Genomic DNA, 243793 nt, shown 5'->3' on the forward strand with positions numbered 1-243793 from the left:
AAAGTACCCTTGTGCTTACTGAACTATGAAGTGCTTGTGCTTACTGAACTATGAAGACAAAGAATGGAAGTTGCAACTACTACAGTAGGAGAAAATTTTTACATCACTCTTCCGTCTTGTTTGAGTGGTTCACCTCCATACATTGCTCCTGCTTGGACACTGCCGTTTCTATTCAGGAATGTTCCTCCTTGAGAGTTTGCTATGTGCAGCAATAACTAACAGAACATTTGTCATTTTTAGTGCCTGGCATGGTGCATTGTTTTCTCTTTCCAACCTGCCACGAAAAGGCTCAGCTAGTACAATGGCTCAATGACGTGGCTCAAGGCACCCGAGTGCACTTGCTGAGCCAAATTTATTTCTCCAAAAATAGTGCCTCAGCAAAAAAAAAAAAAAAAAAGCATCTAAAAAAACAAATTGCCTATAATTCTTTTTTAAAATTATTGTTATTCTAGCCCACTATTCTAGAGGATCTTATTTTCTGTATTGGAAGGAACTCTGTTTATATAGAGGATGGGTACAAGCCTTTCATAACTCTAACATCCTCCAGACCTTATAGATAGACAGGTGTCATATTATGTTCTCAGACACATTTTGTCCTTGATGCAAAGCAAATCTGGTTCAGCCCTTTGCAGGCCTCTGAACTGTCAAAAATCTGGAACTGTGAGACGCCCCAATGATTGCATCACGTGAGCAGGGAGGAGGTTGAAGGGAGTCATCACTTGAGAATGCATGCCTGCATGCTCCTATATGGGATCTAGCACTGAACATGTTAGATCATGCATGGAGGAGATGCACAAGCCACGCTGCTGCTGGCAGATTTGTGCTGTTTAGCAGGGTTGCTTTGAGGATGAGCCCTGACGAGGTCTCCTCCACCTGCCTCAGCCTTAGGCTTGTCCTACTCATTGGGGTGCTGCCAGAAATAATGAGCATGGCAGAGGAGAAGCAGAAGAGCAAATTTTACATAAAACACCTGCTGGCATCTACCAAGAGATCAGGTCACTCATGTCAAAACCATAGAAATAATGTCCGATGTTGTCAGTTCCTTTAAAAAACATAGAGGTTTCATTTGCCCTTGACTGAACCATGTTTTGGATGCTATTTTGCTTGCCAATGGCTGTAACTTCTCAATGTTCAGTTTCTTGTTACCAGATCAACACAAAGCCTTCTCTAATCCCCTGCCTAGCTGTATTTTGTGTCTTATTGCTGATAGGCTAGTCTGTGCTAGGAAAGAGAAGTGTCTTCATGAGAATCTGTTACTATAAAGATTACTAAGTTCACTATGGCTTCCTCACAGTGAGTATTCTTTCCATTTCCCTAGAAAAACATTGAAATTGTCAAGGGATTATTGTACATTGAGGAAGAAAAAATGTATATACTCAGAGAATACAGGCACTCTTTGGATTCCTGTGTGGCAGAGCAAAGTACCAAAGAGCCCTTCCCTTCAGATTCAAACACAAAAAGCTGTGACTCTCTGTGCTCTCAAAAAGATGTCAGCAATTGCAGAAGAGTGAAAGGAAGAGGAAATCTGTTGGAGCCAGCTGAAAAAAAAAAGAGGCAGTGAAATGAACAGTGCTTTATCCACCAGAGAGAAAGAGGAACCAGCAGCTCAGTTTCTGTTTGCAGGATGCCCTCCCAGCCTCAGCTTCAATTTGAAATTTTTCAGAGAAGTGGATGCAGATATCCAAGGAGACGAGTAATGTGTGCCACAGGAAAAAAAAAAAAAAAAGAAAAAAAAAAAAAAAGAAAAACAATCAAAGGAGCAGCTGAAGTCAGAAAAAGAACTTAAGAAAGAGCTGAATTTCATTGACCCTCATCTTGCTTTGAACTTGCTTAAGTCCAGGTACATCCTGAACTGGAGTTCTAAAGCAGACCCACTTCTGATTTCAACTAATTTAGGCTCTGTTATGGAGGCTATTTATCAAAGAATAGTGTAAGCAATATATCGCTCAAGGTAGAAATTATGTGACAGTGGGATGTTCTGAAGGGAGCATGATGTTGGAATGTTGGAAGGGACTCACAAGGATCATTAAGTTATGACTTACAACACTTTAAATTACATGGTTAAGAAAGCTTTGGACAAGTACCTGTGGGCTTTATCCATATAGCTCTGCACATTTGTACATATAACTGTGTCAACTCGAGTACTCATTTTAAAGAGGTTAAAACAGGGTGCAGTTGTCAGGAACTCTTCAGCTGCAGACAGAAAGTATTTCAGCAAATCAAAAGGAGTACAAAATGATCATGAACTAAAAAAACTTCTACTTTGCTCTGAGTTGCAAATAGAACAGAATTTGCCCAAAAATATATAATTATAAATTCTTTGAAGGAATATAATAATATAAATGCAATACTTTTATACCTTTATAACTTTTTCTCTGATGATCCTAAACTAATTTATAAAAATTACTTAACACTAACTACAGCTTTGTGCTGTGGGAATGCATTTTCCCAGGTGGCTGTGATATGGCCATGTGAATTACCCTTGATCAAAAAGATTTAGAAAAAGAAAAAGAATCAGTACAACAAAAGTGGCGAGGAAAGGGGAGGTAACAGAATGAGTCTGAGAAAAAAGCCAGGAATCCATCGGGACTGAAGCATGAATGTTTCACCTCCTGCTCCTGCTGAACAGTATTCTCTGTTACGATCATTCTCACTAACTTACCTCATCAGCATGATGTCAGGTTACATGTTGTCATGGCTTTACACAATTTCTTTTTTTAGATTGTTAGTTGCCTTCTTTTTAAATGCTCACCAGGTTCACTCAGGGTGTTATTAATGCCTCCCCCTCAGAGAAGCCCAGGTTGTATTGTCATGCTCTAGGAATAGCTCTGAACTCATTTACAGTTGCTGCTTAGATATTAGAATAGACTGTCAAGCCATCCCTTTTAATTTTCCCAATTGTTGGATGTTTGTAATCATACACATGTAAAAAATTGCACAATGACAGATGAAAAATTATTTAAAAAGAAATTTCATAGTAAGCCTTTGAATTCTGACTCAAGACAAGTTACTTCAGTTTCTGCCTTATCACAAGAAACTTTCATATAGAAATCATACGGATTTTTTCATATGGAAGAAAAAATAATAAAGAGAACTTTATAACTAAGGAGATGTTAAGAGATAAATGACCATTAAAAGTTCTGACTGACATATTAGGGAAATGATAGCAAGCTATGCTGAGAAAGATGCTCTTAATTTGCCTACCCAATTGAGCTAGATCCAAATATTTGTTGTCAGAGGCTAGTGAGCCTGTAACTTGACATAATCAGCTGTTGATGTCAGGGTTTCACACTAAGCTAAGATTTTGCCAGCATTTATTTTTAACTTTTTTTTTTTTTTTTTAGAGTAGTCTAGACCAATATAACAAAGCAAACTAAATCAGTGTTTACCTCTACTGTTAAAAGAAAGGAGAATGAATGAGGACAGTTGGTGGCTCAGATAGGGTTTGATAGCTGAAGACTAATGTCCTTGTAAATCTGATAACTAACAGACAGTCCAAAGTTTTGTAAGAGCTCCAAGGTTTCCAGTGGGATTCCTTTAGATAAGAATTTGAAGGGCACTGGTCACTTCTGAAGGTACATTCCCCTCTCAAGGTCCAGCATATGAGGAGAAACAACACTTAAAAAATAGATTTGTCCTTTCATCGCATAAGGATGATAGGGATGGACTCTTTACACTCTCTTAAGAAGAAGCATACAGTCCATGGACATGTAGAAAAAGAAATAATCTGAGCTGACAGAAATGAATAGAATAGAAGAGCAATGGAACTGAAAAACTAAAAACCCTGCCATACATCGGCTCCTCAGTCAGAGTAATGCCTTAAATATAAATACACAATACTGTCTGAAAGTAGTGCATATGAACACACTGTTTCTGCATACTTTCCACATTCAGCACACTTGCATATTGTGCTTCTTTGATGGGGAAGAGTTGCTGATCTCAAACCTGCAGTCAGAGCTCAGGGCACTTCTCTTAGAGAAGGTTCTTGAAACTTTTTTGGCTTAGGTTCAAAGGCTACTCAAATGTTTAGACTCAAACTAATAAAGTTGACTAAATTCTTGACAGATTATTTTCTCCCTTTCATTGCTCATCCCTGATGTGTATTAGTCATAAACTCAGCAGAACACCTATGTTGCATTCACAGTATTCGAGGTGTATATTATAATAGATTCCCACCTGAGCACGTGAATCTAATAACTGTTCAATCAGTTATACAATACAACCAACATGTATAAATGAATTTTGCGTTCATTGACGAATGCACGTTTATTATGGACAGTTAAGAGGGGAATCCAAAAAGTCTATTACATTCATTTCACCTGACAAAATTTTATCATATTAAATTATAAACCTCTGTGATTATACAAGCACAAATTCTAGTTGGCTGTGCTCACCTTACTTCTAGACCTGTAACAGTGCTTACCTAATTGAGAGCTGAACAGTGGAGATATGCATAAGACAGTCTTTGCTTGTCCTGTTTGGGAAATTGGGTGGAACAGCAAGACCAGCAATTTTTTTTTTCAAAGTCTTCTGGCCTGTGGGAATGGTTTATTTCACACTTTAAGTGTTTGCATTTCATTTGCATCATTTCTCTTTTACTCTACTTTTTAAAAATACAAATGTTTAGGTTATGAAATGCACTATTCACATTTAGTGTTGTCAGTGTGTAGAAGCAAAATGTGTCACTAGTTCCACTGGCCACTTAATGGCACACGTGTTACCAAAAATTTGCATGAGTGCTGAGTTTCTGGCATCATTTTTTTAAATAACTTTTAAAAGAGAACAGACAAACACAGAATTCTGAGTTTTGCAGCCAAATGTGTGTCTTAAGGTTTGAAACTGCCAAGTCTCTGTCAGTTCTATCAGTTGCTGTAGTGTAATCACAAATGAAAGTATTTTTGTATGGTTGGGCCAGGGTAAAACTGGGTGGTTACCACAGAAAGCAATTCACTTAGCCTTAAAGAATTCAACTGTCATTGGTGTCTCATGGAAACAGAAATATCTTCCCTATAGTCAGATGCTCAAATTGCAATTCCCGTTTATAAAGCAGTTCCCCAATGTGATTTGCAGTGTTCACCTGGCTGAGAACTTCAAGAAAGGTATTTTTAGAAGTCACCTTTCACATTTAGTGACCAGATTGAAATTTGGTTAGTAGTAAAGGTTCACCTAGGCTTTTCAAATTCCTGATTCTTAGGAACCACAGAGCTCCTCCTAGGAGCTGTGGATGCTTTTTGTCTATATGCCTGTAGGCATGGGCTTTTGTTATAGGCTTATTGGTTTACATATTTAAATTTTACCCATCAGATAAAAAAGCATTAGTCAAAATAAAATGTTAGTAACTTATCAAACTACTTGACTAATTCTCCAGTGACATCTACCAAGTATTGATCTTGGATTAAGTGAAATGTATTTTCTTCAAAATCTATTATTGCATGACTTTTAAAATCTGAATCTCAAAGATTATCAGCAAATGCTAGGTGAAAAAAACACCTGCAGGAAGACTTTCAATCATAACCACAAAAAGATTTCAGAACTCATTCTTTTTAGAAAAAAAGTGCTAAAGTATAACCTTAAATTCATTGAATATGTGTTTGTGGTTTTTTTTTTTTCTTTTTTTTTCCTTTTTTTTCTTTTTCTCTCAATAACAACAGAAATATAAGAATGATAAAATTTAGAAAATAGTATTATACCAATGAACAGACATGGTATACAGATTAACCAACTAGGAAAATGAACTCAGGTTAACTGACATGATAGGGACTCTTTCTGCCTTCTTGGAACTCATTTTCTGGTTTGCTAACTTATAATTCTAATAGAAGAAGAAATCTAGAAAGATTTAATCTTTCCTAAAGACATTTAATCTCTTTTCCCTCCATTCTCTCCTGCTATTTAATAAAATACTTATGAGAGTAATTCAAATAAACGGAAAAAGGAAAAAATCTCTATAAAACATCCAAGATCTCTGAAGAGGCCTGTAGATAAATCAGTCTTAAAAAATTTGTTGACAATTCCACTCAGCTCCACAACCTTCCAAAAACTAGAAAACTTTTTTTTCCCTTTTTTATATCACTTTAAGGTCATAATTTGCTACTTTACTGAAATTTTCAACCTTAAATAAGGAAGTATCAAAAAGAATATTAATCCTGCCCACTGGTTATTGCAGAAGAGATGCTCTGCTCTCTGTCCTTTTCTGGTTTTTGGCTGCTGCTAGCTGCCATTGTTTTTAACTACTGCTGGAATATAACTTTATCATAGGAACTTGCTGTGTTGTAGTGCTGCTTCCTAATGGTGTGCTCTTGTTTCCTTTATTTGACTACAGTATAATATTTACACCATTTGCATTACGTGGATAGAAACAGAAACCAGAACATGAAAGGCACTGATAATACTGATAAGGCTGTAAATCTATACCTTCTTTGATTCTCTTACTCCTGCCTTTACTATCTGCTTATTTATTTTATTTTGTCTGCAATGTACTATTCTTGTGTTTACTCCCAAAGAGCTTAAACTTTTGGGAACCCTTTCGTTTACTAAGTACATAGGAATGTTCTTTACAGGCAAAGCAGGTATTTTTCCATTGAACTCTATAACATCATGATGTCTTTGACAGATGAAGTTATTTATTACTCTGTCATGTCCAATGCAGACTACTTAGGATTAGCATGATATTTTCGTCAGAGGCATGACTTGTACCAGTACAACTACATATCTGAAATCTACAGGAAGAATGCAACTGAAAAAAAGGAAAAAAGAAAAAAACACAAATACTACGTTCTGCTTTTCCTGTGGCATTGAAATACTTTGATATAAATGCTTCACTACCCTTATAATTTCATCCACAATTTAGAAAGCAGGAGCAGTACAATTTCTAGTTGAAAACAGGTCCCAAATGACCTTTATATGATTTCTTTTATACCCAACTGGCAATCCTAGTGAATGCAGCATTGTAATTCAGTTCTGTTATGAGCATAATTTGGTTTAAGTGTGTCTTACAAAACAAAGAACTCAAACCCCTGTGTTAAATTTAAGATTAAGTGCTTTACTGCATAGCAATTTAGATTAGGCTTCTGTTGAGTCAGAAGCCAATGACTTAATGAATCCTTACATGCTTTACTAAGTTCTTCTTTTAGACTGTATATTCTCAGGCTCAAGAACTACTGATGATTCAGTACAATGATTGTGACAGTTATTTATTTATTTATTTTTAAGCAGAAAATACATTAAATGATACCGTACATGTAAAATAGAATATGTATGATAGTATCCCCCTCTGGGGTATATTAGACAGAATTAGAGAAGGAGTACCCTTGTACTGGGAAGTCAATAGTCCAAGGACAGATGGATAACAAAAACCATGGAAAAGAAAATAATATGTATGTATTAACCATAAAATCTTGGAGAGATGACCTGATACTGAAGGGAAGAGCATCATTAATACCTAAAAGATCATTTTGTCTACCCAGACATCAAAGGAAGAGAAAGATGAGAATATGTGTAAAGGTTACCTTTACTTTTTGATAATCCCCCTTCCTTGTGAAAAAAAAATGTTTAGGTGATCTCCAAGAAGTAGCAGCATTAAATGAATATACTGGGACAAACTATGTAAATATGACAAAAAAGACTAAATATTTGTTCCTAGATGCAGAGAAACCACTTCAATCAAAGCTAAAGTGCAGTTTTTTTCATCTTTTAGCCCAGATGTTGTGCCAGCGGAATCAAATATGTGGTTATCAGAGCAAGCTGTTGCTGCCTCTTCTCAGCTAAGACATGATAAAAATTGAATTTTATCAAAGAAACCATCCAAGACCACTTAGCTGTAAACTATAGGTGTAGATACCACCTATGTTTGAAGTGTCAAATGCTCAGTATTTGTAAACAGTCTTTGTATGTTACTGAAATTATCTAGGCATATCCAAGCTCCCTCTCCAAAACCACGTCAAAAAGAGTTGAAGTCTGGCAAAGCAAACAAAGATTTGAGACTGAGCTTTCTCATTTCAATAAGGCATTTGTGATCTGTGTCCAAAAATAATCTTGTTTTCCAAACCAGCACAAATAATTCAGCAACTAATGTTCACAAAAGTCAGATTCTAAGTGTTCCCTTGTCCTAACTCTAATAGCTTCATTTGGGGTGCAGTATGACATTATAGCTATGAAAATGTATAGGCTGATGTCACTGAAAGAAGTGTTCTCACTTCTCAGCACACTTCCTTATGTAAAGCTACACACAACTGTAGGGGTTTAGGCAGGTAAGTCTTGTGTTAGCATAGAGATTGGTGTTAAACTGATGTAATCTGAGTGGACATAGCATTCTCTATATTGATTTAGCTTCAGTTAATTAGCTACTGGCTTCAGCCAAATCCTTAAAGCTGCTCTTAACTTCTTACATATCAGGGTGTGTTATGTTTAATCATTTTCTTTTCTGAAAAGAGTTTAAGTCTTCAAATGTATCTCTGGGATTTAGAAGCCTATGACTCTCTTTTTATAAACAGCATGCCTGTCTAACAGCTTCAGTCTATTTGCAAGACAATAAAATTTATGCTTATCTAGAAAACACTATTGCAAACTTAAAATGGCAAGAATCTGCACCTGCAATGTGCAGCATTGAGCCCTAGATTAGAAAACAAGTCCAAAGCAATTAGTTAATTGAGGATAAATAATTAACTGCTCAGAGAGATCAGAGAGAGAATTCACACTTCTGACTACGACTGTTAAAACTTGCCCAGCTGCAGGTTAGGAGTAGTGACCATGTCAATGTTGCCTTCACAGCCAGAAGCGACAGAAACTTCATCATTAACTCAATTGCAGGTCTCCAGGCATAAGATGTACATAAAACCCTGAACTCCATGCATACTATACATTTTCCATGCCTGAAGATTTCTAAGGTCTCTTTTAATAAGTGTCCGAACATGAAAGCCAGTGGTGATCACTGTCAGTTATCTGGTACTTGTATCTCTTATTGAGGGCAAAAAGCAGGGTGTGAAAGAGTGAATGATGTCATGCAAAGTCAAATTGAAGTCAAAAAAAGATCTGCAGACATGCATGCTGAAAAGTCATCTGTCAATCTATCCTTTAATGTGGAGACTTGGGAAAAGTTAGGAATTCAGAGATGTCTTCTGACAGTGTCAGTACACTACAAAAGCAAAATGGCTTAAGACAGCTTAACCAGCAAAACTTGGGTTCCCTGCCTTACACACTTATTTGATTAATTTAATGTAACCATAGAGATTTAACACCTTTATTTCTATCTGACTTGGACATGATAGTATCAGTTCAAAATCTCAGACACAAAGGTACATCATCATCATACATTCTCAGCTGAACTTTAAAACCTTGCCTTGTGAGTAACAAAAAAATTAGCATTAATCCTAGATTTCTGGAAAGTTCGTATTTGCCAAGAGACAGAGGACTATTCAAACAGAATAATAACCAAATCTGTACTTAAGACACTTACAGGATGTCGTCACTTTGTGTCTTGCTGGTGGAACATGACCACATGCATTGGAGCTTGCTGATGGACCCAGTGGCCTGATCACATCAGCCTTTTATATGTGCAAGACATAGTTTTGGGATTTGGTTCAAAGCTCTGGGACAGCTGGCAATGCTGCTCTAGCCAATGTTCCCCCCCAGTACACTGCCGTGAAAATATTAACAACAAGCCTCTCTGGCAATAGCAAGGACCTTCATACAATAAAATGACCAAACACACAAATAAAATGACCACCTCCTAATAGAGTTGAGAACAAGGACTGCTGTCTGAAACTGTGAAAGGTACAGTACTGACTTTTTTTTTTACAGTTAAAATTGGAGAAGTATGTCCTCTAAAGTCATGAATAAGAAAATTTGCTTATTCTTGTGCACACTGTGCAGTCTTCACTCCCCAGCCTCATTTGCTCAGCATACATGCCAGCATGAATTAGATGACAAAGTAGTAAGCTTCCAGTTTTTCCTAAAATTACAAAGTTCTAGTGCACTAAAGCCTTACCCCACATCTTCCATCACTCCCCTGTCCCACTGCCACAGTTCTTGTGACTGCAGGTATTCTTTATCTTAGGATACTTGATGTACATCAATTAACCCAAGGTTTTAAACATAAAGGTAGAAATAGCACTGAAAACAAGGCCTAAGATACTGACAAGCAGTCTGTCTTGGGGTAATTTCCAGATGGATCTAGTGCAGAAAACACATTCCTGAAACAAGTAGAGTAAAGCATGGCAACTGATACAGCTCAAGTTTGTGACAGTTTCAAATTATGTTTACCCAATTAGGATTAATATTGATACCAGTCAGAACTGCATTCACTTAGTGCCAAAATTAATGGGTCTGGGGCTGTCCATCTGAATTGACTACTTGCTCTGCTGCATGCTATGAATACATCACTGATTTCTTAATTAATTTTAAAAATTACAAAACAAACACTCCCAATACAATCTGGGTTTTAACTTGCAGGAGAGCTGATCTGGTTCAGTCGAGTTATGGTGATTTGTCTGTTAACATTATTTCAATGAATAAAATGCTTGTTATAAACATGTTAGTTCCTTCTCCCACTCTAGTGGCCTCTCAACAAAAGTATGATCTGATTTGGGTTTTTACAATTTGCTCTGCAGAAGGAGTGCAACTCTGAACATTTTCTAAGAGAAAATTAATTAGATATACCATTAAACAGAACAAGGAATCTTAGAAGGTGAAATCTTCCCACAGCTAAGTAGGAGAAATGAGAGACATCCTTTTGTGGCTGGTGAATTCTAAACATATGCAGTATTTATGTGCAGCAAGTATCACTGGAAAAGATGTAAATAGTCCATAAGCGTGTGAGCAGCACTGGCAGTTCCAAAAAAAAAAAAACAAAAAACAAACAAAAAAACCCAACAACAATCTTTAAACCAGATCATCTCACAAGCCAGATTCTAATAGAGACATATAAATGGTAGTTCCAGCACAAGGAAGAAGGAGGGAATACAATGAAAAACGAGCTCAAACTGCACAAGCATATTGAGTTGATCTGTCTTCAGTTTTAATAGTTAGATGAGAGAAGTCAAACCTAATTCATTTCCCAGGGGCCCTGCACCCTTCAAGTAACATCTGTCAGTAATGAACACTTTACTCAAAAACTCTTTATATATCTGTTTTCAGGGTCAAAGCTCGCAGCAACAAGATTGCAGATGACACATGCCAAAAAGAAGCCAGGAAATTTTACCTCTCTACCTGACCTCTCTGCTTACTAGCAGGAATCCAAAATTAGGAGGCACTCTATTGTGTCAGGCACCAAGCAGGTTGTCCCAGCGCAGAAGAGCATGATAAAAAGTGTCAAAACCTGTCAAAACTAGAGACATTGGAAAGACTGCTATTTTTGCAGATTGAAGACAAATGAATTGCACAAGAGAAGGGTATGTGTAATGAGGCAAGTTATTTGGAAAGGGGAGGCTAAGAGATAAAATAAAAGCACACGAGTGACTTATACTCCAGAATTAAAGCCACTCTGGAGCAGATGGATTTCCATCTGTCTACTACAATCTTCTGCTTGTATAAGCAGAAGTAAGCTGCTGATCTGACCACTGTCTCAGGTCGACTTGGACTAGCCAGAAGTTCAATCTGACTTCTTACAGAAACTCCTCTGTTCTTCTAATTGAACAAGTCTCTTCACTCGAAGTTCAAATCTGTTTCTTGCAGTGATATTTAAACATATTTAAATTACTTGCTAAAACAGAGGTTATGTTGATACCTGTTTTGGGCACTGTAGAAGTTGCACAACTCCTAAGAACAGACCTCTGGCCACTCTGGATGGGAAAAGATACAGGCACATGATTGTTAGCTCTACTGGTTTGATTAGCACGTTAACCACTTGGGTGGATGTTTATCTAAAACCATCTGCTCTGTTAATCTGTGTAACTATCCGGAACAACTCCAGAGGACAGTCTTTTAAACAAAGGGATTGGACAGATGGTTAGCTTTGCAATTGAGGTAGAGCACTAGAGGTTTGAGGAAGTAGATATAATTCCAGTGTAAGCTTGATTTACTTACTTATCTTGCAGTTATTGGATTATTAAAGCTGTTGCAACAGTTCTCAGGTAGTGTATCTTATAACATTACCGTGTCAATTCATACTGCTAGTAAGGCCAAACCCTGGGGTACATAAATTCATAGAGCAATTGCACTGCTCAGCTTCCAACTACAACCCCAAAGCTTGCTGCCCCTTCAGCTGAAAAAAAAAAACAGTGAAATTACTTGAGTGCAGAATTCTCTAGACCCCTTCTAGAAGATGTTTAAATGTCTTGGCTTAGTTTGCACTGCTATGACATCTACTATGCCTGCATTCAGCTACTGAATCTTAGCTGAAGTGGGTTGGAATTAGCCTTTGAGAGCTGATAACTTCTTACATTTACTGAAGATGAGAGAACATCTAATTATACACAATTATTACTTCTTCAGGATTTGCCTGGCTAGGCTCAAGCCAGCAATCTTGCTATGTATGTCTCATTCACTGTATTTACAAAAGAAAGTGATAGCACGTATCTGGCTCCTCAGCTGTGCAAGAAATATAATGACAGAATACATCCTGTTTTTAAAAACATCCAGAGTGACACGGACTGTTCTCTAAGTCTTGTGAGGGTACCACATGAGAACGGAAATCCCACCAGAAAGGGACAAGCATTGTTTGGATATTTTGGTTGTCCTTGAAAACTTACAGGAATGTGGGAACCAAAGTGAAGGTAAGTCATTAAAAATATTTGGCAGTGAGGCTCTACTCAGAGAAACACAGATAAACAGTGTGGTTTTTTTTCAGTACTTTTTTTTTTTTTCTGAGTAGTTTAATCAGATCTCTACTAGACGAATGTTCAAATAATTGATTTTGTGGCTTGGCAGTTAAATAAAAATGCAGGGGGAAATTCAGCTGGGGTCAAACAGAATTTGAATCTTCTTGCCGAAAAAAAATTCGAAATTGTTTTAATGTCATGTTTCAATTGACACATAACATTTCATTTGAAGAATTTCTACAGAACCAGAAATATGGAGAAAGGGAATACTTCTCAGAATTACTGATGTGGAAACAGTTGCCCCTTTAATCACTATCTCAAGAACAGTCCCACTTACGCAGAACATATGTGATCCAGATTGAACACTGTCCTTGGTCTCCATCGCTCACTTCCCAGAAGAGTGGAGTAGTCACCACATGTGGTTAAAGAGTAGCTCTCTTGTTACACGCTGAAGCACTTGCAGGAGCAAAAATTGGAGCTTCAGCCTTCCAAGAAGTTTATTATGCACCAGATAGAAGTTCATTTCTGAGCACTTTTTTGTGGTAACACTTTATGCAAAATTGAGTTGTGGTGCTAATCCTGAGTTTCTTGGAGCCTGGATAAATGTTCTAATTCCAAACTGTCAGATAAATGCAATATTTGTTACATTCTTCTTTATCTTTGTGGTAAAAGAGGAGGAGGAACAGGTTCTGGCCAATGTACCTAATGATTTCAAACCAAATTTGTAAATAACATTAGTTTAAGTATTCCAAACATGCTTTACTGAATGTTTGTCTGGCTCCAGTAATTTCTTTGCAAACTCTTGGGGAAAGAGTGCCTGCCAGATACATTTTCTGGAATAAGAAAGCTCAGAGGATCTAAGAGACGGAGCTCAGAGATGGATTGTAGTCAAAAAGTTTTTGTTTTAACTGCATGGAATATGTACACTATATGATAATCTATATGAAAGACTGACCGTTACGTGAACTACATATAAAGTATATTCCTGGGCCAGGGAAGACAAAGTAAACGTAAAATTTCTATTAAACTGACTGGTACTAGCCATTTTTACACAGTCATATCTTCTCAAAAAAAAAAAAAAAAAATCACAAAAGTTTGCTGGAAATACAGTGATCCTAGCCTCTGAAATATAACATCTCTGCATTCCTTATCAATGTCAATTAGTAAGATCAGATTGAAGAAACTGTTCAGAGAAGACAAGTAGAGGAAATTTTTAAGAGGTCACTGGAAAAAGATCTAAGAAGGCATGCTGTCTCATGTGTTGCTACTGATGCACAGACTGCCTGGAAGAAATTACAACAGTGTCAAGAGTGCTGGCATAAGAAGATAAATGACCAGTGCCTTTGGGGCACTGATGTTTTGTTACGTAGACAAAAAATAGACAAGATCATCACATGCATTCACATGTAGTGGGTATGAGGAAAAAAAATCTAATACTCTATTATGTCAAGAACCTAATCCAGGAGACTTTTTAAAACATGATGACAGATCACAAGTTAAGGAAGTAAAAGGGGGACACACAGTGGCTATCACCTATTTTTACTTTCCCCAGAATAAAAAAAAGAAGTATTTTAGACTACACTGGAAATGTCTGCTGTCTACTGCCACCATCCTTAGACATAGGCTGAAAAACAAACTCTGGTCAAAAGTGTCTGTAAGACCTTTCTATTGGGATGCAACAGCTTGAGAATCAGAACACAACTACGTGCTGTATGTTCCAAGTGATCAGTAATGCTTAGAAAAGCAAAAAAAAACAGGAGAAAAAAAACCCAACCAACCAAACACAAAAACAACCATGCCATCTTCTGCTTTCTGTATAATTTCAGGTTGCTAACATAATACTTAGAACAAAATGACAATGCTCACAGTTTCCAGAAATGGAAAAAAACAGCACATTTATCAGCCAAAATACCTGCTCAGCTATGAGCAAGGAAACCAAGAAGTGGGCCAGTTCTCAAAGAAGCCAGCTAGGATGAGACCCCATCAGGTAGTTACCCCATTAGTCAGTTGACTTGCCTGATTTCTGACAGAAGCCCTTCAAGTATAATTATGTTTCCAAAAAACCAACAATAAAACCAAGAAAAAAAGTGAGAGACTTCTTTTTTAGAAAATGCGTTCAGATGGAAAAACTGCTCAAGAGGCAGTTCTCTCTGAGGTGTTCAAACAGCCTTTGTAGCCTGAGGCCTGGAATTGTTAAAAAATGTTGTGTATGCCAAAAAGGAATTCACTCTGGAAATACAGCTCATGGCATTTAAGAGCCTACCAGTAAGGTAAAATTGCTGCAGGGCTCGAAAGGCTATCTGATAATGGACAGAAGCCAACCCTGCTAATGGCACTTCTAAGTAAAGCAATACTTTTGTTCATATTCTCATACCCACTATTGCTTTTATCCACCGGACTAGAATACATCAGAAATTTTGTATTTAAATTTATGTTCTTGCAAATACTAGGGAAGGAAAGAAGCATTTGATATATATTCAGTCTTATACAGGGTATGTTTGATATGGATCAGAAGTACACTAAGATTCACATTTGTCTGGAACATAGATAACCAGTTACAGTCCAAGAGTTTGATATTTTATTTCTGTGAAACAAACCCTTTATCATTACTAACGCTTGGCTTGTGCACTTGTGCCCTGTGTTGACACTCACTGTGTTGAGTATTGGATAAAAGCCTTCTCCTCTGATTTGCTTTGCTGACATCTATTCCCTAAATGTTCTTTTTATGATGATTTCCATAACATCATAAAGACCTAATGACTCACACAAGAGCTTTATGGGACTTCACAGTAAGAAGTAAAAGGGGCCACTGAACCATGATTGACCTTCAGACCTTGACTTGTCAGCCCTTGAGTACCTTGATGTACTTTTACAGAAGTCAGCAGGAATATATAGCAGAGATTAAACATTTTCCTTGCTGCTCAAATACAGCCATGACAAACTGGATACTAGATTGCTCCATGTAACTGAGAAATAGAAAAATTAGATTTAAAGAAACTCCTTACAAGTGTTAAATATTTTTCTTGCTCTGATCAGATTTTAAAAATCACACCAAATAAGCAAAGACCAGCCAGTTCCCAGAGGATCTGCAGTTGATATAGGAGCTTTCTTTTTAGCCAAGGCAGACCTTGACAGTATTCCCATTTTCACTGTTGTCTAATGGAAATGCTTTGCATTCCTCTTGCACCTTTTATCAGCTTATTGATCTCATTTAGAGGCAGTAATGAATTAATCTTCACAACACCAATGTAAACTGAAATTTGTTTTCTTTGTTCTGCAGATAGGAAAGAATGAAGCAGAAAAATGATGCAACTCATTTAAAAAAGGCTTGGCAATACCAGACGCAGAAATTAGATCTGATACCCTAGCCACTGCCTTAGCTTTGCTGTCATTTCCCTTTCAACTACATGCTATGCAATAAGCATTCAAGCTGCATACAAAGAAAATCTCCACTTGCTTTTAAAAAAGGATGCCTAAACTCATAGGTTCATAGCTGGACACCAAGTATGCCAAATATCCAGTACATCTTCATGCATGAGATTTTATGACAGCACACGTTGTTTTATTTATTTTTCCTTTTTCTAATAAGAACTTCTATTTAGGCATGATATGTGGAAGTATTGCAGAAAAGAAAACATTTCCTGAGAAGAAAAAGAAACCGCTCCTGTTTCAGCGGTGTGTGTATCTGCCTGAGATTGATATTTATTTCTACTCATTTTCCAAAGTTTCCAGGAAATATATGCATGGATTAGACCCTACAAAATACGTGACTTTGAACATAGGATCTCAAGTTTTTTCATTGGTTCATTGACTATCAATAGAACATCCTATATCATGTGATAACCTTCCTTACCCTGCCCAATGACATTATCTCATTTCCCACTTCCACTAGTCACATATCAGGTCTACATCAGTCAGGTAAACTATATTTTAAAAAAGTAACAGGAAACCAGAGCTGACATCATGCAACACCCAAATTAAATGTGTATTAAAGACTTTGCTGGATACTCTGATTTGAGTGTATTCCTTGATGCAAGGAACAGATGCAAAGCATTATTCCAGTGGCAATAAACAAAAGCAGATATAACTTTGAGCACGTACCTACACCTGTCTCTCCAGTAATTCTGCGTTCCTGAGCAGCCTCTTTTCTTTCATAACATGTTTGAGAGTATTTCTGTTGCAGTCTGCCTGTTCTTATTCCTCCTTACATGTAAGGAGATGTTACTTGTGTGAATCCACTGACTTGAGGGTCCTAGCTTCAGATTCAACCAATAATGTAAACCATTTTCACCCAGGGTCTGAGACCCTGAAGCTATAAAGCATAGCTCTAACTACATGTATCCCCCACTACTCTATTTTGTACCTGGTCATTTACCACAGATAATCTTTGACATATGAAGCTTTCTGAAAGTCTGGTCTCAGATTTTGTTGTAGTGTTTTCCTCTCATGCTAAATCTGAAGTGCAATTACTTTTGGAAGCCCCAAAAAATAGACGTACATTTTTGAAGGTGAACTCAAGGACAGGATGTTCAGCATAGCTGGACAGCAAGAAAATACTATTACTAAATGCAATTCCAACCACACCATTTCTAATGTTCGAAGGGGCAAGAAGAAATTTATCATCCTCTTAATTCTGTAATCCTGGGTTATGTATATAGCAAAGGTATTTTCTTACATCATATGTAGAGTTTGAGAATTGATGTTTGAGTTCTTTTTGTGGAAAATCACTAACAGATTGATTCAAATGTGATAAAGGTCCCTAGCTGTTGAAAATCACTGAATGTGTGGGTAGTGATAAAATACACAAGTAGCACAGACAAGAATATGCCATTTCTGACATGCAACTACAACTATAATCAATCTCTATACAAATCTGGAACAGTGCAGAATATGTGCAAATTTTCTACTCTCTATTTCTCAGGGAAGTGCACTTAATAAAAACTGGATTTGCTCTAGCTGAAGTATACAGTACTTTTGAGGAAAGACACTCTCAGGTCCCTGCAAATATTTGTCCTATTAGAATGATTATGTCTGTGCCTTCAGTTATGCAAGGCACATTCTAATTTTGTGTATCTTAAGGCATATCTACATTAAATACTGGGGAACAATACAGTGATTCCTAATTTAATGCGTCCAGATGCCTCTGTGTGGAGGGCAGATAATGAAGATACTTTCTTATCTCCAGAAGTCTAGCAAGAAGAATCTCTGCAAACTCAGGTGAGAAAGCTGATGATAGGAAGGTGGAGCTGCTGGATCCTGATGGTGGAAGTGAGCTGTAGGAATGTGAGACCCATGAGGATGTGGTGGAAGGGGTTATTGAGGACTGGAGTCTGACACAATCTAAAGAGAGAGAGTTCTTGCATCCAGAATTTCAGCAACTGTAAATGCCTACTTTATCTGAGTGCCTTCAAACAGCCACAAATAACAACAGCTCAGGCTTTTCTCACAGCTCAGGACCATCTGCCATGTATATGACACCCAAAAAGCTATATGAAAACCAGCGGTCTCACTGCAGACATCTGAAACAGGATTTAATACTATGTGCTCAATTCATCATCTCCTCAGCATTTTTGTCCCCTTAGCTGCTGCCCATCTGCATTCAGTTGGCCATCTGCTAGGTACATGTTGTTTACCTGTAAGAAATCCAGAGCCTTTAATGGCGTGCCAGCATCTGGGCAGTTCCTGCCAAGCTGGAGCTGCCCCCTGGCTCTGCTGTGATATCCTGTCTGGACAGCTGCCAGAGCTCTGGTCTTCACATCCTCTCAATTTATCTGAGTTCACAATATTAATTTGAGGGTGAACTAAGGACACCTGATTATGTGCCTGTTTCGAAAGGTCTGTGTGCTTCCTATGCACTACATGACCCTAGTGGTTTCATCCTTCAGACAGTAGTGGTCTTCATATGACAGCATTAGGACTTGAAAAAGCTGTCCTAATATAACTAGTAGTAACTTAAGTACTTCACACAGGCTTACTTGAAGCAAGTTTAAAATAGTATGGAGAAACTGATGCAGACACTGTCATTGCAGCTTTGACAGATGAACTCTGGCAAAACTCACCACAGTAGTTCAAGGTTATCATTCCGGTGATTGACTATGTTTTTGACTGTTTTTTTCAGTAGGAAGAAAACCATGATGCCTGACAACATACTAATTGTTCTCAGAAATTCTGAGGGGAAAAGATTTTTTTTCATCGCCTCCATGATAAGAGACATAATCTCCATCTAGACAGTTATTCTGATGTGTATTCTCTCCAGTTCAGCTTTGGGTGCTTTGAATCATTTAGCTTAATGAAAAACAAAGAGATGCTTTGACTCTACAAGAATATGTACTGCTCACGAACCTTATCAATTTAGGGAGAGCTACCTTTTTTCTTTATGGGAATTCCCCAACAGAAATGTTTTTTTTTTTTTCATGAAATGCATGATTATCTGATATAGTATTGGTAAGAAACCTCGGGAGTATAATCTAGCATGTCAATATCACCTTGATGCATCAGCTACAGAATTGCCTACTTGGACAGCACTCCCTTCGGATGCTTACCTGAGGAAACTATCAACTTTTTTTTGTTAGATAATTATACAAAAAATAATGGAAAATAATACATTGTGTAGGAAAATACTTAGACAAATCTTTATCTGTACATAAATTAGACATCAATATTATTAAATAGGTTTATTTACATAACCTTTTACATCAGTATAAAATCTCATCAAGCTATATAAAAATATATACACATATGAACGTATATTTCAAGCTTTCACTTGAAAACAGGCCATGCATTTCATTTTGCAGTGTAGATTATTTGCACGGCCTTTTATTGATATTATATATTTTTTTCCTTCTCCAGGTCCAGAAAACTCTTATTTCCCCATTTAGATTTTAATCTTTGGGGCAGATATCATGTTTGTATGTGTTTGTGCAGCTGAATTGGGTCTTGCTTTATGACTGTGGTTTGCAAATGTTACCACAATATAAATAGTACATTAATCATTAATTATATTGTTGATACGTTGCTATGTCCTAAGTGGTGGCATTGTCTATTACTCTTTGGCTCCTCACAGAGATGATGTAAAGACATTTCCGTAGTCAGAACTTTTATCCAAAGTCATGGCTACCCTAGATCTGGAACAGGAGCAGAGATAGGCATTGTATTCTGAGCTTCACAGGCCATAGGTAGCATCTATATCACAGACTGGTAGATTTCTGTGAAACTTCATAAGATTCTAAATACTAGCTAAGGTCTGTGCATTAAGTCATGTACAGTTCTACACAAATTGATGTGTCTGAGAATTTCAGACTGCTCTGCCAACATTATTTGTTTTCCTATAATGTATAAAAATGTTAGAGTCTGAGTTTAACTCCAGGATAAACCAGGAAGTGCTGTCAGAACTGAAAGAAGAGAAAAGAAGAGAAAAGAAAAGAGGGAAGGGAAAAGGGAAAAGGGAAAAGGGAAAAGGGAAAAGGGAAAAAGAGAAGGGAAAAAGAGAAGGGAAAAAGAGAAGGGAAAGGGAAAGGGAAAGGGAAAGGGAAAGGGAAGAGAGGAAGAGAGGAAGAGAGGAAGAGAGGAAGAGAGGAAGAGAGGAAGAGAGGAAGAGAAAGCAGGTAAACCTATCTGCTTGATATTTATATGAAATGGACACCATGAACTAGGTGCAGATATACGCCATTATCTTGTGATAGCTAGTGATAACAGCATTGGGCTCACTGCTATTTGATCTGAACTGATCTGATTGTCAGGAAATCTGTGGCAAGGCAAAAAAAAAAAAAAAAAAAAAAAAAAAAAAAAAAAAAAGAAATAAAGTAAAAGAAAGAAACCAGATCTCCAACTTGGTAAATAATGATTTTACAATTACAGCATTTGATGGTGTGATCCAAAACACATTTATCCACATAAAGAACAATTTAAGATAATTTCCTAACTATTTGAGGCAAAGGATTCAAAGCTTATGCCTAGGGACTAAGACACTCAACTTAGATTTGAGACAGCATTTTCACTTTTTTTCTTTCATCTGTGGAAAATATTTATCCAACCAAATATCTAGCTTAGGAGACACACACTTCTTCCATCCTTCTGAAATCCCCAAATTGCTGTTACTGAGTTCCTCTTGCCCTGTCCTTCCTGGCCACATACATTTTTTTGGTGCTAGTTCTCAAAAGGAGGGCTAGAGGCATCTGCCAGGAATGTTCTATGCCTACCAGCTGGCTGTCCTGCAGAAATGGGTCCCTGGGTTCAATGGCCCCAAGGCTGAAGAGAGCCAAAAAGTGACTGTGCAAGAGGTATCTGCTGGAACGAACTGTTCTTTTTCCTCATCTTTCTGTGCTCAAGGGCATGTCTGAGCTGTTGAATGTCAAGGACCAATTTCAGGTTCTGTCTCACAAAAGCACTTACATCCATAGCTGAATTAAACTACAAAACTTCTCTTAGTCCTTAGATCTAAAATCCTGCTTTTATTTAGTTCATCTAGGAAGGACTTTAATACACAGAGAGGATGTAGCACTTTGATCATCAGGAGAAGTAAGAAAACTGTGGAAGAAAAGGCTGGACATGATCAGGGACTCAGAAGACTTTAATTCCTTATTATTTCTTACACAGTAAAGCTATAGATAGGCAAATTATGTCTTGGTGCCTCAGCTCTTCTTTAAAAGGAGGAAAACTACTGGCATGTCCTACAAACATGCTTTGAGGATGAAATGTGAAATGTGGAGAAGTATGGAGACAAAGGTCAAAGGCAGAAAGCAGTAGCCTGAGTAATTATAATTCAAGTTACAAGAACTACTCACTTGAACAGGGAAAAAATACTGTGAACAGGCCTCACCTTGTAAGAGATTTCTTAATTTTTCCAAGCGTTATCGTGCTGCAGTAGTTATCTGCTTCTGGAAACATGCTTGGCAAAATCAGTAGTATATTCTTTGTAATGTAGAGGATAAGGATCCCCACTCTGGAGCAGTGCCTGCCTAACCCTTTCCTTTCTGAATGTCTTCATCATCTGCTGCTCTCTGTGTCCCAGAAACAACATATGAGTCAGAACTGTAGTTTACCTGTGAAGATACAATACCCCTAGGTTGCCTCCACATCCAGTGTCTCTGGAACAGAAATGAGGTATAACCATTTCATATGCAATGTGAAAAATGTTGATCGGCAAAACAATAGGATCTCCATGAGTGTTTATTTTCCACCCTTATGAAGGCCACAATTCCAAGTATCTTAACATTAAGGTGTAACAGTCATTTCATTGTTTGTTCATTATTAGAAATAACCCTCATCATTCAGTGCACTTGTTGATGTTTATCAGAACAGGTCAAGTGCAGCCATGTGTCTGAAAAGGTTTATAGCCTTAATATTAGACCTCAGACAATCAGTGAAATAAATAAAGTAAATGGAAGGAGGGGAGAGCTAGGACAAAGGTGATTTTTTTTTCATCTACTACAGAATGTGAATATGTAAGTACTTTTCTTCCATTTTAAAAGCTTGTATTTGTAGGTAATGTGATAGAAACAAGATTCTGGGTGAGGTCTGGAAGGAGAAGCTACGGTCTCAGTAAGTAGGGAGAAGGGGAGGTGTTTCATGGGGGTGGTGGAAAAGAAAACACAAAGGTGAGATCAGCAGAGACTTCCATTTGCAGCATGCTGACTACTGGCTGGCCCTTGCTCTTCATTTAGAGGAAACTACAGAAACTGCAGTCATCCACTTTATAAGGCTGCCTTAAATTCACATGCTTATCATATGCTGCAAACATACTAGAAGATAATTAACTTTAATGAACCTTGGCACAATCAAGTATTCTCTTCAAAGATTCAGCTGGGTAAAGGTCACTGAAAAAATTAACTGCGTGATCTAATAAGGCCCTGCATCACCTGTTACTCTGAAGTTGGTCTTAAGTGATCCTCAAATATTATTTATCCATTTGTTATGTAAAGTAAGTCTATGTTGTCATTTCATTTAAGCTCTTTTGAAGCAGCATTTTTAATAATCACCTTATTCTTTATGATTTGTCTTAAATATATCCTCCCTTTCTTCCACCACAAAATTAGAACATTTATCATTGAAGTCCTGCAAAAATAAGGTGTTCAATCCTGTTATTGCAGCAGCAGTAGAGCAGCAACATGCTGAGTGCCCACTGGAAAATACACAAGGGAAAATTTCTGTAATGCATCCAAAAGAGGTGTGCTATGCTATGCAATCTGATTTTGCTTGCAGTCTAACTTTAATTAGCCAATACAGAAAGATGGGACTGCATAGGAAAAAGTCTATTATTTAAAAACATTTATGTGTACAAAGTAACAGAAAGTGTTAGGGCGCTTGAAAAGCATTAAGGAAACACATGGTGAAAGAGCAGTCTAGGATTAAGTATATGGGAATATCATGGGTTGGCCTGTACTCTAAAAATGTTCAGACTTGAATTCCTCATCTGAACTACTGGTAGACAGCCCAGGCTTGTTTGATACATACTCAGGTGGAAACCCTGGTTAGTTCTGCCTGTTCCTGACAAGAACCCTGAAACCCAGACATAAACAGCAGATCTGGGAAGCCTACAGTCATCAGTTTAACCCTATTTGAACTAGGGGTGCGTTTGAGCAGGCTTAGCTACAGGGGGTAGCTTGAAGTTTCCAAGTCATACATTAGCTATTCCAGCTAGCGTGTATCACTGTGCCTTTAAGGGAAGCAATACCAGCAACTCCAAAGATGTCAGTCCCCCACTCAGATAATAACAAAAGAATCACTTGGAGATCAAATATCTTCCTTTATACTTAACTAGTTGTCATAGCACCTCTATTGTAAAACTGTGATATCTACAGCTGCCTCATGGATCTCTAATGTCTGTCAATTGTGTTTCTCTTACTGCCTGGAAAAAAGCAATAAAACTAGGAAACCAAGCTTCAAAGAATTTTCTTGGAGCATAGCTATGATTATCTGATGATGCCTCATAACCTTTTTAGAAAGTCTTTAACTCAGAAAAAAAATCCCTCCTTATGAAAACTAAAAATGAAGAATGGAAGTGCATGTTCAGGCAACCTGGCTTGCACAGCCCCTGCCACGCAAATAGCTCACGTTCCCCCTCGGATGCCTTTGAACCATGCAGGGGGATGTGGTTGCACTTACCCTGCAGCCAAATTCCTGGCGCTCCTTGCCTCAAGAACACCAGATCTCTTACATTTGATAAGGCTGTTGCCTCTTTTTTGTAGCCTGTCTTTACGCACTTGACACAATCTAACCCTACACTCACCTGTCATTAAACTTGTCATGCACAGACAGCTACCAGTTGTTGACATCATTACGCCACCAAGATGTTAAGGACCTCTTGAAGACACACTAAGCCTTCTTTTGATCAAATGAGGATACTGTCAAGGAATTTGTGCCCCCACTCACAGGCAGGAATTGTCCATCTGGATAACCTGTTAACATGTCACAATTCTGTTGGAGGGCTGTGACAAAACCTAGGTAATCACATAACATGCAGGGAAAACAGCTAGAAGATTTAGACCTGAAGTGTGCTTGAAGGGCTTGAAATACCAGTGAACACCTTAAACTTTGCATGAGTGATGCTTGCTCTCTTTGCACGTAGGATCTGTCAATGTATTTATGAACTTCCTGCCGTGAGAGCTGGCCATGGATCACACCTCTCCCTCTATACATACTAAAATGAGGCAGAAAGTTGATGCTAAATCATCAAAGTCAAATCCATGTGGTATAAAGATTAGAGTAATTGGAGATTACTAGAAGTTCACATTAATGTTAATATAATTTGAGGTCAGAAAGATTATTTTCCTGCCTTTTTTTTTTTTTTTTTAAATATATAAAAACATATTATCACTAATCCCTATTCTCCAGTATATCTAAGCCAAAGCACTTGTCAGTACTGCTCCCTGGAATGGAGTGCTTAATCATTTGTTTCTTAAAAGTAAGCATAATCTTTTTTATATACATCTGTATATATAAAATATTTGGATGGTTTTCACACTTTAGAAGTCTTGTAAATACAAAAGAAGGCATATACCACTCATATACAGTCTTTCATATACACATATACAGTCCTTCACTAATTTAGACTTCACTCTGGTTTAGAAGTAATTAAACAGCATGAATAATAGTTTGGGTTTCCTCTGTATTATGTCAGTGAGCACTTTGGAAGAAATTATAAGTAAAACCAACTGTTCAGAACAATAAAAATAGTCTCTTGCTCGGCATCTGCCTTTCCATCACCTGGCTGCTTGCTGGAGGCCTCTTTCTCATGAGTCACTGTGCTCAGGACAGTTTGCTCAGCTGGATTATCTACCAGAGCTCAGGCTGTGTAATGAACAGTGGAAGTTATAAATGAATTTATAGGCAATGTGATGCAACCAAATATTTGCATACCTCTGAGGTATGTGTTCTATAAATACTTAAATGCAAACAGCAATGATGTTTTTCTTGTGGTCACATTGGTTATTTACTAAAGTAGATGTCAGTCTCTTAAACAATTAAGATACCAACTAAGTTTAGAAATGGCTTCTATTTATTTCTATCTGTCAAATGTGCAGGTAATATTGAGAAGTACGTACCATTAAAGGGCACTAACCAGCAGTGTCTTTTTAAAGCTAAATCTGCCAGATGACGGCAATGTCCCTGTCAATCTGTTATCCTGATATTTCGTTTCTTCATCTGAACATAAAATATTCAGGAGCTGACATTTGATTTCCAGCTGTTTTGAGCACCAAATGAAGAGCAGGAGGAAAACTATGACGATCATACGGAAATTGCTATTGATGTAAGCTGAACACCTTTTCAGTAAATGTATGCTTGAGGTTAGAAAAAAAAAACAAAAACAAAAGCATCAAGAGTTAGATCTCTTCCTACATCTTCTCTGGTCTGCTACTAATGGGCATCCTTGGGCAAAACCCCTTGCCAGCCTCCCAAGGTTCTGGAAGCAGAACCCCGTGTCTGTATCTTCAGCCATTGAAGGTACATCTCAAAACCGCAAAATAAGTTAGTCCTGATTTGTCTAAACACAAAATTATCTGAAGAAAAGGATGAGACAAACGCAGTGCATTATTAGACAAGCAACACATCGGCATGCTCACAACTTCGTTCAGCTTTTTTGCCCATTTCCTCTTCAACTCAACAAAGAAACAACAGGCACAACACAGTGGGCACTAAGATCATCCGAGGTGACATTGACCACATTGCAGATTTATCAGCGTTTATGACTTCTTTCCTATTCATTGCGTTTCAAAGTAGAATCACATTTTAAAGAACTGCATATAGTCAGTGACTGACATACTTCAAATGACTGAGTTCTAATTGCATATTAACTATGTAAAATACATTTTAATATCATAACAGTTCATTATGAACTTCATTTTAATGACCCTATACCCAGAACCAGAACTGAAAAGATGATTTCCTAGACTTTTTCATGGTAACTGGGGCACAATTAGAGACTGGTTGCTGTAAGCTTTTTATCTGAGATTTTGGTGTGTATCAGGTATCAGGCAAAGGTTAATTTTTCTGAAAATTGAATCAATGTAAATTTCTTCTTTTACATTTGAACTAGCAGAAAAAAAAATACGGAAAAAAAAAAAAGTCAGCATTTTGTCTGCTTTTCATTATAATATCCCTTTTCTTCTTTGTTCCTGAGCTAAGCTGCAGAAGTAAAGTCCTGCAGAAATAATTCACTACCAATTACAGATCTGCCCTGGAAAGATTTAAACTTCTCTTTTCAGAAGCTGTGTGCCAGCATCTTTTGTTACTACAGCACAGAAAGAACAGTGTAAGCTTAAGTAGGAAATAAATTGTTTGAACTAAGATGTAATTCTTTAGCTGGATATTGCAGAAGAAAGGAATTGTTGAAATCTCTTCTACCGTCATTATCTTTTAATTTATAAACATGGATTCCTCAAAAGAGCCTAATACTTCCCAGCAGCAACAATTTAAATCCAAGCCTTTTATGAGCAAAGTGAGTAAAGAGATTGAGGCAGAAAGATATCCACAGAAATAATTTTCCAGCACAGTAGCTGGAACTAAAAATCTTAGGAACGAATGAAAAGAGAATAAATTCAGACTTCCTAACTTCCCACAATGGTATCCATTCATAAGCTCTGTTGTAGCTGACATCTCTCCTCCAGATTTTCTCCTGTGCTACAATACGAGGCCGTACACTGATTTCCAAGCTATGCCTACCATTCATGGCACTTGGATCAACAATTTCTCTGAATTACCAAATGCAAATGCAAGGATATACAAATTAATTATATCTATTTTGTTACTATTTACTATATAAACAACATCTACTATATTTATTATTATTAACTATATCTAATATATAGAGAGATATATACTTTTTTTCTTCTTCTTTTTTTTTTTTTTAACTGAACAAAGGGCAGAAGGAGCATGACCAGTGCCCTTTCCATTCCTAGCACATTTGGTCAAAAATCACAAAGTCTGTCTCTTGAAAGAATAACCATGGTCTCTGTTCATTCCTATTGTGTTCAAAGAAGCCCATCAGGAGCAATAAAACCGGTAGCTTTGCTTTGGCTTCTGCAGTGGTTTTTGTGTCTGTAGCTTCACTTGCTAACAAATTATGACTTGCCTCACAAAGCACAGCAGTTTCTTAATAGTATTGTAAATTGCACATACTAGTTTTAGAAAGCTTTACAGAAAACTTCAGTTTTAGATAAATTTAAATTCCTTCTCTTCCAAAAGGGAGAAAGAAGAGCAATTATCTTCTTTCCCTACAAGCAACACAGAGCCTAAGATTAAACTAGGTATTCTCTAGTAATTAGAAGGTTTAGCAAAGAGAGTCTTCATTTTGTACCAAGGTCAACTTGATATCTGAACTGATGGCAGTATGTGGGGAGGAGGATTACTAAGAAATCTGCATTGGCAGAGGTGGTATTAGTGATGTAGGAGTCTGGGCACATGGGGAAAAACTTTGCATTTTTTACTACAGATGTGCAGTTTCTAAATGTGAATGCCACTTGTATCTAAGTATCAGTATATCCCTGCATTTCTCTTGCAAAATACTTAAAATGCTGCTTTTTCTTCTGTTTCAAAACACCTACAAAGCCTCCCTCAGCTATGCTTCTATCCCAGGCCTGGCGTGGTGGCTGTAGCTGAGTTGGGGTTGGAGCTGCCGCCAGGCCTTCTTCAGAGCCCCAGGATACAGAGCCAGCAGCGAAGTGTCTGGCAGTGACAGCTCAGCGTTCAGCTGTGCAACACTCCTATCCTCCTAATGCATTTCACACTCAGCAGATTGAATTGCTTTGGTCTTCTCATTTATTTTTCTTCCAGCAAACAAAACAACTTTTTCCATCCTTTTCCTTGACAAAGAGTTTTGCCATATGCTCCAAATCAATTGCAACCTTTTTCATGCTTTGTTACCGCCCACATCTTGGGTTGTGTTCAAAAAAATATGGCAGCTGAAACATTTCTGTTTCTGCTCCAACCAAACTAAAATTGAAACATTCTGTTTACTAATTCAAGGGTTAATGTGTCTTATCACTCTCTTGCTCTGTATATGAGCAGCCTCTGAACTAGAACTGAAACAATTCAATGATGTAAACACTATCTGACACATTTTTTGTCTTTCTACATGATAGCTGTTGTGAACAGAAAGGAATTTGTTCATATTCATCCACTGATCAGCATTATTTAATGACCTAAAATATTCTTCTCTGCTTATCTTTATTTGATTTAATACTGCATTTCTGTCCCTTTCAGTGTGCTGCTGTCAGTCCTTACATATGCATGCAGTCAGCTGGGCTGATCTAGAAGGAAACAAATCCTTTTTTTCAGCAGAACAAGCTCTGAGCGGGGGCAGTTCCCATGTCAGCCCAATGGATGGGGTAGAGGTAAGAGTCGTCTTCTTTCCATAGCAAAGGAGACTTACCCGAGTTTCACCTTCTGCCTGATTCTGGAAAAGTGTCTCTTGGGCTTTATTTTTCTAGGGCATAAGATATCCATGTACCATACCACCTCCTAGTGAGGATATAGCAGTAGAACTGTCTTTCATTAAGACATGGTGATCCACCTATTAACAAACCACACTGATTTTTTATGGAAGGATGGCAGTAAGGCAGCAAGCTTTCAGAGCTTGAAGACTGCATTGCTTAGCTTTAACACCAGATTTGTATTTCCAGCATCTCACTTTATTCTATCCCTCATTTCTCCAAGAATGAATGCCACTGGGGAAGTCACTCTGTGCCCAGTGATGAGACAAAGTGATGCTAATATAGCCCACACTGTGATACAGCTCTGGTGTACAACGAACATTACTTCGTAATCCCCAGCTGAAGTCTGTTTTACAGGTACCTGGCCACAACTTTTCAAATATCATTGAAGCCTTGCAATTATTTGATAAGTTTTTATTTCAGTCCCTAGGGTCAGTCATTATTTTGGGAAAGGGAGTTGCATTTTCAAGTTAGATATGTGGGGTATGTATATATATTTACATATCTGATATTTGCTGCAAATTTACTTTGTTTGTTTTACTCCACTTGAATCTGCTGGTGAGAATCTTCATTAGAAACAAAATAGAAAGGATGCAAATGCAGAAGAATGAAGGATAAAAATCACACCTATACTGATACAGATGCAGTTAAAACAAATTAAGTAAAAGCAGGGAAAAGAAATTCTTTAGGTCATCTGGTTTATTTAGTTCAATTAATTCATTTTCAACCAGAAGATAAGCCTCCCAATAAGAAGGTTGTTGATACAGCTAACATAGTATGATTGTATTCAAGGACAAAATCAATTGCAGTTCGAAATGCAAAGCCAAAGGACATTCTTCCTCTACTGTTCAATTCTGCTTTTACCGTATAAGAGCATAAGCAGCCAAAGTAACCTAACTTAGCTCAATTTTTATATGTTCCTGTCACCTTCTAAATCACAGAAATTTTTTTAATGGCCCTCAGTGAAAATATATAAAATATCTTCCCTATACTGGTCCTCAAAAGTACACCATAGAAACTTTATATGACTGCAAAAAAGAATAAAGCAGTTCTGACAGAAAGAAAGGAAAAAGTGAACCATTCACTGGAAAATTTGAGAACATCTGTATTTGACAGGTAACATTTCAGTAGGAGATGAGAATTCTCCCCACCTCTTCTCTTCAGCTCAACAAATCTTATCCCAGTTGATCCCATATAGCTAAAACCTATGAAACATACTCTGATTATATTTTCTTGGCTGCCTGGAGTGTTAGGAGTTAAGTTATTGGTGTTTGTACAGTGCTTTGGCTTCTGAAGACACAGGCCCTGTAGGAGCATTACCACTTCAAAAAGGCTCAAAGAAATGACGAGCCAAAATGACAGGAGGGATAGTGGAGTGCATCTTTACTCATCTGGGCGAGCAAATACAGAGATGATTTGGATTCACTCCAGATTATTACATCTATAAGGAATCACTTGTAAGGAAACAATGCCATTTGTGTTATTTCAATTCAGTGTTTGTTTCCATAAACAAACACTGTTTGCAATTGACAGGAGGTAAAACCTAAATATTCAAAACCAGAGCACCTGACTGAACTCTTGAAATTTAACTCAGTCCTGGATTTCAATCTTCTAAGGGCTTAAGGCAATGTACACATTCTAATTACTAATAGATTATGCAAGCGTAGAAACAAAACTACATCGGTGTGGATCATGCTAGCAAATTTCTAGGTTGAAATCTACAAATCCTGGTCCCCTCTGAACAGATTATAACTATATTGATCAGAGGGTCAAGGTCTTGTTTTTTAACTAGACAAATATTCTTATCAGTAGAAGCCCTAGATACAAAATGCCTGACACTACTGTATATTACATTGCTTCTCCAGCCAAAATGAACTCCGCAGCACTTTCAGTCTATATAATTATATCTGTGATAAAGTATGCAGAAACGTTGCTTGTTTTAACTGTACAAATACAGCAAAATTCCGCTAAACTCCCTAGAAGCAAGCAGCTTTACTCATGGAACTTTCCCTCAAAGCAACACTTACCATGCTGTAGAAATTTTTTTTCTTTGGTACAGACAAAGCTTTATCATTCTTCTCTTCAGTGCCAAGTGGAGGGGCAATTACAATTAACCCTTTGCTGGCTGAAGGCAACTGCAGGGAGCGTCCCTAAATTTTCCAGTTTTCATGAGCATCAAAGCTAGTGAAAGAAATGGGTTTCCGCCTGTTCTCTAAGCAATAACAAACATGGAAGAGGAATGCTGTTTATTTGGTGCAGCTGGAAAGAATGAAGATGATCTTCTTCCTTTATCCCTTTCAGGAATTCAGACTGCAGTTAGGTAACTAGAAAACTATGCTAATAATTTTCCACCTAAGTAAGCAAGTAATTCACCACTGATGCTCCAACCAAAATGCACAGGTAAAGGATAAAGCTCATGTATTGATCCTAGATCCACAGAAAAAGTTTGCTGCTAAAGTGCACTACAGTAATTAATGCATTTGAAGATTGAGCATTTTTAGCAGGGCTGATCTGACTTCAGGGGTTAGCTTTAGGACAAAATCCACTGCTAGACCATATTCCTTTCTACACCATTTATTGTACAGAACAGATTTCTTTTTGTCAGGTTGTGGTTCTCTGAAGTAATGTATTTTTCTTAGCTCTGCTCTCCTTTTGCATTGGACTGTGCGACGTAAGTCAGGGAGCTGCTCTTAGCATGAGGGCAGCTAGACAGTAGAGGCCACCAAGTGAAATCCCATTCTGCTTTGTAATTTGGCCCTTCCCTGCCAGCACCGATGAGGGTGGCTTAAACGGATGGGTGCAGGAAGCCCCAGGGCAGGTCTGCTTGCTCTCCAAGCTACCTGGACATGAGCCACTTCTGGTACAGAAGCAACAGCCTCAGAGTGGCATTTACATCTGAGCTCAGAGCCTCTGCCTCAGTGTGACTGTTCATTCGAGCACAGCACTATGCTAACACGATTGCACAGCTTCTGGTTTGGATCTGGCAGCCAGGAGAGATCGTGACGATAGCAGATGTGTGGATGTTTGCACTGAACTGAAACTGCACTTCATTTTCATCAATATTATCAAAAGATTCAGTTTTGGAGAGATGTGGAAAGGCTAACAGTGATGTTTGTTGTTGGACAGGTAGAGAGAGTTTTACTCCAAATCACAAGTGAATGACTATGGAAAAGCAGCGGTGGAGGAGATAGAGTGTACATCAACCCATGAGCCAGTCATGTGGGTCCTACTATCAAAAGATTGAAGTGTGGGAGAGTTTCACAGTGAGTTATGAGTGCCAGTAGATCTTAATGGAGATTCTGAAGAAAAGGATCATTGTAGACAGGAAGTAACACTGATTATAAAAGATTCTTTGTCACTCTGAAACATGAAGAAATAATGTTTCAGGGACCTAAGATATTCCTCATAGCTGTGCCTGTGAAAGGGTAGGATTGTGTGATTGGAAGAGAGAAACTGGAAGGGGAAATGTTGAAATGCTCTATCATTCCCTTTCACATAGAGAGAAAAAAAAAAAGAGAGAAAAAGAAAGGCTGGTTGATAGCTGACAAACTCCATTCAGGGTTTCTGCAGCTGTGGGAAACACTATAAGACAGCTCTCCTCCAAGACTCTAAAAGCCATCTGTGCCACACCCTACCAAGGAGCTCCCGATCACATCTCACAACAAACTTCTGTAAGCAAGGCCACAACAAAAACTGTGCCATAGAAAGACATCAGGGCATCAAAAGATGTTACTAAAGCCCTGCATTTTTGCTCTAGAAAGTATGTATTAAATTAAAAAAAAAAAAAAAATACACTGAAGATTTAGGAGTGTGGCCCTGTATTACAGAGACTGGATGGATGTATGGACAGAGGGATGAAGAAAATAATTACTGGCAAGCTGAACTGAGGGAAAGTTCCTTCTAGATCCCACATTTGGTAATTAATAGACTTTAATTCCATGCTGGTGGCATTTGGTTTTTCAAGTACTGGCATTTCTAGGAGTAACAGCGCATGTCAATGCCAGCTGACCAAATTAAGGGTTGTCAGTAGAAGGTAGGGACTGCCCCCAGCCAAATCATAGAGACAGGGAAAGTTCTGAAATGGAAAAGCCAAACTATTACATTTCAATCTTCAGGAACTAGTTTACCCTTCTGAAGTATGAGTAGAATTAGAGAAAAATACACTGCTTCCTATCATCTCCTGATATTTAGAGCACGTGAAATAGATCCTGTCTTATTCTCTGCTTATAGCTGTTTGATAAAATGAGATTCTACTGCTTGTGTTTCGGTAACACAACTGTATCATGGTACAGCCCTTCAAACACAAGTCACTTTTTCCTTCGGGACCTTTGCCTGATAGATCACCTCACTATCACAGGAATAGCCCACATCTTCCCCTTATCTCTCCTGAGTCAACACTGCTAGTCAGCAATTCCACACTGACCCTGCCAGACCTCACCCTCAGCTAGAAATGGGTGTTGGTTCATCAGCACTTTCTGCTCAGGCTGCACAGCCACGACATGGGGATTTTAGCAATGAACCCATCTGTCCCTTATCCCATCCATTTCCAGGAGCTCCTTCATACTAGCCCTTCCAACAGTTGTCACCACAACACTGGCATGAACCTCAATAAAAATAGATTTTTTGGGACAGAGGAAAGGAGAAAAACACCTATTTGCAGCCCAACTTTAAGTAGCTCATGGCAAGACCTCATGAACCATGTATGTGAGGGATCAGACTGTGGAGATGTAGGGATATGGCTCCTCACATCACCACAGGTCTACCTTCAGCTGAAGCCAAAACTCTTAGACTGCTGAATGACAGCCTCACTCTGCATTACTGTTTCTTCCATGTGCGAGAGGAAGGGGAAGAAGGAAATTTTTAATGGTCATCTTGTCAGCAAGTACCAATTTGTAAGAAAGAGGAGGAGTTGTCAAAGAACTGTGACGTATTTTTAATTACTTCTTTTTGTTTGAATATAAATAGCCTCAACTCCATTTCCAGGTTAAGGATAATCTTGCACTTCATTAAAAGATGAATGAATGTCTTAGCTCATAGCTTTGTTATGTGGATAGTTTCATTAAATAAGGGCTGAAGAAGAACAAAAGAAAAGTTAATTAAACTTATCTGAGTGTGACAGAGGCAGCTCCAAATAGAAAGGTATATCAATTCAACAAACAGTAGATAGAGCGCGTAGATACAGATTTAGTTAAACAGTGCAAATCTGCATAAGGACATTTTGACATTGGCTTACATCTTGTTTACACTGGATGTATGCCACAGAATTTAGACATAAACTAAAACTACGTGTAATACCAACACAATAATTTAAATAGGAAAGGAGGAAACCCTTTAATTTTCATGTATGTCATGTAACTGTATCTTCTTGTGGGATCTGATTAGTTCTTGATATTGCTGGGATATAAGTTCATCCAAATTTTTATGAAGTACATTTTAGCCAGGTACTTATATCTTAGTCAAGCCATGGTGAAATATGCATCTACAGAACAGTTTTGGAAAACAGGCAAAATGAATCTGATCTGATTGTACTATAACCAGTTCTCATGCAGTGTGTGTATTGACTTGCATGTTTATCAACTAAAAAACGTCAGAAATTGGACGTACAGTACGGTGAGTTTCTTTGGTATGCAATTCACAAGGAAAACAAATGGACAAAGCAAAACAAGCCATAAAGTCATAGCAATAAACAAGTAAAATCACTTTGTTTGGATGACGGCAGCCGACAGCTCTGTGGTCAGAATGGCTGGGTGGCCCTTTTTGAAAGTATATAAATAGACACTGCACAGTCTGATATGGCTGGATCAGAGTGTCTCATAACAGAAAATATGGAATGCTTGCTTTACTGGCAGACATTTCTCAGACTGGATTTCTTTGAGATGGGAATTCATCTTTCAGGGTGCATAGTCATGCACTGGAAAACCATTGTCTCAGGACATGAGGCTTTGAACTTACTGTCTTTGGTGGCTTAAAGTTGTTAAAAATATTTTGAAACAGTAGCTCAGCAGAGCACAGAACCTGTTCTTGTCCTGGTAATTGGAAACTGCAACCCCATTGTTTCAGCTAGAAGATGGCAGAGTGCAGTTTCTCCTCCACTTTAGCTCACACTTCAATTTGTATCTAAATTAATGGAGGACTATCTTGCAACAATATTCAGGACAGAGCAGGAGATGGGTAGGCAAATTATAGCTTCAAGCACCTTAAAGACGAGATGTGGCTTCACAGAACAAGAAAATCTCACCAAAAGGAAAAAAAAAAAAAGTATCTCAAGACAGACTTTAAAGATTGTCTGATTTTCTTTTTAAAGTAGATACAGAGATAGGTGCCTATTTTAAACCTTATATCGTTTCTAAAATTGTATATTTTTGAAGAAAAAAAATGGAAAGCATATTGTCAGAGCTGATCATGATAGCTATTTGATTTCAAGTTTGTTGGCTGATCAGAAATGCAAAAACATTTTGTGCTCAGGAGTGTGGTTCAGCTGTTTTGGCAAGCTCTTGGCACAAGAATGAAAGTTATTTCCTTAGTATGAGGACAAGTGCCTGAAATGGTGGAGATTTGGCTTCAAGTCACAGCTTGCTTTGGAGGTTTTCATGTCATGTAAGGTTTAGCCCTCCACCCCCTAGAGGGTCCCTCTATGATCAGTCGAGAGACAAGGGCTCCTGCTCTCCATCACTTTGAAAGAGATTATCTCTCCTTAAGCGACAACAGAGAAGGCCGAAAGAGATGAGTTAACTGATTTCGGCTGCAGTTTTACATCACAAAGAGTTTCACAGCTATTCTGGTTTAAAGCATCATCTCCTTCCTCTCCTTACAACCCCCCTCCCTCCCCATGGATTTCTTTGCTCATTTACACCCCATCCAGTGGCACGCTACCCCTGCAGCTGTGCAGCTGCATTGAAAACAACTTTGCGCAACCACTTGAGAGAGAAAATAACGAAAAGAAAATAATGTTTTGGAGGGAGTATTTCAATCTGGTTCCGGAGTGGCCCCTCAAGAAGCTGCATTGACACAGCTGGTGCACCCTTGTCAGGGGCTGGACAAGGCGACAGTGGGAAGATACAACAACACGGGCTGCAGGCAGTTATGTTACATAGCACCTTAATCTGCACTTCTGCTTCTGGAAAGCATGTTTATGTTCCTAGGGCACGTCCCAGCTGTGTCCAAGACTCTTTAACATGATAAAGCTTGAGCACGCACTAGCCCCTCTCCTTCCTATTTTATGTGTGGACATAGAAAAGAAAGCCGAAACCTTCTTACTTTCACCCAGAAACTGATATGGGAACAGAAGGGTGCTCCTGCAGAGTGCTGTGGGAGTAAGATCCTCTAGCTACTGATATGGAATCTACAGGTATCTGTTGTGAGTCAAGGTAAGTGCTAAATAATAAGTTGAGCAGTTTCAGTGTCTACACTGATCTGTGGCCTTGGGCAGAAGTTTGTCTCAGAGCTTCTTCTTCCCATACCAAACCAGAGCAATAGTACTTCTGCAATTTTCCAGTTCACAGGAAGAGCTGCTGGGAGGAGACTATGAGATCAGTGACTAAGTTTAAGCAAGCTCAAAAGTTCTAGAAGAAGACCATAGTGTCTACAATGCCAGATTTGCTGATAACAGAATTCAGAGGAAGTGGGAGCCAAATTCTGCTGGCTGCTTCTCAAAGGCAGCCTCATGACAGAGCTTTCCTGTGATGTGACTTGACTCTGTAACTGCCAATTGTCAGCCCGTATCATAACACCATTCTGAATTAAGACATCTGTTGCCTGGGGGCAAAAGAAAAGGGATGCTTCTTACAAGTAATGAAAGTCCTTTTGATTTTTGTGAGGGTTGTTATACCAGATACAGAAAAGTCCCTTCAGACTTGCACACTGGTACATGAGGCAATGAAATCAAAATCATCCATCCTTTTAACTACAAACATGTAATGTGCTGGAAAGCGCATCAGAATAGTGTGAATCAACAAGAACAACTATGTAGTCATGTTCCAAGAAAATTCTAAAAGTAATTTTTGTAGAGGCTTTCAGAAAAAGGAGTGTGATGGTCTGAGATTCATGGTTGACCCCAAACACCCCACTATGAAAGCTCCAACTTAGAAGATTTAACTCTCTGAATAGGAAAGAGCACAAGTAAAGTTTTAAACAACAAAGTTACTTTCCTTCAAATTAGCCTACAATTCAATAGCCACAAAATATAGATGTAAAGCACTATGACTGGAGGAAAACTGTAGCAACAGGTCTTTGGAAAGGATACTGAGATAGGCACATTCCCTGCTGCTTGAGGCAGTCAGTAGACAAATAAGTATGCTCCAGGTGCCAGTTCTTACCTCAAGGCAGTTTTACACAGAGATGTGGTCAAATGCATGTGGAAACTGGGGAAAAAGGGTGAACAAGAGTTACCTTTGTGCTCTGCATCACTTGATGAGGAACCTGCACACCAGACTGGAGTATGCCTATGGAAGGAGAACAGACCTGCACCCTCCTGTAACGAGTCAACTGCCCTTCACCAGCAGATACAAAAGCATCGCAAACCAGATAGAGTTGTTTCTATTCAACAGCTGGCTTTCTATTTATCTGGCTGAAGAATAAGCTAGAGCAAATGCGTACAGTACCACACTGGCACTGCAAACAAATGGGCAGAATACATCCTCTGTGGGCATTTGTCTAGACCCAGAAAAAGCCATTCACAATTTGTGGGACTCCTTCGTGCAGAAGCGTAGAAACATACTCTAACATTGGTTGGCCTTTTTTTTTTTAAGGTACAAGTGGGAAGAAGAGGCAGATCGACTCACCAGAGCATAAGCGTAAAAGAAACATCCAGTTTGACAAGACAAGGGAAAATGATTTTGAACTATAAAAGGGGTGATTCAGATTGCGTATAAAGAAAAATATTTTACAGCAAAAGTGGTGAGACACTGGAACAGGCTGACCAGAGAGGTGGTAGACGCCATGTTCACGATGATGCTCAAGATCAGGTTGGACAGAGTTCTGAGCACATGATGTAGCTTTAGGTGTCCCTGTTCATTGCAGGGGAATTGGACAAGATGGCCTTTAAGAATCCTTTCCAACTCAAATGATTCCATGATTCTATGATCATCCCCTTTTATTTAGTTCTGAATTACATCCAGATTTATCACAGAGAGATGAGCCACTGAATCACCGTGCAAAGCTGTTGCAGACACTCATCACCCACCTAGAAGTGACCACCAGAGGTTAGAGGATTTTGAAATCTATTGCACTCCCATTAATTTCTCTTCTTTTCAAACTTCTCTTCTGCTTGTCCAGCCACTATTTTAGACTTATTTTATCTATTATATTAGATCTTTTGCCTTAATTTCTTACAATATCTTTTTCTCACATAGACCTGGATATTGCATGCAATTGGATTATTTATCTCTGTAAACTAATTGAGCCTGTATCTTGCAGCTTCATACCAATATCTTTGCCTATGCAGCTGAAGTTCTCCTCTGGGCTATTGTCATCTCAGACCTTGATGAATCCCATTTCATCTTTTCCTTCTTCCTTTCCTCTCAAGCAACTTCTTCTGAGTTCTGCTTAGTTCTACACAGTCTAACAGCTTCATCCCTACTTAATGCTAAAATGAATTCCTAGAGCATGGTGCCTCAAAAGTAACATATAGAAGTGCTCAAAGGACCCATCTGTTACTAGCACTCCAGTCCTGACAGATGATGCATGCATATTACATTTGGATCCCTCCAAGGCTGTGGACGCTGCCGGGTTGAGGCAGCTTGCTGACAGTGCTAGTGTGCAATGAGTCCTTGAGAAGAGGCTGTTACAGAGAGTGCCCATAGTGGTACCAAGAACAGCAAATAATGATAAGAAAACAGGGGAGAGCTTAGCAGGATGATGCACAAGATCTGATGCTACGTTGTTTTTTTGTTTTGTTTTGTTTTTTGTTTTATTTTGTTTTTAAGATAGTCTGAAGATATTTTTAAGAAACAAAAGTTCACTATGGGCGCAAATGCTCACAGGTTTGTGTAAGGAATACAGGCACAGAGTGTCCAGCACAGCTCTCGTTGGCTGTGGCCTTGTTACATCCCAAGGATGTCTGCACAGAACATGAGCATTCACCATGCTGTGTAATTATGCTGATAGGGAAATCATAGATTTTTTCACAGACAGCTCTTAGAGTAATCAAATAACATACATTCAGTCTGTAAGGGATCCCAGATCGACAATTCCATTGAACACACAGAAAAAAAAAAAAAAAGTTATTACTTCTGATTCTTAACATATTAATATTTACTTTTAATATTGCTTTCTATATCTGTGCTCTCAGCTACGTAGGCTGGTGTCCTACTACTTTTTAATTAAACTGTACAGTAGCATAGGGGAGAGAGTCATTCACTCCTCTGGCTGAAAAAGAAGCATACGGCTAAAGATATTGCCACATGCAGTGCAGGCTGACAGCCAAAGATCCAGCACTCACAAACACTGATGGGACTTGCACTCAGGCTCCCAAGTATAGAAGCTGTTTTCTAGTAATGCACAGGATAAGGCTTTGGTACTGATAAATACCAAGGAGTAGCATGAATAAGATGTGTGGGGAAGGAGAGAGAAGAATAAACAAGGCACATATTTTCTGTTTCTAAGAGGAAAAAAAGCAAACAGACAACATAAAAAAAAATTCCACAACAAAATAACAATTAAGTAAAAACAACAACTTAACAACAACCATTCCCAGAATGGGAATTTGTAAGCTACAGAACATGTAATATCCTCAGCATCTCTGATGGTCACCTTGGTATTACAAGTGACTTGTTTATACTACAGTATTAATTACAGAATGGAGCCCCTGTCCTAAAACTGAAGAAGAAGCTGTCCTGCTGGCAGAGGTATCCCTGTGCAAAGATTCCCCTTTAAAGGCTTTCTTTTCAGGGCTGCAGACTAACACCAGATTAGGTGAATGACAATGATGCCACCAAAATTTTGATGACCCAATTGGAGCCAAAGCAGAGAGCTCACTGCCATGACCCTTCACAGGTTCAAGGGTCTGTGTAATCAAAGTTATGCTGCAGCCAGGAGGGGAGAAAACTGGGCTCTAGCATTGCACTGCCAGCCAGCTAAGGACAAAGTCCTCAGCAGCTGCTCTTGTGCAAGACAGCTGGGATTTGGCAGCTTTGCGTACAAAAAAATGTCTGTAACTAATTTCTGGACCAAGAGATAAGAAGAAGAAGAAAAAAATTGAATTAACTTTTTAACAGAGAGGTGATTCAATACTACTCCATGAGGCTGCTGAAGGGGCTTTTCTAGTCTCCAGTCCTAGGGCAGGCTTTGTGGGTATTAATATAAGGTGGAGTACAGGATGTCATAGAATAGACACACCAGTGAAGCAGGGTGAATCAAAGAATGGGTTAGAGTGTGTGTAAGGGAAGAGCACGGGAGCAACCCTCCACATGATAGAGAATAATGATTTAATATTATGGAAGCAAACCTTTTCATTGGAAGGTGTGGGAGCTGAGACTGATCAAGGAGGCCTGAATTTGGATTTGGCCAACAGCAAACATGAATTTGGGAAGAAACAGGTTCACAAGCAGGAAGGTGCTCAGATAATATTGAGAAACTAAGGCTGTTCCAAGGCCTCTGTGGCACAACTCTGCAGGTACAGGAGACAGACCAGTCCCGGCTCATCACTTCGATCTGCTCTATCAGAGAAGGTTGCTCTAAGGCCTTTACTGTGCTAGCCAAGAGTGACAAGGCATTCAACACCCTTGGGAACAACACAAGAGTCACTGAGTTAGCTAGGCTGGTCAGCTTAGCTTGTAAGCCTGTGAATGTAAATATGAAACCAAACAGCATATGGATAGCAACCATTAATGGATTATTTTATGCTGTGCATACGTATGAGTTTGTGTGGGTGGTGAGTGCACACAAGATGTTTGTACAGATACTTGCAGAACGGAAATTTGAAAGTGGAATTGAAAGTGATGAAATTATTCTGCTGCATGAAAGTCATGGAGATGTACAACCAGATGGCTTTCCTGTATGACTTTGCTATAGACTGGTACTGGCCTCAATATATTAGTAAAATTACACTTGCTGGTAAATGCCCAAACCGTGACATATTAGGGAGCAGCATTTTTAATCAATAACTTTGTATGTCTGCTGGGTTGATTTCATTCTCCTTAGCACATTCACTGCCATAATGGAAAAATTCTAAAATGAATGAGCTGATGAGCTTTCAAAAGAAGATGTCAGAAAAATCCTTAGAGGTTCGCATCTTGTGGATTTTGAGGTTTTGGACACTTGTTAAATCTGGTGTTAAAAGTGAACAGCTTTGACTGATGATGCAGTGCAATGTTGGAATTGAAGGAGAAGAAGATCCCAGCTGAAGGCCAGCACGCAGATGTGACTAATGATACTGCATTCCACACAACAGAAATCATCATCTCCTCACTGAGCCATGACCAGCTTTACTTCGGACTTCTGTACATTTGAAAGCACTCAGACACAGTGGGAGAAGTTCCAGTCATCATAAATAAACTTAGTCTATTGCTAAAAAGCCAAAAGGTGCCTCACAAAATATTCTCACGTTAAGTGATACTGTGAGAGTTCTTCACGTAGAATTATAATCCTCCAAACAACAGTAAGCTGAGCACAAAATATAGACTGGTCTCTCTTTAAGTAATAAGTATTTTAATTTTCTTGCTTGATTTAATATGGCAAAGGGAGTTAATTTGTTACTTAATGGTTAAGGATACTTTCCTGACTGTTCTTTTTTACTCTCTGAAGTACACGTGGGTATGAGCCCATTAAAAGTAGAACAGTTACAGAATCACAGACTAAATCAGGCTGCATGGCACCCAGGGGCTACCTGACCTGACTACCTGCTTGTAGCAAGGAAAGCTTCTAAGCTGGGCGAGGTTGCTCCAGGCTTTTTTCAGATAAATTATGAAAATCTCCCAGGACTGAGATTCCAATGCTTCTTGGTACCTGCTCATCTTCATCACTGAGTTTTCTTTCCTTACATTCAGTCAGAGCTTGCCTTACTGTAGACTGTCCATTTCCTCTTATACCTTACCCAGAAAAGCCTGTTTTCTGTCTTACCTATAGACCCCTTCTCTGCAGGGAAAGATGGCAGTTAGCGTTCTCCTTCCATTCTCTTTTCAATCAACATTTCTGTCTCAGTATCTCCTCTCACATCACATGCCCCAGCCTCAATCATCTTTTCAGTGCTCTGCTGGACTCCCTCCCCCAGCAGTTCCCCAGATGCAGTCTAATGAATACTAAATAGAATAACTTGTCCTGCTGACAAGGTTCTTGCTAAGAAAAGCCATCCTTCTTGCCTTTCTTGGAGGTGGGTGTGATATTTGCCTTTCTTTTTATCATTGGGAACCTCATCCAATTGACATAATCTTTCAAATATGATAAAACATAGCCTTGCAATGATATCAGCCAGCTCCCTAGTAACCCTTGGATCCATGCCATTCTATTCCAAGGACTTGCACTTGTCCCTTGCTTATGCTGATGCAATCTTTACGCAATCCCTTAATCTTCCTCTACCCTTAGCATTGTTCATTTCCTTCAAACTTTGACATGAGGCATACAGATTCTAACAGTAAAGACTGAGAAAAAGGAGGAACTGAGATCTACTACCAGTCAGATTATTCCTCACCTAATGGTAAATATTTACCATTAAAAAAAAATTCACTTACATATATACACGTAAGGGATACAGCAAAAGTAATGCCTCCTGTTTTATGATGTTCTTAACACAGCTTTGGCTGTATTGCAGCTTTTAATTCATAATTTACTTCCATTACCATCCAAGAGGATGGGATGAGAAACTGTGTATGTGGTAAGTGGGAGGAGCAGAGCAAAGTTGATCAGAAATGGATGAAGGCAGGAAACTACTAGTATGTAAGGAATTGAAGATGACACCCACCAGTAAAAGTTTCTATGATTCAGTAAGGAGTGAATCAGATTTAATTTGTATCATAGCTTTTGATTTTTAGGTTGTCACACAAAAATGTAAGTCATTTACAACTATATAAGTGATAGACAAAATTCACAGTCTTATGTAGGCTTTCCGATTAGAAATCTGATACTGGGAAATCCATAGGGAGTTTTAGCAATTTAAACCATTTTCAGAATATATGTGGTAGAGAAGAGGTGTAGTTTTTACTTAATGCTTTATGTTGTTTTTTTTTTTTTATTTTAGAGTTGTAATCCGGCTGCCTGAGGTCTGCAGTGACCATTGTTGGTATCTGTAAGTTATGACTTGCCTCAAGAAAAGAGAAAGCAAGAAGGCTAGTATTATCCAGAAGGATAATGTTAAATTGTCTTGATCATTCCTCGTAGGGCAGTGGGTAAGCACATCTAGTGACTGTGCCTGCCCAAAATTAGGTTGCTTTGTATGTGCATCCAGTGACTAGATCGAGAATCTCACTGCTTTACAATGGATTATTTTCCAAATCCCTGGATTCCATAACAGCAGGTAACGTCATGTAACCTTGTAATTTCCTATTACTTCATCCAATTTCTTCTGGCTGCAAAGCTCGTAACCCCTCATCCCACCCTTCCCAATCCACATATGTAATCAAATGCCAATTCAAATTCATAAACATCTAAATACTTTTTTTTTTTTTGCATAACTTAAATAGGCTACAATACTGTTTAATAACAACAATAGAAGAACACTTGCTGCTGAGGAGACAAATTACATTTGTTGGGGTGAATTCTCTTCAGTCTGATCTAGAAAGCTATTTGGTCTATCAATACCCATTTTCATGAGAGGCGATGAAGGGTGGTGTTCCATGGGTTCAACAATATTACATTACAGAATCCAAGTACTAGCAAGATTACTTGCTGGACTACTGACCAAAGATTTCCTCTGTGGAGGACTTACGGTTAATAAGATCAACAGTCTGTAGAAAGGGAGAAACTCTGGTTACCAGGCAGATCCTCCACACTATAGTCACTACATTTTGTGCAAGGAAGCACAACAGTGCACGAAACTTTCTCCCTTTGGGACCATGGAAGTGAATTTATCTATCTATCTTTATGTGCTTTACCCAGATTTGACACACCAGCAAGTGAATATTTATTGATTTCTTCTGAGCTTACATTTCCAACACAATAGAGTTAGATTTTTCACAAGGGATTACTTAGTCTCAAGAGATGGAAAGGGACAATAAAGTACCACTACATTTTCAGTAATTACATACTGCTCTTCTGTTAAGAGAGAATGCAATGAAAGCTTGTTTGATTTGCATCTAGAAAATAAGAAAATGTGGTGAAAAAAAAAAAAGAATTTGGATCAAGCAGAAAAGAATGGGATTTGCTAGTATCAAATAAACAACATTTTTTCACCTCCTAAAATAAACCAGCATACAACTTGAAGATATCATAATTACAAGCACTGTGCCAGTGCCCAGGGAATTAGAAGAAAGGAGCCATACTGTCTCTTACTTCGTAATTAACTTCCATTACCATCCAAGAGGATGGGATGAGATAAACTGTATATGTAGTAGGTAGGAGGAGAAGAGGAAAGATGATCAGAGATGGGTGAAGGCAGGAAACTTCTAGTATGTAAGAATTAGAAAAAAAGCTTTGTAAAAAGAAATGCTCCAACTCACCAGCTCCTCTTTTCCCTATGAGGAGAGACATACGAGAAACTAGGAGGTTTTCAGCATCCTCAGGTCTCAGATGCTCATACTCCAGTCCTATTTAATTCTATCAGAATCTCATGATCCCCAAGGAAACAGACAATACTGATACTTCTACAATACTTCTATTTCATCTCTGGGATAATGAAGGCCAAGAAAGTAAATTCATGCAGCTACTGAAACCTGTATCTAGGATTTCTCAAAATGTTCAATGATCTGGCTGATATTTGATTCAATAGAAATTAGATAGTAAAGGATTTTGGAATTATCTACTAACCACTTACGTGCCTTTTTAGGTACATATGTACCTTTACAAATGAGGCATTAGTTCATTTCTAAAAGCAATATGGAATCTTAAGTATGGTAGCTCCTCACAGAGAAAGCTCATAGGAGTTCCGCTTCACAAAAGCTTTGTAGGTCCAACTTGCTTTCAGCTTACGCAGTGGATTGAGCAAGGTAGTCAACAAGAAACTTAAACTTGACTATTCATAGACGGAAAGAAAAAAAAATCTGGCTGGTATAAGTCTGCATAACATCTGTGACTCGGGGACTGTTTCATCTGTGCCATCTCTGACATGGAGCGTTCTGTTCAAAGTGCCTAAATGTTCAGTAAGTGTAGACTGAGAGGAACAAACACTGTTACAAGGTCCAGTTTGTAAGCAGAAGATGCTTCATGAAGGAGAGCTGGTTCATTTTGTCTGGATAACTGTGGACCAAGGAAGGTCTTTCACAGGGACTCACCTGGCTAAGCCTCACGTCTTCAGTTTCACAGGTTTGGTTTATGATAATAAATTCAGGTTCTATATAATGACTGCTATGTGTTCAATACATTAATTTTGTTGAAAACAGAGATGTCCATTTCTTCAATGCAACCGTAATAATAGCTTGTCTTCCTTAGAGACTGACAGAGTGGTGTGAATAAAAGAACTCTGCTAGACAGCAAAGTATGCCAAATGGACATATTTTACTAGATGAGAAAACAACTTGTCACTTCTAATTGTTCAAATTATGTGTGATTCAGTTCTTCCTGCGGTTATTTTTGAAATGTTGTTAAGAAGGTATAATACGCAGCTAAGAATAAAGACTGAAATTGCTAGCTCCCTTGGTAGGTAGGTGGTGATAATGAACATTTCATAAAGTTATTGTTAACAGACAAATCTGCACTCTCAGGAAGTCTCTAATAGCATTAATAGACCCTCACTAAAGTAATGGTTCTTATGGAATACATGTGGGTTTTGATCTGCTGCTTTTTCTTTTTTTTTTCCCCCCCTTTCCTTTTCATTTGCTTAAGATTTATAGAGCAGAGCTAAAATTGGAGTGAGGGGTCCAAGCTCCTGATACCAATCATTGTGAAGTGACATCCAAAATGTTTGGGATCCCAATGCATGTTCTGCAGCTGGCTCACAAGCCACAATGTGGGCTCACTGCCACGTCCGTCTTTCGCCATGAGAGTAGCTGCAGCACATACTCCTCTGGTTGTGTGACAGACACTGTCACAAGTCTCATTTTCATTGCTTAGCCCACAAGTCCATATAACTACTGGTTTAGATCTTTTCTAGTCTGTTAACTACTCTTGTCCTTAGGTGGGTATATGTAAAAGGTGCTCTAGATGATCAGAGGAAATCAGATCATACTGGTAATTAAGATATTGCACAAGATATTTAGATTGTTGAAGAACTACAGATGATTGCCAGATCTCAGCCCTGAATCTCTGCCTAGGCAGCGCCTCAAGAGCAGCATACCCTGAACCAGGCAGACATGCCAGCCAACATCTTTCATGCCAATGCAGTTTTAGCAGCAGAGCTGTGCTTCATGAGTAGAGCTTGTTTTGTTCCTTCACCTTCACCTGCTTGACTACAAGCCAATACCCTAAAATAACTAAAAACATATAGGCAGGAACCTTAGCAAGTGCCTGAGCTGTGGTTGCAGAAACTCATGTAGCAGTGCTCAAATAACTTCAGACTTATTAGCATGAGCATTGGCAGGTATTAGTCTTGGTATCATCAGCGTTAGAGAGCAGCACAAGCTAGCCACAGTAGCACATATCTAGCTTCACAATGTTAACAGCTATTACTGTCTATGATTGCTATGGTGAATACAGGTGGGGCTTTCTACAGGGTGAAAGTCCAGCAGCTTCCTTGTAGATTAAGTATTTGCTAATCAATGATTTATTTTAGGATGGAGAAAATGCTGTTTGGAGCAGAGGCTGAAGGAGAGTACGGAGGAGATAGATGGAAATCACTGGAAGAATCAACAGGAATTTAAATACCACTCAGGCAATTCCATCACCTTTGGAATAAGACTAGCTTATTCAGCAAATGAAACTTGCCAATGGGGAGGAAAAAAAAAAAAAAAGTTGTCATATGTGAGTGCTCACAAGGCTTCCCCTACCATTGACGTAGAGGCATTTACAGGCAGAGTGCATTAATCCTGTAAACATGCCAAGTCTGACTAAAGAACTTTCTTTGCTGAGCTTCTGCATCACCATACATAGCTGACCTTTGTTCTTTAATTAACTTTCTTGGTGAATAACCAGAGCTTCTTCAGTCTATACCATGCCTTGCTCTCCTGGCAGGTATCTTGCAAATCTTGTTATTGGCAAATGCAAGCTTCCCACAGGCACCAGAGCTTCTGGCTGTGGTCATGCAAGAGGGAATATCCACAGCCCTGCAAACATCGTTTCTTCTAAATTGTCTGACACTATAGAATTCGCTACACAGCAGGACCTCCACACATGTACTCACCTTTTGTGTAGTATCTCCTTCATCTTTGGATATTTATCACGTGAATTGCTATCCAAGGTAGTCATGCTAAGCTTACTTCATAGCTAATGGAAATAGATACTTGTAAAGCTCAGACTATCTGCAGTCTTTTCATCAGCAGTCTAGGAATGAAATGCGTCATCCTTTAGCCTTGTCTTCCTTTTTCTCTCCATTAATTATCAGGAGGACTTATTCAGAAATAAGAGTCTACATTAGTTGGTGAATCTCACCCATGTGATTCCACTTGCCAGGTGTCTGTAACATCATCTGGTTATAATTTAGTTTGCACTGACTTAGTCATAGCTAAAAATCTAATTAGCTAGGTCTAGATTGAAGTTAATGAGGGATTTTTCCCATTACAAGATTATCTGGATATCAGAACTGATCTGATGTACAAAGCAGAATGAAAGGAGACCTTGCATACTTGGGAAAAAAAAAAAAAAAAAGTTGCCTTAGCTTTTCATTACAGCAAGAAAAATGAACGTAGAACTTAAATTACTGAGTTACGACAAGGAAGATAATAGCAAAATATTTTAAGAGTTACAAAGCTGCAATTGAGTCAGGAGTTGTGAGTTTAACTCCTTCTTGTACATTGAATTTGTGGGCTTTTTCAGGTCACTTAGTATCAGCCAGTCCATCAAGAAATAACGTGTATTTACAGCAGATACAATAAAGAAATATGATGAATTTTCAGCACCTTGAAAATTAGTTTAACAAACATCTCGGGCTCAGTGCAAAACCGTGGTGAGAAACAATTCAGAGAACTAATCCGACACTTAATTACCATAGCCACAAAAGAGTCTGGGAGCTAGACAAAGGCAAGAAACAACAGCCGAAATTCTAATCTCATTGATATTAGAACCCTAGCTAACCCTGGGAACTCACCATTCAAGAGCCAACTACCAGCAAATTTAAGGATTTGGGCTCTCCACCCTGTTCTGTGGAAGGGATCATTCTCGGTTTGCATAGTTTCTAACTACGTTAGTAACAGCACGCAGCCTCCGTAACAGAAGAGGGAGTTGATGAGAATACAAACCGAACAAAATCTACAACATCAGTTTTTACCATAGCAACTTGAGAGGAATGAGGAAATAACACTTACTTTCTTTAACATTGGTCATCAGTTGCATTCCTGGGTCACGCTCCAGATAAGGGTTAAATTATAATCCAGGGGCAAATGATTTGAAAAGAGTGATTCATCCGCTGCATTAAATAACTGATGTTTGCTTCATGGATAGAACACAACGCTAGTCAGATCGATATCTTAAGTTTCTGAAGTGCCTACTTAATGGTGTCAGGAAACAGCAACATTTGTGGCCAGATAAAAGGTTTCAGGTGGGTGTTTCTACCTCTCGACTCATTAGCAAAATTGGCATCGGCTGAGCCAGTTTTGGAACAGGCAAAGTGAGTGACTGCTTACACCAGCTGAGGAATTAGGGGCAACAGAAGTGTTAATTTGTGGATATGAAATTCTTAATATTAATCAGTAATAATTGTTTATCAATAAAAACCAGCATAATGTTACAAACAGAGAGCGATGATTCTTATTGTCTTAATTAGTGTTGGAGTTTTAAGAGAAGTAGCCTCTCTACTGCCTTGACTAGAAAAGAGATTCAAATCACCAGTCACGGATGGCTTTTGTCAACCGAAGAATGCACAACAAAAGCCATTCTCAGGAATTCACCGATTAGCAACCGGGAACGGCTCGAGCTTTATCACTTAATCCAAGCCATGCAAGTGAGATCTTTGCGTGCCCGGCAGGGGATTTAAACAAATGCAAAGGCAAGAGTAGGATTTAAGACTGCAGCGTAGATGTGCTCTAAAACTGTGATTCTATTAACTGAGTACTTACATTCAGCAACTGGCAGTGAGTGAAAGCCATCAATCTGAATAGACGAGATGGACAAAGAGAGGACTCAGGGTCAGGCAGAAGGTCAAACTGAAAATGGAGAACAGAATCCAGACCTTTAAACTACCAATCAATCTCCCACTTCACCGGTTTGAACCCTTCCTCCTGCAACTCCCCTTTGAAGTTAACAGAAGATACGTTCTGCTTCGAGTAATGCAGGCAAAGAAGCTGGGACAGGGTGTATGAATGTAGATCTTTTTTTGCTAGACTTTCACAAATAGTCATGCAAGCTTTTACAACAGAAAAGTATGTTCCAAGCAGATAGCTGGTTTGTGCTTGTGAGCATGTATGAGCACTCATGAGTGACCCAGGAATAATGAACTAATCCATGAGTAAATCAGTGTTCATGAACAACTTTACAATAAAAACCTTTGTACAGCCAGTTCTTGAGGGAAGTTCTGTAACAACAAAAGGGCTCAAATAACCCAGCATTCACAGATCACCTAAAGGTAATAAAGCTGAATACTTAGTACCTACGACTTGACTAAGAAGAGCAACAGAGCTTGTAAAGTTCCAGACTCTAGTTGATGTCCATGAAGTTACTCAGTGTGCAGTGAGAAAATTCCCACACATTCTGGAGAATTACTGCTTTTTATTCATGCCTCTGTGGCAGTGGAATTCTCCAAAAATCAAGCACAACATTGCAAGTTCCTTCACAATATTTACACAATAAATTCACTTATACTTCGCCTATCTCATATAGAAGAAACACCTACTACCCACATATTGATCAGGTTAAGAAATCATGATATTCCATCCCCTTTTGGCTACTTCTGCTGGCCATCTGCACTTGCATGGGATTACATAGGAGTCTTACCTGACCCTTGATGGTCATTTTGAATGGAGTGCCCTTACTTCTTTTATTTATATATAGTCACAGGCCACCTAAGACATTCTGCTTCAGTAGAAACAGTACTTGATCAAATAATTCTGTATTCATGGAAAGCTGCATGGAGCATCTGGGTGTATTAGTCAACAGCCACCTGAACATGAGCCAGCAGAGTGCTCAGATGGCTAAGAAGGCCAGTGGCACCCAAGCTTGTATCAGAAATAATGCAGTCAGCTGGAGCAGGGAGGTGGTCATCCCTCTGTAGTTGGCACTAGTGAGACCACACCTTGAATACTATGTTCAGTTCTGGGCTCCCCATTGCAAGAAAGACACTGGAGCCCTGGAGTGTGTCCAGAGAAGGAAAACAAAGCTGTGAAGGATCAGGAGCACAAGTCTTATGGGAAGTGATTGAGGGAACTAGGGTTGTTCAGTTTGAAGAAGAGGGTGCTCAGGGGAGACTTATCGCTCTCTACAACTGCCTGAGAGGAGGTTGTGGAGAGGTGAGGGTTGGCCTGTCTCCCAGGTGGCTGTGATAGGATGAGAGTTAATGGCTTTAAGTTACACCAGAAGAGGTTCAGGTTGGATTTTAGGAAAAATTCGTAATTCTTAGAGTAGTGAGGCATTGGAATGGGCTGCTCAGGGAGATAGTGGAGTCACTGTCCCTGGTGGTGTTCAAGAAATGTGCAGATGTAGCACTTAGGGACAAGGGTTTGTGAACATGGTGGGGATGGGTCAATGATTGGACTGCATGATCTTAGAGGTCTTTCCCAACTTAACTACTCAATGATTCTGTGATTCTATCTTGATTAAATAAGACAACACTCTTTTTTTTCCAAGGGAAGGTTGATGTTTCCATTACATGTGTCTCCCTCTTTAGAAAGTTTCAAATATCTATCTGGTATCATCAGAAACACTTCCACCTCCCAGAGAATCAGAAAATTCCTACAAGAGACAGGAAAAGCCTGGATAAGGTAACTTTCCTGTTGCAAGACTGTAGAAGATTATGTATAAAAGGAAGAAAAAGGAAGTATAATGAAGGTGTGATGCAAATAACAGCATGTTTTGTCCTTGTTTTACTACCTCTGAAACCAATAACAATAGGCACTGGGAAAACAGCAGGCCTAAACCTGACCACAATAAATGGAACAGTGTGGAAAGAGGCCTATGTTTATGGCTGTTGCATGGAAGTCATTCAAAGGAAACCTATGGTTTTTACAGCCTGGATAATCTACATTGCTTGAAGCTGTATACAGTGTGTGCCACACACCCTTCCTTCATACTCACTTTATAAACTATGCAAGAAGTCAAGGTGAACTAGGTTTCACCACTACCTCATGAACTTTAATGCACTTTGCCACTGGCATTACTCGCCTCGCTGAATAGCAATCACCCGAATCCGGCTACACAAAGCATCCTTGGTTGGGAAAACAATAGATGCTGAGATGTCAAGTGTGGGCTTTGTAATACCTGCTCTGCTCTGAGGGAGAGGCTCTGGAAGCAGAGGAGTTGTCAAGAAGGAGCCTTCAGCAGTTCTACTAGCCACGGTCTCAGAAGGACAGGAACAGATTTCAAGTCCCAGAAGGATCTCTTGTCTTTTAGTGAGCTGATAAAAAGTAAGGAGTTGGATCTAAAAATGTCACTGCTATTGTTGTTTAATTGCCATCCATGCATTTTGCTACAGATTTTTACTATCCCCATCACAACGCTATAAGCAATCACTAGCATCTCCAGTGAATGCTGTCCAGTGAGGTTGTACTCATCCAGCAGCTTGGTACTTTTGTACTCTCTTCTGGTCAGACAACCTCGATCTTTCCATTATGCTCAGGTCTCACCTGTTAGCTTGCTCATTCATTGGTCTGCTCCCCTACAAATCCACCTTAAAAATCACTTAGAAAATGGCACAAAAGCATTCACTCAGATGGCGATGTTAATTTAAATGAATCAGTCTGGATCATCCCCTTGGGTATGACTCTCATTTATATTTAAAATCACATTTCACAGATACAGGAAATGGAAAATTTGATATTTCCAATTAAATTGGCACTTTCCATGAATTACAGTGTTCTATTGTTATTGACAGTTTAGTGCAGTGACAAACCAGCCCAATGTATTGACTTCTGTAACCTCAAACACTGCGAAGAAAATTATCTTTAAAAATGCAAAACCTTTTAGCTGAAACAAACAAACAAACAAACAGAAGAGACTAAAGCATTTGATGCATCTATTTAAAAAAGAAAAGAAAAAAAACAACAGCCCCCAGAGATGATGCTATTTTCTTTTGTAATCTAATGGTGTTATCTCCACGATGACTGCTTCTCACCTGTTTCCTTCATCTTTGCTGGTGCTAAAATTACTATGACTTTTACCATGTGTTGATTATCCTATGAAGGACAAATGCAGACTCAAAAGTTACTGGACAGTAAAACCTTTCATTAGTCTCTACACAGAACATAGAAAACCAGGAAAAAATCAAAACAAGTGTGCATATTCTTGAAACTTTGTTTTTATCTCTGTCTTCAGAATAACTGGGAAAATTAAATTTATAAACTAACCCATTTTTAACAGCTGGATACTGTATTATAAATAAATATTTTAAAATATTTTAATACATATAAATGATAAACACATTTTAAAAATATAGATAAATACATCTTTTAAAAAAAAAAATTAAAATAAAAGATAAACTACTCAGAGTACAGAAGGATTTATCAGTGGGTTGGAACCGGCTCATGGGCTGCCTACAAGCACCCTTGTGATTTAGCTTATATGGTGCAAATAAGAATGCACACATCCCACCTGACACATTCCTTGAGCAAAACCAACAAGGAGCTACTGAACTATTTCAAACAGGTAGGTGGTCTTGTCCAGATCTGGTGCCTGCTTTGTTTCACAGGGGGCTTCTTTCACTTCAAGGGCTGCAGCAGCTGCATCCACAAAGGAGAAGAAAACATGCACACGAGTGAAAAACAGATGTGTCCCTCATTGACCAGGAACATGTAAACCAACACTATTCTTGATGTGGGGCTTACTTGGGAGGAACCCAGAGCTCCTACCAAGACTCCTGCTTGAGAAAGGCAACAGCTGTGACTTCCCTGATATCTAATTCTCGTACATTTATGAGTTAACTTACAATGCAATTGAAAAGGTGATTGTAAGCCCACATTCTTGGCTTGCATAATACTGTACAAGTTTACATTGTCTGAAGACACTCATAATCTGCTCAGTTATCCATCAGGAATCTGGTGTGTATTTATTGTCCTTCCATTATCTTAATCTGTAGATTTTATGAGGGAGGGCGGAAGTATGCGGATTGGGTCTGCAAACATCCTCTGAGATAGCCACAGTTTAACTGGGAACTTCTCAGTGGGAAAGTGGTTGAAGTGACATGTGGCTTTTTTAATCAATTTAGTCAGTGCTGACTTTCAACCTTCCCTGTGGTACTTCTTAAAGAACATTAAGAGCACATGAAGGCTTTTAAGAACAGAACTCTCCACTGCATGCTAATGAATGAGGGTGACAGCAGTTTCAAGTGCATGCTAGAGTGTCTGCATTACACAATGCAATCCTGGGTGCAAAGATGCCTACACCAGCAGCATTGCAGCTAGCAGCACAAGCATGATAACCAGTGTTGAGAAAATAGGAAGAACGGCCTTTCCAAACAGCCCTACTGCTTTTAAGCCAAATCTAGTTTCTCCAAAGTGTTTTTGTGTGTGGCAACCTGGAAAGGAAAAGATCAGCTTTAGTCCATATGCCTGTGTTGCATGGCATAGACATGATCATGCCTTCTCCAGCTTCCCAAATGATTGCCTTGTTAAAGAAGTGATTTAGAAAACGTTTTGGGGTGAAAAAGTAGAAAAAAAAGCAAAAAAGGAAATAAAAAGATAAAGGTAAAAAAAAAAAGTTTGTCTTAATGTTTTTGTAAAGAAAATGATTGGTTTGGGCTGAGCCTTCCTCTGAGAGTGTTTGCAAATCAAACATCACACAGTTGCCAAGTGCCTGAAAATCAAAATGTGAAAGTGACCTAAAATAAAAGCAAAAGTGATTGCACAATTTCCATCAACATGGAAGAATAACTGGTGGCTTAGATGCAGGGTGAGTAAAGATCTCTAGAATGTGACTCATCCACCTCCTAAATGTGCATGATGCCAAGGCTGCCTATAGAAACGCCTGAAAGTTATATACATTGTTCAGGTGAGATTTGTCTTATCTTAAAAGTGGGTTGGATGAATCATACCCTTAAAGTGCCTTTGATCAAATTATATATAGATACATAATATCAGATGAGATGAATTCTTTGCCTGATCATTAACATAGATAAATCTGCAACATTATAAAGTCTTTTCAAGTTAAACGAAGCATTTTAACAGAAAGAAAGATTTTAGAGATTGATAAGGCAAGGCTGGAGTTGCCTTGTGTGATCTATGCAGTCTTATTTCCAAAAAAAATTGTACAAATCTTAAGCAGTGACTTCTGCCAGTATTTCTGGGAGCTACAGGATGGGGAAAATTAACTGTGTCTTAAGAGTGTCAAAGCTGAGTTATAGAGATAAAAGGCTGAAGAGAGAATTTAGTCCTTATGCCAAGTTTTGCCAGCCTACCTGTGCTGGTGCAGAGTGAATGCAGGAGTTATTCCAACAAGATAAGCCTGTATTTCCCTGGGAAGAGTAGTATGAGCATTATACTTGATAGGAGGGTTTCCTGGTATAACGATACCAATTGAATTGAACAGGCAAACACTTCCTTCTGCAGATAAGGTTTGAATTAGTCCAGCAGCATGTTCCTACAATACGATCGTATATTGCCCTCACTCAGCTTTGCTATTTTCCATACATGTAACTGACTGCATTGAAAAATCTGCTCCTACCTTACTGCATGTGTCTGCTTGTATGCAGTTTCAACATCTCTCATTGCTCAAATTAGAAGTGCTGTGACCCACAGAATTAGCAGACTGCTAAACAAAACCAGTGCCCATCTGAGCAAAGGGGGGCCGGGGCTGCAGACTTGAAAGCCAGTGTCTGAGCATGAATCAACAAATGATCCCATTCTAAGTAGATCTGAAACTAGATGTCAGGTCAGTCCACCAGACCCTGCTTAATCAGCTGTTTTTGCTTAGAAATGTGATAAGGGAGGGCAAGGCTGGGAGCACAGCTCCTATTGGCAGTCCCTGACAGCTCCCTCTCATTGCGAAGCAAGCAGTGTGCAAGATTATAGGTGCAAAACCTGCTCATCTACCCAGAGACTGCACAGCTTGACTTCTTTACCTGTGCGTCATTTATTTGTGTAATGACATTTCACAGTTGTTCCATCTGTATGTAGAGCTTTACTCTTTAAAACAGATAATTCATGTCCAACATAACTGAACCAAATACGGCAGAGCTGAACCACACTCCACAGTCCTGTATTGCAGGTGGCATCATTAGGGCCCTCCAGTGGCAACATGTCCACAGGTGCCTCAGCCCCTATTAAGGGGCTACAGACCTTCTCAAAATTGCTACTAGCTACTCAGAAGGTGCTCACCTGGGATTTGGGGCCAAGCCTCTGTTCCTCCTGAGCTGCTGGATACCTGCTCTGCAGGTGTGCTTGTCCCATGCTGTGCATCTATATTATGTTTATTGAGACGGATTGTAGGTGTCATGTTTTCACATCTCCACACCTTTACAAGAGAACTACAGAGTATACCACTACCTGTCCCTCTTCTTTCCCTGAAATGAAAATTTAGCTCAGGGAATTGAGAAAGACTAGATCCTGTCTAGCCTGGGGCCTTAGCTGTGATACAGGTTTCAGCTCCTTGATATTAGTCACACAGAAACATGAACCTGTGTCTCTTTGGTGTAAGTGACTTCCACGGCTTCCCTGGCTGTTTTGAGGCATCTCTGGTTTTCAGAGATAGAAAAGCCACACACAGGTGCTTGTTTCTGCCATAGGAATCACAGGACAGCACCGTGTGGAAAAGGGCTGTCTGAGTCAGCTATTTCTGCATGCATCCTTTGCTTTTCCCAGGTTCTATGGGACAATGCAGATAGAATATAAGTATCCATACTTGTGGTATCACGCAGAAATTCTGTGATAGATCCCAAATTTTCCAAAGTCTTAGGTCAGATATTCAATCCTCATGCGTTAATATTGCTATTCAGCTGAAAAATTCAATTTTGAATACAAGAGATCATGGACAAAAACAAAACAACCAAAAACAAAACAAAACAAAAAAACCAACCAGCTAAAACATCCAGAGATGCTGGATTTCCAAAGAAATCCAGGGAAGACTAATTCTCAGTTTTCCAGGTCACTGCTTGCAGTACAGTAGTTCCTGGATTACTGTAACTAATGCTGCCACAGGAGGAAGACAAATGTGTGTGAATCCATCACCACAACCTTCCTACTTAAAGGCTTTAACTGAAGCCTTTAAGTATTGCTAATTCTTTCAGGTTTTCCACAGACTAAAGGAGCTTGGAGCATATCTGACAAAAAGCTTTCCAGCAAATTACAAAGACTTTAAAACAAGGATATCTGAGGCAGTTTGGTTCCTCTCGTGGAGAAGAGCAGTAGCTCAAAGCTTATACAGAAAATGGGGAGATCTCAACACTCTCCAGTGTCAGGATCCCAAAGTTCATTTCATTAAGAGAGTTGGAGCAGGAAACACTGCAGATCCTCTGCTTTTCTCCTTCTCTTTGCCTTTAATACTATGTTGGTCATGATATAGCACAGAAGAGGACTCTGCAGGACATACTTCCTTCTGCGTAGCACAGAAGAGACTGAACACACAGAAGAAAAGCAAGAGGAACAGGATTGATTTTAGCCTGGGAATGGTGAGGGAACTCCCTCAGGAGCTAGAGCAGTCAGGCAGAAACAAGACTAGAAGGAAGGCTGAAGAAGAAATCATGAGAAATAACCTTATTTTCTGGCAATAGGTTTGGAGCCATACACCTCACACAGCCAAGATTAACTCAAGGAGAGATACTACTAAGCACATGGTTCCCTAAGCCACAACATGAATGTATTGAAAAATATGTTTTTCTTTGTATTCCCCTCTTCTATAAGCCAGAATATTTATTTGTGGAATAAACCAAATGTTCACTCTACTGTGAGTGCGAGCTGTATGTTTACAGAGATGCTGCAAACCAGTAACAGTCATGCACTATGAGCAGCAGGTTGGCTTGAACTTGAATGCAGAACAGCTGAGGTGAAAGAACTTCTGGAGTTTATCTGGACCAACCCCTGCCAAGGTCCAAGGCTACATCTATATGACTTACGAGCATCTCCAAGGAGGGAGACTCCACAACCTCTCTAGACAACCTGTGCCAACGCTTGATAATCCTCACAGTAAAAAGGTGCTTCCTGATGTTCAATTGGCACCTCCTGCATTCCAGTTTGTGCCCATTGCCTCTTGTCCTGGCACCACACACCTTTGAAAAGTACTTGGCTCCATCTGTTTGGTACCTTCTCTTCTGAAACATATAGACATTGATTAGGCATCCCTGAGCCTTTTCTTTTCCAGGGAAGACATTCTTAGCTCTAACTTGAGCTGGATATCAGCTGTAAGATAAGATATCAGTTGTAAGATAAGATCTCATCAGCCCACAGTGGAGAGAAAAATAACATCCTGGATTGTTTTTTTAAAACCCAGAGATTAGCATAGAAAAAGAGCTCTGCTTTTTGTTTTAGTATAAGGATCTTAAAATACTGTAGTCAACTAGATTATTAGAAGCACAATTCTGATCAGTCTGTACTATGTTGCTGTAGCATCTTAGTAGATATTTCTGGACATAACTCTCCCCAAGGGGTAAATACCTCATTTGGACCAACTGAAAGAGCCAACATGAAAAAGAGAGGCTAAAACCAGGATTTGTTCTTTGAGTGGGGGGGGGGCAGCTAAAGGTGTTTCTTAAAGGTATCCATTTCCTGGGAAAATGTACAAAGGTGAGAAGGGCATTATGCTCTTTGTGATTGTGAAAAAGTCTTTGGATATTGATGTTACATAAATATTTACAACTACTATTACTAACCAAACCTGTTTCCAGCTCCTCTTCTTCTACAAGCAAAACACAGAATAATAGGAAGAGTTCACTTCTGAATAATTGTAAAAGTCTAGCCTGAAATCACTAATGGAAATCACATTTTTATTTCAACAGGAAGAGATGTTATAAAAATAATAATCAAGAAGCATTGGTAATTTTCCAACGGAGATTACAGGATACTGAAGGTTCACCACGACAAGAATGATAACCGCACTATGCTTTTGTTTTCTTTATTTTACCCTTGAATAGGTAACCTTTCATATTTTGGTAGAGTAGACACATCAGTGATCGTGTTTTTGTGATGTTGCAAAATTCCATTTTCTCCTTATCCTTCTGGGAACAAATTCATTCATGTCATTTAACCACAGCTTCATAAAGAACAGAGAGGGGAAAGGCACAGCAGTCTGTGGGGAATGAGACAGAATAATCCACGCAAGCTTGCTTCTCTGGAAGATCAGTTAGCAGTTCAGATAAGCCTCCTCCCACTAGGTATGCTGTATTGGAGACTTTGTGGCAGGACTACACTCATGGGGAAGCTGTTGGGCAAGAGATCAGCACAACTGAAGAAGGAAGTGAATCAGTAAGGTTTGCTGGTACAGATATTGAATCACTTTGAGACCCAGCCCCATGCTTAGGTTTGTTGATGAACCTTGACATACAGTGGAAGCACTAAGATCCATGAAAGATTACTCTTTTTTTTTTTTTTTTTTTTTTCTCTCCTTCTTCAGGACTACTTCTGAAGTTCTTCCTCCTTTCAGCTCTCATAAGCTATATTAGCGGTCCTAAGGCATGGAGCCATTTATACTTCAGTAGGAATGGGGTGCCCAAATCTCTAGAGATCTTATGAACACCTCACTCACAAACTACAAACACACAGTAGTTTTGAAATGCATGGGATTAATATAATAGACATTTAAATTGAATAGAGGAAACTCTTCTCAAGCTAAGCCTTTTTGTGCAAGAGCAGAGTCAGTAAAAATTCCCAGAGCTGTGATATTTCAAATTAAACCTTAAATAGATTTAGCACAGCCATTCTCATCCTTGACAGCAGAAACTCCTATTATCCCCTGGACATCTGGCTTTTATGATACTGAAATATTTGCTGAGTTTCGTACCTGGAAGGTGATGCAAAAGAGTATCACACTTTACGCTGTAGAATTGTGATTCACATAGGTTTAAAAAACTCTACTTTAGCCTTACTGTGGGCTACCCATTATGAACATCAGTAAAAACTAAATTGCACATCCAACAATGAAAATACAAAACACAGGAGAACAAACATAGGAAAGCAGAAAAGATTTTGCAGAAAGCTTTTAAGGAATTATCCAATATTAAAAAAAAAAAAATCAGTTTTATTTATTTTGCATCATTTTCCCAAATACAACTTGAAATTTCCACTAACTATCTTTCTTACCTCTTGCTGTCTATTGAAAAAGTACACGAGAGAACGTTTACCACTACACAGTTAGCAAAAAGCTGATGACAAAAAGGCTGACAGTCTTAATTTGATCTTCCAGATTACTTTCTTGCGTTTTCTTTTACAATGAATTCCACAACGTACTGAAGCTCAGACTGGTGTACTTGGGAAACTATTTTTTTCCATGATATGTTTTCCATAACTTGTCTTCCCAAAGACTGAAATTTTCACTCACTGCATTGCTGGAAGCCCAGGTATGTATATTCCTAATTCATGGGCATCATGCTCCAACAGCTTATGCTTTCTGCCCACTTTCTTCTCTCTGTGTGAGGATCTAGGACCAATGCAGAAGCTTAGGCTCACACAAACGCTTCCTTCTGGTTTAGTCCTATGGTCAAGCATTCGAAGTTAGTCATGCTACTTGCTCTTGGATGCAAATACCATAACAGGAATAAGAAAACAAGACAGATATTGGTATATGAATCGCAGCAGGAGTTAGACTCTGTCGGGCCTCTTAAAATGGCATAATTTTTCAACATTTCTGAGAACTTAAGGAAATATTTAAAACTTTTAAGTTCATGATTGACAGAAGTTCCAAATGATCAGGTTTTGCATTACAGTTGTGCTTATAAAAACAAACCTAAACAAGCAAATACAGTATTCATTTATGCCATGTGAAGCTCCTGATAAGAGCATCTTTGCTGATCATGTTGAAGGCACTTAAGTTTGTTTTTTGATTAAAGCAGCTCTTGACTCTTTTTCCTTTTCCAACAAACATGAAAAAGAAGAAAATGCATCTAAATGAACTGTTGCATTTAGATGATATCTAATCTACATAATACTTATCGAAGGATGATTCTGCATAAGCTTTGGAATAGAAAAAAAAATAACTGCCTACTATCTTCTCTAATATTAGTGGACCTCTGATGTAGAAATTTCCCTAACAAAACTAAACATTCGATTTCTATTAGGCACCTCTACAATCTCTGCCTCATTGCTATTCATGTACAAATGATCAGATAGCAAAAATATATTACCACCTTTGGCAAGAACAAACACATAGCGATGGAGATCATCTGTAGTCACTGCCAGCTTGTTTAAAAGAATATTTTTCCACTGAGCCTTTTGGCAACATACAATTTGCTTTGTGTATTAAGTTATGCTTCCTTTTCTAGTTGTGGTATTTGCAAAATACCATATATACATTTGGAGGCTACATTAACTTGGTTTGCAAAGAAAAAGACAGTGGGCAGTGCTGGGTGCAGATACCAAAGTTTACCTCATATTGAGATGGGAATGTAGGTATTATCTCTGAAAAAAAATCTACTTTTGGTAGGTCAAGAGTCTTCTTGGTAATACTACAAATGAGATATTTTGCTGCTATTTTCAATTCAGAATAGAAGCATTTCACACTCAACAAGCAGGTTTACATCCCAGCGTGAACATCAGCGCAGCTCCATTCCCACATTTCTAAGCAGTGATCTCTGGTGTATTGGAATGTGAGAGACACCAAAGGTATGTTTCTCCTCTAAAGTGCTTCCGTAGAATCTGTGTGGGTGTGACATCCACCTGGTCCTCCTGCTTTTGTGTCTTTGTCATTGCAGGTCTCCACATTGTGTAGTCCTGTCATATTCTTTTTGCTGTCATCCATTACATCTTCTGGCAACTCTATGCTCTTCCTGTTGCACTGACAGAAGTCACTGGAGCTCTCCAGTAAGTTGATGCAACATTTGATAATCAGTGCAAGCCAGGCCATCCCAAAGAGGATCCAAAGGGAGATTACATTCTTGTACCAGCTTGGATAGGTGCGGTCTGGGTTCATCCCTACAAAAGAATCATCACAAACATTTTGACATTGGGTGAAGACTGCCTCAAAGAAGGCATTTCATGTAAAGCAGAGGGAAAGGAGATAAATATGGTGTAATATTAGCAATTCCTACCTATGTAGGACTAAGAAATAGTAAGATAAATAATGAAAAAATAACCCCCAAATCAGAGCTGTTTGTAAGTTAAACTGTCCACATTTGTGCAGTTTCTTTTTTTTCACACATCACTCACTCAGCTTTACAATATTGTATTAGTATCTAACAGGGATTTCCTGCAAGCAGAGCCTGGCCTAAGGTGAGGGAAGGGAAACAAAGCAGCCCAAAAACTTCTAACTACAGCCAAACCTTAGAATCACAGAATGTCTTAGATTGGAAAGGACATTACAGATCATCCAGTTTCAACTCCCTGCCATGGGCAGGGCTGCCACCCATCAGATCAGGCTGCCCAGGACCCCATCCAACCTGGCTTTGAATAACTCCAGAGATGGGACATCAACAACCCCTCCAGGCAGTCTAAACCTTATCACCTCCTGAGTAAAGAATTTCTTCTTAACATCTTACCTAAATCTCCCCTCTTTTAGTTTAAAGCCTCTCCCCTTTGTCCTGTCACTATCAGACTGTAAAAAAATTGGGTCCACCTCCTGCTTGTAAGCTTTCTTTAAAGACAGCTTTATATTATGTTATCTGTTCATGTTGTCTGATTGCTCAGTTAAAAAGTCAGTGATCCTTCTGGAGCAGAGTCACATTTTGGTTTGCATTCCCACAGTGTTTAGTACTAAGACACTTCTATGTGCTAGAATAGCGTCTATAGCAATACTAAAAATAATAGTAAAAAATAAAGTAATGAGCTTAGTCTTACGAAGTGACTGGGCTGTATTTGTAGAGCAGGCTGGGACGATTAAAAACCTCAAGAGAGTTACAAGATACAAACCAGTTGCAGCATTCTCTGCTTGTACTCTTCTCCACTGCTTGTCAGATTTCATTATTTATTTTCTTTACTGAAAAAAGTTTGTAACTCTGTAAGTGAATACCTGCAGCATGACAGATATTATAGGGCACGTGATTTTCTGGGGACAGGGTGTGAGGAGGTGACATATGACACAGTGCCTCCGTAAGCCTGGAGCTCACATCCTGTAACTGAGTCCCAGTGAAACTTATACATAGGGCTAGGTTGATAAAGGATGTCCACAGAGGCAGGTTTTGGGTGTTTATCATCTGTGACCAGTTGCATGTACTACTTCTATGCTGTCATTGCCTGCCATGACTGGTGAGTCCCAAACTGCTGTCCTTGAACTGTTAGGGTCTATAAGACTATGCAAGTAGCAACTGGTTAGAGGAACTACATTGCACCCACTGATTCTGCATTTTAATTTTAATTTTATTTTATTTTCAATATAATGGAATTGCAAGGCATTTTGAGATTACTACTAGTAGCTGAAAAATGCTTGGGCTTTACCAACCACGTATGTCCTAACTGCTCTTTGTGCTGGCTTACTATTACAAGGTGAACATGTGTCATAGAGAGTATTATACTCACCTGCAAACAAGCACCTTCCACAAATGCCAGGTTCAAAAGGTATAAAAATTATTACCTTCTAAATAATAAATGAAAATAAGAGAAAATGACTATTTGAGTCTTCCTAGAAGATAATCTGATATATGAGGTCTTGGGGAGGAGAAGTTGAGAAGCAGTTTAGGACCTACAAAGTAAAATGCTTCTGATATAAGGGCTTACTGAATGTAAATTAATAGATTTCAGAGTGAGTAGAAGCTACATCAATATTACTAAATAGTGTGCTCTATAGCCAGTTTTATAACTCCAAATTGAAGTGCTGTTGTCTGGCTTATATTTCACCAAAGACAGGGCAGCTGTGTCAAAAGGGGACAATGGGCATTAACTGCCAAGATGTGATACTCCCCAAATTGTACCTGATCCAGACAGTGCCAGGGATCACACTAATTGGGGAGACAGTGTGGAAGTCACAAAATAAAGCGTGAACGCATGCCCTGGCTTTACTTAGTTTTATACTGAGTCATAAATCACAAATACAAGATTGTGAGGCCAAAGTTGTCTGGTCTTTACATACCACAGGTCACTGACATGTATTCACTTATTCCTATATGAACCAATGTATTTATGGTAGTACAAAGGTACGCATAGGTAAAGCACATCTGGAAGTGAGAGAGTGTACTAAAGAGGAGCCTCAAAATCAACCAGAAACAGAGTGAAATTTGCTGTAGCAGAGTTCAGAAACATCTATAGAATGTTGTGGCTAGCTTTTGTTAAGCTCCATTTGGATACCCTTGCCCAAGCTAACATGATTAAAGCTAGTTTAAATGTGTCTATACAAGCTCTAGTCAGGACTTTGATGCATTACAGACCAGCTAACCACCTTTAAGCTGTTCAAGCATCAAGCAAGCACTACAAAGAAATGAAAATAAAGAATCATTATTAAGATGTTTTAGTCTGTCTTTCAGGCATTCGAGGGCGCATGTGTTTCTAGAATCAATTTATAGTTCATGTCTTTATCAAAAAGGTGTGTCCTGTGTTTCAGCAAATTCATTAGGCATAGGTCCAAACCCATTTCCTCTGACAAAATGTTTTGGCAACCAAAACTAGATGGTGCATGGTGCCTGGTAGTCTATGCCTAAGTGACAAAAGTTGCTTCTAGAAAGTTTTATCTGGGGTTTCAACTGAGAAATACTCACTGTCTGTTAATGGTAATGCAGAGTAGCATCTTTAAAACTAAACATTGCTAGTGCAGTGGCATGCACAAAGTGATCAGTGACTGCTGTGATTAAAAACAGCACTCCAGTCTAGTGTCGCACTCACTCAACAGATAGATCACCTGAATGCTGAAAGGTTACTCATTGACACGGAAATGATTGCTTTGTTCTTCCACACATGGCATTCCTATCACAGAAATAGTGCCTTCTCCAATCTGTACAACACCTACTACAACAGATTTGTCATCATACCTGTGGATTGCTGGTGGTGTAAGACTGCCAAGGTGAGAACTTGATATGCTGCACTTTTGGCTTTGATGCTGAGTAGGTAAAAGCAATTACATTAGAACTACTCACCAATCACGTAGTCTCCAAATCCTATAGTACTGAGAGTAACGAAGGAATAGTAGAAACTCTCTTCATAAGTCCATCCTTCTTTGTCAGAGAACAGCAAGGGAGGTAGCAGGAGGAACAATAACAAGCCCGTTACTAGTGCACAGGTCTTCATCAGCAGGGCAGCTTTTATCTAGTAAAATGAAACAACATCAACACAAAGAATTGCAGGGGAGATGTCATGGAAAGTAAAGCTCATTTTCTAGTTGAAGGTGATATCAAGCTCCACAAGAACACAAATACTCACAGCATTACACTAAAATAAACAGTGTGGCTCTCTCAGTCAACACAAATTGGCCATCCTTTTATTGAGTCCAAAAATCATACCATTTTAGAGCTGATTTCACAAATGCTCCCATATAACTTAAATAAGTAATTCCAACCATGACTGATAAGCAAACTAGCTATCCTAGGATTGTTAATAGCTCTAAGGCTCTGGCAATTCTCTTGCTGGAAGGGAAGCCATTAATCACAGAAGTTCCATCAGCTAATAAATTACCTTATCTGACACCTCATAGGACTGTCATAACCGAATTTATTCATTTCCCGTTATTCCTGAGCATTATTGCATTTTTGGCCAAGAAGGTACATCCTTGTCAGTCAGAGGATCAAAAATACCAACAGTGTTCTTTCTCTCCCCAACCTTAAGAGTGCAATATGCCTAGCCCCATTGCTTACCTTCCAGTGAAACATCTCCTCTAGGTGATGGGCACTACGCTGAACCCCTAACAACATCAGCTGTCCAATTTCATTCATGAGGACAAGGTTCAAGGGGATCCCAAAGAGTGCAAATAAGATGCAGAAAATTCGACCAGCTGCAGTGCTGGGGCTTAGGTTCCCATAGCCTAGATAGGGAGGAATGAGGAGTTAAATCTGAAACATTCTCCTTGCTTGCTCCCCTCCTCTAGAAAATGAACCTCAACTTCTACTAAAGTTAGAGAAGGTTACTGTTCCAAAAAGATTTTTTTTTTTTTGTTTTTATAAATAACTGTAAACTACATCTATTGTTTGTCACATCCTATTGTAGGTTGGAAAATAACATTTCTTCCCCTGCCAACTTTACTTAGTTCCTTTCCCATTTACCAGTGAATTTCCTCTTCCCTACCAACTGCTCTGGCTAGGATTTGACGTAAATGCAAAACATCCGTTTAGTTCAATTTTTGTAATCATTGTTGGCATCAAGTTTGCTGGTAAGTGATCCTGCATCGTTGTCAGAAGGTCTCTGAATCAAAACAATAGTGTTTTTAGTAATATTACCTTTGTCCCACTGGACTAGTGAACATACTGCTGCCTCCTTGCCTATACTTCTCTTCTGTGCCACAAACATCAAGTGCTCCTTATTGTCAAGTTGTTTGCCACGATTCAACAAATTTTAAAAAATTATATTTAGCCCAAGTAAAATTCTTCAGTTTCAAACAAAGAAGAAAGAAGTACATTTGAAAGTTTGCCACAGCCCCCCCCCCTTCCCCCCCCTTTTTTTTTTAAAAGTGTCAATTGGTCTAAAAAACATGCTGCCCACCAAGCAGAGCCTTGTTTGTATCATGGTTCAGATCATCGTATTTTCATCAGCACTGCTGCAACATTAAATTTTTCTCCATACTTGATTTTTAAAATATCCCATAAACTTGCAAACCTACACTTAACGTAACTTCAAGTGGTTTATGTGACAAGAAAATCAAATCTAACTTCAGTTTCTTTCAGAGAGTGTTTCTAATACACAGAAAGGACTAGCATGTGATGCAAACTTTGACACTGATTTAGCTACTTAGAGACCTATAACCTTCACTGGATTACAAAATCCCTGTTGCTCATTAGTAATTTGTGCATCTCTATACACAAGGCCAAACTTCTATGTTTGCCATGAATACATCCTCCCAGCCACACACAGCTTTTTAGCCCGGTACAAACCTGGAGGTGCTCCCCGCAGTAACACACTGCTACTGTGCTTGTAAGTGGTGCAACCCTGGGATAAAAGAAGAGAGAAGTCCAGTGGCTGGGCTCCCCACAGGAAAGAAGCAGGTCCTACAAACATCCACTGTTGGAAGCATGGGCTTCCCATTCTTTCACAAATCTCCACCCCGTGCTGACTGTAGTAAATCACCAACCAGCTACATATAATGACACACTATCAAGAACAGATGACATTATGCACCAAGCTCTGTGCTAACAAAACCCTCCCACTAGAGATGACTCCACAAACAGTTAATTATGCACATACACTAAATAAACAAAACCAAACCAGAAAAGAGGTCTGGCAGTAAACTGTCTTACAGTAAATATTTTCACCTCCTTCCTACTTCCACAAACTATTTTTTTTTTTTTTCTCCTCCAATCTGGATGGCTTCAGCTCTAATATTTATAGGCTTGAATGATTTATGGGACTTGGGTTTAAACATACATCTTAACACATAATGCATTTCCAAAGCAATGGCTCCAACAGTCTATGCTTGGGAAGGTACAGAGCCCCTGGAAAGAATGGGATGCTGTTACATAAATAACGGTTGTTTTGAAATACAGTCTAACAAAGGGGCTAAATTAAGACCGTAGAGCAGCCTTAACTCCAATACAGTGTTCTTCACTTATGAGCAACTCTATAAGCTTATGGACTTTTTCCCTCCGCTATATGTAATTACTGAGTCACGTCTGCTGGCTTTCATCATTTCTAGACTGCCAGGTGTCATAAACAAGAGACATGCAGGCAAATAAATCTGTTACATGTTACCACGCAAGTGAATTTGAGCAATGTGTGTGATTTGTGTCACTTTGACTGTGCCACATCTCAGTGGATTGGTTCCAATTTTTCCTCTTTCATGCTATTTAAGGTGATTTTCAGATGCACCCAGAGCCAGGGTACAGAGCTGGGATACATTTACTGTAAGGCTGAATACAAGCCACATACACTATGTGTGTGTGGACATTCCACAGGTTTAGATTCTTTTTCTGTTTTCCCTTCCATATCAACTTAAGAAAAGCTATATAAAGGCTAGGAAAGTTTTATTTGTTTGTTTGTTTTTAACCATAGCTTTCCAGGCTTTCTAATCTCTGTAGAAGGGGAGAAAAAACATCAGGAAAAAAGAATGATGCCTGTCATGTCACTCAGTGAAGCACAGCCACCTTCAGGATTTTAGAGATCCCCCACCGTGTTGCTGAATGGACAGCATCTCAAGTTAGGCTGTACATTCAATTTAATTTAGAACAGCACATTCAATGACATACGAAAGTCCAATGTGTACTGAGAAGTCTAGCACAACACCAGACCTGCTTTGCATATGATTTACCTGGCACCCTTGGGCTCAGTGGCTCAAGACAATTTCTAAAAGATTTGGTAACTGTTGTAAATATATATAAAAAAAATGCCACATTCCATGAGCTTTTCATACAGGATATACGGTTTGATTGAACAGTGCATGAAATTTTAGACTCTGCAAAATATATCTGGCAAATGATCAAACCTTGCCTTTGGCCTAGAAAAATAGGTATTCATGTCATCGTATATACTGTATATTCTTACAACTCAAGTCATCTGATGATTCTGTATGAATCTCTGTTCTTAGACACCTCACAAAGAAATGGGTAAATGAGAATTACTGTAAATTGAATGAAGGTAATTATAATACTGTAGGGCATACATCAGAAGATCTGCATCAACTTCAGAGATGAAAACAAACAACAATATCAACAGTGTCACATTCCTCACAAACTAAGATCTCACCTGGTACGTGCCTGCCCCAAGGGATATACTGAGATGCTCAAAAACTACAAAGGTCAAAGTGCTTGTACTTTGACCTTTTTCATCAAAGCAGCTGAATTATCCTGCATAGGTGTGCTCATTTTGAAATAAAGTCCAACTTACAGTCCTTAGAAGATGCAAAATGAGTGATTTTATTTCTAAATGATCCACATTCACATATGTGCTTCTATTACACAGCTTCAGTAAACCCAGCTTAGTTTCCCTCTACATTTCTGTATGTAGAATCATAGAATGACTTGGGTTGGAAGAGACCTCAAGGATCATCAAGTTCCAACCTCCCTGTTACAGGCAGGACCACAAACCTCCAGATCTGGTACTAGACCAGGTTGCCCAGGAGTCCATTCAACCTGGCCTTGAATACCTGTAGGGATAGGGCATCTTCCATCTTTCTGGGCAACCTGTTCCAGCATCTCATCACTCTCTCAGTAAAAAACTTCTCCCTGGTGATCTAAACTTAATCTCCCTTCCTTTAGTTTAAAACCTCTCCCCCTTACCCTATCACTATCTGTGTAAAAAGTTTATTTCCCTCATGTTTATGAACTCCTTTTAGATATTGGAAGGTCACAATGAGGTATTCCCACAGCTTTCTTTTTTCCAGGCTGAATATGCCCAGCTCCTTCAGCCTATCTTCATAGGAGAGATACTGCAGCCCCAGTCTGGACCCTCTCCAAAAGCTCCACAACCTTACTGTGTTGGGAGCCCCAGACTTGGACACAGTATTCCAACTGCGTCCCCAGGAGGGCAGAATAGAGGGAGATAATCACCTCCCTTGCCATGCTGGCCATCTCTCTCCTGATGGAACTCAGGATACCATTGGCCTTCCACACACACACTGCTGGCAACCCAAACCCCTACTTTCAAGGAGTTCTTCTCCCTGTTTGTACACATATCTGGGATTAGCTTGACCCAAGTGCAAAACCTTTTGGTGCTCAAAAGGCCTCACCTTTTGAGTTTATTAAGGCCCCTCCAGACAGCATACCTTTATTCTGCTATATCAACTGCACTGCTCAGCTTGCTGTTATCAAACAAACGTGACAAGGGTGCACTCAATCCCATCATCTATGTCTTTGACAAAGATGCTACAGAGTACCAGATTCAACATGGACTCCGTTACCATCCTTCACCTGGACATAGAGCCATTGACCACAAAGCTCTGGCTGTGACCTTCCCATCAATTCCTTATCTGCCAAATAGCCCACCCTTCAAAACCATCTCTCTGATTTAGAGATAAGAATGTGGTGGGAGCCCATGTAAAAGGCTCTGCAGAAGTCCAGGTAGATGACATCAGCTGGCTTTCTGTAATCCACCAATGCAGTCACACCCTCATAGAAGGCCACCAGATTGGTCAGGTACAAACTTTCCTTAGTGAAGCTGTGCTGGCTGTCATGGATCACCCACTCATCCCTTATATGCCTTAACACGTCTTCCAGAAGGATCTGTTCCACGATCTTCCCAGACACAAAAGTAAGGCTCACTGGCCTGCAGTACCCTGGATCCTTCTCCCTCCCTTACCTGTAAACGGGAGTGATATTTCTCTTTTTCCAGTCCATAAGGACTTTGCCTGACAGACACAACTTTTCAAATATGACAGACAGCAGTTCAGCTACTACATCAGCCTTAGGACCCTGGGATGCATGCCATCCAGCCCTGTGGACTTGTACACATTCATCTCATAAGGGATTCAGAGGCTCCGAAGACTTGTTAAGAGGAGGGTAGTGAGGTGTGATTAATAGAGAATTAGTAAAAATCTCTCATCACTCCCATAACAGCTTTCCAACAACAGTGCCCCAGTTTGGCCAATGCAACTGCTACTTCCTGCTACTGACAATGGGTGGCTTGTTTGGACCCGGTTCTCACTGCTCAGCCATAAAATAGTATCTTAAGAAAAAAGCACTCAGAATGGGGGGAGGGAAGGGAGGGAGTAAAAGCATCCTCTGTGAGTTGAAAGACATCTGCAAACTCACCAAATTGCAGTTGAGGGAAAATACAGAAATACATTTTCATAAAAACTGCCAGCAGAAGGGTCACTTCTCCAACCACTAACTTTATCAGAAGTTTGAGCATTCAAATATTTTTTGGGAGATTCTGGAGCATCCCAGGGTTAAAGGATGTTCTTGTGGAAACAGGGAAGGGCTCTCTGTCTCGCCTGTTGGTGGTATTTTGCCTTGGATACTCAAGCATTCAGAAAAGCCTGGGAGCTAGGTACCTTGCCTTACAACAAACGTATGATCCACAAGCCTGCTGGGCCAGCGAGGGACACCACTGCTACAATTACACTACTTCACATTACACATTCAATTGCCCAGAGAAAGATGTTTCAGTTGGCAGTTAGGAAGATCTCCAGATACAAGAAGAAACTTCACACTGCTCTGCTACACTCAGTGAGTGCTCAAATCAATGAGCTCTCAGCAAGAAGTACTCTGCCAGCTCCTCCTCTAACACCTCTCTGAAGATATAAACATTTCCGCGTGCCCCTTAGAAGTGACTTGAATGCTTTCATTCAGGCTAAATGAAAGTTTTATTCATGACAAATTCATGTGTTGCATTGAGGGGAAAAAAAGATTTAAATTCAGTATAGGTAGACAAAATGGCAGTGGTGGCCTAGAATCTATGGAACTGCATCTAATATGGAGGACCTCATTTAGATTCCAGTATTTAGTAGGTATCGAGGAGATGCCCCTCACTATTCAGTTTTGTCTCCATGGAGTTACAGGCAACAGAAACATTTGGTTGCACACTACTTGAGTCTGTGACTTAAAACCCTCTCTGGAAGATCAGGATGAGTACTGGAGCCTTCTTTTACACTAGTGCAGTATACTAGTGCATACTGGAGGCTGTGTAATGTACTCAGTTTCAACAGAACACGATGGCATGTGGCTGGGAAGCAGACTGAATATGCTCCTCTGAATTTAGGCAACAGCTCAGAGAACATTGGAAGGAACACCATCTCCATAATCCCTTGGTGATGTCCCACAGACTGTTGTGTCCTACTTGGACAAACCTGTACAGCAGCTCTACTGGATGTCACAGGGCAGGGAAAAAAAATCAATGCATTGAAGGTGCAGTGTTCTTGAGCAGAGAACGTCCCTGAAGAAACCAGAGGATCAAAATGTGAAAGTGACCCTAGCCTATTATTCCAATTTTAAATACTTTGAGACATTGAGATGTTTTAACTGGATTTCCCAGAGGATCACAATGGACAGAAACCAGTGCACCAGAGCTCCATCACGTACTGGTCAGCACTACAGTGGATTAAAGTTTTAGAGACAAAGTCTTGTTGGTCTAAAACCCTACACTGCCAGGAGCGCCAGGACTTTCCAGCCCTGATCTGGCTGTTTTTCCTCCATAGGAATAATTGGCACCGAAGTACTAATTATCCTCAAAAGTATATGAAACACCACCTGACACTCATCAACTTCTACTTGCATCTTTGAAGGGCTGCTGCTAAGAGCTAACACTTTTTTTTTTTTTTTTTTTTGTACTGAGAGGCAGAGTCCTTGCTTTTACTGCTTTATTTCATGCTTAAATTCATACAAATGAATACTTGCTTTGCTATCAGGAAATAGGGACACAGCACTAGGTAACAGCATCCACACACCTAAGATACTTGGATTCTTGGGCTGTGAGAGAAAAATATTCTTCCTTCTTTTAAGCAAGCACAAACAACCTCAATCTTAAGTCCTTTCCCTTCCATCTATCAACAACAACAAAAAACCTCACCACCCTGTGGTGTTTAACTTTAATCTTGTGCCTCACTCTGAACTTGCTTTGACCTCTGTGCACTGGTAGTCCAAGATAACTAGGAAGAGAGCAAACAGAAGATAAGGATGTTTGAGGGATAAAACCAACAGAAAATTAGCTTCTTCCTTAATCACTTTCACTGTTACTCTCAAGATTATTCTTCAGGATAAAGAGAAAAATCTCCTATTGAAAATGAGATAACAAACGGTACTTGGGATAATATAACATGTAAATACAGTAATGAAGGAGGCAATGAAGAATATCAAAACAGTGAGGAGAAGGAACTGACAGAAGGCCAGGACTGTCAATCTCATGTGATGAAAAACTACAATCATAGAATGGCTTAAGTTACAGGAGCCCTTAAATATAATCTATTTCCAACTCCCTATCATGGGCAGAATTGCCAGCTAATTGCACTTCCATTCAATTTATGAGATTGACCAATAATTACCTGGACTTAGAGCCCTCCTTTAAACAACAACTTTTGGTACACACATCCCTTCCTTGAATCTTCAGAATTAGAGTACCAAGCATGTCCATCCTGCAAGTTACAATCTTGCATTTTCTAAGCAAAATTTATAGCCAGCTTTTAATCACTACTGGAAATAGATGAGACTGATATAAGTGGAACTAAGGGACAGCATAGAAGAGACTGCATCATGAGTGATAAGGGTATCAAGAGTGTCAGTAAGGAAAGCAGCTGATACCCCCCAGCCATGGGAATGAATGGGAATGAAGGTAACATCCCTTCCTGTAGCTGAGAGAGAAGTTCTGGTGAGGACTTCATAGGAACACACCAAGCCTTCTGAAGGAGGCAGAGCTTGAAACAGAACCAGGAGCTGATAGAACGGAAAGAGCATCTCAAAGCAAAGGGAATAAGGTAAAAGATAATGGCTTTGGCAGCGCTGTTTGAGAAGATTAAGGAAAAAAAGCAAAAAAACCACAAACCAAAAAACCGCTGATGTGAAAGCCTCAAAGACATTACACTACATAAGAGGCCAGCAAGGAAGAACAGCATCAGTTACAGAGAGAGTATGAAAAAATCAGCTGCCCAAAAATGAAACCAGAACAAAACACCAATCAACCAAAACTTGCAGCAGCTTGAACACATGGAGTAGAACCTTCCAGATTTTTCACCACAATCTTTACTCTGCCTCCTTAAGGTTTTTGAAATCTCTTTTCTCCATTGCCATTTTAGCTTTATTCTTTCTGAAGCCATTTGCCAGAAAGTGTTTGTCAGACAGTTGTTGGAACTACTACCCATTGATTCTGCTTTCAGTGGTTCTGTACCTGCAGCTTGGGAGAAGTTCGTCCTTGCCACACAGTCTGAAAGCCTCACCACAGCCTTCTCAAAAACAAACAAATAAATAAATAAAACCAACTCCATTTTGTTATTTCCACCATAGCTGTGTCTTCCATATAGATCTTCCTACTGAGCATCACTTCTTTGAACTTCACTGAGTTCTTTGGGAAGGACAGTCACTTACCAAGACCAGGCAGTGATGTTCAGGTCAGTGAGGCTGCACTAGTGACTGCCTCAAAAACTTGCACAAGCAAAGAAGATAGCTAACTTAGATTCAAGGCGAAGCTCTGAGAAGCTGTGCTTTTCACTTTTACAACATACCATCACCTACAGTGTTAATGTACTGTTTAGGCTGTTGTCAATTAACAGCCTAAACAAGAAAACCCAAGGCCTAACAGTTCAAAGTTGTCTTTGCAGAGGTGACTTGAGCAATCACAAAGTTGTTAGCAAGTCTCCTAAAAACAGTTTTACATCAGTAAAATGTAAGCAGGTGTTTAGTCTAGATCTCTGCCAGCATCACAAAAAAACCTTACATCTGAACATGACAAGTTTGATTCTCCTGAACTGTTAACTTAAATTGGACGCAGTAAAACAGAGTAATTCTGACAGTTTAGAACCGAATCGGGATTAAGGATGGAGCAAAGCAGCTCTGAACAGATGTCACTCTGTACCAGAGGCCAGAACGAAGCTCCCGGGCTTCACATTGGAAAGCCACAGCCCGTGCAGCACCACTGCCATCATCTGGTGCAGCCCGTGCCTCGTGGTAAGGCATCACACAGAACAAAACACGTGCAAAAGAACAGATCGCAGAATGACAGGAATGACAGGACTGTAGGGGTTGGAAGGCACCTCCGGAGATCATCGAGTTCCATCATCCTGCCAAGGCAGGTTCCCTACAGCAGGTCACACAGGAAAACATCTAGGTGGGGCCTGGACAGGAATTAGTTCAGGAATTTTAAGTGGGAAAAAAAAAAGCAAAAACAATCCACGACCATCTCTGTCTCAGCTCTTGCTTTGAGGCTTAATGTTCTGAAATCCATGCATCTTCAAGAACTGTCAGAGAAAATTCAAAATAAAACTCCACCTGGTTGCACAAAGAAAATTCCAAATCTAAAACACATTTGAAAAAGAAGAGAGCTGACAGGTGTGTTGTAACTTAAGAGATTCATGAGGTTTTGTTTGTTTTTTAACATATGTTGAACGACTTTCTCCCCACACCACATTCTCTTCCCCCACATTTTTTTATAATGGTGAGTTACATAGTGAGAAAAGATGTCTGGGAAAGTTATTAATGGTTTGGGGGACTGGGGATATGCACTGACAATAATTAATAGTATCTGCATTAAGTTACATTGTCCATAAATCCATTTTATTGTTTGCATTCTCTTCCATCCCATTTCCATCATTCTTTCATGGCTTTGCATTATTCAATTGCTGGAACTTAACTGAACTGTTTCATTCATTCAGCATAGGAAGTTCCACACAAATGTGCGCAAGAACTTCTTTAGGTGAGGTGATGGAGCACTGGAACAGGCTGCCCAGGGAGGTTGTGGAGTCTTCTCTGGAGATATTCCAGACCCACCTACTTGTGCAACATGGTGTAGGGAACTTGCTTTGGCAGGGGGGTTGGACTCAATCTCTGGAGGTCCCTTCTAATCCCTACGATTCTGTGATTTATCCAACTGTGGGTCTTTCACCCAAACACGCAGGCTCTCATCCAATGCAAGTAAAATAAAAGCTTTTCAAAATACTTCTCTCTCTCTTTGTGACAGAGAAAGCTCACTTCAATGCACAATTCACCTCGTACCTCTCAGACAGAGCTAGGTCAGAGAAAGCAATGAAAAAGTACAAGGAAAGAGGTTGTTGGGTCTTCTTGAAGATCTTCAGAAGCTGCCAGGCATGCCCTTGGGCAGTCTGCTCTATGCATCCCTGCTTGAGCAGGGGCTGAGCTGGGTGACCTGCAGAGGTCCCTGCCATTCTGGGGTATAGGGAGTATTGCATCACCTTGAAGCAATACTACTTCACAACCAAAAAAACCTGAGGAACTTAACAGAGGTACATACTGAGCTAATTATCCTTGCATCTAGATGGAGATTATTATTACACTGGCACTGAGAAAAAAAAACATTTCTTGTTTCTTGGGATAGCTTCTTATGTGCTCACCCACTGAGAAACCGTATGGTGCTATGACATAGACCAGTAACGTGAAGTCCCCCAGAGCTGAACAGTGTCTAATAGAACATGTCCTCATTCTTGCTTCACTCCCACCCATAAGGCCATTCAATCGGCAGGAAACTCTTACCAATGGTTGTTACTGCAGAGATGGAGAAGAAGAAAGACCCACTGAAGTCCCACCTGTCAAGGCTAGTGGTGTTTCTTTGAATGGCTACGCCACTCTTGTAGGCTTCGATGATACTCTGCAAAGAGATAATAACATGAGATCCCACAGACTCCCTTACAGCAACTTCATGTGACTGGCATTTCTAGCACTGGCTGGGAAAGTCACAAACTACAGTTACTTTGGACCATAACATTTCCCTTTTAATAGAAGATATCCTGTGCCCCGGAGACCAAAGAGTTGAGAGATCAGGAAAGCCAAAAAACAGTGTACTGATTGTAAGAAAAAAAAAAAAACAACCATCTACAGAACAGCAGGAAGTTGCATGTGGTAGATCATATAAGTAAGTGTAAGAGAGACTGGAGGGCAAGGGATGCCTACAGAAAGCCCCAGTCAGAGCGTTATTGATTGCCCTACAGCATATTAATAGGAAAACAAGTTGTTTCCAGATCGGATGTTCTGAAGGCAGAATCCTCAGAGCAGTAAATAAACATGCAACATAAGTGATACATATTAGAACCTTTGCATACACTGCAGAGGAATACATGTGTTGTAATGTGTGACATGGAAACAATACAAAAATCACCAGCCAAATAGTTTTGGACAACTTGTCCTTACCCCATGGCTGTAAGTATGAATAAGTTAGATTTAGACTGGAACAGTACGATGCCCAATTTTATTCAGTCCACCTGTGAAAGACTCAGATTCCACTATGGTGAAATGTATAGAATTAAGGTAAAAGCAGGCTATCAGACATTTTAGCAGTGCCCACATCTAATTATGTTTTCTTATGCCAATAAAGTCAAAGATATTCAACTGCATTGTGAAGAAAACTATATTAGTCACAGCACGTACACTAAGCATTTCACACCCACTGGCCAAGAAAATCCTTGAGAGCCAATTATCCTTGAATGCAAATTGTAGTCAGGAGTAGATAAAATTCATCACTTCTGAGGAAGACATGCAGATTTTGAATAACACCATCCCTATACCATGTATAAAACTGCAGATAAAGCATCTATCAGTGATAATATCATTGATTGTCATAATAACAGAATCATTCTCAGGTTAGATTTGCATCAGTAATTGGCTTTATAAAGTTGTAGTTTATATATCCATCAAGAAAACCAGTGCTTCTAGTCTGCAAAGCACAGAAGCTTTGTTCTTTCTTCTTTGTTCTTCTTTGTTCTTTATTGGTGAAAGTATGCTATAAGTGATTTCTGAAATTATACATGGCTATGAATTACAAGCAGTTTACAGAGACCCAGTCAGCATCTTTACATGGACCATTATCTCTTTCTCTGCAGTTACCAGTTCTCACACAAAAGCAAGAAACAGCTCTAAGATCATGGGTGATTACAACTGTTCAGCTTCTTGTTCTCAAATCATAGAGAACTAAAGTGATGCAATGATGTGAAATCAAGCATTTAATGCCTTGGTTCCTGTGGCTTACCACTTCCTGTGATGTGACGTCCTACAAGAACATCTACTGCTGATTTCTGCCTTCCGTGTCAAGAAACTTCCGCTTGTTTGCGCAAATTTGGTCACAGTTTCTTACTAACCTCTCTAGTTCTTAAGCTTATGGCTTTAAAAACTTGATACTGTGTAATGGTGTCAATTGCTGAGTTCATATCAATAGGACATCAAGCAGCAGAATGGAAAATTCACTGTATGCAAAGGGTTTTTTAAAGTTTATCTGAGAGCAGGACTGTTGACATTTCCAGCAGCTATATGCTGGAATATGTGTCTTCAAGACAAAACGTAGGACTGCTGAGATCACAAGCTACACAAGGAAAAACAGGCCTCATCTTCAAATTTACACCCTAGTTTCATGAGTAGAGGGTGTCTCACGGGTAGAGGGTGCATGTGGGGAGAAAGCAACAGATTTGTCACCTATTGAAGATTCCAATGTCTCCCTTGACATTTCAAGAATTATTTTATACTCTTGGGGACCACATTTCCTGATTGCAGTGTTTTGAAACATCTTCAGGTCATTGTGTTAACTTCCCCTGACGTGATGCTGCTACCAGGAAACATGGCACTTAAGAGGCTGCAGGTAGGCTCAAGTGCTTGCACTGAATGGCCCACATTCAGCTCAGAAGGAAGGTAACACAACTCATTCACTGACAAAGAGCAGACACTGAGCTTTCTGTATGCCTGGTGCTTCTGGGAATGAGACACCTCACATATTTACAGGAGGTCTTCAAGAGTGCCTTCAGCTGTAAGCGTCTGGCTACATCTTTTGTCTTTCCCTGTTAGATCGTGCTATCAAACACCCAGATAACATGATAAGCTGTGAGGATCACTGTGCTTGTACAATCTGATATCAGGATGTCTGAATACTCACACAAACCAGACTCACCTGAATAAACTGTCTCTCCTGTCAGAAACCTGAAGTTCATCACTTATAGAAAGAGCTACTGATGCAATCCTTTAAGTGGAGGGATTCTTAGAGGGTGGAAATAAGGATACTTATAATACCCGGAATCAACATCAGAAGCACAGCAACAATGACCAAAAAATTAAAGATTAATTTTTCCGAGCACAGTGAAAGTGATGGAGCTTGACTTCCTACAGGTGTGCCAATAAAGGCATATTCATGAAAGGAATCCATAAATAGCTGTTAATATGCAGAAATTACTTCTGGCACACTAAGTTATCAGACTACAAAATCCTAGAAGATGAGAGAGTACTTAGGGAAATGTATCATAACTTAATAAACTTCTCTAGACATCTACTTTTGGTTAGTGCTCTTTTCATAAGAAAAATTAGAAGTGGTTCATCATTTTGATAGAACACATTGGAGATACCCAGCTAAGAAACAGTTAGGGCAACTGAATCCTCTCTGGTTTTCCTAGTGAAAAACTACCGACTCCACTCTGACGCTATATTTTTTAAGCAAACAAAAATACAGAAGTACAGGTTGGTGGGTTCAAAACTTATGAAAGAACTGAAACATATACATAAGGTCGCATCTGCTTTGTTCCTTTGGCATGGCTTTGAGAACTATAGACATTTTTTACTTTTCTTTATATTTACATTAATTTGGGGGGAGCGTGGGGGGTGGAATCCTAAGGGTTTTCTGTTTTCTCTTAATTAGGTTCTTCTGAGACCTGATGGATTCCAAGGTAAAGTCCCAAATCCAGTTTTTCAAAAGTGGATATCTGTCTGATCTAACACATCAGTTAATATCACCAACTGCTCAACCACAATATCGAACTTGTGAAATCTGGGCTTGCTATTTTGGGAACTTGAAATGTCACATGTCTAATTCAGAAGTACAAGAAGGAAGTAGCAGGTGGTTAAAATAGGAAAAAAACACCCTTAGGACTCAGTTCTGCTTTGGTTTCCACTAGCAGAAAAGCTAAATAACATAGGAATTTTACTTCTCTGTACTTATTTTCTCCTCTAAAATAATCATAATAATTTATGGGTCACAGAGACTACTGCAAATATTCTTCTAACCATGCACATAACATTTTGAGCCTTCTATAGAAGTTTCTGTGGAGCTAATTGCTATAGGATCTTTAAATTAGGATCTTCTTGATTAGCAGGGCTTCGTGAGTCAATGAAAATTCATCTGGAAGCTGACACATTTTTTCCATCAGTGAGGCTGCTCTGTTTCTTGACAGTGCCATGCAAAACCTAACTCCATCATCAAATATTATGATAGTTGATGGTTAGAAAAAAAAAAAAAAAAACAAACATGACGTCCATTCACAGTAGTCCATTTAAATGCAGATGCCTGCCTGACTAACTCTGTGATAAAACACGGTTCAGAACACTTACATGCAGTCTCCCACATGGTTTCGCTCAGCTCTGAAGTTTTTACTTACAAACACAACAAACTAATGCTTGCAAGCACATGCTTTTTGTTAGATTGATCACTATATCCTGGTGCAAATCTAAGCCTATTTTTGTGTGTCCTGCCAGAAATCCCCTCCTTTAATTCTCACTAGGAACTCCACGAGGAAGCTATGGATTTCTACCACAACGCAAACTTATGTTAGGATGACAATAACTTTCCTTATTGCAGTTAAACAAATACAAATTAAAATAAAATAAAACCACTGCCACAGCCTGACTGCCTTTAAGCCCTATTCAGCTCCAGGGCTGTACTTCCACAAATGATTAACAATGAATGTGTCTCACTCCACCTGTGAAACCATTCCATACAGCTTTGTCTTAACAAACCCAACACAGCTACAGTCATAGCAAAAATTAAACCATCTGTCTCATTTACACTTCTAAAAAACCTTTCCTGCTCTTAAAGAAAAAAAAAAAAAAAAAAAAAAAAAAGGAAGAGAGGAATGAGACAGCCTATTTAAGTATCTCCAGCAGATTAATGCACACAGTCTAGAGTTCACTTTTCTTTTGATATGTCTGTGTTACATCTTTTTCCTCCCTTGAGAAATGGAGGTTTATTCTTTTTCAATTTACTGTGGACTCACTCTTACTTTCAGCTGCACCCTAAGCCATTGTTGCCCACCACCCCATTGCTCACAGTGTATGCTGTGTTATCAGCTCTGGACAACTTCCAGCTTTCTTAGCTAGTTTAATTCTCCTTTCTAAAATCTCATATCACAGGTTGGCTCCTCTACCAGCAGCAGCAACTTATGGCTGCAGCTTGGCTTCTCATTACCAAGTGCTGCCAAAGGGAGAAACATTGTTTACTCTACCCTTCTTAACACCAACCATAAACTTCACCCTTCAGCCCTACGCTAAGTCACAACTACAGGTGAACTTGGTAAAGCTTTCAGAAAAGGCGTGTAAAACCAGCAACAAGGAACGAACACGTGTATATGTGAACGGGGACACCGTCTTCCTTGCAATTTTTACTTTCTCTGGAAGACTATATTTCTCATCTCTACACAGAAAAACAAACAAACAAACAAAAACAATAAACAAGCATAAAGTTTAGAGCAAGAAAATAAAGTTTCTATAAATTATTAATTAGATTATTATGAACTTAACCTCCATTATAATAACAAGATATAAAGTAACACAGTGGAACATGGTGGTAGGACCTCGTCCCCTTGTCCTACCAAGGGGAAGTGATTTCAAACTTAAAGAAGGTAAATTTCAGTTGGATATAAGGAAAAAGTCTTTTACAGTGAGGGTGGTAAGGCACTGGCACAGGTTGCCCTGAGAAATAGTGGATGCCCCATCCCTGGAGACACTCAAGGTCAGGCTGAACAGGACTCTGAGCACTTGATGGAGCTGTAGGTGCCCCTGTTACTGCAGGGGAGTTGGACCAGATAGCCTTTAAACAGCCTTTAAATAGTGCCTTCAACACTAAGGATTCTATGATTCTAACATAATGCCACAGAAGATTAAGACCATTCCAAGCATATCTACAAGAACTTCTGGTTTCTCCTGAATCATGCTCTGTCTCTTATTTCAGGATAACAGAGAGACAAATCACTTTTTACTGAAGAAGAGTACTGCAAAAGCAGTCAGGAGAATGACCTTTTCATGAACTACAGTTCCAGTCACTGCAGTTGCCCTTGTGATTCTGAACTATGGCATTTCAGCCAGAGTTCATAGCAAATGAGTACAGTGTAAGAAACTTCATCCCCAAGCCTAGCTGAAGCTTATACATTCATACAAACCAGCTTCTTCAGGGAGCATATGGCCTCTCGAAAATTGTAATTAAAAAGCATTGTTTCAATTACAAGTGTAATTGAAACAATGCAAACAGTTCCTCACCTTCACAGTCTATCAATGAGGTAAACAAGGTATTTCCAAGGCACCAAACTACTATTCAGAGCAATGATGAAATATCATCACACAATCTTTGTGCTCTGGAAATTCTATGCAATGTTTCTATATAAACACCCATTCACATTTCATAGAATTCTAGCTGCAATCAGAAGAAAACAATGTTAATCTTGATCTCAGATTGTGAGAACAAGGGTCAGTTAACTTCAAAATAATTTCATAAAAGATTATGGATTACACCACTCCCAGGCATGAACTCTGATTCCCTGTCCTCTCCCAGAGTAGAAGCTTACTTGAACACAAACTGAAAGAAGAGCAGGCACAAGATTCATTATGGATGCTGGATTTCTCAGTTTTCTTAACTTCATGTCTTTCAGATAACCTGATCAAATAATTACTCCCCCCCAAACAAACAACACATGAAGAACAAAAATCCCAAAGAAATAGATGCAGTTTTGCTCATGTAATTGTTGTTAGTTCTGCTGAATTAAATGAGCTCTATCAGCAGAAGCACTTTTACTGCTGCAGCGGGGTCTGCACATTCTCTTAGTAATTGTTGATCAGAAAGAATCGTGGGTATGTTAATTTCTCTCAAATATGGATCTGGGGAAAAGTGTGCTGGCTATAATTTAACCCAAGTATAATAGATATTGATAACACATTAGAAAAAGCAGTTACAGCTGATCAACTCTATTTCACCTGTGACACGCTGATGGATATTCTGACTGAAGTGGGTCCTATACAGATATATCACTGCTCCACAACACAGCCAGTGCTGTTGCATTAAGTCTCTTAGCAACAACAGGGATCTCTGATGCTCACCCCTTAACAGTCAACTTCCGCCGTATCACTTGTGTGCAAGATGACTTTATTAAACTACGTTTGCAGGGCTGTATTTCCTGACAGCTGGAAAAATCTCTGTCAGTTTAATGTCAGTGCAAGCCAAAGTATAGATGAGGATCTCTCAGTCACACAGGAACTACTTATCTTGTCATCATTAACCTGGTGGCTCCAGCTGTTGACTCTGGAGATAACAGTATCTATACCCACCTATAGGCTTTTAGTTCATGACCTGCCCCTTAGTATTAGGTCTTTTACACTACGCCTTAAATCTTGCTAGATGAAAAAGTATTTATTTTCATTAAGCTCAGCTTTGATTTTCTTTTTCCCAGTTTATTTAAACGACATGGTTTAAGTAACTTTTTGCATCTAAAGTGTTAGAAAGCATATAGAACAATATAATATATACTGGAAAGAGCTGTGTTGAGTGATTAGTTAGAGAAAGAAAGAAAAGATGCACAAAAAGGACATTATAATAACAGCCCAACACAGAAAATGCAGCATTGCAAGTCTGGCCATATGGACAATCTTCTAACTAAAGAAATGCTGAAAAGCAGAGCAACTCTAATTAAATCTGTATCTGCAGCCAATGACAAAAACACCAAGTTTGGAGGACAGCTCAGCTGCACCAGAGCTACTTATTCTTCACCAAAGCAGTAAAACAGGGACTTATATTCTAGAAGGGGTGGAAGAGTCACTATGGAATCATAGAATGGCCTGGGGTGAAAAGGAGCTCAAAGATCATCTAGTTTGAACCCCCCTGCTATATGCACAGACACCAACCACCAGACCAGGCTGCCTAGAGCCACATCCAGCCTGGCCTTGAATGTCTCCAGGGATGGGGCATCCACAGCCTCCTTGGGCAACCTGTTCTAATGTGTCACCACCCTCTGTGTGAAAAACTTCCTCCTAATATCTAACCTAAACTCCCCTGTCTCAGTTTAAGACCATTCCCCCTTGTCCTATCACTATCCACTCTCATAAACAGCCATTCCCCCTCCTGTTTATACACTTCCTTCAAGTATTGGAAGGCCACAATGAGGTCTCCCCAGAGCCTTCTCTTTTCCAAGTGAAATGAGCCCAGTTTCCTCAACCTTTCTTCACAGGAGAGAAGATGTTCAAGAAACGTAAATTCAAGACATTCAAGAAATGTGAATGTGGCACTGGGAGACACGGTTAGTGGGCATGGTGGTGATGGGTGTGCAGTTGGACTGGACAATCTTAGAGGTTTTTCCAGTCTTAATGATTCTATGAGTCTGAGTGCATCAAGCTGAATGTCTAGGACCAATCCCACACACCTCAGCTATAAGTGATGTGACCATAAAAAAAGTGCCTTCTTTGTGTGCAGCTTTACTCGCTGGAAAGGTTATTACATGTGGAACTAGCATCACTTTTACCTGGACCAAGACTCTTAGGTACTTCCGTCCTTCCCAATCGAGTCCAGTTACTCTCAGTACAGCGAAGAACAGTAATCACCTGAAATCTGCCACATGGCATCTGTTTCAGCTTTCTGCAAAATTCAGAGCTTCCTTTGATGTGACCTCACACTTTAAAACAAAGATTATTGTATTTATAACAAACCAGATACCACCCACTCTATACGTTGCCTAGTGGCTTCTCAGGAGCTGTTTGATCCTGATCCTGTTCTTTCTGAACAACTGACTTCATTACAGACTTCATTTAAGTGTCACAAAAATGGCTAAGGGACAGACAGGTCAACAAAGCCCAACACACCTTCCCTGAGTAGATGTTAAGTTACTGGATGCACAACAGTTGTCCCTTATTCTGTTCCAGCCATAAATAATGAAAGTCAAGAAAAATGCAAATCAATCTTCCCTACGCACAGGTAGTAACACACAAGCATGCATTTTTGTGTGGTTATATATGAAACGTATATATGCGCTACCCTCTGTTACATAGAAAAATTGCAGAACTACAGAATCCAGCAGGGATAGAGCCAGCCAGAAAAACAGCTGTGGGAAGCAGGGCCCCACAGCTACAGAAGTCACACACTGAGCTAACACATTTTTCCTCTGTTTGTTGTTGGTCTGCTATCACCAACTCTTTCTGGTTTTTGTTTTCCTAATTAGGCAACTGTTTCTGACCCAGAAAGATGTGAGCCATGGAAGTCACAGGACAAGAACTCACTGTCTAGCTCTCCTTATGTGGTTTGGTTGCCTTCACCTTTCCTCCTGCCCATCCTCACAGCACACTCTTCTGTCAGCTCCTCAAAACAGGAGCTCTCTGTTTAGGCAAGGGCTGGAAGAGTGGATTGCCAATTGTGGATGGTAACTAGGAACTAAGTGATAAACAGGTTGTAAAATGGTATTTGCACATTGCTTTGGCAAACTGGGATTTTATTCTATATTGGCTCCTATGCACTTTAAAGTAAACCTAGATTTCAGAATTGTCCAGGAGGCTAAAAGAAAATTGCTTTGACGTTACAGACAGTTCATCGTTATTAAATTTTACTCAGTACTTTATGCTTCCACACTCTTTGTATGCTTCTCTATTGGCAAATAATCATCAGTGTACCTAAAATACATGTTTGTTATCTGAAAAGGGCTAGTAATGATGTTGCCTGTATTAAACTCTGCACTAAGCGATTTACTGCACACAAAAAGTCTCATTTTTTGAGCACATTAAAAGTAAATAAACAGTGCCATACAGGAAATGAAAAAAGAGTGCAGGAAAATAGGCAATCCTGTGGATTATCTGTTTAAGATTAATCTCTCACTGTGAAAGTTATTAAAAATAACACATGAAGCTATTCAAACAGGGTATGGTTTCTTAAAATATAAAGGCATGCACAGATGCTAAAATAAAACCAAACTTCCTTTTATCTTCCTCATCCAGATTGCTTAGGTCATAATTAAATACTGACTTGACATGTTAAAGCAATGGGTCATCTAAAGGGATTTGCTGGTTCTCCTTCTTGGTACTGTCTGGTAGTCACATGAGAATTAGTAGGAGTCATCCTGCAGGGAAACATCCACGAGAACCCCATTAAAAGGATCTTGCTGCCTATTCAGTTGTAGTTGCCTTCTCCCTACTGCCATCACCATGTTGCTGTCATTCACCAAGGGAAGCCCCCAGAGGTCCCAGAGCAGGCCCATACTCATTGCTCCGTGTGCTAGCACTGAACTAAAGTCAACTTCCAGCCACCTCTATGGAACACCAGGCTGGTCTGCTCTGATGTATTTATCACTTCCTTCTGACAGGTATTTCAAAAGACTATTTACCTCCCACACTTGGGGGTGTACACAACACAATACAAACAATAGGAGTAGATACCATGGTAGCTTTCAAGGGACCAACCTTATAGGACCAACTGACTGCTTGAGAGAATTTGCCATTCAGAAAGTCAAGGGAGGAGATATAGGTATCAGCACAGTTTCGTCTGCTGGGGCATTAGTGAAATTCCCAACAAAGTTATCTATTGGATGGCTTTCTCTTATTTTTCATTTCTCTCTGCTGGGAGGAAAGGGGGGAAAAGTGTAAATAGTTATATTTTAGGATTTAGGTCCTTTGAGCTCTGATGACCAGCCACAATGATTCCAGCCACCAACAAGCACTGCTTACACCCTCCTCTTGATCTTTTTTTTCCACTAGCTCCTATCTGAGGTAGAGAGAGACCAAAATTAGCAGTACACGACCAACCACCAGCACATCCAAAATTGGAATAGTTTGTGTAAATGTTCAGCACCCTTCAACCTTATATTTAGGAGGTGGCAAAAAACATCTATTCCCTTTGGTACATTTCTGCATCATAAAATATAGCTACTTCAGTAAGATTGCAGCTTGGTCCACTTTTATGTGCTGTAGCCTCCCTGCACATGTTCTCAGAAGTTTTCCTAATGCAACTCAGGTGGCTCCTTATCAGGATTTTTCCATTTCCTCTTAATTAAGGAACACAAGACCAGAAGAAAAAAAAAAATCAAAAATTAATTAAAACAACAAATTAAATGTACCGCACCAAAGCCATTGGAATTCCTCCCTTATAAGATGCCAGAGCCTACACCTATTTCATACTTGACTAATTCAACAGCGAACCAGACCTCCCTGCCATTCATCCCACGTACCCGCCGCAGGACCCGCCACCTACAACCAGCGAACGCCGCAACTCCTGCTAGGACAGCGGCGACGGGGGAGAAGCCCTTATACGAGCTGATGCTCGGGCAGCCCGGAGCTCACCTGGATGAGCCTCTGCAGGGCGGGCCCCTGCAGGCAGGTGTGGTTGGCGAGCAGCTCCCAGCGCTGCTGGAGGAGCCGCCGTGCCGCCCGCACCTCGGCCGGCCTTTCCAGCGCCTGCAGCACGCCAGCCCCCAGCCCCACGTAACCTAGGTAAGCCAGCAGCAGCACCGGCACCCCCCAGCGCCTCCGCCGCCCCGCCACCCCCCCCATGACTACCGCCGCCGCCGTTGCCAGCGGGGCAGAAGAAGCCGGAGCGGAAGGAGGCAGAGCCCGCCGGCCCCTCCCCGGCCCCCGCCCTCCCCCGGCGCCGCACGGAGCCGGGAGAGATGCGGCTGCTCAGGTTCTGCCGCCGGTAGCTGCGCCGCTCCAGTACTGCTGGCTGTGGGTCTGTTGTCATATTTCGGCACAGCTTCTGAGTCAGTTTTAAAGGCAGTAAATGGATTTTTCCGATAACGACTCTTTCGTATATGCTGTTGGAAACGCACCGGTGTATAGATCGGATGTAAAAGTGAACAGGAGAGGAAGGAACTCGTGCGGTAGTCCTTTCATTGCTTTCCTTTGAGCACCTTCATGCAGGTACTCCCCCGTTTGAGCCCTTACTTTCTTGCACAGGACAACATCAAAAGAGCCACTCAGTTCTTGCACGGATAGTGACAACCAACCAAGTTGTCATGGGTGTACAGAAAGTTTGCGGTTTGCATATTTTATTGCAGAAAATGAAATAAAGGGGAACAAAACCTCTAAACTTCTGAGCAGGAAAGTTCTCACACTGCTCTGTGATTTTATTGCCACGGTAGTGTTTCATAAAAACATAGAATCATTATGGTTGGAAAAGACCTTCTAAGATCATTTCGTCCGGCCTTGAGCTCACCCCGCTATGCCCACTGGCTATGTTCATTCATGCCACATCCACACTACTGTTGAACACCTCCAGGGATGGTGACTGCACCACATCCCCGGGCAGCCCATACCAGCACCTCACTGCTCCTAATTTTTCCTAATACCCAGCCTGAATTTCCTCGACACAACTCAAGGTCATTACCTCTTGTCCTATCACTGTTAAGAGGCTGATCCCCACCTTGCCACAACCTCCCTTCAGGCAACTGTAGACAGAGACAAGGTCTCCCCTGAGCCTCCTCTTTTCTGAACAATCCTAGACAGTGCTCAAACATGTATTGCAGCACTGGGACAGGTCTGCTAAAGTGTTGATGTTTTCTGGGGGATGCTTTGGTCTGTGTATCATAAGCTCACGGTCTTTCTGATAAGATTCAGAATTGCACATGCAAGGTTCTGCCAGCATAAGACTGACAAAGTTTCACTGGTAAAACACTGTAAGATGTACCAATTCCTGCTCAGGATATGTCATCAACACAGACTAAAAACAAACAAGCAAAAAACCAAAGTACTTGCTGCTTAATTTTGCCTTTTCAACATCTTCATTACTGAATGATGCATAAACTGAAAAAAAAAAAAAAAAAAAAAAATCCCACAAATAATACACCAGAGAAAGAAAAGATATAAAGAAACTGAAAAGCAGATATACTGTTTTCCTTCTTTCAAGATACAGAAGTAGAGCATTTTCACATTATAACCACATTAAAATCAGTTTGTATAAAGCACACTACTACATAGAACGTATCTGACTAATGTTTACACTCAAATATTGTAAAATAAATTACATACAAGGCTCAGGGTTTGCAGCTGTAGGACTGCATGAAAACCCAGGGCATCGGGCATGTGCTTGCTAGAAGGGATCTGGGGGGAGGAAGAGATTAAAATTCACAGTATATCTTGGAAGAATGACATAACATTTTAACAAAATGTCTGGTTAATTTTCATGACTATTCTCAGGAATGTCACTTTGCAATTAGTAAAAGTATTGTACAGGGGTTGCTCCAAAAGTAATGCCTCCTATTTTTTTGTGTTGGCCCACAGCATCAGGGACAGATGTTGGTAATATGGCAGAAAAAAGTTGAACCTTCCCACAAATATCCCATAACATGTTGTTGCCATGTGACAGATGGCAGCAGAGGCACAGTCTGACACAAAGGCATCTGACATGAAAGTATGTATGAAGCAAAGGTGTGTCTGAATTCCTCAGTGTGGAATGACATGAAATGACACCCACTGGCATCTTCTGATACTTGATGAACATTTCTGGAGACCAAACAGAGGATGTGAGCGTAGTGAGGCAGTGGGTTGTGCATTTCAGCAGTGGTCACTTCCACTGGCACAGAAGTTTATGATTCCAGCATGCAGGTTCTTGTTCATTGCTGATAAAAATGCATAGCTATTGATGGTGACTATGCTGAAAAATAGTGTTTTGTAACTGAGAATTTGCTCGTTCAACTAGTTTCCATGGAAATAAATAGCAGGCATTACTTTTGAAGTGACCTGCATACATCTGGAAGGGATACACATATGTTAGCCTTCTAGTTTACGTTGAGTGGCTCAAATATCTGCAGATGATGATTTTGTGCTGTCTGGAAGGTTACAATGCATTGGCGGATGAGGAAGGGCTTACTTGGGTTAAAGGATATGTATAAACCTGAAAGGAGGTTTGATTTTTGCCCTGTTCTGTTTGTGATAGTCGCTTAGTACAATGTGCTGCTCCTCGACTTCATCAATGGGATATTGGCACTGCTTCTGCCACAGGCTTCAAGGCTGAGCAAATAGGCTTCAGAAGTGCTGGTGTTCATGCAGTTAAGCTGAGCATCTCATAGCTGGTTGTGCAAGCTCCATTCTGCGTAGGGTTGCACCACAGGTAAAGTGAGTTGTTAAAGGAACAAGAGTCTTGTTGAGCACTCCTCTGGCTCTTGGTAAGCGCTTACAATCACACAGTTCTTCCACAGATTATCTCTCTTAGCTATTCAGATGATGCTTGTTGACCATCTTTTTGTTAGAGGATGGGTATTAAAGCACTTGATCCATCCATGCACAAAAACTGGGCTAAAACTTCCAGCAGTGTGTATCTCAAAGAAGCATGATTATGGATATGCATGACCCTAAGGATTTCAGGATCTTGAAAAAATTGAGAGCATGCAAGAATTTTTTGTCACTTCCTTAATGCAGTATCTTCTCTCTCTCTCTTCCCCTCCCTCCCCCCCACAACGTGGCCATATGCTATTTTTTTCTTTTTTTTCTGGTGTTTTTTTGGTTTTATTTTTTCATTTATTGAGTCTTCTGGCAGGCAGCTTGTGAATTACTGTAGCTACTGTCAGCCTTGCTAAAAGCAGTAGAAGCAAAAATTTCAGAAGGTAGTCTCATCATGCTGCTGCTTTGCAAAAGCAGTACAAAGTATAGGAACAATTTGGGGGGTGAGGTAAAATGAGCTCAAACTCTGTGCTGTTGGCTGTCAACTAAGAAAGGTTTTTACAAACTCTTTGCCAGTAAGTAGTCCACACATGCTTTGTTTCTCTGATAAACCTCATTATCACTTTTTATGGCATGCAACATGTTATAAAACAGTTTGTATCATTACCTTTAGACTACCGCATGTTTTATGGCTGGCTGTGATTAGATAAAGCAAGGTGGCATGGAAAAAGGAGAGGTGAAAGAAACTGACCGGATATGAAGGTCAGCAGAATTTAGCTTTGGCTTTCACACAAGTGGGCCAGAAGTGTCTTATGACACAAGAGAGGTATAGGGTATAGTGATGGTGATGATGCTATCAAGTGCCTACACAAACATTATTGCTAAGAAGAGAGGATATTGAGAATGTATGTTTCTCAGGAGATTTGTGAAGATACAAAAAGCCAGACAGGATAAAGCTGTATGCTACCAGGCTACAAAGAAAACTGTTGCACAAATTTATGGGAACTGTTGAGGAAGATCAGTGCAGAGACTGAGATAAAATCTGTGAAGTAAGTAGTGGTAAGATGTGAAGGAAATCTCAGATGGATAAGCATCTGAGAGCTCAGTTTTCAGATCAGTTGAATAAGATATAGATGGCATTCTTACATGCTGGCATTTCAGATTTGATATCCAAGCTGCACTGAGCAGGAGTCAGTAATTAGCACTGCAGAAAGCAAACAAGCACTGAGCCAGATGCAAGAGCCTGCTGGACTCTCCTCAGAAGTGAAGGTCTAGGACAGCAAGTATGTGAGAAGAGATTTGTAATCTACACACAAGTATCTACACGTTTTATGGACAATTCCCTAAAATGAAATATCAAAATATCTGCTGGAATGTTGACATCTGATATTACTGTAGCCTGCCAGCCAAAGACTACCTTGGGGTTAGTCTGCATGCCCAGTCATATTTCATTCACACTTTACATTAAAGTTCCACTTAACGTGAATTTTAAATGGATTAGTTGGTGGTTAATAAGACACACTGAACAAATAGCAGCATGTACATTATTATAAGCATATCCACAGAAGGTGTTAGTGATGATTACAAACAATCTAGTATGATGCTCAGAATGAACACGCAATTGCTTAATCAAGTTTCCACAGCTTACTTAATATGAAGCATGACTACAGTTTCATATCTCAGCGGCAAGCCTGCTATGAGCTGCCTGGGCAAACTTCTGTGGATTTTTTGTCTCTCTGGAGATGGCTGCTGTTACTTTTGGCTTATGATAACTGATAAAAGCAATCTCTCTGTTCCACTGCCAATGCTACATGAATGACTGAGGATCAGATTTAACACAAGAGCCTATCAGCCTTCTTTAGAGGTAAATGAACAGCATCAGTCCTATACTGTGCATGATAGTTCTTCACTGAACTAGCCCAAGAAAATGCAGGACTGTAATAATAGTGATCTGACTGGAAATAAGGAAGTTTGTTTGCACTGACATTTAGTTTAACGTATTGTTTTCAGGTACCTGTGAAATGAACTCTGGTAAGGACCTTCTCTGACCTGTCATTTAACTCCAAATGGAAGCGTAACAGTTTAGCTGGTGCTGGACAGACACAAAAGATCTACACAATTTAAGAGAGAAGCATGTTAGCTCAGGAATGAAAGAAATGTTATCATTTTACATGAAAACCTCTAGTTTTAGATGATATCAAACAAATCTTAACTGAATGGATGCCATTAAACAGGTGGTCTTTGCCATTGTTATCTCTGGGGTTATCTTAGTTTTCTAATTGGAAATGAAAGAGGACTTCAGAACCTGACTTTGTCCACCAGTTATTCTTAATGACAACACTTCTCATGGGAACTGGGAGGCACTCACCTTGGATTTTTTGAATATGAATGACTGTAAGATCAGGATTTTGATACTAAAAGGGAAAGGGCAGTAATTGATTATTTCAAGGGAAGTTGCCTTTGTTGGGAGAGAAGTACAAAATGAATCTGGGACAGTTGCTTTACCATGCATGCTTACTTCTCTGAAGGTCTTAATTGACTGATGCCTTGACTGTGTGTGTAAAAGCTTCTTCCTCCAGAAACTGTCTGCAACATGTACTTTTAACCTTAATCCACAGAGCTTCCTTAGTGTGAGATGCAGATGAAAGGTGCTCCCTCAAGACTTCTCTATGTACTTTGTTCACGTGGATCCTGGTCTGCTGGGGTTCATGGTTTGTCTGGGGATCCTTCTGTCAAGCTCAAGTCAGGCTTGTGCCACTTGAGCTGAAGGAATTTTTCCATCAAATGAGCTCCCACGTTGAAGACCAAGGCCAGCCAGGCCAAGCCAAAAACAATCCAAATTGCAGTTAGACTTCTGTAGAGTGGGATGTAGTGCTTGTTTGGGTTTGTGCCTGAAAAATCCAGGAAACCTTACGTGTTAATCTTCACTGCTTTGGTCTGATAGACAACACACAAAGTCATAACTTCCCCTTCCCCACACAGATGTATAAACTTAGCAAGTTTGTGTAATTTAGGGGCATTATTATTATTTTTCCTCTTGCTCCAAATCTCAGGTTTAGCTTTGAAAAGTTGGCATAAAATCTCTGGAGCTAAGGCTATATAATAAAAAGAGAAAAATCTAAAGTTAATCAGAACAGAACAAAACTGAGTGTTTCCAACTGCTGACAAAGAAAAAAACATGCTAGAAATCTACTGCTGAATCTACATTAGCCAAATTTTACTCAAGCAACCCGCATGAGATCTCATCTGATTTTAAAATATTTGGTTTTGTATCACAGGGATGTACGCATTACCTTTTGTATTGTGACATACTTCATTAGCCAGCATTCAGAATCATTTGGAGTATACTGTTTGGAAAGCGCAGCCATTTTAAGTGCTTATGGAAATGTTAACCCCTGGTTTGGTATTTACACAAAATGATTAATTGGTGCAGCTGATATTGATGCAGGACTGCACCACAGCCATCCATTTAGTGCATTGAAAGATACCTCATATGTATCTACTGCTAAGTTTCAGCCTAGATCTTTGAAGACTACATACTCTCACAAGGGTTCATTTATTTCCACAGCTCTCTAGGGGTTGTTTGTAATGTTCTTCCCACTGTCAGTACTGAGAGTTTCATATTTTACAGATTTTTGTATTGGGAATGGTAGGCACTTGCTGAAACAAATAACTGTTAGGAGAGGATGTCTCAAAGACTTCAGAGATTTCACTCATATTCCAGCTGTCACCCATGGATTGCATTCATACCAATTTGGGTATAGTCATTGTTGAATGAGTATTCAGTGTCATACATCAAATGAATATAGTGACTTTCAGCTTAGCTGCTTAAAAGAAAGAATGCCCATGCCACATATTACCTCATTATTATCAGCACTCTCTCTCTCTCATACCATATTTACAGGGAAATAGTTATCTATACTCTCTGTACTTAGGCTTTCACTAGAATACCTAATATCAACAAACTTCCTCCCACTGAGGTGAGAATGTGGGCAAAAAGATAAAATTTAACCATGTGTATCCTCATTATTACCTACTACATAGTCTCCAAATCCAATTGTGCTCAAGGTGATGAAAGTGAAGTAAAAGCCTTCTCCATAGCTCCAGCCTTCTACATAACTGAAAACCAGTGGTGGGAACACTAGAAAAAGCAAGATCCCTGCAGTCAGGAAGACAGCCATGGCCAGTCTCTGAACCACCTGAAGGATAAAGGGAAGATATCAGCTAAACAGCAATGAGCATCTGTCAAGTGGAAATTTCTGGGTCTGTTTTGCTCTTAAAGCACAAACCTACTCCTGCTGGGAGCTGTGTCCAAAAAGAGAAGGATAAACCAATGCTACTGTGAACTACATGCTGACCTTGCTGTTTATCTTTCACATAGACATTGTACCCTAAGTATATATCTCAAAAATGGGAAAAAAATAAAGATGTTTTAAAGCTTTTTGCAATGAGTTTTGAAGTGTGCTTGAGTCATATTTTCAAAATTACTATAGCAACCATAGGAGTGAAATGTTCACTTTACTTTTTCAATTTAAATGGGGATGCTCTTGTAATCACTTGGATCCGGCCTTTAAGGAATAGCACCAAGCTCACGATACAAAGATTGGCAAGAACAAATTAGGATTCTCTATGCTGTGACTGCTTCCAAAGATTTATAAAGTGGCTTGCAAGAGCTCAGCCAAAAATATGTTTGGATGAAATTTGAATGAAGTCAGTTTGCCTGCTCTTATTTTAAACTTAGAAGCATTCAGAGCAGGGCTGTTTTCTGTCAGCACAGAGTAGATCTGTGTCTCTCATTACAAACGTCTGTCTTTTGGGAGATGTTAAGGCCTGCTAAGTTACAACATATGTGGCTGCCCAGATAGATACACGGAATGGTCATGGACAGGGGAATGTCTCAGTGGTTTTATCTAAGGAGTGAGGACCAGGAACTCATGGGTAACCACGGGACACAGTCGTGGCTCTGGTGAACTTTTGACTAGTGCTGCACAGTCTGATGGAAACTCATGGCAATCGTTTAACTTCATTCGCGAAGCATTTTGAGGATTACTTATCAACATGTTGTAGTTGATCTCTGTTCTCATTTTAGCTTATTACAGAAGTGTAATTGCATTCAATTAGATAATGAAGATTGCATAAAGCTCTGAAATTCACAATGTTACATACTGTCCTGGCTTTTGGGAACTTTCTAGTAGCAACATACAAGGTAGAGGAGAGTAAGTCAGGAATGAAGAATTGATTTTAATTGATTTCCGAAAGCACAATTAAATTGTGTTTATAAGGAGGTGAAATGGTTTCCTAGTAGCAGCTCTTCAGAGTGAAGAAGCAGGTAAAGCTCCAAAGCTTCATCTGTTCGTAGGAGTTCTGTCAAAAATTGAGTGATAACTGAAGTTTTGAAAAAGAAAAAAATCACATCCCTAAATTGCAATAAAAATCTCAGGAAAGATCCAGATATACTAGCATTCCACTTGTGGTGGAAGAGCTGCATGTATCTGAGGAACAGGCATAGATAAGGCAGTTAAGAAACGTTTTGCTTATATAAATTAACTGCATTTGATGGTACCTATATATCTTCATCAGAAAATCTTTCCCTGTGTAGGTAAAGAACGCAGTAATTCAGTGACTTATACAAATGAGGAAGAGGAAAAAAAGACACATGAGACAAATCTGAAATGTTTCAAAATATCTAACATACCTAATCACCCTTTTCAGTATCTAAAGGGATCAATACATTGAACCTTTTACTCAGAAATGTGCACTAACTTTGTTACAAATGACCTTCACATATTTCATATTATCAGTGTTTCCCGTATTCCAATACATCTGGACTAATTCAGTGACTCACTAACAAACTGTAACTACAGAGAAGGATGGCTTATTTACATTAAAAAAAAAAAAAAAGAAAAAAAAAAAGGAAGGAAGTACTAAATTACTGGCACAATCAGGAAAGGTAATTCAAGCCAGATTAGCAGGCCAATAAAAATAAGTTGTCTTTGCACAATGTAGGCCTAGATTCTGGGTTAGATACGAGCATAGGCTAGATAATAAGAGCTTAATTCAGCAATGTGTGTATATGAATACGTTCTGCTAAGTCACCAGAACTTAAAGACCCTGCTCAAAACTGAGGCTATGCTTGCTTAACAGTTTTGCTGAATCAGCATTTAAAAATGCAAACCTGGAGTCCCTCAGGAGAAAGCAAATTACTATAAAGCTCTCATAGATAAATATAGCATATCAATTTTCTGATATAGAAGGCAATGTTTACATCAAAAAGATGTGAACACACTCAAGGAAATCCAAACTGGTAGCTGCACTAACTCTCTGAGAAAATAGTTTCTATTAGTGGGGAAGAAATAATAGATTCATTCTGTACCTGGTCATGGCCTGGCTTTTGCACCCATCTTTCCAGAGTAATCAAATGAGCATTGAGACCTTTCCCCAACTGGTTAAGGAAGGCCAAGTTGAGTGGCACTCCAAATAAGGCATAAAAAACACAGAAGACCTGTCCTGCCACTGTGCTGGGGGACCGGTTACCGTAGCCTGGAACAGAAGAAAAAAAGAGCTACAAGAAAAGGTTTCATAGTTGGTCTGCAGGCCATCATTTCTTGGGCTTGGAAGCTCACTTTCATTAAGCTTCAAGGATCTGGAGGCCTATGATTTTGCATAGTGAATTCTGCCTACAAATTGCTATAGCTTATCATAGAGCCCTGCGCATTCACTACTACTAAGAGAACATTTAATATGGAAAATTCCTAACAAATGCCATGATTTCCCATAAGTCTGATTTGGTAGTGAATGCAACTGAGTACTTCAAAGCGACCTCAGAATTTGCTGTACATGTACACAGTCATATCACACATACCAAAGAGGCACTTGGCCATTTTTGCAGGTTTAATATGATGAATGCACAAGAAAAGGTATTGTCTGAAACACATAAGAAAATATAACCTGCAGTAATCAAGATCATCTTGTAGGTGTATTCTGTACACTCATTTTATTTTTCTCAGGGATTTGCAGTACAGCTAGAGGAAACCCCAATTCACAAGGAAAGAGAGTACCTCACCTATAGTAGTGACAACAGCTCCTGCAAAAAAGAAAGAATTGCTGAAGTCCCAGTTACTGGGATTCGTAGAGTTTTGTTCTGGGTTGACCCCTTTTTCCAGTGCTTCCATGAGGACCTGAGGCAGAAGAGGTCAAAGGGAGCAAAGATGAGCCACACATTACACATCAACAGGAAAAAAGTCAGAAAAAAATACAGCAGATAAGTAGATATTACTTTCCATCTTGAGCAAGCAGAGCAGTAAATAGTGCAGATAACAGGGCAAGCTTAAGTAAAATGACCTGAGAGAGTCTTATGCTGATGTAGCAAAACTCTGAAATAGAGCTGGTCGTGAACTTGAACTCTTATCACCAGAGAACTGGCCACTGAAGTAGAATCAGTTCCATAACTACTCAAAGGCTAAGGGGAGAAGGATGAAAGGAGTCTCTGGGATCATGAAACTTAGAATATAAAGTGAAGTTATGCCTTAAAAAAAGACATATAAATCCTTTCCTTCCCTGGTGTAGTCATTTTATTCCAAATTTAAATTTGGGCATGTGTAAATACGTGTTTGTACTGGTGGTGAAGGGTATGAGGAGCATGCTTGTTTCATCTTTGTCCATGTAAATACTAGTGAGGATGAATTACTCTTTTGGCTATGAGTTCCCAGTAATTTTTAATCAAAATCAAGATTCCTGTGGTCTGGAGATTAGCTGCTCCAGATAAGTCTTAACAGATGATCAAACTGCTATGTGCAAAAGAGATCTAGCTCCTGGTGTATCAAACATCTTATTAGCTGCCTTAATGACTAATGTGTTTCTTTGTTCTCCCTGAGGATTCCTCTGAATGAAACAGGTTGCCATCTGCATAGTGGCTGGAATTTCAAGAACCTCTTTTTTTCTTAGATGTCACTTTTAAAGTCCACATCACAAACTTCATAACTTTGCCAAATGCCTCACCAGCACATGAACACTCACTTTTTAGGCTGGAACCTGTCATGATGGGCAGGTTTCCTTAACCATACAGTTAAAATGTACAGTGAAAAAATTGTTCCCCTGCATTAGTTAAAGATGTAATCTGGAAAGAATTCAATTCCTTAATATTAGTAAGAGCTGGACAAATTTCCTAAGAGAGATTATAAATGATAGTGAGAGGGGACCCCCACTTTCACTTGGAAGGTTAAGTGCTGAGTACGCTAAGGCTTGGTGCACTGTGTATGATAATTTGGTGCCCTCAGCTGGTTTTGTCTGGAACAACTGACAAGTGAAATGTATCTGATTCAGCTGCGATGCAGCAAAATGCAACAGTCTGAGTGGCCTGGCAGGGCTAAGGAAAGCACCACTGGAGGAAAGAGAATCTGGACATCTGTGAATCCTCCCTAAGCTTTCTAGAGTACCAGAGATTTAACTAAGCCTTTTAATTCTATAAAGCATCCAAGTGTGGTTTAGAGTGAGATTCAGAATCTTTCTCTTTACTGTCATTACCACAGAGGGAAGAGAAGGACAGGTAACTCCAACGACTAATGTAGCTGGAAAGAAACAGGCATGTTTTCAGGCATACAAGTTCTGGAAAACTCTAGTTGTTTTTTGGACAAAGCCAAATATTCCATAAGAAATATGGAGTCATCAGATCATTGCCCTTGTAGACAGAGTTCAGATCCCTTCTGATCCCTTTTTGATTGGAAGTTCACTGTTTCCTCAGATCCATTTATTCTTCATGAAGAAAGTGATAATTCAAGGATTTTTTGCCCAAATCTTATAATACTAGAATAAGAGAATTTGTCCATAATAATACCAAGTAAAGGCTTGCAATTCATCTCCAGCCTTTGAGGAATAGATTAAAATGTAATTGAAGATACTATTAATTGACAACCCATACTGAATAAGAGCTAAGAGCTTTTTTGCACTTATTGACAAATTACACAGCTTCTGGTGGATGCATTCATGGGCAATAGACAATCTCAGGTAGAAAGAAAGGGCAGAATTTGCACAGGTTTGGGTAGAAGTACCTTAGAAGGAAAACCTACTTTTTGTGAGCTTTTTCTACCCATGCAAAATTCCCTGCAATAATTAATGAGAGGGCTACAAACCATGAAGTTAAAATTATTGTAAGGTAGCATGAAGGTTCATCAGCAGTTTCTCATTTTTGGGGTGTTCATGAATATGTTAAAATAAAGTGATACATGAAAGGGCTTGAGAAAATATTGCCTTTCTGCTGGATAGTTGGTCCTCTAACATCGTGGACAGCAGAAAAAATTATGACATGCTTGGCCAAAACAGTATCATTGCTTCTAGCAAAAATAATGCCTGAGCCAAAATAATGCAAGCCTGTTCCTCTTACCTGTATGAACTGCTCCAGGGCTTGCCTGTCCAAGCACGTGTAGTTCTGCAGGAACTTGAGCTTCTCCAGGTGGAACTGGTACCGAGAGTGGGTTTCTGCCTGCTTCTCCAGCAACTGGAACACCATAGCACCCAGGAGGAGGTAAAAGAGATACCCTAGCACCAGCAGTGGAGTCCAGCTGATCTGCCAGTTGGGTGCTGTGAGGAAGGGCATGCTGCTGCTGCCAGTCCTTGGTTAGTACTTACTAGTTTACGCTCACAGGATATGTACTACCCTGGCCACCCAGAAATCATTTACCAATGTTCCCAGCTACTGTGCTGGAGATCTTTTTAACAGAAAATACGGGTAACATGCCCATAAAAATGAGACTAACAGGCAATTTTTACCCTTCCTCATCTTTTCTCTATCCAAAATAGAGAATATTTATGACTTAATAAGTATGTAAATCATAGTATCTTCCTCTTATGAAAACAATTTTATCCAAAGATCTCAGTCAAACAAATGAAGCTGGACACAAGCCCTCTATGACAGATACTGTCTTCCAGGCTGGGAAGCTGAAATAAAACTAGCTTAATGACTTACCCATTAAGTGATATGAATATAGAGCCATGAAAAGACTCTGAGAGTACTGACAAACAAAGCCTTACTCTAAACACTGGACTTCCATACAAGAAAACACTATAAACTCTCCGGTTACAACAGAATCTCCAGAACTAAGAAGACTATGGAGCTGAATAAATGCAACATTCAATTGCAGCCGTCTGTACCACACAAACAATGCTGGTAGCAGTGAAAGTAGTGATGAAGTTCATAAACATCCCGAAAAGCCTAGTCACAAAACAGTTTCTCTTTCTTTTTTTACCCTAAAAAGATCAGCCCCCTCACTGCCTTGTCTGATAATCCTCAACTCTTTGTCAGATTCCACACTTGAACACCCCTTAGTCCATGGAGTTAGGAAAGGAACCACTCATGCTTGCTGCTTTCAGTGTCTGTATTTCCCATTTTTATCCACATATGAAAGGGGGGAAGGGGCTCAGGTTAATCATTAGCTAAAAAAGTATTGGAAGCTCACTCATGGGAGCTTCAATGATTGTCATGCTCTGAAAATTAGCTGGGCTAGCATATTCTTTGTAGGAAGACCCTTAAAGCTAGAGTCATCCATGCCAAACTGCTTCTGAAAGAAAACACACACACATAGACTCACGATGAGAAGGCTACGTGGCTAGGACTGCAAGTCTGTAAATCTCCCTTCCCATTAAAAATTCTGAATGCAGATATCCTTCCTTTTGATCAGGATTGTTTTTTACCTGTCTTCAAACAAGACATAATGCTCAGAGAAAACAACTGAAAAGAATGTTTCCCTTCTTATCTTCTGGGAAATCCCCTGCAGCATCCATCTGAACCGAGTTTTTAGCCACATCCCACCCAGAAGAGAAAGACTGATTGGCAACAGAAGGCCTCTTGTCACTGTGGACAGTGAAGGGTATGTTGGGCAACTCCTAGAAGGTCTTTTAATTTGTTCAGGATCATTCTGTTGCTGTGGCTAGAGAACAGAAAGAAGTAAGAATAGATGTACGATACACAAGGACTCAAACCTTGGTGCTTTGCATAGTTTTTCTTAGATTAAACGAAATGTAGTAACTAGAAGCTACAGTGGCATTGATATGTACTAACTTTGTGAACCAAACTGCTTTGAAGCAACAGAGATATCCAATCTATTTATTACTGATGGAAGACCTTTTCATAGCTGGCACCGGCGGTGACTGAAAATGACTTTAGGAGTATCCAGAAAGAACTATATGCTGTCTTCTATAATTAAAAGATACAGCTTGTTGTTCCATTCCTTGAGAAATATTAAGGGTAAGTGAGCTTGAGATATTGCACAACAGCCTGTAATACTAGTAGAGCTCTCTGTTGAGAGAGCCAGATACTTGCGTTATGGCTTATAAGACCAACTTCTAGCAGTCCAAGAGAATGCCTTCTAGTTTTCTGGAATGGATGCAAATATATGCACATAGCTGGTCTAAGACAGATTCCCACAGTTGAAGTATATTTCTAAAGGTACTAAACTAGGAAGTTATTAATGAATAAATAAAGCATTGAATCTTCTCTATGTCCCCTTCTGCTCTTTCTGTCAAGTTCAACAAGGCAGTCTAGCTGAGGCATTTAGAAGCCAGAAATATTGTGCCTTAAGGAAAAAGACTTAAATTTAGGATTCTATTTTTCTGAAGGTTTTGAAAATGGAGATACTAAAATTGTCAGGTTGTGCTTACTTCTATACTTCAGGTATTCCTACTTCAAGTATTGCAATGTTGGCAGTGTACCCTGTTTGTATGGCTGAGTGAAATGATTTCGGATGCAAAAATTCAGGGACTTATTTCTTCTTCAGGTTATGTACTGTAGCCTGAACAACTTGTACATGAAAATACTGAATTGTTTTGAATTTGCCTTGCTCCTTAGTACAGAGTTAAGGAAATAATAAATATGGATAGCAGAAAACTGAGTGCATTTCTTCAGGCACGGCACTGCCATTTGGCAAGTTTCTACTTCTCATTTTGTTCTCACTCCAGATTTAAGACAGTAATTTTTATTTACTGCTTTACAATCACATAGGTGAAAGCATGGAACATTTTCATTTTCAGGTAAAGGTTGCCTTATTGGTGAGCAAACATTACAGGAAGCAAAACAGAAAAAAATATTAGGAGAAGATATATTGATTTGTTGGCCCATGGCGTTGGCATTAGAGCAGCAAAGGTTGAACCTTCCCACCAATATTCCATTGCATGTTGTTGCTGTGTGACAGATGGCAGCAAAGAAGCAGTCTGACACAATGGCGTCTGTTAGGGAAGTGTGTATGAAGCAAAGGTGTGTCACTGAATTCTTCCACATGGAAAAAAATGGCACCCACTGACATTCATCAATGCTTGCTGAACATTTCTGGATACCAAACGGTGGATGTGAGCACAGTGAGGTGGCTGGTGGTGTGTTTCATATGAAATAATTCTGGAAATTTTGAATTGTAGAGGTTATTTCCATTAAAAATTAACATCATATTACAATATTCACATTTCAATAATCAGGTATTAAAATTATTACGTATTGGGTACAATTAAAATCAGCAGAAGATCTCAAATTATTTTTGTAACATTTTTTAACCCAGAAAATTTTTTTTTCAGACATCTCTAGATGCCAAATAGATGTAATTTATAATGCCTTATGCAAATCCATGCAAATAAAACCAGTTGATTTCACCTGATTTCTTTGCAAGCTTCCAGTATATACATACCAAAGGAGGTAAAAAAAACAACAACATTCAATCAGTAGAAATATCTATTCCCCAGATTAAAAATGTAGAAGAACATTAACACATTAAATAAATTTAACCTCTATAAAACTGACAATAAGTTCCCAATAAACAAATATATTTGGCAAAATCCTGATTATTTGTTCTAGTTTTACTTAGTTTTAATGCAAGCTGCTGAAACCAAACACAAATATTCAAATATAATCCCCTGATGAAATGGATTTTTGCTGTCAAATACAAGTCACTTTTATATCATTGTACTTAAATCTGTACATCCAAAGATGCCATTTCTTCTCAGAAGAGGAAGGTAAAGAAGAAAGGTCATCAGCAGATTCTAAAAGGAAACAGTGGACTGCCACAAGAACTTCATTTGTTTCCCAGGCCTGAAAGGAGATAAAAAATTTACTAGGCTTTGTTTTAGAATATCTCATCAGTTGAAAAAATAATTTCACTCCAGAAAAGAGAGGAAATATAAGATAATTTAAAACTTTTAAGATGAAAAAAAATAGTTTTCTGTATTTTCATTTATATTCCTTAAGACCAAAAACAGCAACAAAACAGTAGAGCACTTTGTAAAAGATTTTCAACTCAGTTGTTAGCAGTTCTTTCACAATCTCATCAATACCCTGTGGATATATTTGCTTTAATTCATCTCTAGTTAAAAAACAAACAGTAACAACCTACAAGAACTGAGCAAATCTTTTCTGAGATCTCTCATTATTTCACCCGTGTTTCCGTCATTAAGGATATCAAGCATTCCTGTGCTTTCTGTTTATGATACTTATTTTCTGTTCTATTGGCTTTGGCACACATTTATACTTTTTTATTTCATTTTTTTTCCAGCTAATGTAAAGTGGGGCCCTCAGTTTGCTTCTAAGATACTGATACAACTGTTTGAAAGACTCAGGATTAAGAAAGGCAACAACAAAGGAAAGAGAAGTATGTTGAGATTTTTCAGACCTATCAGATTTTGGTTTGGCTGAACCTATGCTTTCTCAAGTTGTTTCCTGCATAGCACTTTATATGTAATAATAATTCCAGGAGCACATACACTTGCATGTTAATGGAGAAATGCTTACTAAACTTCTCGGTTGAGTTAGGGGGCAGACAAAAGAGCACTGGACTGGGAACTGGCGCACAGCTTACACATGAAGCTGTGACACAACATAATGGCTTTGGCAGGCGTTTTCTCTGTTTCATCTAGTGGAAGTTTGAGATTTATTGACAAAAAGTTCTGTGTGAGATTGATCATACCTTTTTTTATTCCTGAGGTATTCACTTCTTCTTCTACCCTTTCTACTTATCTGTACTTGATCTTTATAAACTATTCTTTATAGAACTTCCTTTCAGTTCTCACTGGCTTTCAAGGTAACTGTTACTGGAAATTCTTTCTAGTCAATGATGCACAACAATCCTACAACATTTACTGTGCTTCTCTTCTTTTAGATTAGAAACAAATTGAAGAAGAGTGAAGTGTTGGATCGAAAAAATAGCTGAGGCAACGATGCATTGAAACAAGCTCAGAAGCTTGCTTGCAATGAAGTGAGAAGTCTGGTGGTAAAATACAGCTCATGCGAAACCTTCAACACTTTGAATTTCATGCAAGATTAGTGGAGAAGGTGGTGAGCAGTCTGAAACCTAGGGGACTCTACCCAGTTCTGTTCTTTACTGCATTTCTTGTGCCATGCTACACATGAAAAGGAGAACACACATCACTATCACAGATAGGAGCAGTTGAAGCACTGCCTCTGTCTATTTTCTTCCAGTTAGAAAAGCTACCACAGCATCTCATAAATGTCGTCATGTACCACTACTGTGCTGAATTTCCTTAGCAGTCCTGGTCTCATTATCTTGATAAAGCAGAACAACTTTTTTTTCATCAAGGTTTCCTGGTATCAGTGGTTCCATCCTTCAGATCTGGGAGATTTTCCCTCTACATGCAAACAACCAAACAATTGAAGTGCTCTTTCATCTGCCAGGTTAACTCCAAATCCTCCTCACAGCTTGTTGCTTGCTGTCTCTTATCTATGACACATCAAGTCCCACATGTTTTCAATATGCAGGCCATAGTTATGAAGTCTCTTTACTCTTTTCTGCTTGCATAGTGACTTGTTGAGTCAATCAGTCCTGTGCTGACATAATGATCAGAATAAGCACTGTGCAAATGTTACTCTGTTCTTTGTCAGTTATTTCAGGCTGTTGATGGGGATGCGGACCATCTCGTCTAACTGAACTTCAACAGAATTGTAAAAGTTTTGACTGTCTGCAAGAATACTTTTCATAACTTTACACCTGACAGTTGGTGAAGTTGTCCCTTCTGAAACTGATATATGATGCCAGGTAATTGACTGTGTCTGAAAAGCATGCAGGATGGAAAAGGCATTTGAGAGAGATGTTCCTGACGTGGTACGACTGGGAGACAGATGATCACAGGACAAGATGTGCTTGATAGATTACTGTACACAAAACTGATCAGATCTGGACACTCTAAAGGCCTGAAATGTTTGTTGTAAGATACTTATCTCTAACCTCCTTATAGTGAGCAGCCTATAAATTCAGCTTAATTTCATTTGCTGAAGAAACTTGACAACAGCTTTTCTAAATAAAGACAAAACGGAACACAAGCCTGAGTGTGCTGAGTATTTGCTTTGGAAGAATGTAAAGGGACTGTTTTTTTCAGCCACGGTATGTTTACCTGACAGTTTTCTGATAAGCAGCGTGATAACAAAACCCCACTTTGTGACAGTGCTAACACCATCTGCCAGGTGCTGATAGCTTGCTGAATAATGCTGTCATCAGCGCTCAAGTGCGGATGGAAAGTTATTACTTCAGTAACCATCACTGCTTTCATTTTCTGTCTAATTGCTAGCTGCCACTAAAAACAATTATTCAAAAAAAGAAGAGAAGAGAAGAGAAGAGAAGAGAAGAGAAGAGAAGAGAAGAGAAGAGAAGAGAAGAGAAGAGAAGAGAAGAGAAGAGAAGAGAAGAGAAGAGAAGAGAAGAGAAGAGAAGAGAAGAAAAGAAAAGAAAAGAAAAGAAAAGAAAAGAAAAGAAAAGAAAAGAAAAGAAAAGAAAAGAAAAGAAAAGAAAAGAAAAGAAAAGAAAAGAAAAGAAAAGAAAAGAAAAGAAAAGAAAAGAAAAGAAAAGAAAAGAAAAGAGAAAAAAACCTCACAGGTTGTTTTTCTTTATCATGAGTTACTGAATTACTCCTAGGCGACTTTGCAATGCCACTGTTGTGTGATTAGTGCTTTCTGCTTCCTGCCAAATTTACTTATCTACCCGGTAGAATGAAATAACTTTATTGCCTACCTATGATTGCTCTCAGTAACTGATTTGTTGACAAATACCCATAGAAAATTTTATTAGCCCTTGATATAATGAAATGCCTACTAAAGGCATATTCTATTAGATACAGCAGCCAGTTTACTTGATGAGGAAGGCTGAAATGTCATTATTTGCATAATGTTTATTTGGTGGTAATTATTACAATTAAATTTGTACCAGTCGAAAACTAGGCCAGATAGCAAACAAAAATTTGAGAAGTATTTAAATTACTGAGAAATCATGTTCAAATGCTTTTTTTTTTTTTTTTAAATATAAATTAATAAATTGTGCTGATTGCATAAACATGCATGATGGTGGTTGGGAAAAAAAGACAGCCTACATAGTTCTATATTGGAGGATTAAGATACTAAAATAAATACTTGTGAAGAACTTCAAGTGATTAGAATGGCTGAAAACATAATGTCATACAAATTTTGCTAGCATTAGTTCTCACTTGTGTCACTGTGTAAGTGCAGACTAAAACTATTTAGGCCTTAAGATACTGGAGATTTTTTCCTTTTTTTCTTTTTTTCTTTTTTCTTTAGGATTTACCTTTCTTTTGTAGAATGTTCTGTCTTGCTTTAATGAAAGCTAGGATGTCAGCATCAGTCTGGCTGTCTCCAGTCAGAGGAATAGATGTACTTGAACTTGGTGAGGTCCTGAAATGAGAAAGCATATTTGTGGACCAAACTGAATAAAGTCATTTTTCTGTTGCTTTATCTCCTCACTCCTTAAAATGGAGGGCTTTGTTCTTTGTTCTCCAGATTGTTAAAAATTGCACTATTTGGAGTAGAATTAAGCTGAGGACATTGTAATGTAGACTCCTAAGAATAGCCAATAGTAGCTTTTTAGTTTGGTGGAACTATGAGCTGAATAGTTATAAAACCTTCCTCAAAGGGTTAAAAATATTTTACTGCTCAAACAAAGGCTTACCACCAATTGGAAAAGCTCTGTGTGGCGACTATATTAAAGAAATTATGGAAATGACCATGCCAAGTGCTTGTTTGCTTTTGGGAAAAAAAAAAAAACCACCCAAAAAGCAACAGCTATTTATTTGAACAGATCATTGGTATTTTTGCCTACTGTAAGAGAATTAAGATCTCATTTGAACACAGAAGAAAACAGTCACATGATATTCATGAAATCTGCTGACAGAGGCAACTATTTTGTGCTGGTGAGTCTCCTGTGCTGATTGAGATATGTTTCTACACAATTAAGTCCTTAATTCACATTTGCTTTTTGGTAGACACATCAGTGGTATATAGCGATGTAGTACAAGAAAGTTATTCTAATCAGCTAAGGATTTGTCTCTGTGTTGTTAGTCTTCTGTAAAGATTAAGCATTAATGTAAAAATCAGAAACAGAGTGATAAAAATTACAATATGGAAGCACAAGTGGTAATGAAGGGAGAAAAATTATTTTCACATACTCTACCTTTGTCATTACTGTTGTTTCTGCTGTTCTTTGCCATCTGCTGCAGTAAAAAGTAATTGTGCATACCATAAAACAAGTCTGACATCCTTTCCTTTGTTGGACTACTAATTAAGTCCTTTGTTGCAAAATTAGTGAATAATAATGGAAAAAAATTATAGAAACTATTATATGAACTCAATAAAATATTTCATATGTAACTTACAAGGAGAACTCAAAATACCATCAAAGGTTTATTCTTGTTGATCTTCATGTGATTAACAGTAATATAAAAAAAATTAAAAATACTTTATATATATATATTTGCTGTTTTATATATGTTTTATTTTGGAAGATGAGAGAAAAAAACTTGCAGTTTGTTCTAACTTTTGCATCTTGAAAAACAGTAGCTTAACCATATTTTCCTAGGGCCCTTAATACGAGAAGTACTGAGCACAATGAGAATATAACCTCTGGGAGTATACTGCCAAGGCATGACATTTTGGTGGGAGAAAATGATGAGGAAATGAAAACATATGGAAAAAATGAGAAGCCATCAAAAAACACAACACAAAACAGTACTTTCTGCTAACCTGCTAAGCTAATTTTCACAAGGTAGTACCTCATTTGAAAAAACATGGAATATAACATTTGCTAAGCCTGACAAACTCTGACTGCTGCTGTCATTTTATTTTACTCTAATAATTTGTGGGAGGGAAACTGAAAATATTTCATGGTGTCACAAGGAACCTTGTCTAAAATTTTATGTCAATGTCATGAGGTCAAAATCACAACAGTAAAAAATCTCTACCCAGAACTTGCAGTCTGTGATAGTTACCCACTCAGATCTCTCTTTCAAATTATTTTATTTATAGTTTCAGAGTCTCTTTCTTTTGCAGAAACAGAAACAGTCATGAGGAATCATGAACTCATGTGGAAGAAAGCCTGAGGCCACCTCCTTCCAAGTGATAATGCAAGTACTTGTGCAAAGCTTGTGATGTTGTTGAGGAATTTTGAGTAAAACCTGCTATTCTTTCCCTCCCCTTCTCTCCCCTTCCCCTCTTTCTGTCTTTCTGTCTTTTACTCTCTTTTATTTAAAAAAACCTGTTTATAAAGATAGCAATAGAGGGTTATCTAGGTGTTATATTACTGGCTTGTATTTTCCTCTCATTAGTCTAGGTAGGCTTCTTACCTTATTTTTGTAGTTGGGTTATCAAAAACGATTGAATTGTTTTTCCCAGATGAATCTGCATTGGAATTGGTTCTTGTGGTCTCTGAAAAACTGGAATGGGAGAAGAAATGAGGGCAAGGATATAATCCTTGTAGAGGGAATGTTAGTACGTGCTAAGTACAAAGAAGTTATTTAAAAATATATATATACATATATATATATGCACATATATATAAAGCACTTGTTGATTATGGGAAGAAAGACTGTTTTCAGTTGAAGCCATGTGATGATCCGGCTTATGTAGTGAATGTGGCTACTCAGGAATGAACAAGGAAGCTCATAAAGATTATGCTTTTAGGATTTGCCTTCTAAGCAGGGCTTGTAAAGCGCTTTGACAAGCCTCGTGAAGAGTTTGTAGAGATATATTTAGTTCCCAAACTGACAATTATCCAAGTGAGGCTTTAGCAAATTTTTCGTTATTTCTTTAGTTGGGCAAAATTATTACTGGAAACAGTTGGAGATTGAGTAAAATCCAGTGAAGTCTTTGGAATGTGTTTTGATGAGAGCCATGCAAATGGATGTTGTGCATTCCTTTGTCTACAGATATAACTATCAAAGAGTCCCACAATGAGGAAAGCAGATTTCTGCCGGGGATGACAGACACCGCTCTCTCTCTCCCTAGGTTTTTGTGTACGTTGCTGTATCTGATACCATTCTTGATCGACGTTGAAAGATGGAATTACTCAGTTTTAAGATTTTTCCACTAGATGGCAGAATCGGCAAGTTCTTGCTTTTCCAACTCCGCAATGCTTCATTGCGGGAGGATGATACGATATTTCTGACAGAGAACTTGAAAAAAGAAAGAAATTTATCACTAAAATGTCAGTGTATTATGCTGTTCCAGGTTCATTTTTTTGCAAAAGATATTGCTCCCTTAATGGTAATAATGCTCCATACTTTATTATGGATATGTATTACAAGAACAATAAAGAATGTGTGATGATACTACCTGCTACGTGGTTTGACAATATCTGGGAGCTCTAGATTGAAGTTCTGCTTTAGCATTCCCCCCCCCAAAATGCCACTGATTTGGCAGTTATTAAAAAAGAAGTGATCTAGGAGCTTAAATTCCATTTTCTAAAAGAACTCTGTGTCTGTGCCCTGAGATACCAGGCTATCCAAGTCATATAACTGTGTTTTAATAAATCACATCAACCGATAAAGTACATCAACTGAATCATAATAGGCATTCATGATTGTATTCTTAACCTGCATCAAATGTAAGGTACTGTGACATAATGGGATTGTTTGTCATTGCCATAAGATTTTTTGCTTTTTACTTGCCACAATCAGAATGTGTACATTTATAAACACTGTGAGTCAGCTGATAGAAATAATTTTTATGAGCAGTAGTTGATATTTTAAATCATGCTTCTCACTGTATTTCAATGAAAACTACTCTCCAAAATTGTTTAACTCTACTTTTAAAAAGTACACAAGTTCAGACCACTTAAGGTGTGATTTTAAGGAATTGACTTCTCATTTTCAAGTGGTCTCCTGGATCTCGGGCAATAGACCAAAATTGGCTTTAAAGTGATCTGAGAGAACTGAGAACCTTGAGAAGGTGATATTTAAAACAAACCAACTTAGATTGAGTGAGGTGAAACCCCAAACCAGAAAATTTTGACTGTGTTCAGTAATAAAACAGGACCTTAAACTGCTACTCTGTCTGCAAAACATTACAGCCAGACATGCTTGTTTGCAAGTGAGAGCTTTGTAATGACTCGAGGTGTTACTTCCATGAAAGTGGCTAACAATTAGAGTACTAATCTAACAAATGAGTCTTTCATCTTGGTAGAAACGCTAAGTCTTACTTACATACCTCAGAAATCATTAGAATTCCTCAATTAGAGGGATGGTCATTATGGAGGTAACCTGCATCCTTTGTGTTGAAGCTATGGTTATTTTTCCATAGTATTGGAAGATATGTTGCATCAAAATGGGATGAATGAATGTAATTTTCTTGCGCAGTTAGTGCTTTCAGATTCTATAACATTTACGGTGTCCATATCTCTCTCTCTTAGTCTGTTTCCAGAATCCAGGACCCTTCTGTTTAACTTGAGTTTTAGGTGCTTTTCCAGTGATGAGAAAAGGGGAAATTTTGCTAATACTGCTTCACATTTAATGGAAAGCTATTATGTAATGGTGGGGAATGGGGGCAATGATCCCCCACTCTGTGTGTTAAGCCTGAAGGTCTTGGTATCTCAGGAGAATTAAGTGTGGATGTCCTTGCTGGAAAACTACTTTTCTAGCTTTTTCTTAGAATCATAGAATCACAGAATCGTCAAGGTTGGAAAAGACCCCTATGATCATCCAATCCAAACGTCCACCTATCACCAATATTTCCCACTAAATCATATTCCTCAGTACAACATCCAAACATTTCTTGAACACCTTTGGGGATGGTGACTCCACCACCTCTGTGGACAGTTCATTTCAGTGTCTGACCACATTTCTCTTGGGGAAATGTTTCCTGAAGTCTGACCTGGATCTCCCCTGGTGCAACTTGAGGCCATTCCCTTTAGTCCTATCACCAGTTACATAGGAGAAGAGGCCAACCCCCACTTTACCACAACCTCCCTTCAGGTAGTTGTAGGGAGAAATAAGGTCACCCCTGAACTTCCTCTTCCCCAGATTAAATAATCCCAGTTCCCTCATCTGCTCACTATAAGACTTGTGCTCCAGATCCCTCATAGCTTCACTGCCTTTCTCTGAACACAATCCAGGGTCTCAATGTCTTTCTTGTAGTGAAGGGCCCAAAACTGAACACAGTGCTTGAAGTGAGAAAATACTTTTCACTAGCAAAGAGGTGAAACTAAGGATGCTAAGAAAATCTTTAAAGAGTGATGACTCAATTTTTAGAAGCTTTTAGAAGCATTCTTCCTGAGTCCAGGTGCTTGACAAAGCGAGACAAAAAGAAAGGTGGCATGATTTAGTGTGATAATAGTCCTTCTTCGAGCAAGAGGTTCATCTAGAGATCTCTAGAGGTGCCATCTAATCAATATTTTTGTAATATGTTAGTTGGCACTCTTGGCTTACAGTTTTGGATTTAGACAGATGTATGACTTACAGAAGTCCAGTCTCTTTATTCAGCAACTAAGATCTAAGACCATTCATGTTCTTTAGATAACATGTAATTTCAATTTTCGTTCTGAATCTATCCAATTATTTTTCTTGAGTTGAATCGAAGAAGGCAAATTCAATTTCCTGACAGTTTCTGTAAAATTCTTGCTTTTATTCTGGCAATTACAAATAGCCTTAGATTTATCATTTCTTTCTTGAAGTTAGTAGCAAGAGTTTTTACCCAGTGGGTGACTTGCTTTTTTTTTTTTTGAGCCATCTGTTGTGGAGCATATGTCTGGGTCAGGCATGGAGCAGCAGCTTGAGAGATGTACATACTGTTGTTGCATTGTCTCCCTTGCTGTGAAAACCCAAGAGCTGATCAGCTCCATCTAGCCCTTAAAGTGGAGAATCTGGAAAGATGATGAGTGTTGTTGCATGAATGTTTGATTTGTAAGTGTGGCACTGAAAAAAAAGTGGAGAATGTATGTAACATCCAAAGGCATGCAACCTCAACATTGTTAAAAACAAATCTGCTTCAGTTCTCCAGGCATCTGAACCTTAAAAGTAGAAGGAACAGATGTTCCATTTAAAGGCAGACAAAATACATTCAGAAAGATTCAAGCTGCTTAAAATCTGAATATTTTTGTGTTTAGTTGCAAAATAAATTTGGCTTCACTTGCAAATTCCTAGATAAATTGTTCAAGTCAAATTGTTACGAACATTTGTAAAGCTTTGAAATATCATTAATCAGACATGTTATTCTCAGATTATATTTTATCATCATGTAACACTGCAGAAAATTGGCAGAAATGAAAAACAAGACAGAGAACGTTGCAAAAAATGTAAATGTTTCTCATGTTTCACGTAGCCCTAGTACAGGAAATAAATTTTGTAATCCAAGGCAATCAATACTAAAACAACTGATGCTAAAAATCTTCATAGAATCTGAAGAGTTGTCTGAAAACCTAAGGAAACTAAAGTGATTTCAAAGAAGCTGAGGACATAGAGTCTGATATTGAACATGCTGTGTGGTTTGCTGGAACAGGACAAATGAAATCTATTAAGAGGGAGTGACTGAGGTTAGGAAAGAAACAAGTAAACTGCAAGGGAATGGATTCCTTCTGACAGAAGGAAAAAATCCAAAATTTTTAGATTTCAGTAAGCATCCAACATTTGTTTTATTCACTGGAGATATAAGAACAATTTAACATTAATGAAATTAAACTTTCAATGAGAAAAGTTGGTTGGATGGGGCACTGGGCAGCCTGGTCTAGTATTAAATGTGGAGTTTGGTGGTCCTGCCTGAGGCAGAGGGGTTGGAGATTCATGATGCTTGAGGTCCCTTCCAACCAGGGCCATTCTGTGATTCTGTGATTCTCTGATTCTGTGACTCTGTGAAATAACTTGAACAGGCAAGAATCTGATAAACATCCTAAATGAAAGCCAACATGTGAGAAGAATGACACTTTTTTTCAGACTCGACAGGCGCCCAGTGGGAGGCATAAACATACATATGATTTGCAGTTCAATCCACAGCTTTGCTGTAGAGAGTAGGACACTTCTTTTCAAGTTTGAGGGATTATATTAGGCATACATTTTGAAAAACACAATGTTTTGATGATTATCTTACATTCCTCATTCTTTCTCTTAGTACTGTGACTCTGGGACTGGTGACTAGATTATACAGTGGAATGTAGAGGTGGACCATTCTTTATCCATTTTGCACAGTTGTTTTTTGTTTTAAGTAATATGTTCAGAACAGATGAGATTTAATATTTCTACAATCTTCACGTGAAAGATAATGAAAACATAATTATATCTGCAAAACCCTTTATATCTATTCAACGGGTCATTGAAAATGAGTCTGTTAGCCTTTGCAATATGCAAACCACTGATTTCAGCTACTTAAGTATATTTCAGTAAAAAGATTAACTTGTTCAATAAATTACCTTTCTTATGCACTGATAATCCTTATGTCACACCTCAGCTCTCTGAACTCAGTCAAGTTTTGCTTCTTACTCTGGTTGCAGTAGTATGAAGCCAATTCCTTTCACAGCTTACTAATTCAGAAATGCTCACTATTTAACTCCTTTATGATGTAGACTCATTTGACATTTAACAATTTTTTTTTTTCCATTCAAAAAAGTTGTTTGCCATGCAATTAGTGCCTTTTATACATGTTTATCCTTCCTAAACCTCACAAGGATTCCTAGTTTCCTTTCACTGTTATTTTAGCTATAAATTCATTTAATATAAAATTTAATTTGAGGCTATCACATTCTCTTCCCAAAGTTTAATTATCTTTAGTAATATAACTAAGGTGTGTCAAACAGTAATAATTCACATGAATTATTCATTAGAAGGTGATCAAAACATTTTGTTTGAACAGACATATAAATCTCAAGAAAGATTATGGAGTGTGCTTGTATCCTTGAGGCACTGACACAGACAATTTACAAGTACTGTTTTTAATCCTGAAGTCTGAATTTATATCAATTCACGCTAAGGATTTTTTCTGAATAGTTTTACTGCATAGTTATTCTGTCAACAGAAGTCCTAGATTTCTGACATGAAGTTCCTTAAGTTTTAGACCGTTAATCTATTGAATATACCTGTGAACAAAATTCCTTCCTGAAAATATGTTTTATTTATACTACATTATGTTGCATATAATTTGAGAGCTTCTGCTTTTGTTCTGCTAGGTGAACACAGCAATATCATTTCAGAGATTCTTGTTTTTTAGTTGAATTAGAAACAAAGAGCCATTTGTTTCTTGGGACCATGCAAAAGAGGAGAAATTTTAGACTAGACTCATCCTACACAGTCACGGGAACAGGTATGTAAAGTTCCTACATCAACTGAGGTCAAATAAATTCTTGAGAATAAAGATGTTATTGTTTTATATTCTTTAACACTGTGAAATTGGAAACTTCTACTTTAAAATGTTATTGCCTCAGGTAGGAGGAAAAGTAAAATTTAATGCATAGTGGGATGTTAAGTCTGCAGCTCTTCCTCACAAAAAGCAGAAAGAGTGTTTCCAATTCCATACACATCATGTACCTGCGTAAAATATGTTTGAACAGCTAATACAAGATCAGCTCTCTGAAGCTATGTGGAGGAAAGAACAGTTAACTTCAAGCAACCATTGCAAGAATAATGATATGTAGCAAATATGAGAAAACAAAACTGTATACTTCTGATTTGTTCTATAATTTAAGTTTGAAAATATGAATGCCCTGGGTCTGTGATACCTATGAAAGGATCAGTCAGTTAGTCTCAGTCAAAATGTCCATTAATTACGCACAGAGGAACTCCACATTATAAAAACCATACTAGTTTTTCTGAGAGACCAAATAGGGCAGCACAAGCCACCAAAATAAACTCAGCAACTTATAGTGATCAAATACCTTCCCATGTTCTATTGCAGATACTAAATATTTCCTGAGACCTGTTCCCTGGTACATGCTGTTAAGGTATTTGAAGAAAAAATTTAAAAGAAAATTATAGAGGAACCAAAATATGCAAATTTGCTTCTGAGAAGGAGCAGGGATGTAGGAAGGGGAAACTACTACTTGTGGAGGGTGGTCTCCCATTGCAGTGAAAAACTTCTCAGGCCTTATTGTATGCTATTTTTAGCTCTAGTTTAAAGTGCAGAAGATATCACCATACACTAATGAGAAGAGTTCATACAAACAATGAGGCTAAGAGGTTGCACAAGTGGTCCTTAGCTTAGTTCAGTACAAGGTTAAAAAGAGTATTTCCAATGAACAGTCATGGACTGTTTGAGCTAAGTTGGCTGGCTTTGTGTTGAGCTAGACTGAAAATGCCTCTGCATTCTGTGCTGCCAGATTTTCTGTGGGACTGGTAACACTGAGCCTAAAGCCAGGAATGAACATCTCAAACTAGGTCTTAAATAATGTCAACTATCTGCAAGGCGAACAGTGCCTAAGTCTTTAGAGTACACTACTACTACTACTACTACCTACTACTACCTTCTACTTTAGAGTAGGGATGAGAACTGGAGAAAAGTAGAGACTAGTGTTGGTTTTTGTCAGTCTGAAAACGCCTTCTTAGACACCGTTACGGGGATTACGTGTTTCTTTCCCTCTTTGCGCTCATTGTGGAGCATTTACTGTAGATACACAAGAGTTTACTACTGAAAATTAGATTTTTTTTTTTTTTACTTTTTTAAGCAAATCCAGTATTTAATGACATGTAGGATATATTATGTTTTACTGCAAAGCAGAAAACATCATTTAAGCTGACTACTGTTATAAAAACATACACCGAGATACTCATCAGAGAAAAATTAACTGTATAATGAAAAGGGAAGAAAAGGAGGAGGATGGAGAGAGAACATCTCCATTTATTGACAATGAATACAGAAACATTCACATTCTGGTGGTATACATTTTCTTGCACTCTACTTTACTTGAAGGCCATGAAATACCCGTTACTTCAAATCTGAATTAGAAATTTTGAAATTAGAAGTGACTGATGGTGAAATAACTCAGATCATTACTTTGTTGTAATGTAGAGGTTGCATCAATGCCATACCATATCACATACAGTATCTTTGTGGAGTAATATGCTGCAAGAGTGTAGCATCAGGACATTTTTTCTACAGGAAATCTAGGCTACACGTTCAATCATTTTAAAATCTGTTTTGATTTGCAGCCTGCTGAATTCATTCCAAAGGAGATACGATATCCTTGTATAGCAAAATTGGGTGATAACAGGCTTGTTTCTCATAGCTATTGGTCATGGGGTTCCTAGTGATAGGTTTGCAGGGTACAAAGACTAGCAAGCCAAAAGGACTGATTTACAGTAAGATACCTTCAATAGGACCAAACAACAGAATTATAAGAGTTTGTTTTCTACACAGTCACTTTTCTTGTTACTAGAAATGCAGTTTTTGAGTGTGATATTTACAAAACTTTCTGGTGTACTACAGCTCTAAAAATCTTACATTTTCTTACAACTAAGTAAGGAAGAGAAAAATGATCAATTTACCTGTTAGCTGATAGATGTTGTGAAGATTTGATGAACTGGGGATAAATCGTCATGCTGTTCGGTGAGCTAACCAACTCTCTCTTTTCTTGCTGGGTCTAGATTGAAAAACAAAACTATGTAGTAGGATGGGATTTTTTTAGAGCATTTAATATTGGTCTACAGGTCTCAGCTATAATGAGGTAGGTCAGTGACTCATTCAAAAAACAATCTGAAATTTACAGTATTTTCTTCACTTACACAAACACTTCTGAACAATGAGAAAAGTGTTCAGGATTGAGTCAAAGATACTTAAGCTCATGTTACAGGGTTTTAATATGTAACAGCACATTTCACTACTTGAGTCTCTTAGGGAGCTCAGATGTATAGATAGGTTAAGATCCAAGATATCAATCCCTTTCTATTTTTTCCCCAGTTCCTTAATCTTCTACTGGTGAATCATGAGAGACTGAATCCTGGACCTCTCTTTTAAGGGACAGAAAAAAAAATTGTGCTGCAGTGGATTCAAGATTATTGTTTGTAGTGTTTTAAAAGTCTAAATTTTTAGACAGGATGTTAAGTAAAATATTATTATCTTTGCCTTAGGCTAGGGACTTTAATTTGAAAAAATATTTTATAACAATAACTTGAATTTAAGCTATTTTCATGGTATTTTATGAATACCTAAGCTCCTCATATTAAATATCTGATTTTTTTTAGACTATTTTCTTTAAAATATGTTTTAAATTTATACTCACAGGAATTAAACAAAATACTGTCTAAAATCTTCTGTCTCTTTTATAACAAATTTTCTCCACAGACTAAAGCTTATCTTCTAGTTAATAACAAGTAATCTGTACAGACTGCACTTAGCAGTCTTTTCCACTAGGCTGATAGGCATCTCACAGCTGTCCTGTGCTATGAGATGCCATGTCACTGCTTGGAAGCCATTAAAAAAAAAAAAAAAAAAAAAAAAAAAAGTCAAAAAGGGAGCTCATAAGAAAACTATGTTATTTCAGTTGTTTCCCTTCCAGACCTTTTGTACCGTACTCTGTGTTTGTGAAACCATGTAGCTGTCTCACTGCCTGATGAACTTCACATAATTTGCTTAAAGTCACATCTCTTTCAATCATTTTTACAAAGGTGTTTAAAATAGGACACTTTGTTTCCAGTGAATTCTTAAACAGACAAGGATGGTAGTGGTTGGACTCAGCTGGAGAGCAAGGGGACACATGCACTATGGTGAGAGTTAGTGAGCCTTTGGGAGCTTAAGAAAGCTGAAAGATTACAGGAGACTTTGAAACATTGCTAAAAAACAAATTACATTTGTTGGGTTTTGTCCATATTACAGCTTTGACTGCCATACACGTCATAAAACTGATGAAATCATAGTTCAGTAAGCAGTGAGAAAGATTATTTTTTTCCAGTTGCCTCTACTCATTTTATGTTCCATCAGAGTCTTTGGAATTTTTGGGACTGTTCTTGGCTTTCCTTCAACTTGTGTGGGAGGAAGTCAAAACAGAAAATAAAGCAGAAAGCAAGGGTTTCGCTTTGTTTGTATTAGCTTCATAGAGCATAATTCACATTAGCTTTGTCTGATTTACATTGGAACAAGCAGTGGTGAATCAGGACTCAAATCCCTTCCTTTGTACTCCTTCCTATCTTGTCAATTAATGAAATTATTTTTATGAAATTTTATACTTATATTAATATTAACATATTTATTATTAATATTAATATATTTATTAATTTTATGAACTTATTGAAGATTTTAAATTTACATTAAAATGGAAGAAATACACTGTAATTGTATACCTGTAGACTTGTTCCCTCTTCAGTCCACCAGGCTTCAAAGTCTTTTTGCAGCTTCATCTTGGCTTTTTCCATGAGAAGCTGCAGGTGTTCAATCTCCACCTTCAGCCCTTTCAAGCGATTGAACATTGTTTTATAACTAATGTGAAAAGAAGAAAGAGTAGTAAAGACCTTACAACATGTCTCTAAATAAAGTTTAATTCTACCTAGAATAGCTACAGATTTAAAATAAAAAGAATATTTAACAATCAAAGATGAAGTGGTGAGGATGGGCAGAGTGGTAGTGAGAAGAGACCTCTCATATTTTATGATAGCTTCACTAGAGATTAGAGTCCTATCCTGGAAAACTAAATTTTTACTAAAATAATAGTGAAATTAAAGTGCAGCAAACATTGATTTTAATACAGGTTTGATAATGTCAAGATACGTATTGATTGCCCTTCCAAATGAAAGCTAATATGTAGTCAGAAATTACTGAAGTTTGAAACAGTCAGAAATTACCTCATAGGCTACATATAATACAAATGTCTACAAAATTACATAGATGTGATACCCTTGCATCTATTTTCTTCTGTCTTCTGGGCCAAAGCTACAATACAGCAAGCAGAAAGATTGACTAACCAGTGCATATTCTACATATTATTTACAACTAGTCAGTCCTACATAGCCTAAAAGTTTTCCGTAGGTTGAGGAAGGCATGACATTCATGAATCAACAAAGAAGGTACATGGTACGTTTGGGTTCAAAGAACTACTTTCTGATGCTAATCCTCAAGGGGGATATTAAGTTTTTATTTATTCTTGACCACTGGCCCTAGCATAGGTTTTCACCATTTGCTTACTGTGGCATCTTACAGACAAACCAACAGCTTACACACAAATTTTAAAACTATCAGCAAACCACAAGGCTGACATTTTTTAAAATGCCAGAGAAACCCTGATGTTAACTGTGTGTAGAATTGTAATACAACATAGTTTATCCTTTGGAGCATGATTTGAGGCAGAAGTTATACCTTTTTTTCTCTTCATCAATTTGAGTTCGAAGTTTCTCTTCTACTGGATCAAGAGCATCTAGCACTTCAGAAGGATTGGAAACAGCTGGAGAAGGAATGACCAGATATAAGAGATGAACATCTTATTTCTGAAGAAGCAACTTATAATCAGCACATGAGCTGTTTTTAAGAGGTTAGTAACGAAATAGAAATTTATAGCAGTTTTTCTTTTCTGGATTTTTTTTTTTTTTTTTTCTGAATTCTATATTCAGGCTTTAACTAATGTTAGAGAGATTTAATTAATATGGTGATTTGAATTAAGTTGTTTCGAATTTCCTGGAATATTTGTTTTAGATATGAATAACAATGATTTTGCCAGCTCATCCCATAAAACACCACCAAATGCTTTCAATGACAGTTTTGGCTACAAATAGAAGAAGATCCAATAGTAGCTGTGCTGGTACCTGTAAACAGTAACAGAAAGAAGATTAAAATATGAACACAGAGTGTAACTTCTATCAGCAATATGTTTGGACAGATTGTATGCATGCGGAAAAGGTTGTGAAAATACATTTGAGAATTTTTTTCAAGGTAGAGAAGAACTGTGAAAGTACTCCAAGAGAGTTTAGCCCAAGTTAACCTACAAAAGCAGCTCAGGATTTTCATGTTCTGTAACAGAGTTAGCATGCAATAAATGAAATGCTTCTTCTGAGAATCAGTAGAACAGCCTTTCCATCATGGGTTGAATGAAGTAAGTTCATTTCAACAGAGAAAAGAAATGTATCGCTACCTATTAGTTCTATTTCTAGAATGTACGAGAACAGTTTAATATTCCCAACAGAATACATTTAACTTTTAGAACTGAAGAAAATGGAAAAGAAACAAAAGATTTGCTGTACAATACATGCAAGTTTACATCCAAATCACTATTTCTGCCAAGAAAATAAATTCTACATCAACCTGTCATTAGGCCTAAGGAGTGCAGCCTTTCTCTGAGGAATGGAATCTGTCTGGAACAAGAGGGCAGCAGTGACCCTTTTCAGGCTGTCAGCACGCCAGCTACATACATTAATCTTTTGTTGTAGCACCCTGTAGCTTAGTACAAATGAAACTGAAAAGCGTTTTATTTCTTTTAGAGCTCTTAGATCAAGCATTTTAATACAGACAGCCAAGATGGACAAAGCCCATGCACACTTCTCATTTCATACATCTAAAGGCTTCATTAGGTTGCAGATTACAAAAGGACAGGGAGATGACATTTGTGGTGGAGAGAGTATCCTCTTTAAAATAACCTACTTGGAGTGTTAAAATGAGTATGCAAATCAAGAGATAGAAACAACATGACAGAGGAGATGCTAGAGCAGTGGTGTTATATAATACAACAAAACTGAACACAGTCGATAAGGAGAAGGCTTCAATAATCGTGCCAGATCCTGCAAGGAAAGCAGCAAGTCTATCAATGATTTCAGGGGATCAGTAGTTTCTAATTTGTCAGATTTCCTCCTCGGGAGGAAGGCATAATGTGACAAAGCGCAGCACTACATAGGATAGGTTGCTTAAGGGTAGACAATTTCTGAAGAGCTCCTAAGGGCTGAACTTTGTTCTTCCCTTCATGAACACAGCATCCAGGCTTGAGAGAAATGTACTCTCATGGAAAAAAAAGGTTTAGGATGTTACTGCATCCCAGGTGAACCATGCTTATGAGAGCATCCTGAATGCACCCCAGTGCAAAGCCAGGGAGGCTGAGCTTAAGCTGTCCTCAGCAGCAGTGAAAGGGACTCTCCTGAGCATGCCTGTCCACAAGGAGTCCCTGAGAATGAAGGGAAATAGAATAGAGAACAGAAACAACTTGAATGTTAATGCTGTTTCTGAAGGGAGAACTTTCCTACATGAAAACATTATCAAGTTCTGCTAGTCATTACAAAGAGATGCAGGATCATAATACTGTAGCTTTCCTTTCCTGATTTATTTGGATATCTAATACTTGGAAAAACATGTTTGTACTAGCTCTCAAGTGGCAGCCTCAGGCAGAATTTGCTCACGTACATAAAAACACAAAGAAAAATGTTTTGCTGCTGATTATACACTGTAGAATGGGTTGTTTTGTTAGAAATTACCTTCAGAAGTAATAATAAAGACTTTTATAAACACACAGAGTATCTCTATGATGCAAAGCCTCAGCACTCTCAATCCTGAAAGCAGCTATGCATATTCCCTCTAGGAATATGCTGGTGATGAAAACAAGAAACACAGCCGTGGGCAAGGTGAGCTGCACAAAGTTTTGTGTACATAAGCAATGGAAAGAGATGCGTACACTGTATGCTGATGCAGACCCCACCAGAAGAAGAAAGCACTGGAGCCTGTGGGCTCCTGCTGCTGACACGTTGTAGTCCTCTCCTCCCACCTGCAATTTCAGCTATAGCTCAAGCTAAGAAGCTAAGGCAGAGGTTATTGGCTCAGTTTGTGCTCTGTATCTGACATTTAACAGTATCACTCTCCAGCAAGCAGGCTCAGATATTTAAAATAACATGAAAGACAACTCTGTGAATAGTCAGTACAACGTACGTTTGATTACAAATTTGAGATATCTAAGAAGAATTTATTTTTACCACCTATTTTACTTCCACACAAGACTTTCTTTTTCACTGTATGTATCTCCCTTCCCCTATAGAAAAAAATGCTTTAAAATGTAAAATCATTTTGCTTGGGTTTTGATCAGGTTAAGGGGTGTAGCAGATATGTGACATACACGTGTAAGAAAACATTGCCTATGTATGTGAGGAGCTTCAGCTGGCATACACCTGCATAGATCTACACAGTAGTTTCGGTAGTGTACTCCCAAGAAGTATTAGTTTCTCTACATTAGTCTAACTGCCCATACAACAAGCAGGAAAATCATATGAATCCTACATTTGGTGTATTTTGCTAACAGAACTGACTCACACAACACAAGAAAGAAATTTAACAGACCTTGAGTAGTGAAATAGCTAGCAATAATTATATTTATCTTTAGATCCACTGCTTTTGCTTCATCTTCTGATATAACCTGTTTGGCAAAATAGGACACAGGGTACAGCTGATATCAGTAGCCTGCTTAGGGATGAAAGTGAGTGGACCTTGTGTGAGAGGACAATTCATTGCACATTTTTTTCATGAAGAAGATTGCAAGAGGCATTTGAAGTTCTATTGCTTTTAGTTTAATAAGAGGGCCAATTTTGGAGCAAAGGAAGTAGTAAATTTTCCAATACTTTCCATGTGACCAAATCACACAGTACCAAAAATATATTATAGCACTTGTTAACAATCTCACTGTTTCAAAGCATTGTGAAAAACATGGATAAAAACCACTATTTCCAGCATAAGATATCAAGTGTAATCACCACAGTTTACTGAAAGCAGGCAACAACTTGAAGTACTCTGACAGATTCTTGTCCGCAGTCACAAAATTTTGCAAGAAAACTCTCTGTGACCCTAAACTTTATACTCTCAGGGGCACTCATATATTTCCCAACTCGAGTATATCCTGGAAGTCAAACTCCTAGGGATTTATTGTACTTGTGCCTCAAATAGCATTGTGCCCTGCCCTCCAGCTGTGCTTTTGCAGAGAAAGATTTTCATTTTTTTCACTGAATAGTCTTGTGTTTATCTCCTTAAATTTATAGTCACTTGAAGTAACAAAATTTAGAACCGACTTCAGTATCCAGTTAGTATTTTTACTGCTTTATTTATCAGCTTTGCAGCTTTTTGGCAAACTCAGGCTTTAGTGCTTTCAAAGTGCATCATACTTTGTTATTTTGGCTTTTTAAAAAAGAGCTACCCTTCAGCTGCTATTCAGGATCATCTTGCAAGGAATTTTCATGTTCTTCTTTCTTATTCCTCCTCTAGGCCATGACAACCTCTTTGCCACCAGTTACTACACTGTGTACCTTATACAAACCAAAGATGAGGACGCACAGCGAAACCCATCAGAACATACCCTCATGTCTGGAATAGTTTATGATGTTGGTTTTAGAGCACTTTACCCTTAATCCTAGTATAAGAAACCTTTAAAAATTTCAGCCAGGTGGCCCTAAGAATTAGGGAGTGTCCAAAGAAAGGCTGCAACAATGGTGAAGCGTGTGAAGGGCAAGGTGTGTGAGGAGCAGAGGTCTCTTGATTTGCTCAACCCAAAGCAGAGGAGCTGAGGAGAGGCCTCACCGCAGCATACATCTCCTCACAGGGAATGGAGGAGCAGTGCTGAGCTCTGCACTCTGTGACAGTGACAGGACCTGAGGAAATCACATGGAGCTGTGTCAGGGAAGGGTCACACTGGGGTTAAGAAAAGGTTCTTCACCAAGCATCAGTGGGCATGGAACAGGCTGCCCAGGGAGTGAGCTGCTACAATTTGAGAAATATTTGGACAGTGCTCTCAGAGAAAGGTTTTGAATTTTGAGTGGTGCTGTATGGAGCCAGGGGTTGGACTCTGTGATCCTCCTGGGTCCCTTCCAACTCAGGATAATCTATAGTTCTATGATTCTAAGTATGCATTGAAGTAAAGTGTCTAATTTTCAGTTTTTTATAAATGTGCATGCATAGAGGGTTGAAGGCATCTGTATTTTAGTCACTGAGTTTAGCAAAAATGCCCATCAGTATGCTTCTTCTCTAGGTACTCTAGATGTATTGCTTACTGTCCTACTTGATTAATATTCGCTCAAAATAACTGACTTTCAATGCACACATGGAAAGTGAAGATATTTTTTTCCAGTCTCTATGAACTGTTTTGGCTAAATACAGATTCACATTCCAATTCCCTTAACTCTCTTCTTTGCAACTAGTCATCCATATATGTGCTCCTTAAAATACACACAACACATGAAACAAGAAGCTGTTGCTTTCTCCTCAGCTGCACTCAAGCCATCAAAGTTTCTTACGAAACCATTGTGGCTAGAAGATCTCTATTGGTTTCCAAATATACAAGTGAACATTAAAAAAAGAAGTTTCAAGTTTAGTGTGTTTCATACATGGCAGCTGATGTAGTGGAAAAGTAATATACTGTGTCATATTCAGGAAACACCTACGAATTCAGATTCTTGCTTACACTTACTAAATGCATTTTGCCTTTAGATTGCATAAGATTATTTATTGCATCACTTATCTTGTTCATAATATTAGACACATACCTACCTGATATTTCCCTACCTCCTAAGAAGTGGTGTGATTTATCATTCATCAGTTTTTAGACTTTATTAACATTCATTTCTACAACATTCAAAAGCTTTCATGGAAAAGAAAAGAAAAAGTCTCTGCTATGTTACGTTTTTCTTGAAAGAAAATATTGGAAAACGCTTCTGAATGTGACTGCTTATCATGAAGCTGAGATATTAGGAATACACCACTGCTAACGTGAACATACTCAACTTAAGTGGTTTGGGGGACTGGAACGTGTTTTCAGGACCTTCTGTCTATGCTGGCCACCTTCATACCCCACTCTAAGTGCCATACTTCTGCTAGTATGTGCCCAACAGCTGCAGGAGCCAAACAGTGAGGCTCTCTGTGTTAGGCTATTAACTCAAGAAGATACAAGAAGAAGTAAAGAGATATTTACATATTTCTCATCATTCACACAGATCTTTACTGTGTCCTGTGAAGAAAAGGATATTAAGCTCAATTAAAATGTCCTGGTAGTTGCCAGCTCTGAGAAGAGATAATCCCAATAACCTGAAATGATCGCAATTCATCCACAAGATTCTCAACTGGAAAAGTATATTCAGCCTTTGCACATTCATGGGAAATTAACAGCAACTACTTGTTCCAAATCATTATTTTCATTTGATCTTATCCTTTGAAAAGTTTTGGGCAAAGAATTTCTTCTGATCATTACAGCAAAATGAATAATGCTGATGCAAATATCTTTGCATCAGATTTGCAGCTTGTTCTGAAACATCAAATTCCACATTAAATCTTCTATTATTCTTTAACTCATAGGAAGTTTTTACATTTTTTAAAGGTAGATTTTACCTTTATCTTGAAAAAAATCAAGGGAAATACAGATGAGAAAAGAGCTTCATTTATTGTCTGTAATTCATTAGATTAAATAACTTTTGTTCGTTATACAGGCAAAGAACTCTCATAGCTCACATTTTATCAATAGAGAACTAGCCTGCTGACCAACATACCCACATGTATGTACATATTTTTGCAAATTTTTGGAATCAGAAGGAAGAAGTTTGTGCCTAAAACTGAAAGTTACTCTTAGATGTTCTATCATCTTTTTAGACGCAAATGAGAGAAGCTGCTGAATTGTACTGGAGCCAAAGCAGATTGCCTAAGTGCAGTAGACTGTGTGCATAAAATTTTCTTTTCCTTTATCTTATTGCTTCAAATTATATGTTAGAATTACCAGATCACTCTTTCTGGGAGGTACTTTGGGAGGCTACCTACTCAAAGTAAGGTGAAAACTAAATCAAATTGGTACTCTATCATGTCTTGAAATACTCTGAGCATGGAAATCTTGCAAATCTCTCTGAAGACTTCTCTTAATTCATAACTATAATCACATCGTATTCTTTCTAATACTTTGCTTTTAGTACCAAAATAGCGAGCTAAGAGCTTTATCTACAGACTCTGTTTTCATACTATTCACCTGGGGATGTCTCTCAATACAGGGCCTGCTCTGAAAGTAATTCCTCCTATTTCACTGTGTTGGCCTGCAACATCAGAGGTGGATGTTGGTGGTATGCAGCTGAGGCTGAAACTTCCTGCCAATATTCCATTACATTTTATTGCCATGGAACAGATGGCAGTAGAGGGGCAGTCTGACACAGTTCCTTCTGACATGGAAGTTTGAAACAAAGGGGTGGAATTGAACTCCTCCACGAGAAAAATGTGCACCCATTGACATTCATCAATGCTTGCTGAACATTTATGGAGTCCAAACAGTGGATGTGAGCACAATGAGGTGGTAGGTAGTGCATTTCAGCAGCAGTGCAGTGAGACGCCTCCACTGGCACAGATGTGTATGAGCACAGCATGTAGGCTCTTGTTCATCTCTGGTGTGAGAATGTGTAACTAAAGGTGGTGAGAAATAGTATTTGGTAGCTGAGAATTTGCTCTATCAAATTGTTTTATTGTGTTTTGTATATGCATGAAAATAAGTTTTCATGAAAATAAGTAGGAGGAATAACTTTCAGAACAACGTAGGTAATAATGCTATTCACACTGAACTTGTTAGGGTTGTTGAAGAAACATTTGTTGCAAGAAAGTTTACAAAGACTGCAAGCTGTCCTAACAACCGGGAGTTGCTAAAGCCTGTGTCAATGCAACTGAGAACCAAATTTTTGTGCTACAAGTTCAGATTCCTAATAGAAATATAACTTGATCCAAATATGTGTTTTACGCTTTTTAGAGATCTGATAAGCTGAAGATGAGTGGATCATAAGGAAATCTTAATAGGAACACATAAATAATCTCAGGCAGTGCAGAATAACATTCTTGAAAGATTTCCTTTGGAGATGTAATGCTCTCTTTCTTGAGGAATATGGTGAAAGAGGAAACTCACAGCTGCCTCTAGAGTTCAGCACTGAATCTAGTAAAACCTGCTAGAAAGGGTGCCAGAAGTACACAGAAACAAACAAAGCTACAGAGTACCTTTTAAAAACCTGAAGAGAAATCCAGAGCAAGAGAGGTCAGGTTAAGCTTGAGGCCAGGTTTAAGAAGCGTCTTCTTACTATAATAATCTCCTAGAGTTTTAAAATTCATTCATGCAATATACAGGGAAAAACCCAAAATGCACCTGACAACAGTCCTCAGGTACCGCAGGAAGGGAAGTTTTGCCCCTTGTCTCACTGCTGCTTCAAAATCCTGTTTCTTTTTCCTGACTGCAGTAATCTTTACAGAAGAATTTGGTACATACAGAAATACAAAAGCTCTGCAAGAGTTCAAAGTTTTAGCCTTGGAGAGCACTAATTCTAAGCCTAAAAAAGCATGTGAAACTAAGAGAGTAGGTCTGTTACAGTGTGTAACTTCACAGTTATCTGAGGCCAAAGTCTATGCTGTTCTATGCTGTTTTCCTGTGGAACAAATCTGGAATAACTGCAAAGATTTAAGTACACTGCAATGAGAAGAAGCTACAAAGGTCTTCTAATCTTCTTAAAATACTCCATGTAATGACTTAATGTTCAAAATTCTTTGCTCATCAGTATTATAAATATTTGCTTGAAAAATGATTTGGTGAACCTTCCTAAAAGCATTTAATATGTTAAAACAATTACAAAAAGCAACTTCAAGAATGTATTTGTCACTGTCAGGGTAAGTATTTTTAAAAAGGCAAAAATAATTTGCCTTTTTAAAATTTCTGCAATAATTTCTGATTTTTCAGCCTGTTTCGCTACAAATATATGTTCATACAAGCAATAGTTAAAATTCATCATTTTTAAGAAACATCATTTTACCATTTTTCTGTCAGAGTTCATAAGATAAACCTTAATGCAAAGCATTACTGATTACTTTCTTTTGGTATAGAAAGAGAAGCACAAAACCCATCACTAAAAAGAATGGCCTTGGTACCACTAGAGGTCATAGTAGGAATAAAATCCATGCCCTGCATGCATGGGAGCAGCGAACTTTTACCGAAGCACTGCTGTTGCTTGAGATTTCAAGCAGAAATTAATGAAAAACACAACACATTGACATATTTTGCATATAAAAAATCGTGAATTTGTATGAGAAATGTATCCTTAATTCTGAGGCCATTGCAAACTGACTGTGTTGCTTTTTTCCCTCCTAAAAATAGCATATTTTATGGACAGAAAATGCATGAATCCATTCGCACGGCTTTAGGAAGCATCCCTGGATACCTACTGGTAGTGGGGACATGTTTCTTTTCTCTCTCTTATCACAAAGCAAAACCCTTAACATTCTGCAGCTCAGACAAACTGATTATATCTCCAAATGTCTTTTTTTAGCCTATATATGTTACCATTTTTGAGTGCCAGGAATGATGGCTTTAAAGCAGGCCATCTATTATTCTCCATGGCTTGTGTCAGACTTGTGTGGGAAAACACAGACCGCCACTTTGCTCAGCTCCTGTCATTTTGTGATTAAAACCACTAACGTCTCCTCATTTCATTACATCAGTACAGATCAAGATTCTGCTTCACATGAAGAAAGTTTAATGGCTTTTCAGTTACAAGATGTAAAGCAGTGAAAGAAATTGAACTCATATTATTTAAATAAGGGTTTACTGAAATAAGAGATTAAGTCTGACACAAGCCAGCAGTTTGGAAGTTCTCTGTGCTTTCCATTCACAGAAATTACAGAAGATGAATTCCTGACAGTTACTAATTATTAGCCTCGTTAATGTTTTCCATGGTCTTCAGGCTGCTGTGCTTTTATTGCAGAGAGACATTTTGTACAACTCCTAAGTATCCCTTATATACTTAAGAGACAAACCATGGTCACACCAACTTTCTAGTGGCATGGACTAGAGCTCATTTGGGAGAAGTAGGAGCAGCAGTTCCTAGTACCTAGACCCAATAGAGGCCTCCATTTGAGGTGCAGCTGACTTATTCTGATAATCACAGAATCACAGAATGTCAGGGGTTGGAAAGGACTTTGAAAGATCACCTACTCCAACCTATAATAATAATAATGCTGTTCTTTCAGTTCCAACAGAAGAAAGGCAAGGAAGCAAAATGAAGCACAATGCAGAGATGCACATAACACACAGGAACAACAGCATAAACTAATGCTAATATCCTAAGAACAGGTATGTAGCTTTGAAATTGTAGGAAAAGATTATATAGAAAAGGCTATTGAGGGACCATAGATCAAGAGAAAGCTCCCTACATTTGCTTGAAACAAATGTGAGTTGCAAATCTGAGTGTAAAAACAACAGATCCCAAAATTCGTGCTCTCAGGCATTTGCAACTCTATAACAAATCAAATACATTTGATTTGGCATACATTTCTCTGAATTGAAACATACCTGTTATTTTTGACACACCCAGTCACCTTATTTTTCATGAGGAATAGCAGATTTGTTTATTTGTTTGTTTGTTTCAAAGGCAGTTTTGTCTGAAAAGAACTTGGGAATATATTTTTGAAAATCTGAAGAAATACAAAATCTTACTTCCAGAAGTGAAGTTATAAACTTGATAAGACTTTTTGCTAACTAAAATGTTGATAAAACTGGGCCTTTATGCGGAAATTCTTACAGAAGATGCAGATTCCTTTTGCAGATCCATGTTTGCCATCTTTACTCATGTCAGATTTAATTTTTTCCAGACAGCTGTACATGAAACGATGACATTGCACAGAAAAAAAAGGCATGCGGTGCTAGAGATGCTGCATCAGTTCACTTTCATTTAGCAAGTGTTCCAGATTCCTGAACTTTCTGTGTATAAAGTTTGCAGGATCAGTGTGAAGCTGACAGAACAGCTGTGTGACTTGAAGATTTGCTGAACATTTCTGTTGATATGGGCATATCAATCGGGTGCATGTTATGAAAGTTCCTAACTTGTGCTGACCCAATAGAGGCCTCTACTTGATGTGCAGTTGAAAAGACAAAAACTGTGTTTGGCTCTACCAGGGTGACTGCATTCCCAGTACAATATGCCATAGATTTTCCTGAGTCACCAGATGACTCCAGTTTAGGATTCATTTTTTCCCCACTGTCGGTGAATAACATTACATTAGCCTGTCTATTTGAAATCACATTTAATTGAAGCAAAACAAGAAGAGTGTTTTACTGAAATGCTAGTTCAAAGCATCTTAAGCTAATGACTTTCTAAAAAATATGCATTTACCTTGTAAAACATTGCAAACCCAGGAGATGTTTTTCTTTCTGACATTTTCTTCCATCTTTTCTACCCAGAAGCATGCTGGTGACCCAGTGTTTTTGCTCAGTCAGTACTTGTGTTCTGTACAAATTATTTCAAATACTGCCCAAAAATACAGTTAATCATGCAAAAAGAAGTGAAAAGATAGGGTGAAGAATCATACAAGCCCTAAAAGAGGGAAAATTCAAAAATAAATGATACTGTGGAGAGAAAAAGTTGAAGGAAAGTAGAAATTGAGAGGAATGGAAAAATGAAATAAAAAGAAGGCATGAAGATTTAGGAAAAGTGAAAGAGGAGATGAATGAGAAGGTAGAAAAGGAAATAAAGAGCAGAAGAAAGACTGGGAAAGGAGTGAGAAAAAAAGATCATAATTTTCAACTCAGTCATACCATGTCCTGTTCTTTCAGACTGATTGTTACTCTGAAAGATCTTACTGAATAAAATATCTGCATGATAAGTCATTCTAATCATTAACGAAGATTAAAGTGATGCTGAGAGTGAATCCTTATAATCTTACCTAAATTATTCAATGCTTATACATCCTTGCCTCCAACTCCCTATCCATTTTCATCCTTTGTTAACAGCATATGGTGCTTTATAAGAGAGAGCTAAGAAGAATGGGCTAACTAGTGGAGTTGTCCTTCAGTAAATGAGAAATTCACATCTCAAACACAGCCATAGAGGAAACAGATCTATACTCTTCAAAATCCAAGTAGAATAGCTTCCTACAGAGTTTTAACCATAATATGATCTAAGTTAAGAAAAAAAAGGCAGCTGGAAGATGTTTACTTGGCTCCTAATTGAAACAATGGTGCGTTTTATTTCATTTTGGAATTTCAACAGAGTCTCAATTATCCTTTTTACCAGGCTGCTTTTATTTAAGAATATCTTGATCACTTTCTAGTCATCAAGAAAGTCTCTGGGAGACTTGACACTTGTTACTCCTTGGAGGAACATTCGTCCAAAAAGCGGACAGTATTTCCCCATCTCATATCATAAATACTGTCAAAGTTTCCAGAATATTTAACATCATGACTAATTAAGGAGAAACAAAAGTATGGAAAACACTTAGTGCAGTCCAGACTTTGTGATGGTAAGTAGAGAGCAATGCTCAAAACAAATGCAAAAAGCACATAGGTTCCTGCACCGTTGTGGAATATGCTAGGAGATAATATAAGAGAATATTTCCAATGTGAATAGCTAGTAAGGTCATCACTCTGTCATTTCCTAAGGACATTAAAAAAATTATGCTTACTATTCTATGAAAACCAGCTTTGAATGAAAACAGCATTTGCAACACAAATGTCTATATATTAAGAAATTACTATACAATACATATAAGACCTTGAGGATAGGATGCCATCCAGAGAGGCATAGAAAAGCTTCAACAGTGAACCCAGGATCTAGGTGAGGTGGGCTGAACTTGTTATTGCCCCCAGCAGAATTTGGTCACATTTTTCTACAGTTTATTGTCCCAAAAGTGGAATTCTCATATAGTCACTACTAGGCTATTTTCAGTACAAAACCCATGGAGTCCACCTAAAGCATCTTAAGCCAAATTTGGATAACTTTACACGTATGTGAACAACTTGCATAGACATTTTTAGCTTCACAGCTGTGTCAACAGAAGCTGAAAGGAATAGCTTTTCAACTTCTATAACTGGATGTGAAAGAAATGACCAGTATATGCTTTCAGTACCGACTGGAATGAAGAAAGTTTAAAAGGATGTTAGGTTGACAGTGGCAACATGCCTAAATAGAAGCTCAGCTTCAGCACAAATCAATATCTACCAGTGGGAAACAAAGAGTCATTAGAAAGCACAAAAAAATTTAAATGCAAATATCCTGTCTGTGGCAGGGGGTTGGAAATTGATGACACTTGGTGTTCCTTCTACCCCAAGCCATTCTATCATTCTATGATCTCAGACCTCTCTGTTTCTGTGTTGGTCAACCTAAAGAGATTGTTTTCACAAGTAAGGCAAAACAAAAACAAAAACCAGAAAGTAATAACAAATCCAATATGAAACAAATAAACTTTTGCATAACTTTCCTCACCATACATAAAATCAGATGCTTTTTGAACCAAATCTCTGGCAAAACTCAAAAAGTCTGCATCCTTTATGTCACGGAATATAGAAATATCATGACATGAACTGTTGAAAAAGTACAATCTGCTCAACAATCAGATTAAGCCTTGGGAGATAACTTGTTGCTTCTGAGTGCTTTTGTCTTACCTAGAGCAGCTCTTTGAATATGTCGCCGTGTTACCTCTCCTTTCAGATGGTCTGCAAAGGAAACAAAATACAGATAGTTAGTTTTAAAATGTAAAAATATAATGAAGTCATCACTTATTTCCCATCATCAGAAATTTCACATGCAGTTGGCCAGTTTAAGGATCTTGTGATCCCCAGGACAACTAATTTGCTGAGCTCTCTTTGCTGTTGCAAGTAAGCAGGTATTCAAGATTAGGGCAAAAATTTGACTCCACATATCCTAAAATTTAACTTTGTACAATAAGAAAGACCGAAAATGAAGCTATTTACTGTCAAGTACATTCACAGGATAATGAGCTCCTGCTGCTAGATACAAAAGAAGTCCAAGTGAGGCTAGAAAACATACAGAATTCCAAGTATTTTTTCAAACAGACTTGTAGACGCTAAGAGTGGAAATGAGATATTAGATCATCCAGTCCACCTCGTTGCCAGTGAAAAATTGGTTCTCAACAGTCTTTTTTTTCTTCATGTTTGTCCAACTCAGTTTTAAATATCCCATGTGCTAGAGCTTCTGCAAGTTCCACTGCTCAACAGAACTCACTGTGCAGATGTCACAAGCGTTCAATTGAAACTTGACTGAATTTCATTATTTCATTATTTCCAGTTAGGATCCCATGCCCCCTACATTTCATTTTTACCCTCCTATAATTAATTTCCTCCTTGATCCATGACAGTGGTCCAGTTCACCAGTTATTTCAAACCATAATTAGATTACCACACGGGAAGCCGTTATTCACTGATATTAATGGAACTGATAGAGGAAAAACATAACCCTAAATGTGCAATTTCAGCAGTATTTGTGTTCTGTGTGAGGATGGATTATATCTCTCAAATTTTTGAGACTTGTTCATTGTCTCTACTAATCTGTACATCTGGATACTAGGGATAGAAAAAGAAAAAGAAAATGAAAGAAAAAAAAGAAAAAAAGGCCTTGCAGGATTCATGTTTTTTCTTTAGATTGATTACTATTTATATCATATTAGTATGTATTCTGAAGTAAAAATATTTTCAGAACAAATTAAGTTATTAAAAGCTGTCAAATGTTTAAATGGAAAATGAAAAAAGAACATTTAAATTCACAGGTCACAAGGATCAAACTGCTGTATAAATACTAAAGAATTATGGCTAATTAACGTCAGAGAAATAAGAGAATATTTCTTGGATGTTTAGAAGCACTGCGGAATAGGTACTGTATTCAAAATATAACAATGTAGCAATTAAGTCATGTTGTTTTGGATGTCTTATGAAAAAATACAACACACAAAATACAAAAACAAAACCATTAAAATCCTACTTACTCTTTGGCTATAAAAATGATATTGTAGATTTCCATTTTGCTGCACATTATGTTATACTGTTTTCAATTATTTCTACTGAAACCAGAGAATTATTCCCCATTTAAAGCTATCACAAACAAACAAAATATTAGAAATAAACTTTAAAACCCATAAATCTGGATTACATTTTTACAGATCAAGCCAATTTGAAAGATCCAAACTTAGGGAATTTGTGCTTTGAAAGATTTATAGAGCAACTAGGTTGAAGTCAATACTCAGTGAAAGGACATTAACCATGCCAATTTTTCCCCCCAGATTGCTTTTTTTGTTCCTGGAAATTAATATCCACAGCAATGTTACTGTATATTGAACCATGAGACAATTATGAACCAATCTGTAGCAATCTTGTGATTTATCTCAATGGATTGATCTTAGCTTAGGTTGCTCAAAAAATCATGTATTCACCTGTCACACATGTATCTTTATGTATCAGCTTAATACATCCCTTTCTCATGCATTGTGAGCTGCAAAATACATTGTCACTGACATTTAGAAAAAAAATAGGAGTTACAAAATAGGAGTTATTAGAAAAGGAGTTATAAGTAAGTAAAATATGCTATTTATTAAAAGTGAGCTGAGAATGACTTATATGTGAAGTTCTCTATCATGTCAATACGTGACTTTAATGCCGTCAATACAAATACATGAAAATAGAATATAAGAGTTGTTTTTAAAATGAAGCAGCCAAGAAGCTTCACTTTTCATCACCTCTAATTTGCCAGTACAGCTGGGACAGACAGCACAGAGGATGCAGGACCCCTAATTTTATTGCCAGCAGCACGTAATGCCCCAAACGCTCTCCCTCCTTTTCTTCTAGCCTTCACTTTTGCTCCATCCATGACAGGGACCATAACACTAAAATACATCTTGTCCTTAAATCTGATGACCTCATGAACAAACAAGACCACCTACAGTCAGAGAGGACCCAAAGAGAAGTTCTTTGGCTAGGAAAATAAAAATCTAATCTTACCATTCTTATAGCAAGATAGTTTATTTTTTGTTCAATAGGAATAGAAAGGTGACATTTATCTGATTCAGATAATCCCAACTTCTTACTCAGGGCAGCATAGACTGAACTCATTTCACAGAAAAGTTCCTGAGGAGAAACAATTATTCTATTTTGGGAAAAGTAGCCTAAACTGAAATCCCATTCAGAAGATGAGAAGGTATCACGAGGCACCTGACTATAATTCCATACCGCTACTTAGGCAGGTACAATTTAATCTTTCAGTTGATTTTAATCTAATTTGAAATTTTACTGTTTATTTAGATTTCCTTTTTTTTTGGGGGGGGGGGGGGGGGGAAGCCCTCTAGTTTTCACATAGAAACTCTTACTTATGTTAACAAAAAGTTAACATTTTCTGTCTGTGTTTTTGATTAATGTCGCTCTGTTTTCACTACAAATACCTGTGGGGAAGAGTGAATGTTCCTGACCTGCTCTGCTTTTCTTTCTATGAGAACATCATCATCCCAATACAACGTTTGAAGTTCGTAAGTGACACAATTAGTGGATGATTCAAATCCTTCTGCCTGCACAGATCTTCCCATGTAAACAAATGGAAGATTTCAGTCTTTAGTACTGCCAGTTCTACAACCTTCATATATACAAATATTTACCCAAATAAATATGAAGAATAACACTGTTATTCAAAAACAAAACAAAACAAAACATTATTGTGATTCCAACAGAGTAAATTTGTGGACAACTAGTGCTTAAATATCTTCTGCAAAAATTGGATTTATACTTGGCAAATATCTCTCAATATATGGCTAATTATGTTTTCTGAAGTTTCACCAAACAAGAAGCTAAAAGGATGTCTGAAGTTAATATTAAATATTTATATATTTTTTTCCAGTGGAGTCATTCTTCATTTGAAGATAACAATCCCAATAAAATGTTCAATGCTGCAACTTCGCATGTTTTGGCAAAAATGTAGTTTTTGTGAATTTAAGAACTTACTCAGCATGCAGCCAGCTGTCATTTAGGCTGTGATAAATCTGTTGGTTTTGGACCGTGTTTCTGGACACATGTACCATCCCGAGGTATGGAAAAGAGATGAACTGGCAACATAGAACTTCAGCTTTGCGACAAGAGACAAAAGCAAAGAGGTAAAATGGAGACAAAGTGGAATAGAGAAGTCTAATTAGGAATGAAATAAAGCAGAGAGAAGTATCCAATTATACTAATCAGTAACAGAATCAATAGCTTGAATAGAGTAGCTCTCCTGTAACTTTTTGTCTCTGTGTTACCCTAGACTATTTCCAGGATCTAAAACTATCTTCCAGTTAATTTCAGACAGCGAATGCTTTGACAATACTCTACATATTTCAAGCCAGTACAAAAATGAATATGTTGCAATTAAAAAAAATATAGATTTAAAAGCGTACATTTTTCTGGCTTCACTTGAGTCCACATTACAGGTTTTAAAACTTCTCATATGTTTAATCAGATGTTCCATATATTATATGTTCCATATAATACTATCCTAAGGCTTCAAAGGCTGCCAACTTAAAGAATACCGGACAAGCAAAGAGTACACATATAATTCACACTTCCTCTTTAAGAATATTTGCAGTTAATATTGTGGATTGACCCTTATCTTTACGCAGGGTATTTTTTGACTTTGTATTTGACAGGCTTGAGCCTTTGTCAACAATCTCTCATCTACTGTTATTTCTTAATATTTTGCTATTTTTTTTAACCGCATTTTCCAATCTACGTTTAGCTGAAATCGTTCCATCTTCTAGATCCCGAAATCTTCACAGCTTAGAGTGCATCTCTTTCTTTTTTCATCTTTGAATCTGTTTTGTTTTAACTTAAAATAACTAACAGAATCTCCTCTTAATTCTTCAGGAAACCTCCCATTCCTGGAACTCACCTTCCAGGGCATACTGAGTCTTTAATTATGCTATATGGTCTAAACATTAGATCTCTGTTTAGAGTCTCCAAAAATCACAACTGTTTAATACAACTGAGGTTATGTTTTCAAGGCATAGTGCAGAACAGAGCTACAGCTGACTTGCTAGCTGAAATGCTTACACAACTTTCACCCATGACAAAACCATGCTGACTGGGGAATGTTTTGAGATTTTCCGCATGTTGCTCTAGTGTAGTTAGACTGATAAAGAGAGCATTTCTCCTTCTCTGTCTAGTGGCTATCCTGGCGCGATGGTATGCTCCCTCCTATCCAACTTCCTCCTTTGGCCTGGCTGTTAATCTTAAGGTCTTGCTCAGGACTGATAAGATGATTCTGCTAAATACTGGAACTATGAGTCAATCATCTCATCCAATAAATAGCAAACAGCCTGAGAGCCCCGTGAGCTCTAATCCTAATAAACAGCGTATGACTTCCCCAATTCCTTCCACATACTGTGAAGTTTGAGTGACTATAGTCTCAGGGTGGATTATGTGAAATATTTACCAGAGATGACCTATTGAAATGTCTACCTCTTTAAAGGTGGACATACTCCAGAGTGGAGTATGGTGGATAATCTCTTTCAGGATGGTTCCCTAAGTAACATTACCTGAGATCTCTGCTGTTAGCAATCACCAGGGGCTAACAGGTATACTGAAAATAAGAAAAAAAACCAACATAATAGAGTGCAGAGTAGGGTGGAAGTCCCATGGCCAAACCTCATGATCATCCTGCAGGGTTGGGGACTTGATGATACTACTGGAACCAATAAACACTTTAGTTTTCCTGAGCCATATGTTGAACGTGGCCAGATTTATAGTGCCAAACTGGGGACCATTCAGAATATAAGCTCAGCCCCAGCCCCTCTGATGTCTGAGGACAAGCTGGAATGCAATGGGGTTTAATTTTCTGCCAAACTTATCTGCTCTTTTCACATGACACCTGGATATCTTGCACAGACCCAGAAATCTCTGAGTGGTTTGGACATCATCAGGATAAAATAAGCCAAATGATATAAACAAGTGCTGCACTGTCTTGGCTTGTGGAAGTAAGCAGCCCCACTGTTTGTAATGCAGTGCCCCTACACATGTAGTTGGACCCAGCTGTTAGCCAGCTATGAAAACTTACTACACCTCTGAATTGACTGCATTTGATTTACAGAGTTGTGTGCATCCATGTGATGAAGAGGAGTCTTGCTGAATAAGCACACATAGAAGTTCATATTTAGCATCAGTAAGGTAGGTTTTAGAGGCACAGTACTCATAAATTCCGTAATATAACTTCCTTAAGTTTTGCAAGGAATGACTTTCAACTGAGCTTGAGGCTGGAGTTTCAACAGTTTACAAAGGATTTTATTATTATATTTATATAATTATTATTATATAAAAGGATTAAAGTATCTTATTTCTAATCAGACACTGAAGTAGGAGACATTGAACTAAAACGGAAATACATGAAAAGAGTATTTCTTGAACATGGAAACCTCAAATCGAGATAGTTATGGGAAATCTTATCAGATGTGTTAGATACTTCTAACAATTGGGTGCTGAAATTTTATGACAACAAAACCTATGATAATAAGTATATGCTGTAACAGTAACAGAACAAAAAAAAAAATTCTGTTGTACCTCAGCAACCCACCACACTAAGAACGGGCAAACTGCTCAGCCTTTCTTTGACCCAAAGAATCATTTAGGGAAAATTGACTCTTCTTTATAACCTCTGTCCTGATGTGTTGAAAAAAATGGGTCAAAAGGTTCTATAAGAACAACCTTGGGAGAAAAAACGATCTGTAATCTGACTCAACACTGTTTCTGATGTAAGTGATGTATTTTGGGATACAGGGCTGGCCAAATCCCCATGTAAAATGACAAGTCCTAGCTTTCAGAAAGTTCTCTGAGGCATCATAAAAGGAGAACCACGATTGCAACACTCAGAGTCTCCGGATTATAGCCAAGATATTTTTCAAGGTACAAAACACAGACCTCATCAACAATAAAAGTGTATTAACGATAATACATGAGTAATATATTGTAAGTATTACCTGCTGTAGTGGATTTCTGCCTTTTGTTGACTGAAGAAACATCTCCAACAGTCTAAGATTTAACTGGCTCCCATTTCTCCTTCCCTATCTCCCTTCCAGTCCTCTCCACATTTGCTGTCAAAGGTTTCTGCCCGCACAGAAGAGCAGGTAGAAGCAAGCAGCTGCCTGTGCTGTGGGAATTCCAGCACAGTCTGGCATCTCAGCACAAGAATGCATTTAATGACAATTTTCAACATTTTCAAGTTAATTGCAACGTATGAAATGCCAGCAAGGTAGCTGATGATATCTCGTAGAACTCATCAGTCAGAGAAACTTGGAAAAACAACAGGTTGAGAGTTGAATGCTCAACTCTGACTTTCAGGTCAAATCTGCGGTCAAATCAAGCCATAGTTCACACTCAGCATATGAGCAAATACTTTTGGAAATGTACACTTTTCCTAATACACTCTAATTCTTTCAAATTTACGTATCATGGACTCAAATGCATACATTTGACCATGATGTAGAATATGGGAAATTCTTTTCTTTGCAATACTCAGCAGAGAAAGTAACAGTTTACGTCAACACTTCAAATTCCTTCAAACATGATTAAATCTGTAAACAGAAATCTTATGAAACAGCCTTCTCTGTCACACACTGTAGGATAACTCTGCACTTGGTTGTTTCTTAAGCCACTCAGTGGTCCTCTAATTTCTGTTCTCATTTCTATGTATTCAGTTCTATCTCGTGTATCAACTCCCTGCTCTCTCCATTTCTTTTGTTAGTTTTGGCTAGATTATATCACATTTATTTTTCTTAACTAAGATGAGTGCTTACCACTTTCTCATTGATGATCACCTCTGTAACTGCTCATTATTTGGTCTGCATTTCCATAACACTCTTTATCAGACAGGCTTTTTTTTTCAGCAGTTTTTTTTTTTTTTTTTTTTTTTATTAACCTTTTTTAACTTTTTTTTGGTACAACACAAAGAAATAGTTTGGTAATGTTAAACAGCAAAACTGTTCAGAAACTGTGTTCATTTTTTTTTTTCTGATCATAACATTTTTGACCTTTCTCTTCCTTTTACTGCAGACTGCCCTTGGCTCTTTAGGTCTGAATTGCTGAGCCCAAGTCCCATTCATCTAAATTTCGGGACTGATATAATGTACCTCAGTGCCCATTTACCCAAAGGCAGAGAATTCTTCTTTATAGGAAGCAATATGGGAAGTGGCTAGTGCACATAAATTCGTAACAGTTTGCATACACAATACTGGAATATCTGGGCTAACCAACAACAAACACTAAATGCTCTGGAATGCAGTTCAACATTTTGAAACTGGAGTTCAGAACTTGGATGCTTTCTGAATTTAGAAACAAATACTCAGATCTTTATACTATCATCCCAAAGTGGGCTGTCACTACCCATCTTTTATTTTTATTTTTTAAAGTCAAACTCAGTGCTGCCAAACATTTTAAACTAAGCGTGGATGTTTATCAAGAAATACTCTCCAGGACACTTCAGTAGAAGGACAAATAATTTCTGGATTCTCAGTGGGTAGAAGATAGGTTGCTGAATGATCAGCTCAGCCAATGAAAGTAGAACTCCCGCATGCACTAGCAAAGGCAGTTTGCATTGCAGGAATTGAAGTGGACTAACACTGTTCTAATTTTCTGGATAGCTCTCCTGAATCTAGTTGCCTAAATTTCCTTTAAGCTATACCTTGGATGCCTAAGACTGTTTTTAAATGTTGCTCAAAGTTTATAAATATTCTGTGAACTTCTCTTCCTTCCATGTACTGGAAAGGAGTCAGAAATGATGCATATATGGAAACTGTTGCTCTGTTGCATATTTATTTATTCATTAATTCATTAAGCTGGCCCAAGGAAGCACCACTGAAAAGCAGTGATATATGGACAAGAAAGTATAATCTTAGATATGCTGCCATGTTTTGAAGAAATCAGATTTTTAAAGTGATGGGGACAAGTTCTGAGTGAGAATGGGTGTATGACTTCTGTTTTTCTTGCTTGTAACTTGTAATAATTATACCAGGCTTATTAGCAGCAACCTTTGTTTGTTTTAGATGCATATTAACATCCCAGTCAAACCTTAAATAGCTTTCTGTAAAGATGTACTATATTTATATCATGTTTTAGATGAGCCCAGGCCTTCTTTTGAATTGCTCAGCAATTGAAATTGCAACCTGACTGCATATAACTTGCACAATGAGATCAGCAGCTCTGAAAATAAGTCTTTCCTCAACCTTTAACAAAAGTGCATGAGAACATCATAAAATACAACCCTGCACTATTGATTACACTTCTGCAACATTCACAGTCAGCTGTGATTACATCACTCTACAGTTCTACACTATTAAAAAGTATGTTGATTGGGGAAAAAATAGCTATTCTATTTCAGTACATATATGTATGTGCAAATATACTGTAAGGCTGCATCAATGCTGACCCGGTGTGAAAATGAATTACAAGATCCTATGAAACAACATTTTTGCTTTTAGTGCTTGTGAAGAGGCATAATTCTTCAAAAGTGCATCCCTGAATAAACTAATGGGCTCACTATTTCCAGACTTTGAGATCTTGACTCTTCACTCCTAGAGTCTCAGAACACCCAGTACTAAATAAAGACGTGATCAAAGACAACTCTGTGCAAAAATATTATAGAAATATTCTTAAAACAATAATATAGTTATGAATATTAAGACTTCTCTTAAAGAGCAAATTCAACTGACTTCATCAGAACATATCAGCCTAACAAAGCAGAAAAACACAGCATCATTCCAGCAATATTAAGATTTTTCAGTCTGTAGACAGACTACAAGAAAAAAATCTGTTTCTGAGAGGTACTTTTCCAGTTTATAGTCACGCCAGTTCATAACTTGATTAAATCCGATGAGCCTGGTCCATTTGGTTTTAGTTATTCTAGAGAAAACTCTAAGTAAAAAGTGTTTACATAGGTTCTTCCTGAGCATAACTTTTTCCCCTGAAAATACTTCTGTTTCTAAAGAACAGAACATCATTTGTAATAATTAGAAAATGAAAATGTTTCCTACATATGTAGATTCCAGCACAGATCCAAAGAAAACATTAATGTCTTAGGCCTGGAGTCACTTACACTAATAAGGTTCCTCTGTTTAAAGAATAGCACATCAGGGGAGCATAATAGAGCTGTTCAAATGAATTCATTCATTTTGGTATTTTCTAAATGAGTCATTTGACAAATCATGTTTTCTTGTTCTAAGCACACATTCAGCCTATGCACTGTCACCCAGGAGCATTGCCTATTGTCTGAAAGTAAAAACAAACATATGTAAGCTATGCTGAAACAATGGACAATATTTAGAATTGGCGTAAACATATGCATTGCCCCCTGAAACCAAAAGACATGTATCTTCCAAAATAGGTTTATTTTTCAAATTTCCTGAGTGCTGCTGCAGAGACATTTTTACATTACTGAAGATGCTATCCTCTAACCTTTTCTTTCTGGGAAAAGCAGGAAAGCAGTAAGGCTGCCAGAAAGCTTCTAGGACTTCTTGATTCTCTTTTTAGTCTCAGATTCAACATAGCAAGGAAGACAAATTCTGTCCTAACGAACGACAAACAAATACACAGCAATGGGAATTTTCAACCCCGGCCATGCTATGATTCTGAGACACTGCTCCTTCTATCGCTTCTGACATTTACACAACCCACTGGAGCAGTAGCAGCACAGACAGTTCTGCTCCAGTTGCCATCTACCTATGAGTAGTACTGAAGTGAGACAAGATTTTGACCTATGATGTTTACATTGCCTACAGTAATTATAACAAAGATGGATTGTCTTTCCAGTTTACAGAAAGGTACAGTAATACTTCACAGGCTACTATCATAGAATTTGTATTCTTGTCTGATTTTCCTCCTTGCTCACGCATTTTACTACAAGTTTTCTAGTGACTGTTATTCAGCTAAAGGTTCATTATTCATTATCCATTTCTTACTCATATGTATTAAGAATTCCACCAAACAAACAACCTTACTAGTCTAACACAATGTGAGTCCTCCTCCTATGCTAATTTGCAGTGACTTCTCTTGAGATCCTAATTCAAACTGTCACAAAAATTTAAAAAATCAGTTATTACTCTGACTCACTATGAACACTGTAAATAAACAAAAATATGTATTAATGTGAACCTGTGAACCTATCAGTGAGTTGATATTGAGAAAGGAAAACATATTCCTGCCATTCATCATTTTATATTATATACCTAGCTGCTCCTAGAACAAGAAAATAGGTTCAGGAGACTCTAATCACAGCTCTGAGTCTATCACAAAATGTTAGCAATGACCTAACATTTTGTAGCCATCTGCCAGGCCTGTGTGAAATGCATGACAGCTCTGCCTGTAAAGCACCTCGAGAAAGATTATTAAATGCACGGCACTCTGAATGATCACATTTATATACTGTGCTCTACAGGTCACCAGCTAAATTCAGCCATAAGAATCATGCCTGAAGAGAGTTAGAAGTCAGTAGAAAAAGAACCTTAGTAGAACTGAGGGGAAAGTGATATTTCATTATGGAGAGAAGGAAATAAATTGAATTGGAAGGAGCTGTAACCAAATGGAAAAATAAGTAGCATCCTGTAAAGCTAAGTAAATCACATTTCTAACAAAGAACAAACTGCAGATGATGGCAAGGTAGTTAAGAAATAAAATCTGCAGAAACTCAGCTGTCTTTGTGTTTTTAATTCCACATTTCCAAAAACCAAAATATAACATTTAAAAAATAGATTCTGAAATGCAGTCATAATGGCATGATGATCGGATATTTATCCAAAACAAACACACATAGGAAATATGTTTTTTCAGCATTATGTTGCAAAACAATTGGGCCAAGAAATTAAGGAGAAAGAATCTGAAGACTCTGTCAACCATACAGAATGGCTTCAGCTTTAGCGGCTACTGCTATTTTTGGTGGACACATAAACACGCCTGGTTTATTACAAAACTACTTTGAAACTGACCTGGAGATCAGAAACAGGCTGGGGCTTCTTAGGCACTGGGCCACCTTGAATAACATCCCAGTTGGGAAATTACAGCTGGGGGACTGTTTGTCCCTATGGCTTGTTTTCTCTATTTTTTTTTTTTTTTTTCCCTTCACAGATGGCCACAGATTTTTCTGAGTTAATGTGTGTTAGTCAGAACTGACATCCTCCAGCAGTTAATAGCAAAGCTTCACTTGAGATTCAGTATATATCCTGGTGCTGGATAACTCCACTGATGCATATTTCTAAATCTACTACTTCTCATAGTAAACAACTGTCTCAGCTTGTTCTAGATCATTAACTGGGCTATTTGTCCAGAATTTCTAAGGTTCTAAACAGTCCAGCTCAACACAGCCTGGTGTTATTTAACCATTTGTTTAAATTATTCAGCATGACAGATGCTTGTGATAAACATGATGGGTGTCAAAGACATCAGTTAAAAACATACCAGAGAATGGGTAGATTCTTTCCACTAAGATTGGATTAAGTGCAAGAGGACAAATTGTCTTCATGAGAAACAAGATGAAAAGATAAACAAAGGAAACAAACAAACAAAAAAATAGAAACAGAAAAATGGCTACCTACGTACGGCTGGTTTTATTTTTGGGGGGAGGAGGGGGGAGTTGAGAGGTACTCACTACATTCATGTGCTTTCATATCTTACCTCAGCCAACTTATTCAGCACATGTACAGTATTTTTTCTTCTCAGTCTCAGAATAACTGAAAATCCCTTAGAATCTTTGGCATGAGAAACAAAAAAGGAGGACAAACTGTGACATGACTTAAAGAACAATTAACTGGCATATCATTTTCCTTCAGATATTTGTAGTTCACAAACAATAGCAGTAGTACCGTACAGTAGTAGTGATCCACACTCTACCTCTTAAATATAGGGCAGACCCTAAGTGACTGGCTGAGTGCACATTGATGCATTGTTCTCAAGACCAGCAAAATGCTGATCAGCCTTAATGGTGAAATTGTAAGTGAAGTTCAATGTACTGTAATATATTTCATAATATAAGGATGATATATTTTATTGTAGTTTTTATATTGCAATTATATCTAATTCAGACTGTCCTATATCAACTGAGAAAAAAAAAAAACAAAAAACAAAAAAACAAAAAAACACAACCAAAACAACCACAAAGCAAAATACAGAAGTCTTTTCTGAATTATCTTTTCATCCCCTTACTCTAGTACAACACAAGCTCACGATCTCAGCTACAGTTTTTCTTCAGTAAGGAGCTCAAGATTTCAAGTTACACAGACTTTTAAGGTCTCTGCTAAGAATACCAATTCATACCAAGCTACCTAAAGAATGAATAGAATGGAATGATACTATTGTGTTATCTGTTCATTCAATCTTCATACTGAATTCATTCACTTATATGCTGTTTGCATCTCATTTGAACCAGATTTGCTTGTGGAATGTACACTTTTAATGTTTTCTTTATTTTTTCTTGGAGCTAGTCAGTTCCTTAAGAACCCAACTCTGCTGTTTTTCATCTGCCATAGTCATTTCCAGAGAAATTCACTGTGCATGCACATCTGATACAAAACTGTGTAAACACTTCATACTTTCTGGAATTAAGCTAGAATAGTGTGTTATGCTAAACAACAGCTCTGAAGTCTCAGTGTTTATTTCCATAAAAAGATAAGTATTTCAGAGTGTTACACTGAAGGATGGAATGCATTATTAGAGCCTCACTTTGTTCATGGCTGAAACAGTGTCCAGTGAATAAGTGTCTCCACTTAAAACGTTTATATTAATATAAAATTAATAGATAATGCTACTTATAATATAGAGCTTTAAGAAAGTACCATGTTGATTTTAGAGGAGCTTGTTTTTGTATAGCAAATTATCACAGCATATTCAGTCAATTTAGCTTCCATGTAAAGAACGGATTTTTCTTCAACTGAAGAATTATACCCTTCTTAAGTACATATGCTTATTCAGCAGAAGTTAAAAAAATGATTTTTAGTAATTCATGACATCCCTCAACTCTTTCAATCCATATAATCATGGCCTAAAGTATGCACAATATTCCTAGAACCATCCTGGATATTCTAATTTTTAAGCAATAGATTCTCCTTCCTGAAAGAAAGTAATTTATGCCTACATGCAAAGATAAAACTTTGAAGATCGACAAAATAGCCAACAGAGTGCTGTCAGACAAGAACACCTAGATGTTTTCGGATGGAAAAAAATGTGACTGGAAAATAGAAGCAGAGCAGAATTGACCAGAAGTAGCAGCTGTGATCAGACATTACATATATTTTTCAAATAAAAATCTTGCCATCAGTGGTCTTTTATACCATCATTTTAATTATCAATTTCATAACTTGTCTGCTCATTTTAAATTTAAATAAAAATAAATTTTATATAAATTTTAAATAAAATTAAAATAAAATTGTGATCATATACACTAAACTTTTACTGTTGTTACAAGGGAGCCTTTTTTCTCTCTTCCTAGTTGCCCCCATTCCCTGTTTCTTACTGTAACTTTTCATGTATATATGGATAGAGTCTTGCACATAGAGAAAAGTTGATCATAAATACAGGATCTACATTATTTATGTTCTGAATAGGTTTTATGTGCAATGTGTAAGACAGTGAATCAGAATCAGTTGAGCACTGTTACATCTTGTCCTCACGCTCCCTTAACCCCACCATTTCAGTGTAACACTCCATGAACTGCAATACATAAGGACAACTTTTTTTTTATTTTATTTTAGCAATTTGCAAGCAAATCAGATAAAGATCCTTCAATAACCTTGCTTTGTAATACAAGAACATTACTTCATTATACACTGTCATCGGTTTTGGTATCCTATGGTCTTGTGCACTAAATTCAAAGCTTGAAATGAGGCAGAGCAGTGCAACATCTCAGCATTCCTGTGGGTATAGCCGCATCGTCAACATCATGTGCACATAATCCACCCACCTACCCTTTCTAATTCCAAGCGTGCCTGTTTCCTCACACTGTTATTACTCCCACATGAGTTTGCCCTTTCTCTCTCAGCTTCAATAACAACATTAGCTGATTTCTGGACAGACAAAAAACAACAGCTGCTTTCCTTTCCTTTGGGCATTAAATACCATGTATTACACTTTTCCTTAGGAAAAAAACTAACCCTAATAGTGGTATAAATACTCCAAAATAGACATTTACAGAGATGAATTGGAAATGTTTACCAATCCGAAATGCAACTAATGTGTAGCACATTCCTGTGTATGAGCAATATTTTTAGTCACTAGATTCTGAATGAATGTGTCATTTTCACCCACATTGAAAACAGTATGCTTAATGCCCCCAATTCTGCTGTATTATCCATAAAGGAACACTTGGGGCTTTTTCTTGGTATTTAATATTTAACAGTTTGTTCAGATGTTGTCTTTTCTCCTTAGTCTCAATGATGCTTTGGTAATGATATAAAAAGCTCTTGTTGATAACTGTGTACTAAAAATAAAACTCCTGTTAACCTTAACAAGGTGATGCTATATCTCTGCATCACTTTCTTCTCAAGTATTGTCCTATGCATTCCATGATGCTATTCATGAATGACAAGGAACTGTATAAACTGGAATGCATGCATGCAATTTTTGACCGTTCTGTTTATCAACATCTTCAGCAATCTGGAACCTTCCCTATAGGGTGATGGATGATTCCTGTTCCTGTGCTGAATGAGAGCTTTGCAGTGATTGAACAGAGGCGGCATTTCCAAAGTTACTTAGAATTTATTAATTAGAATGAATTAATTTACACAATTTAGGTACATTGAATTTCATCTGAAAGCTTATTAGATTTTGTGGAAAGAAAGGAAAATCTAAACATTAGCAAATTTCTTTCACCTCAGAGAGAGTTTCTGACTTTGTGATAATTTGCTTTCCATTACAAACTGAATTGTCAACTTTATTCATTATGAGTAGTATTGTTGAATGAAAAAGACTAAACTTATGAAGAAGCCCTTTCCTCTGATACATACTGACCTTGAAAAAGAAGTGCTCATTCTGTTGCTCCTCAATCCTTGCACCAAAACCCTCCGCTCCCTTATTTGTGCCTAAAATGGATCACTAAAATTATCTGGGCTAGAAAAACTTTCCCATTATTTTTCCTATCTTTCTTTCTACCTATTTATCTATCTATTTGAATATTAGATGAATAAAACTTTCATCCTACAAGAAAATTCTCCTACTTATTTCTAAGTCATGATGAAAAGTAATCATGATGAAAAATCTGAGAGACACATATTGTTCTTCATAAAAATAATTTTAAAATATCCACATTCACCGCAGTGCTGTTAAGCATAAAAGGAAGCAGAATCCAGGAACATGTGGTATAGTAGCAAAGGGGCACGCTAGCCACAATGTCTCATTTCTTATGTTACAGTCACTCTTTACAGTTACACTTCACATCCAGCTTGCATCTAGACTATGTTTTCCTTAATCTTTTTATGCAAGCAATAACATCAGCAAAAGCCTACCACGAAAATCTTATTCCAGATTCCTTTTTCCAGCTTTAACTTCCTGACGTGTTTTTGAAATGCTAATGCAATTGAGAAGTGGTTAGATTATTCTGTGTACTGAAAAACACGTTTCCAGTCAGAATGAAAAGATATTTATGACACACAAGTTACAGCCAACTGCTGTCACTATCTCAGAATGTAATCAGACTGCATGAAATGTGCTTTATGACCTCTGTGGTGCATAGTTTTATACTATTAAATATAGCTTAGAAATAGAAGAAACTGATATTGATGGGATCTGTTCTTGATTGTGCACAAGGCAGACAGGAATTCTGAAGGAAACCAAAATAACAATACAACTAAATGAAAGATCTAGTTGCAGGCTGCAGAGGACTCTTATTCTTCCTGCCATATTTTCAGTAAAAATGTGGCAGATAAATAGCCTTACTTAGTATCTTTAATGTTATGCATACTATGAACATGACAAATGAATGTTTTTTCAGGCTGCTGAACTATGTTAACCAAAGCAATTGCATTTGGTAAGCTGAATAAGCCATAAAGTTTTGTTCTTGATGCAAAGGTTTAACAACTTTTAGATTGGTGCTAATAGGCAGATTTGTTTACAACTGTGATTAAATACAAGCTGGACAGGAGAAGAGAAAAGCTGAATAAAATACACTATGTATATTAACCAGAGTGCTAATTTTCCATGCCGCATAACCTTACACAGAAGGAATTTAAGGAAAGATTGTATGATATGATCACTCTCAAACCTCAAACATTGGTGCTTTACAACAATCCACAAAGCACTACATAGTCTGCAGAGATCAGCATATCCATATGGAATCTGAATATAATGGATGGAATCTGTTGCTCATACAGAAATGTTACAGTATGAACTAAATGAAAGGACCTCTTCCATTTTACAACCAAAATTTAAAAAAAAAAGACGACTTAAATACAAGGTGCAAGTAAGGTGGCTGCTAGGCTCCTATCCTCGAGCATCACTATTACAGCCTCTTGCACTGAGAATTATGTGCTAGAGAGTGACTGTTCATTGCTGGTATTCTCTATGCTTGCTCTAAAATGGATTACATCTTCAGCGAGAGAAAGAATTTTGACACCCAGTGCTGACTTTGTCTCTACCTCAATCTATGCCAAGAACTCATTTGGGCTAAATATCACATATAAGTAAACCCAGGAGAAAGAATTAAATCAGGTCATTATGAACTTTGGGACAGAAGGAGAGGAAAAGAAGTTGTATCCTGACCTGATGGCTCAACAGATGTGCCTTGTCTTGTAGAAACAACCCAGTATTCAGAACACTGGCTCTGCAATGGATGCCTCCGGTTCTGCATCACTTCAAAACATCCTTGTGCAGAGGTTTGAACAAACTGTGCCATCATGGCTGAAATTTTCCACGTAGTAATTTTAAATACACTGTGTAGCATTCCCAAGTAGGCATTGTGATGTACCTAATAATGACTTGGACCAGAATCTGGCTGTAGTTACCATTCATTGCCATGCAGAATATAATCACAACTATGGTGAAAGTATAGAGCAATCATCAAGAAGGCTTTGAGATTTTTGTCCTTTTCCAGCAATCAAACGCTATTATGAGACAAGAAGTGATGATGATGAGTTATTGCCCATATCTGCTGATATTACCTACAAAGAGAGGAGATAGAAACTGGGAGCCACACCTCAAAGCCGAATTGCCTGTAAAGTTACTTCCTCACAGTCTGTATTTGAATATCGAAGAGATTTGATACACCTGAATGTCTACATACAAAAGAACACAGACCTGATCTCCAAAGACAAAAGCTACGTTTCACATTTGATATAGAGTCTGGATAGCCAGTTGTTAGGAAGGATGCCAGACCTTAACAGAACTCAGAAATAACCTAGGAAGATATCAAGGCTGGAAGGAGGATTGGATAAAACCTCGCTTGCATTCAGTATATGTCTAGGTGATTTTTGGCTTCGAATGATTTGAAATTGGAAGCCAAATATATGCTGCTGGCACCCTAAAATAAAAAATGAAGAATTCCCCCACTAAGCTGCAGGACTTCAGTTAATCATTCCAAGTAATCTCTATGAAGGAAGTGCAGAGGAGTGATTAAACAAAGAAAGCTTCTTCTAACAAAAGCTATATGAAATTAAAAATAAAATACAGCTCTTCATCCACAGGTATCACAACTTGAAACAATAGTTTTTGGATCCTTTCATCCCACAAGGAAATTCAGGAAATCCAATATCAATATCTTAACTTCTCCCTTTGCTATATTTAAGACTTCCTATCAAATAAAGAACAGATCTGTTTTTCACATTATTTTCAATAATCATGTTATTTGCAATAATGACATTTTCACGTTACTCAGATTAAAATTGATACATAAAATTATTACTAATAACATAAGGTAATTTATCTCTCTGGAAATCTTAGTAACAGAGCGATTCACCTATTTTAGAAATTAAATCTCCTTTATATATCCTCTGAATGCTGTGATTTCATCAGCTATAGATGTAAAATGAAGCTGACATGTACTCACTTATTTTATTTCTCACTTCATTTATTTTTTCTCCAAGACATTTAGCTTCAGCATACCTGTTAATGCAACGATACAGAAAACACAACTAATTAAAAACTTTGTTTACCATAGAATACCAAATTCTTCAGGACTACTTTTTGTTTTGTAAGTAGAACAGGCTGGAAAATATTTCGCATCCAAAAAGAGTTCGGTCTAAAAGAAACCATTACAAATACAACTAATAGGTATGCTAGAAAGAAAAGTAAATTTATATGACTATAAACGCTATTTCAATCTAAAGACTGTCTTTCTTTAAATATATAAATAGCAATTTATTACAATGAATCATGATAATATACATACAATAATCTATTAATTTTAATATAAGTTAATTGCAGTTTTTTTTTTTTTAATAACATACAGCTATATAGAAAGAGAGCACAGAAAGAAAAAAAACATAAGAGAAAACAAAATATGTGAACTTCTGCTCATGAGGAAATAAAAAATTTAAACCTATAATAAGCATATTGACAATCACCATCTGTGCTATGTGAACATGCATGTCTCCATCATTAAGAAACCTCTCAAACAGAAAAAAGAAGGTGTGAATAAGCTACATTATTCTGTTCTGCAGCCAGTCCTTATGTGAATGCAAATATACCTACAGGTATGGTCCAATATTGATACAAGCTAAATCTAGCTAAATTAAGATACACAAATATCAAGAAAACAACAGCCCAAGTAAGAAGAACGGAAACAAATCAATAAATCTGGCTTTGGAAAATACCTTTTTATAATATTCAGATAACTGGATCTCAAATTAAAGCTGAAAGTGAGCTTTTGTTTGTTTTTTTTTTTTTAAATGTGAAATTTCCTCTGGTACATTTCATCATAGAGGATTGCAATTTTTGTAGATAAATAATAGGAGTAGACCAAATTTTGTGTTTTCCTTCAAGAAAATTTATAATTGCCTTTTGTAATACACAATATTTGTTTTACTTACTATACCACATTTCTATCATCCCAGCATAAAATAAGGCCTTTCCATCTTGGAGTAGTGTTTTGACAGGAAAAACGAACTTAGTCATCTCTTGGAGGAGAGACCAAAGAAAGCTCAGTATGCAGCAAGACGTGTTGCTAGTGATTCAGTAGGTGGTTCTTCTCTCAGTGTTTACTGAACTAATCTACTCACACATTTCTTTAATGTGTGTGTGAAAGAAAACCACTTGTGGCAAATAAACATCACTTGATCCTTTCTACAAAAGTAGTGATTTTAAATCTGGCAGCCTGGACAAGTCTAATACTGATAACTGCATTTCTCCTGCAAAGATCCATTTTCATTCTTCAGTCTCCTCCTTTTGACGCTGCAAATAACTTTCATATGCTTTTTACTGTATTTTTTTTTTTCTTCCACAACTGATTGAGTTTAAGTAGAAAATTATTCATAGAGAGAAAAAAGTTCATCTGAGATCATCCTTGATAAGAGGTAATGTGATAATCACTTTTTACAAACTCTCATTTCCAAAGCACTGAATAATGTCAGTGAAACAGTCCTCAAATATCCACGGGTATTGTTATAGAAATCTTAGTAAAAAGGTCAAGCAAGCAATGAATGTAAAAAAAATTGCAATTATTATGAATAACAGCACAGACATATATCCCAAATTGTTAAGTGAAGTAATTTAAACTGCATATGGAGGTTGCTCTGAAAGTAATATCTCCTATTTATTTCCATGGAAGCAACAGATCAGAGTGCAATAACACTGTTTGATAGAGCAAATTCTTAGCTACAAAACACCTTTTTTCAACAGTCACCATTAGCTATGCATTTTTGCCAGTGATGAATGAAAACCTTCATGCTGCGCTGATAAATATCTGCACCAGAGGTGACACACCATTGCTGTCTTCACTTCTGAAAAGCAACACCCACTGTGCTCACATCCACTGCTGCATCTCCATAAAAGTTCACAAGGCATTTCTTCCAGAGCAGCCCTCATACAAATTGACAGTGTCTTGCCCGCCCGTAAGTTTGGTGATACTGAAAGTCCTTGGGGAGCCAAGACCGTGTTTCTCTCTTGTAATTCAACAGAACTGTGTAAAATTTCTGGCAGTTATATGTCTAAAATAACTCATTGACGACATCCTGATAGTATTCAGATCATCAAGAATTCATACGGCACGTTAATTATTCCAACGATCAGGATTTTCTTTTTAGCTAGCAGAATGATGTTGCAGTGATGCTCACTTCAGTGTTATAAAGCATTCCTCTCACTGTATGTATGTCTTTCTCTTTCATAAGTTTATGTCATCTACATATTTCATTAAAAAGCAGAGCCTTACAAATGCACTTACATTCTCTACAGCCTGTTAGAACTTGATGCCTTATCCTCTTTTTTCCCTAGCAGTTTTCTGATATTTTACAACAGTTCTTGGCATAATTACTCCACTATACTTAACTCGGTACTACATAAAGCTGTTAAGGAAAAAATGGCATCTATATCAGGCATTCATAGGCTAAATGTATTCTGCTGTGAGGATTACAACTGTTAATTCATTGTAACAGTTGAAATAGTAAAAGTTTAAAATGTAGAAAGACAATTTGCTACATTGTGACCTTTCTCATGTGATATTAGGCTTGATGTGAAAGCCTGAAGTGTTATTTTCATCTCTGCAAATCAAACCCTGTTGGATGTGGAGACAGAACTGCAACGCACCATTTTTCAGTAGGCCTGTGACTGACCTGGATGAGCCTTGGTCAAACAGGATAGCTGAGGAGATCCACAAATTGTATTTCTAACTCAAATAATGGCAAAACATAGTATATAGATATGAATATCCCATTGGGAAGAGGGTCTTGGAAAACTGCCTTTTCTCAATTAGTCCATTTCCCAAGTGAAATTCAAAAGAGCTGGAATTTCAGGCAACCACATTCACATCTGTACACTTATTTTTCAAGGCAGAATTTAACAGAGCTAAATAGCTCCAGCTGGGTATTCTTCAGCACTTCCTATATCCTGCATAATGAAAGCAGAAGCCTTTGAAGTATCTGTGAGACTTTTATATAACCATTAGAACTATTTCAGACTTAGAATACTCAAGCAAGTACAGAAGACTGTGTAGAGATCTAAAGGGAACAAACAAAAGTATCTCTCTCTTTCTTTCCTCCAGCTTCCATAGGTCAAATATTAACCTCATTAACTAACTATTGAGTCAAAAGTGGGCTCTGATTCATGTTCATAGATAAGATTCAGTTGGACAAGTTGAAGCCAACTGCCTATCCAGCCAGTGTCTGTAGCTAGTTGCCTTGAAAACAGGACTAGCTGAATGCGCTATGCATCTGTTTCTCAAATCCCATAGTTTATAAACTGGCACTATAACTAACACTTGGCATTAGTCTATGAAAGACCAAGAAATTCCATCTGGGAATACGAATCACAGTAAAATTAAATAAGGATGATAAAGAGAAAATTCGATTTTATTGAAAGAAAAGGACTACTCTAAGAAAAAATATCTCTCATAAAGTTCATATTGGTAAAAATAAAAATGAGTGAACAATTACATTGTAAGCTCAAAAGAGTCCATGAGTATCCTACATGAATAGAGAATTGTCATGGAGCAAGAATTTTGCAAAGGTTTAACTCATCAATCAAAGGTCAGCAATTATAAATTTAATATTTTGAAAAACAAATCTCTAACTTATAACGTAAAAAAAGACAAATTCAAATGAGACAGCAGAGATATTTAGTGGAATATACAAACATTCATTCATTTCTAATTAGAAACTGAGTGACTTAAGTGAAACACATCTTTTCCACAAAACTCATACATAGCTACCAAGCTACTGAGAAAACAACTTAGCTGCTAAGCAGCTGAGACACACAAAACAAGAAAAGAAGCAAGTGGAAAAAATTAATAAGGAACATCAAAGGGGAAACTAGATTTACATTACATCTGGGAACTTAGTACAATTTTACTACTGGAAATACTGACTAGAATGGAATTTAAAAGGCTTTGTGCAGTATACAATATTGCACTGGAGTGGCTTAGCTGGGAATATTTCTAGCTTTATTGCACCAGAAAATGAGACAGATTTCTCCTCCTTTGAGAAGCAACTGTTAAGAGAACATGACTATACTGAGTAACAGGACACTATTAAGTCCTCAAAAAGTCAGGTATAGGATGTTCAAATTCCAGCAGTCTCATTTTGTCTGGGCACCAGCATAGATATTTAAGCAGCACTGCAGTTGTTCTACAGAAGAAAAATAGAAAGAGTTGTACTGTAAAATTAACTGTAAACTAACCTATAGATCACTTTTTCAGTCTTACAAGGCCACTTTTCTAGTAGTTCCCATAGGCAATTGTACTATCAGGATAGTCTCAATCTATTGTCTTTCACACAGACAGGAAGTCATTAAATGAGCTTCAAAGAGAAATGATTTTTAACTAAGTAAGCTTTCTTTCCCCACCCCCCCCATTAATCCAGGCATGGTAGTAAGTTACAGTACTGAGTTATATTCCCTGTAAAGGTCTCTGAAGTAGTAGGTGAAAAGTTTTATGTTTGAAACAGTATTGCTTTTATTCACGTGATTTTCTAGGTTTTTTTGTTTGTTTCTTTGTTTTTATGGCAAGATAGATATTTCTCAGTATTTGATTTAATCAAATGATTACATTTGATTGTTTATAAATAAGCAGTTACAGAACATATGCACATACGCAGTACACGCATACACACAGAATCAAAGCATGACTGATGTTGGAAGGGACCTCTGATGGTTATTTGGTCCAATCCCTGTTCAAGTAAGGACATCTAGAGCAGGTTGCCCAGGACCATGTCCAGGCAGCTTTTTTTACAAGGAGGGAGAATCCACAATTCATATATGTCAATAATTTCACAGCCGGGGAAATAGTTGTGACTTTTGCTGTCAAAATTTGAACTACTCTCACTGACAAATCACCATTCAATTAATACAAGAACAGTATAAATAACAGCCAAAGAAAATCTACCCAAAATATCCAAAGGAAAGAGTATGACAGCTAAAAATAAGTACTTTCTGAACCAAATACTGTTGTTGGTATGACAAAAGCGGTTATGTAACTATAAACAAAAATATTAACATGAGAAATCTCTATGTAAAGGGAAGTTATGGTAACCTTTAAACATCTGGTGTCCACACATGTCTTCCTGTGCAATTTGAACACTGGCTGGGTAACCCAGTTTTTGTGCAACTGGTGGTTCAGAGGTTGCATTCCAAATTACAGACTGGACTTTATATAAACCCATTTTAATGAACTCAGTATACTTGGAGCTACAAATATCTCACTAAAATCTACTGTAAAATGACATAGGAGACCTTGTTTCTCATTTCTAAGTATCAGCCTTCACATTAGCACCAATTTCATCAACCAGCTGCAGCAAATTAGAGAGGGGCTGTGAGTCTGAATCTCTTTGTCTTTTAGGGAAAGAAAATCTGGTGTCAAAGTCTGTGGGTTCCACGCATCTCTATTACATGTTCTGAAATCAGAAGTATACACTGGTTTAATTCAATAGTAATAATGATCAGAGAAAATGTGGTTAAATTCTGGTTAACTAGAAGAAATACAGGAGAGAGTTAAGAGCTGCTGTGCTCCCATGATCATGCTGTAACCATGAAGTGTTCTCTTAATGAACAGCAACATCAGAAATTATTGCAGTGCAAGATATATGTGGCATCATCTATTGATCAAATGGAAGATGTTATTAAAGGTCTGATTTACATGCATAACATTTTATGTGTATCTAATACTTTGTCAGTTATGCACCTGTGGCTGCAAGTGATAGACCTGGATAGAAAATTAACCAGTTCACAAAAAAGGTAAGTAGCAAGATCATGAGTAAGCCAGAAAGACATGGAGATCATTTATTGCCTGAGTTTTGAGGAAATAAATGAATATTTGATTCAGTGATGCTGAAAATAGTGTCCTGCATGCCTGTTTAGTAGGAAAATTGTTCTATTAGTGAAATATAAGAAAGCAGATAAGATATTGAGAAGGAGACTCAAGGGGAAAAAGAAGAGGAAAAAAATCAAGCAAAAACATAAAAGAAATGAAGTAAATCCTCATCAGGTTGGAAGGGCACAATGAGAGATCTGCTTTTGGCATGCCTAAGCTAAAAATGTCATATTTCTCTTACAGAGCATGGAGGATTAATGCTTGCAAAACTGACAGTGAAACAGTACTGTTATACAGACAACAAGCCTTGATGGTTTATTTTTTGAGATGTGTAAAGTATGCAACATGAAAAATCATGTTAATATTTCACCATTCTCACCATCTTCACCAGAAGATTTTGAAGTGTTTTTCTAGTGTTAACAACAAATGTGAAAGGATAAAACATTATTTCTGTTTTAGAGAGCAAAACAGGAAGAGAGAACCTAAAATCACTTGGCAAACAAGTTAGGAGCAACAGACCAAAGCATCTGTTAAACATCTCCTGCTTTACTGTCCAATTTAGTGCTGAAGCCAGTAAAGCATTTTTGACAATGGAAATTACAGTAATCAATTTAGTCACATGAATCTAGCTTCCTCTCAATAATTCATGATCATGAATGCCGTTTACCACATTGCTTCCATAGGGCTACAAAGATAAGATGAATAAAACCAGAGGAAAGATGCTTTGAGACCACTAATACCGTTATCATATTCTCTTCAGACTTTCATTCTGTCATCATTCAGTGCCCTCCAAATAAGAAATTTCCCTGTCGGAAAAGGCTAAGTTCCTGCACCAAATTCTAAGTAGAAACATAGAACCCCCGATCTAAAATTATGCATTCTTACCCAGGCTCATAATGAACTCTCAGATGCCTCTCTCCAGCTGTACCTTACTGGGACACTCACCTCTGTTTGAGAAGCTGTTTGTTGTCCTCAATGGTTATACTGTCAGCATGGTCCTGCATGAAAACTTCAAAAGCCTCATGACATCCAAGTGACATCTTTCCTTCTGTCTCAAGAAAAAGACAGGAACTGTGTCAGAGTGAATAAGAGGCAGACATTTCACATTTCCTTTACCCCATTTTAGACAGATCAGCCAAAGCATCTTAAAGAACCTGGCAGATTATGCTCTGTTGCCCACCAACAGGAAAGAATTTTTCACAAAATGACTGAAAAGTTTTTATCTGGCAAGTTAATTCAGTTTCACTTTGGAGAAACAAAATCTGAAAGCTTGTGTTGAATAAGTTCTATCTAGACTTGACTTTATGCAAAGTCAACTTTGTATAAAGTCAACTTAAATTTTTGATAAATAAAACCAATGAATGAAATCTTAAAGTATTGAAAATATTCTGAAGTATAAGAATATTAGAAGGATTTTCACAACACCAAGCTGCACTTTGCTTCAGTATTTCTTTCACCCCTTTATCGTATTTACCCCAAGACATGACTTGAACATTTTCAGTACTCCGGGAAGAGAAAAACTGGAGATTATTTTAATTACATGTGTTTCATATTCCTCAGTGAATGTTATCCCTTTTTAGTAAATCAGATATAGTGGCTACAAAAATAGCTGATTTCTGCCACTTAGATTTTCAATATTGGATTTATTTCCTTCTGGCACCAGAAAGTCATGACATATTTGGCCTTCAAACCTTTTTTCAAAATACTACAGGAAAGTATTACGATCTGTATTATTTACCAGTTCTCATTGCTAAATGATCCACAGATCTAAATAAGAAGTTATGCATGACATTTAAAATAAATAAATAAATCAAAGCCTGTTTTTCTTTTCCAGAGCTATCATCGAATGTTTTGGGTTAGAAGGGGCCTGTAAGATCATATAACTCCAAGCCCCCTGCTGCAGGCAGGGGAACCACTCTCTAACCAGGTAGCTCACAGTCCCATCCAGCCTGGTCTTGAATGCTTCTGGGTTGGAACATCCACAGCCTTATCAGACAACAAGATGAAGTGTCTCATCACCCTTACAGTAAAGAATTTCTCTATAATATCTAGTCTAAATCTGCCCTCCTCCAGTTTAAAGCCATTTCCCCTCATCCTTTTTCTACCTGCCTTTATAAAAAGTTGCTCCCCATCTTTCCTAAAGGCCAGGTACTGGAAGGATGCTGTAAGATCTCTTCAGAGCCTTCTCTTCTCCAGGCTGAAGAGCTCCAGCTCCCTCAGCCTGTTGTCATAGAGGTGGTGTTCTAGCCCTCTGATCCTCTTTGTGGCTCTCCTCTGGACCAGCTGCAACAACTCCATGTCCTTGTCCTGGGGGCTCCAAAACTGGATACAATAATCCATGTGAGGTCCCACAAGAGCAGAATAGAGGGGCAGAATCACCTCCGTTGACCTGCTGGTCACACCTCTCCTTGATGCAACCCAGGATACAGTTGACCTTCCAGGCTGCAAACACACACTGCTGGCTCATACTGAATCTTTCATCAACTGACATTCACAAAACTTCTCCTCAGGGTTGCTATCACTCTAGATATCCCTCTGTCAAAGGGGAAATCAAATCCGTTGTGACAAAAGTACCAAAGCTTATTGGGAGTTTTGCTGTGCAAGAATTTTCAATATGACTTGTGCCAATGAATGACCATTACCAACAATCTACAAAGCTTGCAAACTATTTTCCTGTCTATGCACTTTGCAATTTTGGTGTAAGTGGGGATGAGGCATATTAACAAAACATACCTAAAAGTTATGCCATGCAATTCATGAATGCTACACCTATTTGGGTCCTGATCAGTTTGCATGAAAAAAAACTGCATTTTAAACTCATTCGGGACTATATTTTGCTGCGCCTCATGATGCTTATCATTTCAGAATTTCTCCCCCCTGACTTCAGTGAGATTTTTGTGGTATAACTGAAGGCTGGTAATGCAAGTTAGCATTCAGGGTTCAATAATCAGTGAAAGTTTTAAAACTATTCAAAGTATAGTAGAAAAACTTCCACTCTATTTCAGTTGAAAGAATCAGCACATCTGTTACTAATCTAAAAATTCGGAGTTGAAAATAGAACCACCAGGAATGTTTGAATGGCAAAGCATGTAGTAATGCTCCACCCTTTCTGAAGAAGAAAATCAAAGAAAGATACAGTACACTTTTGCCACTGCGTGATCCAAAAGAGTAAAAGGGTTTTGGAAAATATATTCTTTTTTTCTGCAGTGATGACCTGAGAATATAACGTTCATGTTTCAAGCCTCCATTGAAGAAAAGAGTCAGCTTTGCAAGCAGAATTTTATAGTACACTCATCCCATCATTGACGCTAATTTTAATGTGCAACCTGAACTGACCCTCTGAAATTGCTTATTTTTTTTCAGGAAAAAGTTTCATTAAGTGCAGAAAGCCTTAATGAAGATCACATCTGAGCTTAAAATAAACAGTGAATCACACTTTCTTATATGGAATACACAACATGAAATATTTAACCCTTTTGAAAATGCTTTACCTTTGAGTAAGCAGCAGCACCAGGTTTGGAATACAAAAACTATTATAGTGCTTACTGCTTCTAGGCAGAAGTCTGTTAACCAAAATTAATGGCATTCTGCTAATAGTTTTCCAGCATTATATTAAGGGGCAGCAGAATTGTACAGCTTAACAAAACGAATAAGAATAGATCTCTAGAACTCATGGGAATGGGAAATTTTCTGGTTCATAAAGTGCACTTCAAAAAAATACAGAAGTATATGGAATAGTAAACAATCATATTCTGAAAACAGTATCTTAGCAGCTTGAAAGAAGCATTAAGATTGTACCTCAGCCCAACGAGCATAAAACTGATACAGAACGCATATTGCAGTATGTAGGTAATAATGGAGAAAGTTAGAATTATAATAAGGGAATACAGCAATGTTAATACCAAAAAAAAACATTGCAAGAAGCATTGGAAGCTTGATGGAGAGGTAATATATTCAGTAATGATAATTCTGTGTGCTTGGTGTATTTTCAGTTATGACATCTACACTTTCTCAAATGACATAATTTTATTAAATAGTTTTTCTCTAGCTGCAAACTGATATATATTTACTGCATTGTATGCAATAAATTTAAGAGTAAAAGAATTGAGAAAACATTGATGATAGCACATCGTTAGCAAGGTTCTGGAACAGTTCAGCTAAAACACTTAGTCCTGTAGAAAACAATTTAACAATTTTTTTTTTCTTGTACAAGCCAAACAAATTCAATACTGTGGCATGTTATTACAAAGTAAATATTTCAAAATTCTTATTTAAAAAATCTTCACATACTACAGGCAAGAGCTATGAAATGTCATCGTCACTACACTGCAAATTGGAATAATCATTATCAACATAATTTGGATGGTTAGAAAAAAATTTCAGTTTTCTTGCAATAATACTTGTGAAATCCTAGTTGACATGTTGTATAAAAAAAAGTGATAACTTTTGTACTAATTTTTTTTTAAACTTTACTGTCAGGTTGTGTAAGTTGGTTTTAATGTTCAAATATTCAGAAATGTGTTCAATTCACAGCATGAAATTTACAGCAAACTCCTAATTCACTGCAAAATCAGAGTTCAAATTTGGGGAAAAGTCATGTTTTGATCCACATTCTGGATTTGAATGTTTAATAATGTTCTCACTGAACTTTATTAATGTTAATTTCAGTCTGCACTTCTATCCAGTGCCCTGCACCACCCTGCATATGAAACAAAAAGTCTCAGTGCAAGAGACTCCTCCAGAAAAATCTGCAAATTAAAATTATCCCACTGAGCTCGGAAAGGAGAATCACAATGACTACTAACAAGTGCTGACCTATAGAAGCAAGAACAATAATAACCAAGAAATAGAAAATGCATTGTAGTGTTCATTAATGGACTAAAGTCTTGTAATTAACAATAATTCAAAATAAACTGAGAAAAAAAAATAACAGTGCTCTTGGAGGTGCCTTATTATTTTTTAAGGTGACATAAAAGATCAAAGGGATCCCATAATTCAGTAACACACCTAAGGCAGTTAAAGGTGCCTCAGGCACCTTCATATCAGCAAAGCCCCTGGCAAATATCACACAACTTACTCTATCGTTTAAGCAATTTATTTTACACATTTATGTACTGAATGCTATTTACAGCCATTCAAAACAGCATTTAATGCCTTTTAAATTCTAAATGGAAAATACATATGCATAGTTTTGCACTGGATGCTCAAATGCTGGGAGAAAGAATATCAATCTGGATGATGTTTTAATGTTGAATACTATCCATTGGTATTATTAAAGGAATAATCCAAGTAGGTAAGAGCACAAAAGTAAAAAATCTAAATTATTTTGTTTCCATGAATACCAGACATGTTTAAATGCATTTAAGAGATGATGCTGATTTTTAAAGGTACCCAACAACCACAAATACTATTGGACCCTGTTTTAGTAATCCTAGATTACAAATAATAGACATTTTTCAAGATTTTATTCTAGGGACTTTTTCTTCATAAAGGTTTCATGGGCATCCACACTAGGAATGGCACTATTAGGCCTGACCAATTCTTTCTGTTGTTGCTGGTTGCTTGTTGAAAAAGAATTTATTTCTTAGAGTCAGAAGATCTTCATGAAGTTTAATGTGTAAGATCCAATGAAAATACTTGCATTGCTCTTTAGTTAAATCTGGAAAATGGCTCAGAAGGTATCAATTTCATGCTACTGTTTGTGTTAGAAGATACTACAACCTGTCAGAAATAAGAATCACAGTCTATCCCTCATAAGTCCAACTTATAGCCAGATTTTGGTCCTGGTATGAAAGCTTATGGGAGTTCAAGCAGTTCTCATGACACAGGCTGTCAATTTAATTTGCAAAAAGAATTGGAAACAATTCTTTGGAAGTGAAGAATTGAAGATGCAATTTGAGCTATTTTAGGGGAGGAATGTTAAGACCGTCTGTTGACAAAAACAAACTCTTGGGAATAACTGTTCTGACTCCTCACAGACTATGTATTCTGATGATAAAAGCATCTGTCCACTTTTCTGCCCACGTATCTGTTCTGCAAAATTTACATTTTCACAATGGAAGACTTTCTATTTCTACTAAGTGCTCTGTCTACCAAAACTTTCCAGATTTTCCACTGAAATCAAGAAGAGCAAAATATCCCCTTGGCTCAAGGAAAGCTCTCATCTGAGAGCTGGGTGAAGAAATTCAGGATGGCAGTTGGTACAACTTGTGAGTTTTTGTTCTTATGAAAAATGTTCCAATGGTCAACCTGCCCTTTCTTTCATATGTTTCGGCTTATGACCAAATATGAACAAAGGAAGTGTAGGCATTTTCAAATCAGAGTAAAGACAAATCTTCTAATGAGTCTTTGTACTAGAACTATGGTGTTAGAAGTATGTATTGACCAACTGTTCAAAATGGGTAAAAGTTGATATAACAGAACTGGGGTAAAACGAACGGCCATTCCAACAGCCAAGAAATACTGATAAACTGGAAAACAGACACCATTAAAATATACAACAAATACTTTCCTGCTCTAAAGCTCAGCTAAATTCATCATGATGATACACATTATATATGAATATCTTCCTTAGGGTGTACTTCAAAAATGGAAAGTAGGTTGATCATGGTACCCCTGCAGAATGGAACTGCAAAACAGTCTCTGGATGACCTGTAGACTAAATAAATTTAGACTCAATAAGAATGTGGTGTAATTAACTTTCTCTTGCTGTGGAGGTTTTTTTGTTTGCCTACATGGGAGAAAGAGGTAAAAGAAATGCTTTTTGAGTTTTGGTATGTTTATTGTGATTTTGCACATTGATTCTGCAAGTTGGACTGCAATGCCCAAGTGAAAATTTTCATGGAGCTATTAACTCATTGGAGCTTGAGTTAATTAATACATGCTCATACTTAGGCATTATTTTATCCACGTAAAGTCAAGAGAAAAAGTTATATACAAAATAGTCCTGTATACAATATTTTTTAGATAGCAGTAACCCTTGATAGTGGAAATATATAACAGCAGAAGGACAAACTTATTCAGAGCTATTTTGGACACAAATCAAAGCACCATATCTACTGCAATAATTACTTTTAGCAGGTATGTGATCACTGAAACTCTGATAAATACATACATACATGTATACACATATCACAGAATCACAGAATCACAAGGTTGGAAACGACCTGCAAGATCATCCAATCCAACCACCCTCCCATTCCTATCAGTGCCACAAGCTACTAAACCATATCTCGTAGCTCCTCATCCAGGCACCTCTTGAACACTGCCAGGGACGGTGACTCCAACACCTCCCTGGGCAGCCATTCCAGTGCCTGACCACCCTCTGAGAGAAAAAGTTTCTCCTAATATCCAACCTAAACCTCCTCTGGTATAACTTCTTGCCATTTCCTCGGGTCCTACTATTTGCCTGGGAGAAGAGGCCAGACCCTTTTGCACCACAACCTCCTTATCACAAACTACCCCATATATAGAATACTGAAATATTTATATGCAGTTCATCCTTTGTATAAACTCATTTTAAAAGAAGATGAAAATGATTATTTTAAACTTCACAAAGAACATCACCAGCACCACCACAATTCCAAAAGGCATATGACTGCTAAAACCAATCATTCAGTTTACTTGCTATAAGAAATATCAGATAACAACAAAGGTAAGAACAATATTTTTCATATTAATCCACTGTATATTTAATAGGCCCACTTTTGCAACAAAAGCCGCTTGATCTTAAATGGCAAATGACAGACAGAAATTCAGCTTTATGCTCCTTACTGACACATCATAAGTCTGGAACCAGATTGAAACTCAGAGTGATCTCAAAGCAAAAAGATCAAAATTACTGAAATTATTTTCCTTTCATTTTTCTTTTCTGGAAAATAAGCATATTAGTTTGCCTGTTAAATGCTGTGAAGTACAATGCTAGTGAGAAATAAAATGTCCATGACTTCACCTGACAATACTTTTTTTTTTTAATATGCATCAGTTTAACAAGACCACTTTGGTCTTTCTCTATATATATTTTCAGTTATGGATTCTAATAATTTCACCAATTTTCTAGTAATTTCACTGCTTCAAGTTTGAAGATTTACAGCATGCCTACTTTGTGTTACTTAGTTATGTTTTTAAATTTTCTTTAAAGAGTCAATGGACAGCAGAATTATGAGATTCAAAAATCAGGACAGAGTTGCTCTAAGGGTGCAGATACTGAGAATCAGTGTCTAGTTAGCATGAACAAAATGTTTGCAGATATAAGCAGAGAGGAACAAAGTCACATACTTACCGATAAAATCAAGTTTTCATGTTCTGATATGAGCATTACTAAACATTTTTCAGCACTTCATATATGATAAATTGTATGTTTCAAAAGAGACAAATATTTTTCAGCTTTTTACAACCATTTACTTTCAAGCTGCCTGTGAGATCATATCTGATTGTATAATACATATGTATAATGCACATTGAAATTCCTTAATCAGTAGGTATGAAGAGAAAGCAGAAATGCAGCATGGTAGGCTTGGCAGAAGTTCAGGGGGTGGATACAAAGGAAAATATGAAGTCAAACCCACAGAAACTTTAAGAGACCCACCCAATGGTGCTGCCACATCTGAATAAATAAGGTTCACTTTTGTCTACACTGTCTATTCATGCTGTGAGATGTATCAAAAATTGAACATTATCAACCAACTGTGCCTTTCTCTCTCTTCATCAAACTCGAAGCCTCCTCTCTTAAGCATTGGGTTTTGCAAAAAAATTTTACTCAATAAAAGACAGGGCCGATATTTTAGTCCAACATGTTAGAATGCTGTGATACTAATCTTTGCTTTTGATAACATTGCCGCAAAATTACCTTTAAAATATCTTAGAGAAGTAAAACTAATTTTTCTAAGGATTTCTACTTGACCTTTCATATGTTACTGAATCTCAATTCAACTTAAATTGTATTAGTCGCTCCTGTAATTGTACATTTGCTGCTCCTGTTTAGACCTGAAAATAGGCTTTCATTTTTTTTCATAAGATTGTCTGTCTTTTTCAGCTACACAAATGTTTTTTAAAAAATAGATTGTTCCCAATAAAATTTCTCATCTACATATTTTAGGCTGTTTTGAGTGGCAGACACTACATTTAAATATTCCTTTTCAATGTATCTTTCATAATTTTAGAAAAATGACTGAACTGTGGGAGAAGAATATTTTAAGAGTTCTACCAAATGACAACCTACATCAATGGAATCATGACAGCTTGGACTACATGCAAGTAAAGTTTTTTGTTAGGCACAAACTTGTAGGCACAAACTGTATTTTTGGTGCCTCAAGAACCAGCTGTGCCACCAGTCTTGCCGGTAACACCATAAACCACAAAAAAGGAGTGTTTCATTTTCAGAACAGTTCAACAGAGGAATGACGACTTGTTTTCCATCAATCTGGTTTTGGAAATATACTGTACTTCTAATTCCATATTACATTTTAGTTTTATTCTTTGTTAGGATAGTGAGGTTTTCTAAAGTCTGTGTGCTTCTATATCTGTGGCAGACAAGAAAAAATTGTCTGCGTTTGGTGTGCTCTCAATTCCTACCAATCTGGAGTTATCTTAAAATTTCATATTATTAACTGAAGGATTCGAGTAACTGTTTCATAACAAGTGTTTTTTGTTAGTCTACTTGTCCGTTCACCTCAGCAGGAACATTTTAGTGCAAAAAAAATGGTGCACAGGAGAGTTAAGAGAAGTAACCATGACAGAGACTATTGTATGCCTTTTTACCATTCTCAACATTCTAGATAATGAATTTTAAATTTGGTTTATCGACTTACGTCAAAGATGAATAAGCTTTACCAATCTCATTTCTTATTTTTTCTGGCAGCTGAAAATTAGAAATTAAGATACGAGTGAAACTTCTTTGTAGCAGAATTAACTTTGATTCTTCTTTTGCTGAAGCTTTATTGGAGCCTCTGAGAATGAACATGATAGTTTCTTTTATACCTAAATCCAAAAATTAAGTATACAATTCCCTGCAACTGCCACGCTATATTTCAAACACTCAGTTCCTGAGGAAACATTTTCCTCCTTGCTGTAACCATTACATTACAGACAGCATCTCTTCTTTCTAATGCCATTGCTCATGTGTTAAATAACAGTGGTCAGTGCAACCAGTAGATATTAGTTGCACTCTAAATATGGGCTCAGAATTGATCCTTCAGAAGGTTTAACTAGTCTACTCAAAACTGAAGGCTTCTAGGCATGTGACATATTCTGTTGGACAAGCAGATAGTGAGGAAGGTTGTAGTGTAGTCAAGAAGTGAGTCCTTTGGATGTGTAACAAAAAATTTAGATGTCAACTGAGTAATTTTCCTCAGTCATTTACATATTCTTTAACACCAAACTTGACAGTAACGTGTCGTATTCTCTTCAGAAATAAGCACTTTGTACCTTGTGAGTTACAAAAGGGATTCCTTTTAGTGAGTCTGTATCTGGATTTGTCTCTAAGTAGTTGGTAGAACATTTGGATGTGGTTAGTACCAGTAGTTTGTATACCTATATTATAGATGTCTATATGTCTCCACTTTTATTTGTAACGGTTATGAAATGGGGATCAATTAAATGGTTATGAAAATGAGGTGGTTATTATGGACCCAGGAATTACACATATCAACAAAATGGCTGACCATTCTTTGGACTTCCCTCAGTTCTTCAAAGCTTTAAAATTTAAAAAAAAAACAAAACAAAACAAAACACGCAACACTTTTGTATGGATCCATCCTACTTTGAAGGAAAAAATGTCTATTTTAAAGGAAACACTAAGTCTTTGTACAAGGAGGGGGAAAAACAAGAAATAAAAATTATGCATGTTATATACATCTTTCTGTAATCTAGTCTTACCAAAAGTGATTCACTTACTATGTGAATCAATGTTAACAATCCAGTAGTTCAAGGAGGTTTAAGCAAAACTATAATTTTCATTTTTAATAGAGCATTCTCATGAATGCCATTAGCCATTTTTAAATAGTTTAGCTGAAATCATACTACTCATTAAATAATAGGATAAAGCACGGCAAATAGCTCTGGATTTTTGCTGACAATAATGACAAATAGCACACACATTAAAATTTTAAGAACAAAATTATGCAATGTTATACCTATTTACTTTTAATAGCCTAAAAATAAAGCTTTCAGAAACAGATTCCTTCAGCAGAAAGATTAATTTTAACTTGAACATTCTTTAGATGCCTTAGAAAGTTCAGTTAAGTTCATATGGTTTTGAGTTACAGCCATTAGCAATCACTCTTTGCAATAAGAGAAATCTGGATTCCATAGAAATACTAAATTAATCAAAATAGAAAGGATTTTTAAGTAGAAACAATCCATGTGATAAAAAGCAAACAGCTCATCACATTTTTAGGATATCAAAGTGTACCTAACATCAAATCCTTTCCAACTGAAAACTGTAAAAATAATAATAAATTATTTCCATCCTCAACATTTTCACTTTTGTAGGAAAAAGCAAAGAATGAAGTATCTACCCTTTGTTTTTAATTAAAATTCTTTTAACTCTCAATAGTGAAACAATTAGATATCTCCAGTGGCACTGGATATTCCCGTTGATCTTAAGTGAACTGAATAATAAACATATAAGTGCTAATCTTACGTTGCTCTTGAGTACTGTGTCCAATTCTCCCATGTACCAGAGGCCTGGACAAACTGGAGAGAGTCCAGTGAAGGTCCACAAAGATAATGAAGTGATTTGAGAATTTCTCCTGTGTAGAAAGATTGAGAAAGCTGGAACTGTTTAGCTTAGAAGAGAGAAGGCTCAGGGACCTTATCAGTGTACATAAACATCTTAAGTGAGGAGGTAATGAAGGTGGAACTACACTTCCTTCACAGTTATCCAGTGCCAGGTCAAAAGGCAATGATCACAAACATGAACACAAGTTCCCTCTGAACATCAAGAAACACATTTTTAGTACACGAGTGACTGAACACTGGCACAGGTTGCCTGGAGAGGTTGTGGAATCTCTCCTTGGAGATATTCAAAAGCCACTTGGATATGGTCCTGGGCAGCCTGCTCTAGGTGGATTTGCTTGAGCAGTGGGGTTAGGCAAGATTACATCTGAAAGTCCCTTCCATAGAATCCATTCTGTGATTCTATGGCCTTTGACATTAAGACCTGTCTGCAGCCATAAAACATGCTAGATAGTAGATATATACACCAGAAACAAACACCCCAAATATTTTATCAAGCACTTCTAATTTTTAGTTAACAAGATGAAATTCTTGAAGTTACAACGTATCACCAGAAAAAAGAGAAGACAAGGTCTTAAGTCCTCATAAATAGGAGGATCTATTAGGTGAAAACCATGCAGTTATTTCTCAGAAGGGAAACATTCAGAAATGTCTTGATCCTCGAGATTCCCCAACTTTTTTTTCTTTTCTTTTTTCTTTTTTTTTTTTAATGTCCATATGTTTGGGTTAAGTACACTAGAAAGGCAAATTATTTGCTCCCCATAAAATACCAAAAGAAATAGTATACTTTGCCAAGCATTCCAAGAAACCAAGCAGGTAAAGATCAATGCAAAAATCTTAGTTAAGAAAAACTAATTGTAACTTTCAACATCATCTCAAAGTCAACAAATTGCTACCTAAAACACTGATATCCACAGGATTACTTTTAACTGCGAGATCATTTTTATTCCTATCATGTGATTGTTTTGACAATCTTATAGTACAAGATATTCATGTCTCAATTCCACTATACTGCTTACAATGTTGCTTCCAAATTTCTCACCTTTGATGGTTACAATCCTAACTTTTTTCAGAATATTCATTCGCACATCACATTGATTTGATATTTTATAACTATCAATTACCAAATATAATCTCTGTTTGGTATTTACTCCAAATGTTTTCATAATTCATATTTCCATATAACTTTCATTTAAAGAGGCAAAGCTTTATCTTTCTGTTTTATTTCCACTTTCTTAAAAAGTCTCTTTTTGCCTTTAGTAACAAAATCTCCAATATTAAAACACTTACAAATGTAATAAGTAAACAACTTATTCTTGAGCTCAGTGTTTACAACAGAAAACATGACCATTCTTCAGACCAATTCTGAAGAAATAGCTTTCCCCACCCACAACGGAATGTGATATCCCCTTTTCTTCATCTGATTAAAAACTGTTTTAATACCACGAGCACAATCATGCTTAAAGTACATCATGTAGCAATATCAATTATTTGGCTTAAATCTATACAGATCCAGTCTGCTGCATAACTCTTGAGCAAGCATTTAGGTTAGTTACTACACTCTATTTTTGAGAGGAATTCATAAAATATTTTACTGCTTGATCATGCTTTCCTTTGCGTTCTGTCCCAAACCATTGTTTAGGAGTCAACACAGTTCAAGAGTGGAATATTAACTAAAGATATTGCTGTCCAACTTCACTTTTTGAATGAGGGTAATACGCACACTGTACTCATTGGTCACATATTGTCATCATACACATCCACTCGAGAGCTACATGCTATGCTCTTTCAGTGTTACATCTGGACATTGCCTTTCAGAGTAGATGGTCTAAATGCTATTTTCCCAATGAAGACAATTTCCATCACTTTATTTGAATTAAAATTAAATACCCTTACTTTACCTTTACTTACATCTTCTTTGTTGAAAACTGGCATAGAATTCCCAGTATATATTAAGTAAATGAATTGTCTTTAATCCTTAATACGCATACTGACACCACTTCTTTCTTTTTCATTCTCTTGCTGACTTGGGAAAACGAAGACAAGTAAAAACTACATTTTTGTAGAAAAATGCACATTTTTGGAATTACAGCAACCTCATGAACAATTTTCTTCTTTGGTTTGGTTTAGTCTTTGTTACTCCTTCTATCTGAAGTACACCAGTAGTAAATAATGAACATGGCTCTACAATATAAATTATGCCAAAGACAAAGCAGCTATGGTGGGATAGAAAAAGTAAGGTCCACTGGATAAAGCACCAGTAAGGAACCTCTCACTTTCACATTTAAATGTGTTCTGCCAAAAAAAAAAAAAAAAAAAAAAAAATTGAAGTAACTCCCTACAAAATAAAAATGTAACATAGAAGTCCTTTAGTTTCAGACTTTGAGACTACTATATATTGTCAGGCATCAAACTTTTACAATAATGGGACATAAAACAGGTAGACATCTGTTTAAAAATCACAGTTCTGCCAATCTTACAACTGAGACTATAGGCTATATAGAAAACTATTCCAGTAAATGAAGAGTACATTACTGGTTTTGATAAGACAAAATTTTTAACGTATAAGAATGTCCTTTCCATATGGGAATTTCAATCATGGATGTATATCACATACTTACTGAAGAATTTTGCTGTCATAGTTTCACAGATGAAAAGGTTCAGAGAAAACTTTCCAGCCACTTATTCCCACTCCTTTGCCACACTGGCTAGCAGAATTGTTAATACATGTGCTAACTGTTCTTAGTCCAAAATTCACTTTAGATAGCCAATTTTTGTGAACCTAGTAAAACCCAGAGAGGTGAACAGAGGAGAAGCAGTAGGTCTGGCAAGTATCAACAGTCAGGGATAGTAACTTCGCATGAAAATAGGGATGTGTCTTAAACTTCAAGGAAGGCTGTGAGTAGGAGCCATATGTTGGACATAAATTGGACTACATGCAAGAGAAATAAACTCCAGCTGTATGTTTCTTTTGCCATTCTTCCAATATGGCTCTGACTCAAGAAATTCTAAGACAGAGTTGTGGCATTCTTTACATAAAAGTTCACAGGCACCTCAAAAATTTTATATACATCTTTGTATTTTAATATAAAATACAGTCAGATTCTGCTAATATGTCAATAGGTACAGAGAAAGAATCATGTACACTGAATGGAAAAAATGTTTTCGTCACAAACACAGTAACCGGCAACGACAAAGAAAAATACATCAGACAGAAATATTGTCCAAAGCACTTTCATAAAATAAATGCCTTACGAAAATGAGGACAGTCCAGCAAGTATTGGAATTCCAAAGTCAGCAGCAGAGTTGCACAAATGCAAAGGGTCTGATACAAGGATTGTTTTAAGCACAATAGAGTTTGAAGTTCCCCTTTACCCACTGTTAGCATTACCAGAGTTAGCTGCTTTCTGAACAAGATGGTGGGGTTTGGAAAAGGATAAAGTACAGGCTGAAATTTGCATACACAGGAAAGATGACAGTTTGTTGCACTCAGTTTTTGTATGTTTTACAATGTTTTACTAGTTGATAAATTAATAATTCTTCTATTTTACAGGGTGATAGTTTTTTTTTTTTTTTAACATTTCTACAATATTTTAGGCTTTAGAAAAGCATTTTTTTTTTCTCCTGGTTATATAAATGAACAGATAACTATTTTTACAGGGTAACCATTAATGTACTTCTAACCTCCTAACCTGACAACAAAGATGCTATTGTATGGCAGTGTGCACCAGTATCTCTCTTTAGGTACCTCTGCTTGGTATGACAGCATCTGTGCCCTGGCAATATCAAAGCAGAGATTAAAAAGAATCATTCTAAAGCCAAAGCACTACTGCAGAAACCTAACTATGCAGATGTAATATTTTCTTAGTATAATACACAGTGCAGAGAATACTCAACACATGTAACTTCCTGCTTCAGGGTAGTTAAAAAAAACTGAGTTCATTAAAATACAAGAAACTAAACACTTATGTGTTTGAGTGAAGGATGGAAGGAAGTTGCACTAAGGTGTTACCAGAATCAACTGGGTTACCATCCAATCCTACATATCACCTAAATGCCTCTTTAAACTTCTGTGAATTCAAGCCATGTGTAAATTATGAGCATAGAACTTCCTTAACTCTAGACTAAAAAATAGTATGTGGTAGCATTATAGTGTCTCTAGATTGTCTGGAAAAAAATGCTTGAGTAATTTCATGTACACTATACAAATATTTCTGGAATTCAAGTAAAAACCCTTGGGCACAAGGCACTTATCACGGAAAATTCAGAAACATTCTTAAAAAAAACAACCAACAGGATTTTAACAACACATCTGATAAGTAAAAGTAGTGTTTATAACTCTCTAAGGCTTAAAATGAAGATGTAATATAACACATGAAAGCTAAATTTCCTCAACCAGTATGACCACTATTCCTGAAACCTCACCATGATGCAATTAATTCAACTTTTAATGAAGTTTTCATCATAAATTGACCCCAAAGGCAGGAAGTGCTTTCTAACCTGTACTTATGGGTTGCTGTAGTCTACCCTATTAACAGTAAGTTCTGCTGTCATAACAGTAAATATTCATATTCAGCAAAATAATGGTTCCTCCTCTTTATGTTCAGCAACCTTTCCTGATGAAATATAAGTCAGGGAACAATTTGATACTGCAGTGTGGTAAAATACAGCCTATGATTTAGCAACATCTATTTGCTTAAAATAATTCACATTTGTTTTCCAGAAACCTATTAGTGCATTGTTAGCAATTTCTTGTCCATTTCAGTTTTTGCCCTATTAATGTATGACTGCTGTATAAAAAGTATTTAATGTTTTACATTCCACAAGACCATGAAAAACTGTAGTGGTTACAGATCACTTACAATTAGATGGATATCTATGCTATTTAATTACACAGTTCCAAAAGTGATTTTCAAAGCTACATTCCTTAACCTACAAATGATATTGCACTGGCACTTTCTTCTTCCTCAGGTACACTAATAGGAATACTTTTCAGAGAGACAGCTGACGTCATATGTACATACACATACAGGTAAGAATGCAGATGCAATTGCCTTTCTCCTCAAACTGAACACTTAAGAAAAACAACATTCTTTCAATATTACTAGGTAGCCTCCATTATTTAAAAAGTAATTTTCTCATGTAAAAATATATATGCATCTATTCATATTTAATTTCTGTGTTTCTAAAAGCTAGCTTAATCAAAACTGATGGCATTCTTGTCCAGCGATATCAATGACAAAGCTAACTGCTCACATTGACAGGACGCACCTATTGTCTCTCTCTGACTCAAAATAGTACACAGGTTTTCCAAAAATTTACATAGTGTCAATAGCTCTATTAGGGGACTTCACTTCAGAAAAATTATTCAAAATATTTGAGTGAAATCACATATTGCATGAACGCAATTCCCATCTCCAATTCCTTTTTAATTAACATTTCTAACCTCTTGAACTATATGATGAACACAGAATGAAGGATCAAAAGAAAACTTTCACACTGCTACACTCAGTAGCTCAAATCTACTTATGTCAAGACATAGAATTGAGTGTTTTTGCTGCTTGCAAATCTATGTTCTGCAAATCTATCATTAGAAAGTTTCCTAATTTTTTTTCTGAGTGCCAAGTACATTATGTTTTTCAGCAGCTTTAAACTTCTTTTCCTTGAGATCAAAACGAGACAACATATTATGGAAATTCCATGTCACAAGTTTAATTCAATATTAAATGTAATGTACCTTAGAGCCAAGAGGACACTCATAATAGGCTTTAGTTAATGAAATAAACTTGCCTAAGTTTTTCTTTCAGTATTCCCCTAAGTAAACTAGTCCTAACACATCTAATAAAAATCTTTAACATTCACCTATTTCTGAATAGCATTTATAACTGTTGTCTACTTCTTTCTGTACACTGAAAAATTAAAGAAAATTTCTCAAATATTTAGAAAAGTTTATTTCCAGAGCTAAAGCTGACAAACATGGAATAAAAAATATAATCATTCTACTAAGAGGAAGTTTCTCAGTCCATGCTGAGTACCTAACTCTTCTTTTACTCAGCAAGTAGCAATATCAGTATATGAAATACATTTCATGTAGCTTACTCTTGGAAGTTACAATACATAACATACATACAGACATACTGTAACAAGAACTCCTCACCTGTGATTGTGTAGAAGTTTAAGCAGCCAACGTAATCTAGATTTTTCACAAAACTACCCAAACAAATTAGCTACCAATAAATAGAAGTAATTTCAAGAACAAATGTGTTACAGAATAAAGGCTTCCAAAGCTTTGTATTGGTCTCTGCTTCTAATTCACTCTTACTTTCACAAATCATTCAATCTTCTCCTTGATGTCAGAAAAACAAGACTTTGCACTTATAGATACCCTTTGAACATGACATTTCAAAGCAATCTTGAAAGATAAGCTACTCTAATTTATTTTACAATTGAGGAAACTGGTTCAGAGAGGTGAGATCACTTGCACAAGTTCACAATCTTACTAAAAAATAAGACTAAAATAAAAAACAGATGCCCTGTATCCCAGTGAACATATTCGATGCAACGTATTGCTTCCATAACGTAATGGAAAGCTGGTTTTTTAATTAATAATTCAGATACTACCTCAGCAGAAACATGCAAACAATAGTGAACACAATGAAAAACCATGATAAACAAAAAGAAAGTTCTAAGTCAGCTAAAAAACTCACTCAGACAATATATTTATCACATATATTCAGTAAGAAATCAGAAACATACTAAGCTAATTATTAACAGAAGTTAATACATTATTTAGGAAATATTCTTAGTAAAAAGTGCAATTTATTTAGAAACATGAGGAGTGGTGCAAGTACTCAGTGAAAATAACTGCAAGCAAGACAACTGTTAGAAGTTTTAAAGTGACAATAGAGTACTTACAGAAAAAATGAACACTATAAAATGATAGGAGAACTAAAACAACAGGTGGTTGCCTTAAGAATAAAATATTGAAAGAAATATGAAAAAAGAGAACAGGAAGGAAAATCTCCGTCCAGTCAAAGTTACAGTCCTCATCATTTATGACGTAATATGTATGCACACTAAGAAAGGTGTATGCAGTGACTTTCCTTGCTTTTTTAAATTATTGCATTGAACCAGTTCAAAAGTTTTTTTCCATAGTGCCTACACCCATTAGAAGCAATTTTTAATGATTTGAAAACATTACATGTAATCAACAGTTTTACTAAGTTGTTTTATATACAGTCTACTAATACCCAACTGAATAAATTAGAAGGTATATCATTAATTCTCCACAACTTGTATATTTTGTATCTTTCTCTGACATTAAAATTTCTTCTGAATCACAAATGTTTACTTTTCTCTCTAAACTTAGGATTTTTCAATATTATTTCTAAGAAAATGGTAATATTTCAAGTTTCCTATCTGACTCATTACAATGTGACTCATTACTATTGCATATTTTAACATACAGTTATTTCTGAAATAGCCCCTAGTTTGATAAAATGATTTAAAAATCATTTGACACAAGCCAACTATTGAACTACTGCTTTTCAAACAGTTAAAAAAAAATAAAAATCTATGATTTGACCTTAAGAGTATGAGCATAAGAATATGAAGAGTGTGCTTATATTATAAGCAGTCATCCAGCACTATAAGAAAGATTGCAGTAATTGTTATTGAAATACTCAGAGTATTAGCTTGGAGACAGTAGGAGAAAAGAGAAGGAAATAACACATTCAAAATCAGCAAGGTAGACTAGAAAAAAAATGAATTTACTATAGAATAAGAAATAAATACTACCTGACTAGACAGATAAAATCGATATTTTTAGTATTTTATTATGTTACGTCAATTCATATCTCCTTTTAGACTGAAAATAATATGACAACATTTCTCCTCTTTCAATTTTTCTTGCTTTCACAGTAATAAATGTAAGTTTCACTAAACCTCCAGTAGGAAATATGCACCTATAACCTGTGTGGTCATACAGCATGTACTTACACTGTGCCTGCTTTCCAGCTGCCTTACAAGTAAGCACTAAATGCAGTTAAACTTTTTTTATAGTATTATTACATGAAGAAATTAATAATTTGAAAATATTAAGTTACATGATATTTTTCTGACTGTACATAAAAAAATGAGTTTAGTAATCTGGGCAATCCAATTTTCTGAAACTTTTAGTGATCTTTCGTCTGTCCTTTAACATCCCTCTTTTCACTTTCTTTTTTCAAGTCTGCATTTTGCAAAAATGCAGATTCCAGGAAATGAAGTTACTTGTTTGGATACAACTGCCAAAGCCACTTCCTGTACGCATTTGGCAGAAATGTTTAGGTAAAAAAAGCCTTATGACATTTTTCAATCCAACCAAGATGGGCATTCCATTCAGCCACACAAAAACTCAATTTAGCCCCAGAATGGTATGCCAGTGTTATATATCTGAGTGCTCAAAGTATTACAGTCCAGTAATAATAAATTCAATTTTACATATATGTCAGGAAAAACAACATCAAACAGGTTCCAAGCAACAAACAAACTATTGCATCAATGATCTGCTATCAGACATAACTCCATTTTGGTATTTTGCTATTTCCCCTTTTGCTCTCTGTACTGCCTGACATGTGAATGCAGTGCAAAGAATAACTGATGTGAAGTCTGCAAAGAGCTCACTGATTGGAACATGGCTAACACTATCATTGTTTTATTTAGCATTGATTTCATTAACATCAGTAGCAGATGAAAAAGGATGATGATAGGAAAGGTTTGATTGTTGGATTTTGTTAACAAGTCCTTACAAGTCCAACCTGATAGTTTTATTTATTTTCTGTCCTTTTTTTAAATGTATAAAAATATATATACAAAAAAAGCTTTATTACTTATGTACATTAATTATATCATACATGTGGTCCGAGACAATTTCTGTTCACTCAATGCAGCAAAAGGTTTGGACACCCTTCTTATACAACCTCTGACTAAAAATTTCCTTAAGAGGCTACAATTAGATACACAGCAGTTTAAATTGCATCTCTTCTCTCTCCAGCTCCCCTAACTTAAAAAAGTTCCATAAAATCTAAAGTGTGTCAGAGCTTTTATTTGACCTTTAGGTTCCCACTTGGTAGTTAATAGTTAAATTAAGGAAGGGAAAAGGTCACTTCAACTACTTTTTTTTTATTTAATTTTGTGTCATTTCAAAACACATTACCATCTCTTGACAGTCATTTTCCATTAAATCATTTCACACTTTGTTCCATAGTAAGTCTTGCTTCCTTCCTTTCTAGGAATACTCTCTCTTGCTCCTTGTTTCATTCTCAGATTCACTGGGAACACATCTTACATCACACATCTTTGTCCTTTACAACCCAAGTTATCTAAACCAAGTCCTATACACTCCAGACCTTCAATCCTCTTTTTACCTCTTTTAAGATTTTCTCCTTCCTTCTTTGAAACCTTTTCCACTACTTTAGATATTATCATAAGAATTCAAATCTCAGCATTAAAGTTACTTTACTGAAAAGACTTCAGATGAGACCCAATTTACCCAAGTTTCTTTAACTTAAATAGAAATTCAATGATAATACTAACAACTGCTAACAAGATTTACTGTATTAACAAACACACATTCTTGTTGGCACTCTTCAGTCAAGTATTTCCTTCCAAGATCTAGTGAAAAGCAGACTTGGATCAACATGGGAAGCCAGCACCACAATACTTTAAGTCACTACATGGGGAGGCCAGCAGAGAAAACTTCTCAAACAATGGGCTGACCACAGATCTTCCTTCTTGTAATAGGTGCTGCTTCTTGGCAGAGTTTCCTGAAGAGGCAGGTCTCTAAAGACTAATTTAGTTCTAGGCCAAGAGATTCATTTCAGAAATATCTGTAAAGAAGGGATACCATAAAACTGTGTCATCACATATATGCAATGATCACTTGTATTTAACAGGCAAGCAGCTACTTTTTACACCAGATTTTGTTTCTAAATGTTTTTTCAAGCTGTAGCCACACACAGATCATACTACAGGAATCAAACACATCAAGCATAACAGGAATCAAGCAAATTCATGGAGCACTACAGCAAAATCCTTCATTTGGAAAACAAAGCAAAACAATCCACTAACAATGCCTTTATGCATTTCTTCAGAGAAACAAATACCATTAGTGCTTTAGGGAATCCCTGCTAATAAATCAATCCTGTTTGGGCATGCAAGGATGCAATGAACCTTGTAGCTGTCTTCGACCTGTTCTACGTGCTCACCCTGTTTCCATTTAACAGTTTCAGCTTTGTAGAATATGCCCCAGACTCTAGGCCCTTACAGTAGAAGGAGCTAGTATCTTGTGATATCCTTTTGAAGCTAAGTGGATGTTTTGCTGATAAGGCCCTGACCTGGTAGAACACGACTGCCCAGAAAACAAGTGTGTAAAATGTTCAGCTTTAAATAAGAAAGTAGTTACAATTTTAAATATGCACCTGGTTCTTGAGAAGGAAATTGGTAATGTTACATACATAGAAGTATCATTAGTATAATTGCAACTAAAAACTGGAAGGAATATTTTATCTTGCATTTTAGCACTTTGATTAAACACCAGGTATTAGATTCCAGCATGAAAACAGATGGACCCACAAGTTATCACACAACAGTCGTATGGGTTTTTGTAACTTCCTGTGGAGAATCTGACATTGCAACTGTGGTATGTATTTCCAGCACTTTTATGCTTAGGAAAAGGTACTTCTATTAGTTTTGGTAGTGGCACAGGAACACGTTCTTTAGATATGCATGCCCGGGTTGTAATTTAAACTACTGCTATGATACTTTCTTTCTTTGAGGAATACAAAGTTTCACAGCACAAACAAGTGTTTTCAGCAATTTAGAAGTTGGAAATGACAAGGACTTCAGACAAAAAAATTCTCTAAGCTTTTTCTATATAGCGTTTTCAATAACAAAAGGAGGTTTGGAAATTCTAACACAGAAGAAATACAACAAGGTTATACAACCTGGTAAGACAAAAAGATAACAAAAATGCTCCAGATTTTCAGTGAAAAATCTTACAAATCTGTATTTACGAAAAGCATAAATTGCATCCACATGTTTACTGTAAAAGATGCCAAGATGTCAGCTGTCCCTTCTATAGAGAAAATTATTAAAGCTATAGACATAATTTCAAACTACCGCTGTACATTTCTACTCTCTATATTACAAACTCTCTTCTACTACAAACCAGGCTGTACATTTCTACTCTCTATACTGGGACAAATGCAAAAACTGGTTTGGTTCCTATTGAAGAATAAACAGAAGAGATCCATTTCTTCCTAAAATGCATGCAAGTATATATTATAAATACAAAAATAAGTTAACCTCTCAATTCAGATTTTTATGAAAGTTTGTTTTTAGTTCCAGTAGGCTAAACTTACATTCTTAAAAACTTTTAACTCAAGGTACCAGAAAGTCTAAAATGTAAGCAGAAATGGGAGTTGCAATGAAACAGGTATAAGAAAATGAAGCATAGAAGGCATCAAACATGGTACAGACAGCATCAGGTTTACAGATGTCTTTCCTATGTTAATTTTGCTTAGAGTTGAACTTCTAAATACTTCTAAATTATAGTTTTTGAGCTGTCCACTCTCTGGAGGAATTACAGAATGACAATAAACACTAAAACCTTTAAGACTGCAATAGTAATCAAGTTCAGCAGCATCGAGGCAGCAGTAGCCCAATGGTCAGGAGGTAACCAAGTCAACAAGCCTTGAAATTACATACCAAATGTGAAAGCAAATCTGAAACTTACAACAGAAAACTGACATTACAGTTGGACATTAGAATATACAGTAAAAAATGAAATTTATCTTAATTTGAATACAGGTCTGGTATAAGACTGGAAACCAGATAAGGTGCTCACATTACATAAATATTTACATAGTATGATACGTAGTATCATTGGGGAAAAAATAAACTCTCTTAACAAATGCCTTGCTTAACAGTTACCAAATGATTCACCACTCCAAGTCATTTTTACAAGGAAAACTAGTCTGGGAGAGAAAATAAATCGTAAGCACTGTAGCATGATTTAAAAAGTAGACGTCTTAGAGCTTAGTTATGTTAGGTACCATCTTTCAGTATTCAGTCAGATACATGGTTTGAAGAACTGGGATAACTGGTAAACATAAGATTTAGTTATAATACTTCAGTTACAGAGTGACCATAATCACTTATACTTGCTTTCATACAGGTTCTCAAAGAATCATTTTAGTTCTGTCTATAACTTTCTATTATGTAAGCAATACAACTTTCAGATTTGCTTTAATTTACAGTAGAGTTAGATCGGCTCCTACCTGACCCTTGGAATGACTGGAGACTATTTTCAGTATAGCTCAGTAGACCACTATGCATCTGCATAGAAATATCTGAAGGTTAAGCCAAAAGGAAGAACTTCTAGTCTTTTCTGTTACCCACATGCATAGTTAATGTGCATGTAGTGGCTCCATTAAGAAAACACTGTAGTTTCTTGAGTTTGATGTTCTTATAATTATGAGAATATGGAAGACATATCACAGATGTATTTGCCAAATTTGAAAGTCAATAGATAAAGCAAATAAATCTCAATTCAAGAATGCAGAAACTTTCAGGAGCAGGTTTTCCTCTAAAATATCAAGAGTTGAAGATGGTCACTCACAGAAAGTGAAAACAACCTCAAGGATTTAGTCCAAAAAATCCAGTATCACTTTTAGGCAGCCAAAATGGCTAATGAATCAGGAAGTTGAAAAGATTTGAAACAGTAGAGAATTTCCAGGGAACAGTAGGTTACATTTCAGCAGACTAATGTAGATAAGAGAACAGAGAAACTAGCGTAAAAACACTCCCCATCTAAACAGACTGATAGGAAAGCTGTAAAAACTGCCAAAAGCATCTTTAACAAGCTTCCAAACATACGTTCCACATCAGAAGAAATTCCAAGCTGAGAAAATGAGAGAAAAACACAATGAGCATCTTAGACAAACCAGAAATCGTTTGTAAAACCAAATAAACATGGAGAAAAAAAAAACTTCGACGGCCTATAGTAGTAAGTGGTTTACATAACAGCACTTTCTGTATAAGATAATAAAGTTTCCATGCTTCCAATAAATCAATGAAAGTACTCCTTACTTTCATTAAATCCTTACATCTCACCAAATCTGCCTTTGATGTTGCAAATGGAGATCTAGCTCCAAAAAAGCAAAATCTGGGCTTCATCTCCTTAAAAAAAAAAAAAAAAAAAAAACAACCCTCTACATTCGTTTTTATAAACAGTTGAGGACAAAAATCCTAACAGAACTTTAGCATGAAATGCCAATTGCAACAGTTCATGTAAATTTGCATCTTAAGCACACATTGATATTTATTTGTAACAAAAAATAATCATTTTTTTGTTGCTTACAAGGACATTTCTAGAGACTAGCATTTCTTAATCCATTCATTTTTAACTTCTCACTAATCTCAGCAAGTTCAATTCGAAGTCCTTTCTCAAGCAAAACTCACAGTGGATTTACTGTGGATTCAGACAAAATGAATTTTTTGGAAGTACAATCAGAGTAATGCAATCAAATGTACTTTTCACAGAATCACACAATCATAGGTGATCATAGGTATGGACCTCTGGTAATCACCAAGTTCAACTCCTCCGCCAAAGCATGTTTCCCACAGTAGATTTTACAGGAAAGCATCCAAACACAGATATCTCCAGAGAGTCCATCACCTCTCTGGACAGCCTGTTCTAATGCTCTGCCACCCTTTTAAAGAAAGCTATTTTATTCTGGAAAGTACTTGTAGATTGATAAGGGAAATGAAACATTATCTTGAAGTTCCTTGTCTTTCATGAAATGAGGAACCTGGAACTGGATACAGTACTCCAGATGTAGCCTCACCAGTGCAGAGCAGAAGGAGAGGATAACTTCCCTCAGTCAGCTGACCATACTCTTTTCTAATGTTCCCTGGGATACCATCGGTCTTCTCAGCTACAAAGTCACGCTGCTGACTCACAGTCGACCTATAGTCCACCAGTACATCTAGGTCCTTCTAGCATCAAGTGAATGGAGCCAGACTCTTTTTGGAGGCGCCCAGTGACAGGATGAAGGGCAAAAGGCACAAACTAATGCAGAAAGTTTTATCTGAACATGAGAAAAAAAAAAAATTCTGTGAGGGTGACAGAACACTGCAACAGGCTGCCCAGGGAGATTGTGGAGTCTCCTTCTCTGGAGATGTTCAGGTGGGCTCTAAATATTTGTTCAATCTTCTGTAGGAAACATGCTTTGTCAGGGAGTTTGGATAGACGACCTCCAGAGGTCCCTTCCAACCCCAGTAATTCTGTGAATTGGAGTAGTGTATGTTAATATGGTGACTCAAAATACCAGAAAATAATTTTGTTAAACTTATCAGAAGTATAGCATCATAAAATTTTCAAAATTTTTTTTATCAGTAGCAGTGAAAAATTCAACTACATCTAAGCTGGTAGAAGTTCAGCTTGAGAATGAATTTGAATGTGTATTTTTACCTAGTCTCATAACAGGAGATATATTCTATTCTGAGGAATGAGGAGTATCAGGAATAAGTCTGAGTAATGTTTGAAGTACATCAATTTGCTTCGTTGCTGATTAAAAAGCATTAAAATGGGTACATCTGTTTGGTGACAAACTCAGTCATGAGCGCAGGGCCAGAATATTTGTCCCCAGCTAGCTACTACAGTACCCGCAAATGATCCCAAGACATACCCATGTGTAATGGACAGTTTCCCTAGTGGATTGAAACCTTTTCTTGAACAAAGGACACAGAATAGATTATGATGGAAAATCTCAGTCAATCCTCTCCAGTAGGGAGTTTTCTGTGGGTTTTCCAACAATAGAAAGAAGCATTTCCCCCAGATTATTACATAAATACATGAAAGAGCCAAGATAAATATTTTGAGAAGTCTAAATACAAGATGAAAATATTTAGCTTACAGAACTGAACAGTTGGTGTGTTATCATCACTACTGTCCCACTGTTCATAATCACCATCTGTTTATAGAAAGCATCTCTCACCTCTCATTTTAAAGTCAACTTGTCAGCCCTTCAGAAGAAATTTTTTCTACATGCTTGCAAACTGCCAAGTGAAAAGCAATATTCAATTCTGACTGAGTTGCATAGCAAATAATTTCTCCACCAAACACTAAAATATCCTCACAGCTTCCCAGTTAAAGATACAGGAAATGGCTAAAAATGACCAGAACATGATCCTAATAAAGTCTTTTGTAAGCGTAAAACAATTCCTATAAAGATCATCAGCATAAACAACCACTGGAAACTATCACTACAATTTATTTTGTTCTTTGAATGTCACAATAAAAAACAATGCCCTGTTTTCTGGCAACAAAAATGTTTGAACTTCAGTAGAAAGAAATTCAGCAGGAGGAAAAATGATATACATATCTTCCACTGACAGAGTTATGTTACAAGCAAGCAGAAGACAGATCTATTTTAAAATAGGACTCAGTTGCACAAGAAAAGTGATATAAAGTGACAAGAGTCAAAATGCAACAGAATGTTTACCACCCCAATGACATATGATGAAGTCAGATTTTCTTGCTTTATTCATTGATTTATCCTGAAACTACTTATTTGTAAAAGTGGCACAATCTCCTGAGAAAGACCATAAGCAACTCTGTGTGTGAAGATCTGTTCTAGTTGTGGATTATGAATAACAACAAAACTGCAGTATAGATTTTACAATAAAGTGAATTACTAAAAATAAGTGTTGAAGCCTTTGTAAAACTCAAGTTATTATGCTACTATCTTTGCATTTTCTGGAATGTTCATCTGAAACAGATTAAATTCACAGCCAGAGAGATTTGCTTTTTTCAGATTCATAAAAGGTAGCATGATGCAGTAAATAATAGCAATCAACCAGCACAACTACTGAGTATATTAAAACATTCGGCACTCTTACTCATGTAGTTACAGATCTATAATTTAGAGTGTTCTGCAATTAAAATGGGTACTGAAAATTAAGTTCTCCTTTTTCACAGTACTTGGACTAAGATAAAAAGCTCTAGTCTTCTCATTCTAAGCTAATTGTCTTATACAATCTGTAAAAGGCCCTCAGTGATAGGAGCTGGCTTGCCAAAATAGCAGCAGCAGGCAACCTTCCAACCTAAACAGTGCTGTGCTGCTGCCTTACTAAATCACAGGAGAATGATACCTACCACACCCTCCTAAAAGGAGACTCTTGGGATCCAAGAACAACAAATCTAACAGCAAGTAAACCAACATAATTTTTAGCTGAAGAATTCGATGTTGTATAGCCCACTGTCCTCAGCGAAACCTAGGATATTACTAGGATGCTGCACTTGTGTACTCCTCTACTCTAATCACCCAGGAGAATACCCTGATACAGGCTATAGTGTATCTGAAGAAATAAAACAATGCACATATCTAATTTCAGTCATTCTTATTAGATTTCCTATTGGTATCAAAACCTATTTTTGATAATAATTAACTAATAATCTCGTTTCGAACATTAGCCCTTATATTTAAATAAGCAGTTAAGAACAGGAAAAACTATTTACAACTTAGTATTTATTAGTAAAAGGTAAATATGATATGAGTACCCAAACAAACATTTGGAACGCAAATTTGGGGTATTAGGTCTTGTTTGTTTTTATGTTTATACAGCTACTACCCTCAAAGTCTGCTATTCAGAGTTTCAAGAACACAGAAGATACAGAAAAGATAGAATTTATAGGAATGTAAATAATACAATGCACACATCAGATCTTCAAAGTTAGAGTATCTGCATTCAATTTCTTCTTGAAGAATACATACATTCAATGCAGCACAGACTTAGAAATGTATGGTCATGACTATACAAGTGTAGGATTCTCCCCCATACTTTCAGCTAGTTTCTTTACAGGAAAAAGGAAATGAGATACAGAATTGGAAAGACATTACAGACAATGTTGTAAATTGAAATATAAATGATCTAAGATATGGAAATTGCTTAAATGGTGAATAATAGGTTTAGTATTACATTAAAGGCTCTACTTAGAGTTCTAGCTTGGTTCAAGCCTAAGCTCTTTCCCACATCTTTAACAAATCCTTAATGTGTATAATTAACAAGTCATATGCATATAGTCCAAATTGATTTTGAAAGAATGCGTAGCTTCAGGATTATGAATATTACTTGGAGATTTGCAGTATGTGAAATTTGAACCTCATACCTCACAAACTTTTCTATTTGTTGAAATGTCAAGACAAACATCAAAGATTGGTCATCATCCAAACTTTCTGAAATATCCATCTCTGTCTGTACAGAACATAGCAGAAAATCCTCAGCAATACAGTAATTTGAGCTGATATGCTGGTTCCTACGTTATGTGTGAAGGTTACTTGTACATAAACAAGACATTGTTTTCAGAAAGAGAGCATAATATCAAGGTGACAACTTGCCAATGCTTCATAGATTCTTAAAGACTAAAGAATAAGCACTGTTACATAAACCACCATTTATACTGGTGATTTGTTGACAAAGTATAACTTTTTTTTTGCTAACATATTTCTGAGGATATCAAAAACTTTGTTATAAGGAAAAAATTCTATTCATTTACTATAATTATGGTATCAAATCAAGTAAATTCTTACTTCAAAATTGAAGAATGATACACAGGAAAAGCAGGAGACAAATTAAAAGTTTTAGGAGCTAAATTAAGAAAAGTTCACAGACTTCGCTACAGGGGAATAGATGCAAGATTATTCTAGTGTAGTATTTCATAGCTAAGTGACAGAAAGACAGCATCAGATAATTCTAACAAATATGTGAAGCACCCACTCTGTAAAAATCCATGGTATAGATTGCTCTAGTTCTGAATTCTCCTCAATTATCACTGGACTGCAATAAAGCAGAACCCAAATCAAACAGAACTCTTAAGACTTTGTTTCCGTCCTTTCCCTCTTTCATTTCCTCAAGTATTTTGGTTTTTTTTAGACTAAGATTTTTTCTTTCACATGCACCTCACAATACACAGCTCCTGTCCATTCATCCATCCCTTCAATTAGTAAGCAACTTTAGAGGATAATCATAGAATCATGGAATTGATTGGGTTGGAAAAGATGTTCAAGACTGTCAAATCCAACCTCAACCTAACCATACCATCATAGCTAAAACTGGCAATACTAAATAGCTTACGAGATATTTATGTCAGGATACTAGTGAAATTTAAGGTGCTTATTTGCAAGTTATTGCTGACTTTTGAACTGATTATCACTTTTAGATAAAAATTCATTACAAAATACCTAAACAGTATACAGAAGAATAACTCATGAATATGTGAACTAACTACAAAATGATAGTCTAGAATGCTTTTCCTCTGAGCTTTCATAAGCAATTCTAAAACCTATTGATACCACTAATGCTTTTTGTTTAAACAACTCAATTGGAAAACAAAGAAAAAAATTAAACTAGGCAACGAAAACCGGCCTAGAGTTATTGCATGCCATAAGTTGTTTTATACGGATTTTGAAATTAACAATTTGTGTTATTACACATTGTGTAACAATGTGTTATAAATTGTGTTTAATTTAAACAACTCTGAAATGCAGAGAAAGATACTTGCAAAGAAAGATATTTAACAATTAACACTTTTTTAGTTAACCAGCATAGTAACTCCCTTACTTATACAATCCATGCTAATTAGCCAATATAATTTGCTTTTTTTGAGTTGCTGTTTAAATCAAATAGTAAGCACATAGTTAAATCTATTGGTATTTACATAGCTAAAGTTAAATATGTCCTTAGAATCTTGTAAAAATTAGGTTAGGAGTGGTTTCTGAAGACCTGGCATGCAGAAAATATTCTTTTCAGAATATTAATAATAAATAATGCTTTTTGCCTATTCTTATTTCAAAATTATGTAGTCTGAAATCTAATAATATATGTCTTAAAAGATGAGAAAAAATACAAGTCAATATTTATAACTTCTGGGATTGACAGTATAATTTTCTGAAATTTCTTTAAGTTACGTTACAAGGCAGTAGTTACTGTAAGTTGCTTGTAATGTAGTTACAAGTCACAAGACATTATTTACAAGACAATAATAGAAAAATCAATTATGAGACCTGGTGAGGCCTGCAGTAGTTCCCAACTCTTGAGAACAACATTTCTGTAAGATAGTCTGTACTAAAATTACAATTACTAAAAGTAAATTTCTCAAATCCATACAGAAACTGGGAGGCCAAAAGGTAGGTTTTAACCAAGCATATGCACTTATTTTAATTCTCTTACATCAACTAAGTTATTTTGCCACAAAAGTTATTAATGTTCATTTCACCAGGTGGTGTTTTTTCAAAACACTTTGCTTAATTGTTGGGTAGAACATTTTTGGATTAATAAAGTCTGCAGCACGTGTCCAGGTCTGAGTTCAAAAGGAAAGAGCTATATTTCAATCATTATCACATATAGCAGACAGCTTTTGGCTGATAGTATACCACTATATCTTCACACTGCCAAAATTATGCAATAAAAACAGTGATAACCTCTTGAGATCTTATAGCGCATTGCAGCTGAAGATCTCAAAATAGTAACTTGCCTACAGATAAAACAGGATGCTTCAAGTAAATGTAGATAACACTTTTTTTTTTTTTTTTTAATGTATGATATTGATCTTACAGTACTATTATAAAAATTAAACTAAAACAGTTCTTAAACTAAAAGAGCAGAAATTCTTAGGTGTTAGGAGGAAATTATTTACTCACAGAGTTGTGAGGCACTGAAACAGGTTGCCTAGAGAAGTTGTTGATGCCACATCCCTGAATGTGTTCAAGGCCACGTTAGGTAGAACTTTGTGCAGAGGGTGATGTCTCCACCCACTACAGGGGAATTAGATGGTCCTTTAGGTCCCTTCCATCCCCAGACATTCTATGATTCTACAATTACTACTTTTTAAATCATGTAATTGACTACAAGCCATAGTTCGGCTTTCTTTTAACTGAATTCGACTCTCAAACATTTTCTCTTCTTTTGACAGACTCTTGGCCTCATTCAAACTACAAACTGATCTGAAAAACAATTTGACTATTCTTCAAGAACTTATGAACATAATACTTTCAATGTGAACATGCACTGAAGCTTGTTATTTTCAGTACTCTAAGAAATCAAACAAAAGAAAGAAAAATATAGTTTATACATTAGGGAAAATGCTGTCATTCTCATAGAGACAAAAGATTGAGAGAGCATGGAAACTTGGTTACATGCTTGCAAAGACAATTGGTCTCCAGAGATAGGGTTTAAGGCATCCTGGTAAGGCTGAATGGGTTGTGCTATTTACATGGTTTCTACTACATTTATGTTTTATTTATTTTACATTTGTTACTCTAAAGTATTCCTTGAGAACAATAATGCAAACATTAAGAATCTTTTTTTTTTTTTTTTAAAGCATTACCATTATAGCAGCTACACATTACAGAACATTCAAAGTCCTAATGCTGCCAACATTACTGACTAGACTTACAGCAGAACATCAGGCCCCTCGAAAGATGTGCAGACACATATGGACATTTAGAATAATAAAAAAAAGTTATTATTTATCTGTAGCCCTCAGAGAAATATGGATGATATTTTTTTAATTATTTTTATTAACTGTAAGATGTCCCCTAGGGGAGTGTTCATCTGTTCACATTTACCATCATGATTGTTGAAGATGCATCGTTTTCATGTCACATAGAATGTGACAGAGTACCAGAACCTGACCCAAAGCAGATTGAAAAGAAGACTGGAAAGAAGGGAATACGTTTACAGCTATTTTCAGAACATTTGTAATCTAATCATACACAAAACTTCTCATCTCAGAACATATCTTCTCAGTCCAGACAGACACTTATCTAAGCACTCATAATCCCAACATGACGGGAATCAGGTAGATTTACTTCTAGCCAAAGAAGATACTTCATCATTGTCACAGGTCCTCCGCGCCAACCATATGTCCAAAATAATTCTTTTTCAATAAAAAAAAGTCTGGAATGTTTACCTACTATATTTTACAGAACAGTTACAGTATAGTTTGAATAACAAGAAAAAATTGGCGTTACTACTAGATTAAAATCTTTTATCAGTTGCACATATACAAACTTATCTGCTGACAAATGACACTAATGTATATTGAATGGTACTGTTAGCTACCCTAAATGAACACCTTGTCTATCAGTTCAGCTCAATTTTTTGGGGGGAAAGGATATGATTTATAGGATCACATGGTAAATTATTATTTTGAAATACAACAGAATGCAGATTTTGAATTTGTTCATACTTACCCAGTCCTTGCTCTAGAAAGGCAGAATTGCAGTAGAGCTATTGAAATGCACAAAAGTGTAGCTACCTTTCATTTCTGGAACTAAGACTTCAATTTATTTAATCACTTTTTTTAAAAATAATTAAAATAATCACAATATTTTATTGAAAAGGCTGAATAAAAAAAACCAGACACCTAAATAGTATAGTATAAGCAAAACTATTAATGACAATCACAGAAAGTTTCCAATCTGATATCAGAGATGGAAGCACAATTAATGAAATCTCATTCTATTTGAAAGTAAGATTCCTCTCATAGGTTGTAAGATTACAAAAAAATTGGAAAGAAAAATGCGTTTATTGATGTTTTACTATACTGTGCAATTAATAATGCCTGCACAAAACTTCTTTCAATACCTGCTGTACTGGTTATTATTTATTTTTTGCTAAAGGTCATTACTTCCAGACTTTCTGGGAAACCAACTTTATTTTCTAGTAATTTTTATGAGTTACGCTAAAAAAATCCTTTTCTGAGAACAAATTTACTTGAAGATTTAAAGTTCTAGAACATAATTTGCATTTTTTTTTTTTTTTTTGGAGAACTATACAACAGAAGATTCACATCAGTTTGTTAAAGCCATCATTACCTTGAGAGAACTATAAATTTGTATCCCTGCATTTGTGTATCCAGAATTAGCAGAATACTACTATTACTAAAAATAAAGAAATCCTATTCTGTTATGCATTTGAATAATATGTTGAAAATCATATTTTAATAACCCAATAAATACTCGCTTAATTTACACTAACCTTTAGTTCTGGAAAGAAAAGGCAGCCTGTGAACTGAAGAGCTGAGATCTTTTGCTTCTTTTAGACTAAAAAATCTTGATGGGTTTTGACTTTCTTCTAAGTTTATAGAATGAGACTGCTTCAATGATGTAGAACCAGCAGAGGCAGCATTGAGCTGAAAAAGAGCCTCTCGTGTTTTCTTTCTCTCATTTTTTAGCATATTTACCAGAATATCTGCAAGATATATTAAGGAAGTAATTAAGAATCTCTTTTCAATAAAACAATTATTTGTTTCTTTAAGACTTTTTTTTTTTTTTTTTTTTTTTTTTTTTAAGTACAACAATTCACATTTAGAAGCCTATTTGTGAACATGAATTTAAAGATAGGAATTTTGTTTGAAATTAAATCCAGCCATCTTAGCTTTTTCAATACAGGAGATTCATCTTTAAAAAGCACTAATTAATTCACAAGTTGAACACAAATGTTGAGCATTTACAGTCAAACAAATGAAAACTCCATTAAGATTGCTGTTGTGTGAGTCCTTTTTTAATTCTTTTAAATTCTATTTAAAGTCTAATAAAGTTTTTTGAAGAAGAGAAACCCTTAACTTACAATTAGGCTGAAAATTGTATCACATCTGTAGCCTTTTTATAACAAGAAAGTCTACTAAAATGCAGAACAGCAATTAGCAAATGCGTTGTTATATATTTACTAGAAGTATATTTGATATAGATATGTTTTGCTAAGAGCATCAAGGGGTCTTACAGGGAAAATTTTGTGAGCCTTCAACCAAAACCACAGGATTCTTTGTACTGTTGAATTTATTTTATTATGTTATTAATTCTAATCCTCATTAATTTTCTAAATGAAAAGAAAAATCTAAGGGAAGATTAATTAGTAAACTGGGTGACAATAATAAAATTCTGTACAGTATAGTTATTACGATAGCTCCTGGTTTGAAGAACAATCAAGAAAATCTCATTTCTTGACTATAAAGCTTTCATATTTCTCACCACTTTATCACATGTCGCATTATTAGCTTTTGAACAATGATAGACTGAATTTGATATACCAGAGCTGCAGTGAATGCAATGCCTCCCATTTTACAGTGTTAGCCCATGACATCAGAGGCATATGTGTGTATATATATATATGTATATATATTAGTAGTATGGCAGTAGCAGTTGAACCTTCCCACCAGTATTCTGTTACATTTTGTTGCTGTGCAACAAATGGCAGCAGATGGGCAGTCTTGCAAAATGGTATCTGACATGGGAGTGCATATGAAGAAAAAGTGTGTCATTGAATTCTTCCACATGGAAAAAATGACACCTACTGACATTCACTGGCACTTATTGAATGTTTATGGAGATCAAACAGTGAAAGTGGGCACAGTGAGGCATTAAGTGGCGCATGTCAGCATTGTTGACAGTGACAGTGGGTCCCCTCCATTGCTGCAGATCTTCACAAGAACAGCATGCAGGTTAGTGTACATTACTGACAAAAATGCATAGCTAAGGGTGACTATGATGGAAATAAATATTGCTTTGGAGCTGAGAATTTGCTCTATCGAGTACTGCTATTGTGCTCTTTTTATTCTCATGAATACTATAACAAATACAAAGACATTGCTTTCACTGCAACCTACATACTTGTGTCTGCTGTGAGGCACTGAAATGGACAAAGCACATTTAAGTAGTCTAATATTTTTACATGCAGAAAGCCTTAGCTTTAATTTAATTTTTAAACGCGTGTAAAGAGTATAAGTTTCATATTCATTCAAAAGGTACATAATCCAATAGTCCCCAAAGCAGCACTTCATTTGGCTAAAAATAACACTTGCAGGAAATTCTATTCTTTGTAAGGTAATAAATTGATCTTTACATAGCATCAGATTTTCCCATTCTACAAAAATGCCTAAATTGCTTGAGGAGAGTTTTTTAGGCATGGCTTTATTCGCAGTCTTTGGATCTTGGCTGGACCACTCTAAAGCTAAGTGGTGCCTGGATCCAGGATTTTGGTTTGGGTCTCAACTGAAATAGAAGCAGGTGTAAAGAAAGGGTCTTGCCACATAAAATTTGGAAACTGAGTAATTGCTTTAACACAGTGGGGTCAATAGAGAGAAATTCATTTCATGCAGCCAACTCCTATCTCACACACAGAGAAACCATTGTAGCCACATCAGCTGAAACCCAAATATTATTTTTTCCCCTGCTAAGGATACTGATCTCATTGTCTCTTTGCTGCAGAAGTTCTTTCATTTTTTTCAATTCCTCTTTTCCTGCTTCTTTGCTAGTGTCTTTTTCTTCACAGATGTGATGCGAGAGCAGCTTTTCATCAGAAACCTTTGAATGATTCTGTCGTAGCTACCAGAAGAAAAAAATAAAATTACTTTCATAACTTTACATCCAGCTACGTATTTACTTTCTCTTGTGACTCACTGGAAAATATGTTGAAAACAATGTCTGTATACATCCTTGAGAGAATAAAATCATGCCACTATATCAAGCTATATGCAAATGTTTGGCATGAGTAGGTATTCAGAATGAGTTGCATTTGTTGTTTTTCACTGTTACTATACTTCACATGTACTATATCCTATCTAAGTGAGACTCCAGTGTTCTGTAGCATCATGGTATTTTCGATATTAACAGTGCAAATAAGACCTAATTATTCAAACACAATAAATTTAAATCAGGAATGCATGTCTTGTTATATTATAAAACAACATCCCAAAACAGAAAAAGTGTATAATGCCTTCTACTTATTTCTCTATTAACCTCACTGTTCTTTCTACTTCAAGTATATCTTGTTTCCTCAGAGTTGAAGTGCTTACACTAGTAAGATTGTGCAATGGATTCAAGCATATGGTGCTTTAATATTATTTTTATCTTTTGACATAGTTTATAAAAAGACATCATAGCATTCTGAATACACAGATACATCAACCCACTTACAAATGGCTTGATTCCAATAACTTACAGTCCTCTCTTACAATTTAGTACAAGTTGTGATCCTTTCACACAATTTTGCTGCATTTTTCCAATTAAATTCCAAATTTCTATTAGTTCTTCACGCAATTCACAGTTTTACCATTTTCCATCTCTCAACTATACTGCATTACTTGATTCTTTTAATTGTGAATATCTTCAATGTACATGCAGTCCCAGCTGCATCTCTACCTATGTTTAAAAGAAATACCTTCAAGTAAGTGAAGCAGTACTTGATCTTGCGCATATCTGCTCCAACATCCAAAGTGGTTTCAGGATCATCGTCTTCCAGAAATGTTTCTATTAATTCATCCAAGCTGAAAAGACATTTTTAAGAGACAAAAATCACAAAAAACAAGTCAACTCTAAAGTAATGTGTTAAATTCTGATTTACCAAGATGACTGACTTTAGCAGGCTACCTTTTTTTCCCCCCAGTGTCCAAGCAATTATGGTACTTTTTATTGCTGATATTAAAAGCTGGTTTCAATACTGGAGATTCTGTAACTGTGTATCAAAACATACTTGCATGTGCTAATTAGCGGTTTTAGAACTAAAGGAAGAAGGATTTCAGGAAGAAATTTGTTTTTTCTCTTTTTTTCTTAATACAAATTACAGTTCTTTTTGCCATATCACAATTAAAATGAACTGAAGTCTGTCCTTTCAGAAAACATGGCAACCTGACTTTTAGAGGCTTTGAGTATCAGATTTTTTTTAATGTGCAGTTATTTGTGTAAAAGAAAAAAAAAAAAAACATCTTTTATGATACAAGAGTCAGTAAACTTTCATACATAAAAATCACTTTTCCAAAATTTACTTATCACTTCAAGAATTTTTCGGTGTGAAAAGTCAAACAGGAAAAAAAGGGAGGAGGGGAGAGGATATTTGTATACTTCTCTGTACAGGAGGATATTCTTAAACTATTATAGAAATAAATGAAAATTAGGCCATAGAATCATGTAAAGTTATAAAACATTTAAGAATTTTATATCTATATCTATTTTTACATCTACAATAACAACTCCAAATCTTTTTTCTAGTCAGAACATCAAACACAGAAGTCATTCTCCTATTAAAAAAGGCAGAGTAAAAAAAACCCTTTTTGCAACAAGTTATACAGAGGCTCTTGGTTTTAATTCAGTTACCTTCAATAAGTGGAAAATAACTCTCTTCTTACCAACCATACTGTACTCAAAGATAGTCACCTAACTTCTGGTCTTCAGTTCTATTGCAGATAAGTCAATATTAAATCTTTTTCCTCCAACAGAACTGTTTCAAGAATTATGACTAAGTACCAAACTAGAAAAATCACATAAAATAGCCCAGACATGAAAAATATTGTGCCTCGATGTTCAGGAGGAGCAAGAAATTGCTAACAGAGAACTCCCTACAAAAACTTGCTTTATTTGCCTGTTTAGAGGCATGCATATGTGACAAAAGGAAGATCACATGAAATCATGAGGTAAACAACATCACTTTCCTAAGGAGTTTTTTCATCACAGATGTACTAGATAACTGTAAAACACCGGTAATCAATTTTTTTGTGTGTGATTTCCTCTGGTTCAGCCCTGATGCCATTCCATTGATCTCTCAGATACGTTCTTAGGTATGCGCTTCCTGGAAAAATCATTAGTTATAGTTTCTTTTCAAAAAGCCCCGAGTAATCAATCCTGAAATTTACTAGTGATGAGTTACCACCATCATGTCAATGATAATATTGGCTAGTGTAGGTTAATGTTTACATGCCCTCTTAAAACAGAAATTAGGAAAAAGCAGCCCAAAGAAGAGAAATGTTAGAAATCTTTGCTTCTGCTGGAAAAAAATATGAAACTAATGAAGCTTTTTTTTTTTTTTTTAAATAATTAGTATTGTTAGTAGGCAGGCTGTTCCATTCTTAATCTTAATTTTCTAAGGATCTCGGTAACAATTCCTTCTAGGAACAATTTTTCCTTAAAGGAATGCTACATTCTGCCCTAACAGCAGGCCTAACTTACACTACTGGGAACAAGAGCATGCCAAAGTCTACTGCCAGAACCCTGCTGAATTAGGAAGAATGATTTTCCCTAATTGAAACTCCCTGAAGGAGGAAGAACATGAAACTATCAAACAATGACCCATTTTGGTGGAAAATGGTAAACAAAGTACTTATTCTCAGTGCTCATCAGATAAAAACAAACAAACAAAAAAATGAAACACACACACAACAAAAAACAACCAAGCAAATACAACAAGCAAAAAGGATGCCCATTAAACTGCCCATTAAAGAAAACTAATTTTCTAAGTCAATGTCAAGGGAACAATATCAGTATAAACACATACATCATTTATATATATACACACATCATGTAACAGTATAAATACATACATCATTTGTGATATTAATTTTAAACTCATTTTGATACTTGTATATAATAGCACACTATAAATAGAAAGGTATTGCAGTGCTGATCCAGGTGAGTTTGAATAACAGTACCATGATCTATATGAAAACAAGTCTGATGCAGGGATGAACACTAAGAAAAGCAGTGATAAATAGCTGAAGTAGAAGCTTGTTAAACTAACAGTGGTTTCTGCTTACCAACTATGAATCAGTCTTAAAGTCTTAATAATTTCCCTTTTAATAGCATTCTTCCTAATAATGTAACCAAATACAATACCATAACTCAGAGACAGCATTTACGTTATCAACTTGGTTTCTCCCTTATCATTTTCTGTTCTTCAGGAATTCTTTCATAATGAAACCTCCTTACAATTTAGGAAACATAAAACAAAAAAATTTTCTATCCTCAATGTTTTATACTCCCTGCAATTTTTTTCTGGTAGCATGGCACTGGAATGGTAAGATAAGCACTCTGCCACCTCAATTTCACCCTTCCATCAAAAAACAGACTTTCACGTTAAGAAAAAAAACCACAATAACAAATTCACTTCCAATTCAGTCTTGCGTTTCCATGAACCAGCATGTAAATTACACATGTACACACAATTAAAACACATCCAAAAAGCACTCCTATCCAACTGAGAGTACGTTCTTCAAGTTTAGAGCTCTCAATAGCATGATTTGGAAAGACTCATTTTGATCTTTTTTTAATGTGACACAATTCCTTTCTGGGAAAGTTTGCCTTTTAACTTTGATTACCAACATTGTATATCATATCAAAATTAAGTTCACATAAAGAACAACCAATTTTATGTATAAGCTGTGAACTTCATGACAAGCAAAATGGAAAGACTGCTAACACAGCTACTGAAACACTTAAGGCCAACAATTAAAAAGTCTATTCACCTGGACGGACATTTGCAATAACTTTCCTATATAATTAAGCTATGAGATAACCTGAAAAACTCTAAGTGGAATTTTCTATAGAAGCCAGGCTGACTGACGAAATGGAAAATAGGTCTGCCATTGCTTCAAAGATGCCATTATTGACATAACTAATTGTCAGTAAATTACGAGTCTATCTTCAGAGGTTCCTAGAACACGTATCTCACCAAGCCAGGTAGCAAGCCTGAGAACTCTGAGAAAAGTGCCAGTCAAGTAAAAACTGTGGGTAGAAATGGATAGTGGAAATGACAGTAATTCCCTATTAACAGTGTAACTTCAAATGTAGTGGATTAACACTTGGGTGAAGTAATGATAACGATAATTAAGCATTGGAACTGGTGTCCTAAGTCATCATATAATTCCCACAGAAGATATTTATATGATAGTTTGTAATATAGCCTTGCAAATTTGTACATAAGTTTGGTTCTGTTAGAGCAGGGAAATAAGAGTAACAAGTTCAAGTGTCTTCTGTTTCCTACAGATTTTCAGACCTTTTTGACTTCAAATACCTACATAGAGCTCTAAAAACAGAAAAAAAATCTACTACAGGACAAGAAAGATGAAGAACCCTTACTGCTTCTAATTGTAATATAATGAAAATGGCTAAAGAGAATATACTTCAAACTTAAGACATCAATTGTGTACGTACGAGGAATTCAAGCAATGGTAAAGAATTTGCTGTGAGGTTCAGGTTCATCCTGTAAACTCCAAAAGCGTGCTAGGCAAGTCTCTAAATAATGATACTGAATTCACAAACAAGTGCATTTTAACAGATAAAAATTATGGGTTCAACTTAATTTATTGCTTCAAGTGGCAGAATATCCACTTATTTTTAGGTAAGATTCTGAGACTAAAGGCTAGGTTCTGAGTTGCCACTTTTCTCCTGGGAACCATTCCAAGTGGCATAGTCAGTCAGACAGATGGTGAGCTGACCCTTCTATCAAATTTTCTTCCTATTAGCCACAACAAAAAAAAAATCTGTGAGAAAGACAAAGCAAAAGAAGACATTTTTGCTACCTCCTTATGTAAGGAGATCCTTTGAAATAAGACAGCTACAATATGACAAACATATGTGAAGAGTTTCCACACAGTCAAAAAACATTAATTCCAAAGATGAAACGCATACTCCTGAAAAGATTTAGATCTGTAAGTCAAGGAGAGTTTTGGAAAGGACTATGACACAGCCAAGACTGACTCATGCAGGAGAAAACATGCCTAAACTAATGCTATACGTGGAGAGTTTTTGCAGAGAAAAAACATATCAGGTAGGTGATACTTAAATATATACATAAAGAAACACTACAACATAACGCATCACCTCCTTTCCTTCCCACTCCATTCCTTCCCTCCTTTTTCTGTCCCCTCCTCCCCATAAGAAAACAAACTCTGTACTCTTTGATAATAACTTTAAATTGTCTTTTGACTGTTTCAAAAGGGTGACCAGTTTGAACAAAGTAGTGAGATTAAACAAAGATAATCACACTTTAATCATCCCAATTAAGTAGCTGTTACAGGAATCTGAACTTCTTTTAATGCAGACACTAAATATCGCATAGCATATAAGAAAAAGAATGTCCTCTGGAGAAATACATCAATTTAGCAGGATTCTAAATCAGGCATCTAAATTAAATATTGCTGTGAAACATTTTAAATCTACTCTACAGTTAAGGTAGCTTCTCTTGAAAGCAGCGTATGTCAGTCAGCCTGCTCATTTCTGCTAGACGTTTGCAAAGCTGTGCTGACAAAAGGCAAGGTAATAGGTTTCTATTTCTTCCACCTTATAACAGAAATTGAACACTGACATCAACAAATAATATAATTTGCCCTGCTTTGTAAATGGAACCATTTGTTGAACAGCTTAAGCACAACTGTTAAAGCTGTATACTGTAGAATAGTGCAATATTGTTAATGCCATGATAGCATACAGATGTCACAATGTTGAAACAGGAAAAGAAGACAGAAAAAAGTAATGAGAAATCCAGGAAATGAGTAGGATGAACATTATATGACTGTTGAAGTAAAAAATAGAAGCTTCAGTTATAACATATGTATCTGAAAGAAATAAGGTAAAGTTATTAATAAATAGAAGTGCTAAGCCAGGACTTCCATCCCTGTTACCAGAGAATTCCAGTTGGCAAAGGCTCTGGGAGCGTGGGTGCTCTGGAGCACAGGGCTTTGCTTAGAAATCCTGGCTTTCTGGGCACACACTAAATTGCTAGTGAGCTCATTTACAACAACAAAAAAATCCCAAATGACTCCAACAAAAAGGACTCTTCCATTTACTTGTGGAATGCTTCTCATGAAAAAATATAAATAAAATCATTTCAATACCATTTCACTCTGTTCTCAACTATAGTGCAGAAGCCTGTGATGATGTAATTTCTTTAATAGTGCAAATTGCTTTGTTTTGTTTTCCCCTTTAAACTAAACTAAATTCATTCTTTAGCTTAAAGAAATACTTAAGAGATCAGACCTTCATAGCTGAGGAAGTAGACTGCGTGACCCAAAGCAAGTATTTTGGAAGCATTTTATGAACTACGTTATGAACCACTTACATAGCAGAGCTGCTATTTTTTATGCTATGCGTTTCAAATAAACAAAATGAGAGCAGCAGAATGTGTATGCCTAACATTTATGAAAATAAAATAGTAAAACCAAAAATATGACATAATAAAGCACTTACCACTTTACATAGAATTCTGAACTAAGTATTCCTAGACAGCTGCAGTCTTATTCACAAAACTGATCACTCGTGTTGTATTATGATATAGCATTTACAATCAAAGTCAAGAGCATTTAGCATTCACAATTAAAGAGAAGAGCATTTGTTTTCCATTTTGTGGTAAACATGTGGATGACATGAACATGACAAAAAAAATCCTGAAGACACTTCTTTGCATCAAGTGAGGAAAAAAAGAACCAACTATAGTTTATTCACATAATATCTGAATAATTCTAGCAATCTGAATTGCAGTGAGCAGCCCACTACTTTGAATGCTCTTAAAGTAAGCAAGTGGAACAAAGCTATGTAAGAAAAATATAAAATTCTGTTTAACATAATAATAGTTATTTCTACCATAATTATTTCCTTCCTGCAATGCACATAGGAAGCAAAAACCTGTTATCACAACCACTGTATTATCATAACCATTGCAAGTATGGGTTCTACATACGTAGTCATGACATTTAGATTCATTTTGGCGTTTATCTTCTACTAAAAAGCCCCTGAGATAAGAACTTGTGCAGAGACAAAAAGATGAATATGTACTTAGAACTTGAAGTTTTTGAAGTTCTATACCTTTAAACATCTGCATTAAGGATTGAAGAATACATACCTAAATTGGCACAGAATAATTCTGGAAGACAACCTCCCTTGAAACGAAGAATCAGAATAAAACATCTAAAACTAATTTTGATAACAATGGTATTTAGTAACACTTTGCTTAAAATAATACTTCTGATAAAGTTTGTCTTTTGAAAAGAACCATGTAAGCTTGAATTATATACATTTAGACATATGCATACCTATGCATGCTGACATACCAGTTCACGTAAGTTTGAACAGAATATATCTTAACTAAGCAGAAATGTCTAAATAGCATTAGAAATCCATAATGATCTTAATAATTTCCTTTCAGGCCACATTAAAAAGGCAGAAACTAAAAAAAGAAATTAGTCTGGAATGTCCTACAGTAATGATATAAATAAGAATCACCATTATGTAGTGGCTGAGTAAGGTGAATCATAGAATCACCAAGGTTGGAAAAGACTTCCAAGACCGCTCAGTCCAACCATCCACCTATCACCAATATTTCCTGTTAAATCATGCCCCTTAATACAACATCTAAATGTTTCTTGAACATCTCCAGGACACTGAATCCATCACTTCCCTTGGTATCTTGTTCCAATACAAAAGCACTCTTTTGGGGAAGAAGTTTTTTCCTAATATCCCACCTGAATCTTCCCGGGTGCAACTAGTCCTATCACTAGTTACATGGGAAGAGAGTCTGTCCCTCACCTCACCACAGCCTTCCTTTAGGTAGTTGGAGAGAGCAATAAGTTTTCCCTAAGCCTCCTCTTTTGCAGACTAAATAATCCCAGTTCCCTCAGATGTTCCTCATAAGACTTGTGCTCCAGCCCTTCACCAGCTTCATTCCCCTTCTCTGAACATGCTCCAGTGTCTCAGCGCCTTTCTTGCAGTGAGGGGTACAAAACTGAACACAGTACTGGACATGCAGCCTCATCAGTTGTGAGTACATAGGGATCACTTCTGTGCCACTCCTAGCAGCACTGTTTCTGATACAAGCCAACATGCCATTGGTCTTCTCGGCCACCTTCTACATAGTCTTCCATCCACCCTGCTCCAAGCCTGTAGCATTGCATGGGGTTGTTGTAGCCAAAGCATAGGATCCAGCATTTAGTCTTGTTGATCTTCATCCCAGTGGCCTCAGCCTGGCAACCTAGCCTGTCCAGGTCCCTCTGCAGGGCCTTCCTACCCCCAGGCTGATCAACACTTCCTCCCAAGCTGGTGTCATCTGCAAATTTCCTGAGGGTGCACTCAAAGCCCTCTTCCAGATCATCAATAAAGATATCAAACAGGACAGGCCCCAGTAAGTCCCCTGGGGAACACCACTCGTAACTGATTGCCAGATGGATATAACTCTATTCACCACCACTCTCTGGGCCCAGTTATCCAGCCAGTTCTTTACCCAACAAAAAGGGCACCTATTGAAGCTGTGGGCTGTCAGCTTCTCCAGGAGAACACTGTGATGGTTTTGCTGAAGTCTAGGTAGACTACATCAATATCTTTGTGCAGCACACTATATTGCATTATCACTTATATTCCTTTCCCTCTTCTGCTTGTTATAAGTCTGATCTACATTTTAAGTAATATTTATGCTTCATTGTATATACAAAACTAGATGCAAACCACAACATAAGCATTTTCCAGCAATAATAAATAATGACTTTTTCAGCCCTTATTCAACTCTATATGTCTGTTTGTATTACTCATTTCTGTATTTATTCTTCAATTTGTGCAAAGTCTCCAGACAATAAGTAGCTCCAAACTCAGTCTCCACATACAGAATTTTCATAAATATTTGCTACGTCATACATCAAAAGACTCTCAGCAGAGACAGAAAACTTAAATGCTATCTATTGATATTTGTAAGTGCTCAAAACCAATAGTGACAGGATGCTTAGAGAGACCTAGCCTAGCATGACCACAAATATTGTCACTAAATGAAAGATGTATATAGAAATACAGAGAGATCTTTCGATAGAGTCATGCATGGCTTGGTTTGGAAGAGACCTCAAATATCACCTAGCACCAATTCTCCTGCCATGGACAGGGATGCCACCCTCCAGATAAAACTATCCAGGGCCCCATCCAACCTGGTCTTGAGCAGCTCCATCAATAGGGCATCCACAACATCTCTGGGTAGCCTGTGCCAGTGCCTAATCGCTTTTTAAGTAAAACAATTTCCTGCTAACATTTAACATACGTCTTCCTTCTTAGTTTAAAACTGTTCCCTTTCTCCTAACATTACCTGGCCATGTAGAAAGACCATCTCCATCCAGTTCATAGCCTCTCTTTAAGTACAGAAAGATGTTGCAATGACATCTCTCCAGAGCCTTCTCTTCCCCATGCTAAGCAAGCCCAAGCTCCCTCAGCCTTTCTTCACAGGAGAGATGCTCCAGTCCTCTGATAATCTTTATAGCCATCCTTCAGACCCACTCCAATATCTTTGCATCTTTCTTGTGCTGAAGGCCCCAGGCCTGGATGCAGCAATCCAGATAGGACCTCACAGGAGCAAGGAGACAATCGTCTTTCACCATTCTGGCCACCCCTGATGCAGTTCATCGTCCAGGCTGCAGTCACACACTTTTTCATCCACCAGAACGCCCAAATCTTTCACAGAGCTAATCTCAATGAGTTCTTCTCCCCATCCGTACACATACCTGACATTGCCCCAACTCTACTGCAACACCTTGCACTCAGCCTAGTTGAATTTCATTAGGTTCACACGGGCCCACTTTTCAAAGTTTGACCAGGTCTCTTTGGATGGCATCTCTTTCTTCCGTTGTCTCAGCAGCACCTCTCAGCTTTGTGTCATTGGGAAACCTGCTGAGGGGGCACTCAATCTCACTATCCAGATCATCAATAAAGATGTTAAAGAACACTGGTCCCAGGGCAGACACTCCTGGGGTTAATTGCTTGACACTGCCACACAGCCCTCCACTTAGATATAGTACCACTGACCACAACTCTCAGGCTGACACCATTCAAAAATTTTTTTTTTTTTTAAACATACTAAATAGTTGACTCTTCAAATTCATCGCTATTCAATCTCTTGTTGAAAAAGAAAAAAAAAAAAAAAAAAAAAAAAAGAAAAAATGAAGAAGAGAAAGGAAGAAAGAGAAAGACAAAGGAAAAACACTACTCTGATCCTTATTATATCTCTTATTTCCTTTCTATGCCTTGGACACATCCAGTACTACCTAACCACTGCATCATTAACCAGTAGGAATTGTGTGGACTTCTCTAGTTGGAAGATTATATTGGTAACTGCTTGTGTTGAAAACAGATTTTTTAAAAGAAATATTTGTATAATGCTATCCGTCTTCTCACCCTTCACAAGAATATAATTTCATTCCAGAATTAAAACCAATCAAATCAAAACAAGACAATGAAGAGTAACAACTTCCAATAAGGCAGAATTCTGCAGGTCTCCAGAATCTCCTGGATAGTATTTACAGTATTCTTCTGGGCCGTTTCCAGATGAAATCAAAACCAATCAAGTTTTCAGCTTCTACATCAAACTTAACAATCCCAAATCAGTTACTACTGCTTTATACAAATATATTCGTATCAAATAGATTCATTCCACAGAATCGGTTTTTCAGAACTGGGAATTGAGTATAGCCATTTTGAAATTTTATACCTAGGTGTTGCTCCAAAAGTAATGCCTCCTGTGTTATTATGCTAGCCCCCAACATCAGAGGTGGGATGGAAGTGGTACAGTAATAGGAGGTTGAACCTTCCCACCAATATTATTACATTTTGTTGTTGTGCAACAGGTGGCAACAGAGGGGCAGTCTGACAAAAATGGTGTCTGACATGGAAGTTAGTATGAAGCAGGTATGAAACCGAATTTCTCCACATGGAAAAATGGCACCTTTTGACATTCATCAATGCTTGGTGAACATTTACAGAGATTAAGCAGTGGATATGAGCACAGTGAGGTAGCGGGTGATGTTTCAGCACCTCCACTGGTGTAGATTTTTGAGTGTAGCATGCAGGCTTTTTTGTTCAGTGGTAAAAATTCATAGGTAATGGTAGTGACTATGATGAAAAAGATTTTGTAGCTGAGAATTTGTTTTATCAAGTCATGGCATTATTCTCTCTCTGTTGTAGTCCCTATGGAAATAAATAGGAGGCATTATTTTTGGAGCGATAAGCTTAAATATTTTTACACTGCACACCAAATTCTTATATTCCATATAATTCTCTTATAAGAATTTGGTGTGCAATGTAAAAATATTTAAGCTTATCACTCCAAAAATAATTCTTCACTAAAAAACTGCAAGATATTACAACACTCACGCATTATCAATAGCATATTCAGTAAAAAAAATTAAATATTTGTCTTTTAAGGCATTATTTTTCTAATAGAAACGCAAGCTTTATCTTGACATATGTCAAAGTAACACTGCAGTAGGACAGTTCTTAACAGGAACACTAATTTTTCTTAGATCAGATATCCAATCAGATATCCAACTTTCAGAAAGTTTGTTTTTGTTATTCTACACTATTATACAACACTTTTTTGTCTGGCATCTAATAGGCATTCCCATTCCTTGCATTTAGTTTATTTCAGTTTCTCAAACCTGAGGTTGCAAAAGCACAGCCTCATACAGATTTTCATGGCAAACTGTCATTCTAACTCAGCACATAAACTCACTTTAGTACTCACTCTGAGAACTTGAACACTGAGATGAATTTAAACATTTATACCAAAGAAACCAATTAAAACTGTTAACACAAAAGAAAATTAAAACAATGTAAGACATTACTGAAGTAGCTCTTCTTGTGAAAGCTGTGATGTTCTTTGCATGCCAGTCACCAGTGCCAGCTCATCTTTCAACTCTTGGATCTCCCTTTTCAGCTGAATAATCATCTACAAACAAAGCATAAAACAAGCATCACCTAAAAATGATTAGTTAGGTTATGATTTTTATACTAGAAAGTAGATGTTAGGGAATATTTGCTTGAAATAAAGAAGAAAAACAAAGTAATCTCTTTTCTCTTTAAGAACAGCCCAAACACCTTAAATATACCCAAGTACAAGGAAATTTATCCAAGTCATCCAGACTCAGTAAACTTCCTGTTAGAAGATATGGCTGTACAGAAAGAAAAATAATTTGCCGTAAGAGGAAAGTGAGCAAAAAATTTAGTTTTGCCTACTAGCGATGAAAACAGACTTAAAATGGAACTGATGTCTGTCAGAAAGAGAACAACATACCAAAAATGATGTTCCCCTTCCCTTTAGAAATCAGGAATTCCAAAATGGTATCTTAGTATTTTAATCTTATACGTAACAATCCAATAGTAACTTATTAAAGCATACTTTATCTATACAAAGTATCAGTTGCTAACTACTAAAGAATACTATAAATCAACATAATGAGAATGGAATTATGAATAGTAACGATGGTAGAATTGACATGAACTGCAAAAGATCTCTGAATAGCTGATTACTGGAGGCTGTACTTTTGGAAAGAAAGTTGTATGAAAGTATATTTTGGAAATCATTGCCATTCCAAAGTCAAATTCCACAAAACAGAAACAATATGCAAGCCTAAAATATGAATGAACAAGTTTTTTTTGGTGCTTGGAGACTGATTATTTTAAGAATGCATTACCTTACAATGGCTCAAATGTATCAGAACTTCAGTAATTTTTTTAGATGGATATGAATGCGTAGATGGTCAAAAGACTTCTGGACAATGTCCTTGGCAATCAGCTCTACAGAGTCCTGCAAGAGCAGACATTTGGACAAGATCCCTGGGAATATACTACAGGTAGTTAAGGTGGGCAACAAATTCCACAGTGAGCACATAGTCACATAAAATCTAGATATCTACATTCTCCTGCCTTTTCCACAAGAGGGGTTGGATTTGTAATCCTCCTGAGTCCACTTTTGCTTTACTTGCTAAATGATCCAGCAGAGAAAAACATACCAAACTTGTGGAATATAGCTCTACAGGATGTAGTAAATGGTCAGGAGCCTGCATGTGTTCCAACTCAATCAAAGACTTGTGTGACCATGAAAGGACAGTTTTCCATGATTAGCTATTATAAAGCAAAGAAAGAAACAACAGACAGAAAGGAAAGATATGCTCGTTGCCTTCTTTTTTGTTGTTGTTGCTCTCATGCTCCTGGAAAGCAAAGTTAAGCAAACAAACCCTGAACTCATTTTTTCATCAGACATCTCTCTGTCTTAGAGATAATGCTGAAATCCATCTCTAGTTCTTCATTATGTCCATATATACAGCTTTGGAATGATAAACGTACCCTCTCTCACAGATCTCTCTTATCATAACACCCTTGGCATACATCATGCAACCCAGCTAACCCAATAGCATATTGTTATCTGCCATAGCATGCTGAATTGACCCATCCTTAGTAAATGTATTTAATACTTAAAAGAAAAAATTTCACATGATGCAGAAAATTACATTAAATCTAAGTCTTATAAATATGGTCCTTAACAAAAAGCTTTCCTACACCTTCAAACACACCCAGCATATAGAAAGTTAGAAGCATATAAAATACTTCAAAAGACTAAGCAATTGTTAAAAAGAAAATAGAGCAAATTTTTGTTACACATACTATTTTTTTTTCTTTTTTAATGTGGCAATGCTTTGTGCTTTATCAATGTAAATTACTTCCTCTGTCCTTTCCTGCCCTTTCTAAATCCTTGAGCAAGCTCAAGGAGGAATTGTACCTGTATGATTCTTAGCTTTTTAATACATAAACTGTTCCAGCTTGCCTTATTTCTCTAGACCTCAACTACGGAAGGGTTCTATGAATGATTTAACAGTAGACTTCCTGTTTTACAGTTCTATTATGAAATTTGCAAAAACAAAAGCATATTTTGAAAAAAGTACTTAGAAAGTCTTAAAAAACCAATTAATAATGGTACTCAAAAAAAAACTGAAAAGAATAGAGATGATGCCACAGCTAAATTTTCATAGAATAACCTTGTTACAAACATTTTTTAATGCAGATTTTTAATTTTTGATAGACAAAAAGCAAGATAAGATAGTCAGCATGTAGTTAGAGTGTATAACATGATTATATGACAAGAGTTGCTAGTTGAATCCTAACTCAAAACAGGGCTAAATATGACACATTGCTCAGGGCCACGTTCATCCGCATGTTGGTTACCTCTAAGGATTGAAATTCCATAGTCTTCTTGGAGAACTTAATTAAATATTTAACCACATATATAGGGGTTATGTAACACGTTCGTTATTTTTTTTCCCCAAATGTGTAATTAAAATTTAGTTTCAACATGTATCCATTGCCTGTTGGCCCATCATAGCATATAATTCAAATTCTTGCTTTGTCTTATCTATACTCTCACCTACTAGGGAAACATAGCCAGTAACAGGATTCCTTTATTCTGCTTTGCAGCACAACTTCAGCTCTACTGAGCTTCACTGATGTCAATTTATTCATACGAGACCTTCTACTTGCTCTTTACATTTCTTGCTGGTTTTACTTTCAGCTGTGCTTTGGCTTTCTTAACTCTATATTTGTTAGGGAACTGTGATCAATAAATTGCTGGATTACTTGCACCAAAGTGTATTGCCCTTCATCGTGTTTTAGGATGGTTAAAATCCACCATGCCAGATCATACATCATGCTGCTTGCTATTGCAGAGATGTCCCATTTACTTCAACCCTATAATGTGCTAAACATACTCTGAAGGACAGACTGAGTATCCTAATTTCAAAAGTGCTTAACATAGAGCAGCTACAAATACCTTAAAGCATGAGGAAAAAAAAGTTATTTACAGAACCAACTACAAGAACCATCAATCACGTATAGGTTAAGTTTCATAAAGTATGTATTATAATATCAAAGCCATATTAATTGCATCCATTCCAAATACTTCCTAAGGAACAAAACCTAAAATATTAGCAAGTGCAATAAATAAAGTTCAAAGATATCAAAAAAGTGTTACCAAAATGGTAACACATCCAGACTCAACTGAAATCACTCTGTTTTCCTCATTACAAAAATATAGTTGTGCTAACGTTGGTATACTGTCTCCCTAATGCACTGTCATTATTAAAAAAAAGGAGAATTGCAATGTAGGGGCTACATATGAAATTGTTTGATGTCAAAGCACCTACTGAAGTAAAAACTTAAATTCAAATGACTTCAAAACATTTTTATCTTCTGGGAAGAACATATTTTCTCCTTCCCAACTACTTTTTTTTTTTTTTAAAGTTATTTATAGACAATGACAAATAGAGAAAAGTGAGAAGCAGTTCTGTGTTAAGTAAAATTCATTCTATTGATTTTGTAAACAACAAAAAAAATAACAAGGCTACAGTGTTCTTGAGAAAGGTAAAGCAAAGGAGAGAAAAAGGTCTAGAGAATAATTCATTCTTGCTTTCTATGCAATATTTAAGTTTCAAGACCAACTAACAGGAAGAATTTATTTGGAGAAACGCTGACATCAGACCAATTCAATTGGTGTAGCATGGTATTAAAGATACCGAGTCACCTAAACATAATACTGAAAATCAGCTTCTTCCATAAAACTTCCACAGACACTGAGGACAAAGCTAGGTTAGAAGCATAGCTGACACGATGGTATTGTCACAGACTAACCCCTAGAAGAACACCAGTGCTGCTAAAAGTTTGAAACTGCCACAAACCTCAAATGAGAAAAGTCAGGGGCATCTACATTGTACAGCCCTGTGTGTTCATAACTATATTGCTAGCTGTTTTCAAGTTAACTCAAAGAAGCAATACTTCTATGACAATTTTAGTGGTTGACCACATGGAAAACACTATTGGGAAAATAATTAACACATAAAAGTCTTTAATCCAAGGTAACGTGCAAGTAAGTAAAGGAAAAAAAAAATATGATCACCAAGTGACAAGTAATTTTGGTATATTTTTTAAAGAATTCTAGGGACATCCGATCATGTGTGGCCATGATTTAGAAACTACAAATCTAAATGAAGCAATAAAAAGGTTACAATGAATATCACCATTCAGAAAGCCTTTAGGGGTTTTATCTTAGTTTAATTATAATCAGCTCTGAAAGGAAAACTAAGAATAGTAGTTTTAAAGAAAAGACTGAAACTTGCAACAAAAAACCCATGTGATTGGTATTAATCATTAAAATTAGAACTAAGCAGTCTCCTTCCCTCTGCCCCTAAACATTTCTCACCAATTTGGGATCAGTTTCTTCATTAAGAACTGCTTCATTTTTAATAAGAGCAACTCGTTGTGCAAACCTGCAAGTTGATATAGATTCCTAGAAAAAGAAAAAAATCTCGGTTATCTTAACACCCTGCAACTATAGCAGACTGCTGATGACCTTGCTGAACTAAGTTTCTTTTTGTGTGCATGAATACTCCCATCCAGCACATGGAGTGAAACTGCAGCCTTAAGTATTGTTCCCTCCTTTGAGATCAGCTAATACTTACATGCCAGAACAAAAAAAAAAAAAATAAATGTGCATCCCTAATGAATAAAACCCAAAAAACTGACCTCCATTAGCCAGGGGTTACAGTCATGTTTAATCAGCTGTATGATAAAGTTTTCTGGGTCTTGCTATTGTAAGGATAAATGTAAGAGTTTACAAATCTAAAAATTAAACATTAAGAGAACATCACTATAGGTACAAAATGGTATCACAGAATCAAAGTAATTTTGTAGTAACGTAGAAATAATGTTTAACTTTCCTTTTGTAAGGATGAGAATGAAAGTATATACGCTTGAATTTAAAACTGTAATAAAAGTCAAAAGATGAGGATATTTTCTTAACTGAAAACTTTTTTTTTTTTTAATATATAGAAATAACAAACAAACCTCTATGTTTCTTTTGTCTAAAGAGAGAGTTGCAATCATTGTGGTCATGCAGTTTCCTCCCAGACTGTCCCTTAGCACCGAGGTCATCATGGAGTTTCGATAGGGAATGTGGGATCTGTTTTTCTCTGCAAGTGCAATTATTACCTGGAACAACAGTAGAAATAGAAAAAGCATTCAAATTTACCTATCAATAACTGACATAGGAAGAGAAGAAAAACAACCTGTTTAGCAACTGAAACTTCTAATACAGTAAAAGTTACAACTACGCATGCAGTTAGCTGAAAAACTCTGATTTTATTGGTATAACTTTCACTTCAGCTTCATTGTGTCTGCATCTTTGTAGGCACTGAACCTAAAAGCCAAATATGGCTAATGTTATTACATGCTAGCTTTACAGTCACTCAGCAGTATGGAAACTGAACATAACATAAAAATAACAGATTTTCCTAAGATGTAGTAACTTACTGAAGATACCTTTATCCTAGAATAATATTAAAGTAAAATATGAATAGTATTCATGTAGAAACTTCCCTAACATTGGCTGAAGCACACTTTTAAATGACACAGTCTTAAGGCACACGGTTCTTAGAGAGATCAGTCCACTGATTTCCAAGAAAGTGCCTTGAAAAATGCATACGCTATTAAAAGAGTGCACTATTACAGTGTACCACCAGAGGAAAACAACAACGCTGTTTGGCATATACGTCTTGGCCAAAAAGGAAATGATACACCTAACATTCTCAGCTTTTTACATTATGGGACCTGATCATCATTAAATAAAAAGCTAAATTGTTTTTCAACAGACTGGGGGGTAAAAGATTTGAAATGATAGCTGCCCAAGCACTGTACTTAAAAAAAAAAAAAAAAAAAAAAAAAAAAAAAAAAAAAATCACAACTGTAGTTACATGAGCTGTGCAAGCTATTGTAAGTGGCTAGGAGTTGGTTTTCCTTCAGTAAACATTCTATAGCTCCATACATCTTTTTTAATACAAAAAGAAAAATTGTTGCTTTAGAAAATTTAGTACTAATATTTTTGTTGGCTCCTTTATCTTAAAAGTCTTCAAAAAGTTCAAATTTCTTATTACTATAAATCTTATGCCAGCAGTCCTCGGGGGAGTCGATGATAATATGAAAATTATCATCACGTAAAGGAATCTGAATACAGTTTCCTGGATCCAGGTTTAAAAATCTTGTGTACTACAGCTCATTAGATGAAAAGATACTATCTTACATACTAAGTAATATTCCAAACTAACATACATATTGTATTAACTTACACTAATATAGAGCATATATTAAATAAGTATACTCTCAGATTCTTCTGTACGGAGATTACAATCCAAATTGGTAAAATATGATAAGAGCCAGAGGGAAGATATCTTACTTCTGCTAATAACAGCAACTATGTTCAAGAAGTTCAATTTTTGCTGAAGTTTGTGCAGGAAGTCTGAAGCTCAGGAAGAATTTGAGCTTTCCGACACTGTGCTGAAAATCTACATAACTATCTCTCATGATGCTGAAGCCTCTGTCACATACAAGAGTCACATAACTCAGGAGAAGATGGCATTAAGTCCCTCAGGTAAAACCTCACCTAAATCAATTTCACAATCCAGTCAAGAAATCCGTAAAAGAAAGGTGGACAAATATAAAGGATAAGGAAATTATGCTCTTTAACCAAGTGACAGAGACCAGCGTACATTATCCAGAATCCAGAACTGACCTGAATCTTCTAACAGCCAGCAAGGCGTGATAACCATATAATTGGCTTATTCTGACATGATTTAAAAGGACATTCATTATCATTGTATTATGGAAAGATTATTATTATTTTTGATATTGTTAGGTCTGATCTTAACAGACCTTAATAATATTACTGAACAAGGACTGCAATATGATTATTTAAATCACAGTTTAAGGCAGAGAGTTTCATTTCAACCAAGTGAAATAAACTAACTTGAGACCTCATTAATCTGCTAAACCTGAAAGTTATCAGATATAGCATCACTTTTTGTAAAATTGCACCCTTAATGAAGCATAACAGCAGAGAGCAGTTACAGTCACTCACATATAGCTTAGCTTCAATGAAAAATTTAGGAAAAGCATTAAGCAAAAAATAAGATTTGAGACTTACCATCAGTTATTATGTTATGCTCAAGAGTCCCTGTTCTTGCTTGTATAGCTAATGCAGCCCTGTGTTTTAATTACTAAGATTTAGATAAATCAGAATTTTATTTCAGATAAGGAATGGTCAACTCAAACACTTTTAGAAACTGCAGCAAATACAGTCTTGATCAACTGAATGTGGAAACCAATATTAAAAACACACTGAACATTGTTCACTGGAATTGTAGTAAAAGTAAACAGCTTCATGCTGTTTGAACTTTACCTGCTCTAAATAATGTAATGATAAGTTGATATATTTGGCTTCTGTCAGTAAATGACCTCCAACTCCAGTCTTTGCAACACGCTCTGATCCTGCAAGGTCTACTAAGTGCAACTTAGAATGTCGGATAGTTGGAGATCCAGGTTCCTTACTAGAGATGTGAATAGTGAAAATGCAGTGAGATCGAGTTGAGGCTTGGTTCACTGGGGTCTACAACAAAAGAAAATTGAGAGTATTTAATGCTTATTTAATATATCCATTTTGCTTTTCATATCTTTAAAATTAGGAAATTGTAATTATCTAATTCATGAGCTACTTCACCTATAATATCCACGCAAGAAGAAACCAGGAGGTTTACCCACTCACTTTCCAGTCAAGTGCTTGGATAATTTTAGTTGAGACAAACTGTACTGAAAGCGAGCAGTTATGCTTCTGTTCCTTCTGAGATATTCTATTACTGAGGACATCAGCAAAGCAGCTGGCCTCACTATACTAAGGAATGCTACTAGTAAAGGACATACAGATCACAGAGCATTTTAATAATTCCTGATCACCAAGTGGTTACCTTTTGCCCTGATATCATTGTGAACAGCTCTTCCCTCCCCTCCTTCTTGTTCTGTTTTCTTATATTCAAACAGGTTTGAATGTTAAATATTCTTTGAAAGCTAAAATGCATAATGAACACATCTGGAGAGATACAGAAAACAGTTAAGCTTGTTTGTTAAAACTCCTTTCTATAAAACTGTCAGACATGAAAATTCTCTACTGTTCATAAATCAGAATTTTCTGTAGTCTTCGTTTTGCTCTTCACATACTTAAAGACCACCTTTGAGTTGTCCTTGATCACCCTTGCTAGATTTGATTCCAAGCAGGCCTTAGCTTTCCTGGTCACATCTGTGCACACAAACTTCACTTCTATATTCCTCCCAAGCAGCCAACCCCTTTTCCATATTCTACTGGCTTTGCACAAAACCTGGCTTCTAGTTTTCAATCTCATTACCAGAATTAGTTCATTTTAACCATTTTGCTAGATATCAGCATAGCTAAGAATAGAATTTTCTGTAAAACTTTAGACTAAAATTTTCATTTTTTCAAAAAAAAATTAACTTTGCCAACTCACAAGTTTACATATTATGACTGAATTTTGACAAAAGGTTTAGCTTTGAATATATATATATGTATTAAAGAGTCACAGAATTATAAGGACTGGAACCTCCAGAGTCCATCTAGTTCAACTTTCAGATACGTATTTATATAGTTCCTGGCATACTTCTTTAGTTAGAAATATGGAAATTATTGGCCACTTTTTAGACTCCTTACTTTCTTTAGTTTCCCAATACATTTAGGATGGGGAACAAAACTTAAAGCAACACCCACATATTTATTTTTATCTTCAAGTGATCAGATACCATCACACATGCATCTTCCTTTTAATAATAGCATCTAAAAACTTTTAGTTGTATCTGCTGTTAGAAATATAAAAAGAATTCTTATTATGCTCATTTTATAAATGGCAAATGGATTTGCAAATTGCATATTTGAATATGTACTGAGATTAAAGATTTGCTACACCAATCATTTTTATTTATAAACTCTTACAAGTAAAGCAGCATTGTTATCATGATATAAATATTTGACTTGCAAAAAAAAAAAAGGTAGCAAAGTAAATTAATAACTTTATTTTCGGTTAACAACTAAATTAAAAAAGTCTAAAAAAATCCTGATTAAATTCTACAATTTGATCTCTTGTCTGCATGTTATTTCTGTTATACTGGAGCAACTATTTTCCAGTCATATCTAGGGATTCAATATACATTTGCCAACACATTACTTCTTTTCCCCCTACACTCTGCTTTGATATGAAGCATGCTAGATGTTCAAATAGCTTGCCAGCAACACGTTGAAGATTTTTTTGTTAATTTGATAAAAACAGCTCTTAACAGAAAAACTGCAAGCTGAACATTCCTAGTAATAGGAATAGCTATTACCTTTTGGTTGAATCAACTATAGTTCAATTTTCCAGCACCGATCTCCAGCCCTGGTGCAGCTTGCTGCTCCTCTACAGCACCAGCATAACTGAACTGGTACTGGGAATTGATCCAGTTAAAAAAAAATAAATGCCTGTAAACCACCTGAATCAGCTTCTTGTAGCAATCACAGTGCAGATGTACAAAGCACTTGTACAAGAATAATTGAAAATGGCAGCACAGAGTGTATGAACAAGTAGGTAGTGACCAGGAATAATTTTATTAATGCTGCAAGCTTAAACATCTGTAATAAAATTACAGTCTTAGCTGTATTTCCTAGCAGGGTGAAACTCAGCGGAAAAGTTTTGGTTGTTTAGCTAATACAGATAAGGAATTTTGGAATAAAAAAAGGCAAACCACTGGCTCTACTTCCAGATTTCTAAGGATCATTCCATAATCCTGTATAGCATATTAGAATACAGCTACATGATACGATGCCTTCAGGGACAAAGCCAAACAAAGGGGCACCGAGTGGTGGCATGGAAACAAAAATAAACAGGTTCAGAGAAAGTTACAGGTCCATGAAGTTTGAAAAGCAAGAAAGCTCTCCTAAGAATAGGTAAAATACAGTCTGTACAACAATTCTGATTTATTTATTTTACTATGAGAGCTCTGATTTTACTATTTGCAGCTTGGCAAAACTGGAATGGATATTCTATTTTTGCAGCTCTGAAATCTCAGGAAAATTAAAATTTAAGGACATTCTTCACTACAATCATTGCACGAGTCACACTGCAGTGCAGACAAGCCTAAGCCAGACTAAATATCAGTATGAGTCTAGCTTTGGAAACACAGGAGATGAGGAAAAGCTGCTAAACGTATTCAAGAAACAGAAGATCATACTTCAGAACAAGCATTCTTCAGTTTCACTGTGCAGTAAAAACTCATGTATTTCAATATATACTTTTAGTAAAAGCTGTTTAACCCCAGCAGAGGGGAAAGAAGTTAAAAAAAGGAAGAAAACAGGCCTGAACACGTAGTTTCAGAATTCCAAATGTTAGCTCAGTACAACATTTGCACTATTAGGAATTCATTGTCTATGGCAAAACACAACTTGATTTTTCATGTTAAAAGTAGGTTATGATGGATTGGTCATTAGATACTCCATTGTTTTCTTCTCAATTTTTTTTCGAATGTAAAATGAATGAAGCTGATTAGAAAGTCACTGCTTAGAATTCTAAACTGTTATTTTAATACGGTCCTTCTTCATAGTGGTATCATGCTTTAAACAATGCACTGGTAGAAATGAACTGTAAAAATGTGTATCTCCATTTTGCTGTTCTCATATAACAGAACCGTAAAGAACCCTCACAGGAAGTGCAAGGCACAAATTTAAACAGACAACAGTTCATTCAATTTCAGCAGACACAGATGAGCCCTGAGCATGTCAATAAAGAGATTGGGCTGCATGACCTCAAAAATCTCTTGCATATACTTTCCAGTATCAGAGCAAACACTGCTGCTTTACCACAGTGTAATCTGGAAGGAAACAATATTTTACTGAATACCTGTTTTACTATAAGAGTACATGAAAAGCACAAAGCAACAGAAACGTCAGTGTTTTCAGTCCAAAATTAAGGACATTTTAAAATATTTTTACAGTCATATATGGAATTTTTGACCATCGTGATTCAGGTGTTTAGGGAATTTGAAAATAGAAAAAGCCAAACAAAATCTGCTAAACAGTATCTCAGAACTTACTACAAAGTTCCTTCAGTGGCTTTTGGAGATCATTTTGGCTTTGTTAGCAGTATTCCAAACATATGTATATGAAATCATACTCACTCTAATTTGATGAGATGAAGGGAAAAAAAGAAGAGGGGAATGGACTGGCTTTTAGCAGATGGTTACTATTGTGAAAGCTATATATAGAACAACAGATGAGCTGCAGTCACTTTTAAAGAAATTTTTTTTTTTTTTTTCCATGAATTCTGTGACATTATAAACCACATAAGCAGACTTCAGATTCTTTGTGACATCCGTGAAAAATACAAAGGAATTAATAGGTCAACTGTTGCTGCCCATTTGTGGCATGGTAAAAAGAGGAATTCAGTAACATATCTTTCAAGGTCACATTTTCATAAAGCAACATTGTTTGGTTTGATGATGGAAAATATAGATAAGCCAGATTTCCAGGACATGCAGTCTAGTTGACTTTTCAACAAGATCTGGGCAGACCTGGGGCTGCTGAAATTAAATAAAATGTTTTATGCCACGTAACTATTATATATTACTATTCATACAGCAGTTACAAGAAAGTGGTTTCTAATTAAATGAAAACCCACTGGGCGACCAAATTGCAAGAAGCATCCAATTTGGATGCGTCTGTCAAGCATTATCATCTCACAGAAGGTCTAGAAATTGTTGCAGCCCAAGTAATCCACCTTTTCAATTGTATCTATCTTACAAGAAATGATGCATTTCCCAATCTTCTGTTTGCTGAAGCTAGTATTACAAGTGTTTTTAGTACAAAGAATAGTAAGAAACTGGAGGCTACTGGCCTCATTAGGGTTCTTAATGACCGAGGCCTTTAGAAGGAAAAGCTTCTTAAATTGAAAAAATATATGAAAGACTGAAAACAAGCATTAGACCTACACAAGCTGCCACAGTCTGGAAGAATGTATTGATTATAGCTGCCAAATACTCCCAGAGAAAATGCAGAAGAGTTCAGGACAGCTGAGACAAAAAGATCTCACAAGCATTAAATGCAGCCATTCAGTCTGTATCACAAACTTAACTTGGCTGCTTAATATTGCTTCAGTGGAATCTTTTCTTCTTTGAATCGAACTGTTCAGACACTGAAAAGAATATGATTTTTTTTTGTATGAGCGAATTAGCAAAAAACCAATGCACAAATGAAGGAAGGTTGATCCCCCTGTTTATGGGAATAGCCCCATTTTCTTGAGAGAATGTCTCAGTGGAAAGGTACAAGTTTTTATTTTTCTCTGTGCTCTTTTTCATTATCAAGTGTTTAACAAGGACTGGTAGAAAGCACTGAGAGCATCCAATGCAGATACCAAACAGACTTCCTCTGGTCTCTAGATACTACCAGATGGATTACTGAATAAAGGAATTCTGACAGATTTAGTCCTTTTACAGTTCAGATGGCAAGAAAATAGCTGCTGTGTACTACAAGGTTGATAAGAAAGCAGCTTAATGCTACCTGTTTTTCTGGTTGAAATTCATCCTTAAAATATTCTAATGGTTCATAGAAGAGTACAAATTGCAAGGTGAAAGGAGCAGAGACCCTTGTGTTGGAAAGCAATAAGTATATCTGCCTAACCCTTCAGGTTTCTACAGAACCATATTATGTGGGAGAGTTTGTAAATTCAAGAGTAGGAAGTTCCTGCCTTCATATTTGGTAGATGATTGAGATCTTAGCTCTTCTTTAGTTCCCTCTGATTGATACAGTTGAAGTGGAGGGGACTTCTGGAAGTATTTAGGTATGCTTGTCACAGTTACAATTGCAAATTCATTGCTATGAAAAATACAAAGTAAATGTTATCTGACTTCCCTGATTTTGAAACCCAATGCTCTATGTCTTACCATTGCATAATCACAATAAGTACAGTTTCCCCTTTAGAGCATGGTAACTGAGGTAGCTTTAAGTAATTATTTCCCAGGGAGAATATTATTTACATTACACAGTGCCTTTTATCCATATGAATCCTAGAGCATTTTAAGGACTACTCAAAGCAATATGTATGACACAGTAATTGCTTTACCACATACTGAAATGAAAGCACCTGCGCTGAAATGCTGATGCCATTTGCTGCTGATGTTGCTATACAGCAGGCTTGTAAGAGTAGAAATAACTTAGCAACTGATACCAATGAGCAATCTTGGAAAGCAGAACATTCTAATTCATTACAGAATGAAGCTCTAACTTGGATAACACACTTTCTTAGCAAGTGTCACTAAATCTGGTACGTTCACATGTTCAAATCCTGTTTTTTGTATTTCCTCTAGAAAGCAATGAATTCAAACACTACCAGTGGCTCCCTAAATATACTTTTGAGAACAATAATGGACAGTAAAAATAAAAGAAATGAGTCCAATTCACAGGTCACAAGTCAGTCCCCATAACTATCCTTAAATGTTTTAAAGTTTCCTTCTTTCTTGAAAAAACATACTTAAACATTGCCAAAATCTAACTGCTTCTCCCATGAGTACTTTAAATGTTTTAAATGATGGAACAAATACTGTGCAGTATACACTGTCTTCCAAATTTAAACAATGGAGTATTATAGTTGCAAAACCATGGAGTAAAAACATTTCCTTCCACAGTAAAATGAAGCGATTCTTCATTAGAGGAAAAACAAACGCTAAACATACCCACAACTGTAGTATTCAAAAGTGTCAATCTCACAAAAAGATTTTAAAGTTTTGAGATTGATATGTGCTCCTGGAAGGCTACTGTCTCTACCTTATTCTGCTGTTTTAAAGGAAATACTAAAAAGAACTAAGAAATAATTAAATCACAGAGGTTCAGTATATTACTCCAAAGGATAGCGATAACAAGAGCTTCTGGTTTCAAGATATTAGAAAAGAACATTTAAACTGAAGGCATATTAATAGTATATATACAAAAACAAAATGACTGTGAACATTAATGAAAACTAAACGAGCTTTTTAAGATGCCTTTGCTACCAGTCATATATGCAAATTAATTTTTGAAATACCTTGTTTGCTTGTATCTGAGCTATCTAATACAATTGATTTAAAAATGTAAATATAAATAAATTCATATTTTTCCACTAAATTACTGCTGAGATCCTTATGCTTTCAAACAGTACAAGAGACTATGCTTCGTAGGGATCACACAAATGAAAGAGCAGCCAACACAATAATCAGTATTTTGAGTTTGTACTCTTCCCATTTCCTCCTGGCAAAATATAAGAGAAACATTTCCTATTTAGATTTTTATGTTAAGAAGCATTTATGCATTCAGGTTTTTTGTTTTTTGTTTTTTTTTTTTTAATTTTTTTTCATTTCTATAGCCCATAGCACACATCAAAGCTGGAACAAAGTATTGCTCTCATACTGGGCTATAAAAATCAACTCTGCACTAATTAGAGCAGGTTAATATCCCCCCCCATCCCCATCCCCCCCCATCCCCCCCTTACTACCTACATGATTTGTATGGGTAAGAAGTATCCTGTTTTAAGTTTTCTTTTGGGTTCAGTTATTTAATGAATAAATGTAGCCTACAGAATATCTTGAAAATTATTAACACTTCTTGTTATTACAAGGGCAAAAATACAGCCATAAAGCCCCAAGTAACCATTCTTATTTTCAAAACAGTACCACAACTTTTCAATAAAGGATTACCACAGGGCTAGGCTATTAGACTGCCATCCTGCCACATTTCTTATTCAATCCATGGCAGTTATTTTAGTCCTAAATTCCTCATCATTAAAAAAAAAAAGTGATAGATAAAGCAGTTTTGTTTACTTACTTTTCTATTTAAGTTAACTCACCTTATGTCTTTTAAAGCTTACTTCAATAGAGTTTTCATTTTTTCTGAGGTCAGGAAGCATTACCACAATTCTATTAAGGTTTAAAAACGCGAATCTCTAGAGAACTTATAGTTGATGTCATAAACCTCTATCTTAAATCACATAATTTATCTCTAATTTCTGAAAACATTCACTCCATTAAGTCATATCACAAATTACTCCCTTCACCTTAGGTCAGAAAGGCCAAAGGATAACAAGTGGTAAGCTTTGTAGCATCTAGGGAGAAGCACCACTCAGAAAACTCTCTGAATTGAAACATACCTGTCACAAAGCAACAACGAGATAACTACCTTAAAAAACCTCTACAATGAAACCCACCTACATAGTCTTTTTTTTTTTTTTAAATCACATTAGCATTTACACAAAGTGTATATTGCTGCAATAAGCAAGAAAATATTCCCTCAGCATGTTGGTGAACATTTTTTTTTACTACCCTAAGTTAAATAGTACTACAGAAAATTTTATTGCATGTAGTTAATAATAGTAAAAGATACTCACATTAGTGAATTTTCTACCAGTGTTATTGACAAGTTTCCAGATTTCTGAAGAAAAAACCCACCACAATGCATAGCACTACTTATAATTTGTATTCAAACACATCTTCATCTGTATCACCATATGAACTAGCAGCCAGCAACAACAGAGAGCTACTTACTTGACCCTATGCTTCAAAATTCTTCCTCCTCACTAGCTTACTACATACCTCGTTAGTCAGAGAGGAAAAAAAAAAAAACAACCAGAAAGCAAAAAAACAAACAAAAAACCTCTAGCAGATTCTAAAATGCGATTAGCTGCACTACAGCAAATAAATACTAATGGTACTGTAACATGATAGAAAACACAACAGTGAAAACAGAGCAGCATGATCCCATACTACAACAAACAAGGGTTCACTCAAACATGACAGCCATAGATGCAGAAAATCCAGGAAAGAAGCTGCTTATCTGCAAAAGTCCTTACCCATAGAGGGATCTCCAGCAAGACACCCTTACCTTCACAACAAACCCTTAAGTGATGTCTGGGAAGGGGTGGAGTCTGGATCCACTCCTTCCAGTCATTGCATGCACCTGAGTTTCCCCGAGGTGGCCCTGCCTTCCCACCAGGTGCTCAATCATTGGTTTGAACCCTCAGTTAGCATTCCCACTACCCACCCATATTTTATAAATGAAAAAACACATTTTTGTTTTCCTTGTTTTAATTACAGCATATTATTTAATCAAAGGCCACCGTTCAGAATCACTAAGGAAAACAAAGTGAAAGTTATAATCAAAGAAATGCTTTAATTACATTGTGGAAACACACTTTTAAAGGAAGAATTTCACATTCATTTCTGAGGACTTCCAAAATATGAATCTTTTGAGGAGATGTTTAGAAATGCTATAATTCTTTTGCAGTCAATTAAGATTTGTAGGAGCAGTTCTTACCTCAGCAATCATTCTGTTAGTGTCTCCCAAGAAGAGCAAATTTAGTGCTTCCTCTTCATTGCTTGCTTGCTGAAGAGATAGGTTTTTCAGGTGAATGTTCTGGTCCGGGTCTTCCATTATTGTCACTTTTCTATGTGATAGGAAGAAAGAACAGAGAAATAGAATTACTGTACAGTTAACTTTGTTCTCTATTTTTATTTTGATTGCATTAGAAGGTAACATCTAAAAATGCAAAATAATCAAAACACTGAAAATATCAAATGGTGAAGGCATAAGTGAAAGGAAGTATTTTTTTTTAGTTTTATACTACCATCTTTTTTTATTCCTTTATCCAAATGGAAAAAGAAATTATAAAAGCTATGCCTACTGGAGAACACTTCAGAACTGTTTTTTGGTAAGGTAGAATGAAATCTCAAGAATAAAATGTTAGATGAATCATCACAAACAAATAATGAGTAGGGCTTCTGTCTGCTATTGCCAGTTATTAAGCACTAATGAAGCGTAAAACTTAACATAATTATGATGAAAAAAGAGGGATAGAATATTTCAGGACCATCACACCTGTAGCCAACATGATTCTAGTAATTTGCATTTTTTCAAGACTATTTCTCTTCTCATTCTTTGAATGCTGCTAATTAAAAATGTAAATGATTCTTTTCTTCATTAAAAGCAAGCAAATAAAAATAGGATGTTTTTATTTATTTCCTCTGAAGCTAGAAATTTTGTAAGATGTACCTCTTCAAGCCTTATATTTCAGAAGGTAGTTAAAAGGAAATGGCCTTAATCACAAAGATGTGGTAGATACTCTATGCTTAGAGGCATTCAAGGTCAGGCTGGGCTAAGCTTTAAGCACCCTGATCTAGCTGTAGGTGTCCCTATTCATTGCAGGGGAGTTGAACTATATGACCTTTAAGAGACCTTTTTAACTCAAATGATTCTACGATATAGCAAAACTCTAAGAAAATTACTTACCATCACTGAAACTCTTTCTGAATTACTAAACAGATTTTTTTTACATAAGAAATTTTTCTTTTAATCGAGTAAGTGAAAGTTACGCTTAATTAGCTTTACTGAGTACCCGTTAGGGTCTCCTAAGCTAGTGCAGCCTGTAATATCCAAAATACAAGTCAAGTAGTTGCATTACTGAATTTGGAAAGCTCACTGAGTTAAGGCCATTCAAAGTGTTAGTAAGTGTAGTAACTGTGTTAAAAGTGCAGTAACTGCTGAGTCAAGGCCTTAATTACTGATGGAACACCTGAGGAAAGGAGTGGGTCAGCCCTGGATGCACAGGTGAAGGCAATTCAACTGTGCAATCAGAAGGGATGGAGCCTGGTTGCACCTCTCTTAGACCCTATTTAAGGGCTGACTACCCTTAGGAAAGGGTGGTGGTTGGTTTTTTTTTTGTTGTTTTTTGTTTTCCTCTCTCCCTCTCCTGGAGGTTCCTGCTTTGTGGAGTTAGCTCCTTGGAGCTAACTGTGAGCCTATCTCTTCAGAGATGGGTGAGCAGTCCTTATTCCTTTTGTTGTAACACAACACTTTTCTATTATGTCTGTCTCTGTTGTCACATTTCTTGTACCACCTTTCTCTTGTGTTGGTCTTTCTGATAGTTACATATGCAAATTATAAGGATAATGTTAATGATAATGATAATTATAAGGATTTTCCTGGAGGAAAATAGAACTTTAAGTTTAAAAAGGATCTTTTTCTGTATCAACAGTAAAAACAAGAAACACAAACAAAGAACAAGAACCCAACAGTTTATGTGTATGTGTATTTAAATATATAAACATGTACATATTTGAAGATCCTTAAGGTTAACCACAAGAGGGAGTACAGGGCTTGAGTTTTTATCTGTAGATGTTTATTGTGCATTAATTAGTCCAAGCTACCTCAAAAACATAAAGGTTAGATTTTTGGTTTGGTGTTTGTCTATTTTTTTTTTTCTGACAAAATTTGCAGAAACAAATTATGCAGCCAAGCAGTATTCTGTAGTATTACTCTTAAATATTACAGAAGCTATTTATCCTTTGGTCAAAACATTGGAGTGGATATACATAAATAATCTGAACATGTTGCAATGCACGTACTATTTTCAGAAAGAAAAATGCAAGTAAACATAGACACACTGTTTCTCTAGTAAGCATAACAATTGTTTTTACAAGTATGATTGCTGCCTGTTTAAAGCCCTATATTTTTGTGCTCTAGGATAAAATAGCCCCAATACAGTTATAAAAACCTGCTTACTCAACTGAGAACATAACTCTGAAAGCACAGTTCTGCTCTTGCATATCAATATTTTGATAAAGCTGTGTCTGCTTTAATGCTGTCTGTGCATGCCTCACATACTAAAGCCCGTAGATTTTTTTAATTAAAATACCATGTCTTGATTAATTTTAAAATTTTCAAACTGTACTGTAAGAATCATCTCCCTCTTTTTATAATACAGGAAAGCAGTGTTGCTTTAATATGAACATTTGGCATAGTTCTAGAACTTTTAATCATACTACAATAGTTTTTCTAATAATTTCCAAACAACAAAGATATTAGCTTGAACAAAAAGCCTTGGAAGATTATTAAAATAAAAAGAAGACAGTAGGAACATCCCAAACCATTGACAACTTCCTATACAATAGCCTTACAGCTATTAGGAGGATTTCCAAATGGAAGTACAATTTTTTACATCTTAAGAAGCATCTGTTAAAACTGTCTCAAAATGACAAGTTCCAAAATAACAATAAAATGATTTATTTTATTGCACTATAAAATTACTGTATAATATGATGACAGAATTTTATATAGCTTCCTATAAATTAATGAAATGTTTAAATTTCATAGTCTTAACTTGGATCTTGCAGGAACAGCTCTGTTAAGTTTTCCATTATGACTGAAAGAAGGCAAAGAAAAGATTTTGTTTTCTTTATAAACAAAGAATTGTTTCCATTTGGCCTAATGGATGGGAATCTGTAGCAGATTAGGAAACCTGTAGGATGGTGTATGGGAACTGCTGAGTCATGGCCTGAACCTCTGATCACCTGAGGCTAGCAAAGAGTCAGCCACATGAGCACAGGTGAAGGCAATTCACCTGCGCTGCTGGAAGGGGTGGAGCCTGGCTGCATCTCTCCTAGACCCATTTAAGAGCTGGATACCAGTGGGAAAAAACCTCTTTTGGAGATCCCTCCTCTGGAGTTTTGTAGCAAGCCCAGGATGTGGGTAAGTATTCTATCTATTCTCTATTTGTTATTATAATCTACTTAGCCAAGCTCTCTAGTTTATTTTGTAATTATAACATCTTTATATTCATTGATTATACAGATGTGAGCAGCATTTTTTGTGCCTTTATTAACTCAGGCTATTTCCTACATCTGCTGAGCTGCCATAATGTAAGAGAGTCTTACATGAGGAATACTTTCCTGTATGAAATTCACGTTACTTGTAAATATTGATGTTAAAGTTTATTTTGGTTTGTTGATAACATCTCACCAATTTGTATAACAAAAAAAATTTAAAAGTTCTGGAAAGCAAATGACAATTTAAAAAATACATTTCATACATTTATATCTGTCTTTGGGGCTTAAAAATGAAGATATCTAAGATAAGATTATATCAAAAACTTGATAAACATCTAAAAATAATGAACCACAATGATATAATTATATACGAGGTTATATAACATTTACGACTATAATTAGCGGAATACAGTGATACTACCTCAGCATGAGAAGGAGACTGTGCAGATAATAATAAACGTAATAGCTCAAGAGGCCAGAAGGGAGAACTTTCTCCACACAGGATCAACTCCACTCTGTGCACCATGTCATGAGAAAATAAATTCTGGTTCATTCAATGCTCCATGAACTCAGTGCACCTCAAATATAAAGGGACGAACTCACTGCCTACATTCCTCTCTCAATTCTATCTTATTTAAGCAGTTATCTTATTATGCTATTTGTTGTCAGGTCTTTCTTACTGAGATGCAGAAAGAACTCTGCACCTCCTCTTTCTCACCTTGCCTTGGCCCAGTCCAGAATGAGTTAAAACTGAGACATGAGATTAATAGTTCACACATGAATGAAATAGAACTTACAAAATTAATGGACAACTGTAATAATATAATTCATAATAAAATATTTGTTGAATACCGAAGTGTTTCATTTAAAAGTAAAGTCTGAAACAGGACAGCAGTAATCTGAACTGATTTATTTTGCCCCACAGAGAATGTAGATAAATCACTTCAGAAAGCATTCATTGACTTCTTCCTAACCTATTTGTTTTGAGATCATTCAAACATAATGTCATATACATACAGACATAATTACATACATGTAATGTGTAAAATAATGTCCATTCACATTTAAAATGCAATATTTTTAAATTGTAATGAGCATAATCTTTGAGAAACTGATTGAGAGTGGCTGTCTGCTATCTCTCCATTAATAAAGGGGAAGGGCTGACACTTCAATCTAGAGTTTATAGGCAAGGAACAGGTTAATTTGCATCAAAAAGGAGATTAGTGGAAATTATCAAGTTCACTTGTACATAGAAAACTGTCTTGAGCCTTTATGATTTTGTGTGGTGTTGGGTGTTTTTTTCTGTTGAGCAACAGTATGAGAGATTGTCATATTTGCTGTTTCCGCTTTACTTGTCAGTAGTTTAGTAACTCTGTAGGCCGTTGGAGGCAGGTGAAGAAATAGAAGAGTAGAAATTATTCGAAGTTGTTGTTTAATATGGTAATTTAGAGTAAGTGAAAATATCCTATACCAACTCCATGATCCATGACAGTTCTGCATGTTACTAATATGTTATATCATCATTGGTAATCGAATAATTTAGTTGGTTAATAGCTTAAAATCTTTTGTTTTGTGGAATTCTCTGAAATTAATATGTAGTTTAAAAAAAAAAAACTTTTATCTTTCTGAAGTATAAGCTAGGAATGGATTCTCAGAGGATTCGATACAAACTAACCAGTTTTGTTTGCTTGTTGTAGTTTTTTGAGTTAACCTAAAGCATACTAAGTTGTATTTCTGTATCAAAGGTGATTTTTAAAGCATTTTGACCCACAAATGGGGAAACACTTCTGCTGGCTGACAGGTCAGATTAACTGCTGTCCATTCTCCTTGTGAAGCAGTTCCTCAGCTACTGACTTACAGACTCTTATTTTAAGATAAGCCAGCATTAATTTGTCTTCACATGCATGAGTGTCACCTGCCACAATTTGGACAGTTAAAAGTGGCAAATTTTTAAATTTTTTATATGATTTAGTCTATGATTTACAATTCAACAATCTCAGCATTTACGTTTGTTTTATTATTTAATGTTAGGAAAATTTCAAGTTCTTAATAAATAATACAAACCAGTTAGGAAGAACTTATACCAATGGATTATAACTGAAGATAAATTGATTTGATTCAGTATCATAGAGCTACGCAAATCAGACTGTGTAATGGGAAACCTGTTAGAAGACAAAGCCTCTTGCAAAATCTTGGAGAAAAAGAGCTTCAGAAAAACTCCTAATTTAAACAGTCCTGCAAATCATTTATCATAGAAACAAGAGATGGCAGTCAGAATTCAAATACTCATTCATCACCTATATTCTACAGTAGTAGTTTCATGCCTTTCGTATACTTGAAAACAATTTTAATTTTTATTTTCTTGTATAAGCATGGAATGGAATTATTGATATTAAATAAAACTTTTACATTCTAATAAGTCAATTGAACTGAAGCTACATCTGAATAAACTTCACCTACAGTGTCACAGAACTTAAAAAAATAATCCAGCTTTCTACAACAAGAACAAGTTATGCTTGCAAACTAAGGAATACTGTATATTAGGCATTAGGGTATTTCAAAAGGTAATTTTTATGGACTACATGTAAAATCATAACAACTAAACATTTAGAAAACTTTTTTTCCTGTTAAACTAAATTTACTGGGGTTTAAAACTCATATTTGTTTATGTACCTACTAGAAACATGATTGCATTAGATCTTGTTAATGAGCCTGACATATTCAGTATGTTCTTCTTGTAAACATAGAATATTGTTACAGTGCAACTCATGAAAATGTTTGTGTTGTAAAGACTTAGCTCTTTCAAAAAATACAAGCTTGCTATATATAGTGAATATTGTACATTTAGACTGAATCCAAAGTTTACATGGCTCCAAGGAAGAGTAAGAAGCAAAAAGAAAGCATCTTTTCAGTGGAAGAACATAAACGGACATGAATAGTTGGGATGCATATCTACATATGTATAAGTAATGACATAGAAGAGCATGCAGTCTATATTCAACCATTTGTCAGAATCTATTTCCAAAAAAAAATTGAGATTTTTTTTTTAATGAAAGCCTTGTCTCATCTTGAATTGCAGATGAATTTAGAATTCCAGAACTAATCATGCAATCTTTAGATACAATGGGCAATTCAAATTTTTTTGTCATTCAACTCTACCTTAAAAATCAATACTCTTTTCATGCCCTGGTTTTCAAATATTATCAATGACTCTGTTGTGAAAATATTTTAACTTTTACTACACAAATATCATCACTGTGTTTATACCTTTCATTAAACTGATAAATTATATAACCATTAACACAGAGCTTCCTAGGCAGAATTACCTACCTCTGAAGCAAACTGCATCCATCCCATCTTTGCAAGAATGTAGATAACAAGAACATTCCAAAACAATCTGCATACCTACTAAACTAACTAATCTTTTGTTTCCTTCTCTAAAATAATATAATTCTTCAATATTTTTTTGTCTATTGTACATAGTTGGGAGAATATCGTCACAGGTTGCTAATATTTATAAAGCTACAGAAAAACAGCATTTGGCTTTTTATTGTTCTCAAAAGCCTGATGATCCACGGTGGAATTTAAAGCAGTGATATTAAACAACTTCCTGTTAAAGTAAAATAAGCAATAAGGTTTTAAAAAAATATTCCTATGAAAAATGTGCTTTCAAAGAAACCCGAGTAAATTATATTCTTCTGTACTTTGCTTACCACCAGTACAACCCTAAAACGTCTTAAATACATAAAATTCTCATTAAAAAATGAAATATGTATCAGGTAATAAACACTTAATATATTTTAAAGTCTCTGTAACTGCTATTTACTTTGCAATTTGCAAGAACATGTCCAAGCAACTAAAATATAACTGATCATGTAGTTACGCTTTATGCAATTTCTCTCTCATTTTATTTCAGGCCATTACAATTTATTTCTAAAAGTTTAACCCCTGAATATCTTAAAAATAAACAAATGTCTTATTAACTGAATAATTTTACACGATCTTAAATATAAGTGATGAAGGTGTATATTTATTGCAGAACACATACTTTTTGACAACAGAGGTACTGAAATTGTAATAGCCATATATTAGGTCACACTGAAAGCAATACCTCCTATTTATTTCCAAGGAAGCTAAAAACAATACAAAGAGCAGAATAGTACTATTTGATAGAACAGCTTCTCAGCTGCAAAACACTTTTTCAATGTAGTCATCACTGTTAGCTATGCATTTTTACTGGCAATGAATAAGAGCCTGCACGCAATGCTCATAAAATTTAGCACTTGATGGAGATGACCCTCTTTCATAGCTGCTATGATGACAGTGTTGCTAGGAAAATGTTGTCCATTCAGCCCATTCTTCATCAGCCCAAACAGACAGAAGTGAGAAAGTACCAAACCTGGACTATACAGTGGTTGTGGTAGGACAGCCTGGCCAATACTAGCCATGTGTCCATGGTATTCAGATTTGCATGCAGCCTGGCATTGTTGTGTTGCAAGATAAAGGTTTTCTTTTTTCTCTGGCCCGATTTTAAAAGTTTGAGTCTTCAGCTTAGTCAGAATCATGATGCAGCTGTCAGAGTTGATGGTTTGTCTGACTTCCAGGAAATCAAAGAGGGTAACCCTTCTTACATCCCAAAAGATAGCATGCATCATTTATTTGAGCAGTTGAGGACTGTGTATCAAACTTTTTATTCAATGGATAATTTGGGTATTACCACTCCATGGACTGTTGTTTTGACTCTAGCTCATAGTGGTGACACCATGTGTCATCGCTGATGATGATACAATCCAGGTGTCTGGATACCTGGTAACAGTCACTTTCAGCCTCATTTTGGTTCAGTAGGTCCTGATACACATATGTTGTTCTTTCTGTTCCTACGTGAGTGTTCACGGGACCCACTTGGCACAAACTTTGCAATCTTCCAACTTTGTATTGAAGCTGATATTCAACTCCACATGCAGTTCCCTGGTCAAAACCTGCTGATTTGTGTGGATAAGCTGATTGAGACACTCTTCATTTTGTGGTGTGACAGCTGTGCATGGCCAATCTGGAATGTGGCTTGTCTTTCATGTCACTGCTGCTGATGCTCACCACCCATAACCTCACTGTGCTTAACATCAATAAGCTTTCAGTGTCAGTGAATGCCAATGGGTGTCATTTTTCCTGCACTGACAAATTCAGTGACACATCTGTTTCATACACACTTCCATGTTGTTTTTTCAGACTACTTACTGCTGTTTATCTGTCACGAAATGGAATATTAGCCAACGTAATAAAACAGGAGGCATGATTTTCAGAACAGCTGTTGTACATTCATGATAAAAAAAAACCAACAAAAACAGTATTTTATCAATGTTTCATTAAAAAAATGGAGTTCTTCATTATTTTACATGTGAAGTGAAGCTGGGAGACCAATCTGCAGTCCAGTCTCATATGCTGAATTTGTTGGCTTCTTTCTTTTCTTTAGACTACTTTGTCTTACAAAGGCTGATCTTGAAAGATTTTGTAGTTATAGTTCCTGGTTAGCACATGCTGTGTAGAAAGCTTAAGGTACATTTTATAGTAATTCTTATAGTAATTCTAGAATTATATGTAGTAATTTCAGAACGTATTTTTGGGGAAAAGATGTTAAAAATGAGTTTGTTACAAATGTAATTATCTATTTTGACAGAAAATTCAATTATATTCTGATATTAGTCCGTTGGCAGTTCTTGGTGCACTTTATCATCAGTGATGAAATTGCTATTTACACATTTCTGCTGTCATGCTGAGTGAGAAGGTTTATGGTTTCCAGACTCACTTTTAACTATTTATCATTTGTTATTTTAAGATCAACGCAAGCCATGAACTCTTCTTTCAGGAGGAACGTAGAGATTTTCAAAAACTTAGGTTTTGAATTTCCTGTTAAGTGCAAGGTCTTTAACCTTGCTGGACTTAATTTTTGTGACCTACATGCCTTTTTTTTTTGTAACTATCCTTGCCCAAGTATTAGTAAATGCTAGGATCACATATACGTGGTATTTGACAGTGATTTTTGTTTTGCTTGTCTATTATATGCATTTTTGTCACTTACGGCAAATCTTCTAATCTGGAAGCTTCATGTCTTGGGTCCAACAGATCATAACCACACTCATTGTAGATTTCTAAGTAAGAAACATGAGTTGTATAGACTTTGCTGTTGTCCTAAAAAACAAACAAAAAATAATAAAACAACAAATAAACAGTTGGGCAGAGGAAGAGCTATAAACACAAGTGAAAACTAGGCCAGAGGAAAGACTTATCACTACAACTTCTAAGTTGTTCTCTCATTCTGTTTCTTTTTCTTCTCCTGGGCATTGTTTATATTCTCATTTAGGGATATTTATATATTTTCTGAGACACCACATGCATGAAATCTAAAGTAGAAAAAGGAAGAAGTTTTAAAAAAATATATGAAAATAGAAGCACCCTGAACTCCAATATGCCCATTAGAAGAAAGTTGAGTTTGTTTTTTCTTTTTGTATTTAGATAGAAAGATAGAAAACACATCTTTTTCTCCTTTTGCTTTTGCCCCCTTCTTGCAGAAGCACAACTGTTTGCTCATATCACTGCTACAAAGGACAAAATAAAATTTACTTTAAATATAATAAATAATCATCAGAGTTCAGATCTCTTCACTTAATCCACTTATTTCTTTCCATAAAAATGAAGTTATTCTACAGTATTTGTTTTAATAAGTAAAACACACAAGTACATACTTATAGAAAAAGGTTTTTTTAAATCTGGAATGCTGTTGGCTGGTTACTGATGTTCAGAGTTCCCTTGTGTTAGACAAAAATAAGACATATTACTTATGCCATCCTTCCAACCTGTAGGCTGAAGGTCAGCTAGAAGACTAAATATAGAATTCTTTCAAACATGAAATTCAGAATAACTAACTTAAAAATCCACTTCGCTATTCAACTAGGCTTTTTTTTTTTTTTTTCCAGTTCTGGTAGTATATTAGTTGGGAATTGTCTTTTAGTTATTAGAAAAATTAATATAAATGGATAATAAAAAATATTTTAGGGGAGGTTTAAGACTAGTTTTTCTTATTAATCATTTGCATTTATTTGATTTTGTTTCATTGCTCTTAACTGTTGAGACTTTAGAGTATGCTTGTAGTATTTCAAATATCATTATTACCTTCTGTCAAACATTGTTTGTTGCCCTGTTTTCTGTATATAGAATAAATGAAGAAGTTGTGAAATTAAGTTTCACTTGTTCTGGATTTACGGTGCTGCAGAAATGACTTAAAGCTAAGTTGCGGTCAAGTTACACCTCCCATATTTTCCTTCAGCTAAGTACAATGGCTTTCTCTGCACAGGAGATGCGATGGATTTTTTTGTTCTAAGAAGAGTACAGGATTTCAAATTCAGTGGGTTGCAGTGGTCTCTAAATTGGCTTAAATAATTTGTAAGTGCAACAATGACACTTTTTTGTAGGAGATTTTGATTTGTGTAATCATAAAACTGTTTTGAGCATACTTAGTTTCCCTCCTAAGTTCTTCAGGGCTAGAACTAGAGATGTTGAAATGGAGCATTAATAACATTCATTTTACTTTATGGATTCACCAAAAAGTAAGTTCATAGCTCCTAGGTTTGGCTTGATTACCACACTAGAGTTGTGTGTTTTACCTTAACAGCTGTGTCAAATTCAGTAATCTCACAACAGTTTCACAGAGTTGATGGTGGTAGGAAAATCTTCTATGGAGTATTAAAAACAATTAAAAGAAAAGAAATAACTGGGTGAGGACTATAAATGTCAGAAATATTGTAAGACAAGGAAAAAAAGTAGCAGAGAATGAAATATAAATATATCTTGTACTTAGTACTGTTGAAATTTTTTGGTGAAGCCAAACCCGTATTTACACAGGTGGAATGACTATTTCTCCACTAGAAATTGACAGTTCTAGCATAAAACACATGCAAAATTAGTTTTCAGAGTATAATTTATTACTTTTGAAAGTATTTTTCTAGCCACTATTAACTTGTCTTTAGGTTCTGACTCTGTTTTAAAAACAGACCAAAGGATTTTTTGTCTTTTTAGTAAGAGTACATTAGGAAAAATAAATAACAGCAATAATAATAATAATAAATATTAATGACATTTTTACTATTTGCATAATTTGTTCATAAGTTATACATATGTAATTATATTAAAAAATGGGCCTAACATATGACCACTTTCAATTCAATTATGCTGAGTGAATCAGACTTTTATTAGTAATATCACCTACACATAAAACTTTCCATATAAGTATGTAATTGGAGTTAAAAAGAAAAGGACAGAAAAGAAGAATACACATACTTATTCTCTTTCAAATCCTGCATTACTGACTTGAAAATTATTACTTTCATAATAATTTAGCTATCTGTCAGTATTATAGTTAATAAATAATTGCATCAAATATGAACATGCAATTGTGCTGAGTTAATAGCTGAGTATTTTAAGTGTACTGTTTTTTTGAGTATCAATCAAGCACAAAGAAACTATATAACTTATGATGAGTGAAAAAAATGGTCCTTATTTAATGCAATATTGTTGGTTTATCATTGCATAGGAGTCAAAGCTATTTTTGCAGGATGTGCATGTGATGCAATGCATGCAATGAAAAAAAGGGTAAAGCAGTGAAGATAAGACAAGTACAACTGCTTATGTGATCTGAATGTGTATGATAGAATCCACTGAAAAAATAGCATGGTTTGAGAAAAAAAAAAAAAAAAAGCAACACCCTTTCACATCCATTGTCTCATTCTAAAGGCAGGTAACCAACAGTAAGCAGCTCATTATTGCGTAATATTTCATGAAAAGTTACATGTTTGCTTAAACATTACTGAATTACTAATCTTAGGGCTTCTTACTGTTACTTTATGACAGTACTATAAAAACAGTCCTTCAAAATATAGCTAAATATTTTTACACCAGTCATTTAAAAAAGAAAACCAACAAATGCAGAAAACAATCTCCCATACCTTCTGTAATTGATCAAAAATGTAAGAGAGGGTCCTGGGAATGATGCCTCTGTCACTGTAACGTTCAGCTCCTCCTGTGATCGTAAATGTTTTGCCACTGCCTGTTTGGCCGTATGCAAAGATAGTACCATTATATCCTGCCAAAGCACTATAGAAAAAATTAAAAAAAAATTAATATATATATAGAACATATTCTTTATGATAAGCTTTTTATAAAACCAAAATGTGGTTCACAGTAATTCTTAAATACACAGCAGCTGTCTTCAATTTAATGTATTTATTTCAGATTCAGTAGAATTTACACAGTCTGAAATGCCATTAAGACGTGATCATCTTTTTTCACACCTCACATTTGCTGAAGTACCTAACAAAAGCCTATCCAAAATGTTTTTCTCTGTAAATCATCAGACTCTCAGTATTCATCTGATTTCCATTAAACAGCAGAACAGAAGATAGGCTGTACACTAGTAGGATGAACAGTAGATCAGCAGCACACTCAGCAGGATGTATGTAGGATTAGACTACAGCAGATGTGATTTTCATCAGCCATGGCTGATGAGGTGATATATTTGACATTATGTCACAACATATTTGATCCTGACTTTTAGTCCCGATTTTGTTTTAGAAGAGTGGGGTTTTAACACAAAGAAAGAAAAAGGTACTCCCAAATTGTGGTAATCTAGATTCCACCAATGAGAAGTTGGTGCAATTTGACAGAATAATTCAGCAGTAATTTTCCTTTTAACAGCTAGTGAAGTTTCTTGTACTGTTTTAAGGAGAGGCTTGTATTTTTACCAAGACACCTTAGATGAGCTGATATCTGAAATATAAATGTAAATTTTCATTTTTCCCTTGATATTAAAAGTAAAACTTTCTGTACACTGTATTTAAAATATCAATTGATATTCATAGTTGAATAAGTATTTGTTTCCAGCTCTGTTTCAGAAGGTAAAAATCTGTCTCCATGTTTCTAGATCAATTTCTTGTTGATTGTTGTAAACTGCCTTGACCTTGAAATGTATTTTAAGTGCTCTAACATCCTGTACTGCACTCTGGCTAACTATAAACAGTGAGGTAAAAATGATAGAGGACATAATTATTTTGAATTTTCATTTGTCTGAAAACAAGCAAAAAATGAGTAAATAATTTGTAACTCTTTGAAATCTGTTAGTGACTGTAATATTCACATGGCCAGCCAAACCAGAAGTGGCAACAGTCTACATGATTAAGAAAGTAGATTAAGGAGGGCCAGTTTTCCTCTTTCTTTTCAGTAGCCAACATTGCAAAAAGTTTCCCTTCATTTGAAATTTTTCTACCAAAAATCCAGTATCTCCTGACAAAACATATGAAGAAAGTACAAAGAATGTATATGAATAATAAAAAATGCTGACAAGACATAAAATAATCAAGAAGGAATTACTTTCATGATGAAACGCATCAGAAGTACAATCTACTCTGGATTTGGTTTACTATGCTTAAAGATCCACTCCTTTTGTATAAGCAGAAAGAAATGATAAATTATTCTTGTGCATTTTGTTTATAAATAAAAAGGGGCAAACAACCCTTGCATAAGATAAAAAGAACCACATATAGATAACTGCTAGTCTGGCGCCACAAGAGATGCAATGGTTCTCCAAATTATTATTTAAAGGCTTGAGCAGATGCCAAATTGCTTATTTTAATCCATTACAGTAGGATGACAGAGAAAAAAACAGAAACGTTAAAAGGGACTACAACCAACATCTGCTCCCAAAGACCAAAACACCCACAAGACAGAGTGTATATAGATATATTTTAGATTCCAGATGTTAAAAATCAAAACATTTATTATTAGGAAACACCTCATTCATTTATCTTAGGAATTTGTAATGCCTACCACCACTATATCTGAATGCTGAATACAGTAATTATCTGTCAGAAGGTAAGGGCATCAAAGTAAGTTTGCAGATGGCAGGTTCAAAACAAGCAAGAGGAAATGATTCTTCATGCAAAATGGTGTTAAGCTATGAAATTCCTTGCAGTGGATGTTGTGGATGCTAAAAGATCACACAGGCATCAGCAGAGACTAAATTAATTCCTGAAAATGTTCTCTGATGATGAGAAATTAATTTTCTATCAGAAAGTCCCTAAGCTACAACTAACTAGGAGCTAACAGAATACTAGGTGAAGGTAAATTTCCATGTTTGACTTTTTTCCCTAAGCACTGACTGTTAGTCACCCAATAAAAGAGGAAAATTAGAATTGTTGTAACACCGTACCTGCAACGGTGGTGGTTTAGAGATGTAAGAAAAAGCAGCTATTTTAAAGAGCATTTCTATTTTGTGTTGGACTAGATTATGTGATTGAAAAGAAGACAAGATTCAGGGCTTCAATAAAATATTTTTATATTGAGGGAAGACCTTGTCTCTTCCCTGATTATGTTACTAAGCAAAATCTGTCAGAAAAACTGTATCAATTATCAGCTACAGCACTTTCTAGAATGGATACATCTACAAATGTAGTTAAAAGGGAGCAAGGACATTTTGTTATTTTCCCTCAAATATTCTTACTTTTCTTACTTACAGTTAACTTGCACTTTCTAATTTACTCATAATTAGTGGCAATTAAAAACAAAAAAGTGTAGTAAAAAACTAATATTTCATTAAAAACAGCAATGTAGACTCTTACTTAAGTAAATGACTGCTGCAGAGCTGCATACTAACAATTGCTGTTACTCAAGAGACTTACTTCATGGTGGGAAGATGCAACATTCCTAAACAAAAGTGTAATACAAAAGTCTAACATGCAAGTAACTATGCTTAAATTCATTGATCCATTGTGTTTACAACTTGTTAACATTCCTCAAGTGAGAAATTTCTCAAGTGGAAGCTAGAAAATTTATGATTAGTTGCTATAGTTCAAAATACCATTCAGTACTTTGTTCTTGAGTATCTGAGATGACTCAAAGTGGTATAAAACTCAGTGATATTAGACAGAGGTTGAAAGCAGGCTGAGGTTGTTTTGTTGTGGTTTGTTTTTCTGCATACATTTTGTTTTAATTTACTTTTTTTTTTTTTTCCTCCCTATGTAAAGTTTATGAATGCAGAACTTTTCATTTGTTTCTATGCTTCTTGTTAATGAGACCAAAGGATAGTTTGTGCCTAAGTATAACAGCTGCTTCCCTCTGCAGCCTGGAGAAGGCTCTAAGGAGACCTTATGTTAGCCTTCCAGTACTTGAAGGGGGACTTTTTATAAGGTCATGTAGCAACAGGATGAGGGGAAATAGTTTTAAACTTCAAGAGGGTAGATTTAGACTAGATATTAGGAAGAAATTCATTACTGTGAGGGTGATGAGACACTGCAACAGGCTGCCCAGAGAGGTTGTGGATGCCCCCTCTGTGGAAGCAATCAAAACAAAGCTGGAAGGGACTTTAAGTAATCTGGTCTGTAGCAGGGGGGCTGGAACTAGATGATCTTAAAGATCCCTTGCAGCCCAAACCACTCTATGATTCTGTGATAAGTTTTGTTCAATCGAACAAAAAGTTTCCATCAAACTATAGTAACTTTAAATATGTAAATAAAAATAAATTCTAAAATGAGTTCTGTGTTCAGATTTGGATTTCCCAATCCAAGAAGGATGCTAGAAAGAAATGAGAGTGATTCTAACAAAACCAATTTGGTTCAAGCTAGAGAACATTAATACATGGATAAGCAAAGGGAGTTGTTTTCTGACAGCCCGGAGATGAGGAGGCTATACGTGTGTGTAATTGTCACCTTCTGTTACAGAATGGATTGTTCCAAGAAGGAATGGGATAAAAGGCAGTTGTTGCAAGATGCAAAAGAAGTTCAAAATATGATGAAAGTGTTCTTCACAATGAGAGCAGGTAAGTCCTGGAACTGATGCACAATGAGTTGTGGGATTCCCATCTTTGGTTTATTTTCAAAGCTTTACTATGCTTGAGCAAACTCTGAAGCTATCCCTGTTTTGTTCAGAAGGTTGGACCTAATGACTTACAGAGACGCCTTCCAACCTGTTTATTCTATGATTTTAAGAGAGAATTTTTTAGCAATAGACATAATTCACACACGCACACACACAAAAGATCAACAGAGGAATGTATTTGTAAAAAAAAATCTTTACCATTCCTTGAAAACATGCTAAATGTTTACACGATGTAAACATAGTGTTTCATAAATACCAGTACAATCGTCTTCCTCAGGAAAGTCAGAACACTCTGACTCCATTTTTATTACTCTGAGCTTCAATTAATAATGAAACTAATCTCAAGAAATAGCGTGACCTTATTATCAAGCTTTTGACATCAGCAGATATTAAAGACAAATACAGGAATCTCATCTTGATAGCTGCTGGATGAAGTCAATCCAGAGCCAGAAGCCTTTACAGCAAAACTGAATAATGTAAATAAATAAAAAATGTTTAAATGCTTAAATAAAAAAGGCTGTACTAAATAAGGCCTAAATTCTTTGAGTGTCTATTTGTAGATTAAAGTAATGGCTGGGAATCAGAAAAAAATTTTGCTTTTACTTTGCTTTCACTAGTTTATTTCAGGTTCATATTGTTATTTTAATTGGAGCCCTGAAGATTCATTTTAAATGACTAGTAATGTGAAGGTGGGTGTTCTTAGCTATGAAAATACTGGATTACTGAAGTATAAGGTAACTCTTGAGTCACAGCTTGAACCACTGATTGAGCACCTGGGGAAAGGACCTGGTCAGCCCTGGGAGCACAGGTGAAGGCAATTCAACTGCATGACAGGAAAGGGTGGAGCCTGGCTGCACCTCTGTTAGATCCCATTTAAGGGCTGACTGCCACTAACAAAGGATCTCTTCTTGGAGATCCCTCCTAGGTGAAGCTTTCCCCTGCAAACCTAGAAACTTCTGATATGGGTGAGCAATCTTCTTCTCCTTCCTTTATAGCACCTCTCTAGTGTCTCAGTCCTTACATCATTGTTACAACCTCTGTTGTAATGCCTTTTCCATTGTATTGACCTGTCCAATTGCTACATGAAGAAAGTGGAAAATATCTTGATCTTTAGATCTTGTAAGCAATCTCCTCATCTCAGTTCTTGCTGACTTGAAATGTTTTACCAAAGTCCTTCTTTTTCCTTTTTGCAATCTTAGAAAACAGTGGCTCGAGGTCATTTTATAAATGACATGATGAAAAGAAGAAAACTTAATTTGCAGGATCTGGAAAAGCACTTCTCAGGGAGAATGTGTCTTTACATATAGTATTTAGGTATCTTCTCTCATTTGGTGATCAGATTAAAGTTCCTTTTAGTTAAAATAAACAAAGTATCTCAGCATGACGTTTCTTCTTTATGCTTTGGCAGATTTATGGAACAAATCTAATTTGGTAATGTCTCATATTTCAAAAATAACATTGATGTCCGAATGTGCACGTTATCGTTTCTGAGAGCTTAGTGTAAGTTTCCACTGAAATTTCAGAAAAGTTTTCCTAAAAAGGCAAGCTGGAATATAATTTCCTATTTTGACTGAAATTCTCAAATACATTTAAAATTTCACCAAAAGCACTGCAGAAGATAAGTATCACAAAAATAGTATGAGTGACATCTATCAAACTGTAACCTATAATAAGCAGTATTCTTGAACAATTCTGAACTTAAATTTAAGTCAAAATGAACATGACTAATAGCTGTTTGAGATGAAAGCTTAATGAAGTTTTCATTTTTTATTAAATTACAAAATCTATAGCTGTTCCTTCTCCCATTTCTCAAATTAGGGGATATAGTAAACTACATTGTTTCAAGCTGACATCCAAAAAGTAGATGTCTTTTTATTGTATATAAACTCTACAGGTCTTTTTTTTTTTTCCTACATAAGTCACTCACATTAGCAATAATTCAGTTGTGAAGAACCTTTACCTGCAGGTGGGCTAAACTGCTATTTCTCACACTTGCATCACAAATGTCCATGTCAGAATAAAAAATTGGTCACATAAGCCTGCCTTTAAATTAGTAAACAATGACAATATTCCACAAATAATGAAGTCTGATGCCTACACCTTACTAAAAGTCCAGAAAAACAAAAAGAGAACTAGCAAAGTAAAAAATAAAAAGATAGTATTTTTGTTTATCATTTTTGTGTTGAACTCCAGAAGTAGTCTTCCAATCTTAACCACTCAATGATTCTGTGATTCATGAAACTGTATAGAAAATACTTTTCTAATGCGATGAAATGAGCTTATATTATAGGTAAAAAGATAACTATACATGGATTTCTATTTCTATGCAACAAAAAATACTACCGTATCAGTGTAGTTTTAGGAGTTAACGATGCAACTTTACCATAAATAGAATTCTCAGGGGATTGTTTTATATCTCCCAGATTCAGATGTGTCAGTATTCAGAAAATCAAAACATCAATACACTTTTACTATGAGGCAAACGCTTGGCAGCTCTCCTCCAACTAATACAACAAAATCTATTTTTGATCCTAATTACTCTCAAGAACAACGTACCATTCTGCCACTGGTTTGGCAATGCTGTCAAAAACCACATCTTGCTTCACCTCTTGATCAAAAATTTTCTGAAATCTGAAAATATTAAGCAAAGAATAATTGCTCAGAATCTTAAAACACTACTTGATTCATACTTGTGTTTATAGTAGTTGATGTTTACATCATTAGGCTTACATAACTTAGTACAATGTTTTCCCTGTAGTCTTATTCACAGCATCTGTTGTACTATTGCATATAAATAGTCTGCTAAACACAGAGCTGCATTGATGGGATCTTCACAATAAATTCCTCTGATAAAATGATGTGGCTTAGAGAAAGATAATCCTCATTTTAGATCTACCGAGAGAATCAGTGTTTGTAACTGGCACCACACTGGAACCTGGATAAATAGGTTACACCATAACTAAATACTGTGTCTTACCAATATGTTTTTCCTTTTTTTTTTTTTTTTTTTTTTTTTTTTTTTTTTTTTAAATAACCAGTTCCTTCATTCTGTTGCACACATACAGTAATCATTAAAGGAAAATGTTTAACTAAATCTTTCCTATGTAAAGCAACTGCAGTTTTCATAGAGAATTATATATCTTTGAAGTTGGAAGGGACCACCTACTACAATTCCCCTACTCAAGGAAGAGTCAACTGAAGTAGGGTTCTGTCCTATTAGGTTGGATTATTTGCATATGGGGAGCATAAACAGCTGCTTCAGACTGTTCTTTCTGTAAAGAGTCCTAGCACTCTGAACTTCTCCTAATATGTCAGACATCCCAGTCCCTTTACAGGAGCCCAGAACTGGATACAGTGTTCCAGGTAATTTTCTGAAAACCTGGTTTCTAGCCAATCACAATCCTGTACTGGTGCATGTGTTTCTACCTCTCTAGGAGCTGGATTTGACATTTCACGATGTTGAACTTTAAGATTTCTACTGGCTTTTTCTCCAGATTCTCTGAGCAGCAGGACAACCATCTGGTATGTCAACCACCCATTTGCAGATAACACAGAACTGAATATTTGCTGAATATGAACTTGGTCCCATCATCCAGGACACTAATTAAGTTGTTTGATAGAACTGGATTCCGTATTAATTACATCACAACAAATGGCCTTGGTGGATTTTGTACTCTTGCTGATAATCTTTTGAGCGCAGCAGCTTGGCTCATTTTCAATCCCCCTCATTGAGCACTTACATAACCTTTCCAAACCCCATCCTTCAGTCTTCTTGGGTCACCTGATCCTGCTCTCACCTCTAATACAGTTCTTTTTTAAGGTTGTCTATAGTCAGGAGCTCCTGCTCAACCATCCAGGCCCCTGCTGTCACTGCTTAATTTCTTATCAGGGCAGATTGTTCCTGAAGGAGGTAATCCTAGAAAAACAACTAGCTCTCTGGGACTTCCCAACAATCTAGGGCTGTGTCTCATGGGTTTTTGTTCAAGCAGGTCCCTGAACAGGCTAACACTTACTCTCATGAAGTCTAAGGTTGTGACCTTGCTTTCTTCCTTGTTTCCTATTCTCAGGTTTTTGAATTTTACAATTTCATAGTCATTACAACCAAGGCCACCCCAGCTTTCACATCCATGATCAGTCCTCCTATATTTGTAAATAAGAGGTGCAGCAGATCCTCCTCCCCTTATTGGCTCTTTAACTAAGTTTTAGGAAGTTCAGGAATCAATATACTTCAGAAAACTTCTGGATTGTTCATGCCCTGCTGTGCTGTTCCTCCTGTCTGGAATTGCACATTAATATAGAACCTCATAGGTTATATAGAAAAGCCTTAAACATGTGCAGGGTATACAACATCAGAAAGAAATGCAGTATATAAAATATACACTCTATTCTGCTAACACTGTATTAGTCAAGTCATTCAAAAAATTGTATTTGACTCCCATACAAGAAAGTAAGAATAAAGGAGACTAATGTTTAAGCTGACCAAGGGACACAGATTTTATGCAGCTGTAAGCTTTATGGAGGAAAAAAAAATGCTTAATCCACAGTATTACTTTTCTTTTGCTTTGAGGATAGTAACTCATAGTGTTTCTTAGCATTATTCACTACAGACATTTTAATAAATGATAGAGTAAATCAGAATAAAAGTGTTCATTGGGCATTTGCATTCTAAGCTATTTTTGCATAAAATCAATTTGGAGAAGGCAGTTCCTCACTTTGCAAGCAGAACAGATTTCCTTAGCTGATGTAAAATGACATCAGGCTAAACTGCAGATGTTCATCTGTGGCTCTTTTTTAGTAGCACAGAATAACATAATTTATTTGATTTGGTATTATAAAAAACCTTGAATACTAAGTTAAGGATGTTCTTTTTTCAAAAGTGGTTATACATCTAGAATTCACAAAATTCTTAAAATTTTCTCTACGTATTTTAAAAAGATAAATAATAATTTGATAATATTGGTACTTATTTTAAGTTCCTAAAAATTATTCATGTTCCACTGTGAGATATCTACTGTGATAGTTTCTGATTCTTTCAGCCGTTTTTTAAATTGTTTTCGTTGTGTTGAAAACATTGTTTTTAAACAGTGTTTTACATAAAGGCACTTCGGTTAGTCTATGCCAACTCACTAGGTCACAAGAAAACAACACAGTGCTGCACTCACTTTTCATCAGTGAATTCAAAACAAGCTGTAGGAGTGGAAGACATAGATCAAGATGGGAACACATAATGGTATGCAATGGATAGGTTAAAAAACAACAACAAAAAAAACCCAAACAAAACAACAAACAGAAGCAACTTTAGTGTTCATCAGACTCATTCAGCTGCAGAACATGATATGCTGAAGTGTTGCTCTTGTTAAAGGAACTGTATGAATATAAAGCTACCTCTACCAAAACTTAATGTTAGGAATAGGTTTCTCCTCTGTGATTCTACACATGTGTGTCACTATACAAAGGTGAGACTTTTACTTACTTGAACTTGTAGCTCTCTCGCTTATTGTTGACAAACCCATCTGCTAAATCACGTGGCACAATAATCTCCAGACTGGATGCAGATTTTTCATCCTCAACTGAGTAAATCTAATGAGCGTGGATATGAGTTAACAAAGTAAGCTTTGTTGCTAAGCAGCACAGCCCTTAGATGCAACATAGTAGTGAGCACAGCAAAATAACATAGAGCAAAGTAGTTCTGCCTAGTTCAAAGCCCTGAACGCTCAAGCACATCTTTCTACAGCTATTGTTCCAAAAAACAAGTGCACAGGGGTCTCAGCTTGTTGTCACATAGACACTACAGTCAGATGTGAAATAGAAATGCGGAGTCTCTGACACAGCTTGCTTAATAAACAATTTTATCAATAACAAGTATGGGCATTAAACAAAGCACGGTGAGGCAGGCATCTAAATGCTTCTGAGGGATAATCGGGAACGTTTTTACTATTCCTTGCTATTACAGCAGGCTAAGGGCAGCTCTGCATTATCCCTCAATGCTCTGAACAATATTTAACCGTTAACAGCCTAAATCCCGCCGAACGCCTCAAGTTTTCTCGGTGGTTCCAAGCTGGTCACCCCGTTCCCGCCTCACGTAGGACCCCGCCAGCACCGAGCTCACTTCCTACCCCCGCCTGCTGCCGCCTGCCCAGAGGCTTCAGGCGCGCGTACACCCGGATGCTTTCCTTCACCATCGCTGCTGGGGCCGCCGCGCCGCTGCTCGCGTAGCAACAGTAACCATGCAACGCTACCCAGCCTGCCCTGGGAGACCCGCGGGGCCCCGTGAGCCGGGCGCGAGGGCTGCCGTCATGTCTGGAGGGATAATTTGTAGCATGCAATGAAAACTTTCATTCTTTTAGTATAGCGTAAGGGGACTTGAAGTTTGCAAGTTGCAAAGGTTGCATCGGAGGAACAGAGGCTGCAGGTTTGCTGAAGGAGCGTAACTTTGAAACAGGTAATAGTAGGACCCAGTTGTTCTGTGAAATGATTACTGAAAAGACGAAACAGAAGTTGATGCCCTTTTGCTCTGCTCTGTAAGGCTCTATTTGGAGTGTTATTTCCAGGCCTGAGGCCCACAGCAAAGCAGGGATGTGGAGCGGGTCCAGAGCAGGGTCATGAGGGTGATCGGAGGGCTGGAGCACCTCTGCTATGAAGAAAGGCTGATAGAGTTGGGCTTGTTCAGTCTAGAGAAGAAAAGTCTTCATGGAGACCTCATTAGGGCCGTCCAGTACCTGAAAGGAGCTTATAAACAAGAAAGGGGAATGACTTTTTGCATGGTCTGATAGTGATAGGACAGGGGAAATGGCTTTAAGCTAAAAGAAGGGAAATTTAGGTTCGATGTTAGGAAGAAATTACTCAGAGGTTGGTGAGGCGCTGGCACTGCTGCCCAGAGAGGTTGTGGGTGCACCATCCCTGGAGGTGCTCAAAGCTGGGTTGGGTGGGGCCCTACCCATGGTAGGGATTGCAGCTAGATGAGCTTTAAGGTTCCCTTCCAACCTGAATCATTCTGTGATTCTCTTTTGGTGAGATATAGTAGTAAGGATTGCAGTGATTACAAATCCGCTGATCAAAATTAAGTGAAAGATCAGGGAGTTAATTTGAGGATTAATTAAGAGAATAGAAATTTCTTTAAGCCAGATGTGGGAAAAATATGTTGACTTTCTATTCCAAATTAGAAAAAGCATTAGTGTTAGGGGAAAGGTTTCCTGTCCCGTGTGAGCAAATAACTATCTCAGAAAGCATCAGAGGAACAAGTAGTGTGCCTTTAGGGAATGAAACAGGAAAGAACTAATTAACAGC

The 243793-nt window shown here is 36.9% G+C and overlaps 3 protein-coding genes across 4 annotated transcripts; all 3 read right to left on the reverse strand.

Moving 5' to 3' along the window:
* Positions 1–59147: 59147 nt before the first annotated feature.
* On the reverse strand, positions 59148–86273 carry KCNK17 (potassium two pore domain channel subfamily K member 17). Its single transcript, XM_048935731.1, has 5 exons — positions 86064–86273; positions 75273–75387; positions 64854–65020; positions 64140–64308; positions 59148–61053 (listed from the first exon to the last, which is right to left on the reverse strand). Exons 1-5 carry the CDS (start codon positions 86271–86273, stop codon positions 60758–60760), a joined length of 957 nt encoding a protein of 318 aa, XP_048791688.1. The 3' UTR covers positions 59148–60757.
* A 2911-nt stretch (positions 86274–89184) lies between these two features.
* Positions 89185–98469, reverse strand: LOC125689172 (potassium channel subfamily K member 16-like). The gene is made up of 5 exons (XM_048936037.1): positions 98257–98469; positions 95941–96055; positions 95251–95417; positions 92911–93076; positions 89185–91768 (listed from the first exon to the last, which is right to left on the reverse strand). The coding sequence occupies exons 1-5, from the start codon at positions 98467–98469 to the stop codon at positions 91584–91586; spliced, it is 846 nt and encodes a 281-aa protein (XP_048791994.1). The 3' UTR covers positions 89185–91583.
* A 2478-nt stretch (positions 98470–100947) lies between these two features.
* KIF6 (kinesin family member 6) lies at positions 100948–242704 on the reverse strand. Of its 2 annotated transcripts, XM_048935127.1 has the most exons (22): positions 242623–242704; positions 241980–242086; positions 239063–239137; positions 232585–232732; positions 229665–229774; positions 220302–220431; positions 211335–211541; positions 208949–209092; positions 208305–208391; positions 203902–204005; positions 192711–192816; positions 191734–191875; positions 189531–189743; positions 156654–156756; positions 149802–149857; positions 131432–131482; positions 118402–118486; positions 117393–117528; positions 115602–115696; positions 107487–107576; positions 105437–105543; positions 100957–101943 (listed from the first exon to the last, which is right to left on the reverse strand). In XM_048935127.1, the coding sequence occupies exons 1-22, from the start codon at positions 242686–242688 to the stop codon at positions 101927–101929; spliced, it is 2379 nt and encodes a 792-aa protein (XP_048791084.1). In that variant the 5' UTR covers positions 242689–242704; the 3' UTR covers positions 100957–101926. The 2 variants fall into 2 exon arrangements, with proteins under 2 accessions (XP_048791085.1, XP_048791084.1); XM_048935128.1 differs by lacking the exon at positions 211335–211541 and having other exon boundaries at positions 100948–101943.
* Between the last annotated feature and the right edge of the window lie 1089 nt (positions 242705–243793).

This window comes from Lagopus muta, chromosome 2 (genome assembly GCF_023343835.1).
Source record: "Lagopus muta isolate bLagMut1 chromosome 2, bLagMut1 primary, whole genome shotgun sequence".
Classification (NCBI taxonomy): Eukaryota; Metazoa; Chordata; class Aves; order Galliformes; family Phasianidae; genus Lagopus; species Lagopus muta.

Bases quoted from the DNA above. Each gene is read 5' to 3' on its own strand.
- KIF6 (XM_048935127.1), bottom strand. From the start codon at position 242,688: ATGGTGAAGGAAAGCATCCGGGTGTACGCGCGCCTGAAGCCTCTGGGC. The intron at 208,392-208,948 runs GTTTGTTTGTTA...TTCTTTTTCTAG, and splicing joins TAGACAAAAGAAACATAGAG to GAATCTATATCAACTTGCAG. The intron at 149,858-156,653 runs GTGAGTGTCCCA...TTGCATTAACAG, and splicing joins AAACAGCTTCTCAAACAGAG to GTATGCTGAAGCTAAATGTC.
- KCNK17 (XM_048935731.1), bottom strand. From the start codon at position 86,273: ATGGGGGGGGTGGCGGGGCGGCGGAGGCGCTGGGGGGTGCCGGTGCTG. The intron at 75,388-86,063 runs GTGAGCTCCGGG...ATCTCTTTGCAG, and splicing joins CCCTGCAGAGGCTCATCCAG to AGTATCATCGAAGCCTACAA. The intron at 61,054-64,139 runs GTGAGTAGTTCT...ATTCTTTTGTAG, and splicing joins ATTTGGAGACTACGTGATTG to GGATGAACCCAGACCGCACC.
- LOC125689172 (XM_048936037.1), bottom strand. From the start codon at position 98,469: ATGCCCTTCCTCACAGCACCCAACTGGCAGATCAGCTGGACTCCACTG. The intron at 95,418-95,940 runs GTGAGGTACTCT...CTTCTGTTCCAG, and splicing joins AGCTGTTGTCACTACTATAG to GCTACGGTAACCGGTCCCCC. The intron at 91,769-92,910 runs GTAATAATGAGG...TGGATTTTTCAG, and splicing joins ATTTGGAGACTATGTAGTAG to GCACAAACCCAAACAAGCAC.